Here is a 274,342-nt window from a genome sequence, read left to right on the forward strand (position 1 = left end):
CGTGGTTGAGCACTGGGACAGGCTTCCCAGGGAAGTAATCACAGCACCAAGGCTGTCTGAGTTCAAGAAGCATTTTAACAATTCTCTCAGTCACATGGTGGGATTGTTGGGGTGTCCTGCACAGCACCAGGAGTTGGACTTGATCATCCTGATGGGTCCCTTCCAACTCAGCGTATTCTGTGAGTCTCTGAAAATGTTGCTAGAGTGGTGGTGTCACTGAAGCCAGAAGTAAACCTCTTATCCATAAAATGAAATATAAAATTACACCCTCAGGAAATATAAACATTAAGGTAAGGAAGTGTGTAATTACAACATCTTTTTGTTGTCCAGTTCCCGCTGCTTCAGAGAAGACAGGGCAGGAAATGATCTAAATAAATGAGTCCTCAGCCATCCTCCACTGGAACCAAGTTGGGAGGTGACCAGACCTGTTAGAAGCCTGCAGGAATTAAAAAGAACCTCCAGCTTTGTAATGGATTCTCCCTGTTCCCAGTCACCGAGATATCAGTTGATTCCATTGCTTGGGTATTCCTGCTATGAAATGACTGTTCCTAACATGTCCCACTCTGCAGTTCAACTGGCCTCTTGCTCTCCCAGTGAGTGTAGAAAATGGTTTATTTCCTTTCTAGAAACATGTTACATATTTGAAAATTTTACCATGTTTCCCCATAAACTTCTCTAGTTTTAGGAATTCCAGTTATGATAATTGCCATAATTTGTCATACAAGATTTCATTAAACTGACTTTTCACTGTGTGCTTTTTCTCCCCTTATTATTTGGTCTTTCTGTGCACTGACTTGCTTAAACTGAACTCCAGACCATTGTGTGGGTAGCAGAGAAATTCAGACAGGAATTTATAAAGATATTTTATTTTACAGGTATTTTTTCCCTCCTATGAAATCAGCACAGAGCAACACAGGTGCAAGAGAGAATTGCTGAACTAGACTGTTAAAATCAGTCTTGATTTTTCTCTGCTAGGTGCTGGTACAGGTATCTTGTAAAGAAATGCTCACAGATAATTTCTGTAAATAAAAGTCTCATTCAAATATAGAATTCAGAGCTCCCTTTTGACTACCTCCTTTCCAGGGCACTCCATTTTGTAAAGATACAAAAGCTGAATTTGTCACTGAGAACACTGGTAGTTCTGTTGCAGGGGGTGGGCAGTGAATGCCTTTTCCAAGGATACCTGTGGGCTGTATTTTAAATGAGCCACTCCTGATCGAATTTTGGTAGCTTCACTTCAGCTTCTGATGAAGCCTTGGAAAAGCTGAGTGCTGTGATGTGTTCCAGAGACCAGGAGGTGTCATTGAGGCCCTGCTGCAGGACCTGTGCTGCTGGTAACACTTACTGAGCATCTGTGTACTGACTGTACGCATGGGAAAGCTTTTCCTCTTGTCCTCTGAAAAGCAGCTCAGTTGCCCATTTAGCAGACAAGATAAACTCCAGTTCTGGAGAGTTCAGACCACTTCATCTGCAGATAGGAAATCTATCAGACAAGGCCCTGTAAAAAGCTTCCAGAGGGGAGAATGGGGAAAAGTTTTGAATGTGATTTGCTGCTGGATGGTTCTGCCATTTCTAAAAACGTTTCAGAGGTAGAAGGAGCCCGGGTTATTTGTAGCTGCTAGTAGCATGGCAAGCCACTCCCCTGTTTAAGGGAACTAATACTCTATAGCAGCAAACTGCTTTGTCTGTGGTTTAAATACTTGGAGCCAAGCTAGATGTTTTAAGAGTAATGTTACAATAATTATACGTTGCTTTCCCTGGAACTTGCCTGTTTATAGTAAGGTAGCTGTTCTCTCGTACTGTAACAGTTCTCTGATTAGCAGTCACTGCCTTGGGAGGCTCTTGCAGCCTGAGGATGGGTGGATATCTGCTGGATAACCCCTACCTGCCGTGTGCCAGTCCCCAAGGTTGGCTGCAGTCCCTCCACGAGGCAGGTGAAGAGCTGCACAAAACTGGGTGCTGAGTCTGGTGCTCCAGGCACTGCACCTGCTGCAAAAGAGGAGAGATGGGAATTGTCGGTCCCACCTCCCTCGTCTGTGAAAGAAGCAGTACAAATCTGCCTGGGGATACAGACTCAGACGAGCTTTTACCAGCTGCTTGGAGCCCAGGGTGCTGTTTGTTACTTACTGGTGAAGAGTCTTGCCCTGTGCAAGATTTGGTGGATTCCGTGTATTTATATCGGGGAAGGAGCATTTGCAGCGTGTGCTATGCTGGAGCTGAGGGTTTTCTCATCCTGCTGTCTGGAAAGGTGACAAATTCCTTTGTCTTATGTGCTTAGAAAGGGCTTTGCAGGAGGGGCAAAGCTGCTCTAAAACCCGCTTCCTTTAGTAAAGCATCGTAAGCTGTTCCTTGGGATAAGTTGGGGCAGTAGCATCCAGCTCCAGCTGTGTCGAGCTCCTGTCCCAGAGAAGAGGTGTTGTGGGGGGCTCGACATATTTGGAAATGCAGAAATCAAGCATTTAATGTGTTTTTCACGTACAGGGGAAAGAGGAATAGGCAGGTGAGAGAAAGCTTGAGCTATCATCGATACAGTTGTGGACTTCTTCACTCAACTGTTGGAACTGGAGCTGTTTCAAGGGTCGGGAAAACAAAGGGAAGAGCTTTGCTCGAAGGCGTGTCACTGAGAAGGCGGAGAGTTATGTTTTTATTGGCAAACTGTGAACAGCTGGAAAAATAAATGCATAAAAGCATCGGTATAGCACCGTGTGTCAAAGCATCTTTATTACTACAGAAGGAAAAAAGGGCCATAACAGCAGTATAGAGACAGCCAGAGAATTAAAATTGAATCCTTGAAAATTCATAAAAGATGATCCAAGAGCTATTTAGTTAAAGTTGTAGACTCTACACATACAAAAAGCCCCCAAACCCACACACTAACCCCCCCCCAAAAGAAAAAAACAAACACAAACACCGAACCCCAAAAAGCAACCAAAACCAAAAAACACACCCCAACAAAACAAAGCCACAACATCCCGCCGAGTCAGAGCCCCCGGCTTAGGCGGAGAGCCTGAGACCTGCGGGTGGGGAAACCGGGAACACGGGGCAGAAATCCTTTAGGAAAATGATCGTACGGGTGCGCTCGGGCACCGGCTGGGGCGGGACACGGACTGCCCGGCCCGGATCGGGGGATCCCGGATCGGAGGGTCCCGGACTGGGGGGTCTCGGATTAGGGGGTCCCGGACTGGGGGGTCCCGGATCGGAGGGTCCCGGACTGGGGGGTCCCGGACTGGGGGATCTGGCTCGGGGGGATCCCGGATCGGGGGTTCCCGGATCGGGGGGGTACCGGATTGGAGGGTCCCGGATTGGGGGTTCTCGGATCGAAGGGGGTCCCGGTTTGGGGGGGTCCCGGATCGGGGGTTCCCGGACTGGGGGGTCCTGGATCGGGGGTTCCCAGATCGGAGAGTCCCGGACTGGGGGGTTCCGGGCCCCGCGGGGAGGGTTGGGGGGGTGCGGGGGGCGGAGCTCGTGCCCGCGCGGTGCCTCCCCCGGGCGCGCCCCCGCGGGGCGGGGCCGCGCGTGCTCCGGCGGCCGCTCCGCCGTGCCCTTGTCGCCATGACGGGCTACTGGGACGGCCCCGAGGGCGAGCACTGCGCGGAGCGGACCTGGTTCACCACGCGCGTGGGCGCGGCCGTGGGTGGGCAGCGTGAGGGGGGAGCGGGGGGGCGGCCGAGCGGGGCCCGGGCCCGGTGGCGGGCGGTGACGGGCGGTGCTGTGTTGCAGGCCTGGTCGGGGCGGCCTATCGGATCATCCTGCTGCGGCCCGGCTCGGCGCTGGCCGCGCTGCAGACGGCGGCGGCGGACAGTGTGACCATGGGTAAGGGCCGAGACCCCGGACAGTGTGACCGTGGGTAAGGACTGGGACCCCGGACAGTGTGACCGTGGGGAAGGGCTGAGACCCCGGACAGTGTGACCATGGGTAAGGGCCGGGACCCCCGACAGTGTGACCGTGGGTAAGGGCCGGGACCCTGGACAATGTCACCATGGGTAAGGGCCGGGACACTGGACAGTGTGACCGTGGGTAAGGGCCGGGACCCCGGGTGGTGTGACCGTGGGGAAGGGCCGGCACCCCGGACAATGTCACCATGGGTAAGGGCCGGCCCCCCCTGCTCTGCCGCCGGCTTCGCCTCCGCACCCTCACGGTGTCGGTGTTCCCTCCTCCGCCGGCCCCGGGTCGGGGTTTGGCCGGGAACGCTGGAACGGAAAGACGTTTATCAGCCAGTTTATGGGCGATAATATAGTGGAAGCAAACTTGTTTTTTTTTGCTTGATGTGTTCAGGCGTTGTGTTTAATAAACCGCGTTTGCCGAAAAGTACTGCAATGCTTTTGGTGACAAAAGGAAAGTAAATAGGGGGGGGGGGGTCCCATCTCTATAGCCAAGGAGAAACCGTGTATTTGTCTTGCATTGCCTTTAGAGGAGGAAGTGAGCGGTGAAGAGAGGAGCAGGGAGCTCGGGGGACTGCTCCAGATGCAAATCTAAGTGATTGAAGCTCCCCCGGGTTTTTTGGCGCAGCTCCTTGCCAAAGTTTGCAGCTGTATCAATGCAGGGACAGGGCACACAATTCAGTGGACAGGATGCTGCTGCTTTGCAGTTTCTTAATGGAATTCAGAATCCTTAATTCAATTTCAAAATCAGTTTACAAAAAAAAAGAATAATTCACAAACTCCGTCCGTTTTTCTACTACCTAGAAATCACCGTGAGCCCCAGGCAGGCAGAGGAGGAAAGTGCCAGGACCAGTGGTCTGCAGGGGGAGAGCAGAGACATCGGGGTTGCTCTGCAGTGCTCCGTGAGGGGTTCGCAGGGACCCGGGAGCTGAGTTTGAGTGCAGAGCCCAGGCAGGTCTGGGGAGATGCTGCAGAGACGCCTCTGCTGCTCCCCTCTGGTACCCCCTGCTGTCCATTGTCTGGTCGGGAAGGGCTGTTACACCCGCACCGATCACCCGGCAGGATGTGGTGCCTCATCTGCTGGCAGGGGGGGCTCTGGGGGTCCAGGTGAGTGGGAAGAAGCCCAGGGAGCTGGATGAGACAATGATGAGACAATGAGGCATTGTAGCAGCTGGGGATAGGATGTCCCTGGGAAATGGGAAGCAGATCTTCATTGTCCCTTGTAGCTACTCTGAGTATCAAAATCATGCTCGGTGTGAATTCTTGGGTCACTGAGGGTTTTGTTTTGGTTTTTTTACTTCTCGTTTGCAGCTACGCTGGGAGCTGTGTTTGGCTTAGGTACCTGCCTCAGTGCCCAGGTCCGGGAGGAACCACATAGTCCTTTGGACTATTTTGTTGGTGGCTGTGCATCAGGAGCTGTCGTGGGAGCGAGAGGTAACTGTGCACAACGCCTGCAATGAAATGAGCCCTTGCTGGTTTTAGAAACTTTTGCATTGGGGAAAAATGTTAAATAATGTTGGTGTCAGGGTTCTTTGGTAAAGATGCGTCTCAGCCTCTGATTCGTGCCAGTTTCCTTGGCACTCCATTGTACAGGTCTGCTAAAATAAACAGGGCTACAGGAGGGAGGACGTGGAAGGGAACATAAAGTGATACACAGAATGAAAGCAGGACTGACCTAGTCCTGCCAGTTAGAACTACCAGTTATACCTGAAAATTGCAGGATATGAAAAATGTAGTTGTGGAAATACATGTTTTCTTGGCAACAAGTGTGATTTATTTTATGCAGAAAGTACAATCTAATGTCTGCCTTGTGAATTCTTCACATGGCCTGAGGGACAACCTGTGTCCTGCTGCTGTTGCTCCTGTGGCCCTTTGTCAGGCTTGAGCAGCTCCTGCAGGTGCTAACACAGCTCTGTTTTCTGTAGGCATTCAGACTTGAACCTAAAGAAGTGAGGGATTTATTTAAGGTGTAATTGTGGTGAAATAGAATTTATCTTTACTTGTCCTGGCTGCTGAGCCTGATGAAAGTTCAAAGCAGCAATTGTAACTTCTGTCACTCAAATGAGCCATTTAAGACTGCCCATGTAAAGGGATGGGGCAGTGGGTTATCAAAACTGATATTTCAAATTGCAAGCTAAAAGCATGAGAAAACTCAATTTTATAAAGAAGTTACTTTTCCAATCTCTCTGGGCAGAGAGTGTTGCTGACGGTCACGGGACCTACGAAAAATGGCAGAGTCTGCTGAGATCTGTTGCACAGGACTTGTGCCCTAACTGGTCTTTTCTGGTTTGATGTGTTTTCTCCAGCTCGCAGTTACTTCGCTGGCACCACGGCTTGTCTGGGGCTCGGATTCACTGCGGCCCTCCTGAAGATTGCAAACATCGAGGGCTGGAGGCTGACGGGACCTCCCAAGCTGTAAATGTCGCCTTTCCTCCCCGTGAGCTGGTTTCCTAATGCTCTGTGTACTTAGGACGTTGTATAATAAAGGTTTGGTCAAACCAGCAGTTGTCACAACATTGTGGTGTGCTGTGGCTGCTCCTGGTGTTTGGGCTGAGGTGCAGAAAGCTGGAGCAGCTGGAGGGGAAGTGGGATCTGCTCCTCTGCTGCTCCCGCAGCAATTTCTGTGCACGAGTTGTTTTGCCTCCCTCTCTCAGCATTGTGTGCACAGGTGTGAGGGCTGCACTGGAGCTTCAGGGTGATCCTTGTAGTCCCAGAGTGGGTCCTGCAGGACTTTGTGACAGGAGTTGGGATTGCACCACACTGAGCCCATCTGTGAGGGTCTGGAGCCAAAGCTTCTGCAGTGGTGCTTTGGCTCTGGGCTGAGGATGGGGAAGGTGGGGTGAGGAAGGAGGCGTGGGTTGCCCACAGCAAGGTGTCAGTGAGCCTGGGGGCTTTGTCCAAAAAGCATTTCAGGAAGTGCAGAGCCAACAGCTTCAGGGTTGGAATTGAGGAATATCTGAAGCTGAATGGGACCCTTGGATGCCATCTGAGAACTGGAGTGGGTTGCTTATAGCTGTGTCTGGTTCAGTTTTCTGTGAACAAACTGAACTGTGTCCAGCAAACCCACCGAGAAGGTGGAGAGCATGAAGGCACGGGATGCACAAGGAGAGGTGAGAACAGGATCATTCCACCTGGAGAAAAGAAGGTTAAGGGCTGATCTAATGGCTGCAGAAAGGGCAGGCTCAGGTGTGCAGCAAAGTGTGGGAAGTAACAAGCACAAGTCACAGATAAGGAAATTCTAACTAGATAGAAGGAAAAAAACCTGACGGGCAGGGAAGGTAAATGCTGAAAAATGGACTTGGAGAGGCTGTGAAAACATCTTTGGGGACACAACTCAACTGGACATGTGGGAATACTGGGGTACAGAGATGGGACATTAGGGGATGGGTGTGTGAGTTATGGAGACAGAGAATGTGGGTATGGGGGACACAGGTTTGGGAAAGGGATGTGGGGGTGTGAGGGGAGGGAACAGGAGCTGAGGAGATTGGGGCACCAAAGAGGAAGGGACAGTGATAAGGGGGGACACAGTCACAGCCACAGCAGGCTGTGTTGCTCTGGTATGTGCTCTCTGTGGGCAGGTGGGGTCCTGGGCGGGGTGCAGGGTGGTCCTGGGGGCACTTGGCTGGGCCAAAGGTCTGGTATCCCCATGTGCCCTTGGGGCTGGTACCCCCAGCCCTTTGTGTGGGTCAGTGGGGCTGGGCTGCAGCTCAGAAGTGCAGTGGGTGGTGGCAGAGGTTTCACCCCCCCATCATGGGGATGGGGGAGCAGGGGGATTGTCTGTCTCCCACCCAAGGACTTCTGAGGGGGCCCTGCTTCACGCTGGGCTCTGGAGGTGATCAAGATTTACAGAGGGATCTGGTGGACCAGAGACCTCCAGCAGGACCTGCCCAGGGTAACCCGGGGTTTGCAGAAGCTCCTGGCAGCTTCAGCTGGCCCTGCTGCTTGTCCTCAGGGAACCTCCTGACCCCACCGGCCCAGCCCAGGACTCGGGGCCTCGGACCTCCCTCTGCCTGAGCCTCTCGCAGCTCCTGCCTGGGGCCACGTGTCCCTCCCGGGCTATAATTAACCGGGCGCATTCCTGGGGGGTCACAGGAGTTTCCCGGCGCGGCAGCAGGCGGTAAGGGGGGACGGGTGCAGGGCACAGCATGCCATGCCAGGCCACGCCACGCAGCAGCGCAGGACACGGGACACGGTCCCGCCGGGCTCAGAGCGAGGACACCGACACCGACACCGCGCAGGCAGAGAGTGACACGGGGGTGTGGGGGCCACGGCGGGCGGTGCAGCACCGTGTGTGACGCAGTGTGTGCCACGGGAGCCAGCACACCTCGGCAGCCCGTGGGGCAGGGGAGCAGGACATGCAAAAACCTGTCACAGACAACCCTCGGGGCGACGCATCGCGATGTGTGACATGACGGGCAGTGTGACATGACGGGCAGTGTGACACACGACAGGCAGGTGCTGCCATGCACCGTTCAGGTGTGACAGGTCCTTTGCTGGGAGCTGTGCCAGGGGCCAGCGGCTTTGTTGTTCTTGGAGCATCAGTAGTTTCAACTATGGGGCAACGGCAGAGGAAGGGCTTGGTGGCGTCTGCTGTAGGACTGAAGGTCTGACTGGGGACAGAGGTTTGGGCTATGGGGCTGTGGGGCAGCAGTGTTGGCTCTGGGGCAGTAGCTTCATGCTAAGAGTTCGGTGATGGGGCAGATGAGGGGATCAGGCTCAGCTGTGGGGCACTGAAATGGACTGTTGGTCTCAACTATGGGGCTGCAGTTTTGCCAAGGAGCATCAGATTCAGTGATGGGGCAGTAGCAGAGCCTGGTGGCCCTGGCTGTGGGGTAGAGGCTTTGGTGGTGGATCCAGTGGCTTTTGCTCTGGGGCAGTGCCAGTAGCAGGACCCCACGTCTCCAGCCAGGACTCCTGCCATGGGCAAGAAGCTCCATTTATGGGGACAGCACACTGACCTCCTCCTCTGTGTGTTTCCACAGGCAAGATGTGGGTTGCAGAGGGATCAGCCCCAACCCAGTGGAGCCTGCGGGATGGGGCCCACGCTGGACAGTTCCTGGCTGTGGCTGACAACCTCCGCACCGTGGGACAGCTGGTGGATGTGGCCGTGGGACCAGAGGGTGACAAGGCTCATGCCGTGGTCCTGGCCTCCATCAGCTCCTTCTTCCTCCGCTTCCTGGAGGGCAGGACCAGAGGGCTTTGCCAGGACCCCCCACCCCATGTCCCTCTGCCACCCGGGGCCACGCTGCAGGGCTGGCGGGCCGTGCTCGCCTTTGCCTATCGGGGAGCTGTGCCCCGTGGCCAGGAGAAGGAGGTGCAGGAGGCTGCCCGGGCCCTGGGGGCCCCCCGGCTGGTGGCCGCCTGTGCCCAGCGACTGAAGATTGACCCCAAGGAGGAAGGACCTGAGGCCCTGAAGGAGCAGTGGGAGACACTAAGAGCCATGGAGCAGCTCCATGCCAAGGGCCTGGGCTGTGACCTCCAGCTCCAGGCAGGGGACGAGGTCATTCCAGGTGAGCTGGGGGTGAGGAGGGGGACGGGACACTCTGGGATAGCCAAGTTCCCTGGTGGGGATGAGGCTCTAGAGGTGCCTGCAGGGCTGCTCCCCTTGGCAGAGTTGGGAGTTTGGTGGGCACAGGGACAGGAGACCTGAGTTTCAGGGGCTGCACAGTGCAGAGGGTCCCCCTCTGCCCTCCACAATTCTTCCTCCTTCCCCATAGTTCAGCGCCTGGCCCTGAGCTGCTCCTGTGACTTCTTCCGAGCCCTCTTCACCTGCCCAATGCGGGAGGCCACCCATGACCCTGCTGCCCCACTGGTCACAGGGCTGTCCCCGGCCGAGCTGCGCCTCCTCCTCTCCTTTGCCTACACAGGAGCTGTAGCAGGGCCATGGCCCGTGGTCCTGGAGGCAGCTGAGACCTCCCTGCGCTACCAGGCCTGGGGGCTCCTCACTCTCTGCCTGGATGTTTTCACCCATGGCCTGACTCCAGAAACTGTCCCGGACGTCCTGGCCTTTGCTGTGACTTATGGACTGGACGAGGTGGGCCAAGCAGCAGAGAACTACATCTTGGCCACCTTCCCCAGTGTGGTGGCTACACCGGCCTTCCTGGACCTACCTGCACACCTCCTCATTCGCCTCCTCCGCTCCGATGGTCTCAACGTCCTCCATGAACTGGAAGCCTTGGAAGCGGCCTCCCGGTGGCTTATGGCCAATGGGGATGGCCAGGAGGATCTAGCCAAGGAGGTCCTGTCGTCTGTTCGCTTTGCCCTCATGTCTGGCGTGGAGCTGAAGAAGGTCCCCTCTGTGACTGCAGGGGTGGCTGACCCGAAGGTCCTCCGCGAGCTCGTGGTATCAAGTTTCGCCCCCACGGCTCAGCTGCCTTGCCGGGTACGTTCCTTGCAAGAGGTGCTGGTGGTTTGTGGTGGAGACAAAGTGAAGAGCAACCTGGCTGCCCGGAAGCCCAGCAGACACCTCTGGTTTGCAGATCGCTACCTCAGCGCTGTGGGGCTGGTGAAGAAGGTTGAGTGGCGGGCACTGGGACACCTTCCTGACGGCCCACGATTCCGCCATGCTGTAACTGTGGTGGGCAACAATCTCTACGTCCTGGGTGGAAAGCACTACTATGGGGTCCATGACACCCTGACCAGTGTCTACAGGTGAGAGCTATAGAGGACTTGGAGCTGCCGTGTGGCACCAGGACATCGCGGGATCAGAGGAGGTGTTGGTGGAGCTAGAGTTGGCCCGTGGACCCAAGACACTGAGGCATTGCAGCTGGTCAAGTGGGCCCAAGGCATTCTGGGATGGGTTGGGTGAGAGGTGCCCTCCTACTCTTGGGTGTTACATGCTTTTTGGGGGTGGGGCTGGGAGGCTCCCATGTGGAGATGCCTCAGGTCATTACGGGTTTGATATTGCCCAGAAGGAGGGGATATTCCCATGCAAGGCTACCATGTGACCCCAAGGCATTCTGGGACTGACAGGTTGTAGGTGGGTTGTTGCCCTAAATGGTGCCAACATGAGCTTTTGGTGTTGTAGGTAACAGGTCGTCTCTTGCCTCTTTGCCTCTCAAACCCAGGTACCAGCCTATGGATGATTCCTGGGAGCGTCTGGCCAGCATGACATGTGGACGGAGCTGCTTTGCTGCCGTGGCACTTGGGAATTTCATCTATGCCCTGGGGGGCAGCTCAGGAGAGCTCTACTGCACAGACACTGTGGAGAGCTATGACCTGGCCAACGACACCTGGAGGTGAGGCCGCTCCAGCAGGTTCCTGCTTCCCTCTGCCTCGGACCCTCTTGCCTTGGCTGTGGTACCCACTCAGTGCTTTGGGTCACTGAGCCTCCAGTGGAGGATGGGCCTCCAGTGGCCTTTGGGAGGGGTCTACTGGGTGCTGAGCAACTGTGTCCCTTGGGGACTGGGTGTTGGCTGGTGTTGCCTAGTGGGTGGCAAACGAGTTTTTGGCCAGTAGTGTTTACTGGAGCTCTGTTGGCCATCTGCCAATGAGACAGATCGTTTGATTATCTCACTGGCAGAGTGTTCATGGAGTGCTCTGTTGGGTGTTGGCCGATGTTATTCCTTGAGGGGGTTCACTGTGGGTTGACCAACGGCGTGGGGACTACAAAGTGTTGAACAGTGATGCCCCTTGGGCATCTATTCTGTGTCAGCTGATGTTGCCCACTTGGGCTCACTGGGTGCTGGTGAGCATTGTCTGCTGAGCAATGGAGACACGGCTCACTGGGGAACCCCTGGGTGGTCAGCCACTGTGGGACAGCCCTGCCTAACCTGCCCTTCACCCCTCCCTCTTTCCTTGCCCAGGAGGTGCCAGCCCCTGCTGATGGCTCTGTGTGGGCACGCGGCGTGTGCCCTGGACGGCGCGCTCTACGTGTCGGGGGGCTGTGACGAAGCGTGCCAGTGCCAGGCATCCTTGCTGCGCTACGTCCCGGGTGCATCTGCCACGTTCCTGGCCCCCATGAACGGCCAGCGAGCCGGCCACATCATGGAGCAGGCGGGTGGCCAGCTCTATGTGGCTGGGGGCCTGTGTGAGAGGGCTGGGCTCACTGGCTACAAGGACCAGCTGACCTTCGAGGTCTACAACCCCAAGCAGAACACCTGGGTTGTCCTCAGCCCCCTGCCCCGTGCCCACGTAGTTGGGGGTGCAGCTGTGCTGGGAGGGGAACTGCTTGTACTGGGAGGGTACAGTCATGAGACCTACCAGGACACACACTTGATCCACGCCTACCAGCCGGGTGCCCGGCGCTGGATCACCCGGGGCACCTTGCCCCACGCCTATACTGACCTACAGGCCTGTGTCCTCACCGTACCCACTGCCTTGCGTGGCCCCAACTGCCTTAAGGACCCCTGTGACATCACCTCAAATGCCAAATAATACTTAGGAGGGCTTAAAAACTGTGCACCCCATACTGGGATCCCCAGGTAGCATCAATATGGGACAAAGGTGCCCAGATCCCTCCCCCAGAGTGGGTTCTTCCCTCGGTTTCCATCAACCCTTCACCCCCAGGGTACGTGACCTAGGCTGTGGTGATCCCATGGAACACAAAGATTCCCCACACTGTAGCCCTGGGTCTCCAGGAACACTCAACCCCCCCAATTTCCCCCCAGCCCTGAGCTGAATAAAAGTGGCTCCTGAACTGCTTGTCTGGCTCTGCTTGTTTCTGGTGGGGAACCCAGACATCCAGGTGCTTGTTGCAAGAAACGGGAGGAGAGCAGGAGACCAATGACCTGAGTGTCCTGGATGGGTGGTGGGGACCAGGAAGTGTGTGGTGGGCACTGGGGCTCTGGGTGCCTGTGCTCACTGGCAGGGGGCAGGGGGTGTGTGTCAGGATTGAAAGGCATCTTGGGGGGCATGAGGGAACAGAGTCCTGGAGGTGCCAGGGTTTGGGGGACTTGATGGTGGAGTAGATAGGGTACAGTAGGGGGTCCTAGGGGCTTCGGGGTTCCTGGGTGGTTTTGGATTCCTGGAGTGCTGTGTGGAGAAGTGAGAGAATTCCAGGGAGGACTTGCAAGGAGAGGCAGAGGTAATGTGGATTGTGGGAGATACTGGGGTACCAGTGGTACCTTTGGGGAGGGGACTGGGTGGCCTCAGACATGTAGGGGGAGGTGGGGAGGTTCTCATGGCTCCCCAAAATAGTATTTTAGGTGTAGTCTAATGAGTGCTGAGCAGAGGGGCATAATCACTCCCCTTGGTCTGCTGTTAACCCTGTTGACCCAGCCCAGGTTCCATTTGGCTCCCTTTGCTGCCGGGTGGATTGCTGAACCTTGTTCACCTTTCTGTCCACCCAAACACACAGGTCTTTTTCCACAGTTCTGCTCCCCAGCCAGTCTGTCCCCCACGTTGGGGGCCTTGTTTGTGTTGCAGATCGTGACAGCACAGGAGCTGCTCACCTTGGTGTTGTCCCAGGAAACAGGAATAGAGAGGACAGTGTGGTTGGAGGACACGACTGACAGACAGACAAGTGCCTGCTTGCAAACACAGCGTGTGTGTGTCCATGGACTCACCTGCACAACCAGAGCTTGGCCAGCAGACACACTGACATGGGTGAGTGCTCATCCCAGCTGGCCAAGCACAGGCACGTGTTCCTGTGGACCAAGTAGTCAATCTGGTAGAAGACCATGCTGACCCACAGCAGTTTGATAACACTTTTGGGGCAGCTCAAACTGCAACAGCATTTCAGGCTGCAAAAGTGATCCACAGGATCCAGCTGTTGCATTTGTGCACCAGTGCTGGGGCCAGCCATTCGACCCCCATCAGTGATGACCACTGTCTCTTTTTCACACCTCTCAAAATGTTTATGTGACATCTTTGGTCAGTCCCTGAATGCCTTGTCCTAATGTGATCCCTTACAAGTCACATCTGTTGCCCTCCAAAGCCTCCCATCCTACTCTCCCATTTGGGTCCTATTCCCATGGTGGGTCATGCAGAGGCACCAACACCTTCCTTAACTTATTACCTGCCAGTAGGAGGCTTTTCCCGTGTGATTCAGCACTACAGGGAAGAATCACACGTTTGGGGCAAAAGTCAGGAATCCAGGTATAAGTGTGTAGTTTTGGAGGCCAAAATACAAGAATCTAAAGCTATGAGAGAGCATTCAAAGGAGGCCACAGAGATGGGGAAGGGTCTAGAGGGGAAGGGCATGAGTAGCAGTTGAGGGCACTTGGCTTGTTCAGCAAGAGGTGGACACTGGAAGACAGAGGGGGGACCTCATTGGGGTCTGTAACTTCCTCACAAGAGGGGGGGGGGCAGGCACTGAGCTCTGCTCTCTGTGGTCAGTGACAGAACCCTGGAGAATGGCTGGAGCAGCATCAGAGGAGGTTGGGATGGATATTAGGAGAAGGTTCTTCCCTCAGAGGGTGTTTGGGCACTGGAACAGGCTCCCTAGGACAGTGGTCATGGCCACAAGGCTGCCAGTGCTCAAGGAGTGTTTGGACAATGCTCTCAGGCACAGGGTGGGATTGTTGGGGTGTCCCAGGCAGGGCCAAGAGTTGGACTTGATACTTGGGGGTACCTTCCAACTCAGGATATTCACTATTCCAAGTACTGAAGGCAAATTTGTCATTCACTGTGCCCTGCCAGGACTGTGGCAGGTCCAATGAAATAAAACCAGCACTCCTTTGAAATTCAAGCACAGAATATTTATTATGTGATTAAGAACATGGCACTGAGTGGGAATCATAGCACATCTTTGCATGCATCATTTGGACAGAAGCAGTTGGGACACAGAGAGCAACAGAAGCTCTGCTTGCCCTCCCTCACCCTGAGACCAGGCATTGGCAGCCCCAGACTATCACTGACCAATTTAGGACATTATCTTCCCTTGCCAAATACCCAAGTAATTATTTTAGCTCTAGAAACCTCAGGTTGCTGGAGAATACTAGAGGAAGGAGCTGGATAGCTTCCCTCTGGGCAAGCAGATCTTTCCCATGTAAAACAAGCACACATGAAGCAGAGCCACAACCCTCCCTCTCTTTCTCTGAGCATACAGAAGCACTTACATGGTGTTGCCAGCGTATTTCACTCTGACATGCCCCATGGCACTGACACCCCTGTCCAGGCTGTAAGCAGACAGGGTCCTCAGGAAGTTGAGGTCTCTGACCACCAGGTTCCTGGAGAAAGGCTTGGCTGAAGGAGGACTGTGGTGGACCCACAGCTCCTTTGTGGTGCAGAAGGAGGAACCTGCAGGAGGACTGCCCTGTATGCCCAGATCTTTAATTGTGCAGTAGGTGACCTCAGGGCACAGCTCTACTTCCTTGATGGTGCAGAACGTGGGGCGCTGGAGGGGGCTTTTGAAGCTGCTGAGATGCATCACAGGGCTTCCTGCTGACTCCCTCCAGCCCAGCAGGGGATACTGCACCTCCTGGGTCTGCAGGGACCGGTGCCAGAAGGGTTGTCCCACCAGGCACATCCAAGCCAGCCAGCCTGCTAGAGCCAGCATGGTCAGGACCAGCAGAGCCAAGGAAACCAGGTAGAGCACCCAGTGCAGGAGGCAGCAGTGCCTCAGCAGCCACTGCCCCCACTGTGGACCCTCCCCCCCTGCCTGCAGAGGCAGCACAGGCGCTGCCTGTCCTGGGATGGAGCACGGGCAGAGGGCAGGAGGAGCAGCTGGGGGGGAACGGGCGGGTTGGGTGACACGTGTGGTGTCCAGGGGAGCTGGTGGTGTTGGGGCACGAGTGGAAAGCATGGTGGTGGCTGACATGGAAGGGGGAGATGAAGACCTAACAGTGGAAGAGGCCTCTAACGTGGCAGTCAAAGGCACTGCTGTGGAGTTGGTGAGAAACGTGCCAGTGGACATCATGAGAGTGTCAGTGAGGGTGGTTTGGGGCAGATCACTGTTGCTGGGAGGGATGCTGCTCATAGGGGTAGGCAGTGAGGTGGCAGAGACAGGGGTGGTGGGTCTGTGCAGGGTGCTGGTAAGAGCAGCAGTGAGAGAGGCAGTGCTGGGGGTCTGTGTGGGTGTGATGGTGGGACTGGATGGTCCAGGAGTGGTGGTGTTGGGAGCTCTGATGCTTTTGGACACCACAAGCAAAGTACTTGGGGCAAGAGTGGAGGTACAAGGGGTGCTCAAGGAAGGTCTGGTGGTAGGGAGGGGAGGCTGGGTAACAGCATGGGGCATGGTAGTGTGCTCTTCAGGGATGGGTGGATGTGGGGCTAAGGTGGTCAAGGCAGTTTTCTCTGCTGTTTCTTCCCCATAATTATAGTCATCCTCTCCGCCCTCGTCTGCATCCCCCATGTTGCCGCAGTCGGGCTGGAAGTCCATGACAGGTTTGTGCTGGTGCTCGGCGGGGCTGTGGCACAGCACCTTCCTGGGGGCCAGCTCCACCTTGGTCTCCTGCAGGCCCCGCTCCGGGTGGTAAACGCTGCCGTCGTTCTGCCGGATCCAGGCCCGCAGGTAGCGCAGGTCACAGTCGCAGTGCCAGGGGTTCCCGGTGAGGAACACGTACATGAAGAGGTGCCCCTCAGGGAAGAAGTTGGTGGGCAGGGTGCGCAGGAGGTTCCCCGAGAGCCAGAGGGTCTCCAGCCTTTGCAGATCCTGCAGCAGCTCCTTGGGGAGCTCCTCCAGGAGGTTGTCTGAGAGGTCCAAGTCCTTGAGTGCCCCCAGCCCTGCAAAGGCCTCCTGGGGCAGTGTCCTCAGCCGGTTCCCTCTCAGGTCCAGGTCCTGCAGCTGTGGCACGGTGCGGAAAGCCCCTGGGGCCAGTGTCACCAGGCTGTTGTTGGCCACGGCCAGGCGGGTCAGCGCAGGCAGGCCCTGCAGGTCGGGCAGGGTTCCCAGGTTGTTGTGGGACAGGATCAGCTCCTTCAGGGATGGCAGCGGGTCCTCGGTCTGCAGAGTCACCAGCCCGTTGAAGGACAGGTCGAGGTCCTGCAGCTGGGTGAGGGGCAGGAAGGCGGCGGTGGAGAGGGACAGCAGGAGATTGTCACTGAGCAGCAGGATGCCCGTGTCTGCAGGCAGGTCTGGGGGCACTGTGCTGAGAGCCTTCCCTGTGCAGTTCACCTCCAGGAGGTCCTTGACCTTGTTCATCTCCGAGGGGCAGGCCTGGGCTGGGGGCATCAGGGCCACGAGGGTGAGCAGGAGCAGGGCAGGGACTTGCATGGCCTGGAGCGGGAGAGCCGAGGGGCATGAGTACAGGTGGGCATGCACCTACACACTGCCTTTCCTCCTGTGCAAGCACCATTTGCAGCACAGCTGGCATCCCCTGACAGACCCCCTGGGACCCTCTGAGCTCCACAGCTCCTCCCTAGGAGGGTGGAAGGGAGGGATGAATCTCACACCTACTGACAGCACCCACCCCATCACCTTGTCCTTGGAGGACAGCAGGCTCAGCAAGGAGATGACATTTCTGCCCTTTTGCTCACCTTCCTCTCCTCTGTAGGGGGGTCAGAACCTGACTCATGGGCCTCATTGCTGGTGCCTCCTCCTCTCGGGTAGCATTTCTGTCCTCACCCTTTCAAAAGCCACGGCTCTGCAGTGTTCTTGTCCCAGCCCAACCCAGACAAACCGTGTGGTCAAAGAGGCTCCCTGAGTATGCTCTTACCTGACCTCAGCTGAGCCCTCTGCTGGATTTGGATTCACAAGGTAGGAGCACAAATCATCTGAAAAGAGATTCCCATGCACAGATGTGGCTTCCTTGATGTGGCACCCCTGTGGACACTGTGACTCACCTGTGGATCTTCCAGTGTTTGCTCTCCTGCTGCTCTGCCTCCTCCTGCCCACAGCCCAGGCACTGCTCTGGGGCAGCTATAGCAGGGGCTGCCCAGCCCACTATCAGCATCCCCAGCTGTGGGAAGGGAGCTGTGGCTTCCTGAGCAGCCAAACCCATCTCCTGCCCTTCCACACGGCCCTCGCTTTGACCACACTGCCACACCACCATCTCCTTGGAAAAGTCTCAACTTTATTTCAACAACTGTCAACTGCAGCCTTTGTGTGCACACAGAGGCACTGCCCCAGCAGCAAATGGTTGTGGCCCTGCACTGGATCCTGCTCATCCTGCTACTCAAGTTGTTTTTCCCCTGTAGGACCTGCAGAAGCAGGGGAAAATAATTCCACTGGCTTCTGGAGTGGAAATGGGCAGGACCTAAACGTGTCCAATGGTGTCAGCATTGGCCTTGGCTTCTGAGAGGGGGTTGAGGTGGTCATAAAATGACCTGAGGGTGAGGAAGATCTGCTTCCCCCACTTCACTTTTATGCCTCAACAAAAAATGTTGCAAGATTCAGACTAGAGGAGAGCCCGGAAATCAAAGGATAAGTGACCAAGGAGGCTCCAACATTTTCACATAATTGCCTTTAAAAAAACAGGAGTTTGAATCCCGTTATTCCCTTCTGCCTGGAACAGTCTCATTCCTTGTCTGAAAGCTACTGTGTGCCTGGCTGAGGATAGACACAACCCACACAGAAATGAGAGCTCAATCTTGAGCTTTCCCTGGGGAGGTACCCTTGGAAAATTTCTTTGCTGGGTTGTTTTAAAACCTGTAACTGCAAGGAAACTGCCCTGATGGGTTGAGGGGAACTTATGTGCTGTGGCCCATTTCCCAAGAGCTGGAGGCACAGCCTGGGTGGGAGAAAGGCAGAGCCCCCCCGTCGAGGGGCCAAGAGAGGAACCATAAGACTCAGCCAAGGGAGCTGCACCCCACCAGGAGCACACCCCCCAGCTCCTGTGACAGCAGAACCCCAGTGCCTGTTCCCACCAGCAGGGAGAAACAACTTCCAATGTTTCCTTATTTGCCAGGGATTCCTGAGGCCATCAAAAGCTGCATCTCTGTGGCACCACACAGTTCAGCTGCTGAAGGTGTGCAGAGTCACTCACAATGAAAACAAACCAACCCACCAGCCTGGGATCAGATGTGTGTCGAGGGAGCACAAAAGGAGGATCAGAGTGCATCAGCATGCAGAGAGGATGATGTGTGAATGTCCAGCTCAACCTTAGCACCTACATGGAGCCCACTGCCATGGCCTCTGCAGAAGGACACTGTCCATGCCAGTTCCCACCCATCATCGAGCTCTCTTGTGTTTGCACTATACTTTTAAAAGATATTTTAAGCTCTGTGTCTAATGGAAATCCCCTGGGTAAGTCTGGGTGCTATGAGGAAACAGCCCAGAATTTACTCTAGGTTGTCAGCACATCAACAGCCAGGGATGGAGCACAGGACTTGGTGCAGGATTTGGGAATCCACGAAGTTGATGTTCTCTTTGGTGAGCAGAGATAGGACCTGAGGGAATGGCATGAAGCTGTGTCAGAGGAGGTTTAGGTTGGATCTCAGGAAAAGCTCTTCCCCCAGAGGGTGCTGGGGCACTGCCCAGGCTCCCCAGGGCAGTGGGCACGGCCCCAAGGCTGCCAGAGCTCCAGGAGGGTTTGGACAACACTCTGGGGGACAGGGTGGGATTGTTGGCGTGTCCTGTGCAGGGTCAGGAGTTGGTCTTGATGACCCAGATGGGTCCCTTCCAACTCAGGAGACTTTTTTCTATGACTTTGTGGTTCAGTGATTCCATGATGATTCCATCATTCTATGGTTCCATGGTTCTGTGACATGAGGTTATAATGCACTGGGCCCAGAGCACTGGCACAACGTTTTCGTGTTGTAGCCAAGTACCTTTTTGTTGCAGGATGAGCAAGTCAGACTTTAATCTGGATTATGCAAGTGAGACTTTGCAGAGGTTTGTTTTTCTCCAAAGATCTACTGGTTTTGTAGCCTAATAGAAGCAAAAGCAACTTAAGACAGATAAGGAGAGAACCTCCTGCATTAGGAGACTCCTTTACTGACTTTTGAGACCATTTTCCTCTTGGCATTCAAGCTATTTAAAAAAGTGAGAATAATTTTGCTGCCTTTGTTTGGTTATCAATCCTGAAGGTTTCTTGAAAGGTGTTGTTAGTGTGTTGAGATGGCAAAAGCTCAACATTACACATAAAATTTGGCTTTTAGATCTGTAAAGCAGTTCTCTGAAGTGCCATGTAATTACACATTAACATCCATTCTTATGAAATAACTAATGTTTTTTTCTGCATTTATGGTGTTTCCAGAATACTCCAGTGCTAACACCCTGAAGAACTCATCAGTGATAGCAGAGTCCTGGCTGGAGCAGTCACAGCTGCCAGCAGAGGAGAAGCTACATGAGTATGAAGCATTGGATTCCTTCTGAGGGGTGTCAGTGTGTGAACTTTTTGTATGGATATTAGTTTACAGAGGCAGTCAGACTCTATCTTGTTAAGGTCGTTGTTAATTTTTGTTGTTGAGGGGTTAGATTTTAATGTATCTGTCCCAAAGCAGACTTACATTTTTAGGCCTGCTGGGACGTGGGGTTCAAACTCCAAAACCAGTGATTTTTAAGATCATTCTATTTGGTTTGGTCTTGGGGTTGATTTTGCTGAGAGCCAAGTTGCAGATCCTGTTTTCTCTACATGAAGAGATTCCCCATTGTATGGGTTTGCTTTTATTATAGTAATTACAAGTACACATTGTAATAACTATATATTATTATAAATAAAGTTATAATTTGTTCCCATCTCAGAAGAGTCTGATTGTCAATGTTTGACTATTTCTTGCATTTGGGAGAGGTGGGGGTGGGGTGGGGGGTATGTGGCATGTATTCTTAAATCCCTGATGTGGGGCTTTTGCATATTAGCTGTAGAGGAAAGAGCAAGGGTTGCCAGCTGTTGATCCGTGAAATAAAGAAATTTCATCCATAAGTGATTCCTATTAGTTTCCTCAAAGGGCCTAAGGGGTTATTGGAAACCAAACTGTACCCCAGTTTGGGCTGGGATAAAGTTAAATTTCTTCACAGTAGCTTGTATGGGGGATGTGCCTTGGATTTGTGCTGAGAACAGGGTTGATAACACCAATTTTCAGTCAAAAACCCCCTCATTCTTAGGGTCAGAATCTGTGACAAACAATCTCAACGACAAACAAAAAAACTATTAAAAAAATTGTAGAGCCCAAACCACAATTTCAAGATCCAAAGGATCATTTTTCAGACTCATCCCCAAGTTTTTCAGGCACAAACCCTAGTTATACGATGCAATCCTCAAAAGTATGGAGACCAAAATACATTTTAAATCACCAAAGCGCACATCTGGGCGAACAAATAGTCAATTTAAAGTCCAAAATCCAGTTTTTAGTCTACAAAACCTCATTTATAAGTGCCAAGGTTTACACTTTCAAAGTTCAAAGACTGATTTAGAGGGCCCACAGCATCATTTTTAAGGCCCAAGGTGCAAAGCCTTATTTATAAAGTCCAAAGGCTCGTTTTTAGCCCCAAACCTTCCTTTTTAGTTCCCAAAGCCTCCCTGTCAGGGACCAAAGCCCCACCTTTAGGATTCCACCTGCAGTTTGGGCAGCTCAGAGCCTTCTCTGAAGCGTCAAGACCCGTTTCCTCACACACTTATGAGTAAAGTAGGTCCTGAGAGCAGGGTGAGAGTGCTCATCCTTCCTCCTCTGTGACAGTGGGGGTGTCCCCTGTGCCAGCCCGAGCAGTCTGGTTGCAGGTGGCTCAGCTTCAACAGCTTTTTGGGCAAGCTGTGGTATTTCTACCTCCCAGCTGGGGCATTTGAAACGGGGAGCTCCGGGTTTTAAGGGCTGCAGAATGTCTGTCGTGGCTGTGGCCGCTGAGGATTAACCCACCAGTGTGAGGCAGACCAAGATGGACTTGTGGGAGGGGGTAGAGCCCACCTTCGAGATGCCCAGCATCACCCCTGGAGGTGCAGAGATCTGCAGCCACCACAGGAGTGTCCCCAGGACCCACCACTGCAGTGCTGTGGGGGCTGCAGCCACCCCGAGGGTCTCTCCACGTGGGGCTGGGGACAGCAGTGCCCAGTGCCAATGCCCAGGGGTGCTGGAGGGTTGAGAGCCAGCAGCTGCAGAGTGAAACTTGGTTTTTCCTTTGCTTTCCAGAGCAAATGGCTGCCTGGGGCACAGTGGCTGGCTACGTCCAACAACAGCTCTTGCTGCACAAGGTGGGACAGCACCTGTATCCTCCTCATCCACCCAGAGAAGTGGGAGGTCCCCTTGGCTATGGAGCACTGGCTTGCAGTTCCCTTTGCTCTCCTCAGAAAGCAAGAAACCCACCTCAAAAGATCCCGCTCCACTTTCAGGAAACCACCTCAGAAATTAGGAGCTGAGGTCCAAAACTGAACATGTCCAGGGATTCCTTCCACACAAAAGGAACCAGGACAGAAAGCTGTTGTTGGCATTTACCTTCCCTGGGCAGCCTAAAGCTTCATTTCTTGGGATGGGAGAGGAACCAGTAGGTTCACCTCCTTTGCAGGGTCTAAAGGGTCATTTGTAGTATCTCACCTATTAATTATTCTGTCCCCAAAGCTTTCATTTTAGGGCCAAAATCCTAATTTCTTGTCTTCCAACCCGTCTTATATTACCTTTATTACCTGTAGTACCTAATTTGCAAGGTCCAAAGTTTCATTTGTAGGGTAAAGGCTCATTTATAGACTCCTAAGCCTTTTTTTAGAGAGTCCAAAGGGTCATTCTTGGGCCCAAACTCCCTTTTTAGCTTCCACAGACTCTCTCTCTGGGACCAAAACTTCCTCTTTAGGGCTTAGTTTGCAAACTGGCAGGTTCAAAGCCTTCTTTTAAACCTCCAGAGCTTTGCAGGAGGGCAAAGACAGTTTGTGGTACTGAAGCATCCTTTGAGGTTGGCCATTCTTTGGGTTTGGGCCCAAGAATGACCGATGCTTTGGGCTCTCTAAGGAAGGCTTTGGACTCCACAAATGAGTCTTTGGACCCTACAGATGAAGCTTTGGACCTTCCAAACAGGACTTGTGGCCTTCAAAATGACACTCTGAGCCCTTCAGATGAGTCTTGGGTTTGTGCCTAAACAAGGGGGGGTTGGAGTTAAACCAGAAGTTCTTGAGCCCTAACAATGAAACTGTTACGTCCTAAGAAAGGACTATGGTTACTAAAGTATGTGGATACTAAAGGTATGGCCTTAAAAATGGGATTTTACAGCCTAGAAATCAGTTTTTGCACCTTCCAAACGAGGTTTTGGACATGAAGAACGTAAGGCTTTGAGCCCTCAGTGAGGAGTTTACACCCTAAAATGAGGCTTTGGATTCCAACACGCTCTCCTGACAGGTGGATTCCAAAGAATCCTGGAGCTTTTTGGTGAGATGAGCAAGACAGGGTGAAGAGCAGCTGGGTGGGGGCCTGGCACCCAGCACAGTTCCTGAAGGTGTTCCTTTGGTACTGCTAGTTCAGGGTCAGCCTGAAGCCAACCTTGAGGGCAGAGAAAATTCATTGGAAATGAACCGTAAGAGCCCAGGTGATTTGGACACAAGCCTCAAGGACACATTCCAGTACCTGGGAAGAATGAAACAGGAACCCCCAGAACACTGAGTGTGCCAACCAAAGCAGTGACCAGGCTCACAGCCCTCAGCAGCCTCCAACTCCTCCAGCTGCTGCAGCTCCTGGGAGAGGCAGGAGCTCTGCTGATGGATGAACAGACCTTTGCCAGGGGAGGTCCAGTGACTTCCAGGTGTGAGAGGTGCCCGGGCTGTGGCAGCCACAGGGTTCTGTGGACACAAGGTGACATGGCCCCTTGCAGCCTCACGTCACAAAGGGGCAGAGATGTGGCACCTGTCCAGCAATTTGGACTTCACCTGCCCAATGCCTGGTATCCTGAGAAGCAGGCCAGCAAAAGCCAATTGGACTGAGCTGGCCTTCAAGATAACCCAGCTCCTTTCTTTGCTGCTTGTGTGCCTGCATTTTTCCAAGCATTCTTTGTCTTTGGCAGCAGCTACAAGCACCAATGAAACCCTTTTTACAGCTGAAGCTGTTCTGTGGGTCACACTTGGGGTTTTTTAAGTGCTGATCTACAGTTATATTCTTTCCCAACAGGTGATGGAATTAGTGCTGATCTGATCTTTCTGGAAGGAGGATCTGACATCCTTTGTTATCCAGAGCTTTTCCATCTGTTTGTGAGAGGAGCAACACTCACAACAGGAAATAAGTCCTGTAAGTATCAGATTTACCATCAGGCTTGAACTTTGTGAATGCCCACAGACATTCACAGACATGAAGCTGGTGCTTCATCCCTGAGTGTCAATGGGCTGACAACCCAGAGTGAGATCTTGGGCACCTCCTGAGAGCAGCCAGACTGACACAGGTGGTCTTGGTTAGACACAAGAAAATGCATTTGGTCATTCTGCCCCTGTACACAAGACTTTGAAAGAGGACGTTGCTCACAGAAAGAGCTGTCACACACAGGGTCTCTGCTGGGTACTTCCTTGCCTTCCTCACATTACAGTCAGGAAAAGGCCTGATAATCCAAGGCTCTAGAGGGAAAAGAACGTAGCCTGAGGGCCAGAAATCAGTGTGGTTTTGTTGGACTTTTGGCAGACTAAGCAGTGGAACAGACTGTTTTCCAAAACTATTTCCCTGCCAGTAGATGTTAGTGGGGTGTTAGGTTTTCCCAATGTTTCTGGGTTGAGGTTAGAGCTGTTGTCCTCGGTGCTCCTATAGAGAACTCAAGATCTGAATATGCTTTCAAGTAACAGTACTGTCAAATCTCTTCAAATGTAATTTCCTTGCAGTCATTGCCAAGGGAATGACTCCGGCACAAAGGATCCCCTTTCCCCCAGAGGAGATTTGCATGGACTGGCAGCAAAGACAGAGACCTGGGCCGGGACTCCGCAACCTGGGCAGTACCTGCTACATCAATGTCATCCTGCAGTGCCTGACATACACCCCCCCTCTGGCCAACTACCTGCTCTCTCGTGAGCACAGCAGGTTGTGTGAGTACTTCTAGGAACAGCTCCTTGTAAATCCCTTGAGCACATCCCAAGGATCCCCAGAACCTGGAATTGCATTTAGGAGAAGAGCAACCCTCCTTTGGCAGCCCCACGAGCTTGTGTCCTTTGAACACGAGCTAGAAGATGCTGGTCCTATTGAGGTGTGCCCATCTTCAGGAGGGCACCTCTTTCCAGCCCCATGTCTCTGTCCCTGCAAGTTAAACCCTCTTGGCTCATTGCACTGAAAACTTGTGCCACCTTAGCCTCCCTCTGAAGAACATTTTCTGTGCACTAAAATGTCCTGGGCTCGTTGGGACATTGGCACCTTGGGACAGGAGGAGCGAAGACTGTTCTTAGAACTCCATTAGGTTTCCCACCGCTGGGTGTGATTTGCTAACCTGAGGAACTTCCCTCTCTTCCTCTTCAGGTTTTCAGCAAGGCTTCTGCATGATGTGCATCATGGAAGCACACGTCAGGAAGGTCCTGCGTTCCTCAGCCAGTGCCATCTGGCCTAGGGCTGTCATCAAGGACCTCAAACGTAAGTCATTTCAGGCGCTTCAACAGGTCCTATCCCCTTCTTGCAGGGGAGAACCATTAACTTCTTTCTTAGTCATAGGAGAAGAATTTGAGCCTGACACGGCCGGAGATGCCTTTGAGTTCTTATGCTGTGCTCTCAAGGCCATGCAGAGAGCCTGTCTGAGTGGAAGCAGAAAGTAAGCATAAGTAAATAACCTCTTCGATGTTCCCAAGCCTGTTGGGCTCCTTGATGTGCTAGGAAACCCTATAACTCTCTTCCTTGCCATTTATTTCCAGCTTGGACATTTCTTCTCAAACAACTACCATTGTTCATCAAATATTTGGGGGCCTGCTGAAATCCAGAGGTACATTTCCACAACTCTCCTTGGTGTTGTTTTTGCCCTTCCATCTGATAAACAGCATGGTCCTGTGACTGGCACAGTGGGTACCAAGAGCATAAACTGTCACTGTCAATTAACTTCCTCCTTCATTTAGCATTTTGATTTTCCTTCCAGTCACATGCTTGAGGTGCAAAGCAGTTTCTGATTCCTACAAGGCCTTCCTGCATATCCTTTTGGATATCAAAGTAAGAGGGCTTGCAGTTGTGCTTCAAGGGGTTCCAAGGTCCCTGTAGCTTTCCAGAACGGAACCATTTGTCTTAGAAGTGGATCCTGCGAGCTCAAGGGAGCTTTGTGGTGGGTGGGAAGGGGAATGGACATCCTTCTGCAGAGGCCATGGCACTGGTTTCCACATGGTGCTGGCTTTAAGCTGCACAAGTAGCATTATCCCCTCTGAGCCCCTGACATACTCTCCTCCTCCTTCCCCTTGCCCCTCCTTCACACCTGTCTGGTTCCCAGGCTGATGGGTTGAATCAGTTTTCACTGCTGATGACCCCGCACACCATTAGTAGCTGAGCTGAGTGGTGGCACGGAGAGAAAGCTCTGGATGGCCCCAGGAACCCCGGGGACATGAGGGAAATGTCCAGCACCACACCCTCTTTCTGCCTCCTTCTGGACACTTCCCACGGGGTCATGATGGGTCTCCTCAGCATCAGCTGCCTGGATTTTCATGTTGACTCCTCAGAAGTGTTTGGGCGAGGGCATTTCCCACAGCTCAGCGGCTCCTTCCTCCCTCCTCCAGGAAATCTCATCCCTCACTGCAGCTCTGGAGGACTTTGCCACACCCAAGCAGCTGGATGGAGGAAACTGCTTCAAATGTAGCAAGTAAGATAATTTCTAATGGCATATTAACACTTCCAGTGTGAAGGAGCTGCATGTCATCACAGACAATCACGTTCTCACGCAGGTTTAATGCACAACAATGAAGTGCAGCTTTTTTTAAATACGACCTTATGGCATGGAATAGCCTTAAAATACTGTAAGGATACGAGACACAGAAGCTTGTCTGGCCCTGCTGGGGCAAGATGGGGTTCATTCCAGCACTTGGCTCTGTGCTCGGTTTCAAGGTGTGAGAAGAAGGAGGTTACCATCTCTAAGAGAGTTACAGTCCATCATGTGCCCAAGGTCTTCACGGTGTGTCTGGAAAGGGCTGCTGATCACACTGGCAAGAAGATCAGCACGGTGCGTATGCAACTGCAGGGCAACCTGCTCTTCCTGGAGCATGACATTCCCCAGAGCAGTACACTCTTCCAGAAGCTGCTGATTTTGGGTTTTTTCACGTTCCCTTATGGGGAGAGGAGAGTTCCTGTGGGAAGACCAGCCTGGACTCTGCTCCGACAGAGCTGCTTTGGCTGAGAACTGTTTCCTGCCACCCAAACCATCATGTGCTGAAGGCTATTTCAATATGGTAGTTCAGGATAACTTCTGACCCACTTGGTCTCTCTGTAGTTTGTGGAGTATCCTGAGTACTTGGATCTTCTGCCATACATGTCTGACATAGCTGGAGAACCCCTCCTCTACTCCTTATACGCCGTCGTGGTGCACAGCGGTGACACCTGTCTGGATGGACACTTCTTCTGCTACACAAAGGTAAAGACCAGCTTCCCTCCTGAAGGGGAAAAATGTGTGCTGGGGAAGACAAACTTTCCCATTTTGGGGGAGAAGGTCTATTTTGCGGCTGGGTTGTATTCGGTGTACTCTTGGTTTGGAACCCTGCAGTTCCTCTCCAGAGATGGGTGCCTTCCTTTGCAGGCCAGCAATGGACTGTGGTACAAGATGGATGATGAGTCTGTGGATAACTGTGGCATCCACGCAGTTCTCAGGCAGCAAGCCTATTTGCTGTTCTATGCCAGGTAATAACCAGCGCCACGTGTTCAAATATGTTTCCTTTTCCTGGATTTGCTGTTTGTCTTCTCACCCTCCTGAGTGTGAGAAGGGCCATAGGAGACAATTCCTCCCTGCATTCTTCAGCGCTGTCAATTCTGAACTACCCCACACCAGTCCTTCTCTTCCCTTGCTGGGTTTTAGGTTTGCTGCCCTATGTGAACTGCTCCCTTTCTGTTCTCTGAAACTGGCTCACATAGAGAAGGGGACTTAAAAGGGTCTTCCAGGAAAGATGGGGAGGGACTCTTTCTCAGGGAATATAGTGATAGGACAAGAGGTGAAAATTTCAAAGTGAAAGAGAGAAGATTTAGATTAGATATTAGAAAGAAATCCTTCCCTGTCAGGGTGGTAAGGTACTGAAATAGGTTGCCCAGGGAAGTTGTGGCTGCCCCACCTCTGGAAGGATGGCTTGGAGCAACCTGGTGTAGTAGAAGATGTCCCTGCCCATGGTGGGGGGTTTGGAAGGACCCTTCCAAACCGAATCTTTCTAGGATTCTGTGAACTGGAGGCCATAGAGGGTATAGAGATGAGGACTTGCTCTGACAAGGGCAGACCTGGTGGGAAGACCCCAGTCGAATTTCCCATTGGTGACTTTGGTAAAGTCTTCCCTCTGTTGTGGAAACCGCCCCAGGAAAACTACTGAATCCCAGAGGAGTCTGCAAGGAATGCCCTAAACAGAGGTCACTCTTTTTTTTTCTCCAGATGCTCTGATTTGAAAATGAGAGAAATGGTGGCTTCCTCACCGACCCCCTCCCATGCCCATTCCCTCCCGAGCGAGTGTGAGGGCAGCAGCAAGCAGGCGGGTTCTGCAGGACCACAGGGGCTGCCCGACAGGACCACACGGACTTGCTGCCAGAGGAGGAGTGCCACGGAGGAGGCCCAGAGCAGATCCCTGCAGTGGGGCAGCTGGTTTGTCAACAGCACCGACTACGACAACTCAACAGGGAGGAAAAGGAAGAGAACCAGTCCTCCAGGACGTGACCACGCTCCCCAGGACGGCACAGCTTCAGAACCCTCCAAAAGAAGCTGCCAGAGAGCTCCTGCACCCAGCGCTGCTCAGAAGCAACCACTGCAAAGGCGGAGAGAACAGGGCAGATCGCTGCGGCAGGGCTACAACCTCCGCAGGCGCTTTGTGGAGATCACGGACTACCACCAGTCAGCAAAGAAGAGGAGGAAACATTCACCTGGAGTCAACAGGCAGAAGAGCCAAAGCCAGGATTAAAACCGCTTGTTGGCCTTGCATGAATAATTTACGGGGTGTTTCCTTCTTAGGTTTTGGGGCAATCGGTGGAAATACCCGCTGTGGGATGTTCCACCGACCCTCACCTTCCCCGACCCATTCCCGACCCCGCTCCCTGATCCCTCATTCCCTGCGCAAGCCGCACTGAAAGCCTCCCCCTCCACCCACCCGCCCGCCTCCTCGCACGGCTGGCGCGGGGGGCACGGGCGGAATCCCCGCGGGGCCGGGACGCTGTCGCCGGGGCTGCGTGCATTGAATAATTGGATTTAATAAATTCCGCTCGTCAAAGGACTGCGACCGGGAGGGGCGGGCGGTGAGGGAGGGGCGGGGCTGAGGGAGGGGCGGGGCTGAGGGAAGGGCGGGGCTGAGAGAGAGGAGGGGCTGAGGGAGGGGCGGGGCTGAGGGAGAGGTGCGATAGGCTCGCGGCCGCCGGGGGGGCGGGGCGAACGGGGCGGGGCCGCGGGAGGAGCTGCGTGGCTCCGCCCCCACGGCGTCGCGTGACGTCGCCCGTGGCGACCGCGGCGCCCTCGCTGAGGGGCCGGAGCGGCGGCGGGAGGAGCGTGAGGGACCCGCGGTCAGTGCGGGGCTCGGCCGGGCCGGGGGGAGCGGGCGGAGGGCTCTGGGACACCCACCTGGGCCGGGCCGGGCCGGGGCGAGGCGCCTGGGTTGTCTGTGGTTCTCGGTGGCGCTGGGGCGGCTCTCCCGGGCGGCCGCGTTTGGGCCGAGCCGCTCCCAGGTGTAAGACCTGGGGCGGCGGCTCCGGGCGGGCAGGGGCAGGGGCAGGGGCTCGGGGGCGCTGGTGACCGCGCCCGCAGGTGGCAGAGCAGCCGCGGCCTTCGCGGCACCGGGCGGGCGGTGCCGGCGGAGGGAGGGCCGGGAGGAGCGGGCAGCCGGTGCCCGCCGCCAGCGCGGGGTGCGGGCGAGCTGCGGGACTGCCCCCCCTGCGTCCCAGGGGGCCCGGTACTGCCCGGGGAGCTCCGGGCCCCGCTGTGCCGGTGCTGCCGCGCCCGGAGCCGCCCGTCCTCCAACCTTTCTCCCGACGCCGCCTGCGGTGCGCAGTCGGCGCGGTGCGAGCGGGATGTGGAGCGGAGAGACACGGGATGTGGGGCGGAGAGACACGGGATGTGGAGCGGAGAGACACGGGATGTGGAGCGGGGAGACACGGGATGTGGAGCGGAGAAACACGGGATGTGGAGCGGAGAGACACGGGATGTGGAGCGGAGAAACACGGGATGTGGGGCGGAGAGACACGGGATGTGGGGCGGAGGAGACAGGGGATGTGGAGCGGAGACCACGGGATGTGGAGCGGAGAGACACGGGATGTGGAGCGGAGGGACGGACGGGAAGCTGCTGCGGACCCCACTTGTTGTCCCCGCTGCGTGCTCCTTCCTCGGTGGGCAGCGCCAACTCGCACACCGCGGCGAAGGATTTCTGTTTCTTTATTCCAGTTGCCAAAGCAGGGAGGTGGGTGGTTCCCACAAGAGGCCGGCTCCCCGCTCATCCAAGCTTTACGCCATTGAAACATTTTAACAAACAAAGGCATCAACATTCTCTGGTTCCCGATTATGTAACTTTTTAATTAATGAGCACTCGGCCCCTATTTGCTAGGTGTATCTCTCCTAAATAGTCCACAGATGCATTGGAGTTGGGGTCCATTTGGAGTAGGTGGTCAGTGGTACTGCTCAGTACTGCTGGCTTCCCTCCTGGTGGCTCTGAGCCTCTTGGGATTGTATTCCTTTTTCCTTAAACAAAAGATTAGCCAAGCATACAACGCTTGGACTGCTCATGTCAGTACAAAGCTCCATCTCTGTCTCAGGTAGTGTCTCATCTCGGAGATATGGCCTGCTAGAACAAATTTGTTCAATAGTTACCAAACTGTCAGGATACAGTTCTCCTGTTCCAGAGACTGGGAGCAAAGTGGCTGGGTTAGGACTCATGATGCCACTGTTTCAGCTCCTTTGCCAGGATAATCCTTGTGGGAGAACGGTCCAAGAGAGCTGCATCTTCCATCCCGTAGTTGGATTTTCCCATTCAATGGCAAAGAAAACTTGATTCTTTTTGGCCACAAGTACACAAAAGATGATGTCTTCTACATCTAACACACTGTAAAGTACATCTGAATCTCTGGTATTAAGGATTTGGGACTAGCAGATGCCCATCAATCTTGCACTACAATGACTTAGGCTTTTTCACTGGAAGGAGAGTTAAATTCTGATTGGCATTCACTTAATAACCAGAACTATAAGAAAGAATCTATTGACAGTTCCGATCCTGACCAGGCACCTGACTTTATAGCATACTCTTTTCTCCTTACAAGTCAGACTCCTGATTTCAGTTTGGTCTTTTTGACCCCCAGGCAGGGGCCAGACCAGCCTTTTCCAGATTGCCCTTCCAGTGCCCTTCTCCCAACTTCTCATCCCAAGGGGCAGCCCTACCCCCTGACTGCGTGCACAGAGAGGTACCCACAGCCTGGCTGCAGCCAGCTGGGCCCCCAGCCCACATCCCTGAGCCCACCTGCCTTCCCCACAGGGCTCCCCAAACCTGCTGCCCCCAGCACCCCCATGCCATGCCCTGCCCTGCCTGTGCCAGCCGGGCTGGCAGCTGAGCCTGCCCTGCTTTGGTCCCTCCCCTGGTGCAGCCCAACTGCTCCTTGACAGGACTGGCCTGGTGCAGGCTCAGCTCTTCCTGCAGCTTCTGTGCAGCTCCTCTCGCCTCCCTGGGCCCACAAGGGCTCTGAAGCCCCTTGGGCTTCTCAGGGCATCTCTAGGGCTGGGCAGGGACGTGGCACAGGCAGAGGGATTGTCCCTGGCATTCGGACCACATTGCCCCCAGAGCTCCCTGCAGTGGCAAGGAAGGCTATTCCCAGGGTCAGGAGCAGCACCCAAGGCTCAGGACACCAGGCACAGCTGGCCTGATGTTGCACTGGTGGTGTGTAACCATTGGCACGCTGGTGCTGGTCTGTGCTTCGGTTTCCCCGTGGGTAATAGCTGTGCCATCGTGGAAGTGGGTGAGAGTTCCCGTGTCCTGGGGCTGGGTGTAGAAGCAGGGCTGGGCTGAGGAGATCTCCCCTGCCTCCAGGGCAGCAGCTCAGGCAGAGCCAGGCTGTGCCGGAGGGAAACAAGGAGGCAGAAGGGGGTTTTCTTCTCCATTTTTTTGTCTTCATTATTTTGTTTAATTTATTAGTAACTTTTGCATGAAAAAAGTTAAAGTGTAGAAGTATCTGTGCAGTTCTTCAACATATCTGCCAAACATGAGAATAGAACTGAAAGAAATAAAAAGAAAGTTTGTCAATGTAAACATCTAGGCCCACACCCAAAGCCCCTCTTAAGTCTATCTAATATAATCTAGTCTATCACCTGCCATCTACCATCTCCAGTGAAGTGTTAATGGAAGCAGGTCAGAATGTTCCAGTCTGTGACATCCCTCTCTGGCAAAGAGGCCTGGATGTTTTCAGCCCCCTGGTCAACGGGGACGAAGTTGGAGAGGTTCTCGGTTGTTTCCTTGTGCCAGGCACACTCCAGGAAAGCTGTGGCCATGAGGGTTTCATCCAAGCCTGGGTTGTTGTGGTTGGGTTTGGTGAGGACTCGCTCCTGTCCTTGGGGACAGTCCGTGTGCTGCCCTTGTCCCGTCCAGTCCAGGTGGGGTGTTATGGGCTGGATGGGAGGCGGGAGCTCCAGATCCCCAAGAATGGAGAAGTCTCCTTCGTCCAGGTGGTTGTTCAGGAGAGCTTCCCAGTCAGTGTCACCCTTCAGCTCGGTCAGGTCATTCCTCTCTTCCTGGGTCCCGGAAGCAGAGCTGGGAAGCCGAGACGCCTTGGCCGTTGGCGTGGGCTGCTTGCGCTGCTGCCCCGCTTCCTTCTCCACGCCATTCCAGTTCTGGCTGTTTTCAAACTCTTCAAACTCCTTCAGCAGCTGCTGCAGCTCCATGCTGATCTCGAGGTTGTTATGGGAGCTGCAGGCTGAGGCAGCTGGGCTGATGACGTGCCATGCCTCTTGCTGGGCTCTTTCAGGGGAGCCTGGCTGGATCTGCACTGGTGACATCCTCCACTCTTTGAAGGCCCTGCTCTTGAGCCGGTTGGCATATCGGGAGTGGAGCTTCCAAAATGCGCCTCTCCCTGGTTCGCTCTTCTCCCGGGTCACCTTGATGAAGCACTTGTTGATGCAGAGGTTGTGCCGGATGGAGCTCTAGGTCCAAAAGAGAAGAAAACCCAAGGCTGAATGCTTGTCTACTGGCGTGAGAGGGACCTACCTGTGTGGGGAGGCTGGTGCAAAAGCAGGTTTTCAGCAAGGCCCTTTGGGAAAAGAAGCAGGAATGGCAACACCAGGACATCTCGGGCTACATGCCCTCCAGAAAATCCTCTGAATGTGCCTGAAGTGCAGCAAATAATCAGAAAGGAAACTCAGCTGTTGGGTAAATAACCCAGCATTGGGCTCCCCAAAGCCAAGCCAAAGCAGCCAGCTCTTCCTCCCAAAGTGCTCACGTAGTTCCCCCGGCACAGGAGAGGCTGGGGAACCCAAGTGGCCCTGGAAAGGAAGAGGGACCGTCAGGGGTTCTCTTGCCTGTCATGGGCTTCAGGAACCGCTGGAGACCCAGCTGCCTGGGGAGAAGGTGGGCAACTCCTGGGCAGGGGGCTTGCATTGGGTTTGCCCAGCCTTGGCTGGGGGAGCGCAGCCAGCCAGGATCATGGGAACACTGTAGATTTGGGCTGGCAATAACCAAGCGGGAGGATGAGCCGCCCACAGCCCTCTTGCCCTGCCCTCTGCTAGAAAGCCTCACGTGCCAGAGTGGCCCTCATGTGACCTCGTGTGATGGAGGAAGGCAGCAAGCCCAGGTGGCTGGGAAAAGCTGCTGTGGGGAGGGCTTCAGGCTGTCCCCAAAGCTGGTAAGCCTGGGGCTGTCCCCTCCCTGCTAGGGACACACTTGTGCTAGCTGGGGACAGCAGCCTTGTTTGACCCCTCTTGGTCTTCCCTCTGCAGGTCTCAGCAGCTTTTCCCAGCGATGGAGCCTCCTTGGCTGTCTGAGGGGCCAGGAGACCAGCCCTGTGCCCTGCTTGAAAAGCAGCAGCGCTTCATCTGGGAAACTCCCCAATGAGTGACTTGTCCAACAAACAGCATCTCCATGCCTCTCCTGTGCCTGGTCCTCAGCACCCAGGGATACTCAGTGTGGTGACTTTTTGCACGTGTGCTCAGCCCTGAGGGACTCGGGACCCCACCAGCGTTCCGGAAAGGTAGGGACTGAGAGGCCTTTGCCACAGAACCAAGAGGAGCCTCAGGGGCTGGGAGCCCAATGGGTACCTCCCAGCTCCCAAAATGGCCCCAAGCTCTACCCCAGGAGGGCTCCTTCCCTCTGTCACCCCGGCAGCCCTGGCATTTGTGCCCAGCCAAGTTCTTTCCCGTTCCAGCCCTTCCCCACCAGCTGCCGGGGCCACTCTCCTCCCTGTGGGATCCAGAATCCCTGTGGGACCTTGTCTTGCAGAGTGGAGGCTGTGGGAAGCCCTGCCCATCCCTGTGTGGAGAGGGGCCGAGGCAAGAGGGCTGCAAATCTCCTACCTGCCAGGTGGGATCAGCAGGTTGGAAGTAGCAGAAGTTGTCACTGATCCACTTGCAAATGGCCGAGAGGGTGATCTTGGGCTTCTTGCTGGCTTCCATCGCCATGCAGATGAGGGTGGCGTAGGAGTAGGGTGGCCTGACGTGCGGGTTGGTCTTGTAGTTGATGTTCCCCGTGAGCTGAGAGGGCTCAGCCACGTCGTGGTGCGTCGTGGTGGTCATGGAGGTGGTGGAGGAGGAGATGGCCGTGCGGGGAATGTCGATGTACTCGCACAGCTCCTCAGCAGTCAGGGGAAAGCCTGGGGACTGAAAGTCCACCAGACTGACCAGATTTTCCCAGATGGTGCAGCGGTCCTCGGGGTCCTCAGATATCGGGGGCAAGCCGATGTGGGCGCCTGTGAGGTTAACCAGCCACGTGAGGTCTGGCTCACTGCCAGGCCTGTCTTCCTTGGCGGAGCTCGATTGCCCCTGAGCTCTCAGCACAGGGCTGGAGCACACCATGCCTTGGCACGTCACCGGGTGCATGTGAAGGGGAGGGAATGGATGGAACAGATCCTGCAAGAACAAGAGGGAGAGGGTTGAGGTTCCCTGAGGCACAGTCGTTCTCTGGCACCTGGGCAGGGCTGGGCCTGAGTGCTCCAGATGTCACTGGGCAAGACCCATCCCTGGAGTGCTGGGCATGGGAGCTGCAACGTCTGCCCTGGGGGTACTTTAGCAGCCCTGGCCCTCGGGAAAATTCCCTCAAACCGTCGTGCTCCCAGTGCCACCCAACTCCAGTGGGCTGGTGCTGCCCAGCAAGCTTTTGGCTGAAAAACCAACAAACCCTCCCCACAACCAACCAAAATCTGGCCCTGCCATCCCACCAAGAGAGGTCGTTTCTCCCACCTGTCGTGAGCAGGGCAAACTCTCAGGGTCTTAACACCTCGGCGAAAGACCCTAAAGTCTTCCATCTGGTCCGTCCCATCCCCACAACCTGCCTCCCTCGGTTTGATGCTGATTATGCTTCTCCCTTCTCCTGGTACCCCAAACGAACCCGGGTGTGGGGGGGCGCAGGGACCCACGCCAAGCACAGCGTCACTTGGAGCCAGCCGGCAGCTCCAGGCTTTGGGGAGTACCGGGCAGGGGATGCGGCGCTGGCTCCGGTGCCGGGCTGCAAAAGCGGAGTGCCGTGGTGGATTTCGGGCCACGAGAGAGCGAGCTCCCGGACGGCAGCGGGGGCCGCTGGCCCGGCTGTCGCGGGGGTTTGGCGGCGAGAGCGATGCGGAACCCCCCGCGCGCGGGCGGCGCGGCCGTTGGGGGGAGCAGGGGCAGCTCCCCTCCCGCTTCCAGGAAACGGGCTTTTTATTTTTTTCCCCCGGACCAGGACAGGGGTTTTCCGCCAAAACGAAGGCTCCGGGCAGCTTGCTCGGGTGCCCGGTCCCCAGCGTCAGCACCCAGCCCCGGCCGGCTCCCGCGCCCGCAGTACGGGAGGGGGGGCATCCCCCAAGTGCTCGCTCGCCGCAACCCTCCGCAGCGGCGGGCGGGCCCGTCCCGCCGCCCTCCCCAGCCCCCGGCCGCTCCCCGCCGCCGTCCCTTACCCCGTGCCGGTGTCGCGCCGCAGCTGCCGCAGCTCAGGAGAGAGCTCGTCGTTTTTGGAAACGCAGGGCGGCAGCAAAAAAAAAACAACAACAAAACAATCCGTAGGAAAAAAGAAGGGGCAAGAGCAGGGCCGAGGACCCGCCGCCCTGCGCTGTGCCCGGGCCGGGCCGTGCCCACCGAGTCGCCGACAGTCGCGGAGAGTCGCGGAGAGTCGCGGCCGCCCCGGCGCTGGGGACGGGGGGTCTGAGAGGGTTCGCGCGTGGCGGCGGCGACGCCCCGCCCCGTCAACATCGCCCGGCCCTGCCATTGGTGCGCGCGTTGCCGTGGGCGGGGCCTGTCGGACGGGCACCGCCCCCGCGGCGGGAAGGGGCCCGGGGGTTCCCCGAGGATGCTGGGGAATCATGGAATCAGGGAATCAGGGAATCGGCCGGGTTGGAAGGGACCTCTGAGATCATCAAGACCAACCTTTGGTCCACTACTATTAAGTGCCACATCCAGTCTCATCTTAAAAACATCCAGGGATGGAGAATCCACCCCTTCCCTGGGCAGCCCATTCCAATGGCTGAGCACCCTCTCTGGAAAGAATTTCTTCCTAATATCCAACCTAAACCTCCCCTGGCACAGCTTAGGACCATGCCCTCTTGTCTTACTGATCGTTTCCTGGGAAAAGAGACCAACCCCCCCCCGGCTCCCCCCTCCTGTCAGGGAGTTGCAGAGAGTGAGGAGGTCTCCCCTGAGCCTCCTCTTCTCCAGGCTGAGCCCCCCCAGCTCCCTCAGCCTCTCCTCACAGCACTTGTGCTCCACTCCCTTCCCCAGCCTCGTTGCTCTCCTCTGGACCTGCTCCAGCCCCTCCATGTCCTTCCTGAGCTGAGGGCCCAGAGCTGGACACAGCACTCCAGGGGTGGCCTCACCAGTGCTGAGTCCAGGGCAAGAATCACTTCCTTGGACCTGTTGGCCACCCTGTTCCTGAGCCAGGCCAGGATCCATTGGCCTTCTTGGCCCCCTGGGCTCACTCTGACTCCTGTTCAGCTTCCTGTCAATCCAAACTCCCAGGTCTCTCTCTGCCTGGCTGCTCTCCAGCCACTCTGTGCCAGCCTGTGGGGCTGCACGGGGTTGTTGTATGGTGGACCAGCCGTACCCCACAGCCAGGGCCACAGCCAGCCCCAGCAGCCCCAAAGCCTGTGTCCAAGATTTTGGACACAATGGGGTAGAACCCCCACCCCAAAAAAGGCTCTTCCACCCACCAAAACCCAACCTCACAGATACTCATACAACACTGACATGTAAATCCTTCTATTTTCACTTTGATTTTTATTTGATCCATCTTCATTCCTTCAAAACACCTGAAATTGGGGTAAAAATAAAGAAATACAACAAAGCATCTAAAGTCGTATCATTTTACTGGAATTTGGAGTTCAGGGGATATTCAGGAGGATTTGGGGATTCTGGGCAGATCTGGGAGAATTTTCTCCATTGCTTTTCACTCCAAGAGCCAAGAGGGATAAATCCATCACCTCAAAACTACTCATCCCACTGAAAATGGCTCAATCCCACCTCAAAATTACTCGATCCCACAGCCCCTCCAAACCCCCAAGAGCAGTGGGATGGGGATTGGGAGGGTTAGAATGGGGTGGGAAGTTGCTTGGGAGGGGTGGGATTGGTTCTTGAAGGAGTGGGATGAGGTTTGGAAGGGGTGAGATGGGGGAAATTGTTCTTGGGAAGGGGGTCTTCATGCCTGGGGGAGGGGTGGGATGGATGGGATGGGGTCTGGAATGAGAGAGCTGAAGGTTGGGGATGATGAGGCCGGGGGGGATCCCATTTCTGAGGGCATTTTGGGGTATCCCCCATTCATGAAGTGATTTTTGGGTATCTGCCATTCCTGAGGGGGTACTGGGCTACCCCCAGTCCCGAGGGAGTTTTTGTGGTACTCCCCAGTCCTGAGGAGGGGACTGTGAGGGAGGGGATGTGTGGCTCCAGCACTTGGAATGAGGTGCCGCAGGGAGGGACACTGGGAGCCTGTTTTGGGGAGGATTCTGATGCTTTCTGCCAATTTGGAGGATTATCAACAGCTTTGGGGGGGTTTACCGCTCATTTTGGGGGGCTGAGGTGACCCCCCCCCTCATCTTGGGAGGGTTACATGGCCCCATTTCTGAGAGGATCCTGCTGCTTTCCACCAAGTTTGAGGGGTTATAAACAACCCTTGGGGGTTCTCCCCTCATTTTCGGGGGTTGGGATGACCCCATGGCTCCAGTGATGGCTGAAGGGGGGTTATAACCCCCAGCTGGGGGTGATACAATCAGCTTGTGCAGGTCCCATATTAGATGGAAATCCCACCTGCAGGAGGGTGTCCCTTCTTCCTTCAGGTCCCCTGGGGTGGGTCTAGGACCACTCCCGACACGGGGGCACCCCCTCTCCTGGCCATCCTACCTCCCGTGGACCACAGACTCTGGCACCCACTGCACCCCCAATTCCGGCCTCTCCCAGTCCCCAACTCCTCCTTTCCTCAACCTCAGGGATCCCCTGAACCCCCTTCTTGGACATCCCATGTCTCCCCACCCACTGAACCACCTTTTCCTGACACTGGAGGCCCCTGGATGCCCCTTTTCCTGGGCACAAGGACCCCCTGGACCCCCCATCCTGCCTCTCCCCACCCCTAGCCCCGCCTTTCGTTGACCTGGGGAACCCCCCGGACCCCCATTCCCAGACACTGGGACCCCCCTGCACCCTCTTCCCCAGCTCCAGACTCCCCCTGCACCCCCTTATCCTGCATCCCTCCTCCCTACACCCCCTTTCTCGCCTATCCCACCTCTCCCCCCCCCCCAGCCTCCCCCTGCCTTGACTCTGGGACTCCCCAGGCCCCCCAAACCCCCGTGTCCCCCGATTCCCCCCTCCCTGCGTTACCTGTTTGTGGCGGGGTCGGAGCCCAGCCCGGGGCTCCCCCACCTCATATCTGTGGAGGAGGAGGAGGGGAAGGGGCTGGAATTAGGGAGGGGCAGGAGCGGGAGGAAGTGGAGGGGGAGGAAAGGGCGGGATGGGGAGGATCCGGAGCAGGAAGAGCAGCGTCGGCCAGAGCAGAAGGAAAAGCTGGGGGGCCGGAGCTTCCCCGGGAGCATCGCTCCCTCCGCATCCCGCGGGTGAGCCGGGAGGGGGAGCTCGCCCCAAATATCTTGAGGGGTCTCTGGGTTTGTTTTTTTTTCTTTTTGTCGGGGGCCGGTGCGATGTTGAAGCCTGGAGGATTCCAAAGCTGAGCCAGAAATGCCCTTTGGGGCGATATTGGGGGTCCCCGGGAGGTGCTTTTTTGGGGGGGTCCCGGTGGCAGTTCCCGGCAGAGCCCCGGCGGTGGGTGCGGGGATACGGGGTCCCCCCCGGGTGGGATTTGGTCTTCCCTTGGTCAGGAACCGCCGCCTCCATTGTCGGCCCGCTACCCCAAAACCCGCACACCGGTTTTGGGGACCCCCCGGGAAAGCCGGGGATGGGTGGGAACCCCGGGACCCCCGGAGTGGGGAGAACGGAGAGGGGTGATACCGGAGCTGGGGGACCCCCGACGGCCTGGAGAGGGGGGGCAGTTCTGGGACAACGAACTGGGTGCCCGGAGAGGGGGCATTCCCAGGATTCCCGGGCCCCCAGCAGCCTGGAGAGGGGGAACTCAGGAGAGGGGGGACCCGTGGGACCCCTGTGTCCTAGTTAGAGCAGCCGGGCCCAGTTTCGTGGGTGTAACATATGGGTGTAACCCAAACTGGGTGTTCTACACCGTCCCTGTCATTTCCCAGGAACTGTTAACAACAGGTCGTTTGCAGCAGCTGCTCAGAGCACACCTGACCCCTCAGGCTGCAGTTATGGGTGATGTTAACTCTCCTCCAGGGACTCATTAGCACCTCCACACCCAGCCTGAGGGGTCATGTCTGCTAATGGGCCACCAGGGATTCCAAAAATATCTCACATCACCCACTGTGGAACTCCCTGCCCTGGGGGAGGTACTGGGCATTCCCACTCCTGAGTGTGTATAATCTTGGGGTCTTGGGACTTCTGGGCCCGTTTGTCCAGTCCAGAGGAGGACCAGAACCTCGACCAGACTGTGATCACCACCCTCGACCAGCACTCTCACCAACAGGTTTTCCCTCTCCTTTTACTTTGGACTCAGGGGGGACCACGTGGGGCTCCAAAACACCACTCTGTTCGTGCCCCACGGTGCTGGGTTATACATCTGGGTTTTGTGGGTTAAAAACATTTGTTTGTCCATATAATTGTATTTATTGTATTATTTTTATTAAATTGTAACTCTGACTTATAATCTCTTTTGAGTTGGGTTCATTTCTCCAGCACACCCTGGAGAAGGGACCCCTGGGACCTCTGAAACCCTTGGCATTCCTAAGTGGGACCCTGGAGAGGGGGCAATCCCAGAACCCCAAAGTGGGGAAACTGCAGAGGCACAGAGGATTGGGATTCCCAGGACCCCTGGCAGCTTGGAGAGGGTGGTGACCCCAGAGAGGGGGAACCCCCAGTCCATGTGGGACCCCCAGCAGCCCGGACAGGGGGGACCCCTAGAACCCCAAAATGGAGAGACCAGAGAGGGGGATCTCCTGGGAGGGTTTTTTGGGGCTGAATGTTGGTATTTTGGAGGTTTTTACAGTTGCAAGATGCTTGGTGGCTTTTAGATATGGACTTGGACTGGAGGAACCCCCAACCCAATGTGCTCACACCTTGTTTTTGCTCCTCAAAACAGGATTTCTCCTTCCTTGGCCAGATGGAGGAGGAGGCTGCGAGGAAGAGGAAGATGCTGTGGGACACCCAGGCAGGTGAGGAGGAAGTCAGTGCCCCTTTGCCCCTGTCTTTCCTACATCTTCCAGCTGAGCATCACCCCGGCCTGTAGGACAACCCCGCTGACGCCGCTGTCCTGCCGGGGCTGGGTCTGGGGGGATCTCCTTGCCCTTTCCTCTGGCCTGGAGGCAAATCCCCTTCTGTCCTTTCTTTCTGCCCCAGGCCCTGAGTTGAGGATGGAGAGCACGGAGGACAAATCCCCCCAGCAGAACCCGGTGGGAGAGGCCGTTTTGAACGGCTCCAGGGCACAGGAAGGCAGCGGGGAGGAAAAGTCCCGGACATTCCCCAGGAGGAGGGACTCCAAAGCCAGCCCAGGGTGTTTCGAGGAGGAAAGACTCAGCCTGTGCTGGGAAGACAGCCAGAGCTTGAGCCAGAGCTCTGACCTGGTGGTCCCTGAGCAGTTTCACACTCAGGAAAAGCCTTACAAGTGCTTGGAATGTGGGAAGAGCTTCAGATGGAACTCCCACCTCCTCACCCACCAGCGCATCCACACTGGGGAACGGCCCTACACGTGTGGGGAATGTGGGAAGAGCTTCAGGCACAGCTCCCACCTCATCACCCATCAGAATTTCCACAGCGGGGAACGGCCCTACATATGTGGGGAATGTGGGAGAAGCTTCAGCCGGAACTCTGACCTGATCTGCCACCAGAAGATCCACGCTGGGGAACGGCCCTACAAGTGCTTGGAATGTGGGAAGAGCTTCAGCAAGAGCACTGCCCTCCTCACCCACCAGCACCTGCACACAGGGGAACAGCCCTACACATGTGGGGAGTGTGGGAAGAGCTTCAGCCAGAGCTCCAACCTCATCACCCACCAGCGTGTCCACACGGGGGAAAGGCCCTACACGTGTGGGGAATGTGGGAAAAGCTTCAGCCAGAGCTCCAGCCTGACCTGCCACCAAAAGATCCACACTGGAGAACGGCCCTACAAGTGCTTAGAATGTGGGAAAAGCTTCAGCAAGAGCTCCCACCTGATTCGCCACCAGCAGATCCACACAGGGGAACGGCCCTACAAGTGCTTGAAGTGTGGGAAGAGCTTCAACGTCAGCTCCAACCTGATCCGCCACCAGCAGATCCACAGCGGGCAACAGTCCTAAAAGTGTGGGGGGTGTAGGACAACCTTCAGTGGCAGCTGCACCTTCCTCACCCACCAGCAGTGCATCCCCACCAAGGAGAGGCCCTACACATGTGGGGAGCACGGGAGGAGCTTCGTCCACTGCTCCAACTCCATCACCCATCGGAGGACCCTTGTTAGGAAGAGACCTGGTGACCCACGTTCTGGGTGATCCATGTTGGGCACAGCCCTAGTGATCCGTGTTCCCAGTGAGCCGTGCTGGGCAGTGTATTGGGTTTTGGTAGCAGGGGGGACTCCAGGGGTGGGTTCTGTGAGCAGCTTCCAGAAGCTTCCCTGATGTCTGGCATCTGTTCCAACCCGTCCTGAAGGTGAGGGTGACCCAGGTTCTCATTTATCCATCCCTTGGGGCAGATCAGAGTGAAAGGACAGCAAATGATGGCTGTTTATAAATATGTATGTGTAGGGTTTATTTTAGAACAGTTTGGTTGCCATGTAAAGCAGGTTTGGAGCCATTTTGGTTCTTATTTCTAGTAATAAAAAAGCATAAAAGAAACACTTAGGAAAATTTATAAGGGAAAAGAAAGAATCAGAGTAGAAAAATACAGAGTCACAACCCGAGGATCCAGCATAGACTTGGTTGTTGCAATTCCCATGTCCCTTGGTCCAAGTGATGATCACGGTCTTGATCCATCAGGGGTTTTCAGTTTCAGGGAAAGTTTTTCAATGCCAAATGTTTACTCTTTAAATCCAGGACTGAGAGCAGTTAATTCTGCTTTCTGAGCAGAGACAGTCGTTGGTAAGGCTGTGATTCGATTCCCTTGGTGGTGGTGGTCACTGCTCAGCCTGTCACTCGTTTTCCCTCCCAAACAAAGCTGCTTCCACTGGGTACAATTCCCAGTCAGGGGTTTTGGCTGGAATGGGCTCTTCGGTGATCTGCTAGAAACTGTGCAAACACTCCCAGAGCAACATTCTGCCTCTCACAGATAAACAGTTCAAAAGGTTTTGAGAGATCTGGCAGACCCAGAGCTGGGCCTCTCATCAGGGGGTGCTTTGGCTGCTCAAAGGCTGCTCTTGCACCATCTGCCCAGGTGAGGAAATTCTTATAGGGCTGTTTTTAAAAGTTCATATAATGGTCTTACCACAAGTCCATAGTGAGCAATCTAGAGTGGACACCATCCTGCCACTCCAGGAAGGCAGTTCATGAACTGTTTTGTGGCTCAGGGAGGAGACAGGTGGCTTCTTTTCTTCCTTCCCGGTTTCTGTATTTTTTCATTCAAAAGTAAAGATTTCTTGACTTTCCTTGATCAAGAGGATGCAGAAAAAGGCATGTTTAATACTGTAAACCATTGAAGTGGTTTCTCTCAGGTCCTGCACTAAGCAATGATCTTTACCACTTGCTTTCTTTATGGGTACTTGGATTCACATTCTGCAAGCAAACCATGCTTAGCAAATATGTCTGTTATTGAAACCAATCCAACTTAGCTTTCTAATTTCAAAGGATACTGGTTTTGCCTTACTGATATAGCTCCTTCCTCAGGGGTGATTCGATTTTCCTGGAATTCCACTGTCCCACATGATAGGAACAACTTCAACTTCAGTCGGTGTTACAGGTTTTCTTGTTTTCAAGAAAAAAAAAACCCTGCTTGGAATTTTTTCCCTTTAGCACTGTGAAAGAAAGGTGTTGAGGGAGGGGGGAGGAGATGGCCAGGGTGAGCCAGACACACAAAAGGACCGGCTGATAGCCCCACATTCCGAGCTAATTGCTTCAGAAGACTGCAGGGGGAGGTGAGTTGTTTTTTTCTTCTGGGGACAGGCACTTAACTTTAGCCCTGACTCAGGGAGGGTGTGAGCGAAAAGAAGAGCTCCGGGGTTCATTTTTTGTTTTCGGCCAAGTCACCTGGCCACCTTTGGCCCCTCTGTTCCTTCACACCCTGTCCTGCCCACGGCTCGGCTTCTTGAACAAAGATTTGGGAAGGGCTCTACCCACGTTTGTTACAAACACTGGTGGCTAAAAAGGCCAATACGAGACAGGCACGTCCGGCTGCAGAAGGCAGAGCAGAAAGACTCCTTAGGTGGAATATTCTGCAGGACACGATTCTTTCTGCGTTGTCTTTTCTCCTCGAGAGTGACCCTGCTGCGTTCTCAAAAGCAGCGTTACAGATGGTGTGTCTCCAGACCTCCCGATGGGAGGCCAGAGTAGACCAGTGATGATGATCAGTATGGCCAAGGCTGAGATGTTGTTTCAGGGAGTCCTTGTGTCTTCTCTTCGGGGCTCCTCTCTTGCGGCAGCCGGTGGCAAGTTCACCATAAAGCAGGATCTTAGGGAGGGGGTAAGAGAAGGACAACTCTAAATCTGGGCAGATGGAGCTCGTTCAGCCCTGTAAGGCCATCCATCACTCTAAACAAACCACGTCTTGAGGACCTCGCTGCCACCGTCCAAGCTCACTCGGCCCCGGCAGATGAACCTTAGGATTAAAGGGTGGGCTCAGTTCAGCGCACGCTGTGTCTCACCTAAAAAATCCACTGTGCAGGCTCGAAGGCCTTACCTGCATTTGCAAAGCCCTGTATCACCAGCACGCTGGTAACAAACGTGGGTTGAGACCTTTCCCAAATCTTCTGGCCATGATTGAGGGAGGGGTGGTCCTTCATCCTTGAGGTGTGCCCTGCCCAGCGCAGCTGTGTTCTCAGCAACGTGGCCTCAATGCTTGTTTTAGAACAGACCTATCGGTCACATAATCTGACCAGGGGATGTTCAGGATTGCTCGCCTCAGATTTCATCGGAGGAGCCGGTACCGTCCGCGGAGGAGCTTTTGAGGGGAAAGGCTGCTCTTTGCCCCGCTCCGTGCTGGTGGCAGTTTATACCCATGGGCGAGGAAGGGCAGTTCCAGGCAGAGCCCGATGGGAGGAATCGCCGTCTGTCTGTTCCCTTCTCCCTCCCCGTCTGTCTGTCCCCTTCTCCCTCGCCGTCTGTCTGTTCCCTTCTCCCTCCCCGTCTGTCTGTCCCCCTTCTCCCTCCCCGTCTGTCTGTCCCCTTCTCCCTCCCCGTCTGGGGCGGCCCCTCAGAGACCCGACAGCGCCCCCTGCCGGCCGTGAGCTCGGCGCCGCAGCCCCGCCCCCGGCGCCGCAGCCCCGCCCCCGGCGCCGCAGCCCCGCCCCCTGGTGCGCCAGCGCCCCCTGCTGGCCGCGGTTATCACCGCGCGAAAAAGGACTTTAAATTGTTTTATCGGTGCGAGTTTGGGTGCGGGATCGCTGCTCGTTTCCTTTCGTTGTGTTACCTGTACCTTATATGTTCTCTAGTAAAGAGCTGTTATTTTTTTCTTTTCCACGCCTGGAGCGTCTTAATTTCGAAGTCATGATTACTTAGGAGTAATTATTAATTACTCGGTTTTTCTCATATCCCGCCCTCCTTAGCGAACGCTTCTGCCTCGTTAAGCTGAGACAGTCAGGATGTTGCTGCTAACTAGAGTTGCCTCCTGCATAAGAAGAGCTGCTGCTTTGACGTATTTAGTCTCAGCAGTTACAGTTTCAATATCCCCATTTTTAAAATTTAATTTCTGTCTCTAGTTTTCCAATAAATCTCGTCCTGGAATAGGTTTAGGGGAGTTTGGCAAATAGAGAAAGGTGCCTGCACAGAAAGCTCTTGCTGTCCCTGTTGTGCCAAGAGTGGTGCACCAACTGCACTTGAGAGATTCAAGGTAAGGTGTGGCATTGAAGGCACAGCAATACCCAGGCCCTGAGTATGAGCCTGTGCCCTGTCACTGCCTTCTGTCAAGCTGTGGGGAACCACCCCCAAAGGAGCAGCACATTTGAAAGTATAGAAAGAAAAATGTAATCATTTACCAAAAAAAAAAAAAAAGAAAAAGAAAGGAGATAAAAATCAGAAAGACTGTAGCAAATCCACCTCTTGTGTAGCTAATCCACCTCCTGAGGGATGCTTCAGTGGACAGGAGAATTCCAGTGACAGAATGTGGCTGGCTGTTGCTCCTGGTTTTGTCATGTAGTGCAGGACAACATCCTTGCCCCACCTGCTGCTCCCCAGGGTCAGTGGGTGCTGCTGCAGAACTCGCCCCAGGGGCAGTTGCTGAGCTCAAAACCTGCAGCTGTCAGCAGAGAACAAGTAGAGAAAACCCTCTTTGTCCAAATGCCCTTGGAATGCAGAGGGAGAGAAGGGACCTGGGGCAGACACCTCAGCAGAGGGGCCCTGGCAGAACAGGCATCTCCCCTCCTTTTCAGTGCCTTTCTTCCAGGCTGCTGTTTTCCAATATTCCCAGCACGTTGCTGTCTCAGTTTGTATATAAATGTTTCTGCATGTGTTCAGGATGGCTCTTCCCATAAGGAATGCTGCCTCCTCCATGGAACAGAGATGATGATCTACCAGCCAAGCAGATTCACTCACTCAGAACCACTTTCTGCTCCCCCATTTTCTCACAGGAGACCATAAATCTATAATTTCTGTGGATTTTTGCCTTTTCCAGGAAACTGAACTGAGAGAAAACCAGGATCAGCCAGAGCAGCTGCTGTGCTTTTCCTAGTTCTGCCATGAAATGAGATTTAAGAGGCTGGTGTCCATCCTTGGCTGTACCCTCTGTATCCCTCTGGCACACAGAGGGATAATTAATGAAAAATTAGTAATCTGTATTTATGGGCTCCTTTTGCAGACAATATTTGATTAATCTCCACAGTCATCTACTCAAATAAGAAGAGATTAACCGACATCCTAATCTGTCATAAGTCATACAGGCAGGGAGAGGAAGCTTTTACCTTGAGAGACAGACAGACAGAGCAGAGCCTACATTAGGGTTTAGCCTACATTGGTCTAAATCTAATTTAAGCCAACATTAGGACCCTTAAATAATGGAATTTTAGACTGTGCTTCAGAGGACTGTAATCTGTGATGTTGTTATGTGCTTCTCCCTCTGCATCCACCTGTCATTGTTGCTCTTCACACCAGTTCTTGTCTCTAGCAAAGAGAATCAGCTCACTCACTGAGTCAGATGCAGTGGGACCAGGAGCCCTCAGCCTGCAGGGCTTTTTTTGGGATGTCAAGATCTGCCAGCTCCATTGAGAAGCATCAGGGGTTGGGATATTTGGGAAAGCAGGAGCTTGTTTTCTGCAGGAGTGTCCCGTGTGATGGTTTCCGGGGAGCTGCTGCAAATTTGCAAATCAAAACCAAACAAAATCAACCGGGACATTCTGGATTTCCTCAGGCTATAAAAACATTGAAGCCTCTAAACATATCAGACCTGTTTTTCCACATTCCAGGGCTACAGCCTACCTGTACCCTAAGGCTAAGATGAAATCACTGTCTCACACAGTGATCTGTCCTTACATTCACAAGCTCTCTGAAAAATTCCCTCCCCAGATTTGCTTCAGGGGGGACATAAAGGAAACAGATAAGGAAATATTACAAACAGAACTTTTCCTGTGGATGCTCTGTGAAAGATGCAGATGCACAAGTGTCAAGGAGAGACCAGGCTCCAAGGTATTCATGACTCAGCACCATCAACATCTTTTTGTCAGAGGTGTCATCACGGAGTTGAAGTGAGTAGCAGCTGTGAGTCAGGATGGCAGCGTGGGCTCTGGCATGACAGGGAACTGCTTTTCCCACTCTCTGCCTGTTCCATGAGCCACCAGCCCCCACCAGCTCGTTCACAGGCTGCTGCAGACCACGAGAGCAGGATTAAATTCTTGGCTGGGAGGTAATTTTGTGGGTGTTTAGCAAACCATGTTGATGTCTGATCAGATTGAAACCCCTTTAATTGGCATTTCCTTATGGTGGATGAGCCCACAGGACAAAACAGATGCCTTGAGGCCAACAGAGCATCCTAAACAGGAAAATATCAACCCTCTGTACAGAGCATTTGGTATCAACAGCATGGTTTCTCCAGTGCTGGTGGTTTGCCTTGCCCATGTCCTGTTAGCCTAGTAGGAATGTAAGGAGCTCACACTAAATCCAAACCATCTTTGACAGCTTTCTAGAAAATGTTGTATAAATATATATTCTGATTTCTCATTATTTGGGCAAAGAACTAAAGTATCTTGAGAGAAAAATCTTTGTTGCAGCAGAAATCTGGGTATTTAAGGTGGTAGGAAATGCCATTTTCCAGCCTTGCCCTCCATGTCATCCTGACTTGTGCCTTACAGGAGCCAATTACATCCATTAAGGAATAGCACAAGAACCATAAACTAGACAAAATAAATCTGTGCTACTGTGAAACACACATAAAGCTGTAATTTTTAATGCTTTTGTGAGCTCTTTAAAGCACCATGGAACAGGCTGCAGGGAAAAGCAGGCATTTGGCAGCCAATCACCTGGCAAGTGTTAAAAGGAACAACTTCAGTATCGCTCAGGAGATGGCCAAGGTGACATCCATCTGTACCCTCTGGGTCTTTCTGCTTCGCTGGATTATATAATTTGGTTATTCTTCGGACAAAATGTGCAAGAATGTACATATTGGCAACAATAACAACAGGAAAAAGGGAAACCAAGAATGCTGGTGGCTCTGCCTTGGTGCTGTCGTGTTGGCTTTGCCCTTTCCTTCATAAACTCTTCAGTACAGAAATTCTTTTCTTTGGCCTCCCCTTTTGGCTTCACCTCATTTGCTGTGAAGAATTATTAATGCTCTGTGTTGAGTTCTCTTGTGGGGTTAGGGTTTTTTTCTACAAACACAGCAGTGCTGCAGAGCCTTCCCTGTCTCTCAGGCTGATCTGCCACCATGAAAAAGCTGCAGGCACCAGGTTGGCTCTGTAACAGGAAAGGGAAACCTGACAAGCCACATGAAACGCTGAAACAGCAACTAAAACACTTGTTTTTCCCAGCAGGCACCCAGGGCCTCTTTGAGGATTAAACCTGCTGCTAAATTTAGCTGTGTCTCCCTGGAGTTAGAATCAGAAGTTATCAGATCAGGACATCTCCCGGGGGAATGACGTGTGGCCCCTGGAAGTTTAAGCCCTGGCAGCTCCTCTCCTCCCTGGGCTGCAGCAGAGCTGGGAACATTCTGTGGAGTGGGGATTCCTCAAAGGACGTGGACCTGCTCTCATCAGCCTGTTCATTTACAGATCCTGAGTGAAATGATGACACTGAACTGGATGTCACAGCAGACCAGAATTGTTAAAGCACCTGAAATGCTCTAATCCCCTTTTTTTAGTTTAGTTTAGTTTATTTTTTTTTTAATAGGCATAAGGCTGGCACTGACCTTTCCCACTGGTTGGGTCATACAAACACTTTAAACCTTTCATTCCAAAGCACCTTAACACTCCCAACTGCTCTGATGAATTAAGGAGTGTTATTAAACATTTTAAATTATTAAATCTGGGAGGAGACAAGTGGAACCCTTCAGAAAATAAATGACCTTTTGCAGATCCTCATTTAGTGCACCAGGTCGATTGACTGTGTCATGTTTTCCTCATCACCTTCATCTCTGTGGCCTGGAAACAAGTTCCTTCATCTCTCTAGGAAATGCCCAGCTCCATTTTCAGGCTGTTTGGAGCAGAGTCCCAAAGAAGAAAATGTGTGTACAGGTCCAGTGGGACTTCCCAGAAGTGCAGGAGCAGCCCTGTGTCCCTGTGGTTATTGGAAGGTCCATCTCTGCTCCCGGGGATGAAGGACACCAGGCTGGAATTGTACCCGACTGCCAGTGCTGAGCCAGGGAAATTCCAGCCAGGTCCCATCTCCCTCACCAGGAAAGGCTTCACTAAATGGACCTTGTGACTCCTTTTAGGGCACTTATCTTCTCAATACTCCCCCCATTCCTGTTGGGTACTCTGAAGGTGTTCAGAGCTCAAATTTTAACAGCCCTTGGAATATTTCTCGTGGTTGGAAGCTGTGATTTGACTCAGACCAAAAGACTCTGAAGGGCAAGGACTCTTAGAGAGTCTCTGCACTTAGAGAGCAGAGCAGCAGTCAACAGGACCCACACTAAACATTCACATTCATGCAGAGCATTTTGATTTTTTCAGTTTTAAATACTGAAACTCCATATAAATATGCTGGAATGGGGGAGGGGGCTGTATATGTGTGTGTATATTTAGCAGTCCCAGGTGAGTGCTCTCCTCCCTCTTATAATGACAAAAGGAAAGACAGACAACAGGTATAAATGCCAAAGGAATCAGTTTCCTTATTTCTTCTTCCCCTGAAATCTCAGGAAGTCTGGTCTGAGGCAACACTACAAACACCTTTTCCCATGTTATTTCCATTTATAACATGCTCAGGCACAGCTGCAGGACATAAAGTCTGATCTCTCTCTTCAGAATGATTCTGTCATCGGGTCAAGGAGACTCAAAGTAGCTCAAGGAGCTTCTGTTTGGCTCCAGGGGCTGGGGAGGAAAAAAAGAACCACACGGATTTCCTCGAGTGCCACCAGACAATCAGAGTCACTTCACAATTTTTATTTGTTGATGGCTTCTATAAAACATAATTCCCCTTGGCTCAGACATCTCATAAAACATTTAGTGTCTCGTGCATGCTTGTGGTACATCAGGTTTCAGTAGAGCAGCATCTGCAGAACCAGCCAGTGGAGCTGTCAGGCACAATTCCTGTTTTCTACTGCAGGGGAGGGGGACTCACAAAATTAAGGCACTGTCAAAGCCCAAACCCACAAACCATTTGACCTTCCAGACTGGCTTTCCTCTGATTGTGTATATATATATATATATATTTATTTTTAATTAACCATCAGTTGCAATTGTGAACAGGGACACACACACACACAAACAAAACCCCACTTTCCTTAAATCCTCCTGTTTCTATTCCCAGCTGGGAGGTGCCAGCAGCAACAGCAGTGCTGGGGATGGGAAATGCTGCTCCACTGGGAGCCCAGTGCTTCATCCCCACGTGTGCCATCCTCACCATGGTGATTCCAGCCCTTGGATTATGCCACTTTTAAGGACAAAATCAGTTATAAGAACAGCTTAAAACTACTGTAAAAGCCAGTATTCACTAAGCAGAACATGAATGAGCTGACAGACTCCTCCTGAGCCATGCAAGGCATTGATTCTCCACTCACTGGGCACAAGCTGCATTCACAGACCAGTGGTTTGGCCCAAAGGGACCTACAAGGGGCAATCAGTATTTTCAGCTGGTGTGTTTTTAATCAGTCCTTTAAAGAAGTTTTAATGAGCTGGTGTGAAATCCACTGCTTCAGCCTTTCTATCTTAATTCAAGGATATAGGAAACATTCCTTCCTGCATCCAGGGAGTGTCCAGGCTGTCCTTTAGGATCACTGCTACAAGAACAAACCAGCACGTAGCTGTGGGCTTAAGACCCGAATTAGAAGTTCCAACCCTCTATATAAAGATGCAACATTAAAAAAGCCAGATTCAGGTCCATGATTGAGGTGCCCTGGCAATTATAAATAAATAGTAATAAATACTTACACACACACTCTTCTTGTATCCCACAGGATTACAAACAAACCAGACCATGCTCCTCCCCTGGTTAAATAGGATCAGGTTTGAAGTGGGACACACAGTTTAGGATAGTGACAGTACCAACACATGGCACTGGGAGCACTTCACAGCTTCAGAGCTCTTGCAAACACAGACTTGAAGCAAGTGACTGTCCATTAGAATCAGAGGGAACTGAGGTGAGAGGAACAGAGTTTGGCTCAGGCAAAGTCCTCATTGCATTTAAAATGTCACATTACTTGGAGATATGGCACATGTGGGAGCAAGGAAAAATCAGATCAGGCTCATAAGAGACCATTTAATTTCCTCAAGTATTAAATCTGATTTCCACACTGACTGTGTCTTAACAGTTTGTTGTTTTGGCAGACACCAGAAAGGTCAATGAAAACTCAAAGGAACTTACGAGTTGCAGGAGCACAAACCATTCCCTCCATTCATAAACAAACACAGTGAGAATATTTTTACATCAATTGAAAATGCTGCATCAAAATTGCTGACAGCTTGGGAACTGGCGCCCACTTTATCACCCTGGCACAAAACCTACAAATCCCTGAATGTATGATCAGACTAGAGAGGCAGAGACCAAGCAGCAAGCACAGAGAGCAAAACTGAAATTCAGGAACCCGCCTGGCAGTGTCCTGGCTTCCACCTCTCCTCTGGAGCCTGAGGGAGAACGACTGGAGCACAAAGGAAGTCACGGGTGGCTTTGAGACTCAGCTCCGGGAGGATTTTCTCGGCCTGTTTTCTGCGTCGTTGCCTTTTTATTCAGCTTTTTTTGCCTTCCTTTTCCTTGTGCCTTCATTGAGCTCCTCTTTCGACTTTGCAGGAGGAGGAGGAGGAGGCGGGTGGGAAACCTCATGGGGGGCCCCGTGGTGGTCGTGGTGGTGGCCTGGGTGCCCACTGGAGACAGAGCCAAAGAGCACCGGGCAGACGAGGTTCTCCAGCGGAGCGAAGGGCGAGGCGTGCGAGTGAGTGGCCGTCATGAAAACCTGCCGGGCAACAGGGAAAACCTGGGAGTTAAGGATCCCACACCCCAGCCAGGGAACACCGACCAGCTGGGACATTCCACTGACCCCAACTAAAGTCCCCACTGCTCCGTGACTCGAGGCACAAGGGTCTTCTATCACCCTGTATTATGGACAATTTAGCCTTGAATGCCCTGAGCAGACCCTTCCAGGGATGTACAGCCAGGGCTGTGACCTACCTGCCTGCATCTTTAGGCACCTTTTAAAAGTTACACTCCACAGACTGTGAAGATAAAGTGCAGACTGTTCACAATATTTTCTGCATGTACACATACAAACTGATGTAAAGAACTGAAGCTACTTTAATTTCACCTGGAGATGGTGAGAGGGAAAAGGGAAAAAATAACAACAAACAAAACCCAACAAACTACATAAGAGCATTTTTCCCATTTGATTTCTGTCATCAGACTGTGGGTTGTTTACCACTGCCTTCTCTCTTGGAAGACTGTATCATCTTCAAGAGTGAACTGAAACAGTCAAACCAAGAAACACAAGGATCTTTTACAGCCCCACCTGTAAGATGGAGAATTTAGCCTTGAATGCCCCAAGCAGATTCTTCCTGGGATGTACAGCCTGTAAGTGGCTCAGGAATACCCTCAGTTTAGGTCTGTACCCGTTCTCTGGTTCTGTAATTTGTAGCATCAAACCTGCTGTGACCTTACCTTGCAAACAATCATGAACATGGTGAAAAAGAAGATGAGGTTGGCTTCAGAGATGGGGAGCCAGTGAGTCTGCTGCAGGGTGAAGAGGACTGTGCCATACAGACTGGCCTTTGTAGGGCTGAAGGAGAAAGAAGGAAGGTTTTCTGGGAGGTTTGCATCCAGCCCTGAATGGTTCTTTACATTTCACCCTTGCTCTGACCAAGAATTGCCTACTTACAAGGACATGTGAAGAATTTCATTTGTTTCTGGCTTCCAGACCCCACGCAGCAGTTGCTCAAAGTTAGACATCAATGCCACACCAGAACCTGTGACACAGGAAAACCTGTCAAACAGCTGGAACTGCCACACCAGAGAGCTCTGCTGTCTGCTCTGGATCCTCAAGGGAGAAGGACAACCCAGGGGGGCAAAGGGTTCATGACATTCTTCCCAAATTTAAAAGTTAGCCTAAAACAACAGAGCAGGGCAAATGCTTTCTGGAATTCCCAGAAGTGTTTCCTGATGCAGGGAAAGGGCATTTCCCTCTTCCATCAACTGATGCTCAAGTGCTTGCTCCAAATAAAAGCTAAAAGAAAACTGCCTGGGCTGTTTCAACACTGACAAGCAGAACACAGCAGAACACAGGAGAAGGAATGAAGAATTCCTAAATGACTCCAGCCCTTCATGCCCCCCTGGAAGCTGGATGATGACTCAGCTCTGCAAGCAGCAATAAATGCACCGTGGGGAGCCCGAGTGACCCAGCTGAGCACGTCCAGCTCTGAGCTTCCCTCCCAGCCTCTCCCAGCCCTCCCCAGGAGTTTGGATCCCTCCCTGCTGCCTCTGGGCTCTCTCCTGTGTCACCTTTGACCCATCCCGTGGCCATCATGACGAACCACCCGTGGTGGTAGAGGTGGTGAGCGTGGTGCACCCCGGCCGCGATCTTGCGCACTCGGACCACCTCCTTCATGGCCACGAAGACGAGCTTCAGGGGCAGGAAGCTCACACACTTGTAGAAGAGGTTCATGGGGCAGAAGAATATCAAATACCTGCGAAAAAACCACCGAGAGTTTAAGGAGCCGTTCGTTTGTCCCGGTCTGGGACGTGCAGGGAGGAGCAGTGTGGCAGCAGCCTGAGTTATGCCAGGTGGGAGTGAAGGGGAAGAAAGAAAAAAGAAAAAATGATCTTGATTTCATAGCTGATTCTATAAAAAAGGAAAAAAATGATCTTAATTTCCCAGCTGATTCTATAAAAAAAGAAAAAATGTTCTTAATTTCCCAGCTGATTCTATAAAAAAGAAAAAAATGATCTTGATTTCCCAGTTGATTCTATTAAAAAGGAAAGATTCTTAATTTCATAGGTGATTCTACAAAAAAGGAAACAAATATTCTTAATTTCATAGGTGATTCTATAAAAAAAGAAAAAAATGTTCTTAACTTCATAGCTGATTATAAAAAAGGAAAAAAATATTCTTAATTTCATAGCTGATTCTATAAAAAAAAAGAAAAAATGTTCTCAATTTCATAGCTGATTCTATAAAAAAGGAAAAAAATATTCTTAATTTCCCAGCTGATTCTATAAAAAAAGAAAAAAAATGTTCTTAATTTCATAGCTGATTCTATAAAAAAGGAAAAAATATTCTTAATTTCATAGCTGATTCTATAAAAAAAGAAAGAACGATTCTGAATTACATAACTGATTCTATAAGAAAGGAAAGAAAGATTCTTAATTTCATAGCTGGTTCTGTGAAAAAAGAAAAATTCTTAATTTCATAGCTGATTCTAAAGGAAACCAGTGTGCAACAAAGCCTCTCTACAGCAACAATTAATTGAGTTGATATTAAATGGATTCAGGGAACTCCCACTACTGGTACTATTCTGTTTTAAATAAAAAAACAACCATTTTAACTCAGAATCTTTTCGAATTTCACATCTTGTATGGTCCAGAGGCATCAGAAGCTACATATACTGAAATTATAGTACAGACAGAGAACAGATATCCTCTTTTGCAGAAGACTGCCTGAAAGAATATCTTTCTTTTTATTTTCTTAGGCACAGAAAACCTGGTAGCTGAGGGATTCACCCCAAGGCTTCTGTGTATGAACATTTCATTCATGTGTCCTAACAATGTTCATTCTGGCATGCAAAAGCACACATAAGCCGTGCACACTGAGGAAATCAAAGGTTAATTTGTGCACATTTCACTATCACAAGGAATAAAATGCCCCCAAATCTTCAGGGAGGGCCACTCCTCTCTGTGTGTGGTATCAGCTGTGGTTTGGCCCTGGCTCAGCAGCAGCTGCTATGAATAGAAGTGCCCAGCCCTTGGCCTGGCCCCAGCCCAGATAATCACAGCATTAGGCAACTGGGCAGGGAAACTGGGAGCTGGAGCCAGGAATGCAAAAGACTCAAAGTCTACCTCACCCCACCTCCCCTGTCCCCAGTTAATCCAAGCAGGACAGAACATCTCCCTCCCCACCAGAGGGCTGTTCACAGGGGGAAGGGACTCACCAAACTGCCGTGGCCAGGATGACACTGGAGTTGTTACTGAAGTACCCAAGAGGTGCCTCTCCAAGCAGCAGAGCAGCCAGGATGTAGCTCCCGAAGCAGTGGAGCATCGCGCAGAGCCAGGAGGCAAAAGGGCTCTTCCGGGACATCTCCACGGCTCCTGGGGAAGCAAGTTGGAAATCACAGAATCATCCAGGTTGGAAGAGACCGCCAAGATCACAGAATCAGAGAATCAGCTGGGTTGGAAGGGACCTTCGAGATCATCAAGTCCAACCCTTGAGATCGTCCAGTCCAACCCTCAGCGAGAAGATGAATCCAGCAAATAAGCAGAAAACTTCAAGACCCGCTAAGAAAGAGGCTTGAGGGGAGTGTTCTCCCACAAAGTAAGTCAAAGAAAAGTGCTTGTAAAACAAGATGCCAAAGTGTGTGCTCTGTGAAGCCCAAGCAAGTAGCAGAGATTGCCAAGAAATGGTGAGTGTGATCACAGCCTGCAGGCCCCCCCTGAAGGTTTCACATTCATTAGAAGTTTATGAACTGAGAGTTTCTCTCCTTTATGTGCTGCTACTTCCTGCAACCAGAAAGAACATTTTTTCCCTCAAAATCAATGTCTTTTTACAGTCTAAAAATAAAATGCATACTAGTACCATTCTCTTCATCGCTTCAACCTAGGTGCCCTCTAGAATTCATGAACAATCTGTTCAGCTCTTTCATTCATAAGATAACCTGTAAAAATAGAATAGGAATTCTTAATCTTTATTTGAAAGAAGATGTTTTGAGGATTCTTCCCCACTCCTGTGCTAGGCTGGGAATACCCTTTGAAAATACAATGAGGTATTAAAAGAGTGTTACTATTTGTTAATACATTGTGGTCTCCTCCCACAACCTTTTTTAAATTCCTGTAGCCATTTTCATCCACCTCTGTACTCCTTCAGGGAAATCTCCCAATAACATCAATCCTGTGAGATCGTTTCATCGCCTTAAACAGCTCCAAAGTCCTTTGTGCAGCATTTCAGAGACAAAACTCTGTTCAGTGAGCCAGGAACAGGCAGTCAAGAGAGAGAATGTTCAGATGTTGTGTCAAGGCGACTACCTGGCCCATCTTAAACAGCAGTAAGTGCCAAAGCTGTGAGAGCTCAGGCTCTTCTATCCCCAGGACATTTGAACCAGCTGAAAACAGCGAGACAGCTGCAACAGCCGAGACATGAAACTGGTTCTATAGGAACCTGTGGTTTAGCTTGAGGCTTAAATTTAGTAACACTTGTTTTTCTTTGGCTCCATGAAGCCCTGCTGTCTCCAAGGAGGAAACAGGACGGTTCTGTCCCGACACTGATCTTCGGGAGCTGTGGGATGGAGCACTGCAGGAATCCAGGGAAAAGCACACCCCAGCCTTATCCAGCCCCAGTGGATTCCTGGGCTCGCATACATTTAAAAGGCTATTTTTGTGAGAGCTGCCTGTTAACTGTTCCCTTCAGGACTTAATGCTGGAAGACAGCTGGAAGTGATCAGGCCTCGGAAAACCCAGCACTTGTTTACAGGGAGTTTAACTAGAACAGAGCGTGGATTGTGCAGCACAAGAGACCACACAAGGGGGGGGCTTGAAAAATCATACCCAAGCGTGGGGTTGGTTTTTTCCCCTCAGTTGCTGGGCAGTTACAGCTCGACTGCTCAGAACAGAGCACGAGGAGCGCTCACGGCATCAAAAACACGCAGAGAAAGTGGCGTTCGGAACAGAGTGAGGTGCAGCCGGACGGTGACAACGCAGAAAGTGAAAGCCAAGGCGCAGATCTATCGATCCGTGCAAGATAAGCCCGAGGGAACAAACAAAGCAAGGTCAGTTGTGGTGCCTGAGAACAGATTAGGGCACGGTCCAGAGGGTGGGAAAATTCCAAGGTTTTCCTTGCAGCCGTTTCGTATATAAATACGAGGAAGGCACTGCCAGAAAAATATTCAAGCCCAGGGGCTGCAACGCTCAGTCCCGGGGTAGCAGCAGAGAAGCGACCGAACTTAAAACACCTCGACACGCGCTCGGAATCCAACCGTAAACAAAACGCGAGATTGTTTTCCGAAAATCGCGAGTCACGAGTCGGCGGGGGGTGGCGGGGGGATGTCCCGCTTTATATTTAGACACAGGTGTCCGAGCCGCGACGACGCGACGCCCCGAGCGCCCGTGAGGGGAGAGCGGGCAGGGGGGAACGGGGCCCGTTCGCGCCGGAGAACGCGGGGTCTGCGCGGGCACAGCGCGTCCCCCCCGTGTCCCCCGGGCCAAGGGCCGCACTCACCGGGCTCGTACTTGAGGTAGAGGACGGAGACGATGAAATAGGCGGTGTCGAAGAGCGGGAAGACGGGCAGGGAGGCGAAGGCGGCCGCCAGCTCCCCGAGGGGCAGCGCGTCCGACAGCTCCATGGCGGCCGGGCCCGGTCACGGCTCCTCCCCAGGCCCCGCTCGCTGCCCGGGGCCGGGGCCGCGGGCTCTGTGCCCGGTTCGCTCCTCGGGCGCGGAGCCGCCCCGGGCAGCGCAGGCGCCGCCGGTGCCGAGCAGCGCCCGCCCCTTCCCTTTCCCCTCCCGCTGCCCCGGAATTCCGCCAGCGGAGCCGCCGCAGCCATGATCGGGGACCTGCTGCTCTGCGGGTACCGGGGACGGGGAGCGGGGGCGGCTCGGCCGGGTCTGCTCGGCCCGGACGTGCCTGACCGTGACCCCGGCCCCTTCCCCGTCTTCTCTTTCCCTTTCCCGTCCCCGTCCCCCCTCCCGTTTTCCAATTCTCTCTCCCCTTCCCCGTCCACTCTCCCGTCCCCCTTCTCCATCCCTCTTCCCCGTCCCCCTTCTCGGTCACTTACCCATTCCCCTTCCCCGTCCCTCTCTCCATTCCCCTTCCCTATCCCTTCTCCCCCTCTCCCCTTCCCCATCCCTCTTCCCTGTCCCACCTTCCCATCTCCCCACGCCTGCCTCCATCTCCCCATCCCTGCCACCATCTCCCCATCCCTGCCACCATCTCCCCATCCCCGTCTTGTTTCCATCCCCGACCCCTTCTCCCATTTCCCATCCACCCTCCCGTCCCCCCTTCTCCGTCTCCCCTTCCCATCTCCCCATTCCTGTCCCCCTCCCCATCCCTGTCCCCATCCCTGTCCCTGTCTCCCACAGGACGCTGCTGGTGAACGCCGGTGCTGTGCTCAACTTCAGGCTGTGAGCGAACACGGGGAGGGAGGGCGGGGAGGGAGGTTTGCTGGGAAGGGGTTCACCTGCCTCACACGGCCCCCCTTGTACCGCAGGAGGAGGAAGGACACGGAGGGATTCGGAGAGGAGCCGAGGGAACCCACGACCGGTAACCGAGGGGACACAGGAGCGGGGCCGGGGCTGCCTGAACACACACGGGAATGGGCTTTTCCAAAGGAAACCCTTGGCCAAGCCACAGTTCCCCCGCTGGTTTTGTTGGATGGGATTCGCCCTCTGGCTGGAATAACCATTTTAGTGATTTTCAGCCTGAAAATGTTCCTTCTGTGCCGTTTTACATACAGGTGTGACAACCCCCCTCCCCCCCCCATGATCCCCAAACAGGGGATTTGAGAAGAAATACCCAAATAAAAAGCACATTTCTTTCAGCATTTTTGACTGTAGGTGCCTGTACTACAGGCACCACTCTGCTCACCACCTGGTTGCCATTTCCATGTGGATACACTTGTGCTGCTCCCTCTGTTTGCTGCTTAAAAATCACAGGAAGGCTGTGACCTACAACGAGGCTGGTCTTCCCTTTTTACATTTATTGAGAACCCTTTTTATCATTTAGTGGTTATTTTGCCACTGAACAAAGCATCCATCATTCACCTAAACCTTCAAGTTCCAGCGTTTTGTGATCTGAACTTTTTGGTGTGTTTTTGATTGTTGGTTTTTGTTTTTTTTTGTCAGAGTTGCTTGTGCTTTTCAGGCAGCACTGAAAATGTGACTTGTCAGTGTACTGTCAGGTGTTTTTCACATCAAAGGTTTCTTCTCTTGATTTCTAGGTGACAATATCAGAGAGTTCTTGCTGAGTCTCAGGTATTTTCGAATCTTCATTGCCCTGTGGAATATCTTCATGATGTTCTGCATGATTGTGTAAGTAACGTGTCATTTGGTTATAGGAAGTCATATATTGGGATTTTTCTTGCACATACATTTCTTTTCACATCTCTTTCTCCCCCGCTCGATTTTTCCATAATTCTTATTGATTTCACTGGCTTATTTCAATTTTCAAGTATGGGTTGGCCTCAGTTTTTTTGCTGTGTGGGCACCTGCAGTGCATCAAAACCTTCTGTGCCAGCATATGAGTCATTCAGCCACACGTTATGTTGCTTATTGGGGGTTGTCAGATAAAACATCCTTTGGGTCAGCATTTGGGTCTAAATTTTGGCATATTTTTCATTTTTGGGGGGGTGGAAACCCATCAATTAGTCAAAGAGAATCAGCCTTGCAGTGGTGTGACCGTGCACTGTTGTAACCCACTTCTCATGTACTTTTTTTCTATTGCATCCCCCAGGTTATTTGGATCTTGAAAGTCACACACAAACACGTCTGTTACCTTGGAAGAGACTTTTGGCTGGGAACAAACTTTTCTTAAAGATTCCAATGCTTTCAAACTGCAGCCCTGGGCTCGTGGCTTGTCCCCTCCAGCCCATCGTGTGCTGGTCACTCACTGCCGGGGCTTTGAGCCACAACATTCACAGTCAAATTATCTCAAACTTCACTGAAATAGAGAGAACTTCTGTTTTTCTAAGCTCAGAGTGAGGTGCAGGGGAGAACTGGAGTGTGACTGCAGTTCCCAGGCTTAAACCTCTGCGTTTCCAGACCCATCCTGGGCTGTGTCAGCTCATGTCACCCCTGTCCAGGTTATGTGCAAGTCACACTCCTTGGGGCTCAGTTTTATGTAAAGCTGAGCAAAGTGTTCTTGTAACCTCTCACTATTCCATTAGTTTTGTTGGAGAAAAGGAATATTAAAATAAAAAAAAGAGAGAGATTCTCACCTTCCTGCTGTTTTTCCAAAAAAAACCCCAAAACTTTTAAAAATAATATAATTTTGTTTTCTAAGCAATACATAAGGGATTTTGAAGGGGAAGAATGGCAAAAATAATTCTCTAAGCCAAGTTTAAGGGATAGTTTTGAAATAATCTTGGATTTGGTTGAATAAAGCTGTTCTATTTAAGAGTAAAATATATATACTTGGTGCCGTGTTCATTCTCTTACTGAGGAAACAATTCTGTATTGGTGTGTTTTGAGAAATTGTAACTAGTCTTGTAATAGTGTCTGGATTCTTGTGTTATTTTTATTTTTATTATTTTTATATATTTATTTCTATTTATAGTAAGTTGGCCTCTCTGAGCAGTGCTGAGTATCTTTTAAATCAAACTAAACTATTAGTGGGGCTTCCTCAGCTTCAGTTTCTTTAGCTGCTGTGGAGAATGAGGCCTCATTTAAATGATTCTGAGGCTCAGGTTTCAGGGAATATTTTGAATTTTATCTGGATGCAGTCAGTTAGCAAGTATTGGGCACCTGTAGCATTTTACTGGAGTCACCCTCTTGTATTAACTGAAGTTTTCACATTAATGAAACATGACAGGGAAAGAGTGTTTGAGGGAAGATGTCAGGCTGTAATGAAAGTAGAAAAATGTGTGGACAGAACCCTTCAAGTGTGGTCTGAGCTGTCCAGAAATACTAACAATCCTTGGCTAAATTTAAACATGTTCCTTGTCTGTAATTTCTGTATATTTTAACCTTTTTCTGATTCTTTTGAATGAGCAAAAAAACCAGTAGTGTCCAGACACAATCCAGTGCTTTATTTAGTTCTTGGAAAACATTTTCTCCCTATTCTTCACTAAGCCAAGCGTCCCCTGCAGTGTAAAGGGAAGGGTGGAAGTGGCTTTCCCTGTGTGTGTGTGACCCACTGGAGGCCCTTGGGCTTGGGCAGGGGTTTATTCTTACTTGGAAAAACGGTGCTTCTCTGCAGAACTGACAGTGTTTTCCGAGCAACACTCTGGACACAGGGAACAGGGGATGATGGAGCTCCACTGGTGAAAGAATGCAAAGAATTTTATCACTCTGGACAGACCCTGTGGCTCCAGAGCATGCTGTGGCCCCAGGAGAATAAAAGTTGTCGTTCAGCTCCTGAGCAGATGGTTTAAAATAAAGGGATATAGTTCATTTTGAGCTGGTCTTGGAGCATTTGAGGAGTTTAGACCATTGAGCTGCTCTGGGACCATCTGAGGAGTTTAAATGCCGGGCTGGTGGCTCGCTCAGGGGTGCAGGACACCCCTCACACCTTCAGCCCAGGGTCACCCTCCTGCGCGCCCGCACGTTCCGCGGCGTGTCCCGGCCAAGGAACGGCGGTTTATTCCCGGGATTTATTCCCCAGACCCTCTCTCCGCACCATACTCGGTCCCTCTGGGGCCACGGCCGGGGGCTGCGGGGCTCGTCTGTGGTTGCCGCCCTACTCCCGTTCCTGCTGCCCCATCCCCGTTTCCCCCCGCTCCCCACGATGTCCCCCTCTCTCCTGGCAGCCCCCGCTCCCCCAACTCGCCCCTCTCCCCACCCCCGGCGCCCCTCGCTCTCCACAGCTCGCCCCGCGCCTCCCTCTCCCCAAGAGCCCTCCGCATCTTCCGCAGCACCGCCCCGGTCTCCCCCGGTCCCCCCGCTACCCCCTCTGCCCCAGAGCCCCTCTGCCCCAGAGCCCCTCTCCCCCACGGACCCCCTCTTCCCCCGCCCCGTCCTGCTCCCCCCACGACCTCCCCTCTCCCCCATCTCCTCACTCTCTCCTCACTCCTCCCGCTCCCGCGGTGCCCCCCATCTTGTCCCCTCAGCCGCGCCCTCTCCCCAGAGCCCCTCTCGCCCCCGCACCCCCATCACCGCCCCGTTCCCCTCACGACCTCCCCTCTCCTCCGGCTCCCCCCGGTTCCCCTAACTCCCCCAACGCCCCACGCTCCCACCAGGACCTCCCCTCTGCCCCAGAGCCCCTTTTCCCACATACCCCCTCTCCCCCCACGACCTCCCCTCCGCCCCGTCTCCCCCTTCCCTCCTCACCGCCCCCGTTTCCCCCCGTCTCGTCCCCTCAGCCCCACACCGCCTCTCTCCCCCACCGCGCCTGCGCCCGCCCCCCAATTCCCCCCCCACCCTCCCGCGCACGCGCGGTGCGCGCCCCCGCCGGGAGCGTGCGCGGCGGGGCCGTGCGGGGCGGGGCGGGGCGGGGCGGGGGGGGGGCGGCAGAGCCGCGCTCGGGGCGCGGCGCGCGCGCGTCACGGCGTCGGGCGCGTCCCAGGGAGCCGCGCGCGGCGCCGGCCCTGCCCCCAGCGCGCCCCGCGAGCGGCCCCAGCCGAGCCGAGCGGAGCGGAGCGGAGGGAGCGCCGGGCCCGCCCGCTCCCCCCGGCCCCCCGCCCGCCCCCAGCCCCGCGCGCAGCGAACATGCCCCTCCGGCTCCCCGAGGCCGCCGCCGCCGCCGCCGGCGAGTGAGGAACCGCCGCCGCCCCGGCCCGGCCCGGCCCCGCCGCCGCCGCCGCCGCCGCCCGCCAGCCCCGGCCGCAGCCCCGCAGCCGCCCCGCTTCGCCCAGGCAATGACAGCGGCTCCGGCCCCGTCCCCGCAGCAGATCAGGGACCGGCTGCTGCAGGCCATCGACCCGCAGAGCAACGTGAGTACGGCCCCCCCCCCCGCCGCACTCCGGGCCGACCCTGCGCCCGGCGATCCCGCCGCCCCCCCGCTCGGGGCACACGGGGGGCCCTCCGGGGCCACCTCCACACCACCCCTTCCCCAGGGCACCGGAGGCTCCGCCGCGGGCGGTCCCGCGGAGCTCCCGCCGCGCTGCCCGCCCGGTGGTCCCGCAGCCCCGGCGCGTCTCGCCCGCCCGCTCCTCCAGCCCGGGGCCACCCCGGTGGAGGCTCCCGGAGCCGCTCCGCGCCCGGCCGGGGCCGCCCCGGCCCCTGCCCCGGCGGCGCTCGGTGCTGCGGGCCCGGCCGGCGCTGCCCGTCCATGCGGCGGGGCCGCCCGGCCGCCTCCCCACGCCAGGCCGCGGCTCGGGCGCGGCCTGCAGGGGGCTCTGGGCCGGCCCTCGCCGGGACCTGCCGGGGCGCCCACCTGTTCCTCGGGCCCCGCGGACGCTCCGGGGCCACCCCGGGGCTCTGGAGCTGCTCCAGCGCCGAGCAGCCTCGGTCTTCGCTTTTTATCCCTTCCTGCAGCGCCGTAATGAGCTTATGTGCTCCTTCTGGGATGTGGTGTGAGCACAGGAGTCAGCGTGTGTTTCACCTGTAAGTGGCCCTAAGTGGTGGTTATCTGAAGGATCGCTTGCTCCTTTTGAGGCTTTTTTTGGCTGGTCCGAGCAATTCTCTGCTTAGGTGTTTATTGCTGTGAGAGGACTGCAGAGCCCGCAATCTGTCCTGATTTTTGAGGCTTAGATCAACAGTCACCACTGCAGGATGCAGACGTGGATCTGTCTTGGCCATCTGCAGTTTGTGGGGGCAGCCTGAACATCAGGCTGAACGCGTGGGTGTTGTTCCAGGGGCTGGGGGGTATGAAACAGTGTTTTGGTTCTGTTAAAGTCATACCTGCTGCTGTCTGAACAAGTGCTTTTTTGTGATAGGCCTGTATCAAAGTCCTAAAGTAGCCAGTAAAGTTACTGCCGTTTGGAGCCCCCCTGGAGTGGCCTGAAGTGGACTGAAGAAAAATCACTGTGACCTTGTAGGTTCTGTAGAACCCCCTGTGCTGGGTCTGTCACAGCTGCAGTGTTACACACTGGAGCAGCAGTGACGAATGCTGGTGGTAATTGTGGGCTGTTAAACGTTGGAGCTGTCTGAGTTTGCAGTGCTTCACCGTGGATCTTGCTGAAATATCAGTTGGGGCACTTCATGAATCCTGTCTGCTCTGAGCTCTCTCTCTGCGGCTGCAGATTTTTCACTCTGCCTGAGACCGAGCGCCAACCTACTTTAATAAAATTCTAACAGATCCGTGGTGTCTTTTGACTTCAGAACTGTCAGGCTGCAATGGTTACCCTAATTCTGGTGTTACTTTCTAAAACACTGCGACTCTGCAGAGCTGAGCGGCCAGGAAGTGTCTTTTGTGATGGATGCTTTTCCCTTTCTCCACACGTGGCTGTTACACAGTGCTGGGAAGGCTTTGGCAGCACTGTCCTGGTGAGGGGACCCAAAATAACCAGGCAGCTCCCTGCAAGGGGAGGGCAGAGCATCAGCTCTGCTGAACTTCCAACAGGTCAGTAGCCCCTTAAGTTTAGGAGTGTGATGTATGTTAAATTATAATTCTACATACTTGATACTTATCCAGGGCAATAATTGGTGGCAGAAAAATCAGCCCATTGTTCCCAAGTGCCTGTAGGCAGGGGCTGTCTTCCAGTTTAACCTTTTCTTGAAGGAGAGCAGAGGTGGTGTGGCTGAGGTTTATTGTGCAGGCCTGGAGCTCAGGCTCTTTGCTCCAAAGCACATGGGATATGTGGTGGTTTTGGTTGTTCACTACCTGGCACAGAGGGAAGGAAAACTTGGATTTTGAACATGTATAAAAGTAGATGCTGAGTTTAATCACACTTGGGCAGCAATGTGAAAGTACAAGAAACTGCTGTGGTGTTTTCCTGCTGGGAGAGTCTGTGCAGCCATGAGCTGCTGTGCCTGCAGGGACACATGGAAAACTGGCTACTTTCTGCTGGTTTTAGAATCTTCTCCTGACAGAAGTGGTTGCATTCAAACCTACAATATTTGTTATTGTCATTGACTTCCTCATTTCCCAAGAAAGTCGAGCTTCGAGGCCTGGATTTCACTCAGGCTTTTCAGTGTAGTTGGTGTGTGTTATGTGTGTATTTCTGGAGAGGGTGAGAGCTGCACTAACAGTGTCAGGTGTGCAAAACCAGGCCTGTTCTGTGAGGGTGAGGAGGAGGACACGGTTGGTTCTTGTAGGGTCTGTAAATTTAAGCTTGACTGATACATCCCCTAACACGAGCTGCCACTGTGGATATTCATTCCTGTGCAGCTCTGAGGGTCTGTGTGGTTATACAGATCTTGGTTAACTCTCAGATCAGGGCTTAAATTAAAAAAAACCCAGAGACACAAATTTTTCTACCTCTATTGAATTGATCAAAATAATAATTTCCCCAAGCTTTCACAACCTGCTGGCCTGAAGAAATTATCTCCTGTGCTGATTGTTCATCCCCAGCTGCTCTGTAAAACTGTGCTGACTTGGGAGCAATGCTGAATTTACATGCAGGTTTAACACTTGAGCCTCCTCTAGTAGTTGCTGCAGAATATATTTATAACTTAGTTCCCCATACTTGGTTCAGGATTTACACGGGTAACCTCTATTTCAAAGGAGACCTATAAGAAATAAGCTATTTTTAAAGAACTTACATCATCTTGGAAGCCACACGGGATGTCTGGTATTGTGTCTTCATTTATTCAGCCTTTTTCCCTCAAAAAAACATGGACAAACCACTTCTGCTCCATGACCTAAGCACTAAGTATCAACATCACTTGCCTTCCAAAGCTTCTGTGTTAGTGAGAATATTCCAGGACTCGTGGTGGAGGAAAGCAGGGGTTGTATGAAGTGTTACAGGGGAGATATTCCTTGGTTCTGGTGGAAATAAGGCTTTTTCCTTCAGATTCTGTGTTCTGAGAAACCACCTCTCCCACCCAGCAGAACACCTTTGCCTTGTTAATTTGTGCTCTGTGCTCCTCGGGGAGTTTATTACCTGCCATCAGGAGTAATGAGATCTGTTGGTTTTTGCTCTGTGGCCAAACCTCTTGTTTCCAACTGACTGCTAAACTGTGCTGGCCATTAAATGGTTCCTCATGCTGAATATGCAGCAATCTGTTCCCCTTTTTAAATATTAGATAATAACTCCATTATTTGCCATTAATGCCCTTCTGCCACACAAATCCAGCTTTGGTTTGAGCAACAGCCCGGGATGTGCTCCCTGTGAGGTTGGGCTTGGCTGGAACTTGGGCTGTCCATGCAGGATCTCAGCTGGCCTTGCAGCCCAGACCCTCAGGAGTGGTCCATGGTCTGGATTATTAATAATAAATTGGTCTGTGTGTTATAATATGTTGGGTGGTGAGTTGGCACGGGGTGATCTCCCAGCTGGCACCAGTTGCAGGGTTAAAGCTGCTTCCACGGCTGTTTTCTGTGTTCGTTGTTTTACCAAGGTCCTGGAGACAAAACCTCCCTCGCTGGGGAGAAAGGTACTTTCTAGTAGAGTTTTAAAAGCTGGGAGAAGCTGCAAGACACTGCTGTAATAACACAAAAACAGAAAGCAGAGGAAGGTGGTGGTTCACTTCCTGAGGGTCTCAGTGATTTCTTTGGATGCAGGAAGTGCTACGTGTGGGCGAAAGTAGACTAGGAATGGCTCTTGCTTTAGCTTTATCCTTTTCTGGAGGCCTTAATGAGCTTAGCAGTTTTGAGTGCAGGGAACCTGTTGTACCTCTCACCCTCTTTGTTCCTTTCCTTGCTGCAGCTCATCTCGTTTGCAGTAGTCTCACATTTTGTGCGTGAAGGCCCTGAGTTGTTTCAGGTGTGTGATTAAACATGCAGGTGGTTGGGGCCTTTCCTAACATGGAGGGTCTGGAAAGTTTATTGTGTCAGTCCCGGGTTCCAGGTAAAGATTTGGGCCTGATGTAGTGAGTCCCATTGTGTTCAGGTTCTTCATAGCAACCTTAATTGAGGAGGGCTGTGTTTCTTGGTGCTCTGTATTGAAAAAACCTGGATTCACTTGAATTCACCTGTGTGAGGGTGATGGCACGGTTGGGTTTTTGGCAGTGCTTTGTTGGCTTAGTGGCAGTCCAGGCTGTCACTTTTTGAGAGGGTTTGAGGGGCTGGGGGCTTAAAAACTTTTCATTTTCACAGTTTTCCTTGCAGCAGTGAGACCATTCTGAACTTTGAGGCTGCTAAGGCAAAACCTGAGCAAACAGGAATATCAGAGAGTTTGGATGGCGGGGTCAAAGCAAGGGGAATGCCAAACTGCTTTTCCAGTGTTAATTCCTTGAAAATGCCCAGGTTGCAGTGATGATGGCAAGAGTCATTTGCTCTGAAGCTGTAATTTGAGTGTTTGTTTCGGCAGCAGTGGCAATTTAAATAACACCCACTTCTTATTCCTGCTACACACACCCATTTTATGTGTGCAGGATGGTGTGGTGAACTGAACCGAGGGATTGATCGGGGTTTAAAGAAGAAAAGACAGTATATGTGTCTTTTCCCAGGTAGTTTTTGATGGAACTCAGTCACTTGATAAAACTTTTGGTGCACCACCAATAGTTCTGGCACAGGTGTGGCAGCAAAGTTGGGTCTTAAAGTATGGAGGCAGAAAAGAAACTTCCCTGTGAGGATGGGGAGGCCCTGGCACAGGTTACCCAGAGAAGCTGTGACTGCCCCAGCCCTGGAAGTGTCCAGGGCCAGGTTGGCAACCTGGGCTGGTGGAAGGTGTCCCTGCCCATGGCAGGGGGTGGAATGAGATGAGCTTTAAGGTCCCTTCCAACCCAAACCATTCTGGGATTCCATGAGAAGTGGAATCTGCTGCTTCCTCGTGCTCCCCTGCTGCCTTGGGACCTGGCAGGAAGGAGGTGTGTGTTACCTGCAAAAGTCAGCCGTGCCTGGCTGGGTTTTTTGAGGTCAGAGTCACTGCCTTATGGTCAAAGTTTCACCTGTAGAGCCTTTATTGCTGCTGTTGCTTGTGTGTGTCTCACAGATATCTGGAATTATCCTGTGTTTGTGAGGATGCAGCAGTGCAGGGACTCCATGTTCTGGGATAACTGCTGGGAAATGTCTTTATAGCTATCCAGGAGGATGCTCCTGAGTAGTAACTCCTGAGTGAGCTCTGCAAATCCAAGAGTAAACCACCACCTTACACTAAGGGTTGTGTGGCTAATGCTCCAAATGATCAAAAGTTGGATTGTTTTGGCTTAAACCCATGTGCTTACACCAGCTGAAGCTGCCAGTGGAGCTGGGATTGCTGCTGGGATCCCCATCCCCACCTCCAGCTGTTCCTGTTCCCTCCCTTGTGCTGACCCTGCACCAGGCCAGCCAAGGACTCACCTGGCCAAACCTACCTGAGCAGGGGCTCCTCAGGGGCCTCTTTCCCTGCCCAGCTCCTCCTGGGCTCAGGGAGGTTCAGTTTTGGCACAGAGCAGTAGTTGGTAGTTGGTGTGTGGCAGAGGAGAGGTGACAGTGGGGTTGTGGCAGCTCAGGCTGTTGCAGAGCAGCACCCTCCAGGTGACCCCCTCTCGTTGTCAGGCTGGTTCATTAAAGGGGATCATTAAAGGGCTTTTTAAATCCCAATGATAAAACTTTGCAGCAAGTACCTGCCTGCACGTGCTGTCTGTGGGCCCTGGGTGAGAAGTGAACACTGAATGCTCAGAGGCTGCAGGGAAATAACCCATTAACACATTTTTATTGGTGTAGCCATGAAGCAGCCAGTGGATGGAAGAACCAGCTTTTTGTAGGGAGCTTAAACATGGGGAGTAATCTCTGACAGTCCCCACGAACCACAGCTGATGTGCAAGGTGTGGGGCCTTGCAGGAGGGATGTGCTGAAACAAACTTCCCAGGCAGCAGAGAACCCGAGGGTGGTGGTTTCTGACTTTGTCTCCCTGGGGACCTCTGTGTTCCAGGGGGAATGAGGGCATTTGGCTGCACCTTGGCACACCTTTAACCCAGGAGAGCAGAGAGCTGGGCACAGAGGCTGGAGCTGGGGTGGGCCTGGGGTACAGCTCCTGCTGCCCGGGCACTGCAGCCTGGCACTGGCACAGTGGAGAAACACCCAACTTATGCATTAGCAAACAGGAAAATCTTCAGCTGAAGGCTGGGCCTGGTCTAGGAGCTCCACTTGGTCGTTTGTGAGGGTTTTGTCCAGTGAGTTGAGGGTGAGCCTGATTTAGGAGCAGTAAGGTGTGTGTCCTTGCCTCTCTTCAGGGTTTGGCTGCGGCCACGTGACAGCAGCGCTGTCACTCTGGCCCCTCTGGCTCCTGCTGAGAGCAGCTTCAGAGCAGCTGGAGCTTTTTCTCCCTCCGAGAGATCCTTTTCCAGTTTCTTCAAGAAGGTGCTGCAGCTGACAAGTAAGAGTTTTCTATTTTAAAGGAACCACAAAAGTTTCAGGAGAGGGAAAGGAGGAATCGATTCTGCCTGCTGAGGAAATTAGTCAAGAAGCACTTCTTTTAAGGCAGAATTACTCCAATATATAAGGCTTGGAGTTAAAATTAATGTCAGGGTATTTCTTATACATAAAAAAACATGTCTGTTTTGGCTGATAACGCTTTGCTGTTATCTCCTCTCACCCATTTTGAGCTTGGTGATAACTCCAAATAAACTTCCTTCTGTCTGTGTAACGTGGTATGATGTGGCCCCACTTATACTCTTGGCCTTTAAAGAAATATTTAAGGTAAAGGTAAGTAAGTGCCTCACATTAAGTTTAATGTAAATGTAGGTTTGTTTATTCAGTATTCTAACAGCTAAATTACTCTTTCTGTGGGTAATTCATGCTTTCGGTGTCTGGAACAATATTTAAGTGCCAGCAAATTGCTTTAATTTGAGGTGCAATCTGCTAAACTCGGCAGTGAATTGGTGTTTTCTGGGGCATGGCTTTCACAGGGCAGTGGAGTGTGATTGTTAATACCAAAATATACAATTTTCAGCGTGTCCAAACAGTCAGTGGTAGCAGTTTCCATTGAGGAGTCACTGGAAGTAAAATGTAATTAGTTCTGTTTTACTGAGCAAAGTGGTTTCTAACCCAGCAGCTGAGGAGGAGAGATCCTGAGTCCACAGCTGGCTCTGGGATCTGGCTGTGTTTTCAGACTCTGCTGTGAAGATGAGTGTGCAGAGGTGGAAGTCTTGTCTGACAGTGACAGCCAGCACTTTGTGGAGCTGCTTTCTCACATAGTTTCCATGCAGGATCAGCTTGTGGAGTATCACAATTATAGTACAGGTCTGCATTGATTTATTTGTTAAGGAGGATAGAACTATGGAAGGTAGAGGAACGTGGTGTTTTCCCAGGGTAGTGATGCACAATTATAAATTCTCCTTGGTGAACAAACTTCCAGCACATCTACAAGTATCTGTAACTCGAGCCATGGCTTAAGCAGAGCTTTTTGAACAGGTCAGTGTGTAACACTCCTTGTGCTCCATACTTAAACTGCAAGGGAAAGAACAGGGAGTTTTATGTCTGTATATAAGTTATCATCCTGACAGTTCCAGGAAAAAAATATTTCAATATTATAGTTAATCCTTGGAGAAACTACAGTTGATTCTTGAATAGAGTTGAGCACAATGAGATGGAAGAGCAGATGCAGGAGGTGATCTTTAAGGTGTATTTGTGAAGGTGGGTGCCTGCAGCTCATGGGCTGAGCACATTGGGAGGGGTCTGTGCACTGTAAAACTCGGTGTCCATTGTCACATGTGGAGGAGTTTGTGTGTCCAAATCTGAGCTATTGGGTTCTGACTTTGTATTTTCTTCACTGGACTTTTTTAAGACAGGCTGCCAAGGGGCTTAAGCCTCACTGGAGCTTTCTGAAGTGGAAATGGTGAAGTTTTTTGCTCCAAGGTTAGAAATAATGGGTGCCAGGTTGCAGCTTCCTGAATGTTCTTCCCCATCCCTGGAAGTGTCCAAAGCCAGGTTGGAGCAACCTGGTCTAGTGAGAGGTGTCCCTGCTCATGGCAGTGGCTGGGATGAGATGGGCTTTAAGGTCCCTCTCACCCCAAACCATTCTGTGATTCAGTGATTCTGTATTCTGGGTTTAAATACACATAAAACACTGGGCACTCAGCTCTGGAGTGGAGCTGCTCTCACAGTGACCCTTCAGCTGGTAAGCCCTGAGTTGAAACAGCTCCGTGCTCGCCTTCCTCTGGGAAAGGCTTTTTTCCCATCCAAAAGCAGAAAAGGCATTTTGTTCCCAGGTATTTCCACTGGCTGCAATGGCCAAGTGTTCTCCACTGAGAAGGCTCCACTTTCCTGACAGGTGATATTGTCCTGAGGACCTGCATGGTCTTCAGAGAACAGAGTTATTTGGGAGTGGGTGACTGGCAGCAGTGTTTAATCTAAAATTTGAAGAGCAATGATTCTAGGAGATGAGTAAATCCATTTCAGGTTTTTTTTGCATATCCATAAAGCTCCCTTGTGATATGTCCTGACAGAAGTGTTGTGTTGGTAACTGTTGCTGAAAGGATACAGTGACTTCTCTGCAAACCTGACATTTAAAACTTTCCCAGTTTGTAAGACTATTTTTCTCCGGTTTTGTGAACAAACAGACCATGCTCAAATTCTCATGAGCAGTCACAGGAGCATATTACTCTCCAGTGTGATGAATAAATAAATTCTACAATGTATTCAACATTTTATTCATCAGGCTCTCATCTCCCTTAAGATTCGTTTTAAGGAATCATTCCTTAAATGATTCCTCCATCATTTAAGTAATTGTCCAAGAAGCTTCCCTAGGAATTTGATAACAGTTTGCCTGCTGCATTTAAAATACACTTATACACTGATAGATGGTTTTATTCTTTAAGAAAAGAGTGAAAAGTCTGTATTGTGGTGACATTAATAGGGCCTTTCTGAGTTGCATTCAAATATAAACTGCTCTGTGTTAACAGCTCTCGGTAGATACTCTGTGAATGGGTTACATAATATTTAAGAACTTCAGAAAGCTCTGGACCCCTTGAAGCCATTCTCATCGAGTCCTTCAGTGCATGTTGGATGATTTTAAATGTCCACCAGTTCTCTGGAGTGGATTAAGATGGAGCAGATGATCACAGAATGATTTTGTCCAAGCAATGCCTTTAAGGGCCGTTTGGTGCCTGACTGGGCCCTCACCATAACCCAAGGAGGTACCACAGTGAGTTCAGGTGAGTTCCTTACAGCAGAAAGCACCAAACTCATGATAAATCAGAAGGGGCACATTTTAAGGCTGGATTTTCTGTATTATTCTGCTTGAATAGTCATCAAACTGCCTTTCTGTCTCGTCAAAGTAGGACCAGTTGTTCCCGTGACTTTTCTTGCCCAGCAGCCTCATTTTATGGCTCTAAATTTTGAAGGAATAATTTTGGATCTCAGTTCATGGCTTATAATAAATAGTAACTACCAATATTAGTCTGGCTGAAGTTTTTGTACGGGAGGAAGAGGAGGAGAAATGATTCTGATGTGGACAAAGGAAACTCTGTCATGGTTGGGTGTCCTTAGGACCAGTGCAGTGATTGAGGGGATCTAGAGGGGATGTGAGGTGGTGAAATGGTGATAGACAGTGACCACAGAGCCTGAGTGGTGATGGAAACCTTGGGCATCTCCTCTGGGTTCACATTTACTCAGAGCACTGTGCTGGGGCAGGGAGGTTTGGAGTATTGAATTTATAAGTCCTTTATAATACAAACTGCTCCAGCTGTATAGATCTCTTTGAGAGGACAGAGCTTTAAATTGCCACTCTGAGTCTAGTTTGGAGCAGATAGAAATGGGTGTTTCAGTGTGTGTCTGCTCCTTGCTGTTCAGGATCTGTTCCCCAGGTGGGAATGGTAGGGGACCTTTCATGGAAGGGACTTGGTGGAGCTTTGTGGTCCATGACCTCCCCTGAAGTAGCATCACCTTTATAAAACAGCTCCTTCTGGACTTGTCTAATCTGTTCTTAAACTTCTGTAGTGGTTCTGGAGACTACTGAAGAGCTTATTTGAGTGCACTGGTAGCTCTCTGGGTATTTTATATGTAATCAGTGTTTGTCTTGTTGCAAATCAGGCCAATGAGCATGAAAACAGTTGATTAACATTTTCTTTATTATGACTAATAATGCAGAGGAAGGCTGGTTTCAAGCTTCACATGTTTCATCCTTATTTTTACAATACTGTGTAAAATGAGTACTTAAACTTTTTGTTACTAACCATGTTTTCAAAACCTCTTTCCACCACTCTCCTCTGACCTCTTTATGTATGTTCTTTGTGAACTGTCACACCTTGAATGGACGTGTAATTCCAGATCAGTTTGATTCCTGTACCATTCCTTGCAGTTTGGGGCTGTGTGGAAAACAACACCTAAATTATCTTTCCTGGTGGGTGCCAGTGAAAGTGGCAGTGAGTGCCTGGCACTGTGCTCCATGGCCCTTCCTCTGGAATTTGTGCCACCCACTTTTCCAATTGATTATTATTTCTTCAGCTGCTGGTCTTTTTAAATCAGGCTAATGAATTTTTATTTGCCCAGGGTTTTTTTTGTGGGGGTGGAAAAAGAAATGTGGGGGTTCACATTCTCTGTTTCATCTGCAACTGAGGGTTGGCACTACAGGTACAATTCCTAAGGTATTTATACAAAATGCTTAGTAACTGTTGGAGCTGACAGACAAGTATTTCTCTCTGCAGGAACAAAAATGTCTTCCAGTTATTGGCTAATAAATACAAATGGAGAAAAGTCTTTCACTGTTGATGTTTTCTGTTGGCCTTAAAGACCTTTTCCTGGAGTCAGGAGCTTTTTCCTCAGTGCCACTTCTGTCCCATGGACTGGGGGTGTGTCTTGTCTTCACAGTCTGTATTTTACCACCTCTTGTGTCTTCTAAATGGCTCCTCCAGTGGACACTCCTCTTGTTGGGTGCTTTCCCTTGCCTTGCCCAAGCATGGAGTGTATTCCTGCTGTGTCAGGGCCCTTGGATGTGTCCCTGGGAATGGGCCATGGAGAGAAAAGCTGGAGCATTGGTGGCACTTCCACTGCTGGGGATTTGTGTCTCCAGGCCCTTTGTAAGTGCTGGGACCAGTTGTGCTTTCTGGTGTTGTTTCTGCTGGCAAACTCTCCTTATTCCCTTGGCTGCTGTGGCTTCTCCACAGCCCAGGGATGTGTGTGGGCACTGCCAGGAGGGAGCAGAGGGCTCAACCAACTCCAGGGAAATATTTCAGCTCTGGCCATTTCTTTGCACTACAGAATTTTATTGGAACTTGCCCTTACTCTTGTTTGATCCTGGCTTTGTGAAGTGTATACACAGAAAGGTATCTGGATGATGTTACTTTACCACTGAATAAAGCCTAAATATAAATAAAACTTATGCAGATTGCTTTGGCTCTTTAAATTAGGCCTGGAACTTCTAAGTCTGGAGGTACAGATAATGCTTGTTGTGCCTGGACGCTTTTTGGACAGTTCTTGGTGGTCAAGAAGCATTTCTTCTACCTTTTACTTGTGTTTTGCATCACAAATTAATCATTTTTTAAGGCATGGACTCCAAATGAATTTCTCTATCACAGAAGATATTCCCAATGGATGACTTTCAACCCAAACCATCGATTCCTTCGTGTTTAAAGATCTGTTTTACTAAAATACTATTTGAAAACTGGCCTCCACCTCCAAGAATATCTTTGGTTAGTATTGGAACTTTCTTGGCAAACTGACTTTCAAACATTTGCAGTGATTATGAACAAAGTAGTGCATGATCATCTTTTTGGTATGTGGTGGCTGTGAGTAGTGTCTGGTGTTCCCTATCTTTAGACAACACCATGTCAGGTTGGGGGTAGGGGGAACTGTTAATAGATCAGCTGCAAGGGAACTGAACTAAATACCAGCATGTTGTAACCTGGATTCTAATTTGGTGTGTTTGGGCTGTATCTTTGAAAAAAATGACATTCCAGTTTCCTGCTGATGGTGTGTGTTGTCAGTGTCTGATTATCTTGTTACCTGTGAGGTGAATAAACCCTGCACCGCTGTGTTTCCATTGCCACGGTCAAATAAAGCCTCCTGTGAAACAGCAACTTTTCTCTTCTTATTATTCCATATTTTAGATTATTATGCAGTGAAGTAGCTTTTATACCAAAGCAGTGCTGGGGGGAAGATGTGGCACTGATGGGGGACCCCAGTGTGGGCGAGGAGTTGGTGCTTGGCTGCAGGTGACGCCGAGAGCTCCGAAAAGAAGGAATACCAGCAGGTGCTGCACCTCCTTGGAATAGTGGGCACTGCACCTCCTTGGAATCAGTTCTGCCTCCGTGGCCATTTCAGCAAGATCCACCCTGAACCCAGGATTTTCTTGAACGTTTTCCTGAGGATGTACCCAGCCCTGTGTTCTGTGACCGTTTGGTCACTCCTCCGTGAAGTGCTGCCGGCCCCAGGGGCAGGGGGAGGACAACAAAAACTGTACAAATGCTCCTGTGAACTGTCTCGACCCTCCTTGTATTGACTGGCAACAGAAAACTCCAGCTTGGACTTCTTGCTTCTGTGCTTTGATGCTACAGGTGGGACAATGATGCCAAAGTACCTTCTTTGAAACCAGCAACATGTGGAGTATTTATAGATATTTTGAGTAAGTAAGTTGAAGTATGGTGGCAAATACTTTCTCTCCAAGCCAGCGTGTTGTGAGCCCTGTGAGCTCTGTTTCACCTGGCCCACAGTGGAGTCAGGTTATTGATTATTTAACCTGTGATTTCAGGAGGATGATGGTGTTACACTTTGGTTTTAGCAGAGTGTCACTGGTGGGGGACTCTGGGCTTAGCAGACCAAATTTAAATACCCTTTAAAAACTTGTAAAGGTGCTGATGTGCCCCAGGTGGTCGATGATACTGTATCAAAAGGTGCCTTTTAGCATTGTTATGTGACCTTTGTGATGCAAAAGTGCCTTTCTACCAGAACACAGTGGGCAGGGAACTGCATTAGCAGTTTCACTGCAGGTTTTTTGTGATTGTGCACCAATGTTTTCCTGTTACACAGAAATAGCTGCTCCTTCTACTCCAGGCCTAACTAAGTATCTCATCTTTCCTAACTCAGATCTCATACAGTTGTGCATGCAGAAATCTTTAGAAACATCCCTGTGAAATGTAAAAAAAAAATAAAAATAAAACAACCAAACCAAAAAAAACCAACCAAAACTTAAAATTGCTTTATCCAAATGACTGCAGTAGAAAGTTTGTGTAACCTTTGTTTCTCAGGCAGCAGTGGAGGGAGTGCAGGTTGTGCTGTGTCCAGGCAGTCCTGGGGAAGGCAGGGAGGTGTTACATGGGTGTTCCTGTTGTGTTTGGGATCTGGACTGGTGTGGAGGTGAAGGAAGAGAATCAAAACATGACGTGGAGTGTGCTGGTCCAACAGAAAACACATCCCAGCATGTGGAAATGGTGATGCAGCTCGTGTGGATGCTGAGCTTGCTGCTGTTTTCAGATCTCCTTGGGAAGGTGTCACTGGAATTGGAGGTGGGAGGGAGCAGCTGTACCTCAAACTTCCCAACTCCCCCCCTTAAACTGCTGGGTAACACTTCCCCTGAAGTTGGTTACTGAATCAGTCCTGGTTTATAAATGCTAAAATAGGATTAAGATGGCAGTTAAGAAAAGGAAATTAAGCTGTTTGATCTTTTCCAGAGAGTTCAGCAACCCCTGCTTTTTTCTGAGGCTGGAGTAAAAACATTTAGTGCTTAACTTGGAAAAGATCTTGGATAGCAGTAGTAAAGCTCCTGAGTGTGGCTGAATGGCTGGATGACTTAAGGAGCCTTGCATGGAATAAATAAGATTTGTTTTCTGTGGCTGTCATTAGGGTTGGCTGGAAGGGATTATCACAGATGACTCAAAGCAGATGTTCTGCTCTAAACTTTGGAGTGAATTGGTCTGTGCCAGTCAGTGCTCCCAGCACGGGAACAGCTCGGGATCTTTGGAACACTGTAAATTATTCTGAGCTGGTTCCTGACAGCTCCCAAATGCAGGTCCTGGGGTTGCTTCATGGCAGTTGTTGTTTTGGGGGGTGCTAAGGGCTGCAGTGCAAGCAGACAAAGGCAGGTAGAAACTAAAATGCAAGTTCTTGAGGCACTGAGTGGTGCAGTTACACTCCTGACAGGTGTCTGGAGAGCCAGGCTGCCAAAATTCCCTGTCCCACTCTGCTCTGTGGAACTTGGTTGTGTATCCAATAAGCATCTTTAATAGCCCTTTGTATTAATAAATCAGCATTTCTGGTGCTGCTCAAAATAGGAGGGTCCTGGTAGGTTTTGTAGAGTCAGTCTCATGTTGGTTATGTGACAGATATGAATTTTATTAAGCCAGTGACAGATGGTTTAAGGTAAAGATGCTGGTGTGCAATATTGCTGTTATCCCAACAGGTGTCTTCTCATGGAATGGGTGACACTTGAAGTGTTTTGGGAGGTCATCTTGTTTCCATTGCTGTTTAACTGTACCCCAAAAAACTTCATAGTCTGTGTTATTTTAAAACAGGCAATTTGATTCTCATTATAAACTTCTCTTTATGATAGTTTCATTGAAACATTCCAAGGAAACTACTGGGGAAGGGGGAAGAAGTTGTTGAACCTGCCTGAACATTGTATTTATTTATTTTTAAAGAACCAAACTTTCCTATAGGTGAAAAAAGGGAAAATGAGGGGAGCTTCTTGCTGGAAGTGTGAGATGTTGGGAGCCTTCCTGCTCTGAATTGGTGACAAATGTGTGAGGAATCCCAAACGGGTGGTTTGTGTTTTAGCAGGAGTTGGGTGCTGTAAAGCCACTTTCACTGTCCTTAATTGGCACCACGTGTCCCCAGAAGAGGGAGGGAAGTCCCAGGCTGGCAGTCCTGGTGTAGACCCGGCCCTGGGAGATGATTTACCATTTGGGGGATCCAGTCGTGTGTGTTTGGGTGTGTTGAACAAAAGCAAAGCTGTTACTGGAAATTCCCTGACCAGTTTTCATCTTTCTGTAGGTGTGTGCACACACAACATCCCTTTCCCCTTCCTGATAGGCTGACAATCCTTTTTTTTGCCATCAGTTTGTCATTTAGATAATGAATATTTGGGGATTACCAGTAACTGCAAAAATCGTTGTACCAATTACTGGTGTTTGCAATGCAGAGCCTTCTGCACCCTGGTAGTTCAGAGTCTAAAATCTGTGTTGGGAAGGAGAGTTATCATGTTTTACAAGTTTAAAAATGTGTCTGGAAAGTCCCAGAATTGAGCATTAACTATTCTAAGGGCTCTGGTGCTAGAAACTGAAAAAAAAACCCAACCCTGGTATTATATATTAGTTAAACTGTGGTGTTAAACTGTGCTTCCTGAGCACTGAGGGCAGGGCAAGGATCAAAACATGGATGAAAGTCAGTGCACTGAAGTGAAATAGTGAAAACTAAAATATGTCAGAATAGGTGCTATTGCTGCTCTAAAGGTTAAGCAGAGTTTTAGCAGAGCTGACCTCATGATAGGGCTGTAAATATCTGCAGAGACAACGTAGTTCAGTGAAGAAAGAACCAGGACAAATTGATTAATCTTTGGCCTGCAGTTGGTTTCACAGCCTGTAAGAGTTAGAATCATTCAAAGCCTGTTTAGACTTTTAAACATAAGTTTGATAAATAAATCAGAAAATCAGGGAAGGTTTATCCAGGTACCCTCAGCATTAAACAGTTCTGCTGGGGTGGACAGAACATGATCTATGCCCAAGATTTCCTGAAAGAAAGAGACTTCAGCTCCTGGTTTTTCTGTTGTATCCTAAGGGAAGGGTAGAACTGACTCGAAAAAGCCAATTCTTACAAAGTTCAGTCTTTTTAAAATGAAGAATCCTGCAGGGGAGTGTGGCTGGGAGGGCAGAGCTGCTGGTGATGCTCCTGCTCAGGCTTCAGGGTGATGTGGGATCCCTGCAGAGGTTCTTGCTGAGAGGTTTTTCTCACGTGCACTTCATGTCCAGTTGAGTCACAAATGCAATTAAGCAATAAATGAGACTGTGATTCAAGTTTCCCTGTGCTTATCTTTTAAATCTGCCTCCAAAGGTGAATTAGAAATTCCAAGTTTCGGTGCTTGTAACATCAGGTAATGGAAATTAGGGATCTCTGTGTAGGATCCTAAACTCGTTTAGGTTGGAAAAGCTCTCTAAGATTACCGAGTTCACCCCTAAACCATGTCCCTAAAACGTGGATCTGGGGTTCCTTGTGGAAATTATTAAAATGATTAAAATCACGCGTGTGCTGGGGATGTTCAGACTGGGGGAACTGTGTCTGTGTGCAGCTCACTGGTGGTGCTGAAATGCTGCAGTGCAGCCCATGAGAGAACTTGAGGCTCACTTTTTAAATGTGAGTTTTGTGGGTTTGTGCAGTTCCTCCTCCCCGTGTTCCCCCCCCAGCACGGGGGTCCCGGGGGGGTTGGAGTGGCCGGAGGAGCCGCGGCCGGTCTGGACAATGGTCTGGGGACACCTACTGGGCACAGCCCCAGCCCCAGGAGCCTCTGGAGACTCTTGGTGTGCAGCCACAGGAAGCAGCAATATCGTGAATAAAACTGTACAATGCTGACTTCTGTAAATCTGAAGCGGTGCCTAAAAAAAAATCCAGATTTGCCACTGGAGTGGCTGCTGCTCTTGGTCTGCTGGGCACTTGTTTCCCGTTAGGACAATTAACTGATGCTTTGCCCAGGGGTCTCAGAACTTTGCTGCTAAGTCACAGCTGTTTAATTGCAAATGTTTCCTTGAGTTTTACATAAGAGTGTGTTTGTTACAGCTCCTGCAGCTTCCAACTAGGTCAGTAAAGTGTCCTTGTCCCTATTTCTTGAACAATCAGCTCCCCAAAGCCAGACAGTCTGATAGCAGTTTGTGATTAAGGCTCCCAGCAATTATAAAGTGGAAGGTCTTAAATTACATTTGATAACTAAGACCTGTACATGAAACATGAAGTGACTTTGTGTTCCTTGTTGCAGATCCATAACATGGTGGCAGTGCTGGAAGTGATCTCCAGCCTGGAGAAATATCCCATTACCAAAGAGGCACTTGAGGTATGTCACGCTCTGAACATGATTTTTGTGTGTATAAAAGGACTTTCTCTGCCTTTCTAATTTCCATTGGAGCTTTTCTGGAAACAATAGATGGATTGCAAAGGATTCACAATTAAGATATTATTTTGTCCCTCTCGTGCTGCTTCCGACATCTCGCTGAACACAGGGATCCTTTCTGGGCCAGATCAGTATTCTGGGCAGCACAGTTCCTGTTTGTGCAGGGCACTACATTAATCATCACTTGCCACTGATGAATTTGGGTGCCTTCAGCAATATGACTCTGCAGTTTTGGTCACCTTCGTAGATGTTTGGTGACCAAGCACCAGAAATCTGAAATAGGAATATAGTTGCTGTGTGTCTTTAAAATCAATCTAAAATTCATTTAGGTAGGTTTCAATACCTGATCTTTTTGGTGAGAGCAGGTGTGGGAGAGCTGCAGTCTCACTGGCCACTCGTAGAAACAGCCCAAAGAAGTTTTATGGCTGATTTATATTTTTTTTTCACCCTTTGTATTGAAATTAGCGGTGTTCTTGCTTTTAACTGTTGCTTAATTACAACTCCACCTGTTATTTCAACATATGTATCCCAACAGGTTGCATATTTCTCTCACAGGCTGGTCTGTGTTCTCCTTTGAAGTCCTTTTCTTAAGTAATCTGACTTGTGGAACAATTCTTTGTTTTCAAACATGCTTTGGGAACAATCAAACACTTCACTTCCTTCCGCTCACAAAACCACTCTGGGACACCCCAGGAATTTGTTTAAATGGCTCTTCCATGTGTTTCCAAGATACTGGGGAGTGAAGGGAGAGGAGAGGTGGAGGAGGAAGGTAGGACATGTCACACCTAGCAGTCAGCTTTGTCAAATGGACATTTTTATTGTTAATTGTTACTGTAACAGGCAAAGACCCTGGAATTCTGTTCTCTTGGCTCCTTCTGCAGATCTTAGACTTTCGCTGTGGTAAACACAAACCTTTTGGGTGCTGCATCTGAACCCACACCTTTATTCTCAATGTTCCTTCTCATTAAAGAATTCCTTTCTGATGTTTTTTCCCAGCTCAGGGAATAAAGGCTTGAAACCCACAGCTGGTTTCATGTTGAGTGGCCGAGCGCTGGACTGATCCCTTCCAAAAAGATTAATTCAACACTTAAATCTTTAGTGTCTTTAACCAGGTATTTCTCAGGGTGAGCAAAAGCAGAAACGTTCCTTTAAGGGTTTTTCTTGGGATGGTGATACCTGTTTGTAAAACAACTTGTCTGTCTTTGTAGGAAACAAGGCTCGGGAGGCTCATCAATGAGGTGAGGAAGAAGACATCCAATGAGGAACTTGCCAAACGTGCCAAGAAATTGTTGCGGAATTGGCAGAAGTTGATAGAACCCGTGACCCAGAACGACCCAGTGCCAAGAGGGCTCCCCAATCCACCTGGATCAGCGAATGGAGGTGCTCACAACTGCAAACCAGAGACACAACTTCCTGCTGTGGCTGGAGCGAAGCCCATCAGCGAGCTGAAAAGCAGGAATGACATACAGAAACTGAATTCTCCCAAACCAGAGAAACTGGGAAATCGGAAAAGGAAAGGCGATCACAGGGATGGGCAGCAGGGCCCTCCTCCCCCAAAAGTCTCCAAAGCTAGTCATGAAGTATTACAAAACTCTTCACCCCCTCCAACAAACGGAATTGGAGGTAGTCCTGAAAATTTTCCCAGCCCTGTAGACGTAAATCTACAGGCGGGGCCCGAGAGCAGCAGGACAGAACTCAGTGAAAACGATAAACACAGTAAGATCCCAGTAAATGCTGTAAAACCTCACACCAGTTCTCCAGGACTTGTAAAACCTTCAAGCACTTCCTCGTTGCTAAAGACTGCGGTGCTTCAGCAGCATGATAAATCAGAAGAGACCACGGGCCCTCACCAGCCCAAGAGCCCTCGCTGCTCCTCCTTTAGCCCCAGGAATGTCAGGCAGGATACTTTTGCTCGGCAGCACAGCACGTACTCACCAAAGGATTCGATGCCCAGTCCATCTCAGAGGTCTCAGTTCTTAGACACTGCACAGGTGCCATCGCCACCACCATCCCTGATGCAACCACCCACACCTCCACTGCCAGCCAAGAGACTGGAGCTCCCCCAGCCCTCGGCCGCCGAGGTCCTGCAGCACTGGCAGGAGCAGCAGGTCCCTCCTGAGGGACACAGGCACCCAGCGGGGCCCCTCCACACATCTCCTACCTGCAAGGCTGGCGCCCACCCCGGGGACTCGCTCCTGCCACACGTGGGCTTCCCACAGGACACTTCCAAAATGGACAGTGACGATGCTGCTTCAGGGTCTGATAGTAAAAAGAAGAAAAGGTACCGACCCAGAGACTACACAGTCAACTTGGATGGGCACGTGACAGAAGGGGGTGTGAAACCTGTGAGGTTAAAAGAGAGAAAACTCACTTTTGATCCCATGACAGGACAGATAAAACCTTTAACACCGAAAGATCCTTTGCAGGTAGAAATCCCTGCACTTACTGAACAGCACAGGACAGAAACGGAAAAGCAGGAGCAAAAACCCAACCTGCAAAGCCCTTTTGAACAAACGAACTGGAAAGAGTTATCCAGAAATGAAATCATTCAGTCATATTTAAACAGACAGAGTAGCTTGCTGTCCTCATCAGGAGTACAGACTCCAGGAGCTCACTACTTCATGTCTGAGTATTTAAAGCAGGAGGAAAGCACTAGAAAAGAGGCTAGAAAGACTCACGTTCTAGCTCCTAACAGCAAACCTACAGACTTGCCTGGGGTCACCAGGGAGGTCACGAGCGATGACCTCGACAGGATACGTGACCACAACTGGCCGGGCGTGAACGGTTGTTATGACACACAGGGTAACTGGTATGATTGGACACAGTGCATATCCTTAGATCCACACGGGGATGATGGGAGGTTGAACATCCTGCCTTACGTCTGCCTAGACTGAGAGCAGGTTTTTGCTGAAACCCTGCTTTTTTTTTTTTTTACACCTGCAGTTGGCAAAAACTGGCAGACACGATGCCACTTCCAGCTGGAGAGAACCTCCTGTCCTGGACAAACAGGCCCCACGAGCAGAGGGGGGGAGGGAGCTGGGCCTTTCCAGCTCGTTCCTTTAAATTCTCCTTTTGTGAAATGCTGCTACCAGTTTACTAACAATTGCAAAGGAAGGCATACGAAGGTTGATCAGTGAGTTCAAAACTCTCTAGCCAGCCAGCTATAAAAAGTGTTAGTCCCCCAAGAAGTGAAGAGGATTTCCAGCACTTTCTGAATGCCGGAATCTTAGTACAGGCAGGTACAGAGAAAATTGTGGAAGTTACCTTAACAAAATATGCATCTATTTATTTGACTTGATTTGGTTTTTTTTTTTTTTTTTTATTTGGCAGTGAGATATTCGAGAGACAATGTGCAAAAACTGTAGTTTTATTTCTATCACATCTCTGAACATGATTGCGTTGGTCGAAAGTCATGTGGTAAACGGAGATTGGGTTTTAAACAGCAGGTGTTGCACTGCAGGCTGGGCCTCCAGCTTCAGCTCAACATTCCATAGGCATCCACATCCTTTAGTCTGGTTTCAGTTTAAATCCAGTCTCTGAGAAATGCTGCAAAAACTAGATGTTTAACGATATTTTTTGATCCCACCACCACCAGCCAAATATTTTTCCTCCTTTTCCCTTCCTGCAAACTTCTAGGTAAAAAAAAAAAAAAAAAAAAAAAAAAAAAAGGACAAAAAAAAATAAAAAGAAAAATCACCTTTTCTAGAATCTAAATGTAATGAGGGTGCTACAAGTTTGTAACTGTACTGTGAGAGGGAAAAAGGAAGCCTGTTTGTATGCTGGAAATATACTTGTTACCATTCCTTTAGATATTGTTTGCCTTATGGATATCCATCATAAACGCAATTTGCAAAAACAAAGAGCCTTAGTGAATGTACAGTAACTAGACTTCTGTGTTCCTGGGATGCAGAAGGGAGCAACTTTGCTATTTGGTCCTTTAAGTGGACACGTTGTGATATAAATGTGGAAATAAAAAAAATTTGCACAAAACGGTTTGTGAATTATTTATATTTCACTCGTTTCCCTCCCTCCACCCCCCCAAGTTTGCTCAGTTCAGCCCAGCCAAGGGACCCTTGACCCCAGGAATCCGTTGGAGCAGTTTGGTGAAGCCAAATGCCACGGACACTGCTGAGAGCAGCTCTTAGGGATATATGGGATGTCTTCCAAGTACCTTGGTGGTGTTCAGTCACACAGGTTAGATTTTGTTTATTTAACTCTGGAGACTGATAACCCAATTGCTGTTAATGTACCTCAAAGTCTAAAGGAACCAGAGTTCATTTTCTTGTTTCGGTAACTTTGTAATATTTTATTCCTCGCTGTTACAGTGCTTTCTAAAGCAGCCTGGGTGTAGAGAGTGAAGGATTTTAATACCTGTAATTGCTTTAACATTTGGGACTGGCTGTTTTCTGCAGTCCCCAGTGCTGGGCTTCTGTCCAGGGGAACAGGGGAGGGGACACTATACCAAAAATATTGCCAGGTTTAGTGATGTTCATGCTGTTAACCCGTTTGTGCTGGAGAAGAGCCCTGGCAAGAGCTCTCCTGCCTCTGAGAGCAGAGTCAGGCTCTTCCCTGGGTTTCACAGAAGGGTGCTTCTGACCACATTAAGTTGGTTCATTCCCTGGAATACAACTGATGAGGTTTGGTTTATTTTTATGTCATTCTTGTTCAAACCTACTGCTTTTGTGATCTGACTGCTACTGAAATGTGTGGGTGTCTCAGAAAGCTGATGTCTCTGTGCTTCCATTTCTGAAATCTGAGGTCTGGGAGTGAAAAGTGGTTACCAAAAAATGCTTCCAAGTATATTTTCAGTTTACTTCCATTTTGTTGTTCTGCAGTTGGTGAGGTGGAGCCAGTGTGGTTTGGAGTTGGGGAAAGCTCCTGTCTTGCAGTTCTGAGTGGTAGATTTGGTGGTAGAGGGATGAGCTGCTGGTCACTTTGGAAATGCTTGAGTTTTGTTTATGTAAAAAAATACTGTGCATCTTATCTCCCTCTGCCCCTCCTCCCTCCTTCCCTGAATGATCCCATTTAGGAACAGGGTCTGTGCTCTTTTGAGGCCTTTGACTAGAGGGCAAACTTCAGGAAATGACAAAATATTGCATTACACTTGATAAAACTCCATCTTTTTCTCCACTGCTTCCATTTCTGATGCAGTTGATGGCCCTCGAGGACCACACTGGGTGAGGTGATGCCCGAAGTTCATCACAGCTTTCAGATTATATCCAACGAACTGCTGGTGCTCAGTTGCTTGAGGGAGCATCAGGAATCAGACCTGGCCCTTTCCCTGTGGTACAAAACTGCTGGAGAAACTCCTTCCCAGTGCAAGCTTTAAATCTTGTTCCATGCCGAGTTTGTTGCTGCTGTTAAAAGGTCAACTCACTTGGTGTCATCCAGGGTGAGACGAGGCTTGACAATCTTTATTTCAGCATGCCAGTATAACCAGTTCTGTGAGCTCCAACAAATGTGAATAAGTTTACAAGGTGATATTTTTTTGTCAATTTTGTAAACAAGTTCAAATGAAGTTTACCATGTGCGTACCTGCTGTGGACTCTCATTTGTGCCTGACTCAGTTACTCTGCTCCTGCTTTCTCCTCCCTCTCTCGCAAAATTTATCCTTCTAATCCTAAAACCTGAAGTTAATACGCTGCCATTTCTTTCTTGTCAGTGGATGACACGAAATGGCTCATCAGCAAACCTTCTGGGAATCGCCATTACCTGAAGTGCATGTTTTTATCGGTATTAACGCTGCAAAAAACGTCTTTTGACAGAGTGCGTGGATGAGCCGGGCTCTAGAAGCCCTCCTGCCTGCCAGGTACTCACCCATCCTTTCCCCCAGCCGGCGTTACGTGTTCCCGGAGTTAGTTTTAAAGGTCAGCAGCGACTGTCCCGGTGGCTCCCAGCCCGTGACCTTCGCTCCGTCCCTGCCCCGCGCCTCTCGCTGTCACACGGGCCGGGCTCGGCAGCGCTGGGAAAACCACCTCCCAGCGGGGCTTTCCATGCGGTTTTGTGTCCCGCGGGTCATTATAACCCCTCGGGGCCCTCCCGGGGCTCGACCCCCCCGGGTTGCGGGGCCGGGGCTGCGGGGCGCGGGGGGGATGCGCGGGGGGCCGGGGGGCCGGCGGGGCGCGGGGGGAGCGCGGCGGGGCCGCGGGGCAGGTGCGGAGGAAATGACGGCGCTGCCGCGGCCCCGCCGGGGCCCCGCGCCCGCCCCGCCCCAGGAAGCGACGCGCTGGCGGCGCTGACGTTCGGCGGCTCCGCAGCGATGGCGGCCCCGCTGGCGGCTCCCGCCGGGCCCGGGGCCGGGGCCGGGGGGGCGCGGGGCGGGCGCGGGCCGGCGCTGCGGGAGGGGGCGCGGGTGTCCGCGCTGTGCCTCGCCTGGTACGGGCTCAGCGCCGGCGGCAACGTGGTCAACAAGCTGCTGCTCGGCGGCTTCCCCCGGCCCGTCACCGTCTCGCTGTTCCACATCCTGGGGCTCTGCGGGCTCCTGCCGCCGCTGCTCCGCGCCTGGAGGGTCCCGCCCGCCGGCCCCGCGCAGCTGCCGCCCCGCGCGTACCCGCGGTACATCCTCCCGCTCGCCTTCGGGAAGTATTTCGCCTCCGTGTCCGCGCACGTCTCGCTCTGGAGGGTCCCGGTGTCCTACGCGCACACGGGTGAGGATCGAGGGGCGGGCGGTGCCCGGGGGGTGCCTTGTCCTCGGGGGGATGCCCGGGGGGGTGTCCTGGGGCCCTGCATTTGCTTGTACTGGTGCCCAGCGTGGTGACCTGAAGCCCCGTGTGTGTTCATGTCGGTGCCCAGGGCAGTGTCCCAGTACCCAGAGTGTGCTGGTACCAGATCCGGGTGCGGTGACCTGAAGCCCCGTGTGTACTTATTCGAGTGCCCAGTGAGGTGTCCCAGTACCCGCTGGGTGCTCCTGTCGTTTCCCAGTGGGTGCCCAGTGCCGTGTCCTGGTCCTCGGTGGGTGCTGGTGCCAGATCCAGGATCCAGGACCTGGTGTGTGCTCCTGTGGGTGCCCAGCACAGTGTCCCAGAGCCCCAAGCCCCAGCCTGTGTTGGTAGCAGTGCCCAGCAGGGTGACAGGGAGGGATATCCCAGCATGGCCCAGGGTGTCCCCATGGATGTTTTCCTCCCGTCCCCAGTGAAAGCCACGATGCCGATTTGGGTGGTTCTCCTCTCGCGGATCATCATGAAGGAAAAGCAGACGACGAAGGTGCGGACAGGTTTGCTGAGGTTTCTTCTCTTGGTGCTGTTTGAGGTGTGCTGTGCTGGCAGGGGCAGCAGAGCTCGGGCTTTGGGTAGCTGGGTGGGGTTTGTGACTGGAATTAGATTATGCAGATTTTCAAGTTCCTTTTCCTTTTATTAAGAACATAAATCGTGAACACTGAGCAAGGTGATGCTCTATAGTGTCTATTTTAGTTACTTAATTTCCTTGAGCTACAGTAGTATAAAAGTTGATCCCTGGTTCTGTTGCTTTATTCATCCTTCTCCTTTCCCCCCTAAATCATCAGGATGTATAAACTGAGTTGAAATTAAAGTTCTTAGAAGATGCAAGGTACTCCTCTCTTCCTCTCCCAGGTGTACCTGTCTCTGATCCCCATCATCACTGGTGTCCTGTTGGCCACTGTCACAGAGCTTTCCTTTGACATGTGGGGACTCATCAGTGCACTTGCTGCTACTCTGTGCTTTTCCCTTCAGAACATCTTCTCAAAGAAGGTAACACTTCTGCTCTTCATAGTGTTGCTCAGTGGCATCATTCTTTAGCAGACAGTATGCACTTGCAAGTACACATATATATATTTTTAGTTGATTTTACAGTCAAAGGAGCCCAAAGGGATGGTTGCTGTTTCGTGTGCATGTTCCTGCAGCTCTTCCTACCTGTTGAAGCTGAAAATTGTGCAGAACTCAGAGTTTATCCTGAGCCTTTTCTTTACTCCTCATCATGGATATTTTTTTTTTCTACTGACAGTTCAGTAGTGCTTAAATTTTACAGTTCATTTGAAGGCTTTTAATGTATCTTGTATCAAATCTTTTCTCTGTAGTGAACCACTCAGTGTCAACACTGGGCCCTCCTTGAAATCTTAGAAACAAAATTAAAATGTGTGTCTTGGCTCTAGTTAGTTACAAAATGATTTCTGGTTTGTAGAGCTTTTAAAATATATTAATATCTTATTGATACCAAGAGTCACCACTCAAAAAAGCATATTTTTTTCAAATGGACATCTGTTTTTCTTTGGTCAGGCTTATAAGAAATTCATACTCTGACAGTATTTGCTTATTTTTCTAATTTATCTGTCACCTAAAGCTGTTGCTGTGTCTTTACTGCTGTTCAATAATGGCTTTTGTCAGGTGTTAAGAGATTCCCGAATCCATCATCTTCGGTTGCTGAACATCCTCGGGTGCCATGCTGTGTTCTTCATGATCCCAACGTGGGTTTTGGTAGATCTTTCTTCCTTCCTAGTGGAGAATGACTTGGTAAGTGTCGTATTTGGGAGGAGGAACTGTTTGCTATTAAGAAAGGAGTTCAGTAAAGTAAATAGAACCCAACAAGAAACGCCACCGCCCAACCAAAAAAGTGCACTAAAGTGTTTCAGTGTAGTTCCTTATCAGCAGGGAAGGAAATGTTGTGAAACACCTGCAGGTTGTTTCACAAACAATGTACACAGTGTTTATCCTGAGAATTCCTGTCAGGGTTAGGAGAGGCAGCTTATGGGAACAGTGGGAATCCTGGGAGCTGGAGATGGGAACAAAGGCTCCCGAATGTGTGGGGCAGGTACATCCTCTGGGTTCTCCGAGTTGGTACTTGCACAGTGGTCGTGCTTGGGGCCCCTTTAGAGTGAAGCTGAGATATCCCTCCTGCCAGTGGCAGGTACGAAGTGCCTCAGGTTGTGTTTGGGTTGTTACCTGAAACCTGAGATAATTTTTTTCTCCTCCTGTTTGCTTTCACGCAGAGCTCGATGTCTCATTGGTCCTGGACCTTGATGCTGCTTGTAATCAGTGGGTTCTGTAACTTTGCCCAGAACGTCATTGCCTTCAGTATCCTCAACCTGATCAGCCCCCTCAGTTACTCTGTGGCCAACGCCACGAAGAGGATCATGGTGATCACGGTGTCCCTCATCATGCTGCGCAACCCCGTCACGAGCACCAACGTCCTGGGGATGATGACGGCCATCCTCGGGGTCTTCTTGTACAACAAGGTGAGGGGCTGCTTGGTTTACTCAGGAAATGCAGTTGGAACACTCCAGTAGCTTTGAATTATTTTTTGTACAACAAAAATGGCACAAAAATGTGGAGCATGGGGCGTAAAGCTCCATTGCAGGGTGTGGCCCAAGCGAAGGACTTGTGTGCTTGGGTCTCTCACAAACTTCAATTTTGATCTTCATGTTTTCTTGAAAAGGGAAGATTGGGAAGTAACTCAAGCCTTTTGAGCAAAAGAGCAGCTTGTGTTCATTTAGCATGTGAGAGGAATTAGGGTTTTATTAGAAGCTATTAATATTTTAAGACTCTTAACAGGCATAGAGAGTGATTAATTGTAGAATTATTTGTAGATTAATTGTTTGCTTTTTTTGGGGTGTATGAGTATGTCAGGTGGTATTTAAAAAAAGGCTGTCTCCATGGAGGGGGTTGTTAGATATTGGAAGGGGCTGCCCAGGGAGGTGGTGGAGTCCCCACCCCTGGAGGTGCCCAGGGAACAACTGGACGTGGCACTCAGTGCTCAGGGCTGGGTGACAAGGTGGGGACCGAGCACAGATTGGACTCGACGGTCTCGGAGTTCTTTTCCAACCTTAGTGATTCCGTGAAAAACATTCCTTCTCCCTTTCCCAGACAAAATATGATGCAAACCAAGAAGCAAAGAAGCAGCTGCTTCCCGTCACAACTGGAGACCTTGTGAATTTGGAACGGCACCGAAACCCTCCTGAGAAGTCTCAGAACGGACTGACAGGGTTCGCCCAGCACGGAGACCTTCAGTACGGCCGGACCAACGTCCTCACAGACCACTTCCAGTACGGCCGGCAGAGCTACCCCACCACCTACAACCTGAACCGTTTTGATATCTAGAGTCCTGGCAGGCAGGTACAGACTGTGAGGTCAAAGTGTCCCCAGCATTATCAGAGACTGTCAGTACATCCATGAATGTCACAAAGCCATTTACTGTGTGTTTGGCAGCAGGGCAGTTGTGTGTGTAGGGGAGCGGCACAAACCTGCAGCTGCTGCTGGGCAGAGCTTTAAACGTGGAGCAGCCAGAGCTGAGACTGGAACCAAACCTTGTGCAGAGATCCTGGTGAGGTGCTCGTGTGTAACTGCAGAGTGGAACATCTGTCACTGCTCCTTTCGAAGTCTGTCAGCTGGTTATTCTCTTGACAGCTGAATTCTGGCCAGTATCTCGTTTCCACGCTGGTAACGTCACCTTTAATTTGTTCTCTAATAATGTTTTAATGATACTTTTAATGAAGCTTTCGGAAAGAAGTGGAAGTGAAGCATATTTCTGGTTATCAGGATTTGTCTGAGGAGGATTGACTGAGGTGTCTCAGCTGCAGACAAGTAAACCTGAGTTCATCTCCAGCATCCGTGGAACTCCACCTGGGTGTTCACTACTCTCGTGCCTCTGCCTTCAGTCCTGGAGGACAAACCAGAAGTGTTTCTGAAGGAGCAGACAGTGGAAGGATGGATCTTCCCCAGAATTGTGCTTCAGGCACAGAGAAACAGTTCTCCATATCACTGTTGCCCCGGTCGCTGTAGAGAACAACCAAGCCAAGCTTAAAATCGTAGTTGTTTCTGAATCATGTAAGTCCTGTAACTTCAGACATTGCTCTTCCTTGGCCATGCAGGAAACTCCTTCACAAATAAAGTGTTTGGAATAATATGATTTTATTTTTTACTTGCTTCACACCTGTTCTTCCAAAACTCTTTTGTTGCTTTAGAGATTGAGAGCTGTAAGGTGTTTTGTTCTCAGTTTTAAGCATACAATGTGCTGTCTTATATGATTCATATCTTATGAATGCATTGGTTTGAATAATCATAATTCTTAATTGTTTCTTGAGTCTTTTTAGCCCCTAATTGTTTTGGTTTTTTTTTAATTTCTTAATTACTGCTGTTGGAGTAACTGTGTGGATTTAGCCTGACTTCCACTTTCTGCTGAAAGAAGTTAAATTTTGTATCCTGTGCTGTTCCTGCAGCTCTCCTGGCTTGAATAGGAAACTAAGGAGAAATTATTTGAATGAGCAGTAAACAGATGATTTATGGTTAAGAGCTGATTCAGTATAAATGAACATAATTAATTTCTAGGCAAGGTGATTGTGTGTGTCAGGTACTGCATTTCTGCATGGAGTGAAATTCCTTTGAATGAAGTGAAACCCAACTTTGAACCTGGGTTTCACTGAATCAGATTTTTGGTATTGCTTCAGCAAAAGATTTTTAGGGGCCTTCTTTCCTTCCCAGACAAGCTGTTGTACAGGGAGACTTTGATAGCATAATTATTATGCTTTTACTAGAGGGGTAATAGACACCAGTGACAAAATTCAGGGTGTGACACAGAACACTCCCTCCTCTTATTTATTGCTTTACAAGGTGACCATTTCCATGATGTGAGATGATGACTTGGCTCCTTTCTGGATAATAAAGAATTTATTTTTTAAAGTGCAAAATCAAGCTGAATCTTACTCTTTTGGCTGCTGGGGTGGTGGTTACATAAACAGCCTTCCACCATACAGTCCAAAAGAGGAATTGGTCCTTCTGAAACTTCAGAGATGGGTTCAATTTGCTGCTACTGTGTGTGAGCAGAACTTCCTTGCCTTGACTGGAGTCCAATCTGTTCATGTAGCTTAGAACTTGGGCTTTTAGGTTAGAAAATCTAAATAAATCTGTCCCTAACCAGGTGAACAAGGTCACGAGGAAAGTTTTCTTTCAGGTGAAAGAACTGCCCGTTCCAATATTAAAATATGTATAATTGTTTCTTTTTAATAGGGGGAAAGTGCCAAACGTGTATTTCTGAGGCTCACTTCCCAATATGTGGATGCTTTTACATACATGTAAAAAGGATTTTGTGGGCTCTGGATTTGGATTAGGTGCTGACTCTGCAAAAGACTGATTTGAGGGTGAGAGATTTAGGCTGAGATTTTCAAGAGGAGCTGAAGTTCAGCTGCTTTCGAGGGAAGCTGGTTGTGACCTCTTAGACACCTGCAAACTGAACTGTGTTCTTTATGCCTGTTTCCCTACTTCATTTCACCCTGGGGGGGTGAAATACCAGAAAAAAAGTAGCATTGGGACCCCAGGGATGTGCAGGGCTAACATGAGTTCTTCTGTACATGTGTTGGCTGCTGTGCCACCTTCATACAACCCCAGCTGTAACGTGGAGCTAATCCCCACAGATCAGAGCCTTTATTAAATACATTTAGGTGGTTTCCTTTTAAAGAACATACCCAGACCTTTTTTGCAACAGTTCTCATAGAAAGCTTGCACTGCACATTTACCATGGCAGGTCTTTAGCTCAGGTTTTTCTTTCCAGCCTGGCAGCAGGTTGCAGGGCTTTCTGTTGAAAATTACTTGTCCCAAATTCCAGTCTGGGCTCGTGGCCTCGCTGTGTCTCTGAAGTAAAGCTCCTGTGCTTGCAAAAGGGGGCTGACCCAAATGAGGATATTGTCTATTTAGGGCCCAGAGAGTGAATCCCTTCCCTGGAGACTCCTGGCAGTGCTCCTGCTCCTGCAGTTCAGGTCTGTGGTCAACAGGGATAATTGTGTGTTGTACAAGGTGTAATTAAAACGGTCGAGCGAGGCCGTTCCAGGAGATGGTTTTGCTGAATCCTGAATCCCAGTCCTTAAGCAATATTGTCCACATTCAGGGAAAGGAAGTTTCTGATGCTGTTGTAATATATATTTTAAATCTTGGACCTCTGTGGGATTTTGTTTGGCAAAGTGGGACGTTTGTTTTACCGTGGCTTGTAAATGAATGACGTATTTAACTCTGTACATAGGTGTGTAGAAAGTACGGAAACACTGGAATAAAAAGGGCAAATCCAGACAATCTTGTATAATGACCCTGCTATTAAAGCCAGGAGGGTTGGTTTGGGTTTATTCCTTGCCATAATGGCCACCTGTGAGGAGCTGGGTTGATGTTTTGCTGTGTGGGTAATGCCTCTCTGGGTGCTTACAGAGTCTGAAGCTCCTGTAACCGGGGTTAGGACACCGGTGACTGGTATCCTTTGAGATGTTTTGATTTCCATTATGCATTTTTAACATGTAAATACATCCCAACATTGGGAAATTCTTCCCAATGGATAGTTCTAGAGGTATCAAACCAAATCTGTCCCTCTGTGTGGGTTTTCTGTTGGTGGTTCCAAAGAGTATTTGGTGCTCTCTCAAGAGATCTTCAAAATATTTCCCTTGCAGATTCAATTTTAGTACCCAGTAGTGGTTAGAGCATCTTTATCATCTGGTAAAATGCTGGTGGTTTTTAAAGAACTGGATGCTGAATAAAATTGAGGCAATACTTAGGACTTGTAGGTGTAGAGTGATTTATAAAAATAGTACCAGTAATTTGGGGTCAACTCCTGATGATTCCTGAAAATCAAGAGCTTTCCTTTCTACTCTGTGTCCAAACCCACATTTTTCTGATGTAGCATTTTTGCAGCAGAAGGAACTTCTGCCACGTAGCTCTTTGTGAAACAGGTGCAATATAAATAAAGGGGAAGTTCTGTTTTTCCAAAGCTTGAATTTCTGAGCCGTGTTGTGGAGCTGTTAAAAACAAAATCGAGAGCTCTTTGTGGTGATGGCCCAGGCCAGTGAAACAAATCTGGTGACCCTGAAGTGACAGGTGGCACTCACTGAAAAAAAAAAAAATAAAAAAAGGCCCTTTTTATTGCTTTTTTATATTAGAACTCCAAAAATTGATGTGAATATGGGTGGGTTTACAAAAAAAGCCTCCCAACCACCCCCACACTCCTTTCTGGGTGAAATCCTGCCCTTCAGCAAATGAACACTTTGGTGTTGTTTTCCTGTTCTTCAACTCCTGTCCTGTGGAGTTCTGGATGTCACTGGGCCAGAAGCTCCCTGTGGATACTGCTGGGATCCCATATGGGATACAAGGGATTCCACGACGGGAATAACCCCACTGGGGACTTCCAGGTACTGGGACTCCTTCCTGCCTTAAACCAGGTGTGCAGGTTTTTGGCAGACACCTCTGCAGCTTTTGGGGCATTTTGGGGATAAGCTGAGGAATGTGGCAGCTGAAGGGTGTCCGAGCAGGCTCTGATGGAAAATCAGGAATGTTGGTGTTGGGATGGAAGGTGGCAGCAGGAAAACTTACATAAGCCAAAATTTGAACTTAATCTGGTCTTCTGGGGTCTGTGAATCTCCAGGACTGCAGAGTGACTCGGAATCATGGGCTGAGTCCGTATTATGATGCTTTTTTTTTCGTTTGTAATTTGGATACATGGGAACATCCATCCTCCCGAGGTTTTATATCTGTAGATGATACAGTGGGGTCTTCATGGTCTGTCTTGTTAATAATAAACAGTTCTGCCTCTTTGTGAGGAAGTCTGAGTGTCCTCTGTGTGATGGGAAATCCTGTGGAGTGAATTTAATGCCTGAGACTGAAGAAGACAGTGATTCCAGCTCCAGATCCACGTTGGATATTGAGTTTGGCTTTTGGCCTTGGGTGATTCCAAGGTGATCCACTTGTAGATTCAGTTTTACCTAAAATATCAAAGGACACCAAATTATTTGGGCCCTGCTTTGAGTTCTCATGTCTAGGAAATGGTCCTCAGGTGTGGGGGGGGGTTGTGGGGGTTTTTTGAATCGTGGAAGTGGAGAAGTTGAGCCATTTCTGCCGTGCCTTGGACCCTTTGGCTTGGATGTAAAAGTGATCCCTCAGCACCTTGCTTTTGAAGGAATGGTGTCCTGAATCCCACAGGTATGTAAATGTGGTGTATTTTTAATCCCACATGGAAAAACAACAGGGAACTTCCCTTGCACCCTTTCAGGTGCAAAAGGAAAGTTAAGGGCCAGAAATGAACATTTTTGCTTTAACTACATTAAGAAATGAAGTCACTTAACAGCAACAAGTGCCTGTTTAATGTCCTTGTGTAGCATCTGCACTTTCATTCCTTACCAGCTGTATTTTCGGTTCAGTTTGCTCTCCACTGAGCTTCCCACACATCCGTGTTCCTTTTTCCATCATTCCTGTGGTATCTGTGGAGCTTGAGTGCTCTGGCTTGTCCCCCAAGGGGAATCAGTGCTAAATTACATGCTTGGTTTTAATTCTGTCCATTCTTTTAATGCCATTTATTAATTTCTGGCAACTTGAGTTGCATCTTGGAGGTGGTGGTTCCAGAGCAGAGGAGGCACGTCTGCAGCTCTGCAGGTACCAGGGAGCTGAGGGGGAGAGGAGTGTAAAGATCTGTCAATGAAAAGGGTAAAAAATGCCTCTATCTTTATATCTGACAACAGAATTTACTTATAAAAATCCCTGCTTAGGTAACAGCCAAACTAAAAGTCAGGTTATTACCAGGCTGTTGATGCTTTATCAGTGCCTCAGATGCCTCGTGCTCTGAAAAATCCATATTTAGGGGGTTGTTTTCTGGGGTGGTTCAAGAGTGCTGAGAAATCTCTTCACGTCTCCCTTGTGAGATGAGGTGTTATCTCATTTTCAGAGTGAATAATGCGGAATTATTCTGCATTTTAATCCCCCTCAGTTTTAATCCCCCCCCAAATTTTAGGTGCCCACCTGAGAAATCAGAGCCCACAGGGATGTAGTACACTGGGTTTGTTTTACTGGCTTTGATCACAGTGGCACCTTTCTGTGGGTCGAAATTAAGGTTCCAATGGGACGCCAAAAAAAATATAATTAATTAGACTAAAATTAAAAATTAATTTGACTAGAAATTTAAAAATTTGAAAATTTAAAAATTTAAATCAACGATAAAAATTTAAAATAAAAATTTTAAATTAATCCAAAAATTAAAATGTTAACATTAACCCCAAAATTAAGAATTTTAAAATTTAAAAAAAATAAAAAGTTAAAATCGATTCGAAAATCGAATTTTTAAGATAAAAAGAACAAAAATTTAAAATTAGTTTGAAAATCAAAATTTTAACATTAAAAAATTAAGATTGATTCGGAAAATTTAAATTTTAACATCAAAAATTAATTCGACTAAATCTCGAGGCGTTGTTCAACCCCAGTTATCTGTTTAAATAACTAATAATGCAGACTTTTGACCTGCAGCGCGTCAGGCACCTCCCCAGCAGCACTCCACTCTGTTCTAACTCTCGCTCGAGCAGCGGAACCGCCTCTTTATCCCTTATTTCCTCAGAATTGTTCTTCCCTCCCCTCACGCCGGTCCCGCCTCAGGGACGGGCAGGGCGGGAGGGGGAGCCACGTGACCTGCGCCGCGCGCCGTTTCCACAGCGACGCGGCCGTAAAGCGCGGCCGCGCGGGTGTCGCACTCCCGTCGGTGCGGCGCGGCCCAGCGACCCCGGGACCCGCGGCCATGGAGATGCCGCTACCGCCCGAGGGTGAGGGGGGACCGGGAGCGGGGGGGAGCGGGGGGGTCCGGGGGCACAACGGGGGCACCGGGAGGGACCGGGGCCTGACGGCGCCGCCTCCCCACACAGATCAGGAGCTGCGGAATGTCATCGACAAGCTGGCGCAGTTCGTGGCGCGGAACGGGCCCGAGTTCGAGAAGATGACGATGGAGAAGCAGAAGGAGAACCCCAAGTTCTCCTTCCTCTTCGGCGGCGACTTCTACGGCTACTACAAGTACAAGCTGGCGCTGGAGCAGCAGCAGCGTGAGTGGGGCCCGCGGCTCGGGCAGGGCCGGCGGGTCGGGGCCCGGCCCCCCCAGCTCAGCCCGGGCCCGGCCCGCCGAGACGCTTCTGCCCCGCGGGGCTCCGGGCGGGTTTGGGGACGGGCAGGGGGAGCGGGGAGACGGAGCTCAGCGCCGGGACAGCCCTCCCGGACACGGGGGGCCAGCCCAGCAGCGCCGGCTCTGCGCTCGTGCTGGAGTTGCCCCTCTGGAAGCGCACGGGGAGTTGGTGACTCTCCTCTTTGGCACCATCCGCCCGCGAATTTGCGTTAATCAAAGAATACCCTGAGCTGGAAGGGACCCATCGGGATCATGGAACCCAACTCTGGCCCTGCACAGGACACCCCAGCAATCCCACCCTGTGCCTGGGAGCCTTGTCCCAGCCGTTCTGGAGACCCTCCGAGGGAGGGTCGGTTCGGAGCCAGCCCCGTGTCCCCTGCGGGCCGGCGGTGGCAGGGCAGGGCTCTCCGGGAGGTTTACTTTCCGCGTTAACTCTGTCTGATAGTGCTGTGCAAGCAAAGCCAGGACATCGAGGCTTCTGCCCAGATCCAGCCCCTGCCCCAGCCCTCGCTGCCACCGGCTGCGCCCATCCCGGCCCCCCAGGGTACCCCTTCCGTGGAGGAGCTCATCCAGCAGAGTCAGTGGAACCTGCAGCAGCAGGAGCAGCACCTCCTCGCTATGAGACAGGTTGGTTTGAGAGAAACACTCACCTGGGGTATCCCGGGCTGCCAGTGGCTGTATAAATGAGGAATGAAAGGGCAGAGGAGGTTTTCCTGCTAGTGGTGGTGGCTGAAAGGAGAGGAAATCTTGCTTTCCTTAGTTTTGTTCTGTGGCAAATGCCATCATCTTCCTAGAATGGATGTATCTGATGTGCAGGTTGTGCTGGGGAGACTGATCTGTGATTAAAACCATTTTATTTACTCTGTGAAAAACCTTGTTGGTTTTAAAGCAGTCACAACTTATTCTGCTTTAATCTTGGGTTAATGCTGCAAGTTGCTGGGATTTGCAAGACATTCCAGTGTATAGTATTCCAAGCTGGATCTGATTAGGGTTGGAAGGGAACTGTGTGCAATCAACTAGTTGGTTTTTGCAGGAGTTGTTTTGCTGTTAAAGCTGTTGGGAACCAAACTGAAGAGTTCTTGTGCCTTTGTTAAGTTCCTTACATTTAGGAGCTTCCTGCAATTATTTTTTATTCCATGATAGATTTTAGAGGTGGAAATGAACTGGACTTTTCCTGAAGAATGTGGAGAGTCTTTTTTTCTCCAAACCAAATAGTAGAAACATTTTTATGTGGTCATATGATTTGTTCTTCAAGATAGTTACTTATGTCCAAGAAAACAGGGACACAGCAGAGTCATTCTTTACAAGAATGTTGGATATAATGTAGGGGTTTTTTTTCTTCTGTTTTTTTTTCAGGAACAAGTCACATCAGCAGTAGCCCTTGCAATCGAGCAACAAATGCAAAAGGTTTTGGAGGAAACCCAGTTAGATATGAACGAGTTTGACAACTTGTTGCAGCCAATAATTGACACTTGTACAAAAGATGCAATCTCAGTAAGTGACCTGAACCTGCCCAGGGATTTGGGGGGGCTGTGGGCTCCTTTAATTCTGAGATTGCACAGTTGAGAGCAGCTTTGTTGCTGTGCTGTGTGGCAGGTGAGGTGAAAGCCATTACCCGAAAACTGCCCTTCTCGCAGTTGTTTCAGAGCTGTAGGAAGCCCAGGTGATGTGAACGCATTAGGCTGACTGGAAACATTTAAAATTTGCTTTTCCAAGGCTGGCAAGAACTGGATGTTCAGCAATGCCAAGTCTCCTGCCCACTGTGAGCTGATGGCCGGGCACCTGCGGAACCGGATCACAGCAGAGGGAGCTCACTTTGAGCTGCGGCTGCACCTCATCTACCTGATCAATGATGTTCTGCATCACTGGTGAGAATTAACTGGGAGGTTCTGATTAATTTGGTGAAGTCTCTCTTGTGGATACCACCTTAATTAATTATCTTAATTGTACATCTTAAGATGCCCCCAGCTGGCACGAAGACCCAGTGCTTTAGTGATCAGATTTAGCTTTCACCTACTTTGTGTATTTTTCCTCCAGACTGGACTTTACTGTAAAAATATAAAGGAGAGAACTCTGTATTTTATGCATCCACTACTTTTAGTATAGCAGAAGTTGAGATGATTTGAATATTCCAATGCACTCTGTTAGAGTGGAAAAGGTAACTCTTCCCACTGCTTTCTTGAAGCCAACGGAAGCAAGCACGAGATCTTCTGGCTGCTTTGCAGAAGGTGGTTGTGCCTATTTATTGCACCAGTTTTCTAGCAGTGGAGGAGGATAAGCAACAGAAAATTGCCAGAGTGAGTATCTGGGTTTGGTTTGACTGTGAGTTTTGCTTTGTTAGGTTGGTGCTGTGCAAATTCACAAATAGGGGGATGGGAGAAGACCACTGAGATTTTTCTTCTGATCTGATTGTTTAAACTAGAACTTAAAAGTACCTAAGCTTTATTTGGAAATTATAATGGTGATGAATGGATCTGAATCTTCAGTGGTTCAAAAATAAATGCTGAAATCCTAGATCTTATGAAAAGCTGGAGACTTAAAAATGCTGTACCTCAGTTTTTCTTTGTTCATAATTTCTAAAAACCTTTCACTCTTGAATTTATGCAGCTTCTTCAACTGTGGGAGAAAAATGGGTACTTTGATGAGTCCATTATTCAGCAGTTACAGAGCCCAGCTCTTGGACTTGGCCAGTACCAGGTTAGCCACAAAAATAACAGTTTTATTATTTTTATATATATATATAAAACAAATTTAGGAAATGTTAAACCTTTCAAAAGGAAAAATTCATTTCCTGACCCCCTTGAAGTTGTTTACAAGGGATTAACAAAAATAATGTAAAATGCAACCTTGTTATTTCAGACATTCAATAATCCAGGTGCTGGATGCAGGATACAGACTGATACAGTCCTGTACATACGTGACAATTCATGGAAATGAATGTTTGGTCAAAAGAAACAAGAAATCACAGCTTTAAATTGGATGTATTGAGTATAAAAACTGTTGTGGCAGCAGGAACTGTTCGTTTTTATTATTAACAATGCATGCTGTTGATTTGAGCTGTATTGGAAAGGCACTAATAAGAGTGGTGGGTTCCAACCTGCAGAGAATATTTTGGAAAACTCCACAAAGCTCCCTAGTGAGGCTGGGTGGTTCTGCCAACATTATCCTGCATCCTCAGACTTTTTCTGGGAGAGAGGGTGAAGATCAGTGTAGGGAATTCTGAAGGGGCAGATAGGGCAAGTATTACAGGTGCAGAGTTCACTTGTTCTTCATTTCTTTCGTTCTGTCAGGCAAATTTGATCACTGAATATGCAACGGTTGTGCAGCCTGTGCAAGTGGCCTTCCAGCAGCAGATCCAGAACCTGAAAACTCAGCATGAAGAGTTTGTGAACAGTTTGACGCAGCAGCAGCAGCAGCAACAACAGATCCAAATCCCCCCCCTAGAGAACGAGGTGAAATCAACCCCTCCCCCTCAAGCCCCCCCAGCAGCCCCAGCCTCGGCTCCACCGTCTGCTCCAGTTTCACAAGCAGGTACTGCCCAGATCTGGGATCAGAAATCAGGGGGTGACAATCTTGGGAGATGGATTTTTTTTGCTCCTTTCGTGGTAGTGAGGCACTGTGCTGGGCTGGTTTGGTTCAGGGGAAAACCTGAATCTGTTTGGAGCCTTGCAGCAGGTTTCAGTCTGATGATTGAATGTAAAAAAAAAACCACAAAGAGATGAATGTTAAATGGATCAGAAATCCTCTCTCCCAGTAACAGATTTCTGCAGAATAAATTCAGCTGGAGCCTGATGTAGGTGTGCTGTTGTTTTATTAACTACATGTGATTTGATGCTTATAGTAGTCTCCAAATTGTTTCAGATGATGGCAAATCTCAGCTGCCTCTGGCTGGTTCTACAGAATATGACACAACCGGGTCTGGAGTGCAGGATCCTGCCTCGGGAGGACCTCGTGGGCCTGGATCTCATGATCAGATTCCCCCAAATAAACCACCCTGGTTTGACCAACCTCACCCTGTTGCACCATGGGGTCAACAACAGGTAAGAAACAGTTCTGGAACCAGATGTGCGGGTTTGGAATGACCGTCTTGGTTGTGGAGGTTTGGAATGACCAGCTTGGTTGTGGAGGTTTGGAATGACCAGCTTGGGTGTGAAGGTTTGGAATGCTCAGCTTGGCTGTGGAGATTTGGAATGACTGTCTCGATTGTGGAAATTTGGAATGACTGTCTTGGTTGTAGAGGTTTGGGTTGACCAACCTGGTTGTGGTGGTTTGGAATGCTCAGATTGGTTGTGGAGGTTTCGTTGAGGTTTGGAATGACCAAGCTTGGTTGGACCAGCTTGGTTGAGGTTTGGAATGACCATCTTGGTTGTGGAGGTTTGGAATGACTGTCTTGGTTGTGGAGATTTGGGTTGACCAGCTTGGTTGAGATGTGGATTGACTTTCTTGATTGTGGAGGTTTGGAATGACCAGCTTGGTTGTGGAGGTTTGGAATGCTCAGCTTGGTTGAGATGTGGATTGACTGTCTTGGTTGTGGAGGTCTGGGATGCCCGTCTTGGTTGTGGAGGTCTGGGATGCCCATCTTGGTTGTGGAAGTGCAGTGAAAAGCTGTGAAAGTTAGAAATCTGGATTCAACTGCCAAGCTTTGTCATTCTGAGCCCAGATAAAGGCAAAGTATTAATTATATTTCAGTGTGTCAACCATCACACTGTTCCTATGAACAAGAGCATTTTGGTCCAGGAACAGTTTGGTCTTTTTCCATCTTTTCTCTGAAGCTGCAGTTGTTCAGACCCTGTGTTTACATGTCCTCTCACTTTGCATGTTGCCTATGGGCTGTATTTACTTAAAAAAGTACATTATTGTTATTGTGTTCCTTATTTTCATAGCCTAATGACCAGGCTTCTGTTCTTCACCACCAGGGGCCACCCCACTGTCCCCCCTGGAACAACAACCACGAAGGGATGTGGAACGAACAGAGAGATCAAGGCTGGAACAACCAGCGAGAGACCCCTTGGAACAACCAGCCTGATCCTTCTTGGAACAACCAGTTTGAAGCACCGTGGAACAACCAGCACGAACAACCTCCATGGGGTGGGGGCCAAAGGGAACCTCCATTTCGAATGCAGCGGCCACCTCACTTCAGAGGCCCATTTCCTCCACATCAGCAACATCCCCAATTCAACCAGCCCCCGCATCCGCATAATTTCAACCGCTTTCCACCTCGCTTCATGCAGGATGATTTCCCACCTCGCCATCCCTTTGAAAGGCCTCCTTATCCTCATCGTTTTGATTACCCCCAGGGGGATTTTCCTCAAGGTAAAGTGTGTACCAGGCCAGGTTTTCTAATTGCCATTACAAAATTGTGTAGTGCTTTGGGGTGACGGCTTATCCTTGCTGGACTGTTGTGGTTCTCCTGAGGAATGTTGGAATTTTGGGGGTTTGGGAAGCTGCTGCTGAGAACTCGGTAGGAAACACGTGCAGAGTTGGATGCTTCCTTGCTTTTCGAGTCTTCCCTAATGCATATAGAAATTGTAATCCAAACTCAAGTCAGCATCTCTACAGGCACCTCTTCTGTGACTATTTCACTTAAAAAATAATAAGTTCAAAGGTGAGAGGCAGCATTTGCTTGTAAATTTAATCTCCTGCACATCAGGCCATAGATGAGGGCTGGGGAGAGCTGTGCCCTCTGTAGATGGAGGAAGTTGGAGGAAGACAGGCTGGAAGGATTTTTTTCCTGTGCATACATTCATCCATGCCCTTTTTCTTCTCCTTTTTTTTTGACTGAAAAGCTCTCTAATTACCTGCCTTTAATGTTGTGTGGCTTGGTAGTGTGTGGTGAAATGATCCCTCCCTACCTCCAGTTCTCCCTTCTGGTTGGGTTTGTTCCCTCACTGGAACACTGGAATGTCTGGGATTGTAGCCAGGCACTGCTTCCCTCGGGAAGTTTGCTGTACTTCTACCCCCATGTAGTTTCCATTCACATGCAGGAGTTACAGTTATTCTGGAATGATCCTTATCAGTGCAAAGGCCAAAGATCACTGTGGTTCTGTGTGACAAGTGGTATAGAAGAGCCATTATGTTTCTATGTAAGAGTTGCTATTTTAAGCTTAAAAGATTCTCAGTTCTCCAAGTCCAAAAAACACTGAAAACCAATATATTAGAGTTTATATATTTAGGGTTGTGTTCAACTTCTCCAGTAGAGATTAATTTTTCTCTTTTCCTTGAGGTAAAGGAACAGGGAGAACTCCCTCTTGTCGTGAGGGAGTTTAGGGTTAAGCTCAGAACAAGATGCTCAGTTTTGGATTGTAGTGGTGATTTAAAACATCTGTTGTTTCATGTAAAGCTGTTGGAGGAAGGGATCTACTAAGCCAGATGGTTGAAATTAGGAAGGCAGTGAAGCAATGGCAACACAGACTGTGCTCGAGGCCTGGTGACGATGAGTCAAATTGTGTCGGCTCGAGGTTGGGCAGTGGCTGTGGTGGCTTCTCCTGGAAAAATTGTGGGTCCTGCTGTGGAAGATACTGATTTTCAGTCTTGCATTTTTCTCTGTGTAGTGCAGTGAGTTCAGCAGGGTCTCCTGGCGTTCATGGCATTCGTCCATCAGTGGTTGGTCACTCACTTCCTTATTTTAACAGGATATTCTCTCTATTTCTTCTCCAAATGCCTCTTTAAACAAAGTATTTTCTTGTCACCTACTCATGTGAGTCAACTCCTGCCATATTTATCCCTTTATATATGCTGAATTGGCACAGAGACAGAACTAATTACAGGTCCAAGCTAAGCCATGATTGTGTCCTTAGCTTCAGAAATAGATCCCACCAGCAGCTGCCCTGCTGCATCTGAAACATTTTGTCCTTGAGTGTGTCTTTCTTGTGGTACTTTTGACCACAGCGTGTCCCAAAGGAAGCAGTGGCTTAGGGCTGAAGGATCTTGCTGTCTTGAGAGTGGAGGGAGATGCACTGCAAGGTACTCATGAGTGTGGACCTGTACCAGCCTCTAGTCACGGAATCACAGAATATTCTGGGTTGGAAGGGACCCACAAGGGTCATCAAGTTCAGCTCTTAAGTGAATGGCCCACACAGGGATCAAACCCACAACCTTGGTGTTGTTGGCACCACGCTCTAACCAACTGAGCTCATCTCAGGGTCATTAGTCCTTCAGTTCTGGTGCTTTGCTGGATCTGCCAAGATTGGTTTTTAGGATAAATGCACTAATTGAAGCCCATCTCTGATTGCTTTCCTTTCTCGATAGCCGAATAAAACATTTTAACCCTCCCACTCTGCAGAAATTGGACCTCCTCATCATCATCCTGGTCACAGATTGCCTCACCCTGGGATCAGCGAGCATCCTCCCTGGGGAGGGCCCCAGCACCCTGATTTTGGGCCTCCCCCCCATGGGTTTAACGGGCAGCCCCCCCACATGCGGCGCCAAGGGCCCCCTCACATGAACCACGACGATCCCAGTCTGGTGCCAAACGTCCCCTACTTCGACCTTCCTGCTGGGCTGATGGCTCCACTTGTCAAAGTAAGTGCTTCCAATGGGATTAAAACATCCAAATCCCATGGGATGGTTATAATTCCAAATCCGTCCATCCCACAACCCCGTAGCTGAAGTTGTGGAGGGTGTAAGGGCAGGAGTGGGGCGAGAAGAAGGTGGTGAAAATGGTGATGTTTTTTCAAGTGTTTTGTGCCAGAGAAAGCTGGTGGAGCTCATGTATGTGAAAGACTAGTTTGCACTTGGAAATCTGACCCCTGTCTTTAGGAAATGGAAATCCCCAGTGAGTTTCAGGTGGTCAGAGGGACCTCGCAGGTCCGATGTAGCCACTGTGTTGTAGTTTTTGGTAATCAGAATTCTCACAAGGATGTTTTATTAATTGTTATATACACAAAGAATGATGGAGAGCAGGAATTGTACCTGTATCAGCATCTTTGGGGATATTTACATTTATGCATTTTGTGTTTGAGATGAACAAACAGGCCTCTTCCATCTCTTTGTGTTACTCTCAGCATACACCAGGCTTCCATCCATCCACAAAGGTGGATGAGATCTGCATTTTATCCACCTGGTGATCCACTTAATGCTCCAACCTGTGCAATGCTGGCTTTTCTCACAGAATTCACAATAGTGACAGCACGAGAAAGCACTGGGTCACCTGCAGAACCCTTATTTCTGGACTATTTTTTTTTTTTTATCCATTAGTGAAATTTGAGGTCCCTACACAGTTAAACCTATATTTATCTCTTCAGGTAGCCACCCCATGACACGTGACACGAATGTAATTTGTTTTGTTTCCGGCAGCTTGAAGATCATGAGTATAAACCTTTAGATCCTAAAGATATACGTCTTCCACCCCCAATGCCCCCCAGTGAGAGACTCCTGGCTGCGGTTGAGGCATTTTATAGTCCACCATCTCATGACAGGCCTAGAAACAGGTAAGAGTAGGTGTAGCTAACAATGTGGTAAGGAAAATGCCCTGAGAAGGTGTCTCAAACCACAAAGTGCCTCCCTCTCCTTCACCTGTGTCTTGGTTCTCCTGATGCTCTTGTTGTGTTGTAACTGCACTTGCTGTTTGATCTTAGACTGAGATTGGCGAGGCTGTTTTGCCCAGGCCCTTTGTTCCATGCAAAGTTTAGTGAAAATCCTGAAGATCGCCGTTGAACTGGAACTCACAGCCGTGTAAATGGAATTTACAGCTCTGTGTGTGGTTGATGTGTTGCAGTGAAGGCTGGGAGCAGAATGGACTGTACGAATTCTTCAGAGCTAAAATGAGAGCGAGGCGGAGGAAAGGTCAGGAGAAGAGAAATAGGTGAGAGATCCTGTCTGCTGCCTTCTGCTGTTCATCTGAGCCAAATGCAGAGGGAAAGCCTTCAGCAACGTGCTCATGGGATAACTGAGTTTCAGTGGGCTGGAATTTTTGTCTAACCTGCAGAAAATGGAACTGGCACAGGTTGCCCAGAGAAGCTGTGGCTGCCCCATCCCTGGAAGTGTCCAAGGCCAGGTTGGATGGGGCTTGGAGCAGCCTGGGATAGTGGAAGGTGTCCCTGCCCATGCCAAGGGGTGGGACTGGATGGAGCTTTAAGGTCCCTTCCAACCCAAACCATTCTGCAGTTCTATGAAGTAGTTTTTGACACACTGAAGTTTTCACTGCAGAACTGTAGTGCTTGTGTGTAATTTGAATCTGATCAGAAGTCGGTTTGTGTTTCGGGTGCCTCTCCCAGGATTTTCACTGGGGTTCCTCTCCTTTTCCCTGTGCAGTGGGCCCTCTCGGTCTCGCAGTCGCTCTAAAAGCCGAGGTCGTTCCTCTTCCCGCTCCAATTCCCGATCTTCGAAATCCTCCGGCTCCTACTCGAGGTCGCGCTCCCGCTCCTGCTCCCGCTCCCGCTCCTACTCCCGCTCGCAGTCCAGGTACAGCGCGTGGGGCTGAACCTTGGGAATGAGGGCTGGGACAAACCCAACCCCAGGGCTGACCGAGGGACTGGGGGTGTTGCTCTGGTGACTTGTGCACGTGATGTCTGTGCTCTCTCCTCCAGGAGCCGCAGCAGGTCCCGCTCCTCCCACAGCCGCTCGCGCTCCCGCTCCCGCTCCAGGTCCAAGTCGTACTCGCCGGGAAGGCGGCGCCGGTCCCGCTCCCGCAGCCCCACTCCTCCGTAAGCTTGGCTTTAGTCCTGTCCCCTCTTCCCTGGGCTGTTGGGAACAGAGCCCCAGCAAGGGCACTGCCTCATTAGTGGGGGATACCCCCACTAATTAATAAGCATTTCAACAAAGAGCAGGAAGGAAGGCGGAAAGCAGATTTAGAAACAATTTGTCTGCTGTGTGTGCTTGTGGAGAGAACATTACTCTGTTGTGGTGGCTGTTTGTTATAACAAAACAGTGTGTAACTATGAAGGCTTTGTACACCTTCCTTGGGAGGAGGAGGAATGACCTACTCCCTTGGGAAGAGTGCAGTGTTTGATTTCCCCTGTGCTGAGAAGCAGGGGAGTGTCAAAGGTGTGAGAAGCATCAGCAACTCCATAATCTAATGGCTTTATTAAAGAATACCTTAGTAGAGTGACTGAGATTGTGCTGGGTGTTGAAGCTTAACAGAATAGAACTGACCTTGCATTGTGTCAGAATGGTATCACTGGTTCTTAATTTGTTCTTATTTCCTTAGTTCTTCTGCTGGTTTGGGCTCCAGTTCTGGGCCTCCTATACCAGAATCAAGACTTGGAGAAGAAAACAAAGGCCATCAAATGCTAGTGAAAATGGGTAAGATGCTGTTCTGGAATCTTACACAAGCCAGGAAACACATTCAGGCACTGAATTCTTGGATATAATTAAGGCATGTTCATAAGGAGTTACCCCATGGCATTCCAAGGTCAGCATAAGGATATTCAGTGATACAAGTATTTAGAACATGGAGCAGTGGTGGTTGACTTTCTGGGAAGGATGTGGAAGACAGGGATGTGAGTTTGGCATCAGACAGAACTGACCTACCTCTGAGGTATTTCAGTGCAAGTCAGCAGGGTTGACCAGACAGATTGAGCTTGTGCTGCCTTTCCTCTTGCCCTCCTAAAAGTTTTTAGGGATAGAGCTGCTGGCTGTCAGCTCCTGGAATCTCTTGCATATTAATGCTTGTGAAATAAATGGGACAGTTCATCTGTTGTTTCAGGCTGGCTGTTCCCATCCTGCTGTTCCCACCAAACTGACGCTGTCTTTGGTCGTTTCCAAAATTTCCACGTTGGTCTGTCTTCACAACTTAGTAATACAAAAAATAGTGACAGGATTGCAATGTGTCCTTGCTGCAGGGTGGAGTGGATCTGGTGGACTGGGAGCCAAGGAACAAGGAATTCAGGATCCAATTAAAGGAGGGGATATCCGAGACAAATGGGATCAGTACAAAGGAGTGGGAGTTGCGTTGGATGATCCCTACGAAAACTACCGAAGAAATAAAAGTTACTCCTTTATCGCCCGCATGAAGGCCAGGGATGAATGTAAGTGATGCTTCTCAGCACTTTACAAACCTGTGTGGCCTTGATAGTGATTTTGTCCTGTTTACTGTCCACTGTAAACCCAAATCAAAATATCAGTAACTCGTAGTTCTAATGTAACAGATACAGTAAAACAACAGGTAAGTGGACGTGTACTCTGAGCGACCCAGCGTGTTGTTTTTAGGCCTTGTGTTGTGTTCTAATTTCTGAAAGATTAATTAATTAACCTGTTCTACATAAGCCACTTCCTGGCTGCAATACTGAGCACCTGCAGCTTTGATTGTTACCCCTCAAAACCTCAGAGCAGTGACAAAGGCAGTGGAGGGGGAGCTGGGCCACAGCAGGGAGATCCGTGTGGCTGGAACTGAGACCACACTTACTGTTACCCCTCCCCTACTCAGACTTTCCTACCTTACTGCCACATTCTGCCCAAGCCAGAACTGGTAATAAATTCCCTGTAGTGCAGGAAGGGTTCAGAAAAAGTGGAGGTGTTTGTGAGGGATGAAGACAATCACCCAAATGATGGATTTTTGCAGAGAGTCTGTGAGACATCGAAAAACTGCCCTTGCCGACAGCTACAAGGAAAAAAATTGGCATGCTCAGTGAAAAGTCGCTTCTGCCTCTGGCTGCAGTAGGTCTGTGCAGTCAGATGGGTTCAAGTAAAGCCCACAAGGAAAAGTTCCTTATCACAGAGCCCTCATTCCATGAAACATTTCAGGCAGCTTAGGTGACTGTGGAATGTGTAAGAACTCTTTTCCCTATTGTTTCAGTGAAGCGTGAAACACAAGACCCTCCACCACCCGAATAAGACTCTCTGAAGAAAGATGTCTTGCATCTTCTACAAAACATTAAACTTGTAAAAATCCGGATTAAAGTCTGGAGGAAGTGACAAATGAATTACTTTTTAAAACTATGGTGAAAAATGGAAAGCTATGACATGCACTTCAACACTTGTCATTTAGTGTTTAAAAAAGGCCAGTCGTTACCACGACATGTCTAGCAAGTTTAAAAACTTCCATTTATCTTGCAAAATTTTTTAATTAGTTCCCCATTTTATACCAGAACTAAGCCCCAGTCAGTCCGTCCCCGGTGCAGGATTGTGCCCCGTTCATTCCCGTGGAATACAGACGTGATCTGATGTGGTTGTGTGTTCTCTAGTTCCATAATGTATGTTTATTTCTCTCAAAAGGTTAATTCTATTTGAAGTGGAGGGGTGCTGCCTTGGGATCAAGTCAGACTGATGCTGAGCAGTGTATCCTAATGTCTAAATGGGGGATGAAGCCTCTAGTTCCAGTGCAGGTGACCTTTGAGCACTGTGCGAGCTTTTAGAACCTTCCACCCACCTCCAGGCCCCACAGCAGCTGCTGCAGCCACCTCTGGGCAGGACACGAGGGTCAGTTCGCTGAGGGACGGGCAATGCTTTGTAACGGGAGACAGACTTGGAGCTTTTTATATTTTTGTACATACCCTTTAATAATAAAAGCTAATTAGTTCACTAGAAGAGAATCCATTTTCTCTGCTCTCTTTTAAGTTTCTATCAATGAGACGTTCTTGGAAACTTCCTGTGATCTAAATGAGGGAAGAAACAAAACTTTCTGTAACTGTTTCCAGAGACCACCAGCTAGAGCTGTTAGGCCCTTACACTGCACTCCCAGTCCCCAGGTCTGTGTGGTGGTTCCCTTTTCCAGTTGTTTGTTTGTATAGCAAAAACCCTCTTAAAACCATCCAGTTAATATGGTGGAATATCAGTTTGTTCTAGATCTGCTGTAGCTGTGGAACTGTACCTGTCTGTGAATCAGCATACAACAACCTGTATGTTACCAACTTGTGAAGTTTATTGTTTTGCCTTCCAATAAACACTTTTTTTTAAAATAAAAAAAAATAAAATGGCAGCTCAGATTTCGGAGTAAATGGATTCCTGTAGCTTGACTAGAAGCCTTCTTTGAATTTATTTTAACTTGGTGTGTGTTTGGGTGTGTTGTAATCTGACAAGGCTGATTATATAGAAGCACTGTTCAGATAATGGCACTAAAGTCAGGATATGGTAATTCTGCTGGGGTTATATTTCTCAGGGGCTGCAGTACAGACTTTCACTTCTACCACGATCACAGATGTGATCACAGATCTCACACTCCACAGGATAAACATGCTGACTTACCACAGTCCCTTTAGAGAGAAGTGTTTTGTTGGCTTCTTTTTTACTGACATAATCTGGCTGAAGGTTCCTGCCTATCCCTGTATCATGTACATGAGTAAAAAATTCAGGTATAGAAAAGTAAATTATATATCATAATTAGCAGTTTGTACTTTATGCTAACGTAGCAGTTTGTACAAATCCCTCCAGTATGTAGTTTATTGACTTTTTATCTGTGCACGTTGGAAGGGTTTCTTGTTCCAGCCTTAGAGCTGTAAATACAAAAGTTAAAGTTCAAAGAGTCAAAGCAGTTACTCCTCCTGTGCTCTCTGAATTTCTTCAAGGGCTTGTTCAAGTGTTAGAGGTGGGGATTTGTGATTCTTGATGTACTGCAAAGAAAAAAAGTTAAGACACAAATTTCTTTATTTATGTAGATAATTACTTTCTAGTATTTAATAAATAATAAATCTCCATGTTAAGATACCTGTAAGATACCTGCACTTTGCTGTGCTAGCAACAGAAAGTGATCCTTCTGCTGCAGCATTTGGAAGATCCCTGCTTGTTTGGGGACAGCCAAATGCTACAGCAGAAAGCTTAATCTTTCAAAACCATGGCCTCCAGCAAGACTTTAGCCTTAGTACAGTAAAAAACCACAACTTATTAATTAATAATATGCAAAGAAACTCGGTTTGGTGCAAATACCAGAAGCATCTGGAAAGGAGTATCTGCTCAGTCTCTCTGGTCTGTCATAAATACCTCCTTAGCCTCCTCCAGGCTGTGGTAGTGGAACTTCTCATGCTCTAAGGACTCCACGAGGGCTGAGTGAAGGTGCTGAACATTCTCAACAAACTGCTGGGTCAACATCAAGTGCTGTTTGCACATGGAATGCAGCAGGAGGACAGAGGGGCTGTAGGCAGTCAGGGCTGTGGGGAAGGCACAGGAGGGGCTGTGGTGAGGCACAGCAGGGGCTGAAGGAGCCAAGCGTGGCTTAGGTACAGAAAACAACAATAACAGAAGGGTAAAGGTGTTTTTCAGTACCTTCTACTGCATCCATGCTGATGACTTGAGTGGCAATAGGCACTGGGTCGACGTAGCTGGTTCGTCCAGGTGGGCTGAGCACTGCAGAGGGGGTTGCTGTGTGTCAGGAGACATCAGCATTAGGGGAGAGAGACTGGAAAGGTTTAGTGCTACAACTTGAGACAGTCTCTTGGGACAGCAGCTGCCCAAGAAACCCTGTAAAACCCAAAACCAGCCCTAAAAACACTGTAGAGCCTAACAGGGAATTCTGTCACCAAACAAATGCTGAAATAGTCATACAACCCCCACGGTTTCTTTACTCTTCTGCTCACAACACCTACCACTGCAAAAGGCATCTTTTCTAACCCTAGGCAGAGTAAAAATAAGGACTTTTGTACTCAAAAGAAGCTGCTGTTTTCAAGCACACTTGAGTTTCTACTTTCTCTTCCTGAGTGAGACAAGAAGTGGCTCTCAGCACTTTTTCCTTGAAATAAAGACACAGGCAGGGAGCTCCTCCTCGGGAATGTGAAAGGTCACATCTGATCCTGTCATGGGGCCACAGTGCTTTCCCAAGAGAGAAAGGCACTGCAAAAGGAGAACTCCACGATGAGCAATCACTTTAGTAACACTACAGTTATTATTTACAATAGTAAAGATATCAGAGTGTTGAATTCCACTGAAGAGTATTACTCATGCTATTGTGAGCTTTGTCACCAACACTCACCCAGCCACGGGTCCCGTGGGGTTTTTTTTAAGCAAAAACCAGTTCTAAGTTCTCATGGCATTCAATCTCAGTCTTTTCTATGGGCAGCAGATTGAAGTGTTGGGCTTTGAAAGCTTTTAATTTAGCACCAGCAAGGGGAAGCTGGGACTGAAACTAAGAATAAGTGGGCTGACATATATAAAGGTGTAAAAGTTGCCTGCCAGGGCAGAGCTCTGCACTCACCCTTTGCCCAGCAGTAGGTGAAGGGGGGCTCTGCTGTCTGAACCCCAGTGTCCCTCACAGTCACTCGGTGCCCCCGTTTGTGCTGCTCCCGGGTCCCCACGGGGGACGAGGCTGAGGACGGGTGTTCTCCAGAGTGTCCCTCTGACACTCTGGGCACAGATTCCCTGTCTGTTGTAGACAGAGACCTTTCAAAGTCTTCAGAATATTCTGAATTAAGAGTCCTCTCATCCTGATCAAGATAATCCTGTTTGTGTCCAGGGGGATCTGTGGAAACTCCACTTAAATGCTCAGAGATTTCTGCTTCAGTGACACTTTTTTCAGCATCCCCACCATTCACACCAGTTGCTGCATTGGTTGTTTTAGGAGAAGCTTGGTCCTCTTCCACCATCACGTATTTGTTTGATTCTTGAGTCATTTCAATGTCTTTCCCCTGTAAAATGATTTATTTTAGAACCTCCACCCAACAGAGGCAGACTGGGAATAGGTGTTAGTAGGGAATTCCTACTCACACTCTGCTTTAATTCTGCTGCCTCACTGGTGATGTCTGGGGCCAAATCATCAAGGCTCAGGATATTCAGTCTGAAGTCTGCAATCAAATGACACATTGACATGAGAATTTGCATGAAAGTTACAGTACACTTCCCCTTAAATGAGAAAAGAGGGAAAAAATCAGTACAACCTTCCTAGTTTAAAGTGTAATACTAAAAGGTAATAGCAATCTAGCAATAGCAACTCTAAATCTTTAATTTGGCAGAAACTCCTCCTAAATTTCCTCCTTTGGTCTGCTGCCTCAAGTTCAAGAGATTTTTTGCTGCCCCTCATTTCCAGCTGTTCTCACTCTGACCCATTGGTACTTTGTCCCATTGATACATGAAAACTATTCTAAATATTGTACTAGTTTTGATATCATAACATCACCCAGGGCAGCAGCACTAACCTGAACCCAACCTAAGTCAAAAGCAAAGGAAAATACAAACCTATTACACCAGAAAAAAAGAAACAGATCTACATAATTACTTTGATAAGGCCTTGGTTTATGTAAAATTTAATCAGTGAATCCTTTCAAAGTGATTATTTGCCCAGTTTATTAGTGAATTTATCAGATTATCAGAACAATTCATGCCAGCTCTTCTTGAGACCGTATTTTAGAAAACTCACCACCTGAGCTGCTGCTGGTTGGATCTTCTGCATCATCTGCATTTGAGAATAACTCATCTAATGATTTTATTTCACTTCTGTCACTTCTAAGGGATTCTTGGCTTTGTTTGGTGTAGCCTGGTTTAGGCAGAGCAATCTTTACAGTATTGTCTTTCATGGAAGAGCTCGTGGTATGTCCTGACAGGTTTCTGCTGGTGGGTGAAGGTGCTGGTGAATTAACTCTACTAAAAACACTTTTCTGTGAGTCTTTGTTGTGAAAAGAAGATGCTTTAGGTAACTCTGTTGGTGCAATTTCCTTATGAGACAGAGGAGGCCTTCCTGGTGGAACTGGAGTCTTGTTCTTTTGAAAAACATGAAAAACAGATTTAAGTGTTACTTCATTATTATGTTTAGAGTGCTAAAAAGGAACACAAATCATTATGGGTAAAATAAGAGCAGTTTGAGATGTTGCTTTAAGATGTTAAGAAGTGAAGCTGAATCCTATCATGAGCAAGCCACAAATGCAAATTTAAAATTTAGCATCTGGTGTTATCTAAATAAAAAGTGACCAACTAATTAAAACAATTCTATAAAAGTGTTTATGGAAATACATAATCTAGCAAAGTTTGTATTTACCTTTCCATCCAGAACAACCTTCTGATTCCCATTTCCACTGGAAAACCCCAAGGAGTTTGTCATTTCCTCTCCATCACTATCCAGATCCAGCTGTTGTTTAACCATAACGCTCTTTTTAGGGCTTTGGATGCTTTCCTCTCCCTCAGAACTGGCATCCCTGCGGGTCCCGCTCTCCCTGGTGGCACCATAATTCTTCAGGTACTTCTTGCCCCTGGCACCGTGTTCATGCCCTGAGGCAGAGGAGGAGGAGGACTCTTCTCCCAGAGGCTTCAGGCCCGGGTCAGTGTTCTGCGATTCCAGCTGCTTTTTCCGACTCATGATCTTGCTTTCCAGTTGAGCCACTTTGCTCAGGACTGAGCTGGACCGTGTGTGGGCTCCCTGGGCATTCCCTGCCCTGGCGGTGCTTCCCGGCGTCGGGCACCGCCGGCTCCCCCCGGCCATTCCATCGCGCACCTTCAGGAACCTGCCCTGGCACGACGGGGCTCTCCCGGCCATCTCCAGCTCCGTGTCCACCACCCCGAGCCCGGCCGGGATGGTCCTGCTGTGTCCCTGCCGAGAACCCCAGAATCGCCGAGGTTGGAAAAGCCCCCCCGGATCATCGAGTCCCCCCGTTGCCCGACCCCCACCTTGTCCCCCAGCCCAGAGCACTGAGTGCCACGTCCAGTCCTTCCTTGGACACCTCTAGTGGCGGGGACTCCAAACCTCGCTGGGCAGCCCCTTCCAACGCCTGACCACCCTTTCCTGGAAAAAATTCCTCCTGATGTCCAACCTGACCCTTCCTTGGCACAGCTGATTCCTCTTGATTTCTCCCTGGGAGCAGAGCCCGACGCCCCTCCCCGGGTCCGCCCTCCTGTCCGGGAGCTGCAGAAAGGGGGTTGTACAGATCCCTCCCCTCACGGCCCAGGAACGGACCGAGCTGAGGCACCGGCGCCTCACCTGCCCTCGGCCCGCGGGGGCCCGAGCGATCGCGGCCATCCCGGACGGGACGGCACGGGACGGGGACGGGATAGGATAAGGCGGGATGGGATGAGATGGGATGGATTGGGACGGGGATGGAATGGGACGGGACGGGGATGGAAGGGGATGGAATGGAATGGGACGGGACCGCCAGGCCTGAGGCAGCGGCGGCTCCTCCAGACCTAGGCCAGAGCGGGCGGCGCGCGGCCGTATCCTAGAGACCGCGACTCCCCAACATCCCGTCCGCTCATTGGCTCCACGCACCCCACCAGCCAATCCCAAGCAGTTTTACTGCCGCCCGCCCCGGACGCTCAGACTGCAATTCCCAGCATGCCGCGAGGTCGATAAATCGGGATTTATCCAAACCTCCTGATGTGGGAATTAATCCAGTTGTTCTGCAGGATTTGTGTTAGTACCTGCCCTTTATGTGCTTGTGTGTCATTTCTAGAGACTTGGGGAAGTTTGTAATTTGTGTGTCACCGTGACATTTGGCACTCTTATCTAATTATAGAGTTGTAATAAAAGGATAGTTATGCAGCTTGTGCCATGGATTGTTTTTATTTTGTCTGGATATTTTGTTTTCTGGCTTAGTTTTCTAGTACTTTATAGTACTGCAATTCTGCTGCAAGGCAGGTTTTAAGACTTATGTTTAAGATCCTTAAAAACTTTCACTTGCCTTCTTTAAAACCCTAGTTAACAGATATACACAGTTCTCATTATATACTTTGATTATATACTTTGAATATAAGGCCAGATCAGACTTAGAAGCTGATAATGAAATGCATCTGGCAACCTACAAGATGGTTTAGATCCAATTAATGATCCAATAGTGAGGAAACCCCCTGACTGGGATAATTGAATCCAAATTGATGATCCAAAAGACATCAAACCTGGTGTAATTTGCTTTCCTTGTTCTGCATTAGTGGATTATTTAATTTCTACTTGATACAGTGGAACTGGGGTTTTGCTTTCTTAATCTCCCTGTGTCTTTTAAAGAATTGGGATGACCCTGAATCCATGAGGAACCTGAATTTTGGACTGAAGCTTGGAATGAAGAAGGGCATTATCCTGTTGTAAGACTCCTCTATACATGTATAAATAATTTCCTAACCCTACTAGGGGAACACTTCGAGCCACTTTCTCTGCCTGACTGTATTCAGAACATGTGATTCATCCCAGGGGGAAGGAAACAAGGCACTTTGATAATCTGAGGATGCAAGAAAACAGATTTCCTGGGTTTTTTTCTGGGTGTTTTTTTTTTCCCCCATATTCCTTCAAAGGAGAGAACTGCTACAATTTTTGGCAACTTCTTGCTAAAAGATGCTGAGGTTTATTCAGAAGACTTTGGAGATGAAAGATGGGAAGAAACGAAGGTAAAATGAAATTCCTGTGGCTGTTTTGGTTCTTTATTCCACGTTTTAAAGATCTCCTGTCTGTTCTGGTTGAGAAACAATTGGGGCATAAAAATGAAATTTTAAACACAGGGTCCTGAAAAAGGAATTGAAGGTAAAGCAGACTGAGGAAGAGCAGGAGAGAGAGGGTTACAGGAGAAAATACTTTGAGCAGTGGTTTGAGAAAAAAAACTAGAGAGCAAAGAGGACTCTGGAAGGCACAGAACAGCCAGGAACACTATCAAGAAGGAAGAGCTTTAATTGTTATTTGAAAGAAGTTCACATTTTTTTCCACTTACATCACTTAAGGATGGTGGTATTCTGTTAACAGCTTGTGGAAATCTGCACCAATGGAACTGTGTTAAGAAAGGGTTTTTTTTTTTAAATGCAACATTAGATTTTGTGACAAGTTTCAGTTATTTTTAGTAGAGATACCATAACATAGTTAAATTCTCTATAGAAAAGGTTGGGGGTGGGTAATTTACTTTTAAAATTAATGTTATTAACTTTTAATAATTTTTATTTAATCTTAACACTGCTAAAATGTGTTAAAAACACCTGTAACAAAGCACAAGGTTTTGGAACTGTTGTACACTTCCATGGTTTAGTGTTAAATGTTAAATTAAGGCTCATTTTTGAGGAAATATCACCACAGTTTCAATAAAGGGTTCAGATTCAGCAGCATGTCTCACAACACACTTGAAACCAAGCAGGAGATAAGCTTTGCTAAGCTCCTGCAGCAACTGTGCACCTGTCAGAGTTTCAGAGCTTAGATCTGCCAGTGGAACATTCCAGCTCTGCCTTGGTGTGTGTGACAGCAGCCTGTCCATCCACAGATCTGCCCTTAGAAGTTTCAATGTTTTCAGATGAGGTTTTTTCCCTTTCAAAGTTCTAAAATGGACATACAGAGTGCCTGCATGCTGTCTTACATATTATTTTTTTTTTTTTCTAATGGGGCAAGAGAAGTTAATTGGAAACAATGAATGATGTGCCTGTTCTTCTGTCTGACCTGTCTTGGACCTCAACCTTGTAATTTTTTCAGTCACTTCCTTCGTCCCTTCTCAGTTCCTTCTGCTCTTCTGCATTTCCTTCCTCCCCCAAGAACTAATGCTGCAAATTTAGCAAAAACTGAAGGCAAACTTGAGAGCCCAGGGCCCTGCATTTACCTCTAGACACTGGCTGAGGGAGTTCTGTGTGGTGAGGAGAGAGGGAGTAGGAGGATCCCTGGAAGCCCCAGCTCCAGCTGGGCCACTTTGTAGCCTGTGCAGTGACTGAGGTCAAATTCTTCTGCTTCTGCTTGTCCAAGAGCTGTAAAACAATTCCAGTTAAGAACTTTGAAAGCTCTGAGATACACTGCAACAACACCCACCCTATACCTTTTTTTTCCCAAAAGAATTCCTGTAGATTTAGTTTTTATGTGGCCACAGTGATCAGGCTGCTGTTCAGGATTTACACACTGCACTCAGGGGGTTGTTAACTTTGGTGTATTTAATGCCAAAACATTTGATCCTAGGCCAGAAGCAGCTTCATTGGGTGAAAGGACCTTCACTGAGTGAAGGACTTTTGTTGGGTGAAGGCTGCTTTGGCAAGTTTTAGGGTAATGAAGTAACATAAGTGGGTTTGCCCAGGAGAAAGCTGGATGCAGGTCATCCAGGTAAAGGTCGATCAGTGCCTTGGATAGAAGGACATTCCAAGGGCACCCACAGCCCTCCCTGGCCCTGCTTTGCCCACATGGCTGAGGCAGCTGGCAGAGTGCCCTGGGAGTGGAGACATTAGGAAGAATTTCTTCACAGAAAGGGTGATTAGACACTGGAATGGACTGTATAAATATCTGCAGGGAGGTGTCAGAGGATGGACCAGGCTCTGCTCGGTGGTGCAAAGCAACGGGACAAGAGTTAACAGGGAGAAAATGATGCCCAGGGAGTTCCACCTGAACATGAGGAAGAACCTCTGAACTGTGCACAGGAAAGGGCTGCCCAGAGAGGGCGTGGAGTCTCCCTCACTGAAGACATTCCAGAGGACACAATCCTGTGCCACGTGCTCTGGGATGAGCAGGGAGGTGGGACCAGATGACCCGCTGTGGTCCTTCCAACCTGACCCATCCCGAGATTCTGTGATTCTGTAACGAAGTAAAACAACCGTGTTTGTCCAGGAGAAAGCTGGATGCAGGTCAGCAGGTAAAGGTCGATCAGTGCCTTGACTCATTACCTGGAAGAACATTCCACGGGGCACTCACAGCCCTCCCTGGCTCTACTTCGTCAACACCTTTCGTAGGTCACCACCAGCTCTGCCTGAGGCAGCTGGCAGAGAGCCCTGGGAGTGCAGACATTAGGAAGAATTTCTTCACAGAAAGGGTGATTAGACTCTGAAATGGACTGTATAAATACCTAAAGATTGGTGTCAGAGGACGGACCAGGCTCTGCTCTGTGGTGCTGAGCAATAAGACAAGACTCAGTGTGCAGAAACTGATGCCCAGGGAGCTCCACCTGAACACGGGGAAGAACCTCTGAACTGTGCACTGGAATTGATTGCCCAGAGACTGTGTGGAGTCTCCCTCACTGGAGATATTCCAAAGGACAACAACCCTGTGCCGCGCGGTCAGGGATGGGCACGAAGATGGGATCAAGTGGTCCCTTCCAACCTGGCCCATCCTGTGACTCAGTGATCCTGTGAGTGCCCAGGCAGGTTTGCACTCACCATCCCTGGAGGTGCCCAAGGAACGCCCGGACGTGGCACGCAGTGACAGGAGTGCCAGGGAGCGTCACTCCCTGACAAGGCGGCGATCGCCCGCAGGTCGGACCTACGATGACCTCAGCGGCCGTTCCCAACCCGACCGATCCCGCGGGCGGGAAGCGCCTGCCGGGCCGCGATAACGGACCCCGCTGAAGCCGCAGCGGGTCTCGGCTCCCCCTCAGCCGCCGCCGCCGCCCCGGGGCCGCCCGGCCCGGCCCGGCCGAGCCACCGCCTCCCGCCCCTCGCCCCGCCCCGGCCGCGGCCCGACCCAGCGGGAGGAAGATGGCGGCGCTCATCCCCCTCAGCCAGCAGGTACCGGCCCGCGGCGCGGCGGCGGCACCCGCGGCCCTCAGCTCAGCCCCGCCGGGCGGCCGAGGGGAGCGGCACCGGGTCCTGCCCGCGGGCGGGGAGGCCGGGCCGGGCCGCCGCTGGGTGCAGGGCCCTGTGCCCGGGAGGGGCTCGGCCTGAGGGGGGAGAGAGGGTCGGGGCGCGGCGGGGAGCGGGACCCGGGCGGGGTGGGGCGGGCGAGCGGCCCCCGCGGTGTCCCCGGGGCTCGGCGGGGCCGGGCTGGGGGGAAGCAAAGGCGTTCTCCCCTCATGGAGGGCCTGGAGCTGCGCCCGTGGGGAGGGGAGGGGAAAGGAGGGAACGGGGGGCTCCGGGCGCTCCCCCTCGCCGAGGTGCCGCCCGGGAGCCGCGGGGGTTATTGAGGGCCGGGGATGGGGCTCCGACCTGGGGCGAGTCACCCCCTTGTCCCGCTGGTACCCTGAGCTGCCGGGCTGTCGTGACACGGTGTCGTGACAGGGTGTCGTGCCTGACAGGCTGTCGGGATGTTCGGGAGCGCGGGGACACCGGGAAAGGGCTGCGGGGCGAGCGGGAGGCGTTTGCTCGCCCATCCAGCAGCAAGTGAGGAACAGGCACATTCCCTGACCCTTGGGAGAGGGTGACAAGGCTCTGGGAGAGGCTCTTTCCAGCTCTCTTTGGATGCTTGGGGTCCCCGCGCTGATTTTTGTTGTTACAAGTTTTTTTGGTGTGTTTTCTTTTTTTTTTTTTTTTTTTTTTTTTAGTCTGTTTGGTTTTTTAAAATTAATTTCTCACCCAAATAATTCCAACCGAAGCAGTGTGATCGCTGTTTATTCTTTTCCATACCCCTGGGAATAGAGTTGGTTTACTTATTTCCTTTTTCAAGCAATGCCACCCTCAATGCCTTGAAATTAAAACTATTTTCTACGCTCTACCAGGCCAGTCAGGAATTCAGAACAACTGCTCTTAGTAGTTCAGATTATTTAAATACATCAATTTCCTTTTAATAATCACCTTTTATTTGAGATACTTTGAAAATTTATCTCTCAGTGGAGTAATGTGATGCTTGGATAATGTGTAATTTGCTGTGAGTCTTACTAAGAGTGGGCACTGCTTTTGAGCTTCTGAATAGCAGGAGTCCTGATGAACATCTGCTTAATTAAATGAACGTGTTCAGAAACATCTGAAAACATCCATGCACACACAAACCGCTGTCAGGAGTTTCCAAGTGGCATAATGTGGTGCAAAATATGTAAGTAAAATAAACTCTGAATGTGCATTTTTAATAGTACATTGGTAAAAATGAAATCATTATCAAATATTTACACTGAAAATTCAGTTTCTGTGTTGTTTAAATTCTCGTCGATATTTGAGGGTCTGGCATCAGTGGTGTTTCCTTTGATATAACCTGTCATGTTTAGGGTGAAAAGGGCCACATTCTGTGAACATATCAGTTATTTTGACATTATTTTCCAGTGAATTCAATGGAAGCATTCTAATTTTAAACTTCTTTTTCTGTATTGAACTGTCAAGAGTAGTCTAGCTGTTACAGGGCAGTAAACAGAATTTCCCTTAATGAACTAAAAGAGGAAATTAATAAACTTCGTCTTTGAATAGCCTCAGTTTAGTGATTACTAAGGAGATGTGTGCTGGTTACTGTAAATGCCAGAAATTGAATTAGAAGGAATTGGAGAGGGCACATGTGCTGTATGTTGAAGTATGTCCAGGCAGAAAGATGTAAAATGAGAATGTTGATTTCGGCATGTTGGGAGCTATAAACAATATGGGTAATTCGAGCTTGTGAAAGTGTTTAATCATATTTTGTCATTAATAATTTATCATATTATCATTTTAGGAAGAGATTCTTGGCTGTGAGGGTGGGGGGGCCCTGGCACAGGTTGCCCTGAGCAGCTGTGGCTGCCCCAGCCCTGGAAGTGTCCAAGGCCAGGTTGGACCAACCTGGTCTGGTGGAAGGTGTCCCTGCCCATGGCAGGGGGTGGAACTGGATGAGCTTTAAGGTCCCTTCCAACCCAAACCATTCTGGGATTCTACACTATTTATATACTATTTAATGTTTCATCTCTCTGTGCATAAACCCAGTTGAAGAGCAAGCCTGTCAGATCAGTTCTTGCAGTTCAGTCCAGTTTCAGTTGTTTATGTTTGATAACTTTGTTTTCTTACATTTGCTCACCTTACCAGTGGTCTGTGCCAAGCACGTTCAACTTGCAGGCTCAGGAGGTTTTGGAGAGTTATCTTAGAGATACTGAGATCCTTTTGTAGCTCAGTTTTCTGAGACAACTCAGGACATTCAGCAAGTAGCATAAGGGCAAAAGTCATCTTTTTGGGGCAGCAGCAGCCTTCTTTGGGCTCCTGTCTTTGTGAACACCTTGTTTTTTCCCCTTTTACACTCCCTGTTTTCATCTCTCCGTGTGGCTGAAAGAAAATTTTTGAAGAGGAAGACACCAAGGAAAATAATTCATCTGATCCAGAGCTCTTTGTGGCCCTGGGATGACCTCAGGAAAGAGAACTGGGTGTGTGAATTGTTCTGGTGGCAGCAGCTTCCCCCTGCCTTTTCCCCAGAGCTGCAGGAAGGGACTCGGATCAGTGTCCATGTGTGTACCACAAATGCAGTGTATGGATCTGCTGTGAGACTTAAACTTCAGATTTGGGAGGTCAAACAACAGGGCACCAGGGCTCTGAAGGATCTTTTTGGGAGCTGGTGTAAAGTGTTGGTCAGAGGTGAGGTTTTGAGGACTACGGAGCAGGCACGGGAACCGTGGGGTGGTTAAACTGTAAGTCAGACTGAACCTCTCTGACAGGTTGTGCTTTGACATCACCAACTGCAAACTCTTCACAGTGTTTGTCTCTGGTTGCCAGGGCTGACAGCCTTGGGCAGGTCCTGCATCAGCAGATGTCACCAAATTGCAGAATCCTCCTGAATGATAGCGGTGTCGTCACGTGTGGTGACGGGTAGATAGAGAGCTGTGCTATTTTTATCACTTGAACCCATTTTGTCTGGTCTGGTTCATCACAGAGGTGCAGTCATTTGGGTAAATCAGCCAGAGAGGCTGGATCCTTGGAAAATTCTGCAAATAGGGGATCGAGGGCTGAAGGGCTTTCCAGCAGCACTTGGGGGAATATTTTCCTGTTGGAGAAACTTCACAGCATGGAAGCCCATCACCCTGGATTCCTGCCACCTCTGTCAGGTAACTCAGCTCCATGTCATGGCTGACAATCCCAAATGAGGGTGACAGGGATGTCTGGTGATGGGATGAGATCATTCAGTGCTGCTGCTGGAGTGGTTTGCTCTGTCTCTTGGTACAAATCCAGTCTCTGCACACTCTGGGTAACTCGTCAAATCAGTTAGAGGAGCTTGTAGTTGGTGTTTGACCCTCTTCTCTGAGCTCTCTGATAAACAAGAGGTACAAAGTTTGGTGATAGTTGGCTAAAACATGCTGGGTTGGATTCAGACTGGGACAGACTATTTCCTACTTCTACCTTTTCTCTGAATGATGTGTTTCCTGCTTGGACAGGAACACAGTGCTTAGCTATGCTGGATGTTTACATGTCAGCAGAAAGAATAGTCAGATTTATGAGTTATGGTCCAGGCATTCTTCTGAAATCCTGTCCACCTTCAGGAAGAGCTGGAGCTTCCAGAGGTTTGCTGACATTAGAGAATGCAGCAGCTTATTTTGTGGATGGGTAGAAGTGAAGCACATTTAAGATCCTTAGGAAACTGTTCTGAAAATGCAGGATTTTTCTATCCAAATAGAGCTGTTAATCCTCAAAGAGTCAGTGTTTGCTTGTGCTCAGTTGGAGGGTTTAGTTATTTCAGATAGCTCCTTACACTTAATATTCGTCATGTTTATTGTAAATTCACAGCAAGGTTCTCTTGGTGTCAAATAAAATTTTATTGGCCTTTTCTTTTGTCATGTTTCTGCCTTCCTTCCACTCAGAGTGGGCAGAACATCTGGAAAATCATAGGGATGACAAGGAAGCAGGTGGCATTTGGGAGGTGACATCCCAGTGATGGGAGTTAGTGGGAAATACTCCTTTGTCAGGTGTCTGACTGGTGGCCTGGAGGTGCAGAGTGGTTGTCTCAGGCAGGCTTTGGGGTGTTGTGACATCTCAGCATTTTGCTTATTAAACTGTTTGTGGGGTTGTGGTTTTGTTGATTGTTCTTTAAGGCCTTTAACTTGTTTTGCCTGGGTTGGTTTTGCTGTTGGCATCGAGGCTGGAGAACAGTGTGGAGGGATAACCTGCATGTGAACTCCTGGGGCTGTTGGAGGAGGCAAGTGAGAAGATGGGTTTGGGGGATTCTGCCTCTTTTGGCATTTCAATTCCCATCTGCTTGGAATGTCAGCAAGAATGTCAACAATCTACTTGTTCAGCCCCCTGGAAAGGCAGGGCCTCCCTTGGGTCTGCTGCTCTGGTATGATGTGGTTTGAAATCCCCCAACAGCGTTGTCAGGGAATTGTGGCGTTGTCAGTTCACTCTTCTTTCTGTTTATTTTTTGTTTTACTCCGTTTCAGTTTAAGATCCTAGTCCTGAAAACGCATAATCACAGGCACAGGGCTGTGTGTGTGTGTGTGTATAATTGCCTGCTGAAAACATTCCATAAGGATATTTACAGTGCAGGGGGGACTCAGGTCAGCATTGGGTTCAAAACTGGGCCTTTGTTATCAGCAGTTCTCATACTGAGATCTGAAGTACTTTGGCAAATAGTTCAGAGCTGTTCTACAAAAACCTTATTTCCATGTAGTTGTTGATTAAAAGTGTGAGTAGAAGTTGGAATGCTGGTCAAGGAGAAGTTCTAGGGGGTGACAGGAGCCTGTTGGCTGCAGGTTTTGTGGGATCACCATTATCCACACTTAAATTTCAAGTCTCTGGTTTGGATGACAGCAAACTAACACCCTATTTTAGATTTTTTTGTTGAAGGAATACACAAGGTGCAATACCTTTTTCCTGTCAGTTGTGATTGCTGTTCATTCTGGTTTCTTCCTTATGTTTCAGTTTTCTACTGGGAACCCAATATACGAAACTTACTACAAACAGGTACGTTCTTAAAAGAAGAAAAGCAAAAATAAAGTGCAGTTTCCTCTTCCCCAAGATTTTCCTCTCTTTCCTTTCCCCATTGCAGTGCTAAATTCTTCCTGCTGATGCACTTTGTGTAACTCCTCCTGACCTAGAGACACTGCATTTCTCATCTCTGCTTTCACAGGTCATGCTTCAGTTAAATGTTAATTTTTTTCTTTCAGGTAGATCCAACATACACGGGGAGAGTTGGGGCAAGTGAAGCTGCTCTGTTTCTTAAAAAATCTGGTCTCTCTGATATCATCCTTGGAAAAGTAAGTTGAAGGAATTGGATAATGCAATAATTGTCTGTACACCTTTTTAAGTGAAAGGACAAATCTACAAGGAAAAATTATCTTTTGTGTAACATTTCTGTTGTTAACTTGACAGTGAAATAACATTGTGTCAGAACTTGAAAGCTGAATGAACATTTCAAGAAGACACACAGTATGAACTGTGGAGCTGAGTTTTATTTTAAATTCACAAGGGCTTTTATTTTGTATCTCCACAGATATGGGATTTGGCTGACCCAGAGGGGAAAGGATACTTAGATAAACAGGTAAATGAAATGTTCCTGTAGACCTGCTGTGTTACCTTTCACAGATTAGCCTTGCTTCAAGCAAACCCTGATACCAATAATAGTTATCCTTGGCTTTTTTTGAATTAAGTTTTTGTTGACAAGATGAGTTTTTTCCCCAGCACTTCTCATATCTAAGTGTATTACTCAGTGAGGCTGCTGGAGAAGTTTGGATCTCATTTTCTGTCTCTCTTTTGTTTTGTAAAGAATCAGTGTGTATGATATGTACATACACAGTCACCAAGTCACAAATACAAAATACGATTTTAAGATTTATTTTAGAAGAACATTCTTGCATGTAAGGATCTAACCAGCATTACTAAAAATGGCTTGGAATATCAAATAGCAAGTTACTTGTAGATACTGATAAATTTTTTTTAAACATTATTAATTTTTAAGAACGTTGAAGTTCAGTTATGGGAGAACCCTTTGTAAAATTGAACTTCCAATTTTCTGCCCGTTATTGTAAAATTTTTCACAGCTCACCTTTAAAAGCAGTGGGGTAGTTGTCACTGTGGGGCTGCACATCCACAGTTTACTGAGTTGCACGTGGACAGTGCTAATAAAAATCACAAATGGGCTGTTTTGCCTGCTCTGGACTGGTTTGAACTGGGCTCTTTGCAGGGTTTCTACGTCGCTCTGCGCCTCGTGGCCTGCGCCCAGAACGGCCACGACGTCAACATGAGCAGCCTCAACTTGACTGTGCCACCTCCTAAATTCGTGAGTAATGTCCACCCAAACGTGTGGATGTGTTATATGGGAACTAAGGCTTCAGATGGAGCACTGGAATGATCTGCTGTGGTGGTTCTGGGGCTGCAGGCTGATGGCAAAGTGTTCCTTAAGGACACTGCCACAGTCCTCTTGTCCTCAGTGGGATTTGCAAGTTTAACTCTGCTCAGCTGGGGCAGGAAGCTGGTGTGGCTGAACTCTAAAAAAAAAGGAAGAAAATAAAGTTATTTTGGGGCTGGGTCAGCAGGATGGGCAGTAAAAGGCACAGCTGCAGCTTTGCCTGCAGTAGCTGCTGCAGAACCTCTTTGTTGTGTGTTTGGGTATCTAATGCACCAATAAATGTCCTCATCCAAGTGCTGTAATAGTATAAATGAGTGTGACTTTTATTTAGGTACAGCCTCTTTCTCTCAGTGTAGTTAAGCTTCATGTCTATAACCACCTCTTAAAACAATTAGTAAGGATTAGAGACAGAAATCTGTGTATTTATATATATAAATATACATATAAATAAGATTCTCCATTTTTTTAGCATGACAGTAGCAGTCCTTTGCTGATCACACCCCCTTCAACAGAGACTCACTGGGCTGTCAGGGTAAGTGTAAAAGACAACACGTTACATCCATTCTTTAAAAGTGAATCTTTTCCTTGTGTGCAATTTTCTCTCAGTGAGAGAATTTTGTATCCAGTGTATTTTCTGTTTCAAAAATCCCCCCTTTCTGTGCAGGCTTGTGCACAATAGAGAATATTGAGGTGTAGTTTTACATGTGTAATAAGTATTAAACCACCCTTTGACAACCCCAGCTGTGATGTTTTTAAGACACAATGAATTTTAATCTTCTGCCTGGATTTCTTCCAGAATCCTACAATTAGGCACTTTCATTGTTTGTATAAAGGAACCCCACTGAGAACAGCAAAGTATTTCACCAAATCCATCCTGAATTATTAATTTAAAGCTCGAGTTCCTATATTCTAGTTAGTATTCAGTGATACTTTTTTTTCCCCAATGATATATATTACATGTAACCTTTGATGCATATATGTATTTGTGTTTAGTTAATTTTCAAATGCAAACGTTTCCAAAAGGTAGAAATTTAATAAAATAACTTGTAATGCTGATTATTTTTTTGTACTTACGTGTTGTACTTCAAAGTGGGAAGAAGAGGTTTTAGTTCTCCAGAGTTTATCAAAGTTTCTTTAAAACAGAAACACATCTTGACTGCTGCGTGGTAAAATCTGTCATGGAAGGTTATAAAATAACCTTAGCTTTGAAATTAGGCTCTTAAATGTCTCTCCAGGGGTTTACATTGAAATTCAGCACCGTGGCACTTGCAAGAAAGTTTGGAAATTTAGGATGAACACATCACTGACCAACCTTAATTTCTTGCAAGATCTCATTTTCAACACTCACACAGGCACACTTTTTTACTTATTCAGACTATTTCTTACCAACTAGGTGGAAGAAAAAGCAAAGTTTGATGGTATTTTTGAAAGCCTTTTGCCAGTAAATGGTTTACTTTCAGGAGACAAAGTAAAACCAGTACTGATGAATTCAAAGCTACCTCTTGATATCCTCGGAAGGGTAAGTGTGCTGTTTAAATTTTCCTGGTCTCTGTTTAACTTCTCATAGTTTGCAGTGTGAAATATTTATATGGAATTTATCAAAACAGATCAGGTTTTGGCTGAGATTCTGCATTGATTGCATGCTATCAAGCAAGAGCATTAGGTCTCTGCAGTCTTCCACTTAGAAATAAGAATAGTAGTAGTAATTTCAGCCCTGGAGTAGATTGGCTTAATTATCTCTCTGTTCATTTTAAGAGCTGGAAATTTTGATTTTGGTTGTTTAAAAGCAAGAAAAAGCTTTTCTAAACTTTTATAATATTAGCTTTTATAACATTATATTCCAGTGTTTTGTCATTTTTACAAATAGGGGTTATTAGACATCCCATTAAATCCATCCACTGTTGGGTACAGGAGAACACCTCAGAACATCCTCATTTATTGTACCCGGCAAATTGTCAAGTTGTTTTTTTTCCAAGATCTGATTTTGGTGCATCCATTGCATATTTGCCAGGGAAGCAAACCTGAAAGTATTTTTCTGCTCCCATTTCAAACACATTCTTTAATGCTTTGCATATTTATATGCCTGGGAATGAATTCATTCTATGCAAGAGCTGTATCTGTGTTACATCCTTATATCTCTTCAGGAAGAACTGCCTCTTTCTCTGTATTATCTACAAAGTCTAAGTATGCCTTGTTTTAATTCTGTACTGGAATATTGTGAAGTACTGAGTCTTGAAAGGCTTTGGGTTTCATCTTGTTATTGTCACAGTAGAAATTCAGGAAGCTTTTGCCTCTCCTAGAAAAGTTTGTGGACGAGATAAAGGACTGAGGAAATGGGCAAAGGACTAATCAAGGAGCTTAAATTTGTGCAGTGATAAAGTGGAGTTCAGACAGTTGAGCCTTAGGCTTGGCTTTCTGTGCACTCTGCTGTCCCAGGTTATATTGATGGTTTAACTAGTTGGTAGCTGAGTGTTGGAGTCCACAAGGTTTTGTGTCCCTCTAAATCTTGTACAAGTTTCATTGAGTGTACCTGACCTGATAATGAACTGAAGCTGAGAAATGCTTAAATTCTCTCCCACAGAAAATTCAGGGGGCCAGAGGGAGCTGCACATGGTTTTAGTTATCAGTAAAAAAACTAGGAATGGGATAGGAATTAGAAATGTATTGAGTTTTCTAAAATATTTTAACTTTCTTACAAGACATTTGGATGATCTGCTAACCCCACATCCTCTGGACAGTTCTGGAAACCACCTCTGAATGCTTTTACTCAGCTTGATGACTCCTTAATTGCACCACAGAAAGATGAAAAACCTGCCTGTGTTGCAGCCAGAATTTGTTAGAGCCAGCGTTGATTCACACTGGCCAGAAAACTCTAATCCAGTCTGTTTCTGCAGAGAGTGTTTAGATAGTTTAATGTAACTAATATGATCTTCCCCAAAACCTATTAAGAGTCTTTAGAGGGCATGTTAATTTGATGAATGCCCAAAATGTAACTTGCTCTCTAAATCATTTCTTTATCTTAATTGCTGCAGGTCTGGGATCTCAGTGATATTGATAAAGATGGTCACCTGGACAAGGATGAATTTGCTGTGGTAGGTTGTTTTAAATTCTCAATTCACAGCCCAGTCTGTCTGGCAGAGCAAACAGCTCATTTTTTTTTCTCAAGAGCTTTGCAGCTTTCTCTGCTACAGTTCACTGTTCTAATCTGCCTTGTTCACACAGAGCTATTAAATGATCTTCCTCAAATCCATCCACTGACTCTTGCCTATGTCATCAAGATTAAACTTGTTGGAATTACCTCCAAAACGATCTGTTCTGCTTTACATCTCTAATCTTACAGCCTTTGTTTTACTATGATGCAAATGACTGACACTGGAAGATCTTGTTGCTTTTTTCCCCTGCTAATTGTGAATGTTATCTGACCTTTTTGCCTTTGCAGGCAATGCATTTGGTTTATAGAGCTCTTGAGAAAGAGTCAGTCCCTTCACAATTGCCCCCTTCTCTCATACCACCTTCCAAAAGAAAGAAGATGCCCGTGTTCCCTGGAGCAGTTCCTGTTCTCCCTGCAAGCCCCCCCCCCAAGGACAGCCTCCGTTCCACCCCCTCCCACGGCAGTGTCAACAGCCTGAACAGCACGGGGAGCCTGTCCCCCAAGCACAGCATCAAACAGGCACAGGTACTCACCTGCCTTTGCTTTCTTTGGGTCAGGGAGCTGCAGGAAAAAACAAACCTGCTCTTTGATTTCTGCCTCGTGGCAGCGCTTGGGTTTGGGGGATTTGGGGGATTTGGGGGGGGGGTGGTGAAATTTAATAGCAAATTTAAAGAATTTAATGCCAACAAATAATATGAAAGGAATTTAGTACCAAAGAAATCACTGGTCAGGCTTGGAAGAATGGAATCCCAAAGAAATTTAATACCAAATTTAAGGAATTTATTGCCAACGAATAATAGAAAAGGAATTTAATACCAAAGAAATGTTGGTCAGGCTTGGAAGAATGGAATACCAAAATTAAGGAATTTATTGCCAATGAATAATAGAAAAGGAATTTAATACCAAAGAAATGTTGGTCAGGCTTGGAAGAATGGAATACCAAAATTAAGGAATTTATTGCCAATGAATAATAGAAAAGGAATTTAATGCCAATGAATAATATAAAAGGGAATTTAATACCAAAGAAATCACTGGTCAGGCTTGGAAGAATGGAATCCCAAAGAAATTTAATACCAAATTTAAGGAATTTATTGCCAACGAATAATAAAAAAGGAATTTAATACCAAAGAAACGTTGGTCAGGCTTGGAAGAATGGAATACCAAAGAAATTTAATTCCCAATTTAAGGAATTTAATACCAAAGAAATCATTGTTCAGACTTGGAAGAATGGAATACCAAAGAAATTTAATTCCCAATTTAAGGAATTTAATGCCAAAGAAACCATTAATCAGACTTGGAAGAACAGAAGAAGAACAAGTGAATTGTAATCAGAGTGACCATGAGGTGGCAAATCTTAGGGGGGAATTCTCACTTTACATAGAAAGTGAGACCATGGAAAGGTTTTACTCATGTCTCTAATACCAAAGAAGTCATTAATCTACCTTCTAAATCTCCTGTTCTTAGCATGAAGACTTAATATGCCTAGTTGGATCTGTATTTCCAAAGAATTAATGCTGTTCAGCTGATGGAGAGCTGTTTATCAGTGTTTTATTCAGATAAAGAGTACAAAATTAAACCATGCAGTGAAAATAGTTATTGTGCAGGATGTTCAGCACATCCAGCTCTGGGGGATGTATCTGCTCAGGGTGTTGATAATAAAGGCTGGTTTTCTGCTTTTGAAATGTCCCCCTTTGCTTTTTTTAGCCAGCTGTGAACTGGGTGGTCCCCATGGCTGAAAAAGTGAGATACGATGAGATTTTCTTAAAAACGGACACAGACATGGATGGGTTTGTGAGTGGCCAAGAAGTAAAGGACATTTTTATGCATTCAGGTCTGTCTCAGAGTCTCCTAGCACATATATGGTAAGAATTCCCTAGCAGGTGTGTTTTTGTAATTATTTATCCAGCCAGAATTGTGGTCCTAACATTAAAAAAACCCCCAGAAACAACCCAAAAACCCAACCTCTTCCACATGTCCTGTTACCATACTGCAATATGTGGAAAATTAAGGGAGAAATCAATACTCCCTTTGCTTTTCTGGGAGGGGGGGAAATAGGTCAGTCTGTGAACTGTGATTGTCTTTTGAAGTTCTAGTGCTTTAAATATTTTCTCAGAGCAACACTGCTCCATTCAGTTAAACATGTCTAATAAAATCCTGCTCTGTTTATGGAACTCTCACTAGAATAAGCAAGCTCTGCTGAGGATGAATCAAAAGGAAATTACATGTATATGTGTATTTGGGGCTTTTTGGTAGAGGAGAAATAAGATTTTTTTTTGTTTATAAGGGTGATCTGTTTTTTTACCAGGGCTTTGGCAGACACGAGGCAGATGGGGAAGCTCAGCAAAGACCAGTTTGCACTTGCCATGTATCTCATTCAACAGAAGGTCAGCAAAGGGATTGATCCTCCCCAGGTGTTATCCCCAGAGATGATCCCTCCCACAGAGAGGAACACTCCCATCCAGGTAAGTCACTGATTATTTGTGGATAACGCTGAATTTACGTGCTTTGAAATGGGGTTTAAATAGGAATTTTGTACATTTTTTTTTTTAGATATCTTGGTAAAGAATTGCCAATATTTTTTTCCTACCTTCTCTTACAAATTTCTTTAACATTTGAAAATAAATGTAAATTTCTAACAACTAAGACTGTGAGTAAAGAAAAATGCAGTAAAATATTCCATAGAATAAACTATTCCATAAAAGGAGTCATAATGCTGAAAAAAGTCTAGCATGAAAAATAATCCTTTGTCATAGACTGGTTTTTTTCTTAATTTTTTAAATTTTAAAAATATTTTTATTTTAACAATATATAAATTATAATATAGATGTATATATTTATATATTATCTCTCTCTATAATTTTAACTTTGGGGAACTCGTAACAGTAAATATTAAAAGCTGGTTGAGTATCCTGTCCCTGACTGTGATCAGCACCAAATTCCTCTGTAGAAATGTCAAATTTTTTAATGGCTAATGAAGGGTGGTGACTTCCTAGTTTCTGGGATTCATCCCTTGAATCATGCCAGTCCACACTCCTGCATCCATCACTGCTAACACCACTTGACAGGAGCATCTGAGCCTTTGCTAAACTCTGCTTTATTCCTTTCCTCCACGCTATATTTCTGAAAATGAGATGAATAAACACTCTGTCCTGTCAATACCTTCCTCTTTTCTATAAGCTACACTGTATTTTTCTTTACTTTTTTTTTTTTTTGCTTTCCCTAACCAGAAACCTTTTGGAGCTCTAACTAACTTAACTGTTGCTGTTGCTGTGGTCCTTTTAAGGTTTCTCCTGTATCCTTTCTCTGTAGACTCTGTCAGGTTACTTGACCCCTGTAGGAACTGAGATCTCAGCCCTCTCAGACATGCGGCGTGTGAGTAACTGTGACACCCAAAGGAATGCCCATTTTTTTTTTGTGTCTGATGCTGCTGACTCCAAAACCTGGTTTTATTTCTCCACCTTTGCCTGTCTCTGCTCTTGAGTTCTGTGCCACTTGCCCTTGGCACGAGGGGATGTCACAGCAGTGTGAAGGGCCCAGCACTGCCTGCTGACCTGCTGATATTTATTCCCTCAACAATTGCTCTGCCAGGAAGTTTCTGGGACAGGAACAGTTGAAGTTACTCATGGATTAGTTCTCTGAAATTATGAGCAGTAAATACATCTTTAAGCTTCCCATTATTTCCAACTAATGCTAATTTTTTTCCACCTAATGTGTATTTAGCTGAGCATAACATGAAATAAACTGAGCTTAGTGAGCTTAGTTAAGTGGTTCTTATCCTAAGCAAAGCAGCAGCTCATTTTAACTTCTTTCATAGTCATGTTGGGTGACACCTTCCTGTGACCCTATCCAGCATTCAGTGCAGGTCTCTCAGCAAATCTCTATCTGGCCTGACAAAATCAAAGTGATATTAGAAGCTTTTGAGTTGCTACCTTGAAGAATTAGTCTGGATTATTTTTTATTTACGATGACACAATGGCATGTTACAAAAGAAATGATCACCCTAAATGAGGACTTAATTAAATTAAATTTAATTTAATTATTTAAACTGTATACTCACCTGTTGTTTCTACAAAAATGTCACCTTTTAGTCTGCTGATTTTGATTTATTAAGTTCTTATTTAGTTTATGTTTAATAAAGCCAAGCTTTCTGTGGTTATCACAGCAACCTCAAAGTGAGCGAAGCAAACAAACTGTACTTTCTTCTTTTTAAAATGCTATTTAAAAATTGTAGGTCTCCTGTTTTTTCATGCTAACAGGGAGTTCAGTGCTGCAGTTTTTACTCCATTGCAGGGGGTTTTTTTAGAGCAGTCCTTTTTATAGTAATAACCAATTTTGTACCTAGTGCTGAGATCCTTTCTTAATAACTTCTGATGGTCTTATCTAAAAGACAAGGGGTGCCCTCTGCATCTTCCCTGATCTACCCCTGAATGGGTGCAGAAATGACCTGAATAATTGCAGAACTTGCCATGACTTTGTGGCAGGGCTCAAGAAGACTGACATTACAATCTGCTGTCCTGGAGTTCCCTGTAACAGAGCTGGGCTTTAGGTTTTGAATTTTAATTTGAATTCTCCCATAGCCTGCAGTTTATTTGTTGCCATTGTGCATGTCCTCTCACTGCTGTGTGTCCCAACTCTCCTGTCTGTGAAACAGCCCCAGAGCCAGTTCTCCTGTCCCTCAGGTAGAATTGCTTGGCATGTTCCTGCTTGTTGCACAATAATTTGGTGTGTCTCACAGCACTTTGCAAACTCATATCACGAGGATTTCATATCCCACCTCTGTCCTCAGCCTTTGGAAAGGAGGAGCTTCTGTTACCACCCAACATTTTAATTGACTGTTTCATTCTTAACAGGACAGTGCAAGTTCTGTTGGATCAGGAGAATTCACAGGAGTGAAGGAGCTGGATGATATTAGCCAAGAAATCGCTCAGCTGCAGAGGTGAAGTTGTGGATTGTTAGCAAAATCTTGAACAATAATCAAACAAGTCTGTAGTACTGAGGTGTCAGTTACTTTTGTTTTCTTTTAGCCATTTTAGAATTATTTGTCACTGGAATTGGTGACAGATCTCCCACTGATATCTTACAGTTATGCAAAGCCAGCTTGGATTCTACCAGGTGACTTCAGGGCATTGATTATGGCCACAGATAGTATTTTTCAAAGAATAATTGATGCATATAAACCTTTACTCCTTTAAAAAGATAAATGAGAATATGTGCTGGCTTTTTTAGCTACGTGGTGTTTCCAGAATAATATTTAATTGATTTTTGTGTGTGTTGTATTATTTAACTAATAATAAATACATGTGCTTGTTTATCTGACAGAGAAAAGTATTCACTAGAGCAGGACATTAGGGAAAAGGAAGAATCAATCAGACAGAAAACCAATGAAGTTCAGGTAAAATCTTCTGTTTATCCTTAGCAGCTTTCATTTTAATCCAAATAATATATGGGAATTAAGCATTTTTCATGTGTTTATGTTGCTGCTGGGCAAGTCTTCCTTTCTTTCATGGGATTTTCCTCTGACTTACAGAAAGAATTTTATTTTCTTGTTCTCCATCAGAAATGTTTTCATCTGATGCTGATTAATGCAAAGATGATATGTGAACAATTTGAAAGGTTTTTTTTTTTAGTGCTTAACTAAGACTGTAATTTAGGAAAACATTATTCAAGAGTATTGGTTTTGATAATCAGGATATAACTCAATGCCACGTGCACTGATTTATTTCCTGCTGTCTCATACAAGTTCCTGCAGAAATAAAACAGCTGCAGGGGCCTAGAAAATCTTTGGGGTTTTGCAAAACCTGATCATTCCTTGAGGCAGCAGCTAAATGTAAGCTCCAAACTGTGGGATTTTCCTCAGGAACTGCAGAATGACTTAGACAGGGAGACAAGTACCTTGCAAGAGCTGGAGGCTCAGAAACAAGATGCCCAGGACAGGCTGGATGAGATGGACCAGCAGAAAGCCAAGCTGAAGGATATGCTCAATGATGTCAGGCAGAAATGCCAGGAAGAAACCCAGGTGGTGAGTGTGTGTTAATTCTGGACATGCCCAACGGTGGTTTTGTCTTCTGTTGAAGGAAATTCTATTTATTTAATGAAAAAACTTGCTTTCTCTGTTCCTTTTGACCGTAAATGGCAATTTCCACACAAATACAGAGGTCCAAGAAAGGGTTTTGCTCCCCTGAATACCTCTCATTGTGGTGGTTGAGGCAGATGATCTCCAAGGGGCCCTTTCTACAGAAACTGTTGTTGTTCTGAGAATATAGAAAACATTTATTCGACCTAATAAGGCAGTTGAAAAGCATCAGAGACAGTCCATGGCACTGGTGCAGGGTTTGAAGCCCTGAAGGTCACAAGTGTTGAGTTAAAAGTGGGTTTTCAGGGAGATACAATTGCCAATGGAAATAGCAGGTTACCTTAAGGTAGAAACTCTGTAACATTGTGTGAGAAAGTGTTGAAAAAAGAAGTGTATAAGCAACTCTGTTCATTTAAACTCTTACCAGAGTTAAAAATCAACTTCATGCTCCTTGATAAATGTTTGAATGGAAAAGGAACCAGGTTCTGAAAACCTGGTCTAAGAAACACCTGTTAATTACCTGTGTAATTAATGTGGTATTTCTGTGATTTAAAATAGTATTTCTTGGTTTTATTGATTGTGCTTTTATCATGGATTTTGTGCAACATCAGAAGCAGCACAAATTTCTTCATGTTAAGTTCTAACTATTTTCCTTAGCAATTGGTAGGTTGCTGTACAACTTCCTGTTATTTATGTTATAAATTCGTAATTTAATAAGTTAACATTTATTTCAAATTTCACTTTTTTTCAGATTTCATCACTAAAAATGCAGATTCAGTCTCAGGAATCAGATTTAAAATTACAGGAAGATGACCTTAACAGAGCAAAAGCAGAGCTGAATCGCCTGCAGCAGGAAGAGACTCAGCTAGAGCAGAGTATCCAGGCTGGAAAAGTGCAGCTTGAAACAATAATCAAATCTTTAAAATCAACACAGGAAGAAATAAACCAGGTATTCACTGTGGTTTATACAATTCTTGAAAGGCTGGGTTGAACATCACCTGGGAAGATTTATTTTTAGAAGAGAAAACAAGTGGTGGCTCATGAAATAAGCCTTTTTTTTTTTTTTTTTTTGGCTGGTTTATTGCCAGTCTGAGTCAGGAAAAAATTCAATTCTGGTGAGGGGGGAAATGCAACTGTCTGGCAACAGTGTTTAATGAGAATTTTCCTTCTCAGGCAAGAAGCAAACTTTCCCAACTGCAAGAGAGCCACCAGGAAGTCAACAAGAGCATAGAGGAATACAATGAAGCTCTCAATGGGATCCACGGGGGCAGCCTGACCAATTTAGCAGATATGAGTGAAGGCCTTGGACAGACAGAAAGAAGCAATTATGGAACTATGGTAAAAAAAATTACTGTTGCTTAGTGTATTTGGCAATAATGAAACTTGTGACTTGCACTTAATGTGGAGTAGTTGGGTTTTGGTGCATCAGCAGATCCCAGCAAGGCTTTGATGCTGGTGGAAAAACTGATTTTTGAGCCTTTTGTTAGATCTCGTGCTGGGATTTTGTGCCTGTGTAACTGTAACAGTGTGGATGTGTAAGCAAACTGTGATTGTGGAACCAAAAAGAAAAGGTCCTTTTATTTTGTCACCTGTCACATGTTCAGTCTCAGGGGGGAGGTGGGACTTTATTTCCAGTTCAGGTGTTTTGTTTGTTCTTGCACATTGTCCAGTTCCCTTTAACCATCTATTTCCTTCTTATTTCCTAAAGAAGCTCTACAAATTTCTCTTTTGCAGTGAGCTGTGTTTATCACATATTGTTCCCTTCCCAAAATACATGGATGGTTCTCTTCTGCTTCAATAATTCCAGCACCATTTATCTCGTTTATTATGTTTTCTTTTAATCAGTATTTTTTCCAAATCATAAGATCCTTCAGGTTCTTCAAGATTTTTCCAGTCCATTTCTATTGGGTATCTATTGTTGATTTAGATATTAAATAATCCTCTAAATCACAAGAATTTTCATTCTTTTTAGAGCCTGTTTCTTCTCTTAAATATAAAAGTTGCATAGTTGCTTGATTCTGCTTCCTCATTAGGGAAACTTGTTTTCCAGAGCCCTTGTAAGCACAGTATTTGCTGTGGGTTTAGTATGAGGTTAAATATATGTCATGGATAGTAAATATTCAGCAGGCATTGCTGTTTTAATGCCTCGCTTTCAACTTGGTCTGTAAAAACAAACTGCTCAAAAGAAGATTAAAAACAACAATACATTGAAAAACGTGGCCTTAAAACACTTCACTGCTAAGTTTCTCTGTTTGCATGGCTTGCATAATATTATATTTAATTTCCACTGGAGACTTCCAGATGTTTCTCTTACTTGCAAAACCTCCGAATCACTTACTGGAAGAAAACACCAGTGGATGTTCATAGGAATTTTTTTAAAACCATTGTGCCCCTTTCCTGTTTCTCAATTCTTTCTTCCTCTTCCTCCTCTCCCCAGCTCCCTCCCTGCTGTTCTGAGAAGTATTAATTAAGATGTTTTCATTTGCACCTTGGAAAGGGATGAAAGGAGTGCTGTCTCTGCTGTTGGGGGTAGTTGTTGCTGGGTATTCCTTATTTTGGGATGGGATGGCTCTGGTTTTCCCTGGAAGTGCTGTACAGGGCAAACATGGCAAGGGCTGGTTTCATCAGAGACCCCCAAAGCAGACCCAAACCAACCCAAATTAATGTCCTGAAGAGGTCTCAGAACTTGAGTTTGCTGCTTGTTCCTGCAGGAGATTTTTTGCAACTTGACAAAGTTACATTTGGGCTCTGGTGAGAAACTTTTCTGTCATCAAAATGTTGGAGTGACTCTTCCTACATGAAGGGCTTTGTCATGGGAAATCACTGCTTGGAGCTGTAAGAATGAGTTAAAAAGAAGCTCAAGAATGAGTTAAAAAGAAGCTCAAGAATGAGTTAAAAAGAAGCTCAAGAAGGAGTTAACAAGTAGCTCAAGAATGAGTTAACAAGAAGCTCAAGAAGGAGTTAACAAGAAGCTCAAGAAGGAGTTAAAAAGAAGCTCAAGAAGGAGTTAAAAAGAAGCTCAAGAAGGAGTTAAAAAGCTCAAGAAGGAGTTAACAAGAAGCTCAAGAATGAGTTAAAAAGAAGCTCAAGAATGAGTTAACAAGAAGCTCAAGAATGAGTTAACAAGGAGCAATCTAGAGCATGACCACTCAGTAGTAATCCCTTGTATTTGTAGTCCACAAATAGTCCATAAAATCTTTTGAATAAGTGTCTTACCTGAAGCTGAGCTGTAAAATAACGTGGGGGAGGAATTTTTTTTGCCACTGTGATGGTTGGGGGTTGATTTGTTTTCATTATTTAAGTGTTTGAGAATTGACCATTTTAATTTGGGCCACAGTTTAACCTTTAATTGTTACATTACACTGTTATCTTTTGATGGTCTTTGTAGCCCTGGGCTACGTGTTTCCTTCCAGTGTGTGATGACTTCTACTTGGAAATCATGTATTCAGAAACTTCTTGAGAAGGGAATTTTTGAGATGGTTAAACAGGAACTGAGATACCCATTTAGAAGAAATTCTGTGCCAACTGAGCATTTTCATCCTGGTAGAGTTGCTGTGATGTTTTTCCTCTTAATTTTTAGGATGATCCATTTAAGAACAAAGCCTTGATGTTTACCAATAATACACAAGAATTGCACACAGACCCATTCCAGTCAGAAGATCCTTTCAAATCTGATCCATTTAAGGGAGCAGACCCCTTCAAAGGCAGTAAGTGACCTTAAAGATCTTCAATTGTTGAGTAAATGATGTTTTCACAAACTGTTATCATCGTGCTAAATAGTGGATAAAACTATATATAAAAATATATATAAACATATATAAATATATAATATATTATATATAAATATTATATATAATATATATCATATCTATTTATATTTTTATATAATATAACATATTATAAATATATAATATAAATACATAACATTTTTATATAAATATAATTATATAAATATAATTATATAATATATAAATATATAACATATTATATATAAATATAATTATATATAATATATAAATATATAACATATTATATATAAATATAATTATATATAATATATAAATATATAACATATTATATATAAATATAATTATATATAATATAAAAATATATAACATATTATATATAAATATAATTATATATAATATAAAACATTGTATATGAATATAATTATATATAATATATAAATATATAACATTATATATGAATAAAAATATATAATGTATAGATATATAACATATTATGTATAAATTTAAATATATATAATGTATAAATATAATTATATGTAATGGATAAAACAATATATAAAATATTATGTAATTATATATACTATATATGATATATTATATATAAATAATACAATATATTAAAAACTATTTTAATAAAATTATTTTTCTGTTCTGCATAGGTGACCCATTCCAGCATGATCCTTTTGCAGAACAGCCACCTGCTCCAGCAGGTAAGAACCCTTTGGAGGACAGGACACAATTTGTGTGGTTGAAACAATTTGTAGCCAAACACAAAGATTTCCCAGGTTTTCACTGGCTTCAGGTTTTTGGGTTGCATGTGGGAACAGAGAAACCTGAGAGGTTTGTGCCTTCAGGCTCAGGATGTTAATGAGAACTGTGTAATTCAAACTCAGCAAATCTCCTCTTTGGAGAGCTCTCTGGAGGTGCTTCTAAAAAATCAGTGAGCATGAGGGGAAATACAGAATGAAATAAAGAATATTTACCTTTTCTTGCTCCTTTTAGATCCCTTTGGAGGTGATCCCTTTAAGGAGAGTGACCCATTTCGGAGTTCTGCCCCTGAGGATTTCTTCAAGAAGCCAGTGAAGAGCGACCCATTTACCTCAGATCCATTCACAAAACCCCCTGCTTTACCCTCAAAGGTCAGTCATTTTTAAATCTACACTTAATAGATTTCTTTACTATTGACAGGCTTGTTGTCTGAAAGCTAAAAGGAGTGACATAACAGAAAATACTTTTTTCTCCTAACTGGTGAAATATTAATTTTACTCTTAAAATTGAAGTATGTGTTGTTGAGGCAATCAGCAGTGTTCTCTCTGGTTCCATGATAATGAGGTGCAGTAAGGTGGATATTTTTCCTCTCTGTTGGGAATTTCAAGCCACCATCACCCACTAATTCCCAGCATTCCCTCCATTCCACTGGTTTGTGCAGTCACACAGTGAATGGAATTGAGGAACTGCTCTGGCTAAAGAATTCCAGAGCCCCCAGCAGACATTGGAGCCAGGACAGTGGAAGGACTGCACAGAACACACTTGTTAAATCACAGTTAGAGTGAGATAATACATATATAGATATATATAAATATATATAGTCAAAGTTCTGAACCTGTCTGGATGCACATGTGTGTGCTTGTTTAGAGGTGATAGATTTTTTGGTTTATTTTTATTATTCTTTCCCTCCCTCTTATGCAATTCTCTGACTGTTGCCACCCAAGAGTTAGGACAGTGTTCCAGTTTCAGTGGGAGGGTAGTTTGTCTTGCAGGATAGGATTGTACTTGGATAAAAGTACAACTTGTCAAACTGAAGAGCAGCTGTAAACACCATCTCTTTAAAAACAAGCAGTATGCAGACTCTGGATTAATAATAATAGAAATGCCTGCCTTGAATATTGCTGTTGCTTAAAGACTGGACACTTCTGGATGTGTTTTCATCTTTTGCCCTGGTAACTAAGGTTGTATTTCAGTGGGATGCCCTTTTCACTTGTAGGTCCTTGGTGTTTTGTTCAAGGCTATCAATAGCCAAATTTCAGATAATCAGTTGATTTTATCCTACTCTACTTCCACCCAACAGAGTGATCTGAAATTGGAAATAATTGTGATTTTTTATATGCATAAAAAGGCAAGTGCACAGTACAGCAGAACAATAATTATGTATATCTGTTCTTATTTAGCCTGACCCTTTTGAAAGCACTGATCCTTTTACGTCTTCCAGTATCTCTTCAAAAGGTCCAGGTAAGAAGAAAACATTTTCTCATGCAGATGAATAAGGAGGTATCTTTTTATGAAAGAAGAATCAAATATAGGAGTTGAAAATAGAGAGTCTTGTGAACTGTTGGCAAAAAGCATCATGGTCCTGCTATGGATTATAAGACTAAGTCTTTGTGACACCATATATTTCAGTTTTTTCTTCTTTTCTTTTTTTTTTCCCCTCCAAACAACTGGTACAAAACCTATTGTCTTATGGAATTCTCTTGTAACATCTCATGGCAGGTCAAAATACAGGTGTGTTTTAGTCACCTGCCCAGTTTTGTACTTCATTGGCAGCACCAATTCTTTGTCATTCCTAAGTATTGTTCCAAATGACTTCTTTCTCCCTGCATCTGTTTCAGATCCATTTGGAACACTGGATCCATTTGGAAGTGGTGCTTTCAGTAGTGGGGAGGGATTTGCAGACTTCAGTCAGATGTCAAAGGTAAAGGTTACCAGGAAAGCAACTGTCCTTTTAAAAATGTATGTACAGATATTTATTTGAAATGTGTGATATGGTTGTAACTTTTCAGCTGACAACCCAGTTCTGTTCCTTTTTTTTCCAATCAGCCTCACCAGTTACTCAACAAAACATTTTCCATCCAAGTCAGATATGGCAAAGTCTTAAACCAAGACTGGCAGACTCAGTAGGGATAAATCAACTTTTCACAAACATTTTCATACAGCAGATGAGCAAAAGAAATTAAAAATTAAAATTTAAAAAAAAATAAAAAAGAAATTAACTCCTAGTGTTAACTGGTAAGAAGAGTATTCATCTATTCCATATACTTCCTCCAAGTCCTGGAATCTGCTTCTTGGTTACTTCGTAGAATTATAGTATCCTGACTTGTTCCTAAACTTACCATAGAATCACTAAGGTTGGAAAAGACCTCTAAGATCATCAAGTCCAACCATTAACCAAGCACACTAAATATATGTAAAACTAACCTTAGTGTAAACTCACTCCACTCTTAACAGTCAGTCAGCCTTTCCCATGTTTTAAGTTTCTGTTCATTTTAAATAGCAGACGAAGAGAAAGGTTCAGGACTCACCTGAAACAAAAAAAAAATGGATAATTAGAAATTGCTGTTACCTTCCTGAGGTGGAGTTTGGAATTTACAGTTTCCAGCAGTGCCCAGCTCCTTCTGTTAGTTCCATAGCAATACTTGAAAATTGTAGAGTTATGTAAATGTTAAAAATAAAATAGATTATCATATCACCTGGACTAATTACATTTCATGGGGTTTTTTCTAGCTTTTCATACTATTTTGGGGAGGGTTTTAACTCTCCACTAGGTGGCAACAGCCTTTACCAATATTGATGTGTCTGGCTTGAGGTAGAAATTTTAGCCAAGGTTTGACTACAGTTTTTACCTTTGCTCCCCAAATCCCTCTTTCTTCATTTCACAATGAGAAATTTCCCTGCATGGCATCGTTTTTGTGCCCTTCTTATCCCATAGGAGAGTCCTTCAGAAAAACCAACTGAATTTAGGAAGCATTAAAAACATGCTTTTGGGATTTTCCCTGAGCTTTTGCCACAGCTGTGTGTAACTTCAGAAAAGCCTGGGATAAAGCTCCCCATTCTGTGGTGTTTTTCCAGGTTCTTCCATGATTCTGTTTATCAGAGTGGAGGTTAGACTGTGGTGTGACTGTTCACTGCCAAATAGTAAAAAAAAAGTAGAGTTTTACTTCCTTTTATTTTTTTCATCAGCTTTTTGCTGGGACTAAAAGTTCTAAAAGTAATTATGTGATGAGAACATAAGTTATTTTGAACGTTAATGAAATCTTAGCACCTCTGTCACTGACCTTTTACACCACTGATGATTCTGGGAATCTTAGTTTTTTGAAATTAATGCTTTTACTTGAGTTAACTTGCAGCTTCATGAAACCACAGGTTTGCCAGCGTGCTCACATCCTTTCTCTTTTCTTTTTTTCTCCTGTAGTCAGCAGCTCCTGACCCCTTTGCCTCCTCTTTTGGAGGGGTGGGATTTTCAGATGACCCTTTCAAAAGCAAATCAGACACACCAGCGTTACCACCCAAGAAAAATGTCCCTCCACGGCCCAAGCCACCCAGTGGTAAGGAGGTTTTCTTCTTTTAACAGCCAGTTCCCCTAATTTTCAGTATATTAATGGATGTAAGAACAAGTTGAGAGTCTTCTGTCTCATTCCCTTATATTTCAACAACAGAGGAAGGTATGAGATTATCAGCAAATTGGCAAAATTGTCATTAAATCAGACTGGAACTCTTCAGACTGGAAAACAGATGATGAGGGAGTGGTGTGACAGATCTGTAAAATCACTTGTGGCAAGGAAAAATAGTGGAAAAAAAATTTCTGTCTATTCTAAATAGGCAACACATGAGATTAGTAAATGACACCTTCAAAATAAAGAGGTTTACTTTTATACAATAATCTAAATTCAAGGTTTATTTCTGTGTTTGCCAGAGAATGTGGTGAATGCAAAAAATTTTAAATGGGCTTTTAAAAACCCCTAGATGATTCTTGAAAGAAACAGGGGCAACAGGGTGTCCCAAAAGCCAAAATACTCTCTCTGGCTCCTGTGCAGCTGAGTGTCTGCAAGGCAGTCTGACTTAGGGCTGCATCTTTACCTTGTTCTTCTTGAGGCATCTGCCACTAGTTACTGCCACAGAGTACAAGGCCAGACAGGCCTGTCCTGATCTGTCTGTCCAGGTGTGATCATTCTTGCATTCACATATTAAAAACAAACATAAACCACTTTCTGAATATATGGCTTGTTCCTGCATCAAGTCCATTATGTATGGAAATTCTGGGAGGTGTATAAATCTCCTGAATTGAAAATAAGATCTCTCTTAATGGAGCTTCTACTTCTACTATTTTTTTTTTGCCCTCCCCGGAGTTGTTTTCAAAATATTCAGCTCCCAGTGAAACTGTTTAAAGAACTGAAGCCACTTAGAACTCTTAGTTTCGAGTCTCCTTTTAACAACAGTTGTAGAGCTCAGTTGATACTGGGAGGGAACATTCAGTTGGCTCGAAAAAAAACCCAACAAAACAACAAAAACTGGGTTCTGCTTATGAATAGGCACAGAATTTTGCACTGAACACGAGTCCACATCTCATATCCTTGATATCCACTGGCAGTGTTAGGAAGTACAGAGGGAGCAGATCCATGGGTGTCTCTCTGGGTGTGTGGATTATCTGCCTTTCTGCTGGTGCATTTTGGAGCAGAGTGTGCAGCCTGCATCCTGTTTATAGCAGGCATTGCAGATCTGGCTGGGCTTGCAAACCAGTTGTTCTAAAACAAACTCCTTACATCAGGTGAAAAGTTCTTTCTATTACCAAAGTATGCTGAAAATGTCCTTGCTTAACCCACAGATTGATCCAAGGTTTGAAAGTTATTATTTCACACAGTAGACAGAGCATTGTTTGTTCCTATTCCTCTGATTTTATTGCTTAAGAGATGAAGGTGCACACTAGAACCCTGAAATCAAATGATGAAGGTCTGTGTAGGTGAGTATTGATGCAAATCTGTCAGGAAATGCTCTAGGATTGTGGAAAAGCTCCCGAGGCAGTTTGTTCCATACTTGCTTTCTGTGAGTATTTACCACTATTGAGCTACTAGAGAGTCTTCAGTAATTAAAAAAACCCACATAATAATATGTTATACTGGCAAATATCAACCACTAGGACAGACATGAATAAAAGCAGAAATAGAAAAGCTGAAGGGAATCTTATTGTGAATTATGTTATTTTTCTTTATTTGGTTTTCAAGGAAAAAAGTCCACATAAAATATTTTAGTGTTTAAAGGGACTAGATGAAGTTGAGTGAGTCAAACAAATACTAAATATACCTGTATTACCTCTTATATGTGGTTTCTTTTTATTCCTTGTTTGAAACATGATTATTCTTAGCAGATGCAGTGTAATAGTAGCAATAAAGGTGAGGACTGACTCACCTCCATGAGGGTTTTTTGTATTTGTGTCTCCTCGTTCCCTCTTTTGCACAAATCGAGGAATTTGCTGAACATTTAGCTTTATTGATTTGTTTTTTATTTAGATGTGTGCACTCAGCCTTTAATCAGTCTGTTAAAAACTGTTTCAACGTGTCCCTTCCCCTCACAATATTTGTGAGGTTCAGCCGCTCTGCCAAAAGCAAATGTTGTTATGATAAAATAGACTGAGGAGGAAACAAAGCAGGGTTTTTTTTAAAGCAAATGAGCCTCATGTGCTTATGCACTTCTACTCCTCCCTTCCTTCCACAACTAAGACAATCTTCAGTGGTTACTTAAAGCATGAGAAATTATATAGTAATATAGTGTGATTGTAGCAAGAGATACAGGCCTGAAGTGTGTGTCAGAAATGGGAACACTGCTCAGCAAACAAACAACAGGCAAGAAACTTCCGCTGTTTCTTACCTTTCTCATTGGTCTGTTTAATTAAAAAAACAAGTAGGTGATAAAGATCTTGCTGAAGGGTGAATAAATGCTAGTTGTTACCAGACAAACCTGTAATTTGCCTTTCTGTTCCCAGTTTGTGCTCTTTTTAGTAAAACTGTTCTTTCTGTTGGGGGGGATTTTTGATATTGAAAAGCACTTTTGTGGTTTGCCTGCACTGTGGTTGGCAGGTCCAAGGAGCTCTAATAGAAAGCTTTGCTTGCCCTCAAACCTCTGCAGTCAAGTAGAAAACATAAATACTTTTGCAGAGCGTTGAAAACTCTGATTTCCCAGGTAGTTGTGGTGATTTCCCAGGCAGTTGTGGATAGGGGAGACTAACAGGATCCTCCAGAGATTGTTCCCAATATGGTGCTTTTCTGAATGCAAAGCTTTTGAGGGGTTCTGTGACATGCAAACGTTGTCTTCTAGTCCATTGAGGGGTGGCAGGCTGTCCTGGACCAAAGTGTGCCACAGTTTCTGTCTTGCCCATGGAGCTGTGTTTTGTTCAGATGAGAGGGAGTTGGGCATCAGGTCTTGTTCCTTCACAAAAACGAAGACAGAGCAAACCCCTGGAGCTGAACACAGGAGCAGGGAAACACTTAGAATCATGGAATGTCCTGGGATGGAAGTGACCCACGAGGACTATCCAACCCAACCACTGGTCCTGCCCAGGACACCCCAACAATCCCACCCTGGCCCTCAGAGCGTTGTCCAACACTCCTGGAGCTCTGGCAGCCTTGGGGCCGTGCCCACTGCCCTGGGGAGCCTGGGCAGTGCCCCAGCACCCTGTGGGGGAAGAACCTTTCCCTGAGATCCATCCCAACCCCCTGGCACAGCTCCAGCCCTTCCCTGGGTCCTGTCCCTGGTCCCAGAGCAGAGCTCAGTCCCTGCCTCTCCGCCTCCCCTCGGCAGGAGCTGCAGCCCCCGAGGAGTCTCCCCTCAGTCTCCTCTGCTCCAGCTGAACAAGCCAAGTGCCCTCAGCTGCTCCTCAGACCTTTCCCCATCCCTGTGTTCCTCCTTTGGACACTCTCCAACCCCACAGGACTTGAGGTGAGGCCACCCCAGGTCAGAGCAGGGCGGGACAATCCCCTCCCTGGCCTGGCCGGTGATGCTGGGCCTGATGCCCCCAGGACATGGTGACCCTTCGGGCTGCCAGGACACTCTGGTGACTCAGATCCAGCTTGTCATCCACCAGGACCCCCAGATCCTTTTCCACAGCAGTGGCTGCTCTCCAGCCTCTCATTCCCCGGTCTGTCCGTGCATCCAGGGCTGCCCCGTCCCAGGGGCAGAATCCAGCACTTGCGCACGTTAAACTTGCCATGGCTGGGGATTACCCAGCCCTCAGGTTTGTCAACATCTCTCTGAACAACATCTCTGCCTTCGAGGGATTCAACAGCTCCTCCCAACTTAGTGTCGTCACCAAACTCACTCAATCTGCCTTCCAGTCCCACATCCAAGCCCTTTCTGAAAGAGCTGTAGAGCACTGGCCCTGAAACGGAGCCTTTCGGACACAGCCTCTGCTACCATTTAGAGATGGTCAGGGCAAAAAAGCCTCTAAAAGGAGTTTGTAGTTCAAGGCAGCTGCTCTCATATCCAGGCTCTGGAGATGATCTTCATACAGCACTTAAAGGAACTTCTGTGCTGCTGCCAGCGTTGGCAGCAGCAGGATGGCAGTGGGTCATCATGTCTGGCCTTGCACACCCTGACCTGGTCACTGGTTGCTTGTAAAGTGAAAATGGGTCGGTTGTTTTGGTTGGTTGGTTTGTTTTTAGTTGGTGTTCGGGTTTTTTCACAGCTGGAACTTTGAGGAGAAGCTGTGACCTGCGTGTCTCAGCAGATAGTTCAGTTCACACTGTCTGTGGTTGGTACTATCAGGCAGGGATAGGCAAACCCTTGCTGTGTGGCATGGATTAGACACCCTTCAGATCCATATCTTTCCATTCTTGAATACTAAGATTAAGAGAGGGGATGACAATCATGAGATTATGTCCTTGTATCTTGTGCAGAATCTCAGGCTTATGATTGTTCTGTTCATCATAAATCATTTTCCTTCTTTCTCACTCCACTTTGAACCGAAGTCTTTCAAGATCTTTTAGATGTCAATCTGATCCTTGCTTGGTCCAAGAGAAATGTCACGTTTGCTTTTCAAGTTAAATGCTCTGTTGTGGGTTTTTTCAGTATAACTATTTAGAGGTTAAGAGCAGAATCTTTAAAGACAATTAGAGGAAGGTTAATAACTCCATGAATCCCAACAGAGAATGGCAAGGAGAAGGTTACAAAGTGTGCCACAGAAGCAGCAAGCCTGGATACCTGTGCACATCCCAGCTCCAACTTATTGTCACATGGAAAGATTTGCAAAATCACACTCTCTGTCCCTTATCTGGTTTAAGATTCTCCTTTGAGGTTGAGGAAGATCAGCTAAGAAGGATCTCTTTAGCTCTTTGGACTGGACTGTTCTAAAGAAAATCCCCAAGGCAATGTGTGCATGTTCTTGCTCTTCAGGGACGTGTCCGTGTCCGTGAAGTTCCTGATGGATATGAGGTTTCCTAGGGCTCTCCTGGGACTTGGCTGGAGTAATTACATGTTCACCTGGTGGTACTGGAGATCTTGCAGGTTTCTTTGGAGAGGAGTGGAAGGATTTCTATATTTATTGACGTTAAATCTTGAATAATGCTCAAAAAACACCAGAGAAATTCCAGATAGAAACATGTATGCTTTTTGTGATAAATGGAAAACAAGCAATAATAGTGTGTCTCAACATTCTTAAACAAAGCTGTCCTGTGATCTGAATTCCACTGCACATTATTTTTTCCAACTCCCCTAAAACGTAGCTGAGTTTTGTATGAGTTTTGTAGATTTATAAGTACTTTTTTTTTTTTCAGCACTACCGAACTTCTGGGCGCTTTATATTTCTTACGCTGCTTCTCAGGGTTTATAAGACTTCTATGAAATCGAGAACAAAAAAAGTCTGAAAGGACTGGTAGACTGAAACCTGTCAGTTAAAATGGCATTTGTAGGTTCTCACAGATGAAAAATGATATTTTCTGCTGTGAGCTGCAGATTGAAATCAGTCGGAGTTCACCACTAACTAGTTTCTAGGTAAAAGTTGTTGATTACAGAAAGAGAGAAACAGATTTTTTTTTCTTTTTTTTTTTTTTCTTTTTCTTTTTTTTTTTTTTAAAGTACAGGAAGTTGCTGTGTGGGTGTCAGTGATTGGGTTATAAGTAAAATTCAATGCTCTAGTGCTTTGATCGTGGGACCCAGTGCTCTTGCCCCACCCTTACCACTTCCTTTCAGAGCAGCCCCATGCATTCCACATTGTGGTTATAGCAGCACTGTTAACCAGTGAGACAAACCACTACTGACAAGCATCTGACACACCACTCTCCGTGCTATGGACTCCTCACCAGCTCCTCCAGTTCCTGAAGGAAGTCACTCTCTATCCAGGGAGGAAGAGCAACACTTGACCCCTCCTAATACAGAAGGTCATGCCCCTGCCTTGTTGCTGCAGTGAGGGTGTGAGGAGGGCAGTGCTGGTGCCACCTTACCTGCCTTTCCTGCGTTCTTTCAGGCAGAAGAATTCCCTGTGGATTAATGCTGCAAGGTCAAGACCATGTGACCCAGCTCCCAACTGGGTATGGCACACCAAAAGTTGTGGGATACAGTCAGTTCCTGATGATGCTTTGCATCATCTTGGGCTTTACCAGATATGAATATTCCTGTAGCCCTCTTTAGTTTCCTCCAGAGGTTAACTCACCCACCCAAGGGACAGAGAAATGGTTTAGTGCCTTTAAGGCTGCTGGTGCATTCACTCCATATCCACCACTCAGTATTCCTGCAGGTGTAACCAAAATGGCAGGATCCAGTTGGTGTCACCAGGCAATCCAAACAAATCATCCATGTTTGGCATCCTCCAAACAAATGTTACTGGCCCTGCTCAACTAACGATGGTCCAGGTGCATGTGGGTGACAGAAAAGCTCAGTGACAACACTTTCTGCCATCAACAGGTTCTGGGCATGAATGTGAGTCTGCCTTAATCTTCATTCCAGGAGCGATGGATAAAAGTACCCAAATTTGGGGGTGCCTGGAGAACTTTAGAATAGGGTTGAAATTACTTCCCTATGCCGAGGAACGTCCCACCCCAAAGACTCCAAATTGGCACTGTCTTGCTTTCCCAGGACACTCTCCCATGCTGCAGGAGCACGCTCAGCTATGAGGAATTACAGACAAAGAAAGCCTATCCCTGGTGGAATTCCAGAATCCAAGTTAAGAGAAGCATTTAGAAAAAAAATGAGCATAGTAGATGGGCAGAGTTTACTGGGGAGCAGTGGAGGATACTTGAACCTTTGGAATCACCCAAGACATAGTGGTTGAGACCCTGGGGAAGAAGAAGAAGAAGAAGAGACTTCATGGTGAGTCTCCAAGATCAATGACTAGTGAAAATGATACTTTTTTCTTTTTTTTTTTAATTAAAAAAAAGGTATCCAGCTTTGAGGCCCCCAGCACAGGAAAAACACGGACCTGTTGGAGCAAGTCTAGAGGAGGCCACCAGGATGATCAGAGAGAGGGAACAGAGGCTGAGAGAACTGGGATTGCTCAGCCTGGAGAAGAGAAGGTTCAGGGTGACCTAATTGTGGCCTTCCAGGGCCTGAAGGGACCCTGCAGGAAAAAGGGAGAGACTCTAGAGTAGGTATTGGGAAGAAATTCCTCCCCCAGGGTGGGGAGGCCCTGGCACAGGTTGCCCAGAGCAGCTGTGGCTGCCCCATCTCTGGAAGTGTCCAAGGCCAGGTTGGACAGGGCTTGGAGCAACCTGGGCTAGTGGGAGGTGTCCCTGCCCATGGCAGGGGGTGGAATGAAATGATCTTTAAGGTCCCTTCCAACCCAAACCATTCTGGGATTCTGTGATATCAATGCAAGGAACTTCACACTAACCAGTGTGGAACCTCCGACCTCTTCTAAATTTTTATTGCTTGCTTAGAGTGGTTTTTGACCTTTTTAACTTTTATTCTTTCAAAGTCCTAAAAACACAGGAAGAAAATGTACTTTCCAATTTCAGTGTGTCACTTTCTTGCAATGATTATTTAATAAACCCAAGTATTTTATTACTCTAGCATTCTTTAGCCTGTGCGGATATTATAATTTATATTAAATTATATTATTATATATTAGTGACTGATAGAGGTGGTATTGCATTAATAGTGAACTTCTTCAATGCTAATGTGCTTCAAAAATTCAGTTTTTCTTTAGGATGCCAGTACATAAATAGCAGAAAAATACAGTGTAACTTGGGATGTACAGAATCATAGAATGGTTTGGGTTGGAAGGGACCTTAAAGCTCATCTTCTTCCAATCCCTGCCATGGGAAGGGGCACCTTCCACTAGCCCAGTTTGCTCCAGGTTGTCCAAGCTGGCTTTGAACACTTCCAGGGCTGGGGAGTCCACAACCTCTGTGGGCAAATTTAAAGGAATAACATGTTGAATTCAACCCATATAGGAAAGAAAGCAGTGGAGTTATTTAGCTGCTATTTGAAATACAGGTATTAAAATAAATGATATTGGGAAATTATTATTCCAGATACTCACAGGGAGTTTGTCAAAGAACTTTGGCTTTGCTTTGTGATCCATTAATGTTTTTGTAGCTCTGGTGTGTGATGGCCATTTATAGATTGGCATTTCAGAGGTTAGTGGTTAACACCTCTGTTAAAACCTCTTGGGTTAAGGGCTTCAGTTCTGTTCTCACAGTGTTTTTATTACTGGTTGTGGTTTTGAAATGTCAAAATATTGGAAAAAGAAGACAGAGCAGGGGACAGCAGCCTGCCTTGGCTTAGGAAGCTTCATTCTGATCCCTCTGATGGGCCTGGCTTGTGTGGAGCTCCAGCCCTCAGTGCAAGCACAAAGGCTTGCACAGAATATTTGATATAAGTGACTAGAAATGATTCCAAAATAATAGTAATGATGTTATTGATAATAAATTTAACCAGCCAAGGTGGTAGGCTTCGGTGTTTTACCAAACCACGAATTGCAAAACTTCAAGATGTGTTTTGCTGCCCCACCTACAAAGGCAGAAGAGGCTGATTTAAGCAAAATCTGACTGATCAAGTCCTGTTTTCTTCATCTTGCCAGCTGGCAGATAAAGAGAAACGATACCTGAACCTGTTGGTGGCTTCAAAAAATGAAAAGAGGGCAGGGCTTTGAGATCTTAACAGGTCTTCAGGATCTTAGTATTGTGTTTATTGAACTAATCTGAAAACTTTGAGCTGTGCTGGGTGCTGTAATCCATCATCTACAGGAACATTTATTCCCTAGTCTGGGATGAGGATCCTTTGCCTTTTCTTCGCAAATGTGGTTGCGGGAGGTTGTTGTCAGCCCCAAAGAAGCTGGAAATGCAAGAAAAATTAACCAGCCAAGTCCCAGAGCAGCTTTTTGTTCTGTTGATGTGGTGCAGGGAGATTGCAGGGGAAATTCTGGATGGATTTGCCCACTCAAGTGCTCACAAAGGGATCCCAAAAGAGGATATTCTGTGGTCAGTTTGACCTCAGAGCTTTAATAAGCGGACACCCACATGACCCCACACGTATTCCAGGATTGTCCAGCTAGAAGTTTTTGGTTAGATTCCCTCTTTTGGGATGTCTTTTGCACCCCTTGAACCATTTTAGGAGCCTCTTGTGCATCCCCAGCTGCTGGCAGAGCCCAGGGCAGTGCAGGCAGCTCACGGCAGGCGATGTTTGTGCAGCCTGTTCTGCTGCTCTTCCTTTGTATTTGATGCTTCCTCCTCCTTCATGTCAACGATAAATATAGTCCTTTTTTGTATGTGTCACTTCTCTAAATTTAAGGCATTTTATGGTTTGACTGTTTTTACAATTTTAGACTTATTTTTCCTCTGCACTGTCGGTGCACGTTGACCTTGTATTGACAGGTTTTAGTGAGGGGGAAAAAAGCTCAGATCTTTACTACTCTTTGAGTTGGGCCTAGAAATGGGTTTTAATAATCTGTTTGTCTTCAGAGTCTTGGATCAAAATTAAGGCTTCACAATTTGTTCAGTATCTTGCTTAAGAAACCCTGCAAGCCAAAGCCTTTTATGCATTTATTATGTGCATTTACTGGGTTCAGTTCTTGAAAGCAAATGATGCCTTAGCAATACTTAGTGTTTAAACACATCACGTTTTCCTGGTCATTTTTTTTTGACCTGCACCAGGATTTGCATAGAAATTTGCTCTGTGTGTTTAGTGAGATAAATTTTAAAAGAAAGAAGCCATGTTAGATGTAATGGATGTAATCAGGGGGTGTAGGAAGAAAAGGATTGTATTAATCAGAAAAAATAAGGTAAAATAATTCCCTTGGTTTGATATGGATTTAATTCTAAATAACATAGATTTATTTAAGAAAAAATAATGTGAAATAATCCCCTTGATTTGGATTTAATTCCAAATAACGTAGATTTATTTGAGTTGTGAGGATCAATCATTTGCTCTAGAGCAGAGTATACAGAGCTCTGTTCTTTATTCTTGGTGAGATGACAGGGGTGTTGGGATGTTTATTTCTGCGTGGTACCACACACCTGCTTCCTTAGAACTTTCTGAGCACCCAGAGTTATTCACAAGTACCACAGGGCCTGTTTACCTTTGTTGTTTTTTTTCCCCTCGTCTGCAGCCGAGAGTGAGAAAATCAGCCTCAAAGTTGTGACTGACAGGAAAAGCTTTTTATTTTTCATGACTTCTTGAAGCCCTGACAGTTGCATTAGAGCCCAGGCATCCCTTGTTGTGTAGGATAAATGACTCATGGGTGGAGCACCTGCCCGGCCACAAAGTAAAAATTCCATTCACGCTTTGATTCTCTTGTTTGTGCTGATCTCTCGCAGTAAAGATATTTCAGTAGTGATGGTTGAAGGTTCAGAAGCTGTTTCAGAACAGGTTCTTGGGCTGAAGGTGATAACGATTTCTCACCTTTCGGGGAGTTTGTAGAATTTCAGAATATTTCTCTCCAGCACAGGGTTTTGGGGGTTTTGAGCTCAAGGGGCAGACTTTGCAAATATCGAGCAAAAAACAGTTTCGAGGGGGTTTTGCACAAGAAAAATCCTTCCTTCTGTTACTGAAAACCCATGTTGTGATTTTGTGCAGAGAATGTTATCACCAAACAGTTGAGTTGGAAATACAGCACAGAAATAGCCCCCGTTGAAGCCAAATACTGCTGAGTGTTCTGTAGAAAATTGGGTTTACTGTAACTAACCTTCAGGCACAGTTTGAAAACTAGTAATCCATTTTTCTGTAAGTTCCTAAAGTTCACTTTATGAAGGTTTTACTCTGCATCAGTGAAGGAGCTGAGTAGTTTAATAGGATGGTGAAAACATGCTGAGTGAGTTAGGAATGAGATGTAAATTTGATAAAGTGCCAAGAGGAAGATGTGCTGGGAGGGACCTTCCACTCTGCAGCCTCCAAATGCAGAGTAACACTTGCCCTGCCACGTGAGGAACAGATGTAGAAACCCTGGGATTATACATTCAGGTATAATCACAGGTGTGGACTTGACTCACACTATTGTTCCTTATCCTCTGCAGCACAACTCTGACTTCTCAAAGCATATTTTTCAGTTAAGAAAGTTTCCTGGAAAGTTTAAAGTTGTGTCATCTCAGCTCTGCCCTGTTAGCCCATGAGCAGGGAAAATTCTGCTTCTCATCACTCAGCAAGATCCTCCTCTAAGCAGAAAGTTAAGCCCTGCATTGAAACAGAATATGGAGAAAACTGTAAATGTTTCGCTTCGTTATCAACATCTTGTAATTCACTAAGACAAAATTTGTATTTGCGTCCGACCAGTGAGGTTTTATTTGCCTTGAAATATAGATCTTAACCCTCTAAATTGGAGTTTGCTGTGGGGTAAGAAATGAGATAAACCCTTTGTATGGGTGGAGTTCACTCTCAGTAACAGCACTTGCTGTGGTAAACCATTTTGTTCATCATCTCTTTTTGCTGAAGTGAGTCCTCGGTGTGGTTTGGGTGCACCACTTGGGTAACTGCTGAAACTGCTGTGGTTTCAGAATAGGACCTGTTGTGCTTTTTTCTGAATTTTTTTCCCCTGAAACTATTAGCAGAAAAATCAAATAAGGGTTACAACTGCTTGCCTGCACTTTCGTGCTGCCATGCCTCAAAATGGTGAGCAGGGCCGTGTAAAAATACAACATTTTCCAGCAAATGGAAGATTAACACAGTCTCAGTTACTACTGAGAGTATGTTTTGCAGTGTTAGAATTTTACCAGTGTCCTTCAGTTCAACTGGTGACTTTTTTTACGTGGTTTGGGTATTTTTGCTTTACATTATAAAAATACTGTACCCACAGTCTTGACACGCTAGACATGGAAATGCAAAAATCTTTGAGTGCTTAAGTGTACATTTACTACTCTGGGAGACTTACACGTGGTGTAAGCCAGCAAAGATGTCAGATAGATAATTCTGGTGCCGTTATTACTAATTTGTGGTTAATAAATGAGTAAATTTGAACTTCTAACTGAACCAAACAAACTCCTGCCAGGCCTCAAAACCATTTTTGCAGAGCGTGGCAGCATAAAAGAAACTGTAATAACGTACAGAGGGTGGTGAAAGAGGGATCTGGATTTGGCAGTTGGACTCTGTCAGAAAGGGGAGGGTAACCCAGGTTCTTATTAATAAATCCCTTGGGGTGGATTAGAGTGAGACAACACTGAATAATTAGTGTTTGTAAACAAATATATGTAGGGTTTATTTTGGAGCAGTTTTGTTAAACAGGTGTGTTGCTGGTTTGGGTGTTATCACTAGATAGCAATACAGCAATATTAAAAGCATAAAGATCACCCTTAAAAGGAAAATGCATAAGGGGGAGAAAGGGAAAGACAGAATAAGGGTGAGTAAAACACTGCACCCAGGATAGCTGGACAATGGCACCCACTGATCTGATCTGATCTGATCTGAAGGTCCCTTGGCAGCATTCAGGGAGGGGTGGGCTTTGCTGCTTCTTTTCAGTTTGCAAAAGTCTTCTGGTGATCTCAGGATGTGTAAAATCATTAACTGTTTCAGTCTCTTCAAACTCAGGATATATTCTGGGATTCCAGGGCTTTTTGAGGGGCTCTTCTGAGTGCTGGGGTTGGTGTGTTCAGCTTTGGTGCTGCCCTTAAAATTGCTCTGCAAAAAAGAAACCCCGCTGTATAAGGGTTTCCCTCTTTCACTTTTTCTTCAAAATAACAACATTATCACCCTATTCTGTCCTAACACCTGAAAAAAAATAGCACTCAGAGTGTAAAATGAAAATTGTCCTTATTATTAGCACTAACTCTTGTGACATGGTGACATTTCCTCTACAGCAAAGTGATTCTTTGTGATCTTTTGTGAAGTTGAAGCACAAGAAACTCTGATGCTCTGTGCAGGTTCAAAACCACCAGGACCTTTGTGCAAGAACCTTAAACAGGCCACCCAGAAAAGCCAAGTTTGCTGAACAAATACGTTGCAAACCCGGAGTTTGTGTTAACAGTCACCAATTCCACAAAGTGGTTTCGGTAGCAGAAGGTTTAACCTAAGAAAAAAGGGCAGCTTAAGAGGGGCTGGGTTTGCCTCTGTCACTCCAAATTGCTTTGGGGCAATACAGGGTGGAGGATATGAGGGGGAATTTTCTTGCTGGTAACTGGCAATAGAGGAAGGAGGGAAAAATGTAGAGGGCTTTTGTTTTGCCTTGACCTTCAATTAGAAATGCAGATAATTTGATTCTCTTGCAATTCTCCGAGGCCAGGTTGGACAGGGCTTGGAGCAACCTGGTCTAGTGGAACCCGTGGCAGGGAATTGGAACTGGATGAGCTTTAAGGTCCCTTCCAACCCAACCCTACCCAACCCATGACCTCTGTTGGTAGGAAAGGCTGGTTGGGGTGAAGGGGGGTCTGTGCTTGTGAGGAGAGCAAATGTTGCTGGAATTTCCTGCATATTGGGTCACTTACTTCCATAAAGAACAAATCACTGGCCTGACCTGCCTCTCTTCAGGAGTCCCCCATGTGGTTGCTACCATGGGGATCCATATATCCCTGTCACATCTGTGATCCAGGATGGAGCATGTGCTGAACCATGGCCAATTGTACTGGGGGGAGCTTTGAGAGGTCTCCTTTATCCTCCACCTTCAAGGCAGCTAAACCAGTGGGGTTTCTAGAAACCATTTCTCAAACCTCATGGACATGGTGATGAAATGCAATAAGTTCCCTGGGCAGTCTGGAGGATCCTTAAGTTTTCAAAATGTTTGATTGTCTAATGTGAATCTCCCTTGGTCCAGTCTGAATCCATTTGGCTTTCTCCTGATGGAAGACTTGCCTCCAGGACTATGATCAGGTTCCCACTGAACACTCTCAAGACAAAACAAATCCACTTCTATCTCCTACTGCACGTGTCTTGTTTTCCATGTCTCTGTGTGCTTGTTCAGCTGGGGACTTCCTTGCTTCCCACTTCCCCTGCAGCTCAGTGCCTGTATTGCATCTGACTCTGGCATTGACACTGCACTGCTGAGAATCTGCACAATTCCTTCAGCTCCCTGTAAACCTGATCCCTTCAGTTCCCTGTACACCTGATTCCTCAGTTCCCTGTACACCTGATTCCTCAGTTCCTTGTAAACCTGATCCCTTCAACTCCCTGAACACTTGATTCCTCAGGTCCCTCAGTTCCCTGTACACCTGATCTCTCCAGCTCCCTGTACATCTGATTCCTCAGTTCCTTGTAAACTTGATTACTTCACTTCCCTGTACACCTGGTTCCTTCAGCTCCTCTAAACCTGATCCCTTCCGTTCCCTGTACACCTGATTCCTTGAGCTCCCTGTATGCCTGACTCCTCAGTTCCTAGTAAACCTGATCCCTTCAGCTCCCTGTACACCAGATCCCTTCACCTCCTTGTACACCTGATTCCTCAGTTCCCTGTACACCTGGTTTCTTCAACTCCTCTAAACCTGATTCCTTCAGCTCCCTGTACACCTGATTCTTCAGTTCCCTGTACACCTGGTTTCTTCAGCTCCTCTAAACCTGATTCCTTCAGCTCCCTGTACACTTGATTCCTTCAGCTCCTCTAAACCTGATTTCTTCATCTCCCTGTACACCTGATCCCTTCACTTCCCTGTACACCTGATTCCTTCAGCTCCCTGTGCCTGTTGACTTTTGGGAACAGAGACCAGCTGAGTGCAAGGGAAGATGGACTTTAGGCTGGCCCTGGGGTAGGAGAGGCTGAGCTGGGATTTAATGGCAGCTGCTGGATAGGTGATCAATTTAGTCCAAGTTTTCTGCTCTCTTTCTCTTTGATAAATGAGGATTCCCACAGATCTGAGCAAATATTATGAAGTTCATGAGCAACTGCCAAAGTACCTTAAAAGCTCCCAGGCTGTGGCTGAGACATGCCAAGTACACCCCCTGAAATTTGGGGGTTGTGCTTTCCTACTATGATTACTCTGATGGGAATACATGATAAGATTCCTGTTAAATTATAGTTCCAAGAATTGGACATTTCAGAACAGATGATAACTTTACTGCAGATAATGTCTGTGATTCAGGTTCTTACACAGAAAGTTGTATGTAAATGCTTGTTTTAAGAATGTTTGTAGATTTTCCTTTATCAAGTACACATTGTAATCAAGAGTATATGTAATCCAAGTATATGTAATCCAAGGAGTATTTTCCCTGGAAATTGGGTGTGTACTTGTCAGGAGAATTTTTTTTTTTTTTTTTCTAAGAGGAAAAAAAAAATACATTTATCTGTTTGGTTATTTGACCTCACAGAATAGTACTTATGACAAGGGGAATTAAAAACTAACCACTGAAGTTTTAATTGCAACAAAGAAAATATACAAACATTATTATATTACACAATAATTGCTGTGATTTCATTTGTTATTGGGGTGGAATAGAAGAACAAGCAGTCACCTACAAGAGGTGGGTTGCAGAGCAAGCACCCCAGAACGAGGTGTTTTCTTAATCAATCTCTTTTTCCTTGTAAAAAAGTGGTGGTAGAAGGATAAACCAGTCCCAGGGAAAAAAAAGCAGAATGCAGGCATTCTGTAAAGTCACAGCTAAGTTGCCATTTAATCCTATTTATCATGATCTATCTTTAGTGATACATATTTTTACGTATTTTGCCTTTTATCTAATCCCAAACCTAAACTTGAAATGCCTCTAGTCCTGGAAAATCAAAGTCATACTTGTCAAATTCTTTTGACCAAATGCCTTCATATTGGGTTTTATCATTTAAAATCTTGCTGGTATTAATATTTTGGTATGTATAAGCCAATAACCCCCATTTAAATAAAGCAACTGTTTGAGATGATTTGCACTGAGGAATGAATTCCATTATATTTGGTTAAATTTTCACCCCAGGGAGGATGGATGATGCTTAAAGTGTGTCAGCACAGTTTCCTATTTCAGGGCTTTGCATTGTCCATGGTAAGTAACTTCTCTTTTTCTCCTTTTGTTTTTGTTTTTTTCCTAAACCTTCCAGGTAAAAGCACTCCTGTCAGCCACCTTGGGCCTGCAGATTTTCCCAAGCCCCATGATCCATTCCAGCCATTTGGGGCTGACAGCAGTGACCCCTTTCAAAGTAAAAAGGGGTTTGGGGACCCATTTAGTGGAAAAGATCCATTTGCTCCCTCCTCTTCAAGTAAAACTTCTAAAGACTCTTCCTTGGGGTTTGCAGACTTCAGCTCTGTAAGTTAAGTTCCTTGTCTCAGCAAACCACTTTCTGCTCTGCTTGCAGCAAATCTGTTGGGTTTTTGTTTTACCTGCAAACCTACTGTTCCCTGGCTTCTGTCTCTCAGTACCTTCATGCTGTCCTCATTGTTTTTGTATTAATATTTCTGTAATAAAAAGGCATTCTTTCAATAAAAGAGAAGTTTTTCATACTAAATTTCCAAGGGTTTACTTGCATTTAAATTATTTGAGCACAACGTGCCTTTACTCTCAAATTCTCTGTAGCAGAACCTGTGTATTGTTTTTGTTGCATGGAGGCTATTTTGTAAACTGATTTTTGGTAGCCAATGATGTAAAGACTCAAAAAAACAATTGCTGAGAATGTTTCTATAGCAATTTCACCATATCCTGAGAAGCAAATCCTTAAAGGGAAAGTTTCCCTAAAGCATTTGTAACTGTTGGTGGAAAAAATTCTGACAATCCTGTCACATTTGCTGTATATGATGGAATGTGGTCGTAGAGGGACACAGACCAGACAGAGATTGAACATTTAGCTGTTGAATTTTGTTCCAGTTACTGATATTTTAGAAAAGACAAAGAAAAAAAAACAAAACCAAAATTGTTCTGTTAGAACCAAGATAGAAAGGTCCACCCTGCCCTCCCAAAGACAGTCCCAGGAGGTTGGAAAGCAAAGCCAGGTGAGTTCATCACCAGTGTTTCTAAAGCCTGGCTTTGGTTTTAGTGCTGGAATTGGGAACCATTGTAAATGCAGTAGTGGTGTGGTTCTTCTTGCTTCCAGGAGTGGATGGAACCTGTTCCATCCATCCACAGCCTCAGGCTTCTCCCTCCTTTCCCCTGTTTTTGTTCTCTGACAGTAAAACATCCAATTTAATCTCCCCCTCGACTCTGCTGGACACAGCTCAGTGTTCAACATGTGGGGAGCTTTAAGCTGAATCTTTCAGGTTGTTTCTTTTTAATGTTTGGGTTTGGTTTGTTGTTTTGTTGTTTTGTTTTTTTTTTTTTCCTACTTATTATTTAATATTAAATGTGTATCACTTTCCTATTTGCTATTGTTTAGTTGAGGCCATTTGCTCAGATTTTAGTTGGGCCTCAGGGCTGTGATTTATCTCTTTGGAAACGTCCAAGTTCAAGGTTTTCTGTATGTTTGACCACAGCTGGTACAGCCTGTTGGATTTGCACAGTTAAATTCTGATTGTATAAAAACTGGTGACATTCTTAATAAAAATAAGACGCAAAACTTGCTTTTATCTGAAATTTCTTCCAACAACATCTTAATTTCTTCCTGCAACGAAAGCCAAATGATGGAATGGAATGACTGTTGCCTAATTCTTGCCATCTTACTTTGCACACTGCATTTCTTAAGTTAAAATTGTGGTTTACTCTGAGTGATTGTGTCAAATGATCAACCAAAATCTCTGATCCCCATCCTGGAGGGTCAAATTTGCTGTGCCATCAGGTTTTCAGCTGAGATTAACCTTAGAAGAGAAGGGAAAAGTAGGAAAACTGAGATAAGGAGCAGCAGCCACTTGGTAATTCCTGTTCAGTGGCATTTCATCAAATGAAATACATTTTTAAATCAGTTTTGTGAATTGATTTTTCCCTGCTATAAAAAAAAAAAGAAGCATTGACTGAATTTGGCTGAAAAGAGAGAGATTTGATCCCTGTTCTCTTCAGTTTATGGGGTTTTTTTCCTTACCTATAACACAATTATGCTGCTCCACTTGACAATTCCTAATCCTTCTGTATGATTTTTAAATGTACTAATTACCTTGGAATCACTGAGAATATTGTGCTTCTCTTTGCCTCGTGGTTGGGAAACTTTTTACTCACAATGGAAGTGAAAATCACTTTTACTTACAGAAGGTTGTTTGACACATGAACCAATGTAGGACTGAATTTTTAATTGAAATCCTTGACTGTTGCAAAGAAAGAACATGAAAACCTTCACTAGATCTTAGTAGCACTCTATGAAATTTGATTTTTTTTTTGAGACACTGGCAAATTCCTGCACCCAGAGCTTACCTATATTCTCCTTGCATTCTTAACTTTGTTGCTGGCATTAAATACGATTCATTGGAACAAAACAGAGTCTTGTGGTAGCTCAGATTTCGGGTATTTCAAGGTTCCAGCTACAGTTTACAGAACAACAAGAAAAGCCACCTTTTTGCCAACAGAAAGTGTTTAAATTTCCAAGAAGCAGAACACAGGACTAAACTTTTTCTCCCAATATAAGCTGGGAATTCAGTAAACACAAATCAGTGCAGTTTTTGAGATTTGGTTTCCTCATTTATACCTTGGGTCTGACTGTACTTCTGAAAAAGCAAAAAAAAAAGAGGTTTTTGATGAAATTACCCTTGTGTGATGCAGATTTATAGAATTTCTGAAACCTGGACATGTACAGAAAATTGTTATTGTATTAAATGACCTGTAAATTACCTTTTTCCAGACAATCAGTGGCATTAATTAACTGTTCCATATTTATTTCACTGAGTTATCTCCTGAAAATTTTCCTTTATGCCAACCACTTGTAATAAGGCCCATCCAGATTTGTTTCCAATGAATCACTTGCTTCTTTTTCCTTTTATTTTGTTTTTATTTTACTCAGCACTCTTAACCACAAAAATATAACTTGTGTCCCATGAACAAGTTATAATTGGGACTCTCTTTGGAAGCCTTATCCTAGGATGGAAGCTATAGGAATAAAACTGGTTTCTCAACATTAAAAAAACACCCCAGATGGTTTGACCAAAGCTTCTTGTATTTCTGGAAATAGTAACTGTTCATTCTCCATCCCAGCTTAAGGATCTGCCTGAATTCTTGGAATAAGCACAGAATTCCTGCTTCCATTTTCCATCTTTACCTTGAAAAAAAATCATCTATTTAAAATCTTAGTGAGCTTTTCAATCTTACCTGTCAGCTGATGTTATTTAAATGAGAAATGATAGTAGTTTTTCTTCATTTTAAAAAGAAAATGTCAAAATGTGTGACACTTTTGTTGTATTTCACTAACATAGAATGCAAAGGTCCCCCTCTAAATTTTGATGGTGATGAAAGCAGAGGTGTTACATGAAGGAGTGTAATTTTTTTCTTTGCATCAAATCATCTGAAAAACCATCTCGAGAGAAATAAAATGAGGAATGATGAGCATAAAAAAATGAGGAATGATGAGCATAATTTAACTAAAGGAGAATTGGACTTGGGTTGACAGAAATTCAAATAGGCGGATTTATTTAAAAATACCTAAAAAATACCTAAAAAAATAAAAAATTACAGATACAGTGCAGCGTGGAAGAGGCAGGGGTGGGACCATCACATTGTGTATATGCAGCTAAACAAGGTCTAGCAGTGAAAGTTGCATTTTTAATACTCAGTTTGATGTTTTAGGCTGTGCCAGCTCCTGGTGGCACCGTGGGCTGTGCTCACTCGCTGTGTCCCGGCCCACCAGGAATTTTTGCACTATACATCCAGCTGAAATTTTTCTCCTCACAAAAAAAAAAAACCCAAATAATATGTTTTCCTGCACCAAAAAAAAAAAATCCAACACAAAGCAGATTTTAGAAGTGGCTCTAATGCAGACATTTGCATGCAGCTGTTCCCATCGGCCTCCTCAGCAACTGCTAAAATTAAACAGGAGCAGATTATATTTGAGCTTAAAATTGTTATGGTGTCAATAAAATAGCTGTAGATTTTGTGCAAAAAAAGTTCAAACTTTTCCATCTTTCAGTGGTAAATACTGGAATATAATTTTGGACTAGTTTGGCTGCACTGTATTTAAATGTGTTTTGGGGAGCCCAAACGGGCTCAGGAGCTGAATGTTATAATGTGGGATATTTCCTTAGTGTTCTCTGCTGAAGGAAATTGGATTCTCCCACATTATTTCTTACTGGAAAAACTCTGTGTGTAATTTATGAACAGTAACAGAAGCACTTTCTGTAACTTTTGCTTTGGTCAGGAAGCCTCTCACATGTCAAAATCACTGCTCAGACCCCTCACCCTCAGCAGGAGCCACCACAATAAAACTCTGCAGTGGAGTTGCACAGGAGTAAACAACTCTTGGTTCCACCAGCTATTTCCTATCCTTAAAAATGGCTGTAGTTGCTGTGCTCCCAAGCCACTAACTTTGCTTGTTTTTTTTTTTGTGTCTGTGGAGTTTTTCTTTGGCTCCAGTGGCTGTTTTCAGACCCACCTGAGCCGTGGATACAGGGATGTGCAGCCCACATGGCTTAGCTTCCTGCTGGGAGGAGGAAGAAATTAAGGAAATAAATTAAAGGAGGAAGTGAAGGCAGAAGAAAATTAAGGAAATAAATTAAAGTGAGGAAATTAGTGAGTGGATTTTTACCTTAATCCAGAAGAACTGCCCTGAGACAGCTCGGTGTGCTCGACCCGTGAATTTAACGAGTCAGATTCATTGTGTTTTTTTTCACATAATTTCTTCTGGCTGGTTGGCAAATTTATTAATTTCTTTTCCATTTTCCTTTTTTTTTTTTTTTTAGTTTGGAAATGAGGAGCAGCAGCTGGCCTGGGCCAAGAGGGAGAGTGAGAAAGCAGAGCAAGAAAGACTGGCCCGGTTGCGGAGACAAGAACAAGAAGACCTCGAGTTGGCCATTGCCCTCAGTAAGGCTGACATGCCAAACTCCTAAAGAGGGGCTTGGGCTCCACCCCATCCAAGAGAAACCTTGGAAAATGGCTTTTGGTAAAAATACTAAACCCTTGGTTTCTGTTGTGAAAATAATTTTAGTCACCTTCAGATTTAAACAAGACCTGGCTGGGGGCGTCCGCCCGGGCTCTGTGTGGCTTCTCTCAAGTGCATAATCTGCAGGAAACACTGTAATAAGCTGTATTATATGTTCTAGATAAAAATTTATTGCTTGTAAGAAATGTAACGTATAATCCTGAGATACTGAAAGTTTTCTTTTCTCTGGAAGACAAATGTTGCACATTAGGAAACTGCAACGTGTGAACCTGGCTTTTTATAACCTGGATTCCATTGGGGGTTTGGAGGCTGCAGGATGAACTTCAAAGAAAATGTCATAAAGAAGAGAATATTTACAGAATTAGCTTTCACTTGTTACGTTTATTTAATAATTCATGGTAGCCTAATCAGTTTGTCACCTGCATCATCTGTGTCAAAGCATAAATTCATTATTAGATGGTCCCTTTTAATCCAGAAGATGTGGCTTTTACAAAAGAATCTAGCAGTTTATATATGATGGATACAAACAGTGAACTGTGTAAAAGACTTGAAGCCTTTATGAATGAGTGGTTCTAATTTAAACATTTGTTTGCGTTGAGTTTTAATAATTGTACGTGACGTGGTAAAAGAGGGAGTTCGTTCAGCTGCAGTAAATTGGACAAATCATTTGGCAGTTAAATTATGAAGTAAAATTTTGCTGTATCATAAGCAAAGGGTGGTGATACACGTTTGGGTGCTGCTTTCATGTGAAATCAGGAAATCAAGCAATGGAAAAATGGCTGAGATTGAGGAGTGTCCATCCCTACAACCCTCATTTACTCCAACCAGCACAGCTGTGTCCCTACCTCTGCTTCTTTAATTCCACCAGTCCTGTGGGGTTACAGATCAAACCTGGGTTAGCTGAATCAGTTTTTATTTGCCAAATACGTATTCACACATAAGTTCTGGCAGCACTGGTGGTCTGGGTTGGCTCTGAAATCCAGTTTGCAGCCCCCAGAGCAGGTAGGGACAGGTTTTCTATGCACTGACTGCTTCCACCTGGAAAGGGCAGCACAGCACGTGTCTGACAGGTCATACAAAAAAATAAGGCTGTGAATTCTTTACTTACTAAAAATGCCTTTTCTGATTACAGGAATTCTAAAGCTACAGTTGTCTTTGCCTTGGACTTTTCTGTCTCATAGAGTAGGGAACCTACCACAACATTTTTACGTGTCCTCAGTCTTAATTCCTGCCCTGTGGGAATACAAAGCTTAACATTCTGGGGGTTTAGTGATGCAGCCCTTATCTTACAACATTTTCTCAGTTTTTTGGGGTTTTTTTGCTTGTTTGTTTGTTTTAATGTGGTATTCCTTCATCACCTTTAATGCATTTCTGGTTTTTATGTCCTTGCTTCAGTTCCCTTTATTTTCATGTTACAACAATAGTGCCTGTTCAGTGGATGCAAACAACCTCTCCCTGCTGTGTTGTGATTGCCTTATTCTGGATGCTTTCCTGATGCAGAGATAAGAATCAGATTGGATCATTTTAAGCATCTGGGTAGTTTTCAGCTCTGAAATGCAGCCAAGATGTGGCATTTGTGGTCTCAGGCTTTGGGGTGGTGGGTGAGTGTGCAAACACACCCATCCAGCCACCTTTGGGATGTTGTTTTTAGGAGTCACAATTCCCTCTTTGCTGTGTGTCTCCTGTGCTAATGGTACTACAAATAATGTGAATCTTTAATTCCCCTCACAGGGGGAGAAGATGTATTTCTAATATCAAAACCAACCATGTAATCATCTTTAATACTGTCCTTTAATGGCCCCTCTGGGATGCATTTCTAATTTTACAGAATCTGATTTGAAATCCCTTCCCATTGTGGTAATTTTTCTCTAAAATATGTAGGATTAAATGATCAAACATACTAAAATGTTGAAAAATTCTCTTTTGGTGTGCAGGACTTGAAGTCTCTGAGAGCAAACTTGGGTCTGCTTGTAACTAACATGAGATAAAAAGAGCAATTTTCAAAAGCAAGTGGCTGCAGGATTCCCAGGGAAGTTAAACAAACTATCCATGTGTAAGATTCTCCTTCTCACTCGGGCCTGAGTCCTTGTGGGGTCTCTTTTGCTACAGTAAAACCCCCTTTGAGAAAGGAAACCCACTCCTGGAGCTCTGCTGGGATGGTGTCACTCCAGTGGGACAGGGTGGATGACTTAATAGCTTGATTAATTTTCAGTTGTGCACCATAACAAGACTTCCTGCTGCTTTGTCAGGGCTCTAAAATACTGTAATTTATAATTCTTCTAAGGCAATGGGCTGGTGTTTTCAAGATTTTCAGCAGGAAGGCAGAAATGTGAATTAATCCAGCATTCCATGTAGTATTAGGGCTCATTTTCCTATTTCCTTATTGACTCTTCCTCATATTTGCTTGGACAGTAACTGCAGATCAATGAACCAGGACAGAACATGTTCTCTATGCACAGTGTATTAGATTTAGGAACCTTAAGTTTACTGAAACACTCTTGATTCAAAATGTTGGCACTGCAGTAGAAGAAAACTTAGCTGTGATTTCTCCCCTTGGTATTTAATACAGTTTTCCACATAAAAAGGAAGATTCCCCACTGTGTTTCCCTCTGCTGTAACTCGGTGTTTGTACAATACCTGCACTTGTCCTTTAAGGCAAAACTTTAGTGCAAGACATTGGTCTTCTTCCTCCAGAACAGTGAAATCTAAAGCACAAACAGGCCTGTTGCTATTTGAGCAGAGAAAATATGTACAATGCAAGAGCTGGCAAATGTGAGCATCCCCAGTGCATATACAGTGTACAGTGAGACCCATATTATCTGTGTCTATGTGTATATATATATATAGTGTATTGTATAATGTAATAATAGTGTGTGTATATACTCCACATGTCCACATGCTCTGTCCAGTAAATAGTTCTTTGTGCTGTACATAAACTGTGTATATACAATGAATATGTGGAATATGCAGATATATTCTACATATTGAAGTTGTGTGTGTGTGTGTGTGGATTCTGTAACCAGGGATGGGTACAGAAATGGAATTTGTACAGAAACACAGGTTAGCTCGTGGCTCTGAGAATTTCAAAGTTCTGGTGAAAGAAAGAAAGGAAAAAAAAAACAGGAGAAATTATTTTTAATCGATTTTGTTTCGATATTTCTTTCATTGGCATGAAAAACTGTGTTTATTAGCTGTGCCAAGTGTAGGAGAAACCTGGCAGAAAGTAGGAATCATCTGCACTGGATGTGATTTCACATTCTTTGGAGTTTTTAAAGTGTCTTGTGGAATCTGGGCTCAACTGCTGATCTCACATGTGATGCTCATGTCATCTTTTCTTTTTTCTCTGGGCTGAGGCAGTGAGTTTTCTCCTCCATTTGCTTGTAGTTTCACTTCTCTCTTTCCTTTTTTTTTTTCCTTTTCAAAAAACTATTTTTAAGGAGCTGTTCCCATACACACACACATCCCCCAGACAGTCACAGGCAGAGGTGAAAAACATGTTTTTCTTGCTTCATTCCAGTTCAGTTGGTTGCACATAATTGTCATCTGGATTCCAACTCTGTTTTTCCTCCATTTCCACTTCAGGAAGGATTACCCATTGCATTCTTGGCTTTGGGGAAAGAGTGGAGGTGATTCTACCTTCTAACTAAAGATAAATGGAATTAGACTCGTGGTACCTTGAGCAATCACTGAGAACTGAGCAGGTTTTATGGTGGCACACGTGTGTTTTATAGGGAATATCATCACTGGGATGACTCATGGGAAGGCCTGGATTGCACAGAACACTGAGGCACAACAGTTAAACAGGACAGACAGACAATTACCCACCTGGGCCTGCACATGCACGTAGGACACAGGTCCTGAGCTCCCACCCGAGCCCTCCCAGCCCTGTGTGCTCACATTTCCCTCAGTCACCTTCCAACTGTCTCCTTGTAAAACCTCCCAGTCATCCTGCAATAAAACCAGATGCTCATGAAAATCCTCCTTCCACAGTAGTGCTGGATGAAGTATTTTTATACAGGCACATTTTTTCCTCGTGGAACCTCTGCCCTGTGAGGGCCATCAGTCCTCCCTGGATTTTATTCCATGTACTGTGCCCTCAAAGTGTAGGAAATTCCAAGCTGTGTCTGTGTAACCCTTTTTTTTTTATTATTATTTTATTTTATTTTAAATTCCTGTCTGTGAAATCTGGTGGCAGAAATTTTGTAGAAGTTATTTTGTCATCTTATGCTCAACGATAATGCACTTTTCTTGGATTCTTCTTATAATCCTTTTGGGGTTACTATTTCTTCTTTAGTGTTTCTCCATTGAGAAGAATATTTATTCTGTAGAACTGTGGCCCAAGGAGTTTTGGTCCAAGTAGAGTTGTTGCTTTCCCTCGTGTAAGAGTTTGATTTCTCCTTTCTTCTGCATTTTTTTTTCCTCCCTCTCAGGAATTTCATTTCTGTTTAATCCTTGTTTAGAGCTGGAACTCTGTTGAAGTGAATTGATCTGTGCTATTAATGATCTAATTCAATTGTGTTCCTACACTAGTGGAACAGCCAAGTTTTTGGTGTGTGTCAACCATTGCATCTCTTTACACTTCACAACACCCATCTTTTCTTAGAAAGGAATTTTGCTTGGAATGTGGTGGAATCACAGATTTATTTTTAGAGTAAATATGTTAACTGTTATTCATTGACACACCTGCTTGATCAGTTGATATACTGCTCTTTTTACTTGAAAGTTTTATAAATAAAGGCTAATTTGTTATAAAATGGAATTTTCATTTTTCCAACTTCTGCCTTCCCCTTTAAGTTTAACTTCTAAAGGAAAACTCACAGTGACTGTGGTTCCTCCTGCTGTTACAATTACAGAGTCCTCTTCTGGTGTCCCTTTTAATATTCTCCAGTCTGACCTAAAAAAGGTGGAAACACAAAGTGAAAGCTGCAATGTTGACCTAAATTTGACTAATATCTCCAAATATGTACATTGTTGTAGCTATATTTATCTTTCAAATATCATAACAAATTGAAAGGTATTTTAATTTTAACCCATCTCATGTGTTTATTGTTTAATATAATAAGAGAATTGTTATTGTTTAATATAATAAATGAAAAGTTACTTTTTGGAGCTCTGAGACTTCGGTGATCGTTCTTTACTTTTTTTTTTTTTTTTTAAATCCACACTTCCACAAGTTTTTGTGTCAAATTCATGAATCTCCCTTTGAGCAACCACTGGATTCTCTGTGTGGGATCTTTTCTGTGCTGTTTTCCCTCCTGTCCTTCCCTCTCTCCCCTGTTCTGGCCGCGTTGGAGCAGCGCAGTCACAAAACCCGGCGCCGCGCCCTTCCCAAAACAATTTGTGTGTGGCAACGCTGAACATCCAGAAAATTTACACTGGGAGGGGTTGGAGAGATCACCATGGACTGCCTGCCTGGAAAAACACACCTCACTCTCGACCCTTTCCACGTTACTCACTTTGACTCACTGTGCTCCCGCTGTTTACTGACTCTGCTCCTGCACCAGGGGAGCACCAGCTGGGCTGGTTCCAGCAGGTTGCCAAGGCAGGTTGGTCTCCAGCAATATTTTTGGAGTGTTGACATTCTGGAGCCAGGATTTGGCTGCGTTGTGTCACACACAGGCACGACTCCCAACCCAGTTCCTCCCGTCCTTATAAAATAAAATGAACATGGATTAACTTTCCTGAGACCTCCTTTCCAAGCACAAGGAGAGCAGGAGCAATGAAGTTTTCATTTGCTCTCTCATCACCCTTAGCATTAGTTACCTGCTCCTTTACCTGCTCCCATTATAATTCTTTTTAGCAAATCAGAACTTTTCTGCCCCTTTTTGGTGAGCATAAATTCCTGAACACGGGAACTGCAGGTGAATTTACCTGGCACAGGTTTACAATTAGATCATCTCTTATGAAATCACGGCCCATGTTTTGCTCCCACTCAGATTTTTGGGGTCTGACTTGCACAGTGTTCTCATCCTTAGGCTTTCCCAAATACTTCCCAAATCCTCCTTGTCCGTGCTTAATCCTAAAGGCCCCCCCTGTACCCTGGGAAGGGATTTCTCTCCATCCTGCTCAGGAAAAACATTTACAAGTGGAAACTTGAACCTAAAGGCTCTCCAAGCTCTGAGCCCAGCTGTTAAACACAATTGTGCCATTTGCTGAGTGTTCCTGAACACGCCCCAGGCCCAGCTCTCCTGGTGGAACTCGGAGCTCCTGGAGCTGTGCTGGAATTGCCACCAGGTTTATCTCGGGAATTGCTGAATCCCCGTCTGCTGGAGGTGACTATCAGTGCAGTCACTCTAAGTACCTTTTCCCTCCTGTCTGGTTGACTTTTTTTTTTAATGTAATGACAACAATTAAGACTTTTTATTGGTGCTGATGCAGCGTCTCTTGCAGTTGCTGGAGCCTTCCTTATTGATGAGATCTCGTCACACTCTGCAACAGCAAACATCATATATTCCTGCTGTTTAACTTCCCATAAATGTCCTTGATCACAGTTTTCAGAATGACAGAGTCCTATACTCTCTGACCAACCCTTGCACCCACAGGAAGGACACCCAGGCTTCCTATATCCCTTATTTTGCAATATAATATAAAATCATTAAGATATCAAACCCCACTTGTGCTGTCATCGTGCACAGGCTGTAAAAAAAGTGGTTGTTGGGATTTGAGGATATTTTTCTGTGTGTTTTGTTTTGTGTTTAAGCCTCAGGCTCAGTAGCTTCTCACTAACAAAATATATTAAATTTCACAGAGGATCCTGTCCAATGTGATATTCCAAATATCTCCTGGTGACATAATGATATGTCAGAATTCCAGGAATGCTCTGAGCTGTAAGAAGTGCAAGAAACCACAGTAAAAGTGATTTAGAGGAATACCCTATCTAATTAGAAACCTGTACCAGGTAAGTTCACCTGCAGTGTCCGTGTTCAGGACCAAAAAGGGGCAGAAAAGTTCTGATTTGCTAAAAAGAATTATAATGGGAGGAGGCAAAGGAGCAGGTAACTAATGCTAAGGGTGGTGAGAGAGTAAATGAAAACTTCATTGCTCCAGCTCTCCTTGTGCTTGGAAAGGAGGTTTTGGGAAAGTTAATCCTTCTTCATTCCATAAAGCAGGTGCTTATGGCTCCTTTATTGTGTCTGCACTAAATATTGTGAGATCAAATAATTGTGGCTGAAATGTCAGACCTCAAAAGATTAAATCAAACAGATTTTCTGCCTAAGAAGTTTAGGAGGAATCCCTACACCCTCTGTGTGCTGAAAGTGGAGGGTGCTGGTTTATGGCAGAGGCTGTTCCCAGTCTCAGCTGGGATTTGTGGGATCAAACCATACAGAGCTTTAAGGAGTCTCTGGGAATCAATAAGTTGAGCTAGTTACCTCCAGGCCCTGTGAACTGAGCATGGCCACGTGCTGTAGGTTACTGGTGTTTGGCTTGTAAACCCATTCCCTACTCTCCAAATCCATGGGAATCCTGTTTGTGCCGAATCCTGGGCCATGGCAGAGGAGCTGCTGCAGGGCCAGAGTTCAGGAGCTCTGCCTGCTCCACTCCTGGCCCCCAGGACATGTCCTGGGCAGGTGGGGCCTGTGGCAGACCCAGCTGAGAACAGCTGCTTCAAGGACAAGAAGGAATTTTAAGGTTTGTAGGTGCCACCAAGTAGGTTTCTGATGGTAGCAATGGGGACAGCTTTCTCCCTGCTAAATTATGGGGGGTTTGGACTGAATTTTTCTCTCTCTGTTTCCCCCCAACACTGCTAGTTGCTATAGCAGTGGCTACATGACTTTGTTGTAGTTGTTTCATTTAAATATAGCAGAAGAAATTGCTAGAGCTTGGGATTCTGGCTTTGAAAATTCAATTTGAGCAAAGCCTAACAGCTACTCTGTGTTAGAGGTGCACAAAATAGCTTTAGAAACCACAGAGCTTCTACCACAGAAAACCACAGAACCACACGATCCTATAATTTGAAGAGTGGACAAACTTTTTTTGGCACTTCTTGTGGATGGAGGACTGAAGTTTAGAGCCAGTCAATGTTTTCAGGCAGTTTGTAAACGGCTGTGAGTAACCAAGGGCTCACAGGGGCTGAAATGCCTCGTCCCTGCACGAGGTGAGCCACGGCCAGCACCAAAGCTTAACACCTCCAGCCATGATCAGCTGCAAAACTGAATCTAAAGTGAACTTCCAGAAAAGCCAGAGGGTTTCTAGTCCAGCCTTCCACTTTAGGGTTGAAAAAAAAGGGATTTGAAAGTGCCCTGCCTGCTGGCTCACAGGGTGCTGGGCTGTACCCCGGGGTACTGGGCTGGTGCTGGGCTGTTTCAGGGTTCTGGTGTGGTGCTGGTGTGGTACTGGTGTGACTGGGCTGTTTCCCAGGGTACTGGTGAGGTGCTGGTGTGGTGCTGGTTGTGCACAGGGTGCTGGTGTAGTGCTGGGCTGTTTCCCAGGGTGTTGGTGTTGTGCACGGGGTGCTGCTGTGCTGCTGCTGTGCTGCTGGGCTGTTTCAGGGTGCTGGGGTGGTGCTGGGGTGGTGCTGGGCTGTACTGGTTGTGCTCAGGGCTCTGTGTCGCCCTCGAGAGCTGAACGGACCGAACGACCGTGAAGTCCCCACAGCGGCAGGACCCGGGGCTGTTCAGGGCTGTTTGGGGGTCACAGGACCTGGGGCTGTTTGGGGGTTACAGGACCCGAGGCTGTTCGGGGCTGTTTGGGGGTCACAGGACCCGGGACTATCTGGGGGTTACAGGACTCGGAGCTGTTTGGGGGTTACAGAATTCGGGGCTGTTTGGGGGTCACAGGACTCAGGGCTGCTCGGGCTCTTTGGGGGTCACAGAACCCGGGACTATCTGGGGGTTACAGGACCCGGAGCTGCTTGGGGGTTACAGGACCCGGGGCTCTTTTGGGATTGCAGGACCCGGGGCTGTTCGGGGGTCACAGAATCCGGGGCTGTTCAGAACTGTTCGTGTGTCACAGAACCCGGGGCTGTTCGGGGGTCACAGAACCCGGGGCTGTTCGGGCTGTTTCGGGGTTACGGTGTCTCTGCAGACGAGTTCCCGTGCCGGGGCCGGTTTTAAGGTTTAACTGACTCTCCCGACAGGTGAGAGACAAACCGTTCTCAGCAGAACGGAACACAACGCTCGGAAGCCCCGCGTGGATGAACTGACTGGGCAGGGGCTCCTCGGGATGGTGCCCTAGCTCAGAAATATTTGCTAAAACTTTCACCAGGACCTTTGTGCAGGATTTGCTCGTTTCTGCACTGAACGAGCTCTATCTAATCTCACAATCTATCTTGCAACAATAGTGAGCCCATCGCTGCGGTATCTTAGAAGAATATGTGTGAAAATCTTGTTTACAACGGACTCTACATTTCCTCCCATCGGGGTTAACTACAACCTCTGTTGTTTTTTCCTTTCCCTGGCATGACAAAATCAAATCCAGGATCGCTGCGGATCGCGGTGGCTGGATGCTCCCTGGGAGGCAGCTGGTTAATTAGAACAAAATTGCCTGAGAGATGACAACCTGATGGTCTGTTATTAGAAGATGTGGAGCGTTAGTGATTTCCTGCTGACCAGGGGAGGCTTGGGAGATTACTGGAATTACATCTTCGGATGTACTCATTTGAGACAATTAAAGAAAGAAAAAAAAAGAAAAAAGACAAAGAGAGTTACAATTACTCATAATGGAATGTGAGAAGAATGAGATCAGCATCTCTTTTTTTCTGCTACAAGATGATCTCAAGATTCAAGAACCTGCAGTTTCCTGTAAAGACCACACAGCAATTATCACATGTGCCCTCCCTTTAACTTTAATGACAGTTTCTCGTGAACTTTTATTAGTGTTTTGTCCCCCATCCCTCCCCACTTTCGGAGGCCTGTGTTTATATATTTTTATATGAGGTCTTTGATATTTATACCTTTGCCCTATTTTCAGTTGAGTCACAGATCTAAAAGCTCAGAGGGCACAACCTGCTCCTCCTTGCGTTGCCTCCACCGTTCCTCAGGGTTTGGGTGTTATTTGGTACCAGTATCAGGCAGATAAGGAGTGTTTTATCTGAAGACTTTCTAGTGAGCAGGAGAAGAGGAGCAGAGGTGATGACCCTCCCAGCCAGACCCTTCACTGGAGCCAAGGCAGCTTTGGATGCTCCCATGCCGAGGTGCTGGAGGAGGAGCTCCCACCGTGGTGGGTGATGCAGAGGAGCCACACGAGGGGTTTTTGAGTGTTGGTGACTGTGGTAACACTTATCTCTGCACAGGCATTGCAGAACCATCTGCTCTGTGCTGGGTCACTGTCTGCAGCTGCCTTCCACCCCCGGAATCACAGAATCCCAGAATGGTTTGGGTTGGAAGGCTCCTCAAATCCCATCCAGTTCCACCTCCTGCCATGGGCAGGGACACCTTCCACTGTCCCAGTTTGTTCCAAGCCCCATCCAACCTGGCCTTGGACACTTCCAGGGATGGGGCAGCCACAGCTTCTCTGGGCATTCCATCCCAGCCCCTCACCACCCTCAAAGGGAGGAATTCCTTCCCAATATCCCACTGAAATTTCCCCTCTTTCACTTTGAAGCCATTCCCCCTTCTCTTGTCCCTCCATCCCTTGTTCCAAGTCCCTCTCCAGCCCTCCTGGAATCCCTTTAGTCACTGGAAGGGGCACTGAGGTCTCCTTGGAACGTTCTCTTCTCAGGAACAGGGATGTCACACCTCTGTGTCTCTTCTAATTGTGTCACAAAGCAGTGAATAGTTTAAGCTTGTGCTGCATCCCTGAAACCTGGGAATGACTAAAACTATTTCTAGCTCTTCAAAAAGAACGAGGGAAAGCCAGCTGAGTACCAAGAGGTAAAAGTAAGGATTTAAAAAGTTTTCTTAAAGTTATAAACACCGAAGGACGTGCTGAAATATGAAAATCTTCAGCTATGGGGAAAGAGAAGGAAATACCTAGAACTGTTGCAACAATGAATGTGCCAAGTTTAGAACATCTTTAAGTCATCCTCACTTTCTGGAATCAGATTGTGCAATTTTATTTTTTTCTAACAAATAAATGAGTGTTGTTTTTGATGAAGAAACGTTAAAGCTCCCTTATATTTCACTTTGAAAGAGCTATAAAAGTGAAATGTGGAACTCATTCTTCCATGCCAATGATTAGAAGCCCAAAATACATCTGTTCCACATGAACAACTGCAGCCTTTGCTTTCACAGAAGAACAGCTATATTTGCACTTACTCTAAATGTATTCCTGTTGATTTCATTCTTGTGTATTTTCTAACATGTAAAGTCAGAAAAAGATGTCACAATCTTGATTAAAATCAAGTTCTATGTATCCAGATGTTAAGAAAAAAAAATGCTGCAACGTTAAGCTGAATCTGCACATTTGATTAACAGTGATTTTTGTCCTACAAGTATCAAAACTCACCACTAAGCTCGAGCTGTAAAAACAGAGGATCCTTGTCAGAGTTTCAGATAACTTGCTCAGATTTACTCCTTGGACTTCTGAGCTCATTTACAGCTGGGGAAGAGCTTTTGGGGGGGCTCAATTTGGCTTTTGCAGCTATTTACTGCTATAGCCGTTGCAGTATCCAGTTTATTTGTCATTAGTTTTCAGAATCTGGATTCCTGACTGATTTCCTCCCCCTCCAACCCCAAAATATTTAATATCTTTCTTAACTCCTGAAATCTAGGTGGGACTACAAACTATTAAGTGAATTTAAGTTTTGGGGAATGAGTTATGAAGGTATTTTAACCTGTGCAGTGAATTTGTGCTTGAATTCCACCACTGTTCTACTGGAATTCTGCACTGAGCTCCTGAGAACAAGGATAATTTATGTATAAGAATGCCTTAAAATAAGCCTCCGTAATTACAAAAATGCAGTGTTTAAATTTATAGTAAAAACCCACACACTGCTGGCAAAACTATAACTGCATCTGGAAAACATTAAGGATGCTATTAAAATAGTTTAGTATAAACTAGAAATGAGACTGAAATTACAGTGTTGCTTACTTAACCATTTTTAGGAAGTATGTTTTGAATATGATCTACTTTCCTATTTGAGTTTTTGATAAAGCACTGTACTGTATCTTATTTACCACTGAGAATGAATTACTTACTCTGTTATCTGTTTTAGAAAAATCCATGGCTCAGATTTTTTAAAGTGTCTTCTTACAGTTGTTGGTGATTTAAAACAAAACCGAGTGGTTGCTGGTCCAGCCATCAGGGGAAAAGTAACAGGGAGATCTCAAAGGAGAATAAAAATCACAGCAATTAAAAACTTATTTTATTAAAAAGATGAAATGTTTTCAAACATTGAAAAATTACGTTTTTATAAAAACAGAAATAGGCAAAATACCCATTTGTCTTCTATTTACATATACAATATTTCTCATTGTATAAAATTATTTACAATATATAAAAAAAATTACAGTAAAATAGGTTATTTTCTTACAAGACATCAAGCCCTGTACTTCTAGTGTAGATCATGGCAAACAAGAATATTATTGCACCTGTGAACCAAACAGTCTAACAAGAGGAGTGTTCTCTTAGCCATGCCTTCAACTGAGATCTAAAATAACATTGTTAGCTACAGTAACATTCATTTTATCTCTTCTAGGGTCAACTTCAGGCAGTTTCCATACAAACATTGTCTTGTAAAGCTTAGGACTGGGCGGTTAGAATCGGAAAAAAAATAACAAAACATATTTACAGCTTCTTCTATACAGTCTGTATGGAGTCTTATTGGAGTTTACCCTTCACAGAAGCTGCATAAATAATAACCCCTGTTCTCCTGACCGGGACGGGCAGGTCACTGATACAGTCACGGCAGATTCTCTGCAGGAGATTCCTGGCTAAGCCTCCTTGTGTCAAACCCTCAGCGTCCGTCCTGGAGCGTCTGTCGGTCGGTCGGTCGGTCGGTCGGTGCCTCCCCCACCTAGTACCAGCTACAGGTTTTTTAACGCTCTTCTGCACCTGAGCAGTTAAAACATCGTCCACAGCCCCGGCGGGGCGGAGTCCCCGGCACTACATGTGGCGCTTCATGTGCAAGGCCAGGTGGTCGGACCTGGAGAAGGCCCTGTCGCAGAGGTGGCACTGGAAGGGCCGGTGCCCCGTGTGTTTGCGGTAGTGGCGGGTGAGCTCGTCGGAGCGGGCGAACTTCCAGCCGCAGCCTTCCCAGTTGCAGTGGTAGGGCTTCTCACCTGGTGGGGAGAGCAGAGAGTGGTGACTCAGCAGGGCACTCCCACGGCAGCCAGGCAGCCTCCCGAGCTCACCCCTGCCCGAGTGCCTCAAACCTAAACAGAACTGCTCCAGCGATTCCCTTACCCACCCGTACCTGCCGCGAAAAAGGCTTTGGGAAAGCTTTGACCTGCACAGGAAAACACCTGGACGTTCCAGCCCTGCCCACCTGTCACAGCTCTGTGAGCACGCCCGGACTTAACAGTTAAAGCCCCGTTCTAAAGCAGACTCTTTAGTTCAGGGCTATCCCCCCGGCCCGCAGCGCATCCCCGGGTGAAGCCACCAGCCCTGTTTACCTGTGTGTGTCCTGAGATGGGCCTTCAGGTGCGAACTCTTGGTGTAGGTCTTCCCGCAGCCCGCGTAGGTGCACGTGTGAGTGGCCGTCCTCTTCCTCGGCCAGGACCGACGGCCCCGCTTTGGTTTGGAGTCCAGCAGCTCCAGAGGGGAGGAAGGAGGGGTGAGCATGCCCCGGGGAGCCGAGGGCTGTAAGGGCAGGCTGTCCTCGAAAAGGCCAAACTGGGAGGTGTTCTGGTACTGGAGGTGGGTCTGCGGGTGGTGGAAGCCGGAGGCCGGGTGGTAGCTCTGCTGGAAGGGCACGGACGAGGGGCACATCATCTGCGTGTGGCAGTCATTCACCATGAGATCGTCGGGGCTCAGCGGGGGCGTCTCTGCCCCGGGGATCTGAGGGGAACTGGCCACCCGGGGCTGCTCGTAGGCCATCATGCAGGTCGCGTTGCCCTCCTGCTTAATCTTTGGGCAAGCCTGGGGCACCAGACCCAGGACCGGTCCATAATTGTCCATGTCGGGTTCGGGCTTAATGTTCTCAACGAACTGCGGCCCCCCGAAGGTGGGTGTCACGAAGAACCGCCCGTGGACGCTGCCGGGAGGGCAGTAGTTGGAGTCCATCTCGGAGCGCATCATCTCCGGCACGATGCCGGCGTTGTAGGGCGGGGGGCTGCCCTGCTCCAGGGCACTGTAGCATCCCGGGGATGGGTTTGTCTGGTAAAAGCCACCGCTCTCGCCTTGGGCGGGGGGATAGTCCCCGCCGGCAGCGCCCTGGCCGTAGCCATCGCTGCCCATGGAAAGGATAAAATCCAGCACGTTGTTGAGATCTTCATCCTCTTTGCGCGGGGAGAGGCCGCCCCAGGTGCCAGCGGGGGTCTTGGCCTCCTGCTCGCATTTCCACCTCTGGGGAGAGAGAGAAAAGTGACAAGGTTAAGAGGTGCGTTCGCCTTGAGGGACCGAGGGGACAGAGCCGGGGGCGCGGCGGGGCCGCGGCTCCGCCGCCCATCCCTGTGATGAGCCGTCGGTGCTCGGCGCGGGGGGACGCTCGGACACTCACTTCGTGCAGCGCTTTCTCGCGGCAGGGGCTGGCGAAGGTGGCGAAGGAGGGCAGGGCCGTGTCGCTGAGCGCCATGGTGCGGGACGAGCGCGGCCGGCCGCCCTCCGCACCTTATAACGCGGGCGCGGGCGGCCTCAGGCCAATTGCAGGAGCGGAGGAAACGCGTCCCGGACGGGGCGGGCGGGGAGGCAGCGGCTCGGGCGCAGCCTAAATTTAGCCCCGGTATAAAAGGACGCGGCGGCGGCGGTCCCAGCCCGAGCGGGGCGGAGCGGAGCCGAGCGGGGACGGGCCCCCTTCGCCGCCCTCCCCTCGGCGCGGGGATCGCGGCAGGGCCGGGGGGCGGCCGGGGAGCCGCGACCCCCGCCCCGGGCAGCGGCCGGAGAGGGGAAACCGAGCGGTCCGTGTGCCCCGTCCCCGGGAGCCGGGGGGAATCCGAGCGGTCTCTGCGTCCCCTCGGGACACCGAGGGATGAGGCGTCGCAGAGGGGTCCCAGCCCTGGGGATACTGAGGGACCCTCCCTCATGAGGGACCGTGTGTGAGAGACCCTGTGAGGGACCTCTGTGGGATGGGGGAACAAAGAGACCCAGCCCCGAAACACACAAGGGACTGTCTGTGACATGAGGGGACACTGATGGGGCCAAGCTCTGACAGGGACTGTGGGGGACCTGCTGTGGGAGGGGGGACACAGGGGGTTCCTGCCCTGGAGGCACCAAAGGACTGTGAATGGGGGAACACTGCTGAGTCCAAGCTCCACCACACCGTGAGGCACCTGCTGTAGGATGGGCAACACTGAGGGCTCCCTGTCCTGGGGATGCTGAGGAAGACACCATGAGTGAAGGGTTTGATCCCCCCACACCTCAGAGCAGCTGCCCCACGATCCAGCCTCATCCCTGGAGTACAGGGTGGGACCAGACCCAGAACACGAGGGTGGGAGTGGAAGGAGTCCAGAGCACAGGCAGGGACACAGGTGCCCTGCTCCCGTGGGTAAACTGGTGAGCTGGTGACAGGAGCCCACTGCACTGGTCACCCTAAAGGTCTCAGACACATCTCAGTGCTGATAGAAAGGTGTTTAATGCCACTCTTGTACGGTCTCTGCTGGAGTTTTGCATTTAATGGAAGTCCAGGTCTCTAGCAGAGTTTCCATTTGCTGCACAAAGTTTGCCAAAATCAACGTTGCCCTGTGACATTATGAGAGAAATAATGCAAGTAGCTTCTGTGATCTCCTCTGGTCATAGCCAATTTATGGTCCTGGGCTGGATTTCTCAGAAGGGAAGACTGTTCTTCTCCCTTACCTTGGCCTCTCTGGCTCAGATGCCAGTCTTAAGGAACAATTCTCCAATAAATTCTGATAACGTGCCCCAGGCTCCCGTTTTTGAGGATCACAGCTGCTTGGCTGCCATCCAAGAGTGAAAGAGCAAAAGTGACGGTTCTGAAAGGGGGAAAAATGATGATCTATCCCAGGACAGACCGATCCTCTGAGAGCCTGTTCAGAGGCAGAGCTGTGCTTTCCTCTTACCTCCTCCATATTTCCTCTGCAATCACTTCTAAAAGGATTTCTGAGCAAGCTGGGGGTCAGAGGAGCACAGGAGAACAGCTCTCACTTTTATGCCTGCTGTGCCCCGGGAGGGGAAAGGGGGATGCCCTTGATGGGCTTTGCTTCTCCCGGGGCATTTTGAGCCAGTTCAGCAGAGCCCATCCCAGGCTCGTGCAGCCATCTCTGGAAAGCTCAGTCGCTGGGCTGAGTAAACGATCTTTTCAATAGCTCCACATGTTTTAAAACCGGGAGTATCTCGCCTTTAACTTTCTATAGTTTTCATTCGAAAAGTTCACAGGCTGGCCAGGAGGAGCAGCCAAACTCCTGTGACTGGAGCAGAATCAATATACTGAATGCATGGTAACGCCGTACACAAAGATGTGACTCATGGCTCTGTAATGTCACACTTGTGTAATCTTTCAATGTAAACTCTTTTCCTCTAATAAAATGCTCGTAAGCGAACGATACGTATATATGGGGCTGTGAGTCAGCCAAGAAAATATACTCTGATGAATTCAGAATGAATGTGAATGTTCCCTTGATAACACACCCCGAGCGTCTGTGTCAGTTTATGTGCTTGTGATTTCAGCAACAGCTATAACAAAATATTTTGTTTCTAGGATATACAACTGGATGTGGAGGTTTCACCGAGGAGTCCAGTCGGATGCTGCCTTCCAGTAGGCACTGGAAGGACTTTGTTTACAGCCCTGCACTGGCCCTGGCACCGGCACCAAACTCTGCTTTTTCTTTGCGTAAGGGAAAGGTTTAGCGGGCACAGCGGATGAAAGCAAAGCTCACAAAATAATAACTTCACCGCCTTCAGTTTCTTTTTGTTTTCAAGTAAAGCAGCGAGGCTAAAAAATCGAGAGCTGCACTAAACCTGGGGAGACAAACGGGAGAATTTATTTACCTTGTGAGTCACTGGGCTCTGAGCAAATCGAGAACAACTTTGCCATGACCTTCCACTCGGTCCATGACAGTTGTGCTGACATTTGCAGGCTTTTTGCTGCTCACAACGCTTATTTTAAATATCTAAACCCAAGTCCCTGGCAGTGATCTCACTCAGCATAGATCAGGAGTGATGCCACTGGTGTATAAATGTGAAGAATGTGAGATTAGAAAGTATTTGTTAATCTGCTGTGGGTAGAGGAGAGCTCAATGATGTGTGATTTGTCTTCCAGCCAACGTAAACACGGACTCAGCCATTTTTTATATGGCAAAGTTGATTTTTCTAGGTGTTGCTGCTGATCTCTCTCATTGCTTTTAGATCAAGAGAAACTTTTTAAGGGATTGCCATCAAGATTTTGCAGGTTACTCGAAGAATCCAAGCTGGGGCTGCGCTCAGTGGAGCTCTGCGGCTGGATGGGTTGGTGCAATGCCCACGTCACCTGGCTGTTCGAGCTCTGAGTCACCGCACTACTCAAACAAACAAACAAAACCCTCCTTTCTCGGGGATTGTTCTCAGAAAGTCCTGATTGCACCTAGAGCAAACGTAATAGTAGTAATAGCAGGGTAAACGAGCCGAGAATGAGACCTCTTAGCACCTTAGAGAAAATCACAGTACCGGTAACACCCCCCTTCATATTGGAATGAAAGTTATCAGAGGATTTCCCTGCCCGCTCTCAAATTGACAGAGTTTTGTTGACTGTACAATTTATTTATTTTTTTTTTTTTTGCTAATTTAAACTGCAGGTTCTGAGTTAGCGCTTTTTAGAATCTGCTCTCAAGGAAGTTGATAAAATGATGTAAACGACCACATAAAATGAAATATACGGGTATGTGTTGGAGACGCACGTCTTAAATTGGGGAGAGAGACTTAATCCTCTAGGTCTTTTGTCTGATTAAAATTACACCATGAACTAATTGGAGAAAGGAGCCTTTTTGACCAGACCTTTCATGATTGGAGCTCGTTCCCATGCAGGGACTCACAGACAAAGATGAACCATCTCTTTGATGAGCTGGTGTTGAAGGGGCTCATTAAGTTTTTAGTTAAGTCATATTTTCCTTTAATACTTTTTCTGTAATTCTCCCCTGAACTATCTGCATATTTCCAAAGTGTTTTGTGAGGTCTGAGCACTGGAAAAGTGGAGCAGCAGACAAATACAAGACACCTCTCTTTGGACAAGGACTCGAGTTGTGCCCTCTCTTATGGTCTTGCACTGAGTCACTGCCTGGCAAAGTCCTCCTCTCCCCCAGCTCCTTCATGTCATGGAGTGACAGGACAAGGGGAAATGGCTTCAAACTGACCAAGATTAGGTTTAGATGGGATATTGGGAAGGAATTCTTCCCTGTGAGGGTGGGGAGGCCCTGGCACAGGTTGCCCAGAGAAGCTGTGGCTGCCCCATCCCTGGGAGTGTCCAAGGCCAGGCTGGAGCAACCTGGGACAGTGGAAGGTGTCCCTGCCCATGGCAGGGGGTGGAACAAAATGATCCTTAAGGTCCTTTCAAGGCAAACCATTCTGTGATTCCATGATTCTGCCTCAGCTCCTGGGCCCAGGGCAGCACCACCACGTGCACCCTCTGCTCTCAGGGCTGGCTCAAGGCTTTTTGAGAGGATTTAATTTGTGACAGTGCTGAAAGCAGAGCACATGGGACATGGGGGGAGACTGGCAGGTGGAACAGAGCCCTGGGAGGCCTGGTGGAAATGTTGGTGGCAGGCCTGGGAAGCATCAAAAGGTGCTTGGAAAAACTGGGAGGAATCCAGGTTAGCTGGGACTGCAGGGATGGGAGGTAGAGGCTGCAAAAAGATGCCATGGAAACAAACATCTGACAGCAGAGCAACTTTGATGCCTCAATTTTTCTACCTATTGGCCTAGGTAAGAACTGATTTTTGGCTATCCCAAAAAGCAGGGCTGCTTGCATGTTCCATTCCTAGAAGTGTGGCCTTCAGCTTCTCTGCATGGCCACGTGTGGGGTTTGTGTCTGCCTGGATAGTTAAAATAATCCTTTAACAATTACATGTTCTTCAAATCATGTTGCACTTCCTTGAGCTTTGTCATCTAGGACTTTATCAGTAACAATTTCTGTTTTCTTCCAGGTCATTGTTAACAGCACTGAATGGCAAGCGATGATAAAAAAAGATCAAGAACTAATAAACCTGCTTGATTGAAATCTAAATTCGATCTCCAGATGTATCAGGCTGTGGTTGGACCAATTTGCATGTGCACACCCTGTTCATTTGTCGTGTGCTTGTTTCTTATTGTGAAAATCACCCTGCACATCCTTCTTTGAAACACCATTGTCATTAACCAAACCACCTTTATTTAGAATTCTTTTTACGTCTCAAGTCCTCCCAGTCTCCTGCCCAGGTTTATGTAACACTGACAGGCATATCTGGGTCATTCTGTTTACCCTGTTGCAATATTGACATAATATTCACATTCCTCAAGTCACCTGGGGCTTCCCCACTGCTCTGAAACGGATTGATAATAAACATTAACCATCTGGATATGTCCTTAGTTGGTGCTTTTGAAACACTCACTGGTTACCCAGACCTGGCAACTCAATATTGTTTGAGATGAGTAGCAGTTGTTTTAACATCCTCCTTAGTTACTGGAATGGAAAGTATTTCAACATCATTATTGTCTGATCTCAAATACAGCATCTGGCTTTGTCCCAAAGAGAGAACAGAAATATTTTTTAGCACTTCTGCTTTTTCAACGTGGTTATTGACAGTTCTATTCTTTCCATTCCTGGTGATGGCAATCTTAATTGGTTTGATTGAAAGCCTTATTAACTGAGCTCCCAAAGATTAGCAAAAGTCAAGCCCTGAGGCTTCCAACCTGCTTTAGCAAGGCAGACCCCCATCAGTACAGAGGGGAAAGCAGCTTCAGTTCCATTTCAGTAAATAAGTCAAACTATATAAGTAAATTTTCTCAGAATTATGCAAGAAAATACATTCATGGTTGAGCAAATCATGCAAAAAAAAAATCATCTGTTTAATGAATTTAATGGAGGTAATTATGTATTGTTCCTTGAATTTGCTGTGTGAAGAATGACAGTGTTCAGCTGGAAAGGATTTTTTTGTCATTTTTGATTTAGGGACTCTTCAAACCTAAATAGCTTATGCCAGTTTTTTTAATGATCAGCTTTGATTAGGTATGGAGCTGTGTTTCTGCCAGCTCTTACTGACGTGTGTGCTGAATGCACATATGTCGCATTGCAGATGTCCCTTTCAGCTGTCAATTAAAAACACATTTGAAAGATCTTTTTTTTTCTTTTTCTTTTTTTTTTTTTTTTTTTTTTTTTTTTTTTTTTTTTTTTTTTTTTTTTTTTTTTTTTGGCAGAACTGTGAAATGATACCACAGTTTCCAAAACTCTGCAAACGTGTTGAATCGTATCAGTGAAACCGCTGGAAATGTCACTCACTGATCATGAGAAGCACTTCTCGGTTGTTACCAAATACTTTAGATTACAGAACCAAATATTTAGTGAAGAAATGGGCAATAAGGGCGTGGAATAACAGGAACATAGGAGAGAAGTACCTATGTGGTTTCATTCAGAAAAATTACTCTTACTATAAAGAAATATCTAATAAGCTCCACAGAGTCAGAAGCCCGATAAGATGAAAATCATTTAATTCTGGAATACAGGAGCGTTACACTGGTTGTTCCTGGTCTGCATTTTAATTTATATAATTGGTTGGAGATGACAGGAGAAAAAGGAGAATGATGCCTTATCTCTCATGTCCACTTGGGACAATTAGTGATGTTGTCAGATGCACCAAGTTAACCGGGTTTAGAAGTGAGAACTGTGTTTGGGGTTTAATTAATGCAGGGGGGGAAAATTCTGTTTGAGGGAACTTCAAAGCCCTAATCAGCTGCACTTTTTTTCTCTTTTTAATTTGTGAGATCTGTTGCAGTCTGAGTCAGCACGGCAGATGCAGATGGCCTTCTTAGCAGAGCTTTTTGTCACTTTGAAGTTCACAGGTTTTAACTGGGGGAGGGGCAGAGAAGACTGGACAAAGCTTAAAACCAGCCACAAGAAGAGAATTGCTTAGAAGTGAGGAAGGCTTTGGGGTTTTTTTCCCCTCGTTGGCAGATGCACGACGTCGTTATAGGTTATGGTTTGATCTGATAAGTGGAGCTTTATTCACCAAATATACAAAGTAGGAGTAGGTTGCAAAGCCTCGTTTAACGTGATGAACATGTGGGGTTCAGTCCTCCTTTATAGAATACCTTCTTTGTGCTGCACCTGTATGATTAGTCATATGTCCTGCAGTTAAGTAATGGGAAATACTGGAGCAGGCATTTCATTAACCGTGATGCTGTTAATTGGTGTTGCTGCCTGCCTGGAATTACTTTCCCTGTTTGAATACATGGAAGTGTGAATCAGAGCCCAGTGAATTGGCCAGTGAGAGGAAGACAGGCAGCTCTGCATGACATGTATGTATAGAGCAGCTGATCTCACTTGTCTTCCTGGCCTCTGAAGTCCTTGCAGACTTAGATCACTGAAGTATTCAGAATGGTATATAATTTTTTTCCATGATCACAATCACTTATATCATTATGATTAAGCTTTGAAACATCAGTGGGATATTTTTGGGACAGACTTTTCTTTCCAGACGCTCGGGCCCATTGTTGTGATAATTTTATTTTTTTTTTTCTTGAGCTATTAATGCCTACATTTCAGGAGATATATACATATATATTTAAATTCCTGGCTACATCCGAGCTTAGGAGCAGTGCTTTGTGTCTTGTAGAAAACACTTTCAATTGGGAAACGAAACTTCAGCTCATTTTTTTTCCACACACCCAAAATTTTGCCCCAAATGGTTGGGCTGATGCCTGCAAGGAACATCACACTTACTGCTGAGGGTGGAATCAAGTGCCAGTTGTCAGGGCTGACACTGATCAAAATCACTAATATTTGGTGCTGTAGTAAATACAGCAATGGGAGCTGAAGAGAACAACACTGTTGAAATCCCTCGAACGGTTACAGCCATTCTTGAGCAATAAAATGCTTTTTCAAGGGGCAGCCTGATACAATGCAACTTTGTAGAATGAGTTGTGAAATTTTCTTTTCGTTCGCCACATAAAGCGCCAAATAAATGCTCGCAATAAAAACACGAGCCTGGGAAGAATGAGTTTTGCCAGTTACAGCATAATGTGGGCTACAAAGGAGTGTTCAGTGAGTGCAGTGGTGCTGTTCGTGTCAGGTTACAGCAGGGAAAAGGTGCCTTCATCTGCCAAATAACCAGCGTGGGTTTTCTCCAGCATTTGCAAGGAAAATCACTGCCTTTGAGAGGAGGGAGACGGGCCCGATTCCATGCAAAATGGATCTGGGGAGGAGAAGCAGGGTGGGAAACCGAGGCACGGGGACTGCAGGGCTCTGACTGGTGGTGGCACAGCTCTGATTGATGGTGGCCCAGCTCTGATTGATGGTGGCCAACCCCTTCAGCTGGTGGTTGCCACATCCAGCCCCTCCAGCTGAGTGAGGCGAAGGGGGGGGCCAGGGTGGGATTAAACCTTCTGGAGCAGAAGTAGTACAAGCCACACTGGGCCCGGTGGTAACAATTTAGGGAGCCCTTTCACCCATTGCTCAAGAGCTTGCACGATTTGCCCTGTTCCCCTTTTTTTTTTTTTTTTTTGCAAGTTTCACATCGGAGAAAACCCGAGTTTATTTTTCGACGCCACTTTTACTTCGGCCCCGGAGTCAGACACCGAAACGCCCGCGTGGCCACGGCTCGGCCGAGCCTGGCGACGCTCAGAATAAAGCCTGGGTGCCTCTGGCTGAAAACAGGCACGAGAGGAGCTTCTTCACGGGCTGTTTTCTGCCCTTCTCCTGCCCCAGAACCACCTGCTCGGGTGCGATGGCGAAGCATCTCATTCACAGGGAGTCAGCGGGAAGCAGCGGCCAAGAGGCAGCGGCGAGTGTGAGCGAGAGGGGATCCTTTGCAGCCTTTATATACCAGAGTTATTTTTAACCACAGCCTCCATGCTTATTACAGAGTTTCCTCTCTCAGACGCTCAGGAAGCCCACTTGGCTCTGTTTCCTGCTAACATGCGGCCCTGGCTCACAAAATCTCTGAGAACAACAGGCCTGAGACTGCTCGGCTCCATTAAAAAAACTGGCAACTTTTCAAGCCCTGACAGAAAACCTTTGAAAGCTCTGGATTTTCTCCAGCTAACGTATGAGGCTCCTACATCAGTGACAAATTAGACTGAAGCAGCACAAAACGCTCCTATGTAAATAGCCTTTTTCTGCGTTCGCCCTTTTAATAGTTCAAACGTTATTTATAGTTATTTCTCTGGATGGAAAAATATTTTTATTTTTTTTTCCAACGATGGGCTCTAGTGAAATGTTTTCCTTGTTTGTTCTTTTTTTTTTTTTTTTTTTTTCTTTCTTTTTTTTAATTTTATTTTATTTAATTTTTCCTTCGAGATTTTTGTGACAGTTTTTCTCTAGGCTCCAGGAGCAACCTTTCCTCTTCCTGGAAACCAGGACAAAATGGCTGTTGTGAGTTCTTCACTAAAAGGCCTGTGTCCAGCACAAATCTCTAAATGCTGCCATTCCTCAACTATTAAATAATAGTTATAACAGGCACAACTGAATTCTGATTTCCTGAGAGACAACAGGAGGGGTCAACTGCACTTTATCGCTGCCTTCACCCCCGCGTTTTACACGTAACCTCAGTCCTTTGTATTGTATTTTTACTTGCAGGGCTTTTCACTGCAATTCCAAAGGGACTCCTGCTTCCAAAAATGCTTTCAAGTATCAGAATAGATGTGACCTTCATTGCTGAGAAGGCTATTTTATCCTGCCTTGCCATTGTACAAGGCCCTAAGAAATCTCACCGCGAGGCGACTTCTCGTATCTGTCGGTAAAAATGACTTGGAATCAGAGATGATAAATCCAGGTTATTAGACTGGTGTGACTCTCTGATTTTCTAGGAGTATTTCCAGTATTTGTCATCTTTGTCTGGGTCAACTAAAGGGTCTTTTATTGCCCTGGGCACGAACAGGAACCAGCAGTGGCATCTCCCTGTCCTTTCTAGTCCCAGGATTGTCTCAGACACTGGAGGGACAATCTGGGAGCAGGTTCACTGGAGCAGGAGGATTTCCCTGACCTGCCCTTTTTTTTGGGCAGTAAGGTGTTTTTATCCTTCCTTCCCAATTTTAATCAACCCCAGCTTGAGTGTGTAGGCTCAGGAATTGTAAAGCTCTCTACTTAAGGGAGAAAGTGATGGAGAATTAATCCCTCCCTGGCATGATAAGGCCAGTTCTTACCCAGTTAATACTATTCCAGCTCTACAAATCTGAGGAATTCTCTCCCATTTTATTTTTTCTCCTTAAAGGATTCCCTTCAGTCCTTCAGTTGTGCCCTGGACCACCAGGTTATGCCTTACAGAAAGAAAAAATTCATTATTCTGTTTCTGAGGTCGACCACCTCTGTGGAGCTCACAGCATTTTTGCCCTCTGCCTTTCCTTTGGAGCTATTATGTGAGAGCATCTCCAATGGAAAAGATCATCTATATCAGGAGGAAGAGAGCAAAATTCATGTGTTTTACTGGTCTCAATAGCTCTGCTCAAGCAGCTGTGCTTTGCTGCACCAGTGACAACAAAATACTGAACTGGAAGGTGAATAGATCAAGCACAGTCTTGAATTAGCAACTACCACCATCTCTCAGCCACCATCTCTCAGATGACCCTTATTCTGATTGAAATCATTTTACTCCCCAGTTTATCTACATTTCACACAGATGTGGCTTAACTTATGCAGCTGAAAATTACTCTTAGGAGAACAGAAAAATGTAAACAGTTCCTTGATGTGAGAGAGCTGAATCTCACGTTTTGTAGCTTTTAGCAACTTGTTCTGCTGTTCATTTTGGGGCTTTTATCCCACATCATACCCAACAGTGGGGCTTTGGCTGTGCCAAAGGGCACTCTCCTTTGAATGGGTCTTGGTAAGTGAGGCTTTTAAATCCAGCCTATCATTTTGAAATTTGAAAATGTGAGTTTCTGCAGTTCCAGCCGTAGCTGGTGGTTCGATGGAACGAGCGCTGTGGAACAGCAGATCCACGTTTATTTTCAGGCAGGAAACCAGGAGTGCAAAAAAAAAAAAAAAAAAAAATGCCTCCTGAACTGCAGGGTCAGGGTGAAGCCTTTTCAAAAAAGACTCGAGGTGGTTGGGCTGCGTTTATCACACCGTCTAAAATTGCCTTGTTTTGATGCTATTTGGAGCTCGGCGTAATGAAAACCTGACTTTGTGCAGAGTGACTTTCTGCGTCACAGCCCGTCCCGGGACAGCAATACCACCAAGGACAATTAGTTTGACTGTTGCTCACAATTGCTGTTTGTTTGCACTCGGTGGTTTCTGGTGGAAGCTGCTCCGTGGCCCTTCCATTCCTGCTCTTGCCAGTGGCCTCAGTAATTGCCCACCAGTCACCAAAGGACAGACTCACCAAGGACTTTCAAAGCTCACTTAACCCTCCTTCAAAATATAGCTGAAATTTATAGCTAGCAGCTTCTAAAATAACTCACATCACCACCACCTCCAAAAACAGCTCTGGGACCATGTGGCCTTGTGGTTATGGCTCTGGGGTTGTGGTGATGAAGTCAGAGATTCAAATCCAGTTGTAGGGAGATAAAAAGCTTCAAAGAAAGTGAAACTGCTCTTGCCTTGATTAGGTGGAAATAATAACACCTCGTTTCACTCACACCTGAAAAACAAAATTCAGAGCTGGAAACCAGGTATGGGACAGGGTTTCATGGCAGGAGATGCACTGGGTGCAAAAAAACGTGCTTAGTTAAGAAGAAAGCTCCTTCCCATTGTCATGTCAGGGGGGTTTTGCTTCTCTTGGTACAAAATATTGAGGTGTGGGGTGATAAAAGTAAAGGTTTGAAGCCTTCACAGGCGACCCAGTCAGACACTAACAATGTCCACTCTATTTTTCAATGTACTTTTTGGCTGAGCGACTGTTTCAGATAGGAAAGGACTTTGTTTCCTTAAGAGCTGCCCAGAGCTCTCTCCAAGCCTTTAGGGGACATGGATGCTCCACTGGAAATTGTTGTTATTTTTGTACAATCATTAGTAAATGCAAAGAGAATAATAGTTATATGCTTGTACACTGTACAGGAGTTACAATTTGAAGGAGCCAAATAAAAACCAGATAGCTTTCTAAGCAGATGGCCTTAGCCCTCAGTACTAAAATTATCTAAACCTGGACTAAATGTAAATAGATTTATGAGTTATTTGGCACAAGGAACAGCTGGAAAGCTCTGACCTCCCCCTCAATATGCAGAATTATCACGAAGACATTGCTGTCCTGCTCAGTTGTTCCTCTAGCCAGCTGACATGTTTCTGGGGACCTTGTTGGGAAATCCTTCAGGGAATTTCCTTCAAAAGCTGGGCCAGCTCTGATATTGGCTTCAGGAGGACCTTCCTACCTCCCCAAAAGAAAACCCACCCCAAACCCCACCAAAACCCGGCCTGGTGATGTTAACTTTCAGGTTTTGTATCTCTCGCTGATACTGTGCTAAATTCCCTCTATTTACACAGGAGGAATTTTAATTTGACCTGAGACTGAAAGTCAGGTTAAAGTCTCCCTTCACTGTACACAGGGTATAAATGTGAAGGCATATTTCAGGCATAAATGTCTACAAACTCTCTGCTACTGATGGTAACAAGAAGAGTCTATGGAGCTGTTAATCCTAAGAATAGCTGTTATTGGGTTTCCAGGACATCTAGAAGCCCCAAGCGAGCTTGTCAGCATTTTCTCTGATTTATTTAGTAGCATTTTGGTGGGAAAACACAGAGCTGATAACGTGCATCAATGGTACATATTGTCCCTGCAGGAAAATCCAAACCCGATTCCTCGGCGACAAGTTTGGCTCATTTTTCCTTGAGCTGCACCAGGATTTAGTCTGAGGAGAGACAGCACTGAAACATTTAGAGGGAGAGAACTGATGTTTCCGCTGTTGGAATCCACTGGATATCAAAGATGTCTTTGAATTTCTACAATTAGAAGGAGCCAAATAAAACCCAAATAATTTTCCAAGCAGATGGCCTTAGCCCTCAATACCAAAATTGTCAAACTCCCCTAAGTAGTGGTTTGAAGATAGATGTTAATGGATCTTTGAGCAAGAAGCATTAGTGATCTGGACTACAGCAACATTTTAATTAAAAAGTTGTACAATAACAGACTCAAAATGTAAACTTCAAAACATTTGAAGCCTAAATTACCGTGGGTTCAGAGCTGGCACTGAGTGTGTAATTTTTGACATTCCAGACTGCCTTCATTATAGTTCAAGAAGCCACAGAAATACACCGTTACGAGCCAGGAATAGTTCTTCCTTTTATTTGGAAAGAGAATTACAGAGGGAGCTATTGGGAACTGGAGTTTAGCTCCTAAAGCAGGAGCAGGCTACAATATTTTTATACACAACTGCAACCACAGACTCGCACTCATTCAAACACGCCGGACTAAACGGTGCCGGCTGTATAAATACTCAGCACTAAGTTAAAACACAGGTTCTTTTTTATTTCAGCTTTGAAGGTTTATCATGCTATTTCTACTTTTGCAATATCATTTAAAACCTAGATGCCTTATATGTATATATATATATATGTTAAGAAAAAAAAGTGCCAGTAACTTAAACCCATAAATTAAGACCACGGTTCTTCAGTCGGTTTGGAGAAAGGCTGATTCCCTCCTGGACATTGTTGATGGACACAAAGCTTGCTTTCATTTGTGAACATGAGCTTAAAATTACAAAGTAAATCCTTCTGGGTTTGTTGTATTAGTTTTTTTGTTTTTTTTTTTTTTTCAGCCAGTTACTCCACAACTGCATCATAATGTTCATTTAATCTTTTTTTTTTTTTTTTCTCCAGAAAATGGACTCGCATAACTCGTTGGTATGCAAAATATGTAAGGCCCGAGTCTGCTCTGAATTACACCCATGCAAACCGTTGAAACTTAAAAGGGAATTTAAAATATGCATGAGTAAGGAAAACAAATGGAGTCTCAATTTGCAAAGTTGCTTTGAGATCTTTGGAAGAATTTTTTTTTGGAGGTCTTCAGAAGATCCTTACACACTTTGTTACCTGCGCCCTCAAGACAGGGAGGGGATCTGATACTTCAACTACTGTTGTCCAAAACAGGTTTTATCAATCCTTTTGAAAGGGTAGGAGCAGCTGCTGTCCCACACGGATGGTCTAAACTCACCATAATTAATTAAAAAACTCTAATGGAAAAAATATCCCAAATCTCAGGGCTGGTCAGAAATCAATTCTGGCTTTGTTTTACCCGGAGCAGTAAATAAACCTGACAAGAATAGACATGAAAGGGCTTTCTAGAAGTGGTTGGCTGCGATAATTCCACTCAGGAAGCTGCTGAAGAGCAGCACAGACTGGCTGCCCTCGCCTGGGCCGGCTCTTTTCCCTGGGTTATTATAAAATCAGGGGAATTGATTTTGCTTCGTGGCATTGGTTGACTTGGAAGCTGCACTTCTGAAGCCTAAAATGCTGGGAGAGAACACTTTGAACGTACTTTACAAACTGCTTTGGCTATTTTCAGATTGACTATTGAACCACAGTGGAAGCGTATGGATTCAAGATATTTCGGGTGATTGTGTAACTGGAAAAAACTGTCCTGATTTTTAAAGTATTTTTGGCCTACAAGTGGAAGTAAATAAGCAATTTTAGAGACTCACTGGAAAGTAATTGCTCCTGCAGGACGCTGGCTGTGCCAGGAACTCTGGCAGATGCACTGAGCCCTCGCTATTAAGCTTCAAAAAAACCCCCGTTTTTTAATGCAAAAGATCAAACCCAAGGATGTATAATCTAAAATGTAAAGAATTTGGAAAGAATGGATGTCTGTGAAGGGAAATGTCTAAACATATGAAGTGCATTAGGAGGGAGTACAAGGGAAGAAATGCCTGGTAAACTCCAGAGGCTCCTTGGCTTGCCGTGGTGGGAAGCAGAAGCCGTGGTGGAGATTCCCTGAGTCTGGTCTGGGGATGGAGCTGCCTCTGGTGACACACACACCTCAAGCGGTATCAGAGGTGATCCTGGGCTCAGCAGCTCTGCAAGACCTCGGGTTGGATGAATTCCTGATGCTGAAGACATGAGGGAGAGCAGGAGCAAGAGGAACACCTTGTTTTGGGTGACACTGAACCCCTGGGACTGCAACCTTTAGATAGGAACAGCCTGTCCCTGCACTTCCATCCAGTGATTCATCGGTGACTAGGAAAGAGTCATAAAAGCACCACTGTCAGCTAATGTGTCATTAAAGGAAGCAGTTCTGCTTCTTTTTTTCCTAAACAAGAAGTTAACAAAGTGTGATTTTCCCCTGCTCACGCTGTAAGTTGGCATTTCAAAGGCTGGAGCCACTGGCTTTTGTTGTTGCTTCACCGACTCGTCTGGAGGCTGTAATTGAATCCACCCAGGCTGGTTTGCAGGTCTCAGAATTGTCTGTTCTCTCCGTGGCTCCTCCATATAAATCCCTGCTCTCTGCTCCAGCAGCCTGAGGGTTGATCAGAAAACCTCAAGGGGCTGTGGAGAGCCACACGCTCTGTCGTGAAGGACACAAGTGGCTTTGAAACTGAAGCCACCGGCAGAAAAACGTCAAGAGATGTGTTTGACCAACCCCTTCTCTCCCCACCAGTTTCTTTTTTCTTTTCTTTTTTTTTCTTTTTTTTTTCTTTTTTCTTTTTTTCTTATTTTTTTTTCTTTTTTTCTTTTTCTTTTCTTCTTTCTTCTTTCTTTTTTTTTTACCAACATTTGCTCAAACTACCCTTTTCCTGCATTCCCAGGCTAAGGGCTATAGCACAACAATGAATACTTTTTTTTTTTTTTTTTTTTGTGGGGTAGATTTATCTTTGTAGATGCTCCTTTGCCAACCCAGCCCAAATGGCCACATCCAAAGAAGCTTAAACCTTCCTGAGGCACTCAGAATAGTTCAGTACGGGATGACAACTGAAATAAAGCATTTTTAATGCCTGAGGATGTACAGCTTTGTCTTTAGGACTTGTATCTGGGTTCAATCAATGTAGTAACAGTGTAGTAAATCAACATATGAGCATTATCTCTCTGTTCACTCTACCAGGACCTCTCAGTTCCCTTCTGGGATGCACAGAAAGGAGAGGGGAAAGCCTCCAGAGAGAGAAAAGCTTCCAGGTGACAATTAAATGCCATCCAGGCAGTGCAATGGGGTATGTGCACATCTCTGGTCCCATTTCCCCGAAAATTAAGCCACAAAACTCAGCTCCAGCCCGACCCCTCTCCCCACACCTGCTCCCTCGGTGCTGCCAAGTCAATGAAAGTTGTTTCCCTCCTGGTGAACAATGAGTGAAAATCTGTCTGGGTTGGCCTCAGCTTGGGACTGGTTTTTTTTTTTTTCACTCAGGACTTTCTGTTTTTCTATAAAATGGACAGTAAGTACGAGGTGCTGAACTCGATCGTATTAGCAAAGGTCCAGTTTCATGCCTGATAGAGATTTATAACATCATAACTCACCTTTTATTGTTTTCTTGGAGCGAGCACAGTGAAGTCATTGCATTCTAATTAAATTGTATATTTTTCATATACATGTAACATATATACCATCTCTATTATAAGCTGTATTTATGTGCACACATGCACACACACACATATATATATATATATATAAAACCAAAGGGTTTTTATCTGAGAGGTGCACTGGAGAGGCTACAGGAGGAGAAGAGCCAGAGACATCTGTGCAAAAAAAAAGTTATTTAGCCATAATGCAGGCTTTTGAAATTAAATGTTTCCATATTTATTTTTTTTTAGGAAAAAAACCCCACAACCTGCCTTGTTGCATAGTAAATACATGTCACCTGTGTATAAATAAACCAGAAAAGGTCACTAGCTCAGCATCAAATGGCACAAAACAAGCACATCCCAGTTGAACATCCCCATAAAAGCCTTTCCAGGGCTCCAGCCTTAAAAGGGTGGGAGAAAAAAGCACAAAGCTCACAGAGTTGCCCCTCCACTATAAATCTCATAAACTCTCCTATCATGAGCTCGTCTGGGTGTTTGTGTCTGACTGAGCTTTTCAGTCACCCCTCTGATGGTGCCCTTGGCTCAGCTGTGCTCTGGGGAGGGTTGGGGTGGGATTTGATGCCAATGCTGTGCCTTTCCCACCCTGTTGCTGCCTCTGGCCGTGTGGCAGCACTTCCCAGTTAAAGGGGCTTGTGGCAGCAGAGGAGCAGCTCAGTGTTTCACCCCAGCAGCTTCTGCAGAGGGATGATCCTGCAGGACAGGAGTTTTCACCTTCCAGGGGCCGCTGGGGCGGCACCGGGGTTTTGGTGGCAGGAGGGAAACGGGGGCAGATTTAGGGTGTGACAAGTCACTCCAGGGACACGGTGCAGGCTCAGCACTGCCTGGTGCTGGCTGTTCATTCATTTGGCCAAGGGCACAGCTGAGTTCTCAACTCCTTCACAATTTCATATCAACCGAACAAGTCGTTAGAAACCACCGAAACTCAGCTCTCTATGAAAGCAATGGTCCCACAACCCCAGGCTGCTGAGCAGCACCTGAGGCAGGGTTTGAGCTGACTCGGTGTGAATCAGAGGGACTGTCAGCAAGGCTCCTTCTTCCCTTTGGAGCTGATTTGGAGGGTGCCTCTGTGGCCAGTGGAGGTGCTCCTGGAGAAGGACAGGACAGCCCTGTCCCTGCCTGGGTGCCAGGCAGTGAGACCCTGCTGTTGTCTCTTCCTCCTGTTGGTTTTCTTAGAGCTCAAAGAGCCTTTTCAGCAGAAAAGCAATTCTTCAAACCTACTGTCTTTGAAACTGCAGCCTGAGCAAAACTCATTGCATCTTACCAGTGTCTCCTTGAGCTCTCAGCTTTTGCTGTCACTGCTGTGGGAGGTGGGCAGGGGACAGACACTGACCCTCCAGAAGAGATTCAAGCCCATCTAGATTTAAATGTGAGCGATAAGAGAGTTTTTTAGGCTGATTTTCTCTTTGGCACTTGTTCTCTCTGTGGTGCAGGGGAGGTTTCCCTGTGCTTGGGGCTTCTCGATACCACAGCATGAGCTGGTGCCAATAAAATACCACGAATCAGGGCCGGTCCATCCTGGGACCAGGGGCTGATGTAACACCAGAGATCTGCAGGGCTCCCAGCAGAGGTGACGGATTCGCCACAGGAAACGCGGGTGAATTCCCTGGCCCCTCTCGTGGGGATCAGATGGGGAATCACAGTCCTCTCCCCGAGCTTCCAATTCTCTCTCTCTCCCTCCAAATTAATCTTGGCTCCTGCTCTGATGCAGCTGGTAAGGACGTGCTATGAGGCAACCCCTACAGGCACTGTGGATTTTGAAATGTGCTGCTCAGTGAAGCAAGTTAGTTGTTGTCATCCCCCCAGAAAAGTCCAGGAATAATATCTCAGAGCCAAAGTGAAGCCTGCCAAGGAATGAATGCCCTTGGGTGGAGATTACTGGTGCTGTATTTGTTATATTAGGCAGGCCATTCTTTAAAATGAGCTCCAGTAAACAAGCTGGGTAGCTGAGCTCTTCAAATGTTTCATTACTGATGAGTTTTAACGTTAAGAGCTGCTATCGTACAAATCTTGATCAAGGGAAAGATAAATGTGCTGTTTTTTAGCGTTTCACTACAAACACGGTGTTTGTGCCAACTGACACAATGATTAAATATGATCCTCTCTTCTGAGAAATGAAGAGAACTGTAACCACACCGAGCTCTTCGCCGCCGATATGAGATAAAAAGAGTCAGATCGTGTGTGGTTTCCTTCAGACCAAACTTGTGGCATAGTGTTTCGTGAATGATGCTGTCCCAAGGCAAAATAATCTGTTTTGCCCAAAGGTATTTTTACAGAAGACTCTAGGAGTGTATTTTTTTCGACAGAATAATAGAAAAAGTTCATTTATCCTCTGCACCGTGCTCGGCGCTGGCTCTTTGTTAGTGCAAAGGGGTTCAGTGCCCCAGTGTGGGATGGGAATTAAGAGGTGCCCAACTGCTTTCATTCTAACAATGGCTAAAAAGGCAATCAGCTTTAAAACAAGCTGAATTTGTGGGATTTTTTTTCAAAATAAAAACTAAAATTCAGGCCGTTATCCCACCACTGTGGGCCCCAGCCCCTCTCCCTACTTCTTGCTTAGCAATACCCCCAATAACCCCAGAGACAGGGGCTCTTGTGCAGCTTTATCCACTGCTGTGGGGCTGTCACAGCAGCCCCAGAGCTGAGGGTGCTGGTTAGCACAGAAAATGAAAAGCAGCTGTTTCTTTCTTTTCGAGAGTATCAGAAAAACAAGACGACGGTTCCCTCCCTATGTGGGCCAAAGGGTCCTTCAGCCCTTTCGCTTTCAGCCACGCTGGTACCAGCAGTTCCCTGCCTTTCTCTAAGGAGCTTTCCCAATTTATTGCACTGCTGCTCTCGCAGGCCCGTGGGAATGAGCTGCAACTGTCCTTCCCCTGCTGCACACCAAGGCGAAAGCGGTGGTAGAGCCACCCAAAAAAAACCCAGAGAGGCGAAGACTCGCAGCCCCAGACACCTCACCACCCCGAGGGTGCTACACACGATGTGCTTTGCAGGCTCTCAAGGCCCTGCAGAAGGTTTGCTGTGCTAACCCCGAGGATGCCTCACCCTCCTCAGGGGTGCAGCGCAGCCGTTCTTGGCGCTTCCTCCATCGCCAGCCCTGACACCGCACTGGCACCACCAGTTCAGCTCCAGTTTAACCTCCAGTTCACCCCCAGTTACCGGCAGCCTCACGCCCAGCTACCAGCAGCCCTGTTTGCCAGGCTCCACCACAGCGTGAGCTCAGCTGTGCCCCGTTCCCCAAGCTCCAGCAGGTTTACCCAGGTCCTTTAAGCTCAGCTTTGCAGGGCACAGGCTCAGTGCAGAGCCCTGCTGTCCCAAATAACCTTCTGCAGCACTGGGCACCACCAGCAGTAAGACCTCAGAGGTGGTTCATTGTGACTGACACCTGCTCGTTCCTCCTGTGCCCTGAGACGGCCCCGAATCCACAGCGTGGTATCGATACCTTCCCTCTGCTGCTGGAGCTGTTTAATGGCTACGAACCAAAGGCCTTGTCTGATGGGGCCTGGCAGGGGGCAGGATTAAGTGCTGGACCACAAAAAGGCACGGGGAGAGCCTCCTTTCAGAAATGCATGATGGATGCGGGGAAAAGCAACCGTGACATTTACATTCTCTCTCACTCTGTGGGTAGGGGGAGAGGAGATGGTCAGGAGCCAGGATACGTGAGGCCAGAATCCCCCACGCAAGCACGGAGCCAGCAGCTTCTAACCCACATGGCAGAGGACACAGGAACCAAGGGCCTGGAGGGGAAAGGGGAAAACACCTGGTGTTCAGCCCAAAAAACGAGGCAGCACTCCCAGCAGTGGGCAGTGGGTGTGGAGGGAGGGCAGGGCAGGGCATTTTTTGTACCAGGATGGGACACACCGGGTGCTGTTGTACCTTCCCACACCAACAGCTCCCCCCGTGCCCTCACGGGGCAGCCTCTGTCAGCCTGGATTCGAGCAGGAAACGTGGGTGAGAGGTTCCCCGAGAGCAGAGCTGATCCTGCCCCAGCCCCAGCCCGCCCTGACTCAGCGCGGGGGCCGCGGGGACATCCCATGGCACCTGCAGGAAATCTGAGCTCGGTGTGGAGGTGTGTGGCTTGTTGCGAGGGCAGGAGCTTTGATGAGCTCACGGGGGAGAAAACCTCTAGGAAGGATGACTCTGATGTTCTGGAGACTGAGGGGCTGCCCTGGTCCTTCGCAGCATCACCTGCAGAGCCCACGCTGTGCCCGCTGCAGCTTCTGGAGAAGGTGCATTTTTTGGTGGAGGTCCCCCCCCATCTTCACCCAAGGGCTCTGAGCTCCCCCCTGCCTCAGTTCTATCAGCAAACACACACCCTGCTGGGAGCCAACTCTTCTTCTCTGACTTGACTTTGCTTTAACTTCCAGGCATCGCAGCTGCGGGTTCTTTTCTCTGCTGAATTCACGTTCTTACCCCAATAAAAAAAGTGATCTTGCTTTTGCTGCAAAAAAAAAAACCAGCTTCACTTCATTAATCTAACCCCCCTCGGGCTCTACTGTCACAGAATACTGCTTGGAAAAAACAAAGCTGCTCTGATGCTGCTGCCTCGGAGATCTTGGTCAACTCCAATGCTCCAGTCAGGAAAACCAAAATATTCCCTCCTTCCTGCCACCTTCCACCAGTGTGTTGCAAGAGTGAGCAAGAGGGAGGAAAAAAGTCTTAACTGTGTCACCCCTTCCAAAATAACTCCTGTCATCATCAGCCCCTGATATTTTGGGCATTTGACACAATACACAGGAGACAAGCTTGGGGACAAAATTTTGCCCAGCAATCCTGAGCCATCCAAGTGCTGCAGCTCCTGGCTCTGGCTTTGCTTGGAGATGTCAGGATGTTTTGGGACAGACATTGGTGAGGGACCTGCCTCGTGCCAGATGAAGCTTCTGTGACCAACCAAGTGCTGAAATGAGCCTGCAAACTGCTAGTTTGGTTTCTTTTCTTTTTTTTTTTTTTCTTTTTTTAGTGTGTGTGTTACAGAATAAAATGGAAAACAAGATCCTGGCTTTCCTCATTGTAGAAGTCAGTTTTATCAGTAACAAAATGATCCCTTTGCCCATATTTACCAAAAAGTTAGCTATACAGAAATAATTTTGATTTCTGCTGCCAAGGGATATTTAAGAAAAATCGCAATAAGAGTGGAAGTTAAAAAATCTGGCTGTGTGAGCTCCATAAAAGCAACACCGAATAGTGCAGCAAGGGTCGTGTAGCAATGATTATTCTGAAGGATCAAAGTGACCCCCAAGTTATTAGAATTTCTAATTTTGCACTTTTTGGGACAGATCTGGGGCCGCCATCACGCTGGGGTTGTGTTGTAGCTTTTCCTTCTGGTAGTTACAGTTACTTGGGATGAAAACAGTGAAGGCAGCTGTGGAAAAAGCCACTCCAGCTTTATCAAATGGGCCGAGGGAGGTTTGCTATAATCAGCCAGTGGTGTAATCCTGCACAGAATATTAATTGCAAGATTGGCCCCCTTCCAGCCCAGCTCTTTACAGCTCCATTTAAACATTATTTGCTCTGATTCAACACAAGTTATAGATGTTACAGCACTTTTTTGCCATTAACTGTGTGAGGCAGAAGGGCTGTTCTGTTCAACACATAGATCATTCAGCTGCTCATTTCAGAGCCCAAATATAACATTTTATCATTGGGTGAATCTGAAATTTGCTTGGATAGAGCTCAATCCTGCACCGTAGAAGTCTGTGAGCATTTAATGAAAGCTAAACACGGCCTGCATTGATATGATTTATGGATTTGTTGTTTATTTGCTAAAGGCTTCTTTACAAGGCTTATATCACCACGTTAATTCCCTTAAATATGTCCATCTGCACTCAAATAATAAAAATATACATGTGAGCTGTAATGAAATACCACCCTGAACCATGCAGGGCAAGAAAAACCATTCATGCTGCAACTATAGCAACTACTAAAATAGCAAAGCACACTGATTTCTGCCATGAACCTGTTCCTAATGTCCAAGAGACACTGTGTGCCTCGGGCTTTATATACCAGCTCCCAAAATATCCGAGTCCTGATAGGATGAGAAAATACTGTCATGTTCTTGCACCAGGCCAATTACAAAGCTGTAGTTCCTGTGCTGGTAAAGATGTTTCCTGTTGATAACACAAAAGGACAACATAGCACTTGCTTGTTAATGTTATCTGGGACCCTTGTGACCTGTTGGAAACTCGAACAATCGTAGAGTTCACAACACGTAGAAGCCTCTCTGCCTTGTGCTTTTGTTTGAATAAATAAGCAAGAAAGAAAACAAACCCTGGTCCTGCAGCCATGTGCTCACTGTGGCTCGGGGAGTAACTAGAGGTGGCTGGGACGTAGATGAGACCTCAGCTCGAGGAGCAACGGGTTCCTACCTCTGGTGTGGGGCACTGCTTGACTGATAAGTCCTTTTCCAAACAAATACAGCGCAAAGGTGGAATTTTACCCCGTAACATTTTCTTTTGTCCGTTTTAAACATACTCCTTTTCCATAAAAAAGCCGCTTTTTTATGTTTGGAGATGAAAAAGCCCATTTGTTTATAACGCCGGCATTTCTAAACAGGCCTCTTTCATATCCTTTCCCCCCAAGCTTTTTCCCCCCAACTTTTTATACTGAAATCTCTTCAAACGCTTCCTGTCTGTGCAGCTTTGTCCCATTCCTTGGCCAGACAGCCACAGGTACAGCCTGGAACGCAGCACTCCAGGAGCTTTAAAGAAGGACTTCTTGAAAATATGAAACCACAGCTGAATTTGGGTATTATGTTACCTCTTAATAACTGTCTGTTCCTAACACACTGTTGAGATCTCCTACACCCACCACCCAATGGATATTTGCCAGCCCACAAAGCCCTCACGGCAAACCCCCCTAAATCCTGATGTGACAGGAAATCCAGCACTCTGTTCACTCCTGGACTTTGTGGGATTCTTGAATCCCTCATTCCCTGCCGGGGCAGGAGCACATTTCTCCCTCACCAGAACCTGGGGAGGAACCAGCAGCTTCTACAAGTTCTTTAACTAAGGCTTAGAGTGCAAAAAAACAGAGTGAAATTTGTCCTCCTTCTGATTTGGAGCACAGGCTCAACACCTGGTTCCCACCAGTGCAATCCAGAGTCTGTTGATAAGGAATAAATAATATTTAATAAAATTCAATAACACAGGAATCTAATAAAACAAGAATCCTGCATTTTCAGGAGAACAAATACAGACCTGAGTTTAGCTACGACTCCTATCCAAGTCTGTTGGTAAGGAGTCATTCTGCAGAGCTTGCCCTGTGATCCAACAGGTACCTCAGTGACCTGTAACCCAGTGGCTTGAAGACTCATAAATAACACTGATGGATATGGCCAGTGTGCCTGATTTCCCTAAACATCCTTCTATCCTGCAGAATCTGTGGGTTTTGGATCTGCCTCAGACGGCCTAAGGAATTCTCAAATGGGGTATAGAACATTCCTCACGAAGAGCTTTTCCTAATTCACCAGAAGAACATTTCTTAAAGCCTAATAATTCAATATTTGAGCTCCAGTTCTGTGCTAAGGGTGAGCCCTTTCAATGCTGCTTTAAACACCCCATCACTCTTCACCTACACCTGCCCAAGTGGAAGAGCAGAGATAAAACTAGTCAGCGTTTTTTCCTTGCTCCATTGTTATTCCTGCTGAAAAGAGGCAGAACTCCTTGCACTGGTTTCCTTTGAGTGGTGCTTATTCACAGCAAGTCACAGTGGGAGAGGGTGGGAGGCAGAGTTCATTCATTTTTGTAGCATAACATAGAGCAGATTGTGTTTGGATTTCGCTGGATATTTGTTGTTTTACGTTTCTTTGCTTTATATTGGAGAAGGGCCTGCAACAAAACTTTGATCCAAGGTACAAATCCACAGCCAAGATTTGAACTAAGCCTACAAAACTTTCTCCAGGACAGGCTGCAGCCCAGCACGCTGACTTTGGGAGCGTCTTGTTCTTCACGTTGCTGATCATTTGATTCAGGCCTGTTTCTGCTTATTTATTTGACCATCAGCCTGCAAAGGAACTTGGAGTCTCCAGGTTCTAGCCCATAATTTGTTTTTGAGAACAACCCAGAATAATTCCACCTACAGTGTTCCTCCAGCTTCCAGGGCAGGCAACCAGATAAGATGGGCATAAAGAGATGCAGCATCGAGGGGGAAGGAGAAGAGGAAGGAGAGGTTATAAGGTTAAACTGGGCATAATTTCTGATATTAAGCTCAAACTTTTCCAGATCGTCTGGTTCAGTGAGTCTGTCAACAACCACAGAGCAGCAGAACAGCTGAAGTGGGAAAAGTGGCTCTAATCCTCCTGTGTGATGCCCTGGATTTTGCAGGACTAGGGGTGGTCTCAGTTTCAGATGGCTCTTTGCACCACGTTCCTGGGAACTCAGCCCAAAAGGTATCCTAATAAAACAAGAATCTTTAATTTTCAGGAGAACAAATGCAGATCCAAGTTTAGCTACCACTCCTCTCTCTAAAAAAAAAAATAAATAAATTACAGTTTTCTCTTTAGGACCCAGTGTGAAGGAGCAGGGCCAGACCTGCTGCTGCCCAGAGCAGTGCTCACACTGCAAAGAGCCCACACCACGATCCACACGCAGCCCCTGCACTGCCAGGGCCCAGGAAATCACAGGTACAGCCCAGGAAATGCAGAAGGACCATGGAATCACAGAATGCTTGGCGTTAGAAGGGACCTTAAAGACCATTTTATTCCACCCCCTGCCATGGGCAGGGACACCTTCCACTATCCCAGGCTGCTCCAACTTGGCCTTGGACACTTTCCGGGATAGGGGCAGCCACAGCCTCTCTGGGCAACCTGTGCCAGGGCCTCCCCCCCCTCAGAGGGAGGAATTTCTACCTAATATCCAATCTAACCCTACCCTCTGGCAGTTGGAAGCCATCCCCCCTTGTCCTGTTGCTCCAAGCCCTTGTGCATAGTCTCTCTCCACCTTTCTTGTGGGCTCTCTTCAGGCTCTGAAGGGCCTCAGTTAGGTCACCCCAAAGCTTCTCCAGGCTGAACAACCCCAATTCCCTCAGCCTTCCCTCACAGCAGAGCTGCTCCGTCCCTCTGATCACGTCCGTGGTCCCTCTGGATTTGCTCCAACAGGTCCATGTCCTCGCTGTGCCGGGGATCCCAAAGTCTCTCATTAATTCAGTAAGGGCAAAGTGCCACAGCTACAAAAGGGAACCTCCTGCCTGTGCCTGCAGTGAGCTGTGAGCAACTGTGCTTTCACAAACGCTGAGTCAAGGCAAGGCTGCAACTACAGGAGAAACGAGTTTTAACTGTGAGTAGGGAGGGCATTACTCAGAGAACGCTTCGAATTGCACGAAATTCCAGGGAAAAGAAGGTTGACGATGGTTCGTTTCCGTTTCGACTTCTCCCCCGCAGCACAAATAACATCGTTGCATAATTAATTACCGCGGCAATTAAGATTATTCACGTCGTCCCTTAACTTTGCTCCCTCGCACCGTTTTCTGCAGGGCCATCGACCCTCCCCCTGCCATGGCTGCTGAAATTACAAACAGCAGCGGGTGTCAACCACAGAGGAGAGAAAAAAAAAAAGAGCACCGAAGGCATTGCAACACACTGCATTTGGCACAAGATAAGGCCAGAGGTGCCAAGGTTTAGCCCTTTTTATTTTCACAGAATAAGGTCAGAAATAAACAGGTGCAATCTCCCAACCAGAGGCAAACCCGCTCTGGATGAAGGGTTGTGGAGCTCTCTTCGTGTGTAAGAATGTTTTGTGGACAAAACCAGCTCAGATTAGAGTTGGGAGGCACATGTAAGCACTGGAAACAGCGTTCAGGTATGCAAGGATGGCAAGAAGGAAGAGGTGGAAGATGCTAAAAAACACCGAGTGAGAGACTCTTCCAGCTGAACCAAAGATTTTGTAACGCACCCATTTAATGTGATTGGGAGGCAGGTTCTACTGAGACAAAACCAGTTTTCTCTAGAGGGGATCAAGGGTGTGTGGGGAAAAGTTCCTCTTTCTTTTATATTATATCCCACAGGAGCTTTCAGACCACCAGCTGAGCCTGAATTTGTGACCCAGTGATGTGCAACACTGATGCCCAACCCCGAGAAGCTGCTCCTGTGGTGCTGCAGTGGCTCAGCCCTTCCCTCGGTGCTCCACTCCACAGGATGACCAGTATCAGCCACAGGAGAGAAAAAGAAATAAGAGTGTTAAAACCTGTCGAAATAGAGAAAAGTTACTCAACTCCAAAAAATCACACCGCATAAAGCTAAAAAAAAAAAAAGAAAAAGAAAATAAAAATAAATTAATTACAGGTTTGGGGAGGTTTTTAACGCACTCAGGGGTGACTAAAATAGCTGTGCCTTCCAAATCGAGGCGCGTTGGGTACATACCGTTCGTGCTGCTCGTCCTGCTCCTCGCTGGGAAGCAGCGTGCTGGGAATGCCATCTACTGGCAGCCAGGGCAGGGGCACCACGGCGGTGCTTTGGGGCCACCTCTCATTCTAAGCAAGCCCAGGGAGCAGCTACACACCCGCACTACCGCGGGAAGTAAAGCTACTCCGCCGGGGAGCGGCGCTGACGCACCTGGAGGGACAATTATCTAATCAATGAGTAATTAAATCCTGCGTAATGAGACGACAGGTCTGCCCGGGGAGGGAGAGAGGAATGTTTTCTGCTCCCAAAAATCCTGAGTCAGCACTCTGGGAAACCAGAGCAAGCTGGAAACACACAGGAGATACTCTGAATTATGCAAGTTGTCTTTAAAAGTCTTCTACATTGGCACTTACCTGTAACATGCTGGCAAACCAGCACATTTCCATTTTTCCACGTCAGACCACCGAGAAAAAGATTCAGCAGTTGCTGCAAGGACAGAACTTTGGGGGGGGGGGGAAAGTTACTCCTAGAATCATAGAATGGTTTGGGTTGGAAGGATCTTAAAGCCCATCCAGTGCCACCCCCTGCCATGGGAAAGGACACCTCCCACTAGCCCAGGTTGCTCCAACCTGGCCTTGGACACTTCCAGGGATGGGGCAGCCACAGCTGCTCTGGGCAACCTGTGCCAGGGCCTCCCCACCCTCCCAGGGAGGAATTTCTTCCCAACATCTAATCCAAACCTTCCCTCCTCCTTGAATGAGAGCAAGTGCAGGAGCCACAGCCCATCTCCTTGTTTCTGCCTTTCTGGGGACACAGGGACCCACACTTTGACAATGAATGGATGATGAGGGGGGTTATTTTGCCTTCTGATCATCAATTTTGTGGTACCTGGGTGAACTTTGCAGAGAACAATAGAAAAGCAAAGATTCTGTCAGTATTTGGTGAACAAATCAGGAATATCAATACTTGCAGTTTTTATAAAGTCCTGTTCTACTCATCCAGGTCCTGCTTTAGAACAACTGGGGGTACTCTAAGATTTAGAGGCTGCACTAGTGTAGATCAAACAGAAAAAAAGAGCAAGCCAAGTGATTCAAAGAGGCCTTTCTGCCCTTTATTACTTTCTGGACAAGTACAGCTGATGCCCCACCATCAAAACAGAGTCAAATTGCAACAAAATATGAGCAAACATGGTTCTGGTCCACAAGATCCAACCTTCAAGAGGAAAACAAAGCTCTGAAGAGTCACATTTTACAGGCATAATTAAAGCAAACACTTTGAAGGATAAAGTCAGCAGAAAGTGATTTGTCAACTAGTTACAGTTTTAATATAAAAATGTTTAAAGTTCAGCCATAAGCTTAACTGTTCAAATGAAAATGAGTAGTGGAACCAGAAGCTTGAAGAAGATGATTTGGTTTCAACATCAAGCTTGCTGGGTGACAAATACAGTAACCTTACTCCAGAATACACCTGCCCACACCCTAAAATCAGGTGTCTGGTTGTTGTCAGGCACCATCAGATATCAGATTTCCTGAGGCAGATGCTCTGTGATGTCCCAGCAGCTGCAGCTCAGGGGAATTTGGCTGATTTTTTGCTAATTGTATGCACAGATATATCTATTTACAGCCTACAAGGGTTCAGTGAGGACAGTGACTGAAACACTTTCTCACTCTTTGTGGACACTCCTGGACTCTCCCCCCCAGTGGAGAACTTTGCACTCAGTGTTATCACATCACATCTGCAGACACAGACATTTAGCTTTTGATGGTTTAAGTTTAGCATCTGTCAGGAGCACTAAATTCAAACCAGAACATCCTAAAAATTGTGTAAAGAAAATACTGATAACCGTCACAATTCTCCTAGAAAAAAAAATATAATCCACATAACTATGTACAGCCATGCCAATTGTAGCTTCTCTGAAAAAAAAAATGAACTGGCATGTAAAAAAAAAATAATAATACCTGTAAGAATAACATTGTGAACTGTTATTCATTCTGCTGGGAAGTTACAGTAACAGCTGTTTACACACAGAAAAGACTGAGAAAGAAAGCATTTCCCCTTAGGGCAAATAAAGTTTAACAATTCTAGCAAACTATAGCAAAAAGGGGAAGTATTTGCCCTAAATTAACACAAAGGCAAGCTGGAAGAAAGATGGCAACTGTGTTTTTATTAGCCTCTTCATAAACAACAATTTGCAGGAAGAGGTTGGAGTATATTACTATGATCTGGAAAAATAATAATAAACCTCCAATCTTCCCTCCAAAATTCATCACCTCTAAAATCGTTTTGGTCTTTTAACAGTTAGTCCCAGGCTTTATGCCTACACATCACAGTTTGGAACTTGTGTTAATGAACAGAAACAAAAAGAGCAAATACTGGTCAGTTGGCAGAGGGTTTCCAAGCCCTGGGGGTGTCCCAGGGTGGGAACTTTTCCATCTGCATTTCCCTGACTGGAGCCAGCAATCCCCCTGCTTCCACAGAGACCTTCCCACAGACATTTCCTCCTGTACTCACTTCACTCAGACTTTCGCAAACCCCTATTTTTGTTTCCAAACCCTTCACTTCAAGCTGTTCCCTCAGACTAATTCCTTTGAAACCATGCAAAACCAGCAAATAGCATTTTTTTGACTTCAGATAATTTCAACTCATATTCTGTAATTTTCTTTTATAAGTTAACAGAGCTTTGAATGAGTTAAGGCACCCAAATGCCCAGAAAAAAAATAAATACCTTGGGCTAAATACAACTAAGTGTTCAGCAGTCATTTAATTGCACAATCACCTCCCTAATTTGTAGCACAACTCTGCCAATATCTTTAGAGATCCTAAAATACAAATACTCTGTGACTGTAATGGACAAGGCATCGACAAGACATTCTCAAGGTTCTTTCTGGATTCCTGGCTCCTCAAGGTAACTGCTACTCCTAAAGTTAATTAGCATTTAGCAGCAAGATCAGCATGTCCTAAGAACGAAATAAATACTCACACAATCAATACTAATGGTTCAAAAGCTCAAACACATTATTGAAAACAATAAAATTTCCAATCTTTTCTCCTGCCAATCCAAGATTGCAGAAACGAGACCCTTGGCAACAACATTCACAGCTCTCAGGACCACAGAAGCTTCTGCAAAAGGAATTCTTGGCCTGAAGTTTTGTTGGCTGTGGTGCCTGTGAGGTGTTTTACTGTGTTCGGAGCTGGTAGTCTGTGAAGGGAAAAAAAAAAACCCAACAAAAAACCACTTTTAGTCATTTGTCTCATTAAAAGTAGGAAAGCAGAGCAGCAAATTGGGATAAAATGCATTGGTATATTAATATATATTAATGTTTCTTAATACAAGAAAATATAAATATCAATAAAACACTGAGAGGGGGAATGGCCTTAAGGTGAAGAGGGGCAGGTTTGGATTAGATCTGAGGGAAGGAATTCCTCCCTGGGAGGAAGGGGGGGCCCTGGCACAGGTTGCCCAGAGAAGCTGTGGCTGCTCCATCCCTGGAAGTGTCCAAGGCCAGGTTGGAGCAACCTGGGATAGTGGGAGATGTCCCTGCCCATGGCAGGGGGTGGCACTGGATGGGCTTTAAGTTCCCTTCCAACCCAAACCATTCTGGGATTCAATTACTCTACAAAATAAACCCAGATCTTTGCTTAGAATGGCCATGAGAATGAGCTCTGAAGGGTTAAAGGTAATTGTGGGCAGTCATGTTTAAATGCCAGAAAAAAAACCAAACTAGAAAAACAACAATAAAACAAACAAAAAAAACCCTCCAACCCACTCACCAAAAAACCACAAACCAGAACAACAAAAAAAATTAGCAACCAGTAAAAGAACCAAACCAAACCCCACCACTTTTACTTGCTAAAAATCTAGTATATTTTATTAGCCAGTGTCTGATACATTTGAAAGCTGGCAGAATCTGTGTGCGAGCATATTGTGAATGTGTGTGTTTTCAAATTTATCTCACCAAATTCCAGCCTAATTAGAAAATAACTTGAACAGCATTACTGTTTTATATCCTATTGGGTCTCTTTCAGTCTTTCATTAAGACACCAAAAAAGGGGTCTAGAAAAAGCAGCATATCTTCATCTACTGTGTGCAGGTAGTTTCATACCCAAGAATATGAGTTTCAATTTGTAGGTGTATTCTGGAGAAATAAAACACTCCCTTCTCTTACCTCCATTCTGGGTGATGTACCTGACCCATGGCAGGGCCTGGTAGCCACTTTTCTCAATTATCTTCAAGTAACGAACCTGGAAAGAAAGATCTGTAAGATATAAACTCCCCCATGTTGGTTTAAAACAGCATTTAGCAAAAAAAGAAACAAAACAACCACACTTTTTCAGTCAAAAATGTGTTTTGTGGGTAAAACTTGAAGAAGAGTCACATCTAGAAGATGAGAAACAGCTCGTGTGTTAGAACCCAGCATGTGAATTTATCATTATTTCACATCTAGAAGATGAGAAACAGCTCGTGTGTTAGAACCCAGCATGTGAATTTATCATTATTTCCATTTTCAACTACTAACCTGGATCCCTGAAGTGGTGAAATAGGGAATCTCAAACTTGACACTAATGGGAGGTTTTCCTTCCTTGTCTTCAGCTTCAACACTTGGAAGTCCAAAGTGAGCTCTCATCAGGTATTCTTTTCCACCCTACCCAAAAGGGACAGATTTTTTTTTTCTTGAAACAAAATAAATTGAAAAAGAACTTGCAATGATACAAGAGGTTTTATTAATGTCAAACTGCTGAACTCCACTATTCATTCCAGCTCTTCTCCAGGGTTTCAGAGTGACATGTGTTTTTATTTTAAAAATGCTTTTTGTTTTTAAAGTTGCAGAGCCAGCCTGAGGCACAATTCCTTTTCTTCCAGCCTCATACTCAAGAATTCAGATTAAATGGTGACACACAGCTGCACTCTCACATCACCAGCAGTGGAGAGAGCTCATGCTTGTGGAACCACCCAAGAAGCAGAGCCTGACAAAACTCAAACAGCTGCTGCTAAAGCCAGGCCAAAGATTACACCATCCACAGGCATCACTAAAAAATCTGCTCTCTAATCTGGTTCTGAAAAAACATCCCAGTGAAACAAATATAAACAACATGTATTACACCAAATTCCAACCCTTCATCCATGGAGAGAGAGGAAGAGGCCACTACTGCTCGTCCGACACTGTCAGAATTTGCTTTAGGCAGAGTCTGAACATCAGTGAAATACTGATGGGAAGTAATTATTACACTGTTGGGTGATAAGAGTAAAAAGAACACTCACTGGAAAAGATTTAATGGACCAGACAATCTCACTGTTCTCTGGAACCCATTTGACACTTCCAACAGTGGTTTTAAACTTTGGCGAGTCGGCGTCGTTTGGAACTGGGATGTGAATCTCCACGTTGTTGGCAGTTGATCTACGTTTAAATTGACTTTTTGCCTAATGAAGGAAAAAAATATAATCAAAAAAGCAGGCTCTAAGTATTTCCATGATGCTGGTGGGTTCAGCTGTGAGACACAGAGCTCCCCTCCACCCCAACCTGCATCCTGAGAACCACGACACAGACTGTAAGTTAAAATTAAGTGTTCAAAGAGATCCAAGCCCCACAGAAATACTTAACACTTGTACAGAAATGCACATGTTGCTGGTCAAGCTTTGAAAATAAATGAAAGAAGACTGAAATTGGCCATAATTACTGAAGGATGTCTGACCTTGATCATGTACTCGATGCGGCTGTGGGAATGTTTCTCAATCACAGACTCGATCCAGATCAGGGGTTTTACCTGATGGGGGAAAAAAAACACTTCACAGCTCTGGGTTTCACCTGAAACAGTCACTAAAATGTTGCTTCATAAAGTTACACTCAACATGTGAACTCCACAGAAAACAGAGCCTGTGGTGTCCAAAATGACAAAAAGTCGTGGTTTAATTTAAAAGAAATAATTGTACAAATGAGCAAGTATTGATACACCAATGAGCAAATGCTACAAGAATTATAAGCTTAAAAATGTGTGGCTCACATTAACCCCTAATAACAAACACTTGCATAGGAAAATACTTGATAGTTTAACATACCATGGACTGAACTACAGCAGCTCAGTCCCCAGTATGAAGCTCTAAAAAGCCCTAAAAATCCCTCTAAGACTTAAAAATAACTCTAATTCAAAGCATTGCCCTTAAAATAAAAAAATAACTCGACGTTTATAGCATCTTATAGACCCTCTGTAGATTGAGATTTTCCTTTTCTGAAGGGAAAGGCATCCTTATCACTGGGACTGACACACTGATAAAACTAAGTGATAAATTCTGTTGTAAAGCACAATGAATGGTTACACTGACATTTCATTATGTAGTTAGATGAAAAAAACAGAGTATTTAGAAAACATAAAAAAGTCAAGAGTATTTAAAAACTACTGAATAGTAGTTGAAAATACAGAGACTTATTGCCAAGTTACTTCTTTACTCCTTCTTCCTCCAAAAAGAGCAAACTATTAACAGCTGACTTAAAAACTCTTGTACTGGCCGAGATTTGAAAAAAAAAATAAAATAAAATTAAGGGAAAGCCATTGTGGTTACAATTTAAAGCACTCTCCCTTAAAAAAGCCAACATCCAGACTCACGTGGGTGTTCAGACGATAGGACATGAGCTCGAACTCCCCGTCAGGGGGGATGAAGGAGATGGTCCTGTCGTTCTCGAAGCGGGAGAGACGAACGCACTGGTGGAACTTCACGTCTTCCAGTTCTACTGATTTACTTTTCCCACCTGGCAGAAAACACCACAGGTCAAGGTCCTGCACAAACTGTGGCCCAAGTCTCACCAGAGCAAAGCTGCTGCCTGCTGACAGTCCTCCCTTCTAGCCAACACTTTCTAGGAATAGGGAAGGGATTGTCCCCCTGTGCTGGGCACTGCTGAGACACCTCGAATCCCGTGTCCAGTTCTGGGCCCCTCATGACAAGAATGACTTTGAGGGGCTGGAGCATGTCCAGAGAAGGGAATGGAGCTGGGGAAGGGGTTGGAGCACCAGGAGCAGCTGAAGGAGCTGGGGGGGCTCAGCCTGGAGAAAATGAGGCTCAGGGGGGACCTTCTGGCTCTGCAACTCCCTGACAGGAGGCGGGAGCCAGGGGAAGTGAGGCTCTGCTCCCAGGGAACAAGAGGCAGGATGAGAGGAAACAGCCTCAAATTGTGCCAGGGGAGGTTCAGGCTGGACATCAGGAAGAATTTCTTCACTGGAAGGTTGGTCAGGCATTGAAAGGGGCTGCCCAGGGAGGCGGTGGAATCACCATCCCTGGAGGGATTTAAAAGCCACGTGGATGTGGCACTTGGGGACACGGTTTACTGGCGGTGTTGGTTAATGGTTGGACTTAATTTCAGAGGGCTTTTCCAACCTTAACGATTCTGTGATTTCCTTGCTATCCCCAGGCCTCAGGCTCCAGATCCCACCCCTCATGATTATCACAGCACCACCACCAGGACACTCACGGCCCGTGTTGTCAAAGAGGACTTTGTCGTTGAGCCCCAGGCGCAGCTCCGGCATTCCCGACAGGAACACCCGCATCTTGATGGAGCCGACGATCTCGCTCCGTAACACGTTCCCGTTGGCACTCACCTGAGCAAAGAGGCACGGAAAGGTAAGACTGCTCTGATGTGGCATGCTGGGACATCAAGCAACACTCCCACCCCATCCCCACGCCCCGGGGTTTTCGTGGATGTGTTTCTCCTGAGGAATTAATCCAGCACAGCAGAATTAGATCAGGGAAGTGATGGCACACAGAAGGAAAAGACATATTCAAAAATCATCAGTACAAACAATTAAAGGATTATTTGTACTGGATGTCCCTGAGACTACTTAATCTTAATGACTGATGCTGCTTTGAGTGGCACAGCACACCAGCCACAGTCAGTCTGACCCTTCATTGCAGACTTTCATACAAAAAGCTCTTTATAAAACTTCCCACTACAATTCTCATTAAGAGTTCAAGTTCGAGGTACCCACCAAAAGGTTAACAGACTCTATGACATCCAGGAACACCTCGTTTTTCCTGTATTTTATGCCTTCTGATCTCCATGACACAGCGTTTGTAACAGTGGCAGGCGGGCGTGGGGCTCCGGTTTCAAGTTTGTGACCTTCCTGAGTGATGTACCTTCACCAGCCACAGGGTTGGCATGAAAAAAACGAAAATTAATCTTTTTTTGATACTTAGAACAAGCCAAACATTTGTTTGCCCACAGAAGAATGCTCAAAACTCTCCGAGGGCTTTGTCACTGTGATGCAGAATGGTACTTACTCTTGTAAAATTTTACTATCAGTGGTTTGTGGATACCCAAAATCCATAAGCTCATCTAACAACTCATAAATAATAACAAAATTATCCCTAATGCTCTCTTCTTCCAACTCCTTGAAATATTCAGAAAAAACCTGAAACAGAACAACAGGAGGGAGGGGGAGAAGAAGAACATGAACTGAGCAAGCAGAGCACACACAGAATGTATTCCTGCATCCGAAATTATCATTTTAGAAAGCTCCAAACCAAACCCCATACTCCACAAACAGCATCAGGGAACCCACCTCACTTAAAACTCAAGAGAGAAACAATCCCAGGAGGAACTCTGTGATGAAAAATATTTATTCTGGAGGAAATATTTTTCACAGCAGGTTAGAGATGAACCGAACACAGGCTCTATTGTGAGGCACCACTACTCATGCACCAATTCACAATTCTCCTCTGGGTGCTCAGGTCTTGTGCAACTACTTACAGCACTTTGCCCCATCCTTTGCCTACTCAGCTACAAAATATCAGTGCCTTTTTTAGTGGTTAGGGAGATAGTTCTACAAAATAATCAAATATAAAGTAAAAATGCTATTGTCAGAGTTCTTTAAAAATGCAAAAGCTCTTTGCACTTCTATCTGAGGTCAGATTCAGACTGAACTGAAGGCAGAGGTTACTTCCAAAATTTCATACTCACCTGAACTACTTTATATAAAAATGAAAACACCAGTGATACACATGCATTCTTCTTAGATGTTGCAACAACTGATAAAGGATGTTCAGGAAAAGTGCATTCAAAAAAAAAAAAGGATTACTAAGTGCATTTAAAAAAGTCTTTAGGCAATTAGAGTTGGCCAGAAAAACTAAGAGTTAATTATTTAACAGCACCTCTGATCTAAGGAGATGGGAAAATAAACCTCCAGGAAATAATTTATTAGAGTAAAATTAACAGAAATACCTTTTTGTAAAGAGCTTATTAGAGTAAAATTAATATAAACACCTTATACTGCAGGTGCACATTACATTATGTAAAGCATACATCAACTTTATTTAGTACAACCTATTTTATTTAACCAACTTTATTAGATAACCAGATTTTTTTTCATCTTATGTGACTTCAGCCATTCTCCAACTTGCACTTTGTCACTAGAGAAAATAAGAGCAGCCCTTGGCCTTTCTTTCAGCAGCTCAAAGGATACGATACAGGTTGTTGTGTTTAATCCACATGAAACGAACTCCTCCGTGTGCTAGGATAGGGGAAAGCGTCCCCTCCTCCTCCTTTTCCATAAGGATCGGCATAAAATGCTCCACCTCTGACATGTCCACATCTCCGCGGTAATTCCGACAGATCAGAACCTACGGAGAGAACACCTTGGGTTTTTTCTCTTTTATAAGGGTGTTAGCACGCAAGAAAAACACACAAGGCCTCTCTAAAATCACTCACGAGCTTCCCTCGAGTCTCTCTGCACTTATAGACGCAAATCACGCCACCAAAATACTTTTGCTGATTAGGACGCAAACACCAATATTTCACTGCGAAGTCGCGCATTAACTCTTCCCACGGTTATTCCTTATCGCTGCTCGCGCCCCAACAATGATTTGAAGAGAGGAAAACATGGAGCTCCTCTGAGGCAGAGATTAATAACCGCGGGCCGCGCTGCCTCACTCAGCATCGCGAGGGGACACAGGCCACGAGTGCCCTGTCCCGCGGTGGTGGCACCTCGGGACACCCGGGGGTGGCAGCGCGGCGGTGCCGGGGAGGGGAGAGCGGCCCCCGCAGCCCTTCGGGCACCGCGCGGCGCCCTCAGAGCGGAGGGTCCCGGGGGCACCGCTCCCCCCCGGCCCCGCAGAGCCCCCGCGGCCCGGCCTCACCTTCCCCTTGAGGTCCAGCACATACACGGCGCTGGCCGACATCGCCCCGAGCCCGCCCGGGCCGCGTCCCGCCCGCTCCCCTTCCCTTCCGCTTCCGCTTCCCCCGGAAGTTACGACGGAAGTGACGTCACCGCCCGGGACAGGCCGCGCCTCCGCGCAGAGATACACGCGGAGCACCGCGGCCGCGGAAGGACATCGTAATCACAGCAGGCCTGTTAAATAGTCCCAGAATGTTTTCCCCATTTTTTTTCCCGCTGGGAATGAATGGTCCGGTAGCGCTGGCACAGCGGGGTGAGGTGTTTTCCCCCATAGTGCTGGCACAGACCCCGGAAAGGAACGAGGGTCTGTCCAGGCTGAGGTGGGAACCACACTGAGCTCCCCTGGCTCAACAAGAGGGACCAAATTCGGGTTAAAAACAATATTCCGATTATCCCAATATTCTGATTATTCCAATATTCCAATTGAAGAGGAGCGACAGGATTTTGAATGTCGAGGTATGTGTCGTCCCTCACAGGAGGTGAGAATTGTAAAGGCAGGCATGGCCCTTCCAGAACTTCACACAAAATTCGCCCCGATTTTATATGTAAATCAGCACCAAAAAAAAAAAAAAAGGATGAAACCAGTGCTTTAATAAGTTATATCAAAGTTACAAGTTGCAGCAGACCCCTCATCTCTGAAAGAAGTCTGAATAGAAATACTGTTGTCCACAAAATCATATTTGTTACCTCGTGTGCAACACTCAAGAGAGACACTGATTATATATTCCAAAGTTGCCAAGCTTGGGTGCTCGGTGTGTTCCACAAATCCAGCACCCCAACTATCAAAACTTGGACATCACTGAGAACTTGTTGGCTGCCCTCTCTTCCCTGGATTAAATCTCCCCTCTTGTTGATTAGGTTTAAAAGTATACAAAGATCAAACATGAAAGAACATCCTTCCTTAAGAAAATTGCAACATCACCTCTGAAAGAACTTAATAGAAAGGAATTTTACAATTCCCATAACTTACAAAAGAAACTTAAACATGAGACTGTCAGACTCTTCGCTTCCAAAAAGGAGAACAAATAAAGGAACATTTTCCAGCTGGTTTGCAGCAATTATTTTGGCCTTAATCTCATTTTAAACACTAAAAAACCAGCCCTCTGCACCCACATAAACTTGGCTCCTCAGCCAAGAGGAGCCTTTGCTGGACATTTGGCTTTAACAAGCAAAGCTATAAAATAAGACAGGACAAAGTCATAAAACGCTCAGAAGATATATTAGACAATATGGAGAACACACACATTTACATGGCAACCCTTGCTTGATACAAACAAAACACAACTCCTGCTCCAGAGCCCGTGACAAGCAGCCCAGTCACTTAGTCCAGCTGACTTTGGGAATGTCGTAATGCTCAGTCAGAGTATCCAAGTGCCTATTGAAGTCCTGGGGGAGGAAAAGAGAAAGAAAACGTTTTAACATTTGGTGCTGACATCACCAAGTCGAACCACAAGACCCCCTGCCTGTGCTTCACAAGGTGAAACAGTTCCTCCAGCCCAACAATAATAAGCACGCTCCGAGGGACTCGGGGTGATTTCGCTCACCTCCACTCTCTGCTTGTGGGTTTTCGAGGCTTTTTTCAGGATCCGCTCCATTTGCTGCGGGAGACACACAGGGGCCGGTTACTCCGAGCACTCGGGGCCCCTCAGCGGCCGCACCCGAGGGGTGACGGGGGTGGTTTTTAAAGCCTTACCCGCTTCTCCTGCATCTTCTCGTAGGCCACCTGCGCCGGGGTCCGCTTGTCCAGCCCGCGCTTCTTCTCCTCCTCCTGCTTCTTGCTGCTCACGATGTGCTCCAGGATCTGGGCCTTTTCCTTCGCCTTCTTCTTCTTCCTGCGGGCACAGTCCGGTCAGCGCCCGGCCCCGGGGGTGGGTGTCCGCCTGTCCCTCCGGTCCCCCCTCACCGCCCCCGGTTCCCCCCTGTCCCCCCGGGTCTCCCCCGGTCCCCCCTCACCGTTTGCCGGCCCCCAGGGCCCCCCCGCTGCCCTTCAGCCGCAGCGGCCCGCGCTGCACCGCCTCGTAATCCGCCATGGCGGAACGGCCGCGCCCGCGCCCTCTGCCGGCACCGCCGCAACGGCGCGGCCGGGGAGAGGGGAACCGGCAGCGAGCCCCGTGCGCTCCCTCCGTGAGGGGAACCGACAACGGGCAATGAGCCCCGTGCGCTCCCTCCGTGAGTGGAACCGGGAACGGGCAACGAGCCCTGTGAGCTCCCTCCGTGAGGGGAACTGGCAGCGAGCCCCGTACGCTCCCTCCGTGAGGGGAACGGGGAACGAGCCCCGTGAGCTCCCTCCGTGAGAGGAACCGGGAATAAGCCCCTTCTGCCCCTCCGTGAGGGGAACCGGGAATAAGCCCCTTCTGCCCCTCCGTGAGGGGAACGGGGAACGAGCCCCGTGCGCTCCCTCCGTGAGGGGAACCGGGAACGAGCCCTGTCCGCCCTCTCAGTGAGGGAAACCGGGATAGAATGAGCCTCGTCCGACCCTCCGTGAGGGGAACCGGGGCGGGACTGTCGCAATATGTGGAATATGTCAAGATTCTCTTAAAGTCAGGATGTTTTTTGGTGTACGCTCTTTATGTACTTTTAAGCCTGATCAGCAAGGGAGGAGACCTAATGAGTGCAACGGGCAGCAGGAGCATCCCTTAGTCAAGGACATCTGGGAACTAACAAGATTTAAGGATGTAGTAAATCAAGATGGTGATGGATGTCTATGAATACATGGCTAACTTGGCAAAAGACTTAAGGTCTGTGTATCCTAGAGCTGAACTATCTTCGTTATAATATTAAAATCACACTTATAGGTCAAAAAGACCCTGCCCAGGTGCAGACCCATCCTTTGAGAATGTGGAGAAGTTCACTGGGGTTACGTAATTTGTACGGAAATTACTAAATAATCCTAATAATAGAGGGGCTGTACTTGGAAAGGGACTAACTCTGAACTTCCGTGTGTAAATAATTTATGGATACTACCTGCAGTACAAACTAGCATTAGCACACAATGTGCACGAAGGGAAAACACCGGCACAGGCTGCCCGGGGCACTGGTGGAGTCACCATCCCTGGAAGTGTCCATAAAACTTGGCTGTGGCACTTGGGGACATGGGTTAGTGGTAACCTTGGCAGTGCTGGGTTAGTGGTTGGACTCTGATCTTAGAGGGCTTTTCCAACCTTAATTATTCTGCGAAGAATGGGAAGGAAAAGAAGGAGTGGTTACCAAATCTCCAGCATTCGGTGTTAATTCTCAAAGAAGGAAAATACTACTAACGCTTTTCAGTTAATTTGCCGTATCTGAAGGCATGAAAAAGCAGGATACAAGAATACCTGCTGCTCAAAGGCACTAATGAGCAGCTATTAGTTGTTTTGCTAAATGCTGTAACCCGAGTCTTTGTGGTGCTCACAGGAGACAGGTGAGTGCTGCTGGATGAGAGCCTCAAGCAGCCAGACTAAAGATTTGATGAAATGCTCCTGTTATGATACTTTGCAGCCTGTGGAAGTTGGTTACCTGATCCTCTGCTGTACCTGAACCTCATTGTTGCAGCTTTTAATAACCGAATATCCAGACGACCTATAAAGGTGCCTTTGAGGAAAGAAGGATGGGAAAAAAGTCGCCATTCCGAGCTCGAAATGGGCAATAAGCAAACCATTTTCACTCAAGAGCAACTGGATGCATATCAGGTATAAACCAAACTAAATGGCTGTTTGAACACAACGCTGAATAATGGTAAAGGTGGTTTTTTTTTAACAATCTCTTTTAAAAATTAATAAGTAGAAGTACTGAATTACACCACAGATTTTAGTGATATAGTTTGATCTTTATCTCAAGAAGAACAGTTATGAAATACTTCTCATTATATGCCAAAAAGAGAGCTTTAATGCTTAGTTACGTATTTTACAATATAACTTCATCTAAGTCACTGCACAGGAAAAGTTTGGGCCAATGCATGCTAAAAACTCATTACATGTTTTATCTTTTCTTGTTTCACAGGACTGCACATTTTTCACAAGGAAAGAAATCCTGAGGTGAGTATTCTGTGTGCATTTTGTGGGTAAAGGACATAGATTGCTATAAAGGCAGGCTACATATAGGGTGAGATATTTTAAATTTGCATAAATCTATTTTAAAATTGTTTTTAAAGTGATACCTTTGGGCAATCTTAGTATTTTCATTTTTTTTTAATGTACAAACTCTGTGTTATCTATCCTAAACTGAGACAGAATTCTGAATTTTGTATTTATGCACCAGTCCCTCTTTATCAGAAATAAATGTAACAACTTATATTTAGTGGATACTTTGCCAGCAACATCCATGTTTCACATTGTTTTATGACAGATGCTTCAAAATATACTGTTATCCTTTGGAATACTTGGCCTGATTTTCATAAATCCTTAATGATTGTGTCAAGTTTTCTTCATGTCTGCTTATAAATAATTACACTGCTGCTTCAAAGTGCATTTCCCCCCTTCATGTGCCTCATTGAACTCTCCATTTAATCTCTGGCCAGAGGTTCTGATAAAGACAAGATGAGGAGTGGGACTGAGAGGCTTCACTGAAAACCTGAACTTCTCCTCTTGTAAGAAATACTCACCCAGGCAGTAACATACACAATACTGAAGCTCTGTTTGCCCTCCCTGACCCTTGGGTGTGTGAACAGAAAGGGAATTGTTCCATTTCTCTGCTCTCAAGATGCCACCACACGTGTTTTTTGGCAGTTTCTCTGAAGGGCAGAGCACAGGGGACAGTTTTGTGCAGAACTTCAGAACCCTGACATCTGCGTATGGATTTTAGACAGGATATAAAACAGGAATGGTTCTGTAAAAACTGGAATCTGTATCTGTCCCCTTTCCCCATAGGAAACAGAGGCCAGAACCATAACTATGTCATGAATTAAGACATTTATTATTGATAAGGATCCCTTTTAAAATTCTCTCCCATTGTTTTGTTGGTAACAGCTGGGAATGGGATCCTTTCTCTAGCGCAAGAAGAAAGCAAAGACACGCTGAAAAAGTGGTCAATACATTCCAATCCTGACGCACATTTTCTGTCTCTTGAACCTGAGTTCCGTGGAAGAACAGGAAGATACTTTGGATGGGTAAAATCCTGTTAGGGGGGATCCCAGATCTCTCTCCCTGCCCACGACTTTAGGTTTTATTCTGACGTTTAAACCGAATTTTTCACGCTCCGGTTTCAGCCCGTTGTTTTTTGGCCACACCGTGCAAACAGATCCCTTCTGCCTTGCCACCAGCATTTGTGTGTTTGGAAACAAATCAGGTGGACCTTCAGGCTGAAGGTCTGGTGCCTTGTTATCATGAACACACATCCCAGTGACTCCACGTGCCTGAACACCTCTGTAGAATAAACCTGACACTGTTAAATGTGGGTTTGGATACAGGTGTGAAGGGGTTTGGCTGCATGAGCTGTGTAAGCATTTTCACCTCATTGTTCCATAATGAAGCTTTGTATTTTTCACCAGTTACACCATGTTGCTCTCAATACTGGTTCTTCCACCACCAACATAATGATTCTGTGATATATTATAGATATACTTGTTATATATAAAGAGATGGACTCCATGATCCCTGTGGGTCCCTTCCAGCTCAGAATATTCTGTGATATATATATAACATATATGTTACTTAGTGACCGATCTCCATCTGGTAATGGAGGAAAAGAGTGAAAAGTGAGGTGGAAGAGGCAAACACCTTGTTCTCAGAGGTCTAAAGGACTCATTCACCAAACAAGCCTTTCTTTCTGCCTCAGGCTGTTTTACAGGTACCGAGATCTGGCCCCTCAGCTCGTTCCCCTCGACTACACAGACAAACCAGCTGTGACACTGCCCTACGAGCTCATTGCCAGCATGCCAGAGCTCAAGGTACGAGCCAGGCACACGACTCGAGTGACACACTGCAGTTTAATCTGCCCTATTTTAATAATTCATCCAGGACTAATTGCTGGGAGCCTGACATACAAATAAATTTGGGTTACTGACGGCAGAAGTCTTTCTGGAAGCTTCCAGTGATTCCCAGAAAACACCCTGAAACCGCACAAAGTTTAAAGCGGCCGCAGCTGCGGCTGCCTCTGACACGAACAGAATGGCAGAAAGGGGAGAATTTGCCAAAAAGAGGTTTCAACAAAAACAATCTCGCTCCAGCTGCCTCATCTGCACTGAAATCAATGCTGGTAAGGATGACCTTCCCTTGCTCCTCTGTTTCCCAGGACAACCCGTTCCGGCAGCGGATTGCAGAGGTGTTCTCGGAGCACGGGGACGGCAACATGACTTTGGATAATTTTCTGGACATGTTTTCAGTGCTAAGTGAAATGGCTCCCAGAGACTTGAAAGCTTATTATGCTTTTAAAATTTATGGTGAGTGAGACGTGCATAAAAAGTAAACATTGGGGAAATCCTGCAGCTTCATGCAGGGATGCAAAATCTTCATTATAATGATTTCTAGTTAGCATTTCTTTTAATTCCATCTCAGTGTTTGTTCTCTCTCTACTAAAAACTTTTGGTTTTCTTTATCCTTTTGTCTCTTATTTACTTGGGATCAGGATTTACTACAAAATTTACAGCCTGAAATTATCTGCGGTTTTCAAGAGCTGATAAACATTTAAGAAATATTTCTGTCTGAAGAGCTGCTTGGAAAAGTGCAGCACAAGGGATTTGGCTGCCCATAAATCTGTAGGGTGGATTTGGGAGGGAGAGACGGGGAATAACAGTGCAGGCTTTTTTCTCCAAGGACAAATTTAAAGATTTAATTCTTTTAAGGGACTATTTGCAGTTATTTTCTTTATGACCAGCTAAAGACAAACCATATATCAAAGAAACAAAATCTTGCTGGACTGATTTAATTATGGCTACACTATGTTTAGCCACTAAACTATTTACAGTTGTTACTCTTATATATGATAAGGAGAAATGATTAGGCTTTTATTTTGTAACTGATTTTTTTACAAGCACACGGAGGTAACTTCCTTTCTGATCTGAGTTCTGCTGATATAAATCCATCACATCCTGGGAACAAAACCCTCCTGTTGGGTCTTGGCAGCCAACCACGTAAAAATGCTGAAATTCTGTCACTTCAAATTAATTTTTGTCTCCTTTGTCAGATTTTAACAACGATGATTACATATGCAAATCAGACCTAGAGAAAACTGTTAACAAATTAACCCGAAATGAGCTGACCCCAGAAGAAGTCAGCCTTGTTTGTGAGAAGGTGATTTACGAGGCTGATGTGGACAATGATGGCAAACTGTCCTTGGAAGACTTTCAGCACATGATCATACGAGCCCCAGATTTCCTCAGGTAACATTTGCTTTTCATTTCTGACACAAAATCGCTCTCAGTTTCTCTGTCAAAAGCCTCTGAAGTGTGTATTTTATGTTTCCTCAGCCTTCATAGATAACCACTCTTCCCTGGCAGGTTCTAGTAGAGCTGCAAAGACTGGGAAAAGAGATGCTTGAAAAAAAGCCTGGAGGCTCCTTGACTTACTTTTGAACCTCCAGATGTACTTTTTACACAACAAAAAGTCCTTGTAACTTAAAAAGTTAATATTAGCACTCAGGCTGCACTGGTAGGTCCATGAGATTTGCTCACTCGGTGCCTGACAGGGTGTTAATGTGGTTCTGATGCACATCTTACACAAAGCAGCACTCAAATCTTGCATTTATTTAATGTACCCAGTCCTTGCAAGTGCTTCATGAAATAAAGTTTCCAATTATAGTACAGCCCTAGAATTAATTGAGTTAATCCTTTGCAGAGTGACACATAAGTGATCGTGGCTTCCTCTTGTTAACAGCACATTTCACATCAGGATCTGAATCCAGTGAAACATGGATGGAAGCACTTCTGGAACCTTAAAAAACTATCACTTCACCCAAGATTACCAACCATAAGAGCACAGAACGAGAGGGGCAAAGAGGACAACTTGTGGTAACTGAACCAGTCAGAAAACTGTTCTTGTTTACCTCTCTTAAAGGATCAATTAATTAAGTTCTGCATCAAGATTTCCCTGGAATTTAACAAAATGTCTATTCCCCCTTCAGCTGGAGCAAACCTGGCCTGGACAGTGAGATGGGAAGTATTCTTTTAAAGTTCAGATACCACCAGGTAGTAAAGGAGCTTGTATAGCTTCGAAAAATTCCCAAGAAAATGCCTTAACCAGGAAAAAAACCACCTGAGAATAGTTTCCAAAACACTGTGATTAATCAAAACTGTGTAAGCAACTCCTCTGATCATTTAGAGTCTTAATAAATGCTCCAATTAATCAATTTGCAGAAGTTTTCTCCAGAGTGCAGGATTTATAATGAGAAAGTCAGCATACTTTGAGGACAAGAAACCCTTCCCCAAATTCTGTCCCTCTTCTCTAATTTCAGAAATCCCCTGTTCTCCACACCAGACTCCATATGCACAAATGACAAACAGAACTGACAAACTAAGTTTGTAAAATTCTCTTTTCATAAGAAGTTTATTTATGCAGTGCTCAGGGTCCTGTACAACAGAGTAAAAACAGACATCCTGTAATAAACAACAGTTTTAATACAAACATGAAAATCAACGGGAAGTGTTTAAGAAAGCAGTTGTAACGTGGGAAGGGTGGCAGCCAAAAGTGGTCATTCTAAAAACACAATTTACAGTTCTTTTTACAGATTTTTGGGATGCATTAAGTTCCCTTCAAAAGGAAGTCGTAAGTCCCAGCTCACGCTCCAGGCAGAGCACACGGTTCCTGCAGAAAGGCTGGAAAGCTGCTCTTTCCAGCTGCTAAACTTTATCAACCACAGAAACTCCAGGGCTCAGTGAGAGATGGGCCAGGGAACGAGGCAGCCTGGAACACTCAGACTGCAGCTCCCATCCACATTCCACCGAGCAGATCTTTAGTTTCAACTAGAACTGAAGACACAAGTCATCATTCTTCCCTCAGCCCTATAACTTCTAGAACAAAGGAGCCCATCCTCACACAGTTTGTTCCTTCCTCCCCTGGCACAAACAAGTCCAAGAAAACACAAAATCAGGGCAGCTTTGAGCCAGAGACACCCCCACAACAACCCCTCAGCAATCGTCAGGGGGACGATCAGCATCTCACATGAAAGGAGAGACCAAAGAATTTTCAGCAGCAGTAAAGAGACTTACAATAATCCATAGGATTTATAAATCTGAGGCTGGAATTCTGACGCTGGCATAAGGCTCTGATGTCAGGGAACATGAGCTGTGCCCATCAGCACAGGACACACACAACATGGGTGTTAAATCAGTGTTAGGACAGCAGTTCCACCAGTTACTGACCCACTGACAGCTCTGCACCCAAAAGGGTGAGGACCATCCCAAATATTGCAACCAGCCTGGAAAATAAGGGCAACCACAGAATTCCATGATACTCATTAAAGTAAGGGAATTTGAGAACGTGCTCAAAAATGGGCTTGTTTCTCTACAAACCAATTGTTAATCCATTACCTGACATTTTAATGGTATTCAGACACTGAGAACGTGTAGTGTGCACAGTTGGTTTTGCAGATCTACCTAAATTCCTCAGTTTTACAGATTTTGTACCCAATTTCAGATATTTTTTCCTCCTTAGTTAAAGAAAGCTTAGATACATTACTGAATGTATTTCCCCAGTACCTCTCTGATACTTGTGTTTTCCATAACACTCATACTTAATAAACACAGTAACTGAATGATGTGATGGAAACATCAACTAGATATCGTACTTCTCCAAGATTTGATGCCTGTATTTAGTGACACAGAGCCAAGCACAGGTGCAGTGCAGTGTCTTTAACCTTTTCCTCTCTTACATTTGCATTTTAGGTTTCATATTGCTTACACAGACTTAATGCCTGGGTAGAGCCTGCATACCCAGAAGGATAGTGATGGCTGTAGTCACAGTAACTGCATGAAACTTCCTGAGATCAGGCAAAAATGTACTTGTTCATTGAGTAAAACCAACCATTTCAAAGGAAATCACACTCTAATCAGGTACATAAACATGTGCAACAACCAGCGTAAGTTCAAACAGAAGGTATTCACAAAGAGTTCTGAATGCAAAAGAGTAACTTGAGATTTAGAAAATGAGGGAAAAAAATCACAATTCCATCCTTCAAGTTTTACCCACTTGTAAATGAACATGGTTTGCTTTCCCCAGCTCGAGATGAGTTATTGATACTGTCCACAGGCAGACCTGTGGTGTCAAGTTAGATAAACCACTTATTTTTCCAGTCACCTTGAAAAATAAGTCTGGCTCAACATCTGGCTGTATAAAGCAGAATATGGATGTGAGACAATCCACAGTTACTGCTGAGCCAGAAGCAAATCATGACACTGATCAGTTTTGTGGAGGAAAACAGCACTCAGACCATGCCTTATCACCTCCCCACTTCTGCCTCAATCATTTCTTGAAGCACAAACTCTCTCTTTAAAACCATCCTTATCTCAAGACAGAGATGCTGCTCGTCCAAGCTACAGCTCTGGGTTAACTACACTCTGAACCACAGTGGAAGCCTCTTCAGTGAGGCTTCAGTGATTTTATCCTACAAATACATCTGGGTGTAAATCCACTACGGTGCACAATCACCAAGTCCTGCTGCTAAAAAGCCACAAGTAAACAAAAAAACCAAACCCTCATAAGGTTCTGGTTAGAGGAAAGCTTTAATCATGACAGAGCTTGTTGTAATCTGCTATTAAAAAAAGGTTGGTAGAATCTAAAATGCATTTTTATAAACCAGTAACGTACACAGTGAAATATCCTTTTTCCATTTCAGAGGAACAGGCAGCATTCCTGCTGAACCCAGTAGCAGGCTGCAGATTTATAATGTTAATTATGAACAGATCTGTAATTATGATAGATCTTTAACTACAGTAACACTTACCAGTGCTACTCTGAGGCCAGAGATTACCACCACAAACTTGGAAGAAAACAAAACCGGTGAGTAAATTCAACAACTTTAAAATCAACTTCAGTTCTACCCTTAAGTGCAGTTGTCAATGTAAACGAAGCACGTTACAGTGCCAGTGAGCTGCAGGACACAGCTGGGAGTTTGCTGGGATCAAACACACCATCACTGCCCAGCAGACTCAGCAGCAGATGCTCTCCCTGGCTCCTTTAGGCAGGAGAATTGAGCTGAGAGCTGCAGCCCCCGGCCTGGCAGGGGCTGAACGTGGCTCCTGCATTTCACACACGGCCACGGCACGGCTGGGTTGGTGGGAATGAGTTCCCAGCCTGTTCCTGGGAGGACTGGTGTCGTTTGCAGTGCCACAGGTTGTTGCTACCTGACATCTGCACTGGGACACCCAGCAAGGCAAGGTCAGGTGGAAAGTCTGTGTTTGGAAAGGGGATGTGCAGCATTTATTTGCATATGTGAGCAAGTGGGCATGGGAACACACCACGGGGAGCAGTGTGGCAGTTCCTGGTCACTACTTCAAACTAGTTACTACTTCATGACAGATCTGGGGTCATTCCCAGCTGGAGAGTGGAAAAGTTGCCCATTGTAAGGTGACAAATTTGGTGTAAGTGTCCCTGCCTGACCCTGACCTGGTTCTCCAAGAACAGATGACAGATCACCTGCCCAGGACTCGCTGCAGCCATCAGCTCCTGTCAAACACATCTAAACATCTGGAGTACTTAATTAATCAATCAAGTCTAATGTGGATAAATTCCTGATGGTAAGGATCCATTATATTTACAGCACTTTGGCTTTTTAAAAAAATAGAGATTCCTTTGAGGAGGATTTTTTTTAAACGTCAATTGTACTTGTGGATTGTCAAGAGTAACACAACTGAGTAAGTGACAGGCAAAGGAGCTTCTCTGCAGTAGCAAAGAGGTGGAGCTGCAGAAAGCTCCCTCCTACCTCCTCAGAAAGCCCCAGCCTGCACTGCTCCCCTGGGGGCATTTCTGGGATGGTCTGATGCCACTGTTCCTTGTGCAGCTCCAGACTGGATATGCACATGTACCATGTACACACACCTGGACTTTATTCACATGGGCATTTCTGGGTCTTGTTTTGATCATAACTTCATCCTTCTCCACTGGATACACGAGAGTTACGGACACAAAGGTTGAAGTCTGGCAGCAAAGGTGCTGCATCCCCGGGCCACGTGGGATCTGTTCCCCCTCTGCCACACAGCACACGCGCCCGGCGGCGACCTGGCAAAAATAAACTTGTTTCGTCTCCAAAATTGAAGAGTCAAACAATTACCAAAATAAAGCATTTCTTATTCAGATGGTCACAGGGTTTGTTGTGACCAGACAAGGTTTGTTGGGAGCACTAAGTCCACAGACAGAGGAAACCTCACTCAGCACAGGCACAGTCCAGCTCAGGTTAAGGCCGTGTCCCTCACAGAAGAACACATCGGAAAAAGCTGCTTTTCTTTTGCTGGTCTGGTGTGATTTTGACTCCCTGGTTGCTGCCTTGTGGGCTATTGCCTTCCTGAAGAGGCAAAGAATATTCAGTTACTCATTTACACTTCACAGCTTCTCCCATCCGTATTTCATCTGGTCGTTCTCTTGAGCCAAGCCTGACGTACCCAAAAACCTTCCCTAAAACCAACAGGAGGCTTCACTCATTTCTCACTCTTAAACCAGGCACGACAAAAATTTCTAGAGCTGCATCTGCAGCTTTTGGTTTTAATAGCTCACACTGCATCTATGTTTCTTCTTTATATTAACACAAAGACAGTTGAGATTAAAAGATAATAAATTAAAGGGCACGTCTGGCTCTTGCTGAAAAACTTATGAATGGTCAGCAAGACCCAAAATATCCCAGGTCAATCAATTCATGTCTGAACACATGAGGGTGGAAAGCTCAGTAAGAGCAGAAGGAACCCCCATCAGCTTCATTTCATATTTCATAAAGAACAAACCAACATGTATTTATTTGTTGCAAAAAGATAACCCAGTCATTGCTCAGGATGCTTTTGCAAAGATTACCCAAAAACATTAGTTCTACACCTATTCTGAAACAGTTTAAATCTTCTACCCTGCCTCCTCTATCTTTATGATTTATATGATTTTCAGACTGCAAGAGTGAGAAGTATCATTAAACTGCTCTACCCCCCACGTGACTTTTAATAAAACAAATAAATAATTATATTTAGAAAACCTCAGCTAATTCCTGAAATGCAGAGACAGTTGTTTACAAGCCAAGGTCAGAGCACAGCTTGACAGAACTAAAACCACATTCCTAGAACATTTCAGTGAGCCCTTATGAAAGAGACCATGATACAATTTTTATACACTGTGAAAAGTTCTTGCAATGTGGCTTTTGGTTGGTTGTTGGTTTTTTTTTTTTCCTATTTAAATCCAGCATGGACAAAATAAGTTACTCACCAACTTCTTGTCCATTTTTGCTTTGATATCTCTTGCAAGAGTGAAAAACGCCTGTGACAAGTCAAACAGTTCAGTGTTACAGGGGAAATAAAATGTACCCTAACAAATAAATTAAATAACAAATATATTCCAACTCTAATATACTTTATTGCTTAGCAATAAGCTGAGTTTCTACATACACCAAACTCCTCAAGAACATCAAATTTTCAGGTTTTCTCCCCCTGCTCCAGGTTTTAATGCTACTTCTCTATATCCACAACCCACTTTTTGAGCCCAAAAGCCCCACCCAGGGTTTGTGCAGTGGGAAAATGTCCTTTATCAATCCTGTTCTTGAGTACAAAGACATGAGCTGAGTTTTCCCTTGTGCTGCCCTGATGCCCTTTGCTGTAACACCCCTGTGGTGTCCTAAGCACCAAGTCCCATTTACATAAATTAGCATAATTTTAGTTAAACAACACCTTAATGGAAGGCAGGGAAATGTGTTTAACAACCCACCCCCTGTACCCAACAATGGACAGGTGCCTGTCCTCGCTGTCTGTCTGCACAAATAAGACAATAAATATCAGAGGAAGGGGTCTGTACTTACATTCTCTATGTTTATATTTGCTTTTGCACTGGTCTCCATGAATTTAATCCCAAAGCTTGCAGCGAGCTGAACAAAAGCAGATTTCACATGAGTTGAACAATTGCAGGAGCAGCTCCAAACACACCCCCGGGCACAGGCTCTGCCCCTCCTGCCACGAGTCACCGGAGTTGGGGATTTACTCACACACAACAACTTGCAACAATTAGGAACTAAATCTCACTGCTGCTGGCCTGTTCTCACCAGCTTTGCTCTGCTCTTTTACAGCCTGCACATTTTAACCCGCTCCTTCCTCTTTTATTTTTCTTCTTGCATTGACACCTTGTAACACCTGCAGTGCAGATGCACTTTCCCTGCCTCGACTAACACCAGAAAACACCATCCCATCTACCTGGTCTCGGTGGCTTCCAGCCAAAAAGAGACATTTTCTCAATGTCAAGCTCTAACATCCTTTTTCTTAGAAAAATCCAGCTCGTTGCCTTGCACCTGACAGATAATCAACAAGAATCCTTAACACAGGCTCAGCTTTTCATCCCAGGGGGGAAATGTATTGCCGTGACAGCTTGGAGAACGTTTAATCATTCCACTCCGGTGGTGCCACGCTGACAATAATCAAAGCAGTTTTTAGACTTTGAAAAGCCTAAGCTGAGATCCATCAAAGCCACAGAGCACTCACCTTCTCCCCTTGCTCTCTAGAAACTTGTCTTTTGTCGTTTGCGTCACATTTGTTGCCCAGGATCATTTTTTCGACGTCTGGAGACGCGTGCTGGGACAGAGAGAGCAGACACCGGGCTTGGCTTTTGTACATCAACACTGGCAGGCACAGGAGGCACCACTCAAGTACCCAACGTGGAGATGCTGGTGCTGAGCACCTCCTACAGATTTCCAGGCTCCCCCAACCCCTCATCCCAGCACCACGGCAGCTCTTGGATCGCTTGTTGTGGCAGGAAACCATCACATTGGGTGCCCTCAAGAGTACAGTGGCAACACAACAAATCACACAGCAGGCCCCCACAACAAATCACTGTCAGCCAAGTCAGCGTGTTACCGACTTCCATCCCACGGATGGAACATCAAATGTTACTGATTTCCATCCTATTTATTTTCCGAGCACCCTCCAGCACAAGAAAGGTAACACTTCTGAAGCAATTAAGCTTCAATCACTTTTAGAGGAGGAAACAGCACCTTTAACAGCCAGCAAGTAGAGAAATTACCTCTTCAATATTCCTGACCCAGTTCCGAATATTTTCAAAAGACTTTTCATTGGTGATGTCGTACACTAACATGATGCCCTGAAGGTCAGAAGGAGAAAGATTGTTTCAGCAAGAGTTAAAGGCTCATCTGTAGCAGAGACAAGCAACTCAACAAGGACTATTTTTAACACAGCTGGTTCACAGTTAATGGCAGCGAGATAAGGGGTGCAGGAGGTGTATTTATAGAGTGGAACATGGGGAAAGGTCCCCCCCATATCAGCCCAGCACGGCCAGGAGCAGGAGCACAGCTGAGGGTCCAGCCTGGCACAGAAGGTCAGTTGTGCCTGTCCCACTTCAGCCCCAGCTGCCCTGACCCTCCCAGGTGGGTTTATCCCAGCCCGGATCCCAGGATTGCTCCTACCATGGCTCCCCTGTAGTAGGCGGTGGTGATGGTCCGGAATCGCTCCTGCCCGGCCGTGTCCCTGGAACACACAGGACACGGGGCTCACACACCACCCCCAGCACCGACCCGAGATAACACCACCGAAGAGTTAAAGAACTTAACTCGAACCAGTCTTTAGGCACACTAGGACCGAGTTTTAGCTTCTAAGATACCATAAATACTGAACAGCACAATTGGAATAAAAGCACCACACTACCGTCCCCACGCACAGCCCCGGTGACCGGACACCCCCCGCGGCACAGGAGCCTCACCAGATCTGCAGTTTGATTCTCTTGCCATCGAGCTCTATCGTCCTAATTTTAAAGTCAATACCTGAAAAGGAGAAGCAACGAAATCACTCACAGCTCCTGCCGGGAGACCAAACCAGCGCTCTGCCCTTCGATTTCGCTGTTCTAGTTTCACGTCCTCAGAGCTCTCCCCGTGCTGGATCCCGGGGGGCTGCGGGGCCGGGCGGGGCCGGGCCGGGGACTGCGGGGCCGGGGCTGTGAGGCCGGGTCAGGGGCTGCGGGACCGGGCCGGGGCTGCGAGACTAGGAGAACAGTGGGGGGCTGCGGGGTCGGGGCTGCGGGACCAGGTGGAGGTTGCAGGGCCGGGCGGAGGTTCCAGGACCAGGCGGCACAGCCCCTCACAGACCCCTCCCGGAGTCTCCCCGGGCTCAGCGAACCCGCCCCTCCCGGGCTTGGAGCCGCGGCGGCCGCAGCCAACCCCCGCCGCCGGCGGCCCGCGGGCCCGTGAGTGCCTGTGCTCGGGCTCACCGATGGTGGAGATGAAGGTGGCGTTGAAGGCGTCCTCGGAGAAGCGGAAGAGCGCGCAGGTCTTGCCCACGCCCGAGTCCCCGATCAGCAGCAGCTTGAACAGGTAGTCGTAGGTCTTCGCCATGTTCGCGGGCTCGGGCCCCGCCCCCGCCCCGCCCCCCTGGCGCCCATTGGCCGAGCCAGGCGGGGAGCGCGCGGAGCCGGCTCGCCATTGGCGGACGGCCCCCTACCGGGTGTAAGCGGCGATGCCATTGGCGCGCGCCCTCCTCCCGGGTGTAAGCGGCGCTGCGATTGGCTCCCCGCGGGCGCGCCTAGTCACTTCCTGCGGGCGGTGGCAGTGACGCCACTGCTGCCACTGCCCAGCGTGACGTCATGCGGAGGGGAGCGCCACAAAAACCCACAAGGAAACCTCGGTTCTGAGAGAAATTTTTAATATGGAAGGGCAGGGCCGGGCGGTGCCGCCACTGCCCGGGTACAGCTTCTACCAGGTTATACAAAAGGAGTCATGAACCGTGCGGGGCAGCCACGGGCGGGGCACGCAGGGGCTCCACGGGGGCTCCCTGGGGAGGTCTGGGGGAAAAAGGTCCCCGAGTGACACCCAGAGCCTCCGGCGTGGCTGTGCTGGTCATAACTTAATTGGCTTTCCCAGGATACAGAGAGAAAGAAGGAGAGAGGAGCGCTGCAGGGACGGGGCAGTTCCTTGGCCACTGGCAGGTCCCTGCCTCTCATATACAGTTCAGTTCGTTTAGCGTCTGGTCCAGTGTCTGGTGCAGGCCCAGGTTCTCCTCTTTGGCTTGGGCAAGTTTTTCTAGTGGGAAAGAAGGAAAACACAACTTAAGCCACGTTATTTTACGGCTTTTTCCTTTTAATAAAACCTGTGGTAACTTACCTTCGTGTTTAACAGACCTCTACAGCTGGAGCATCTTTTGGCAATTGCTCTCATTTAGGGAGGGTTTTGGCCATGTCTCTTGTGAAGTGACAGACTTGTGTTCTGACTTAATGTGTGATGTACAGGACACATCCTGCTGGGTTTTCCTTGCACCGAGAGGTTTTTAACCAGGCAGATGGAACACAAGGACACACCAAAAGCACCCAAAGCTTTTTGCTGCCACCTGTGTCCTGGGAACACTAAAACTGAGGTGTTTGCCAGTGCCAGGTCCTGCCCTGGCTGTGTCTGCCCTTCCCTGTGTGAGGAGCTGAACATGTTTTTGGTGGTGTCACCAGCACAGTTTAGGTAAGTCCCAAGGAAGGAAACCCCAAAGGCTGACAGGTAGAGGTATCGTGTTTTATTGAGCTCAGTGCCCACAGAGGTGGAAGGGTCACTTGTGGAAGTGGCACAGGAGTGACAGGGATGACAGGCAAGAAAAGCTTGAGAAACGCAGCGAGAGGGAGCCCCCCCTGTGCCCCCACACAGGGGCAGGTCACAAAGAGGTCATGTCATTGAGGGCATGGTCAAGCTCCTCACTGATGGCTTTGTACTTCAGCTTCTGAGCGTAGAGCTCGTCTGTCGGTCAGCAGGGCCAGCAAAAAATGCAGGGAAGAGAGGAGGCCACAGGAGGAGGAGACAGGCAGAAGGCAACAGCAGCCAAAGCAGTTGGGGAGGAAAACAAGAGAAGAAAACAGAGGCGTGGTTGAGTATCAGAAGGGAAGCAAAACACCCACACAGCTGCCCGGTCAGGAGCTTCACCTACGTTTCCTTTTTGCAATCCCACAATTATTTTCTCAGTAAGCAGATTAAGTAGGGTTGGGATCTCGAGCCCTGGAGTCCCTGAGTTGGCCAAAAGCAGGTTGTTGTTACCAACTTTTTTGCAGGAAAACCTCTTTCAGAACTTGCCAGTAGACACATCACACCCATCTACCAGTACACCTGATGAGTGCTGCTGCCCTTTGCCAATAAAACCCACCACTCACTCCTAAAATTTGTTTTCTGATTTGGAACCAACCACTTTTAAAGAAATTTGAGCCATTCCATACCTTCCAGGTCATCAATAGACTTTTCCAGTTTGGCAACGGTTCTCTCTGCAAATTCAGCACGAGTTTCAGCCTAAAAAAATTTGAAATAGAGTCACTGGATGCTCTTAAAAGAAATGATGCCAAAATACAGTTTTTGGGGATGGCCAAACTCACTTCTTTCAGCTTGTCAGAGAGAATCTTGATTTCTTCTTCGTATTTATCTTCTTTTTCCGAGTACTGTGAAAACAATAAACATTCTTTAAGGGAAGTTGTAGCAACAATAATAAATGTTTATGAAACTGTGACCTATTTATAACCACTTTTCCTTTTACAACAGCTGCAAACACCATTTCCGTGGTTTTCTCCTCTTCCCCAGGCTTTTCAGGCTGGTGTGGGCAGAACTGATGGAGCAGGAGCCACAGCCAGGCAGCTAAAACCTCTCGCTTGCTTTGTATTTCTGGTTTATTTCTATGAATTTTATTTACAAGTTTTGGCTTTGTCTGTACCCCTTGGTTTACACCAAGAACCAACCTTTTCAGATTGAGCTTCCAAAGACTTCAGGTTGTTTGTGACGTTCTTTAACTCCTCTTCAAGGTCACTACATTTACTATGGGGGGATAATAAAAGTATGAATTACTAGTGTGATTTAATTTGCAAAGAATCTAAAACATACAAGGCAGGAGGTAGTTAAGTCTGAAAGGAGAAAAGTGGGTATATCATGTACAAACAAGCTTTTCTACAGGTACTGATTACATGGCTGCCTACCAGGAGTAGATTTTTCTAATGAAATATAGTGTTGACCTTCAGTGTATTCTAAACAGTTACTCACACTTCAGACACCTCTGCACGCTCCTCAGCTCGTTCCAGTTCACCCTCCAAAATAACCAGTTTACGGGCAACCTGTAAAGACACAACAGCTCTGTCAGGCCAGTCTGGAGTTCACAGAATCCCAAAATGGTTTGGGTTGGGAAGGACTTTAAAGATCATCTCATTCTACCCCCTTGCCACGGGCAGGGACAGCTTCCTTACACATTTCTCTCAAAGCACTACACTCCTGCTTCCTTTGGAATGAGGAAATTGGAATCAATCACACCCCCCCAGACATAACAGACTTCCCAATTAGTTAAGATTTTGCAGTGCTTTTAGCATCAGGACGCTGCAAAGTCACTATTAAAACTCCTCCTTGCTGGGAACGTTCCAAGGTTGGAGCATCAACGAGTGCACAAAGAGGAACTAAAGTGGGGAGTGAAGTTGTTGTTCAGAGCTCTCCTGAACGTTTCACCATTTCCTTCTCCCTTTTACCTCCTCGTATTTGCGATCGGCTTCCTCGGCAATGTGCTTGGCCTCCTTCAGTTGCATTTCCTGAATCTCCATTTTCTCTTCATCTTTCATTGCTCTGTTCTCAATCACTTTCATTCCCCTGCAGAAGTCAAAGCGTGTTTAATGTAGAAGCGTTTTAGCACTTCTATCTCAAAGGTCCTGAACTGGAATTTGATATTTGTAACCCAGAAATGGCCCATTACGACCATCCATGTTCTTCAAGGCTAAAGGAATTACTCACTCAAGCTTATAAAGAAGTTCTGAGTCTCTGATCTGCAGATACTAAATTATACAGGAATATTTTATTCATATACATTAAATTTTTTACCCAAAGAAAGTCCCAAAGGGCCATACCTCTCGCTCTCATCTGCTGCTTTCTCAGCCTCCTCCAGTTTCTGCAGGGCTGTGGCCAGTCGTTCCTGGGCACGATCCAACTCCTCTTCCACGAGCTGGATGCGTCTGTTCAGAGCTGCCACCTCCCCTTCGGCCTGTGAAACAACCACCCAGAGCCGGGGTTACACAGGCCACTGGCTGCTGGAAAACCTTCCCAACTAAGCAATTCCCCTAAAACTGCAATGGCATCTCCCCGGAGCTCCAGGGGCCCTTCTGCCTCTGCTTTTTGTTTGCTTAAACTGTGGCATCTCAGGAATGTCAAGGTATGGAGTGTGTGCTTGTCCTTTCTTTTTTTTCAGTGGTACTTATCGTTCCTGCCACACAGCAAAGGACAGGACTGCCAGAGCATCGAAGGATTTTTGGATCACTTTACCGGGCTGAATCTATCTACAGTTAAAAAATGAACTGTTCCCATAATGGCTTAGTTCCAAAACCTTCACTGTTGGTTTCTCTGCCCTTGGTTCCATCCTGGACCACAGTCACAACCCACTGCTGAGGTCTGAGCCAGTTCCTTTTCCATCCTGGCTCCTGAGCCTGCAAACACTGAAGAATCTTCATGGTCAGCTGGGCCTGACAGTTGGCCTCAACATGGCAGAGTCAGGCTTTTTTGGGGCAAAATTAGATATGTTCTTAAAATAAGTTCACTTTGCTTCCTGTGCTACTTAAGGAATTAGGCAGAAAGCATTTCTTGATAAGGTTTGTATATTATTGAATAAACTGCTCAGTAATTGGAGTGCTATTAATGTATAAAAAACAGACTAACTTATAAATGGAGAGATTGCCAGGAGAAAGGCCTGATACAGACAACATGGACAAACTGGTGTTTATTAATAAACACAAAATATGTGTTTATTAAGATATGGTTCCATTAATTGCTTGTTTTTGAAGAAAAATAAAGCCCTGCTTTCATACCTGCCAGGTTTGTGCACTTTATTGTCCCCAAATCTGAGCAGGATTGCCATCTCTAAGATTAACTTTTTTTAAAAAAAAAAGACTTTTATGGGCTACAGACTCTGGAAGGGTGATTGTTTTATGCTTTATGGTAAAACACTTTAAAAAAAAAAAAAAAGTGTTTTGCTGCAGCTTTGCAAATTTGGTCACTGACCACTCCTAAGCTGGAGGAAGTGGTTTCCATTCACAGCTGAGCCATCTTGGAAAGGAGTTCAGTGGCTGATCCAAATGGAAGCTGACCCAGGATTCCTCTAGTCATAAATTATCCAACATTTCATTTGTTTTTTACCCAGTGCTGTGTTTAACTTCCTCGATTTACACACAAGGCATCGATCATGTACAAAACTGGCATCTGTTCTGTGGCAGCAACTCCTTCCTCTAGACAGGGCACTTTTAAGTCATATTTTAATTCAGCAAGATTCCAAAGCTCTGGAGCCGGGGCCACTGGGAAGCTGGGGTGAGCCTGGCTCCACCTCTCCCAGCAGCAGCCCGCAGTCCTTATACGGTAAAACTAACTCGCTGACATGTGATAAAATAGCAGGAAGATGCCGGGAAGGCTGATTACACACAAATCTAAGTGAAACCAGCTGTCCAGCCCTGGGAGAGCCGCACGCTAGCGGAGAGTTCGCGTTTCTCTGTGAGAAAACCGGGAGGGAAAGTTATTTTGCAGCAGTTCGGACATTCCCCAGCTGTGCCGGAGCCAGCGGTGCGGCGCCGAGAGGCGGGAACTCCCCGCTCCGTGTCATGCAGCGCTTTTCCCTAATTAAACAGCCATTTCCTACTAAACTCGCAAGCGCTCCCCGGTGCCCACGGGAGCTCGAACCCGTGGCCGATGGGTGTCCCTTTTCCGCAGGGATCGGCCCCAAAGCGCGAGAAGCAGCGGGCGCCGGGGCCGCGCCCGGTTCCCCCCGGGACGGGACCGGACGGGACGGGGCGGGCGCGGCGCTGCGGCAGCGCCGGCGGCTCCCGCGGGCCGAGCGTGCGGAGCGGGAACAGCCCGGGGATGGAGGCAGCCGAGCCGTCCTCCCGCAGCGAGGAAGAGCCGGGCGCGCCCCAGCGAGAGAGAGCCAGAGACAGGAAGGAAGGAGCAGCCCGGGAAGAGAGCGACCGAGAGAAGGCGAGCAGGCAGCCCCGGGCGGTCTCACTTTCTCCCGCAGGTCCCGTTCCAGGTCCAGCTCCCGCTGGAGGACCTGGGCGCGATCCTCCGCCTCATCCGCCTGTTGCTGCAGGCACTGGATCTTCCTCTTGACGGCTTCCAGGGAGCTCGGCGCGGCCATGGGCGCGGCGCAGACGGCGGGCTGGGCGCGGAGGTGCTGCACGTGGCGGCCCCGCGCCTTTCAATGGCCCGATGACGTCACGCGGCTGGAGGTGGAGGTAGAGCTGGTGACGTAGCACCGGGGAGTCGGCGCAGGCAGGGCCGGGACGGTCCCGCCCGTCCCCCGCCATCCCTATCCCCGTCCCTATCCCCGTCCCTATCCCTGTCCCTGTTCCCATCGCCATCCCCGTGCCGGGGGGATGCAGCCCCCGGCGGCCGCGCTCCCCGGCCCCACCTCCCGCTCCCAAAAAGGGGGGGTTCGGGGCTGGTGACGCCGCTGCCGGGCCCTGCCCGCCGTTCGTCGCTGCCAAAGGCGGCCGAGGTGTGGCGGGGAGCCGGGGCTGCTCTTTAACCCCGGGGATGGAGGCAAAGGGCATCTTTACGCCACAGCTGGAGCCCTGCTGCTGTCCCGGCTTCCCGCAAAGATCACGATTTCGTTTACTTGATTAAAGGAGATTTCAGCTTTCCTAAAGAATTCCCACCCACAGCACTCCTTCCCCCCGGTTCAGTGCCATCAGTTCTCTGGGTGTCCATCGAGCCCCGAGTGGCACCGTGTCCCGGGGGCAGCTGCGTGTGCCGTGGGCTCTGTGCAGAACAGCTCTGGCTCCCTCTGGCAGAGAGGAGAGGAGAGAAAATCCCTGCACCACAACCCTGCCTTTCTATCCTCAGCCTAGTGCTGCAGTATAGAAATTCTCAGCCGTTCCTCTAACAGTGCAGTACCTACAAAATACACAGAGCAGAGTTCCAGGGAAGTGGGTACATACATCAGTGGCCTTCTTCTCAGCCTGCTCCAGTTTCTCCTGGGCATCTTTGAGAGCCTCCGAGTACTTGTCCAGCTCATCTTCAGTTCCTTTCAACTTCTTTTGCAAAGCAACCAGCTCATCCTCTACCTTTCAAGAGAGAAAACCCCCAAAGTAAGCATCCTGATGTAGTATCAGATACAGTTTAATATGATAAAACCTCTCTTTAGTATTAGTTTAACTTCATTTTAACATACAAAGAGTCACAAAAGACCAGATCAAAGTTCTGCTGGGGACAACAGTCTGAGAGTGACTGGTAGCAGTTGCCGGGGAAAGATCACTGAAAACATCTCACCCTTGAAGAACATTCTCTGACACTGCACAGATGGGATCTGGTTTAATATAGAACTTGGTATAAGCCCCTTTTCACCCCATTTTTATTTTGGACACTCTGCAAGAATCAGTTTTACAGCATTATTATAAATGTTTTTAAATTATGCCTCTGTGTTTGTTCCCAGACTTGGTGATTTATCAGGAAACTGTTCAATTCCTGTACAGCTGGAAAAAATGAGTGGTGGTTCCCTAATCACTTTTGTGGGAGGTTCAGGACACTTCAACCCAAATGGAAGTGGGAGGGAACAGGGCTGGCCCTGCTGTAGAAGGGACCCGGCGACCTCGGGAGGTCCCTTCCAACCTGGATTATTCCCTAACTGTGGCCCAGCAAGATATGCTCCATCCTACCATGAGGCTCAGACTCCTCCATACCATATAAATCCATATTATTCACTAGAATGGTGCTATTTATAACCTGCTGGGAGACTGTTTAATGACAAACTGCCTCATGCTCCCTGAAGAATTCACGTTATCAGAGGCTGGCTGCTGATAAGGGTGGGCCTGCAAACCCATCTGCTCCATCCTTTCATTTGCAACTCAAAACAGCTCAGTCTGCTGAGAAGCTGATTTATCTGTTTAGCTCCACCTTCACACAAATTTAGTCTATCAAAATAGTTTGTGTTTTGGTGCACTTCCTTCATTTTAGTTTCAGTGATGAAGACATTTTTGGTAGTGTGCTATTCTGGAACGTTGTTACGTTGCAATAGTTTTACTCAGAGTAACCAGAGAGTGTGAGAGAACTGAAACTTTGCTTGGGTGCTCTAACAGAGGGACAGTGAGCAGCAGGATGAAGGTGATGCTGGCTTTGTGTATGAATATTAAAATCACTACTTGAGTACTGTGCCCACATTAAAAAAAAAAAAGCTGAAAATTTTGAGACAATTCAGAAAAGAGGAGTAAGATCAAAGATTTATTTTTTCTAAAGAAAAAGAAATATTAGGCCAAATGAATGCTAATAACCTATTAGAGCAGTCTGGAAGATGTAGTAGAAGCAGCCACATTTGGAGAATGTAAAAGGGAAAGGTGGTAATTTTACAAGGAGTGCTGTAAAAACTTGAGTGTAGTCAACTTACATTTCAAGATTGTTCTGAAAATACCAAAGCTCAAATAGGAGGCAGACACCCAGAATAAAGACATTGAAAAGCAAAAGAACCGCAAATGTTATCGTTAAAATTCAGCTAAAAGCAGAGCATCCAAATTAAGATATTTTTGATTATTCTTGACAAAAAATGATAGAACATATCTACTGTTGAGTCTTAGTTGGCACCTCTAAGGGGCACTCTGTGCACCAAAGACTTGAAGTGAACTTTATTAATTTGCTTCAAGGAGAGGCTTAATTAATGTTTAGACACGGCTGACTCTATTAGCAGTAGTCCTACAGGTGTCAAGGTTTGTAGCTTTGATTTTGAGTAAGTAAAGGCCTTTTCCATGGAATCAAAAGCACAAGAAAATTAAGGCAGATTTAAGAAAACTTAGACAAAGTACTGCTAATAAATCTGAGGATGATGTTAAGATTTAAGAAAACTTAGACAAAGTACTGCTAATAAATCTGAGGATGATGTTAATTTTGCAAAGACTGAGATGGCTGACAAGTTACTGCCTAGACCTGGCTGTATAAGCGTAACAAAAAGGCAAAAAAACTTCAAAAGAAGATTAACAGAAAACCTGACTTCAAATTATTTTGCTTTCTGAATCAGAAAATTGCAGCACAGTATTTTGTGACACTTATTTTCACAGCACACACACAGCCAGTGATTTTATTTCCACTTACCTGCTTGCATTTGTCCTCAGCTGCCTTTTTATCCGTCTCAGCCTGCTCTGCTCTGTCAATGGCATTCTCCTTGTCCAACTTCAGCATCTGCATCTTTTTCTTGATAGCTTCCATTTTTGCCCAAGGCTGGGTTGGAGCTGTCTCGCAACTGAAAGAATCTGATGAGTGAAATTTTAGATTTTTAACAGCTTGGGCAGAGAAAGAAGTTGTACCCCGGCAAGCTACAGGGAAAATGAGCTCAAGTGGTTGCACAGGTCTTTAAACCCAGAGACCCCTGGACAAATCCCAGATCTACTGGCCCCTTTTCTGATCTTCCATCCACAGCCTTTCTAAGGAATGAGCTGGAACAGGCTCACTAGAGGAATCTTCACCACTCCACCATCTCCTTATTTGGGTCCTGTTTTCTTAAAGAGAAAACTGTTTCCATTTTTAAGCTTCTGACAGAAGCAAAAGTGTTGACATATGAACACATGCTTGAAAGAAAGCTGATTAGCACCCGTTGGTGTGTGCAGAGCAATTAACCAGCCCGGCAGAGCTGGGGGGATGGCCTGGCTCCTTGGAATAATGGCATGAGGCTAATGGAGGAAAGGGAAGGATCCTTTTAGATTACTCCAAAATAAAGCCATGCATAAAATAAATCAACCAATCAGTCAATCATGTGCTTAAGAGGTAGCCAAATTTATGTTATAAAAAGATGCAGGATAGAGACAGCAGGTTTTTTGCTGTAAAAATAAGCCCTGGTGTTAAGGAACTAGCTATAATCTGTGATAGTATAACACATAACAGAGCTCAGATTTAGATACCAAGTTCAGGCTCAAGGCATTCTCTGAGTTTGAGTGCTTGTCCTTGAAATTTCCCTCACTAAACACTTGGGGAACTGAATAATACCTGAAGTTGCAGTCTGATGATCACCGTAAATTATTTCTTCTGCTGTTTGAAGGAGTCACCTTCTCTCTGTCAGGCAAGAGCAGGCTCTGGGAAGAACATCAGGAGTAGTTCCATTGCCAGAGGACACCAAGCAGAGCATCCAACAGCCCCAGGACAAGCCCTGTTTTCCTTTTGCAGCTCTATTAAACACATCCCCCAAACCCCATGCCCTCTCCATCCCTTCACATGCTCTCGCTGAGCCTCACAGCCCAACACCTGCCTTGTCCTGACTGTAGCAGGGCTGAATTACTGCACCTTCCAGGGCGGCCTAACAACACTCGCTGACTTTGCTATCCAGGGACCTGCATGGAGTCATGGAATATCCTGAGATGGGTTCCACAAGGATCATCGAGTCCAATTCCTGGCCCTGCCCAGGACACCCCAACAATCCCACTCTGTCCCTGAGAACGTTGCCTTAAATGCTCCTTGAGCTCTGGCAGCCTTGGGGCCGTGCCCGCTGCCCTGGGGAGCCTGGTCAGTGCCCCAGCACCCTCTGGGGGAAGAGCCTTTTCCTGAGATCCAGCCTTCACATTCCCCCGGTTCTTTGCCCAATCCAGGTCCTGTTGACCACCCAGTCACTCACAGCCCGAATTCCCCTGTACACCCTCACAACCCCTCAGTCCTTCCCTCAGAAGTGCTCACAGCATCCCCAGCCATGAGGGCACCAGGAGACTCAGCACAACACTCAGAACTCCCCCATCCTCTGGGGTGAGCTGGCACGGCACCAAAAGGCCTTCGGGAGAGAGTTTTATGGGAAAATCTGCCCTTTATTTAGCTAAACACGACTAGAGTGGACATAAAGCCAACACCAGCACAATGCCCATGAGCAGGGCCCGAGCCCCACAAAGTGCCCTCACAGCACCCACTGGGCTGCCCTTTGTGAATAATTGTGCTGGGTTTGGTTGGAGTAGAGTGGCTGGTGTGGGGCTGTGTTTTAGATTTGTGTTGAACACAGGGTTGATAATATACTGATGTTTTTGTTATTGCTGAGCAGGGCTTACACAGAGCCAAGGCCTTTTCTGCTTTCGTATGGCCACGCTGGAGAGGGGGCTGGGAGTGTGTGGGAGGGGGACACAGCCAGAGCAGATGACCCAAATTGGCCCAAGGGATACTCCAGACCATATGACACCATGCTCAGTATCTAAAGTGAGGGGAAGAAGAGGAAGCAGGGGGATGTTGGGAGTGATGATGTTTGTCCTCCCAAGTAACCATTATGTGTGATGTGGCCCTGCTCTCCTGGAGATGGCTGAACCCCTGCCTGCCCATGGGAAGGAGTGAATTAAAAGCCTTGTTTTGCTTTGCTTGTATGCATGGCTTTTGCTTTTAATTTTTGCTTTCCCTATTAAACCGTCTTTATCCCAACCCACGAGTTTTCCAGCTTTTACTCTTCTTATTCTATCCCTGATCCCCTGGTAGGGGGAGTAAGCGAGCGGCTTGCGTGGTGGTTGGTTGGTGGCTGGGGTTAAACTACGGCAATGATTTAGTGGGTTTTAATTCAAAATTAATTAATTTACCAAAACCAAGCCTCCCCCCCCCCACTGTCCGATGAGGGTCTCGCCCCCCGCCCCAAAATGGCGGCCGGGGGCGCCCCCAGGGGCTGTGCTGAGGCGGCGCCAAGATGGCGGCGCGCCGGGATTGCAGCTCTTGGCGGGCTGAGGGCGCTCGGCCCGCCCCTCATCCGGCCCCGGGCACCGCCTCACGAGCGGCAGTTAGATGTTAAATAACGCCGAGCGCAGCCGCTTGGTGTTTGTGTTTGTTTGTTTTTTTTTTTTTTTCTTCCTTCTCCTCCTATATATAAAGCAACAATCGGAATTTTTAACGGTTCTAAGTCGAGCGTTTGCTGAGAAACCGATGCTGGCTTTTGCCACTTACTGTGTTCCCGCCCCTCAGCACACCTGATGTAATTAAATCTGCATTTTCCCCTCAGAAATCGCCACATTTCTCTCCCCTCCTTCAGCCGGGAGGTGCCGCTGAAACGACATGGCCCCATGGGCTTTTTTTTCCCTATTTTTCTCCAATCCTGATGATTTTAGAAGCTTAAATGATTCTGTGATTTGAACAGTAGAAGATAAAACCACGCAGGCCCTCAGCATGGAAGTGGGTTTAAGGTGTGGGTTTAAGGTGTAGGTTTAAGGTGTAGGGATGAGGCACTACATTAACAGTGTTCCCAAACCTGCGGAAGTGTCATTAACCCCCAATAAACCACGTTAATCGCTATCATGGCTGGCATTTCTCCGCCGAGGGCAGTAGGTTGTTGTAGGGATTTGGGGGGTTTTGGGCTGAGGGTGAAACCCCAGGAGCTGAGCTGGGGTCAGTGCTGGTGACCGCAGCCCGAGGGCAGACGAGGGGTCATGGCAGCCACCACTGTGCTGAGCTGCCTCTTTGGCACAGCTGTGGTGATCCCCACCGGCTTTCTCCGGGACAACATACACCTTTAATAGCTTTTCTTGGTGGTCCAGCTCACACTGCTCCTGTCAGTTCAAACCATCCCGCTGTGTTTTGTGGCTCCTCCAGGGCTTCCCTCCCTCGATGATCGCTGCCATCCTGCCTCCAGGCCTGTTCCACCCCGTGGTCCCGCACGCCGCAAGGCTGGATGTGCTCCGTTTGTAGCTCTGTTTCAGAGGAGCAGGTTTTGGGGTGCAGCTTTGGAGATGCATCAAGCAGGGGAGGAAACCGAGGGGGAAGGACTGTGTTGGCCCCGTTTGACCCGGCACATGTAGGAACTCGTGTGATGGAGGCAGATGCAAGACCATACATGCTGCTCTGTGGGACTACAGCTGCTTGTACCCTTGGGTGTGCATTTCGAGCTGTTCCTATGGCTGCTCTTGCAGCCTCTTCACAATTTCTATGATTGAGAGGAGCACGAGTGGCTTTCCAGCCAGCTCACCAACCCCCTTCCTGCCACAGGCTCGGGCAAGCTCGGAGTCAGGGCTGGGGAAGCGAACACTGAATGAGACTCTTCTGCCTTTCTACTGCAGGAAGGTAATTTTTCTAATCAACTCTTCAGCGTGACTCAGAGCCACATTTAGAAAGGAACATCAAGGAACATGTCACCCTTTGTAGCCCTTCAACCAGGTACATTCCCTTCTTCTCTTCCCTGCTTCACGAACTGCAGAGAAAGACATGAAAAATTCACTCAGTGATGATAATCCCATCACTCCCACAGCCTCTGGCTTTCATTAGCTTGTGAAACGGTGAGCAACCAAGAAAGAAGAGAAAGAAGAGCCCTCCGAACAATTTATTTTTCTTTTGTTTCAGGCAGGCAGGAAGGTGCTATACAGGCTGTAAGAATTCTTTTGTTTTTCGTCTTCTTTCAGAGGGACTGTTTGGGCTGAGCACGGCTTGGCAAGGTTGGTGTGTAAATATGAGAGGATACCAGAAGGAAATGAAGTTGGATTGTTGGAGAGTGTGCTCATTCCTTTGGCAGCAGGCTGCCTGGGAAGCGTGTCACAGCAGGCATCTGAACAGACCGGGGGTGGTCGGACCCGTGGCCTGAAGTCTGGCAGGTCTCAACATTTTCTGTGCTCTCAATCCCTACTCCTTTTTTGTGGCCCAGAAGTTAGCTGGGACCCACACCATGTTCCATTTCATTATCTGGGAAAACCAGACACTTTATATCCCCCATTTTCTCCTGCAGCTCCTGGTCCGCTCTAAACTTTGGTCATTAAAGATCTCCTTCCTCTCTTTCACACTGATCCAGCTCCAGCTCCTCCTCATATGCAAAGCTGCATGTGTCAAGGCTAGAAACATTTAAAAGCAGGATAAAGAAGCTGTTGACAATCCTTTACCAAATTCCTTCATTTTATTAATGTAAGTAGCTCCTAACAATCCACTCTCTTGTAAAGTTTCTGTTGTAGAGACTGTATAACACAGTGTATCGTTAGCAAAGGTGGCCTAGACTGAACATCAAGCTTGGCTTTTCCTTTTAAATGACAAAATCCGTAAACTCTGACATCTCACTGGATTTCTGTGCCTTGTGGGCTCTCCCTGCAGGGCTGTCTCCCAGACTGGCAGTACCAATCAGTAATACCCCTCTCTCATACTCTCTCATTAAGTATCCATTACTCACCACGGATGAACACAAGGTACTGAGCTAGGTGTGACCAAAATGGTAGCTGTGCTTTTCCCATACCTATATCCAAGGGAAATTTACCACTTCTCTTAAATAATCCTGGTTATCTGCATTTCCCAGCAGTGTCTTTGAACACCTGAGATGCTGAATTTGACACTGCTTTGAACAGGATGGCAGAATTCACTCAGCACCTGAAATATGCCTGTCTTGCTGCCAGCATCTGGTGCAGCAGAAGAAAGCAAATCCCACCCTGAATGCATGTTAACATTCCTGGATAATACAGAACGGAGAGGATGCCAGAAGAGGAGGAACCAGCATCATCTGCTGCAAGATTTTGGCTGCCGTTCCTTTCTCTGGGCTGCCCTTCTCCGGTGAGACCCTTCAGTCACAGAGGCAGGATTTGCCTTTAGAGCAAAGGACAATCTGTGCTGATCATCTGTTCCCTCCTTGGTTTTTGCTGTTCCAGCCCATCGCTGGCCCCAGCGAGCGCTTTAAGCTCTCCCTTGCCATTAGATGGCAATGCAGATCCACAGATCCTCTGTCTTCCTGCAAAAGAATCGTGCACAGCTGGAATGGCTCGTAGAAACTCAAATCTTCTATTTCCTCCTACCTCACCTTTGAAGAGCGAGGCACCTGAATGTGTTTCACCTGGAAGGAATGGAGCTGAATGCCTGGGATGGCAGCTCCTCTGAGTCCTCAGTGCACAGGCATTCACTCTCACTCCATTTGGGCCCTTCTTTGTGCACAGAGGTTTGTTTTTTTCACTCTTCCACAAATTAATTCATTTGTCTCTTGTTTTGCTGTTTCCACCACCATTTTGTTGTCTTGCTTGTTCCTCAGCTTATTGCCAGCCCTGGCAATGAGTGAGTCATGGGCTGCCTCAGGCCAAACCCTGGAGGATACAGACTTCTTCCGAGGGTCATGAATCTCTCATCTGGGAAGTTATAAAGAACTGCAGTGAGAAATAGCTACCACCACAAAATGCTTTCCTCAATACTCATTTTTCAGCTTTTCCATTGTCTGCACTTGACTGGTTCATTTAACATGTGCGTTACTGCCTTTTTTTTCCCCTTCACATTGTCTTTTCCACCAGAAAATGCCACCAACTCACATCCAACTTTTGCTCAGAAAACTTCCAGGTTCGTTTGTGTTCCAAAACCAGGCAGGTTTGATCCTTCAGAACTGAATATACATATTTTTTTCTTCTGGAGCCTGTTTGAAGTTTAATCCCATGCCAAACACAGTCCACCAGCCCTCATGCAATATTGTTGCTGGGCAGCCAGCCAGGACAGTTGTAGGGCCTTTTGGAGTCTGATTTGGATACTTGCAGCAGGATCTGTCTGACTTGGTGACTTCAGCTGCATTAGTGGCAGGAATCCTCGTTTGTACCAGAAAGAATTAAACTACGATCAAACCCCACCCTTTTTTAAAAATCTTTTATACTGGTGGAGCAGATGGAGAGCTCCTGACTGTGGTCTAGAACAGGGCAGGGTGGTGGGGAGATTTGCCTCCATGCCAGGCAAGGAGGGGATACTGGAGCTTCCCTTGTCACTCACACCTCCCATATACATTAACATAAGCACCTTCCAGCTTTTCTGGATTTAAAATGATCTAAACAATAAGGATTTGGTCCTAATCCCAGGAGAAGTGCTCCTCCATCACAGAAAGGCTCTCTTTATTCCTGGTGCACAAGAACTTAATAGTGTTCCTAAGCCCTCTTGGAGAAGTGAGCAGTGTGCTGCAGATAAGTTATATCAGGAGAAAGTGTTATCACTTGGGCTTACATATTTTGTGCTTATCTGTTGGACTCTAAAAAGCTGTTGCATTTAATTACTCATTTCTCAAAGCTTTTATTAATCATTTATTAGCTTTTTGTTCCTTTGCTGTAGATGTAACTTGACATATAAAGTGAGCCCAGTTATTTCATAACCAAGCACATCTCAGGAGGAGGAAAGCACTGAATGATAGGAAGGGCCTTACTCATCTTGGCACGTGGTGGTACAGCTCTAGTTGGGGCCTCTGGGACTTCAGAAATATAAATACCAGTGCCTTAAGCTGCCCCATCACCTGAGATATCTGTGGCACTGAGGAATTAGGTGGCAGCTGCTGGACTGGGGATTTACAACCTTGTGTTACCTCTCTTTGGTTACCCAGTGTTGCAGAGCTGCAGGTGTAGGTATGGTCAGCCTGGCAAGGGTGGTTCCCTCACACTTCATCCCTTGCTCCCAAACACAAACTCACCCCAAAGAAACATCAGAGGAAAATTCTTAAGTGTTCATCACTACTGACCACAAGTCCTGGGATCAGGGAGCTCCAAGGAACAGCAAAGGATCTGCCTTGCCAGAAAGACCAGCACTGGCAGGGGGGTTTCCTCAAAGCCTTACAGGCTCTGCCAGGGGAAATCAGGGTCAATTTTCCTGCAGATGTTTCCCTGTGACTTCTGAAAGGACAGAGAAACCTTCATACCCTTATGGAAACCTTTATTTCCTATGGAAACCTTTATTTCCTTATTCAGCAACATCCCATTTCTCCTCTGTCACCCTTTTCAAGGAGAGCAGCACAACAAACAGCAAAGCAGCCCCTGTCAAACCCCTAAAAAACCCACCTTCCTAAGAAAGAAGGATCTCTATTCTGGCATTATAAAATATTAAGGCCCAGGATCATCTCAACCAGCTTGAGATGTCTTAATAAAGCACCTAATTTAGGCAGGTGTTTCTCTTTTGCTCTAGTTAGTGGAGTAAGGAAGCTTTGAGAACAGGAGACATTTGATAAATGCTGTTGCTTTATTTCTTCCCCCCATGAAAACATTGCAGCCCACCTGGGTTCTAAATTGCTTTTCAGGCTTTCCTAATGAATGTCTCTCAATGTTTCCATGTCTTTTGTTTGCCCTCAATATGGGGAAAAGCTTTAAGTCAACAAGTTTTTATTTGATTTGTAAATAATGCCAGAGTGACACATTATCACAGATCCCCAGAACTCTGACTCCATGTCTTTTCCTCCACAGATGATGTGCCAGAGACACCACCCAAACAGGCTGCCAGGTGCAGGATAGGTGACAGAAATTAAAATAATTTTGAGGAAAGACCATCTAGAACTTTATTCTGTACCTCTGTTTAGCCCACAAACTGTCAGGAGCTGGTGAAATAATTGCTTTGAACAGATAATAAAACATCCTCCAGCAAAACTAAGGTACTTAATATACTGCCCAAGTCAATTTCCCTTATTTCTGCTGTCCTCTTGCTTTTAATAATGGTTTAATGAAAAATTCAAAATTAATTGAAACTGGCATTAGACATTCACGTGTTCCAGCGAGGGTTTCACTACTTCAATATTTCATAAGCTGACTTCACTGCTGTGCTTCTCCTTATCCTGCTTTCCTAGGCTGGGATATCATCCCTGTTCATAAAATGAAGGGTCACACTGTGGGTGGGTGGGGGTATGTGAGGAAAGTTTTGCAGCCACATCCCAGGCAAAGAAATAAAAATAATATCCGTGTGTTTTCCTCCTGCCACCATCCCCCCTTTCTGTATAATGATATTCATCTGAGCCTTGATGGGAAAGAGCTGTCCTAAAAATAAACAGGATCTGTCTGAAAGGTGTCTGAGGGAGGTTTTTGGCAGCTGTCAGGCTGTCACGTATGCTGGGAGGATGGAGCTGGTGGACTCTCTGACACCAGACAGGCTCTGCTGAGATGAGGATGCCTTATGCTCCCCTTGGCACTCACCTGGCAGATCCTCTTGGCCAGAGCCACCAGACCTCGGTGTGTCTGGGGCCTCATCCAGGTCTGGCTGCCATCAGTGAGAGTCTGCCCTTGGATGGCACTGGGAGTTGGATCAGACCCTTGCTTTACCCCTGAGACTCTGGCTGCACACCAGGGATGGAGTTTGGCTCCCCAAGTGAATGTCACCCCAACAGAGGAGGAATCACCAGGCCCTGGGCTTGCAAGTTTCTGTAGGTCTCTGAAAATGAGACCCCTCACTGAGGTACCTGGATATGGGACCAGAGCCTGACCTTTGCTTTTTTTTTTGTTACAACAGCTTTGTACCTCAGTTTCTCCTTCTCCGATAGGGGTGATGTGTCTTCAAGATTCACAGAATCACAGAATATGCTGAGTTGGAAGGGACCCACAAGGATCATCGAGTCCAACTCTTAGCCCTGCACAGGACCAACCCCAAGAGTCACACGATGTGCCTGAGAGTATTATGGACACATCTGCAGATCCAGGCATATTTAAATGCTCCCAGACCATGACTGTGCTAAAAGCAGTTCCTGTTCCCCACAAGGCACTTTATGGACACGTGTTACACGTGTCAGAAGGTGAGCAAACAGAGACACGAAGGCATGACATGACTCATCTCAAGCCTTTGAAGCAAGTCAGTGGCAGAGTGAGGACCCAAGAATCCCAGACCCCACCAAAACAATCATACCTTCGGAGTGACCCAGGATGGAAAGAAAACGTTGTGAGCAGAAGCTTCAGTTCTTCCCAAATGCACAAGAAAATCTCCACTGCCCGTGGTGTAACTGGAGGTATTTTGCTGCTTGTTCTTGGCAGAGACATAAAGTGCTGGGGATGGAAAAGGGAGGTTTGAAGACAGGCTGGAAACCTTGTTCCTCCATTGGAGAGTGGACACTTCTTTTGTTCTCAATGGGAGCTGCCATATCTGAAATCAGGCTGTTTTGTTATCTACTGGGCAAGAGCAGCTCCTTTTTAGTGAAGAGCAGACTCTGAACTCAACTGTCTTGCAGCACTTTGGTCTGAAAAGACTGGTCTGTGTTAAGAAGAATGGATGAGGGAATTAATTCCTGTAATATGGGCTGCAGGAAGTTACCTACAAGATAAGAGGGTGACTTGATCTTTTTGAGAAAAAGAGAAAAAAAGGCTTCCTTATCTTGATGGTGTTTGCTCTGAAGTATCATCTTGTGACTGCCAGAGTCTGCCTTGTGGGATCAGTCAGGTACAGCCGGCTCTCCTGGCTGGCATCACTTCCTTCCTTTTGGAGGTGTCCTTGTATTTCCCAAAGTATTGCTCGTTCCCCTCGGTGCTCTGAGGCTTCTGTTCCCAGTGTTCCTGGTGTGCCTGGAGCCCCGTGATGCCGATCCCACTCACGTGCCGAGCAGGATACGATCAGCCCTGCAATTAGGCAGGGATCTGAAAGGAAGAGGAAATGAAGATGATGAAGCGACGAGGAGCACGTGTGAGTCAATATGAGATATCTGAGGGGATGATGAGCAGTGAGTGAGTCCCACCCCTTCTGGAGGGTCCCAGGCTGTTCGTGTACAGTAACTGTACAGACCCCCTGGGGAAATCTGCACTGGTGAGGGGTGTTCACACAGCCAGGCTTTAGCTCTTCAGGGGGCTCTGATTCTCCTCCGTGAGGAATTTCACAGGATCACAGAATACGCTGAGTTGTGAGGGACCCTCAAGGATCATTGAGTCCAACTCCTGGCCCTGCACAGACACCCCAACAATCCCACCCTGGCCCTCAGAGTGTTGTCCAAATGCTCCTGGAGCTCTGGCAGCCTTGGGGCCATGCCCACTGCCCTGGGGAGCCTGGGCAGTGCCCCAGCACCCTCTGGGGGAAGAACCTTTTCCTGAGATCCATCCTAAACCTCCCTGACACAGCTCCAGCCATTCCCTGGGTCCTGTCCCTGGTCACCACAGAGAAGAGATTGGAGCTGCCCCTCCACCTCCCCTCATGAGGAACCTGTAGACCGCAACGAGGTCCTAATTTTCCACTGTGCAGTGCACTTTTCTTCATTCAAATGGCCATGTTAAATAGCTGTGAAGTTCCTAAGTGCCTATTTTGCCAACAGATCTTCCCCCCAGCTGGCAGCTTTTTAGAGCAGGAGACACGAGGTTGCTAAACCCATTCATTTCTCACACGCACCCACGTTTCTAATGGCTGTGGAGATCCAGCTTTAAAGTCCTCTGAGAGCCATTGGCATGAAGAGCACTTTGTGAAGACGTAATTATTATGGGATTTCGGGGTGTGTGGAAATGATTCATGGAGATGTTTCCCAGCCAGCAGGCTCATGGAGCCAGGTGAGCTCTTCCCTGGAATGCGAAGCATGCGGCGCAACAACTGGGAGGAACAGGTTTGGCAGGACATTTTAAGTTGTTCGAAGCAGACAGGCTCTTCGGAGCCACATCCCTGCCTTGCCGACCTCCCAGCTGGATGCTCCTCTCTGCCACGCTGGCCCTGGAGAGCTGGAGAGGATGGACACGCTGCGCCGGAGCCTTTCCCGCTGGAAGAGGTACCACATCAAGGTGCACCTGGCTGACGAGGACCTGATGATGCCCCTGACAGTCAGGCCCAGGGACACAGTGATGGACCTGCGGGCTCTCTTAGTGCGGGAGGGCGTCACCTCCTGGAAGAAGACATTTTATTACAACTCCAGGCAGCTCGAGGAGCATGAGACTCTCAAAGAGGCCAACATCCAGAATGGCTCTGTCCTCCTCCTTGTCAGCAATAAAAGGTAGGCAAGGAGCTCGTGTGCTGCGGGGGCGGCGCAAAGGAAGGGGAATGCTCGCTGTGTCTCGGCCCCTTGGGACACTTTTCTGTCGGGGTTTGCAGGCAGCAGATCGAGAACTCGATCCCTGCCATTCCCAGCAGGATTGAGGTTCCAGGCTCTTCATATCCAGATGTGCTGCAGCATGAAATAAGGGGCACAGAGGAAGAGGGAATCTGGTCGATGCTGCCTGTCCTGTCTTGTTTTCCTGGCTATGTGGCCAAGCACAGAGGGAGAGACAAGATGTGAAAAAGGGCAAGGGAGATTGTGCGACATGGGGAGCGCTCTGGGAACCTCTCACTTGTCCTCATCCTTTCCTGTCGTGCCTGTCTCTCTCCATTTCTTTGTAGTAAATACTTTCTGCAGGTGTTTGGGGGTGGCACAGCCCTGCTGTGACAGGGAAGAGCTGTGAGCCTCCAGCTTACAGCAGAGATCGAGGGGTGCTGGACAGGGATGGCAAGAGGCTGCAGCTGCCCCAAATGTGTCCAAATTGCAGCAGAAAGTACGGTGAGACTCGAGACTCCCAGGACAGCCAGTGCACAGGAGATCAATCATGGCAAGCATTATGTTCCAGAGGGGATGAAAGCTGAGATAATGGACCTGGGAGCCACTGGCCCACGGGACAGTTTCGATTCAGTGTGGTGAATTTATGCCCACCTGTGCTGTCTTTCCTAATGCCTGGTTGTTGCTGCCAGCATGATTAATTCTGTGAAGCATTTTGGGGATACTGGGTAGGAGAAATGCACGGGTGTGTTGTGTCTAATTCATCTTTCTCAATCCTGAGCCCTCTGAGTTATGTGTCTATGCTGATCAGAGTTTCCTCGGCAGAAAAACCTGCACTAAGGACTTCAGTTCCTGATTATATGCCACATACTGGAATGGTCCTATTTTCCAGTCCAGAGGCAGCTTGAAATCTCACACAAAGAAGATTTAATAAAGCATTTCTTTCAGAGCTCAGCCAGACACAAGAGATTTCACATCGCTCAGCTCGCTGCAAACCCCAAGTCACCCACGGCCCCTTTCTCCAACATCTCATTTCAGCTCTCTGATTAACTTGGCTCAGCTCCTCCTTTTCACCTTGTTTTTAATGGCAGGAGCACTTCTAGTTGTTGTTGTTTCCAGTATTTATTTTCCTAAATTGTACAGCCTGAATTCTTGGGGGTAAAAAAGGATTTGGAGGGTCTCAGTTGATGGAGTGCTCGTTTGGCAGATGCCTGATTTCCATAGCATTTTGTGCACCTTCCCACATGCTGCCAAAGCAGTGTGTAACTGCAGCAATGCAAAACTCACCAGGAGATCCTGTCCCAGGTGTGCTGAGTGCAGGGTGCCCACCTGAAGTCACTGGCCATTTTTGAAAATTTAGAGCTCGAAGTCCCAGCTCAATTTTTGTGAGCACATGAAAAAGGGAGGAGGATTTCTAATATTTTTCTCCTTGCATTCCCTGAAAACCTTCCTGGCTCCTGACAAGCACCTTTGGCCAATCTCTTATTCCTTTTCCCAGGGCTGGGTGCATTGTGGGGGAGTGGTCAGTCTCTCCCTGAAGTCACGTCTCGTCTCGAGTTTTAGGACAGATTGGGTTGTGACAACCTCAGCCACTCCCGAGGGGTTTTGTGTGGCATCAGTGGTAAATACCCAGGAACTGAGGACACATTTCTGTACAGGCTCATGGGGGTGACTGAGCCATCCTAGCACAATTCTCTCAGGTATTTCTGAGATGTCCTTGTGTGTGGCTGGGCAGTCACCGCCCTGCTCGGGACAGTCCTGGGCTGGAGTCACGTTGTGACTCAGCAAGCTGGCAGATTCTCAGCACACAGAGGTTTCAGAGGGTTTTAGAGGGCTCTCTCTCTCCCTGCCACTGGGAGTTTGCAAATACAGAGTGGGAGAAGGCAGGTGCTGCATTGCAAATGAGATTGCAGGTCCAATTTGAGCCCTAAGATTACTTGGGCAGAACTTTAGTATTATAAATCCATGTTGCTCCCATGGTGTCCTTGGAAATACACTGGTCTGTATCAGCTGGGCAACAGTGAGTAACCACAGGGACTACAGGGAGAGCAGCCTGTGCAGTGTTGGGACTGTCCAGGAGCCACAGGAGAAGAGAGGAGAGAGAACATAGTGCTGTGTTTGGCCAACACCCCTGAGGACTTGAGAGTTGGTTTTAGTGCTTCACTGACCCAGTGAAGTGATTGACCCTTCCCATCAAAGGTCAGCATCTACTTCTTCAGTTCTCCTTGGAAATCTTGGTGTTTTCTACCTTTTTGTACTGAGGTGCCAGCCAAGCAGAGCAATATTAATTCCAAAAGTGGAGTTGCTGTGATTGCCAAGGTCTGCAGCTCAGTGTCGTGCCCATAAATATTAATGGTCACTCTGCATGCTGTGTGTTCCTACAACAGGCTCATGGGACAGTTTGCTTTGAACTAGAGAAAACATGAAAATGACCCTATTTTTCATCCTCCCCTCCCCCCTTAATGCCTTCGTAGATAATTGGCATTTAGCAAAGGCCAAGTCAGCATTTCCACTTCTTGCTCGTGTTTTCTGGGGTTTATAACTCAGTCATAAAAATTCACTTAAGGCAGCAGCTTGGCAGGAAAGGGATCAGTGTACTAGCTAATGCTGAGAATTTATTTGGACCTTAGCGTTTAAAAGTTCGAGCAAAGCCATTTTGGAGTTCAGTCAACATGACCCCTTGCCCTGGGAAAACACATGGGCAGGCCAGAAGTGGGAATATCACACCCACTGAGGATGCAATTCCCCCTTGTGCAGAGCCTGTTAATCACACCAGTGCTGAGCTGGCTGAGGTTGCAGTGCTGGTGCAGTGGAGGCTGAGCAAAGAACACGCTGAAAAACAGTCTCTGCCCCAGAGAGCGACATATTACAACAACATGCTTTGCAAGTGGGTTAAACAGGCAAAGCAAGAATTAAAATGGGAATGAACAAGCAGAGAAATGCCCCAGCTCAGTGACCTGTGCTGTTCAAGCCATCAGTGCCCAACAGGAGACCACCAGCGAGTCTCGGCATGAGTGGAGCACCCACCCAGCTCGGGTGCAGGAGCAGCCACCCAGCTCGGGTGCAGGAGCAGCCACCCAGCTCGGGTGCAGGAGCAGCCACCCGGGCATGCACGGGCTGTCCCAAGTGCCCGAGGCGTGCTCAGCCCTGGCACTGTTGGACCACGCCACGGCAGAACCCGTTTGGCTCGCTCCGGAGGCGGCGCAGGGCCCCAGAGCCAGGGAGCTGCTCGGCTGGTCTGGTGGTGCTGTGGGAGTTCCTGAAACTGGCACGGCTCTTCCTGAGTTTCCTGTGCCGCTCTTTGCTGGCTGCGTGCTGTGGAGTACCAACCAAAGCCAGGTTTGACGCCTTGGGACAGTCAGCAGCAGTGCTGGATGGTGGGTGTGTGGAATCAGCTGCTCCCTGTTGGTCGTTTGTTGGCTGTGTTTTGATGTTTCATGGCAGATGGAGGGATATTGCCTTGAACTGGTGAATCCACCTCTTAACCCAGGAGCTGTTTCGAACAGAGGATGTCAGTGGGTGATCCAGAGTGATCCCTCGATGTGCTGGATCCTTGTCACTGCCCGTTCCTAAGGATCTGGATGTGGTATAAGCACAAACAGGTTGACAGAGCCCTGGCCCTTGGTTCCAGGCTCCTTTCCTGCTCAGTCACCCAGGCAAGGTCTGTCCTAATAAATTAAGCAGTGCCTGGACAGCTCTCTGTTACAATGCTGGAGTATTGCACTGCACTTTTGGCCCAGTCCAGGGGCCTTTCAGGAGCCAGCATGGGCCAGAGACTGCTCCTCATGGGCCGTCTGGATGTTTCCACACAGGCTTGGGGGTAGGAATTTAATACAGAATCCTTGGCCATTCTGTGCCAGCTGTCCCCTCAGTGCAGGAGAAAGTCCCAGGCACATTTAATTTACTGGCACAGACTCGGCCACAGCACATGGGTTCCCTCAGCCTTTTGGAAGCCGAGGTTCATTGAGGCCGAGCAGCTTTTGTCATCGTATATGGCTTGCCCAGAGAATGGAGTTCAGGAAGTCACTGGTGAATAGGTTAAATAAAGTAGATGCCAGCATTGAGTTTAGCAGAAGTCTATTATCTGGAATCTATTGGTGTTGATTTGCTGGCCTGGAGCCACCTGAAAGCATCTATCTCAGGGCATTAGCTCAGTTACCATAACAACTCACCTAGGAACAGCTCCTGACAGCTCCAGGAGCAGACCAAGGTCTCACGTGGTATATCAGCCACTCTTAGGTCAAAACAAGCATGTCCAGGATTCTCCCTCTCCTGCAATCCAGCCTCAGTGTCCCTGGTGAGTGCCAGTCCTTAAACAAGCTTTGACATGCTTGGGACCCTGTTTTATCCTTCAGAGGCAGTTCAGCCAAGTTTGCCAGAAGTCCATCCACTGAAGAATGGATATTCTATCTCCTGCCAGAATAACAAACCCATCCATCCTCGGGGAGCCTGTCACATTCCCTTATTGGCATTCAGTTTACAGCCTCTGATTTTTGGCCTCATAAAGGAAAACTATGTTTGAGCCACTTGCACAAGGTCCAGCTTCGGGGACATTAAACTCCTGCCTACAGGATGTCACAGGGATCAATGGCAGACACCCAGCAGTGGCTCACTCCACACTTACAACCCTCCACTGGCCTGTCAGCCCTGCTCACTCTCACTGGAATTCCCTGGGAAGCAGCCACAGCAAAGCAGGGAACACTGGATCTCTAGAGACCGACAGAATAATGAGATCTACACTGTTTGACCCCGAAAGGCAACAGGACAGCTCGGACCTGAATTCCGTTCTCTACACTGGGTTTCAGTGTGGTTTTGTAATGCCTCCTCCTTGCACCAACCCTCCTGCTTCTGGGGCTGTTCAGCAGCTGCTCCTCAGCATGGTGGGGAGACTTTTCACCCCCATCCAACTTCTGCAGCCTTGCCCTGTTAAGCTGAGGCCTAGCAGCAGGCTCCGAGGCATCTCGCAGTAGGATAACGATCCTTTAAACAGCACTGGGAGTCTCTCTTCTCAGGGAGAACTAATTAAGTTCTTCAGTACATGCTTAGACATATGCTGACCTGGTGTGGCCTTAACAGGCCCATTTCCATCTACCAGATAAATAATGCTGGCTTAAAAAATATCCTCCTGGAGATGTGTTACTGAGGCAACAGCCAGGTGGGGGGCTGACTGCATCTCTGTGGCTGGAGGTATTTATGTGTATTACTCACGGGCCAAGCTCTCTGTTGGTGGACTCAGTTAAGTGATTTTTAAGTTCTGAAAGCACCGGTGCAGTTACCTCTGCTGACCTCTCACAGTGTACAGGCCAGACAGTGACACCTGTATTTAGCTCATTCACTTAGTGTTCAGCCCAAGCAGCTCATTTAACAAAAGCAGAGGGTATTGCATCAACAGAGAACGTGGTCCATAGGATCTGAATTCCTCCCTGTGCAGTCACATGGGATTGCAGGAGATGAAACCAAGCTAATGTGTCCCCTGGGGGTCTGCCTTGGCTCTAGGTAAAGAATTAATGAATGGAAAGTACATCCTAAACTAGATTCCTTTCTGGTGTGATATGGCCCAGCTTCCTGGACTTCTCTGCAGTGCTGGTTTATACCAGGTGAGACTTTTACCCCGTTGGGATAAATCCCCTCTCCTGTGTCCTGGTGTTTTATGGGGCAGATGTGCTACAGGGTGTGCTCACGGAAACCCTTGGCCATCACAATCCTCCAGATTTTCAAGTGAAGAAGCAAATGCTGGAATATGAATCCTGGTTTGGGTTTTACAGACAACACAAACAGCAACTGATATCAGCCTAACTAGACTGATCCTTTGCTAGAACCCAACAAAAAACCCCACCCCATAAACTCTGAACTTCTCTAAGACCTGATGAAATATTTGCAGCACAGGCTCAGTTTCTCGTCTGCATAATTGCAAACAGCAATTCACAGGAGTCAGAAGACTCAGCCCTGCTCTTACTGGCTCGGCTGGGTGGGGTGGCTGCCTGGTAAAGCTGCTGTGGGCCATGAGAACCTTGGTTGCAGTCCAAGGTGGGATAATGAGCTCTCTGAGCAAACCCCAGCCCTGAAGAGGTACCTCTAGAATCTTGGAAGAGTTTAGGCTCTGTTCTGGAGACCCCAGGGAGTAGCTGTGATGATTTCTAAGGGTTTTCAGAAGAGTAACTCAGAAAGGAATTCTACTTTTGCTAAGCTTAAGCCTTCTGTGCAGGGTCTGTACCCCTGTCAGAAAATGTTGATGGACCCACAACCCGAGAAAGCCATTTAGTGCTAATGCCTGGGGCTCTGCTAAGGCAGAGCAATTCAAGCTCTGCCTTACTGTAAACATTCTCAAAGTGCTTCTAAAGCTACAGACTGCCTTGTTCCAAGATGAAAAATGGATTTCCAGCAGCATGCACTAAAGAGGAAGAGCCTTGATTATGGGGAAAAGGCTTCCAGACAGTTGTGGATTATCTGAAGGAGGCTGAAGGCACCTTCTGTGGAAGGATAAACAGGTTTGAAACCCTGCAAGTGGCTTATCCTCAATTTTACAGCGTGACTGAAGAACCAAACCAGGGAGAGAATGAGGTTTATATTCTCTCCACGTTGGGTCAGTGCCTCCTTGGTCAAATGCCATTTTTGATTGTGTGTCCACAGTGCTCCAAGTATTTGCCTCTTTCTTATTCAGATAATGCCAAGGAGCAGAGCCAAAGCCATGAGAGACGGGGAGTGTGACAAGGGCTGAAGGGAAGCAGATGGAAGAGAGCTTGGCCATGGAAAGGCAGCCTGGCCACCAGTGTTGGTAAGTCCCTCCCCACACACCAGCTCAAGGACTGTTCAGAAAGCAGCTCCAAGTGTTTTCAGCACAGTGCCCATGAATAATTAACCCAAACAAAACAACAAGTAAGGTTTCCTCATCAGTGTGCCATGTGCTCCCAGCTGCCAGCAGAGGAGTGTGGGTAAGACTGACTCAGCTCCTGAGGGCAGTGAATCAGTGCAATGCCCAGGAAAGGGGACTTCTCCCTGGGCAGTGGAGTGAGAATCAGCTGGGGTGGACTTTGCTTGAGGCCTTGGATGGGGACATGGGACATCTGGGCCTCCTTCCAACTCGCTCTCAGGATTCTGCAGGAAGTTGCTGATCTTGGCCTTTGCTTTCCTACCTGTAAATGTGAGATAATTTATTCTTCCCTTTCTTCTATTCTTTATCCATCCAGCTGTAAATGGCTCAGGTTTGTGCTCTGGAGCACTTTCTATGCAGTGAGGCCCCAATTTTTAGGTTGAAGGCTCTGTACACCCAATAAGTGATAAGTGCACTATAGACAATCCTGGAGCTTGGCAGCCTGTGTGTATCCAAAGGCCAGGGACTAGCTGGTCTCTGTTATGGTGGCCACCTCCCCTGACCTCAGCAACTCATAGTTACACCAAAACTGCCTCATTTTTGAGTCAGAGTTTATAAGACAATGAGCCTCCTTGTGTTCTCCATCTGTGCTCCAGCTCCCCCTCCCCACCCTGCTCCAACAACTTCTGAACCAGCTGACCTGATTCAACCCAATTTGATGGAAAGAGAGAGGTCTCACAGACCCAAGATCCCTGCAATTTTCATGAACAAACAGCAGCTGGATAGAAGAGAGACATTTAAGTTAATATCCTGCTGAAGGAAAGGTAATTACACCTCTTGCTCCTTATCTATTTTGGGATGCAGCAGCCAGGTGACCAGCTGGCATTTAGATCTGGCTGGTAAATCAGTTCCTGCCCAGCTTCAAACCAGCCCCTGCACTCGCTGCCCCTTCCCTGCAAAGCCAGAAGCTGCTGGAAGAGCTGAGGATTTTGCTGGGGAGGCCTGGAGGGGATGAGGTGCCCTGGGGATATTGCAGTGAGCTGGGAGCGCCAAGAAAGGAAGAAATAAAAAGCAATTGTAATACACAAATCAGAAGGAGAACGGGTTTCACCACTTCCCTGCTCACAGAACAACTTGTTTTTTAGGTTCTAACTTATTTTCAGGAAAAAAAATGGATGTTTCACTAACCACTACAGTACTTTCCCTAGAAAATTCCAAGGACTGGCAACTGTCTTAACCAAACCCCCCAAACCTGCCTTTTCTGTTTTGCAACTGAATTTTTTTGGCCACGAGGAAACATCTGATTCTTTTTTTTTTCCCGACACCAGCATTTGAAGAAACGCCGTGGAAAACAGAATTTTTCTCCTTTTCCTTTTTCCAGGGGACAAAAATATTTCCCTGAGTGCATCCTTGGACTTTGCACAGAAAGAGATTCTGAGACAAACACGTGAGCTTTGTCACGGCTGAAGATCTTTCAGTCCAGGCAACTGGGCTGGACAAAGAGTGGGATGGGACTAAGATGGAAAGAAGGAATATGACTTTTCCAAGGTCAACCAGCAATCCAGGAGCCCAGGGAAGAGCTGGTGCTGTTGGGTCAGCAGTTCTGCCACTTGGCCATGCGGCGCCTCTGCACGTCCGTCTGTCCCTGGAATAATGAATTTCTTGGAGCAGAGCCAGTACTTTCCTGAGTGCTTGGAAAGTGCCTCGCACAGCCCTAGGTGCAGTCATAAATAATGATTAAAATGATAATAATAACACTAAAGTGGATGTGTGCCACTGGAGATGGGACACACTCAGCAACAGAGCCCTAAATCTATGCCCCTCTTCTAGTAAAAGGTACAGTTTGCCTCACAAAACCTGGGAGACCAGGATTTACTTCCCTGGACTTGATAATCACAGTCTTTTGCTCTGCAAAAAGCAAACTGACCTGAGCTGAATTAGGTTCAGTATCTACTCTTAACACCTCCTGCCTGTAGCTGGCAGCTCTGGTCAGCTCTGGAAGGCTTTTTGCAGCTCAGGGGGATATCTGGAAAGACTAAATTAACTGTGGTGGTGTGGGGAGCTGCCTGGGTTAATGTTTTTTTCAGTGATAGGCTTTGATTGACATTTCAAATCTGCCTGACAATCTTTTATTCTAAGTGCAGTTGCTGCCTTTCTTCAGAGCAGGAAGAGCTGGTTTGGTTGCTGTCCTTCAAATGATGGATCTTATCACATGGGAAAAAGAAGTTAGGAAAAGAAAAACCACCTGGAAAGAGCCACAGGACCAACATAAAATGAGGTAAAACTAATCTATTTGAGGTGTTTCTGTTTTGTTCCTCTGTGCCATAATCCAGTGATACCCAAGAACAGGGGCTGTGCTCTGAGGAGCAAGAGCTGACTGTTTTCTTTCTTCACTTGCCTCTTCATTATGTCATTTCCTTCAAGAAATTTGTTTAATGCTTTGCAAATAGAACTGTGCAACTGTCTAGTGAGAGAATCATGGAAGATGACTGGAAGGGACCCACAGGGATCATCAGTCCAACTCCTGGCCCTGCATAGGACACCCCAACAATCCCACCCTGTCCCTCAGAGTGTTGTCCAAACACTCCTGGAGCTCTGGCAGCCTTGGGGCCGTGCCCACTGCCCTGGGGAGCCTGTTCAGTGCCCCAGCACCCTCTGGGGGAAGAACCTTTTCCTAATATCCAGCCTAAACCTCCCCTGACACAGCTTCATGCCACTCCCTGGCATTCCCAGGACAGAGAATGCAGCGGGACAACCTCTTTTACTCACTTTTTACCCTGCCTCTTCTACTGCCTGTCCCTACTCCCTGTCCCCCTCTTACTGCTGTTGCAGGTATCCTTAATGCTTGCTAAATGCTCGGATCACACCACTCAGCTGCCCTCAGAACAGGAGGCAGCCACTTTTTAGAGAGTCATTTAGACATCTGGGGTTTACCTGAGTCTGGCCAAGGAGGTCTGATCAAGCAAACAGGCAAAAGGATGCTTCAAATCCTCTTCTGGACACAGCTGGGTGGAAAAATAAGTCTTTTGTTTGAGGTGTCCAGTCTCTCCTTGTTTGTCCATCAAAACCAGCCAGGCTCTTCAGGCTGCAGAGCATAGGGCTGTGGCTGTGTGTCCAAACACCAAAAAAAAGATGCTGATAGTAAGAACTGCTCTGAAATGGATGTTTGCCTTATTCTCTGTGACCACAGGTGTGGACAAACCAAGGACCAGCACTGGAAGGTGTGGGAGGAGTCTGTGTGACAGCCTTGAGCTTATTGCAAGATGGAGAAGTTCACAACTTCACAATGCTGCTCCACGGGAGGGATTTCTGCTTGTCAGGAGTGTTTCTCTCTGGGATCCTGCTGTCATTGGGGCACGATGGACAGGATTACCCAAAGCACTGCTCTTTGCTGCTGTTCACCTCCACCCTGCAGACAGGCCTTCCCAGCCAGCTCCTCTTGAGCTTCAGGAGCAGAAAACAGGCCCAGGCAGGTCACCTCCACCAGCTGCTGTGCTCCAGCAGGGCAGCTCAGCCTGGGGCTTGTTTCACTGGCTCCTCTGTGCTTCTCCTGTACCCGATACACGGATGCATCAAATGTTTCAGTTTACCTGGCATTTTTCCTCAGCACTAAATTTACTTTTTAAAGTTACATCAGTGTCGTACCCAGAGGGAATGGAGGAACAGATGCAGCCTGTGAAGTTCTGGCTTTAATTCACCTGCCTCATTTAATTTCCTGCCCTGCCTTCTAATCAATGAGTCTGCCCTGCTGGCCATGGGAATACCGAGGTTTTTCCATATCCAGGAGAGTTCCATACAGTGGCTGAGCTCCCAGGGCCTCGAGAAGGCCATGCCACATCTCCTTTGAGGCTTCCTTATGGATTTCCCTCCCCCAGAAGCACTTGCCCGCACTCTCCAGGCCATGGCAGCTGCACCACATTTCCTCGCAGGGCCCCTTGGCACAGGGCAGCTGTGCCACATTAGCCTCTCTTAGCCAGGCTGGCTGTGTGGCATTCCCTCCTGGAAGTGCTCTCCTACCAGGATTTCAGCCACATGGCACGTTTTTCAGGGCCACATGCTGCTTTCTGGGGCTCTGTGCCCACGGCAGCTCTGCTGTGCTACCTCAGATGCTGCTGAGGCCATTTGGGCCTTGGCACCTCCCAGGGTTCCCAGGATCAAAGGTGCTTTCCAGGGGCTCTTTTCTCCCTCCCAGGGCCCCCAGGCCAGGTCATGGTGCTGTGCTGGCCCTGAATGTGTCACTTCCCAGGTGTTGTCCCAGTGGCACCCTCTCAGTGGGGCTGTCAGGACTTCACTGCCTCAGACACTCACGGCTGTCAGGAAACCCTGATGAAAGGGTTTCCTGCACTTTTGCTTTGATTAAGCAGCCTCCCACTGTCCTGCTTATTTTGGGATCATGTTAATTCCAGGCATGGAATTAATTCATGTTAAATCCGAGCTGCCCTGGTGTCAGAGCCCTTGGAGACAGGAGCCTGTGCCTGGTAGCACCTATTTTGTGACACTGCTGCTTCACCTCAAGCATTACAATCTGTATCAGATTTTTCTTTGCCTGCTAAAATGGACAATTAGGATCCCGTTGTAATGCAAATTGCATGGTGGAATAAAAACCGTGGGGAACAAAATCCCAAATCGGTAGTTCTGTCAGCCTTTGTTGCTGTGTGATGGGTCCTGCTCAGCTCCTGCTCGCTGGGAAGGATCAGGCAGAGGAGAACTCAGTGTGCCTTTGTGTTTTAGAGGGATGTGAGGCTGCCTTTAGGCACTGACAGCCCCGATATTGTGTGTGTGTGTGTGCAAACCTAACAGACAGATTTTCCTCCTACACTGGAAATTTGATGATTGTCTTGTTTTTTTTTTTTTCAAGGCTCTGTTTTATAGCACCCAAAGCCGTGGGGTAATTGCCAGTCTCTCTGCACAGGGCTGAGATGACTTGGTGAGAGAAGCAGAGAGATGCTGGAATTTCAATTTCAGCCACATAATGTGCTCCCAGTCCCAGTGGCCTTGTACGTGTGGTGCTGTCATTGGTGTCGTCGTGATTGTTCTTGTCACTGTTCTCTTGCCACGTTTGGTTGTAAATGTTGTAAATGAAGAGAAATATTTAAATCTGTGAAGGAATCTAAAGTTACTGTGGAGTTAAACACACGGGAGCCCTGAAAAAAAATGGAAGAGGTATTTATGTCTTCATTTCAAATGGCAACATGAAGTGATATTTTGTTGATAGAGCTGCTTTTACTGCAGATCAGCTTTGCATTTCCCCGGGCCTCGGGTAACAGGGAATTAAGCTGCATGTTTTCACAGCAAAGCTCATCTTTGAGAACTGAGGTGGAATATCTGTGCTCATAAAGTGCTATAACTGGCAGTCAGGAGGCCAGTGTTCAGCTGAGCTTGTACAGTACCTGTAAGATCCAGAGTGAGAGCAATGCCTGCCCATATCCCATGGACATGGTGGCTTCCAGAGGACAGCAAGGAACAAGAGTGAGAGGTGGTGAAGCCAGATGGATGAGCTGAGTTCAAAGTCCTCCTAGAAGCTATGGCAACATAGCTTGTATATCTACTCAGAAAAGCCTTTGCAAGTACCATAAATGACTCTAAATGGCCTTATTTTCCTGCTAGCAGTGAAATAAGCAGCTTCAATGGGGAGGAGTAAATCCACTTGATTGCTCATGTTGCCTGGAATAACCCTCTTATTGGTTATTACTAATAACCCAATCTATTGCTGCCAGCCTTATCTGCCAGGGAATCACTGTATTGCTCCTAAATTTCCCATTACAACAGAACCAGGGGAGTTGGAAGGGCCTCAAGGGAGGAAACTCTGTAGGAAGCAAAGGACAACATGGAGCACTTGGGTTATAAACAATGTGTGTGACAACTGAGAGACATCAGGGCCAATCTATCTTTGGAGGAAGGTTTCTGCCAGGCAAGGCTGAGCTCCTTCTGTCCTGACTCCTTCCTAAGCCCATCCATGGTGTTTTTATGCCTGGCCATGGGGTGATGGAGGTGTTGCCTTGTTGGCTCATCTTGTGAAGGAAAGAGGGGCTTTTAGACCTTGGGTGTGCAAAGCAGCTCAAGCTCAGGCCTCCAGTCCAGGATTCAGATGATCATTCTCCATTGATATCCATGATCCCCACAGCAGGAGTGTTCTCACACGGCAACGCCCTGGGAAATTCCTGGAATAGAGCAGTTTCTGCTCTCATTTATGCAATTATAAACCCAGTGTAGCTCCATTTGAAACAACTGTTTTCATCCAATGCAAATAAGATCAAGATCTGGCCCAGGCTGGTTTTGTACACAGTGGAAACCGACTGAATTATGGAAAACAGGAAACAAATCTAATGTAAATCTGAATGGAAATATCATGCTCTCTGTTACATCAGAATAAACTGGAAGCAAGCCTGTTGGTTCTAATGGAGTTCATCTGGATTTACACTCAGCATTTGTCAGTTGGCTGCACACCGACATCAAAACTCAAACCAAGCCACCTCATCTGAATAGCTTTGAACAATTTCTCCCTTTTCCTTCACATTTAAGCAGTTGCCTCTGCATCCCAATGGCTGATTAGCCTTTTCAAACAAATAAACTCCTGCATCAACAAAGCAGCCCTGCTCTCACTGGCATTTGCAGAATCTAAATGATGAAATGTGAAGAACTGAGCTTGGCTTTGGAGCCACTTGAACTTGCTCCTGCTCCCCTGTGTTCACACTGGCAGCGGGACTGAGCTCGTGGGAGGGCAGACCTTGGCAACAACCATTCTGATTTCCCCAAAGGAGGGAAATCCCAAAGGCAAATTCATTGCCTTCCCTCCAGCAGTGGGCAGGGTGAGCTGTTTCCTGGGATGCACAGGAGACCCTTCAGAGGTCAGCAAAATACTGTTATACTTCCACCCTTGCTGTCTTCAGTCAGGTGGTCAGGACGAAGCCAAAACCCTCCCTGATGGATCTAACAGGGAATTGTGTCATCCTCTCTTTCCACAGGCAACTTGCTGTGCAGGGAAACATGGGTATTATTCATGGGAAAGTGAGAGGGTTAATTAATGCCTGAGCAACAAATTTGACTCCCTGGGTGAAAGTCACTGGAAAAACACAATATCTGAGTAAGAGCACAAGCCATGGCAGCCCTTCCCTTGAAGCTCATATACCCCAGCTTCTTACTTAATTCAGTTTTTAATCTGTGCTCATGTTTCTCTTCAGATAATTAGTAAAATGTATCTTAATTAAAACAAGAGGAGGAGAAGAAGACACACAAACAAGGCAAAGCCCTAAGTTGGGATTCGGGGAGGGGCAAAGCCATTATTCAAATAGAAATCTCATGGCAAGCATGGTAATAGCAATTATGCAGAGTGTATCAAAGGTAAAAAGTTTTCTGAAAGTTGGATAACTGTTTGTCTGTACTCCCTTCTGAAAGAAGGGACTGGCTAGAGCCTGATGTCTGACCTGAAATCAGTCTCCTGGGGAGAAGAGCTGGGGGAGCTCTGTGGTCAACAACCCTTGTTTTTTTATTTCTCTGTCACTGATTATCTGTGGGATCCTCAGGAAATAAACTGGGCAAGATTTTCACAAGTGGCCCCTGTCTGTGCTTGCTTTAATGTGTAGATGTTCAACCTGGACATGCCTAATCACCCTTTGCTGCTTCATTAGCAACAGAGCACCTGTGGGTCTCGACAAGGATCTGACTGTGCCAGCCACTACCTCTGAGTCCTTATGTTCCCCTCTGTAAATTGATATAATAAATACTTTCCTGATTTTATAAAGCTATTAAAGGCTTTCTAATGACATAGAGGCTTTGAAAGACCTGTGATTATTATGGATTATTCTTGCTTAGGCTTATTCCTAAGCCTGTGTTCAAGGCCAGGTTGGATGGGGCCCTGAGCAACATGATCTAGTGAGTGGCATCTCTGCCTGTGGCAGGTGGTTGGAACTGGATGATCTTTAAGGTCCCTTCCAACCCAAACCATCCTGTGATTCTGTGATTCCTGCAGGTCAGCTGTGCCTAATTTGTGAGAGGGATTTTTTTGTACAATGCAATGCCTTTGCTATCTTGTTTCTGTTCTTTACAGCATAACCTGGAATAAATGCCTGGAGCCAGGATGCACCTGACAGTGGTGGTGTTGATACACAAACAAAAGCTCCAGCTTAGTCATTATCACAGCTCTACAAGTCTCTTTGCCATGGACCACAGGCTGATTCCATCCATGCTGGTGGAGCTGGCACGTGTGAGTTTGGAAGCAAAGAGAAAGCAGGACTGAGGAGGAGCTGGATCCCAGCCCAATCCCAGCGCTCTGCGAGACTGCACCGTATGCAGTCACAGAATCAGAGAATCATGGAATATCCTCAGTTGGAAGGAACCCACAAGAATCACCAAAGTCCCACTCCAGGCCCTGCACAGACACCCCAACAATCCCACCCTGGCCCTCAGAGCGTTGTCCAAACCCTCCTGGAGCTCTGGCAGCCTTGGGGCCGTGCCCACTGCCCTGGGGAGCCTGGGCAGTGCCCCAGCACCCTCTGGGGGAAGAACCTTTCCCTGAGATCCATCCCAACCCCCCTGGCACAGCTCCAGCCCTTCCCTGGGTCCTGTCCCTGGTCCCAGAGCAGAGCTCAGTCCCTGCCCCTCCGCCTCCCCTCGGCAGGAGCTGCAGCCCCCGAGGAGTCTCCCCTCAGTCTCCTCAGCTCCATGCCCTGGACTGCAAAGTTCCCATAATCCTGGGAACCAGCTAAAGCCAATTTTCCAAGCTCCTTGGAGAGTCCCAGCAGCTCTTTACTCACTGCCTGTAAATGATCCGAGTGCACATGAGAATAAAGCTGATATTGAGTTGGGGGTAATGGGGCCACCAAAGAGAGTCAGGAGAGGATCACAATTGCAGAGACATTTTCTGCTCCAGCAATACAAGAAGACAGGGGGCAGTTATTTGCTTTCACAGGAATAAAACTCTTTAAGCAAGGACCCTAAAAGTGGGAATAATCATAATTTACTGTTCACACCGTGCAGTGGGGAATCAGGCCCAAGCTTGTAGCTACAAGCTTTAGCTATAAATGCTGTGGACTGAATGTGCTGTGCAGAGCTTTACTGAGTCACATTGATTTCAGAACAGCTTTCCCCAGGGAATGGCACTGCTTTATTCCAGTATGGGTGTGAGATCCTGCTCTTGATTTTGATCTTATATTCTGAAAAATCAAGTGAGTTTTGGTGAGTATGTGCCTGACTTGCATATGCATGGAACGTGCCTTCAAGAGCTGATACAACTTTGATAAGATTCTTATTTAAGTTACTCTTCTAATTAAACCCAATTAATTCGGGCAGAATCTTCTCCATTTCCTCGTGGAGACTCTGTGAGCACAGAGCTGGGTCTTATGGCAGAAATCAGGTTTGCCCACGATGGCAATAGAACAGGTTATCCTGTAAGCCCAGAGTAAATTTGCAAACTCCACCTGGTAAAAAAGAAATGCATTAATGGATTCTGTGACTGATCTCCTGAAATGTCATTTGAATAGTTTTGACTGTGCATTTGTTTTATTCCTGGGAAATTTCACAGTATAAAAAGACTTTTATTTCCCTTTTTCATTTGCCAAGAATCTCTTTGAAAGTTGTTTGTAATACAGACTGAGGCTTGGGCCAGACCTTAAGCTCACATAAGCAGACCTATCTCTTTTGACTTCTGTAAAGAGAAGCTGATACACCTGAGCTGAGGATCAAGGACAAGAAAATGAAAGTAAGAAGCTGGTAGGAATGAAGCTTTTTGACCAGGGGAGTAGTTACTCCAGGAAACCTGTTATTTCCTAAAAAAAAAAAAAGAAGGATTCTTATAAAATTATAAAATTATAATCTTATTATGTGGGATATGAATGTCTAAAGCAAGTCTTACTGTCCCAGTGCTGTCCTTCCATCAATCCCTTTTGATGCTGATAATTTGAGGCCTTTCCCACTGCCTGCTTTGCCTCCCAGGGCAGGTGCAGGTGGTTTGAATGAAAATATTCCATTGTGAAAAAAAGTCACGGTAAGTTTTTAAATACAAAAGTCTTTGCTGATAGTGAATTGGAGAATGTGGTGCTATGGGAGAGAGTCTGATTTTAGATGATTTTAGTGCTTTTAAAAGCAAGTGCTTGAAAGCCAAATGCTGAGAATGCAAGAGATAATGTACATGGACTGGTGTGCTTGGGAGAAGGAGAGAGGAGCATAAGGTACATGTGGAGAACCACCCAGAGATTAATGAGACACAAACACTGGGGATAAAAGGAGAAAAAAAGGAAGAATTTGGAGCTGGAACTTTGGTTTAGCCCTGAACACTGATTGTTCCAGGTCCTGCAGAGTGGTAGAGAGGCCTGGATGCAGAGAGGTGTTCAGAAGGAGTCTGGACATAATGTCAGGAGGCAAGACTGTAAGACAGCAAAGAGGGTAAAAAAAAAAGGACAATTCAGAGTTTAAGCCAGGGTTAGCTTAAGCTCTGGATACATTAGGCTAGACCTGGCCAGTTCTGGCTTCTTACAACTCCCTCTGAAGTTTTTAGTGCAGCAAAAGGATGCTGGAAGAAAGGAAGCTCCTGCTGTCACGGCTCCACCATCACTGGGGAGGTGACTCTTTTGTAGTTTAATGGTGGGTTGTCAGTCTTCAGGCCTGTCAGTGCAGTGCCTTTCTCCCACAGCCTGGAGCTCCTTTCAGCCTGGAGTTATTCCTGCTGTCTGTGGAAGAGAACAGAGCTGCTTTTTTGTTCTTGAAAGGACAGAAGAAATACTCTTCCTGACAGAATCCCAGCGAAGGCACTGGGCTATCAAATGCTGGGAGAACTCCCTAAAATCATTAATTGTGCTAATGCCAAAAGCAGCAAAAGCTACACTGAGAGAAAACACAAGGAGGGTGCCCTTGGTGAGATGTAAGGCCAGGCCATCAAACAGCTGCAGGTGCTTGAGGAAGGAACACAAGACCCTGGGATATTTGGAAGTGGCCTCTCCTATTTGAGCTTCTGGAGGCTCACGTTCTGCCCAGCACCTCTTCTCCTTCCTGTTGCTGTTGACTGAATTTTGTTTCTATTTTCAGTCACTTTAAACATGGGGAAAGGAGAAGAAGCAGGTCTACAAAGCAATTTTCAATGTGCTTCCCTATCTGTCTGTCTGCTCCCTACCAATAGTTGTTTTTCTTAGGGATAAAGGCAGAAGATAATTCCTTTAAGTTGCAATTAAGCTCTGGGTGGCTGCAGAAAGCTACAGCTTTCTCCAGCTCCTGCAGAGACACAGCTTGAGCCCAGGTTTCCCTACTTTCCTAAACCAGGACATTTTTGTCCTGTTTTTGTTTTGTGTCTGGTGGTGATTATGGCCCCACTTCTCCAGGGTAGCCCGAAGTGATTGGAGCAGCAGGGAAAATGACAATTCTCCATAAACTGGCTGTGCCCTCTTTCTGAAACACTGATTTCAGAGAGGAGGGAACAGATTCCTCTCAATCCTGATTTCAACTCCTAGTGCTTCACCTGCCACACCTCTGTTTTCCAAGCAGTGAGCCCAGTGCAATCTCCTCTTACCCCTGCTGTGCTGGCAAGTGCTGGGAAGAGACTTTTTATGGTGTTGGGTGGAACACCGAGGGCTGGTGGAGCAACTCTGGTGCTCCGAGGCTCCAGAGTCTCATCAGCAGATCATGTGATCGCTTTGGCTCATTAGTTAATGAGGTTAATGAGGACACCTGTGTGAGCCATCTGATAGGAAGGGGGCTGTGTCTAGCCATGGTGATTGCTCAAGATGACACAGCAAATCACTGGCAGAGCTGGGAGCCAGCAGAGCACAGCAGGGCAGGGCTCCACCTCCAGGTCTGAAGTCATCCCACCCACCCTTTGGTGGATGGACACTGCCAGGAGCTTGAGGACACGGCTCAGATTCAGTCTGTGCTGGGCTTGTGCAATGGATTGGAAATGTTCTCCTCTGTCAGCGAGTCCTGTGAACCTTGAGAGCTCCAAAGCCTCCCCACACCTCAACCCTGCAAAGAAATGTCAGGCACTACCTCTGAGGATCTCCCTTTCCCAGACAGGCTTATTATCAATGGCATCAAATAGCGGAATGTTACCATTTCCACCTGGTTTTAATGATTTATCACCCCTGAATTATGCCCCACTGGTGACAGTAATGTTCTCTGATGTGGATGGGTGGATGGAGTAACGTCTGTCTCTGTTTGGTGTGCTAACAGAATCAGAATTAATATTTTGTCTTGCCTGGCTTATCTTAGCTAGACAGTAGCTATTATTTCACCTACTCTGTTTCTCTTCCCCCTCTCTGCCACAACTGAAATAATTTGATTTTGAGCTATACTTGAAGCAGGACTCACCTCAAATCAGATTTCAAATTCCTTGACCGGAGTCCGATCCCAACACCATCAATCTCCACTGTGTCCAAGCACAGTCAGTCAAGCAATAGGATGGATCAGGCAGGGAGAGCACATTTTGTGGGTGACTGCAGACACCTGCACTCAAACACACTTGACTTTGACACGCAAGTCAGCACAGGGCAGAGTAAGTGAGAACCTGCCCCCCATCAGCCAGCACAGCACATGGTCCTGCCCCACACCACGGCCCTGGGGACACCAACCCCTCGTGGTGACACCCCTGCAAGTGTGTGTTCACTCCTGCTGAATGGCTCTGAGTATGTCAGTGCAAACCTGTGTGGATGTTGGGGGCAGGTGGGTGAAACAAGGAGGATTTGATTACTCACCACGTGCTCTCCCTCTGACTTTTTTTTTTTCTCTGCTGTTCCCACTCGTGCTGAATTACAGTCCTTGCCTCCCCGTGTGGGATGCTATGTTGTGTTAGATTCCATACATATTGCATTGTTTGCCTTCTTTATTTCCCTTTCCCCTCCCTGCTCGTGGTTGTTTGTTTTCTCTTCATGTGTGGCATCAAAAGGCTGTTTGAAGAGAAACTACCCAAACTGAATGAAGGGGATGTTGCTTTTGGAAGATCCAGCAGAAGCCTGAGCAGAACTGATAGTAAATTATGAATTAGCTGGAGATTTTTCTCACCTCTTTTTCTTTACTTTTTCCTCACTTTTTTTCTCCTCCCTGCCTATTTTCCCAGCCCTAATTAAAATGTGCTGGGCACAAAACTGTAATGAAGGGCTGGAGTCATTACTTTTGTTTATGGCAAAGTCCAAGTAGAACAGAACTCTGGTTGAGTCCCATCTCCCTCCATAAAGCCTGTAATAAATATCAGCCACATTGATTTTCCTTCCCCTGAACCCTTTCCTATTTGTTCTGGTCTAAGTGCACTATGTTTTCCTCTGAGGTTTCTTTTGCTCTAACTGTTCTATTATCTGTTGTTGTTGTTAATCTGTGTTGAGTGTGTAATTGAGATCCTAAGAGGGAGGTTAAGAGAAACCCCCTTGGGAAGACATCTGACCTACAAGAAGACAGAGAAAAAAATAAATAACCCAAGCCATTGAGGCCAACTGCTCCATTTACTTGGTGGAGCCATTTCCTTCAGCAAGGGCTTTCATCCACTCCAGGCTCAGCTCTCTTTCTGTAATTAGTTCTATGTATGTGTTCTTAACCTCTACTTGATTTTTGCATTGATTTCCTTGCCCTGGGGGAACATTTGCCCGTTGATTCCCTACATCTGATTTTCCCCTTACCTGCTGTCACCCGCTGAACTGGTGATACAGGCACAGGTAAGATGTGGCCCCTTTTCTCTTCCCATTTGCATGCTCTGATTTATCCTGGCCCCAGTGACACAGGTCCATGTTGGGGGACGATGTGGGAGATGTCCCAAAACACAGATGACAGCTGCTTAAATTCCCCTTGGGTTTCCCAAGGAAGGAGGCATGGGCAGAACTGAAATCCTCCTGAGAGACTGGGAAACTGTGTTCCCCCAAGCTCAGACACTGTTCACCAGCTTTCCATCCTCCTCCAGCCTCCTGATCTGGGCATTCTCTGTCCTGAGCACTTCAACTTCCCATCTCCCTTGTTTGCTCTCTGCCTCGGGGATGTGTTGCAAATACACGGAATCCATTATTCCCTGCTCACTGTGCCAGCTCCCAAATCTCAGCAGATAAAGAGTTCTTAGTGTTTTCTTAATGTCTCTTTGTAGTTTATGAGAGGCCTAGGAGGCATGAGGGGGAAATGAGAATGTGACTCAGAAATCCCTGCTGTCGGTCACGTGCTTCCTTTGCGATCTCGTTTGTAACCAGACTATTAAAAGTGAATTATCCGAGCCGAGGGGCAATGCTCAAATGGAAGGGCTGGGGGGAGGGAAGTCACACTTCCCTGGGGTGCCTCCAGATCTGAGCAGCTCAGTTCAGCCACTTCCATCTGCCCCTTTCTGCCCAGACTGGATTCCTGCCGTTGTGACGGGAGGATTGTTGGCACTGACAGCTGGGGACGTGATTTTCCCTCTGGACCTGATGGAAACGTCCCTCTTGGCTGCAGCGTGGGGATGTCTTCATGCTCCTGACACAGAGCCAGGAAGAGGAGAGGGAGGTGCCCATGTGGTGCCAGCTCTGCTCTCCCTGGAGAGCCCGTGGATGGAGAGGCCCTGAGCTGACAGCTCGACTTGCTGTCAGGTTTCCATGGCACTGCCATCGCTCCTGCTTCCAGGGATGTCTGGTAAACTGGAGCAAATTGGGATGAGGGATTATCAGGCATTAAATGGTGCTGCTGAGCCAAGCCTCCCGTTCACTGTGATGGATTTCTGTGTTCTCCCAGGGACTGATGTGATCCAAAGGGCTCAGGGTGAGGAGGAGCTGCATGTCTGGGCCTGGGGAAGCAGTTGGGGCTCCTCCAGGTCCTGGCTTGTCTCTCAGTGAAGGTCAACTCCTGCTTCTATTGAAGTGATTTCCTATCTCTCAGTAGGAGCTGTATCAAGCCTTTAAGGAATTAGATTCTGCTTCCGTTCAACCTCTCAAAAATTCCCTTTTGATCTCTCCTATTGTGTTCAGGAACTTCTCTGAGTGGATCTATTGACTTTCCATGGAAAGTGGACATACCCAAGTAAAAAACCTGCTGCTGAAGGTTTCATAGAAGTAATATTGACCTTCCCATAGACACTGAAGAGAATAAAATAGTTTTCTCTGTAAAACTGAACTAAAATTGTATTTGACGAGTTCTATAAAGTGCTTATAGATTTTTATTTTTTCCTACTTTGGCTGGAACGTCTTTTTTTAATCCCACAAAGGCCAGAGGCAGAATATTTACAGAGAAGGGGGGAAACCTTTTTCTTTGAAAAATATTTGTGCTGGCAAATTGCTGCAAATTGGTAAGTTCCCAGATGCATCTAAATAAATAATAGCAGAACTTTGGCTGCATTTGCAAAAAAAAGGATACATTGGATTTATGGGCTTGTTTCAGGTATAATTTGGATCTAAGTCAGGCTTACTGAGTATTTACAGGTTTTATACAGTTTCCAATGGAAACAGTATCTGTGCAGCCTTTTGGGGAGTAAATCCAGGTCACACCCGCTCCAAAACCAGCTCAAACCTTGTTTTTATTGGCAGTTTATTGCTGCACTTGTGCCCTGCTGTGGCCACAGGTTCATGGATCCACCCAGAGATGTTGCAGATTTTCGTGTGGTGACATCAGTTCCTCCCTTGGGTGAAAAGGTGAGTCTGGGAGGAAACAAATGGTTCAGGGTTGGGTCAGGTTTGGAGGGATATGAACTCCCAGGGGAACATTCACTTGCCAAACTTCACCAGTCTGTGCTTCACCACCTTGTCCAGTGCTGTGCTGGACAAGGCTGAGCTGGGCAGAGAAAGATCCCTCCTGTTCCTGGTGTCCAGAGGGATCCCATGGCCTCCTGTGCCTCCTTATAAAAGGTGCAGGAAAATAGTAATTCCTCCTAAGGGCAGCTCAAATCTCCTGTTCTTGCTGCTCTTGCTCCTCCTGTGGCTCATACCCTGACAGCAGCTCATCACTTATCAGCATCCCTTGCCCTGAACCCTGTGACCATCAATCAAAGCTCTCCCCTCCCTGGAGCAGGAGTGTCTCCAGCAATCAGAGAACGTCTTAAAAGGAGAACTGGGTCTTTATTTGCTTTGTGGCTCTCAGCTTCGTGTTTTCTAGGTTTTGTGCCATGGAGAGAGTACAGAAATGTTCCTCTCATTCTTGGAGAAAACAGAGATAATCTCTGTCACAGGAACACTGCAAAAGGTTTCCAAAGAATTTTAAATACACTGTGGCCACAAGCAACCTGTTGGCTGAGATAGCCCAAACCCACTGATTATTACAATGTACTTAAATAACCACTAATTAAAAATGTATAAACTCTTTCTATGTCTAAGCTTCATGAAGTACATGATCCCTGCTTTCCTCTGAAACCTCTTTCTTCCCACTGAGTCTTTTATTTTCCTTTCAGCCCTCTAAGTCTTCTTTCTCTGTCTTTTCTCAGCC

The 274,342-nt window shown here is 47.1% G+C and overlaps 19 protein-coding genes and 6 long non-coding RNA genes across 47 annotated transcripts; 11 read left to right on the forward strand and 14 right to left on the reverse strand.

The window, feature by feature from the left end:
- The first annotated feature begins 3,526 nt into the window (after positions 1–3,526).
- On the forward strand, positions 3,527–6,395 carry NDUFA11 (NADH:ubiquinone oxidoreductase subunit A11). The gene is made up of 4 exons (XM_027724549.2): positions 3,527–3,634; positions 3,721–3,813; positions 5,193–5,315; positions 6,188–6,395. The coding sequence occupies exons 1-4, from the start codon at positions 3,553–3,555 to the stop codon at positions 6,298–6,300; spliced, it is 411 nt and encodes a 136-aa protein (XP_027580350.1). The 5' UTR covers positions 3,527–3,552; the 3' UTR covers positions 6,301–6,395.
- A 2,327-nt stretch (positions 6,396–8,722) lies between these two features.
- On the forward strand, positions 8,723–12,524 carry KLHL33 (kelch like family member 33). Its single transcript, XM_027724542.2, has 4 exons — positions 8,723–9,391; positions 9,599–10,532; positions 10,949–11,119; positions 11,687–12,524. The coding sequence occupies exons 1-4, from the start codon at positions 8,869–8,871 to the stop codon at positions 12,255–12,257; spliced, it is 2,199 nt and encodes a 732-aa protein (XP_027580343.2). The 5' UTR covers positions 8,723–8,868; the 3' UTR covers positions 12,258–12,524.
- Positions 12,525–14,535: 2,011 nt separating this feature from the next.
- On the reverse strand, positions 14,536–29,295 carry GP1BA (glycoprotein Ib platelet subunit alpha). 2 transcript variants are annotated; one of them, XM_039382831.1, is made up of 2 exons: positions 29,287–29,295; positions 14,536–16,980 (listed from the first exon to the last, which is right to left on the reverse strand). In XM_039382831.1, the coding sequence occupies exon 2, from the start codon at positions 16,975–16,977 to the stop codon at positions 14,878–14,880; it is 2,100 nt and encodes a 699-aa protein (XP_039238765.1). In that variant the 5' UTR covers positions 16,978–16,980; positions 29,287–29,295; the 3' UTR covers positions 14,536–14,877. The 2 variants fall into 2 exon arrangements, with proteins under 2 accessions (XP_039238765.1, XP_027580344.1); XM_027724543.2 differs by lacking the exon at positions 29,287–29,295 and adding an exon at positions 17,420–17,438.
- Positions 17,441–28,660, forward strand: LOC113989707 (ubiquitin carboxyl-terminal hydrolase 42-like). 5 transcript variants are annotated; one of them, XM_039382832.1, is made up of 15 exons: positions 17,441–17,460; positions 18,611–18,948; positions 19,901–19,994; positions 21,768–21,829; positions 23,724–23,840; positions 24,419–24,619; positions 25,044–25,154; positions 25,227–25,329; positions 25,430–25,497; positions 25,648–25,718; positions 26,273–26,355; positions 26,598–26,712; positions 26,980–27,120; positions 27,283–27,383; positions 28,117–28,660. In XM_039382832.1, exons 2-15 carry the CDS (start codon positions 18,816–18,818, stop codon positions 28,634–28,636), a joined length of 1,920 nt encoding a protein of 639 aa, XP_039238766.1. In that variant the 5' UTR covers positions 17,441–17,460; positions 18,611–18,815; the 3' UTR covers positions 28,637–28,660. The 5 variants fall into 5 exon arrangements, with proteins under 5 accessions (XP_039238766.1, XP_039238767.1, XP_027580347.1 ...); XM_039382833.1 differs by lacking the exons at positions 17,441–17,460; positions 18,611–18,948 and adding an exon at positions 19,441–19,536; XM_027724546.2 differs by lacking the exons at positions 17,441–17,460; positions 18,611–18,948 and having other exon boundaries at positions 19,907–20,028.
- A 2,495-nt stretch (positions 29,296–31,790) lies between the features above and the next one.
- On the reverse strand, positions 31,791–35,996 carry LOC113989681 (forkhead box protein J1-like). Of its 3 annotated transcripts, none has more exons than XM_027724478.2 (4): positions 35,778–35,996; positions 34,204–34,755; positions 32,015–32,838; positions 31,791–31,916 (listed from the first exon to the last, which is right to left on the reverse strand). In XM_027724478.2, exons 2-3 carry the CDS (start codon positions 34,723–34,725, stop codon positions 32,038–32,040), a joined length of 1,323 nt encoding a protein of 440 aa, XP_027580279.2. In that variant the 5' UTR covers positions 34,726–34,755; positions 35,778–35,996; the 3' UTR covers positions 31,791–31,916; positions 32,015–32,037. The 3 variants fall into 3 exon arrangements, with proteins under 3 accessions (XP_027580279.2, XP_027580276.2, XP_039238769.1); XM_027724475.2 differs by having other exon boundaries at positions 32,011–32,838; XM_039382835.1 differs by lacking the exon at positions 35,778–35,996 and adding an exon at positions 35,316–35,397 and having other exon boundaries at positions 32,011–32,838.
- A 4,542-nt stretch (positions 35,997–40,538) lies between these two features.
- LOC113989683 (zinc finger protein 239-like) lies at positions 40,539–42,970 on the forward strand. The gene is made up of 2 exons (XM_027724482.2): positions 40,539–40,574; positions 40,759–42,970. The coding sequence occupies exons 1-2, from the start codon at positions 40,553–40,555 to the stop codon at positions 41,691–41,693; spliced, it is 957 nt and encodes a 318-aa protein (XP_027580283.2). The 5' UTR covers positions 40,539–40,552; the 3' UTR covers positions 41,694–42,970.
- Positions 42,971–50,020: 7,050 nt separating this feature from the next.
- On the reverse strand, positions 50,021–57,730 carry TMEM38A (transmembrane protein 38A). Its single transcript, XM_027724480.2, has 6 exons — positions 57,523–57,730; positions 55,247–55,403; positions 53,601–53,785; positions 52,981–53,068; positions 52,764–52,881; positions 50,021–52,065 (listed from the first exon to the last, which is right to left on the reverse strand). Exons 1-6 carry the CDS (start codon positions 57,644–57,646, stop codon positions 51,838–51,840), a joined length of 900 nt encoding a protein of 299 aa, XP_027580281.1. The 5' UTR covers positions 57,647–57,730; the 3' UTR covers positions 50,021–51,837.
- On the forward strand, positions 57,430–60,425 carry SMIM7 (small integral membrane protein 7). Of its 2 annotated transcripts, XM_027724483.2 has the most exons (5): positions 57,514–57,870; positions 58,382–58,423; positions 58,510–58,562; positions 59,239–59,329; positions 59,751–60,425. In XM_027724483.2, exons 1-5 carry the CDS (start codon positions 57,845–57,847, stop codon positions 59,764–59,766), a joined length of 228 nt encoding a protein of 75 aa, XP_027580284.1. In that variant the 5' UTR covers positions 57,514–57,844; the 3' UTR covers positions 59,767–60,425. The 2 variants fall into 2 exon arrangements, with proteins under 2 accessions (XP_039238770.1, XP_027580284.1); XM_039382836.1 differs by lacking the exons at positions 59,239–59,329; positions 59,751–60,425 and having other exon boundaries at positions 57,430–57,870; positions 58,510–59,232.
- Positions 60,426–61,023: 598 nt separating this feature from the next.
- On the reverse strand, positions 61,024–61,664 carry LOC120323552. Its single transcript, XR_005564099.1, has 2 exons — positions 61,190–61,664; positions 61,024–61,098 (listed from the first exon to the last, which is right to left on the reverse strand). It is a non-coding gene; the product is annotated as an uncharacterized LOC120323552 (long non-coding RNA).
- A 1,092-nt stretch (positions 61,665–62,756) lies between these two features.
- Positions 62,757–83,937, forward strand: MED26 (mediator complex subunit 26). Its single transcript, XM_027724471.2, has 3 exons — positions 62,757–62,886; positions 79,816–79,890; positions 81,156–83,937. The coding sequence occupies exons 1-3, from the start codon at positions 62,812–62,814 to the stop codon at positions 82,839–82,841; spliced, it is 1,836 nt and encodes a 611-aa protein (XP_027580272.2). The 5' UTR covers positions 62,757–62,811; the 3' UTR covers positions 82,842–83,937.
- Positions 79,788–82,505, reverse strand: LOC120323548. The gene is made up of 2 exons (XR_005564092.1): positions 82,109–82,505; positions 79,788–81,392 (listed from the first exon to the last, which is right to left on the reverse strand). It is a non-coding gene; the product is annotated as an uncharacterized LOC120323548 (long non-coding RNA).
- Positions 83,938–86,187: 2,250 nt separating the features above from the next.
- SLC35E1 (solute carrier family 35 member E1) lies at positions 86,188–94,464 on the forward strand. Its single transcript, XM_027724493.2, has 6 exons — positions 86,188–86,594; positions 87,080–87,150; positions 87,516–87,653; positions 88,287–88,412; positions 88,889–89,134; positions 89,763–94,464. Exons 1-6 carry the CDS (start codon positions 86,207–86,209, stop codon positions 89,994–89,996), a joined length of 1,203 nt encoding a protein of 400 aa, XP_027580294.1. The 5' UTR covers positions 86,188–86,206; the 3' UTR covers positions 89,997–94,464.
- Positions 92,283–96,282, reverse strand: LOC113989689. The gene is made up of 3 exons (XR_003541358.2): positions 96,153–96,282; positions 95,043–95,305; positions 92,283–94,627 (listed from the first exon to the last, which is right to left on the reverse strand). It is a non-coding gene; the product is annotated as an uncharacterized LOC113989689 (long non-coding RNA).
- A 92-nt stretch (positions 96,283–96,374) lies between these two features.
- LOC113989686 (calcium homeostasis endoplasmic reticulum protein) lies at positions 96,375–109,673 on the forward strand. Of its 2 annotated transcripts, none has more exons than XM_027724490.2 (18): positions 96,375–96,448; positions 96,548–96,721; positions 97,244–97,425; positions 98,155–98,292; positions 98,515–98,666; positions 98,984–99,095; positions 99,406–99,495; positions 100,089–100,329; positions 100,660–100,838; positions 101,715–102,111; positions 104,081–104,319; positions 105,094–105,227; positions 105,515–105,601; positions 106,051–106,200; positions 106,326–106,442; positions 106,946–107,040; positions 107,580–107,765; positions 108,533–109,673. In XM_027724490.2, the coding sequence occupies exons 1-18, from the start codon at positions 96,424–96,426 to the stop codon at positions 108,568–108,570; spliced, it is 2,736 nt and encodes a 911-aa protein (XP_027580291.1). In that variant the 5' UTR covers positions 96,375–96,423; the 3' UTR covers positions 108,571–109,673. The 2 variants fall into 2 exon arrangements, with proteins under 2 accessions (XP_027580291.1, XP_027580290.1); XM_027724489.2 differs by having other exon boundaries at positions 108,952–109,263.
- CUNH19orf44 (chromosome unknown C19orf44 homolog) lies at positions 109,576–114,767 on the reverse strand. Its single transcript, XM_039382828.1, has 8 exons — positions 114,569–114,767; positions 113,633–114,181; positions 113,018–113,357; positions 112,369–112,445; positions 111,860–112,289; positions 110,935–111,030; positions 110,653–110,819; positions 109,576–110,285 (listed from the first exon to the last, which is right to left on the reverse strand). Exons 1-8 carry the CDS (start codon positions 114,605–114,607, stop codon positions 110,208–110,210), a joined length of 1,776 nt encoding a protein of 591 aa, XP_039238762.1. The 5' UTR covers positions 114,608–114,767; the 3' UTR covers positions 109,576–110,207.
- Positions 114,768–116,460: 1,693 nt separating this feature from the next.
- On the reverse strand, positions 116,461–119,116 carry LOC113989690. Its single transcript, XR_003541359.2, has 2 exons — positions 118,678–119,116; positions 116,461–117,288 (listed from the first exon to the last, which is right to left on the reverse strand). It is a non-coding gene; the product is annotated as an uncharacterized LOC113989690 (long non-coding RNA).
- Positions 118,885–168,567, forward strand: EPS15L1 (epidermal growth factor receptor pathway substrate 15 like 1). Of its 4 annotated transcripts, XM_027724484.2 has the most exons (25): positions 118,885–119,025; positions 124,027–124,068; positions 124,272–124,361; positions 124,598–124,645; positions 125,288–125,383; positions 125,922–125,984; positions 126,846–126,971; positions 128,485–128,544; positions 128,892–129,128; positions 130,308–130,465; positions 130,909–131,065; positions 131,913–131,975; positions 133,454–133,539; positions 133,923–133,995; positions 134,461–134,622; positions 135,428–135,625; positions 135,850–136,014; positions 138,257–138,383; positions 139,085–139,135; positions 139,428–139,564; positions 140,594–140,654; positions 141,032–141,114; positions 142,612–142,744; positions 158,557–158,762; positions 163,259–168,567. In XM_027724484.2, exons 1-25 carry the CDS (start codon positions 118,996–118,998, stop codon positions 163,403–163,405), a joined length of 2,799 nt encoding a protein of 932 aa, XP_027580285.1. In that variant the 5' UTR covers positions 118,885–118,995; the 3' UTR covers positions 163,406–168,567. The 4 variants fall into 4 exon arrangements, with proteins under 4 accessions (XP_027580285.1, XP_027580286.1, XP_027580288.1 ...); XM_027724485.2 differs by lacking the exon at positions 131,913–131,975; XM_027724487.2 differs by lacking the exon at positions 158,557–158,762 and having other exon boundaries at positions 163,259–163,351.
- LOC120323547 lies at positions 166,245–172,226 on the reverse strand. Its single transcript, XR_005564091.1, has 3 exons — positions 170,829–172,226; positions 168,915–169,106; positions 166,245–168,352 (listed from the first exon to the last, which is right to left on the reverse strand). It is a non-coding gene; the product is annotated as an uncharacterized LOC120323547 (long non-coding RNA).
- A 3,454-nt stretch (positions 172,227–175,680) lies between these two features.
- KLF2 (Kruppel like factor 2) lies at positions 175,681–178,096 on the reverse strand. The gene is made up of 3 exons (XM_027724562.2): positions 177,998–178,096; positions 176,952–177,843; positions 175,681–176,618 (listed from the first exon to the last, which is right to left on the reverse strand). The coding sequence occupies exons 1-3, from the start codon at positions 178,070–178,072 to the stop codon at positions 176,443–176,445; spliced, it is 1,143 nt and encodes a 380-aa protein (XP_027580363.1). The 5' UTR covers positions 178,073–178,096; the 3' UTR covers positions 175,681–176,442.
- A 27,375-nt stretch (positions 178,097–205,471) lies between these two features.
- On the reverse strand, positions 205,472–214,608 carry AP1M1 (adaptor related protein complex 1 subunit mu 1). 2 transcript variants are annotated; one of them, XM_027724540.2, is made up of 12 exons: positions 214,507–214,608; positions 213,834–213,990; positions 213,332–213,399; positions 212,653–212,783; positions 212,361–212,508; positions 211,847–211,973; positions 210,987–211,129; positions 210,078–210,149; positions 209,647–209,805; positions 208,904–209,029; positions 208,553–208,628; positions 205,472–207,585 (listed from the first exon to the last, which is right to left on the reverse strand). In XM_027724540.2, the coding sequence occupies exons 1-12, from the start codon at positions 214,546–214,548 to the stop codon at positions 207,563–207,565; spliced, it is 1,272 nt and encodes a 423-aa protein (XP_027580341.1). In that variant the 5' UTR covers positions 214,549–214,608; the 3' UTR covers positions 205,472–207,562. The 2 variants fall into 2 exon arrangements, with proteins under 2 accessions (XP_027580341.1, XP_039238772.1); XM_039382838.1 differs by lacking the exon at positions 214,507–214,608 and adding an exon at positions 214,079–214,198.
- Positions 214,609–215,115: 507 nt separating this feature from the next.
- On the reverse strand, positions 215,116–216,683 carry FAM32A (family with sequence similarity 32 member A). Its single transcript, XM_027724462.2, has 4 exons — positions 216,498–216,683; positions 216,238–216,376; positions 216,089–216,142; positions 215,116–215,930 (listed from the first exon to the last, which is right to left on the reverse strand). The coding sequence occupies exons 1-4, from the start codon at positions 216,572–216,574 to the stop codon at positions 215,862–215,864; spliced, it is 339 nt and encodes a 112-aa protein (XP_027580263.1). The 5' UTR covers positions 216,575–216,683; the 3' UTR covers positions 215,116–215,861.
- On the forward strand, positions 216,162–223,078 carry CIB3 (calcium and integrin binding family member 3). Of its 6 annotated transcripts, XM_039382826.1 has the most exons (8): positions 216,162–216,412; positions 217,127–217,282; positions 218,022–218,212; positions 218,523–218,557; positions 220,296–220,407; positions 220,752–220,899; positions 221,643–221,838; positions 222,332–223,078. In XM_039382826.1, the coding sequence occupies exons 3-8, from the start codon at positions 218,162–218,164 to the stop codon at positions 222,351–222,353; spliced, it is 564 nt and encodes a 187-aa protein (XP_039238760.1). In that variant the 5' UTR covers positions 216,162–216,412; positions 217,127–217,282; positions 218,022–218,161; the 3' UTR covers positions 222,354–223,078. The 6 variants fall into 6 exon arrangements, with proteins under 6 accessions (XP_039238760.1, XP_027580257.1, XP_039238761.1 ...); XM_027724456.2 differs by lacking the exon at positions 216,162–216,412 and having other exon boundaries at positions 216,503–217,282; XM_039382827.1 differs by lacking the exon at positions 216,162–216,412 and having other exon boundaries at positions 216,503–217,282; positions 218,076–218,264.
- RAB8A (RAB8A, member RAS oncogene family) lies at positions 222,973–230,990 on the reverse strand. The gene is made up of 8 exons (XM_027724453.2): positions 230,846–230,990; positions 230,342–230,402; positions 230,049–230,109; positions 229,649–229,726; positions 229,111–229,200; positions 228,438–228,503; positions 227,852–227,902; positions 222,973–226,952 (listed from the first exon to the last, which is right to left on the reverse strand). The coding sequence occupies exons 1-8, from the start codon at positions 230,967–230,969 to the stop codon at positions 226,860–226,862; spliced, it is 624 nt and encodes a 207-aa protein (XP_027580254.1). The 5' UTR covers positions 230,970–230,990; the 3' UTR covers positions 222,973–226,859.
- Positions 230,991–231,259: 269 nt separating this feature from the next.
- Positions 231,260–241,885, reverse strand: TPM4 (tropomyosin 4). Of its 5 annotated transcripts, XM_027724496.2 has the most exons (10): positions 240,570–241,885; positions 239,682–239,839; positions 237,542–237,667; positions 234,473–234,606; positions 234,101–234,218; positions 233,628–233,698; positions 233,330–233,405; positions 232,973–233,035; positions 232,820–232,889; positions 231,260–231,653 (listed from the first exon to the last, which is right to left on the reverse strand). In XM_027724496.2, exons 2-10 carry the CDS (start codon positions 239,793–239,795, stop codon positions 231,571–231,573), a joined length of 855 nt encoding a protein of 284 aa, XP_027580297.1. In that variant the 5' UTR covers positions 239,796–239,839; positions 240,570–241,885; the 3' UTR covers positions 231,260–231,570. The 5 variants fall into 5 exon arrangements, with proteins under 5 accessions (XP_027580297.1, XP_027580296.1, XP_027580299.1 ...); XM_027724495.2 differs by lacking the exon at positions 240,570–241,885 and having other exon boundaries at positions 239,682–240,185; XM_027724497.2 differs by lacking the exons at positions 231,260–231,653; positions 240,570–241,885 and adding an exon at positions 232,117–232,349 and having other exon boundaries at positions 239,682–240,183.
- Positions 241,886–250,807: 8,922 nt separating this feature from the next.
- LOC120323550 lies at positions 250,808–257,943 on the forward strand. Its single transcript, XR_005564097.1, has 2 exons — positions 250,808–251,157; positions 257,855–257,943. It is a non-coding gene; the product is annotated as an uncharacterized LOC120323550 (long non-coding RNA).
- The last annotated feature ends 16,399 nt before the right edge of the window (positions 257,944–274,342 follow it).

The sequence above is a fragment of the Pipra filicauda genome, unplaced genomic scaffold (assembly GCF_003945595.2).
Source record: "Pipra filicauda isolate LSUMZ 115617 unplaced genomic scaffold, ASM394559v2 scaffold285_size1263560_pilon, whole genome shotgun sequence".
Classification (NCBI taxonomy): domain Eukaryota; kingdom Metazoa; phylum Chordata; class Aves; order Passeriformes; family Pipridae; genus Pipra; species Pipra filicauda.

Coding starts and splice junctions, on each gene's coding strand:
- NDUFA11 (XM_027724549.2), top strand. CDS start 3,553: ATGACGGGCTACTGGGACGGCCCCGAGGGCGAGCACTGCGCGGAGCGG. Junction 3,635..3,720: donor GCGCGTGGGCGCGGCCGTGG/GTGGGCAGCGTG, acceptor GCTGTGTTGCAG/GCCTGGTCGGGGCGGCCTAT. Junction 3,814..5,192: donor GGCGGACAGTGTGACCATGG/GTAAGGGCCGAG, acceptor TCTCGTTTGCAG/CTACGCTGGGAGCTGTGTTT.
- KLHL33 (XM_027724542.2), top strand. CDS start 8,869: ATGTGGGTTGCAGAGGGATCAGCCCCAACCCAGTGGAGCCTGCGGGAT. Junction 9,392..9,598: donor AGGGGACGAGGTCATTCCAG/GTGAGCTGGGGG, acceptor CCTTCCCCATAG/TTCAGCGCCTGGCCCTGAGC. Junction 10,533..10,948: donor ACCCTGACCAGTGTCTACAG/GTGAGAGCTATA, acceptor TCTCAAACCCAG/GTACCAGCCTATGGATGATT.
- GP1BA (XM_039382831.1), bottom strand. CDS start 16,977: ATGCAAGTCCCTGCCCTGCTCCTGCTCACCCTCGTGGCCCTGATGCCC.
- LOC113989707 (XM_039382832.1), top strand. CDS start 18,816: ATGGAGCCCACTGCCATGGCCTCTGCAGAAGGACACTGTCCATGCCAG. Junction 21,830..23,723: donor AACAGCTCTTGCTGCACAAG/GTGGGACAGCAC, acceptor CTTTCCCAACAG/GTGATGGAATTAGTGCTGAT. Junction 25,155..25,226: donor TGTCATCAAGGACCTCAAAC/GTAAGTCATTTC, acceptor CTTCTTTCTTAG/TCATAGGAGAAGAATTTGAG.
- LOC113989681 (XM_027724478.2), bottom strand. CDS start 34,725: ATGCACCCGGTGACGTGCCAAGGCATGGTGTGCTCCAGCCCTGTGCTG. Junction 32,839..34,203: donor CTGCTGATCCCACCTGGCAG/GTAGGAGATTTG, acceptor TTTTGGACCTAG/AGCTCCATCCGGCACAACCT.
- LOC113989683 (XM_027724482.2), top strand. CDS start 40,553: ATGCTGTGGGACACCCAGGCAG. Junction 40,575..40,758: donor GCTGTGGGACACCCAGGCAG/GTGAGGAGGAAG, acceptor TTTCTGCCCCAG/GCCCTGAGTTGAGGATGGAG.
- TMEM38A (XM_027724480.2), bottom strand. CDS start 57,646: ATGGAGCTGTCGGACGCGCTGCCCCTCGGGGAGCTGGCGGCCGCCTTC. Junction 53,069..53,600: donor GGCCACGGGATGGGTCAAAG/GTGACACAGGAG, acceptor CCTGTGTCACAG/GTTCTGGTGTGGCATTGATG. Junction 52,882..52,980: donor GAAATTCTTCACATGTCCTT/GTAAGTAGGCAA, acceptor TTTCTCCTTCAG/CCCTACAAAGGCCAGTCTGT.
- SMIM7 (XM_039382836.1), top strand. CDS start 57,845: ATGATCGGGGACCTGCTGCTCTGCGG. Junction 57,871..58,381: donor GGGGACCTGCTGCTCTGCGG/GTACCGGGGACG, acceptor TGTCTCCCACAG/GACGCTGCTGGTGAACGCCG. Junction 58,424..58,509: donor GCTGTGCTCAACTTCAGGCT/GTGAGCGAACAC, acceptor CTTGTACCGCAG/GAGGAGGAAGGACACGGAGG.
- MED26 (XM_027724471.2), top strand. CDS start 62,812: ATGACAGCGGCTCCGGCCCCGTCCCCGCAGCAGATCAGGGACCGGCTG. Junction 62,887..79,815: donor CCATCGACCCGCAGAGCAAC/GTGAGTACGGCC, acceptor TCCTTGTTGCAG/ATCCATAACATGGTGGCAGT. Junction 79,891..81,155: donor TTACCAAAGAGGCACTTGAG/GTATGTCACGCT, acceptor CTGTCTTTGTAG/GAAACAAGGCTCGGGAGGCT.
- SLC35E1 (XM_027724493.2), top strand. CDS start 86,207: ATGGCGGCCCCGCTGGCGGCTCCCGCCGGGCCCGGGGCCGGGGCCGGG. Junction 87,151..87,515: donor AGGAAAAGCAGACGACGAAG/GTGCGGACAGGT, acceptor TTCCTCTCCCAG/GTGTACCTGTCTCTGATCCC. Junction 87,654..88,286: donor AGAACATCTTCTCAAAGAAG/GTAACACTTCTG, acceptor GGCTTTTGTCAG/GTGTTAAGAGATTCCCGAAT.
- LOC113989686 (XM_027724490.2), top strand. CDS start 96,424: ATGGAGATGCCGCTACCGCCCGAGG. Junction 97,426..98,154: donor ACCTCCTCGCTATGAGACAG/GTTGGTTTGAGA, acceptor TTTTTTTTTCAG/GAACAAGTCACATCAGCAGT. Junction 106,201..106,325: donor TACTCCCGCTCGCAGTCCAG/GTACAGCGCGTG, acceptor TCTCTCCTCCAG/GAGCCGCAGCAGGTCCCGCT.
- CUNH19orf44 (XM_039382828.1), bottom strand. CDS start 114,607: ATGGCCGCGATCGCTCGGGCCCCCGCGGGCCGAGGGCAG. Junction 111,031..111,859: donor CACCTACTGCTGGGCAAAGG/GTGAGTGCAGAG, acceptor CCTGACACACAG/CAACCCCCTCTGCAGTGCTC. Junction 110,820..110,934: donor CAGCATGGATGCAGTAGAAG/GTACTGAAAAAC, acceptor CCTTCCCCACAG/CCCTGACTGCCTACAGCCCC.
- EPS15L1 (XM_027724484.2), top strand. CDS start 118,996: ATGGCGGCGCTCATCCCCCTCAGCCAGCAG. Junction 124,069..124,271: donor ACGAAACTTACTACAAACAG/GTACGTTCTTAA, acceptor TTTTTCTTTCAG/GTAGATCCAACATACACGGG. Junction 136,015..138,256: donor GAAGCAATTATGGAACTATG/GTAAAAAAAATT, acceptor CTTAATTTTTAG/GATGATCCATTTAAGAACAA.
- KLF2 (XM_027724562.2), bottom strand. CDS start 178,072: ATGGCGCTCAGCGACACGGCCCTGCCCTCCTTCGCCACCTTCGCCAGC. Junction 177,844..177,997: donor GCGAGAAAGCGCTGCACGAA/GTGAGTGTCCGA, acceptor CTCTCTCCCCAG/AGGTGGAAATGCGAGCAGGA. Junction 176,619..176,951: donor CCATCTCAGGACACACACAG/GTAAACAGGGCT, acceptor TCTCCCCACCAG/GTGAGAAGCCCTACCACTGC.
- AP1M1 (XM_039382838.1), bottom strand. CDS start 214,183: ATGCGCGACTTCGCAGTGAAATATTGGTGTTTGCGTCCTAATCAGCAA. Junction 213,400..213,833: donor TAAACACAACAACCTGTATC/GTATCCTTTGAG, acceptor ATCCTTTATCAG/TTGTTGCAACATCTAAGAAG. Junction 211,130..211,846: donor CCTCTTTGACAACACGGGCC/GTGAGTGTCCTG, acceptor GTTTTCTGCCAG/GTGGGAAAAGTAAATCAGTA.
- FAM32A (XM_027724462.2), bottom strand. CDS start 216,574: ATGGCGGATTACGAGGCGGTGCAGCGCGGGCCGCTGCGGCTGAAGGGC. Junction 216,377..216,497: donor GCCCTGGGGGCCGGCAAACG/GTGAGGGGGGAC, acceptor CTGTGCCCGCAG/GAAGAAGAAGAAGGCGAAGG. Junction 216,143..216,237: donor AGAAGATGCAGGAGAAGCGG/GTAAGGCTTTAA, acceptor TGTCTCCCGCAG/CAAATGGAGCGGATCCTGAA.
- CIB3 (XM_039382826.1), top strand. CDS start 218,162: ATGGGCAATAAGCAAACCATTTTCACTCAAGAGCAACTGGATGCATAT. Junction 218,213..218,522: donor AGCAACTGGATGCATATCAG/GTATAAACCAAA, acceptor CTTGTTTCACAG/GACTGCACATTTTTCACAAG. Junction 221,839..222,331: donor CGAGCCCCAGATTTCCTCAG/GTAACATTTGCT, acceptor TCTTGTTAACAG/CACATTTCACATCAGGATCT.
- RAB8A (XM_027724453.2), bottom strand. CDS start 230,969: ATGGCGAAGACCTACGACTACCTGTTCAAGCTGCTGCTGATCGGGGAC. Junction 229,201..229,648: donor GGGTCAGGAATATTGAAGAG/GTAATTTCTCTA, acceptor TCTCTGTCCCAG/CACGCGTCTCCAGACGTCGA. Junction 227,903..228,437: donor CAAATATAAACATAGAGAAT/GTAAGTACAGAC, acceptor GACTTGTCACAG/GCGTTTTTCACTCTTGCAAG.
- TPM4 (XM_027724496.2), bottom strand. CDS start 239,795: ATGGAAGCTATCAAGAAAAAGATGCAGATGCTGAAGTTGGACAAGGAG. Junction 233,036..233,329: donor TGGAAGCTCAATCTGAAAAG/GTTGGTTCTTGG, acceptor TTGTTTTCACAG/TACTCGGAAAAAGAAGATAA. Junction 232,890..232,972: donor TCTCTGACAAGCTGAAAGAA/GTGAGTTTGGCC, acceptor AAATTTTTTTAG/GCTGAAACTCGTGCTGAATT.